At 45.9% G+C, this 286210-nt stretch overlaps 5 protein-coding genes, 1 long non-coding RNA gene and 4 pseudogenes across 13 annotated transcripts in view; 6 read left to right on the top strand and 4 right to left on the bottom strand.

Annotated features, from left to right (window-relative positions):
- The first annotated feature begins 7938 nt into the window (after positions 1 to 7938).
- On the top strand, positions 7939 to 23469 carry VDAC2 (voltage dependent anion channel 2). 3 transcript variants are annotated; one of them, XM_022590966.2, is made up of 10 exons: positions 7939 to 8115; positions 8548 to 8602; positions 9693 to 9761; positions 10633 to 10682; positions 13807 to 13959; positions 14056 to 14108; positions 15071 to 15298; positions 16613 to 16763; positions 19450 to 19507; positions 23079 to 23469. In XM_022590966.2, exons 2-10 carry the CDS (start codon positions 8572 to 8574, stop codon positions 23168 to 23170), a joined length of 885 nt encoding a protein of 294 aa, XP_022446674.1. In that variant the 5' UTR covers positions 7939 to 8115; positions 8548 to 8571; the 3' UTR covers positions 23171 to 23469. The 3 variants fall into 3 exon arrangements, with proteins under 3 accessions (XP_022446674.1, XP_022446673.1, XP_089753370.1); XM_022590965.2 differs by lacking the exon at positions 7939 to 8115 and adding an exon at positions 8236 to 8343; XM_089897244.1 differs by lacking the exons at positions 7939 to 8115; positions 8548 to 8602 and adding exons at positions 8987 to 9068; positions 9304 to 9312.
- Positions 23470 to 26093: 2624 nt separating this feature from the next.
- COMTD1 (catechol-O-methyltransferase domain containing 1) lies at positions 26094 to 28234 on the bottom strand. Of its 2 annotated transcripts, none has more exons than XM_022591034.3 (7): positions 27991 to 28232; positions 27705 to 27832; positions 27365 to 27470; positions 27157 to 27275; positions 26994 to 27048; positions 26598 to 26731; positions 26094 to 26346 (listed from the first exon to the last, which is right to left on the bottom strand). In XM_022591034.3, the coding sequence occupies exons 1-7, from the start codon at positions 28082 to 28084 to the stop codon at positions 26194 to 26196; spliced, it is 789 nt and encodes a 262-aa protein (XP_022446742.2). In that variant the 5' UTR covers positions 28085 to 28232; the 3' UTR covers positions 26094 to 26193. The 2 variants fall into 2 exon arrangements, with proteins under 2 accessions (XP_022446742.2, XP_089753371.1); XM_089897245.1 differs by having other exon boundaries at positions 26209 to 26428; positions 27991 to 28234.
- Positions 26385 to 32500, top strand: LOC149747243 (uncharacterized). The gene is made up of 3 exons (XR_016387983.1): positions 26385 to 27670; positions 29973 to 30066; positions 31719 to 32500. It is a non-coding gene; the product is annotated as an uncharacterized LOC149747243 (long non-coding RNA).
- Positions 32501 to 36950: 4450 nt separating this feature from the next.
- On the top strand, positions 36951 to 156417 carry LOC149747244 (uncharacterized; annotated as a pseudogene).
- LOC111183582 (actin, cytoplasmic 1 pseudogene) lies at positions 50737 to 51913 on the bottom strand (annotated as a pseudogene).
- LOC149747245 (uncharacterized) lies at positions 100099 to 104584 on the bottom strand (annotated as a pseudogene).
- On the bottom strand, positions 153131 to 158927 carry ZNF503 (zinc finger protein 503). The gene is made up of 2 exons (XM_022591033.3): positions 157456 to 158927; positions 153131 to 156730 (listed from the first exon to the last, which is right to left on the bottom strand). Exons 1-2 carry the CDS (start codon positions 157771 to 157773, stop codon positions 155099 to 155101), a joined length of 1950 nt encoding a protein of 649 aa, XP_022446741.1. The 5' UTR covers positions 157774 to 158927; the 3' UTR covers positions 153131 to 155098.
- Positions 157371 to 165379, top strand: LOC149747246 (putative uncharacterized protein encoded by ZNF503-AS2). The gene is made up of 2 exons (XM_089897249.1): positions 157371 to 160469; positions 163682 to 165379. The coding sequence occupies exons 1-2, from the start codon at positions 160228 to 160230 to the stop codon at positions 163932 to 163934; spliced, it is 495 nt and encodes a 164-aa protein (XP_089753375.1). The 5' UTR covers positions 157371 to 160227; the 3' UTR covers positions 163935 to 165379.
- Positions 165310 to 174198, top strand: LOC149747247 (uncharacterized; annotated as a pseudogene).
- Positions 174199 to 184937: 10739 nt separating this feature from the next.
- The window catches only part of LRMDA (leucine rich melanocyte differentiation associated), a 1113439-nt gene continuing 1012166 nt past the window's right edge, over positions 184938 to 286210 (top strand). The window contains exons 1-2 of one of the 5 annotated variants that reach the window (XM_089897238.1): positions 184938 to 185383; positions 191291 to 191391. In XM_089897238.1, coding sequence (XP_089753364.1) covers positions 185354 to 185383; positions 191291 to 191391 — 131 coding nt within the window. In that variant the 5' untranslated portion in view covers positions 184938 to 185353. The remainder of the gene's footprint in view (positions 185384 to 191290; positions 191392 to 286210) is intronic. The other 4 variants (XM_089897240.1, XM_089897239.1, XM_089897241.1 and 1 more) reach the window with 4 other exon arrangements.

A 286210-nucleotide genomic window follows, 5' to 3' on the forward strand; every position in this document is an offset into this window, starting at 1 on the left:
GAGAATGACATTTGAGATAGCACACGTTCTATGGAACACTAGGCTCTCAAGATCCTTGTTGAAAAAATTGGAAATTTGTTGCATTCTCCTTTCAGACTCATCATGCACAATAATTCAAGGCTCTGTGAAGTTCCACTTAAAGAAATGGGTTAACCTTGGTTTAATATAACAGTTCCCACACCTATTTGATTACAGAGCTCTTTCTATGTATGTAAATTCTGTTAATGCCCTGTGTGATTATTGTTCAGCAGAACTCTGTGCTTGCTTAGAAAGTTAGGTATCAGCCATATGGTGAAGGGTTTTAACCTGTATTTAACCTGGGTTGCTTTATAGAGGGGTTCTGAAGAGGGGATTCATACAATCAGAGTTGTATTATCTGGCAGTGGTGTGTAGTGGTGATTGGAGCAAGAGGGTGACCCTTAAAGTTAATCCCTGATTACTTAACAGCCGGAACCAGTCCTGGGATTGCCCCCAGTTTCCAGAAATAGCATGTGAGTCATTTGAAATCCAATTGCTTTACTTCCAATCAAAGGACTAGGAGAACTCAAATTGTTGGGAGGGGTGGGTCACCCAGTATCAAACTGACCAACCTCCTACAGCCAGAAATAATGGCCCATTGTCCTGCTGGCTTCCTCATCAATTTCCCTCTGTACTGAGTGTCTAGGCAGCTGCCAGTCAAGCTGCACTTGTGACTTGCCCAGGCCTCAGAACTCTCCCTCACACTCCTTCCACTGCCTCCTGCACCAGCCCTACAGACACAGGGAAGCCACACAGTAGATGCAGGCAGCCGTGGGATGTGAGTCATGAGACATTCTCATAGGTGACCCAGTGACAAGTCTATGGACAAGCTAGCTTCCCTCTCCCCCATTTACCTTCATTGTGGAAGCTCATGCCCTCATCACAAACCTACCAGGGAAAATTTTTCAAGCCAGCTGTCTCTCTTAATGGGCCATGACAAGGCTGGTACAAAGCAGTGGACTCTGAACATTCCATAAATATGGTTAGTTACCTGCATGGGGTAAGGCTTTGATGATGGGGAGGCAATGTGAATGGTTAAGAGCATGTGCCCTAACTCACAGTTGGGTTTAAATTTTGTCTCCACCACTTAAAGCTATCTATGCATACTGGGCTAGTTACCTGACCTCTGTGTTTCTAATCTATAACAGGTATAACAGGCATCCTTATAGTACCTGTGTTCATAGGGTTGTTATAAGAATTAAATAAAGCATATGAAGTGTTGAGAATAGTACCTGCACAAAGGAAGTGCTTGATATTGTGTTAGCTGTGATTATTTTGATTGTGTTTATCCTTACTAGTGTCATCATTATTAGTTACTGGATGGGTGGGTGGGGAGGTGGGTGGGATAAAGTTAAGTAAGAAATGGTCCCCACCATTAAAGAGTTTGATAGGGAAGGCAGAAGGCAGAGTGTTTTTTAAAAACATGATATGTAGGTAAATTTTAATTAAAAAACCCATAAATATTGAATTCTAGTTAATTATATGTATGCTGAAGTATTTAGGAGTGAAGTATACTGATATCTGCATTTGACTTTGAAATGGACTGATGAATGGATAGATGGAAAGATATGGGATAAAGCAAATATAGCAAAATGGTAAATGTAGACTCTAGATAATGGATATATGGGGGTTCACTTTACAATTCTTCCAACTTCCCTGCATATTTGAACATTTTCATAATAAAATATTGGAAATATATGTTAATACCTTATGCCATAAGGTAAAACATACCATAGAATTTCAGAGGGAGTGAAATGATGTGTAACTGGTAGGTCAGAAAAAACTGTGGTGGGAGTATATTTGAGTTGGGCTTTAAAAGGGTTCAGAGGGTTTAACTCAAAAATGGTGGGGACAGGAAAGCATTCCAGGTGGGATGAACAGCAAAGGCCATGATACTAAAAACAATGTGATTTGGGAATGTATGACCTGAATTAGTACAGGTGGTAGGAGGGAAACATGACTGTGATGGAAGGCAGAGTGGGATAATGGTCCATCTTCCTTATATCAAGGACCTTATCCTACAGATAAATGGGAGCCACTGAAGTTTCTTGAGCAGGAAACTCTCTACATTTTTCCTGTCACTTTGGGCTAGGCTTTCCCATATAGGAAGGTGTGAACTTTTTCAAGGAAGTAAACAATGTTTCATCAGTGTTTTAATTAGAACTCTGATCAAGACCACAGGTTGGACTGGATGATAAATAGCAAAGTCCTTTTATTACATATCAGTCTCTATACAAACCCAGAACCACTGGTATATCATTTGAGAGGAACTGCATGAAACTTGCACTTAATTTGTGTCCTGACTGTTAAGCTGTAACTCCAGTATCTGCTTTAATAGTCACATCTTACATTAAATACTAAATCAGAAATGGAGTCTACACTGCATGTGTCTGGAGAGCTTTAGAATGCTCCTCTTTTCCCCTAGGGACTGCTGGGACTTGATAGACAGTCTAGATCAGTGGTTTTTATGCTTCAGTGTGCCTAAGAATGACAGCCCAATGTTGTATGCACAAAACCAGGCACACTATCCCTTATGTGCAATTTCAGGGATTTTTTTCACAGCTAAGGGCTTGAGTTTTGAGCCCAGTTAATCCTAAAATGGCCCTCACCCCCAACTGTGGGTCTTAACTCCCCCAAATATTTTAAGTCCCTCTATTTATCTGTGCTTTCCTTAGTTTTCATGTCAATCCTGTCTGTGCTTCCTTCTTCCTGGTTTGTCCTCCCACTGCTGCTCTTCCTGCCCCCCTATCCCATGGAGCCCTCTAGAACCTCGTTCCATTGTAAACAAACTACCCTAAGTCCTTAGTTTCACCACTTGGTGCTCTTTCACTCTGCTCACCTTGGCAAAAAACTACCTTTTTCCATTGATAAATTGGATCCCAGGGAAGACTGCTCATTCTCCCACACCCTCCCACATCCTAGGGCTGGACCTGGGGACAGGAAGGATGGCCACTTTCTTAATTCCTCCACCCTGCTATAAAATCACCTCCTTTGAGGTTCATGCCATCAGTTCTACCATCCTCTACTGAGGTCATCCTTTATGGCCAACTTCCTGTGTTCCCTGAGGACTTCGGCACCTGACTCAGTTTTCCTACCTCTTATCCTAGCAACATTCTGGTAACTTCAGTATCCCTGCCAACAAACTGTGCCTATTCCACCATTGTGTATTGGATGTGCGGGGGGCAGGTAGCTGTAACAACCAAGCTTCACCTCTTGTCCTGGACTACCTTCAACTCCAGTGAACTTCACTTCCACCCTTCCATGGCCACTCCCCACCCAGAATGCTCCACTGCTAAACCTTACACCCCAACATCCCACATTCTAACTGTAACGACAGCTTAGGGTTCTCTCTTTCTCTTGTCTCACCTCAATAAATGTTCCAATTGTATAAAGATTCCCAGTGCCAAGCCCCAAAGACCCGGGCAAGAGGAGCCCCCACCCCAAGTCTCATACTTTAGAGGGCCCCAGTCTAACCCTTCTCAGATGGTGCCTATTCCTCTAGGGTAAGGAGTCTGCAGGGCCAAGGGAACATGCCCACCAAAGCCAATGCTCACCCTCTCCATACCTGGACCAAACTCTGGATACAGAAGATCTCAGTTTTCCCTGTTGAAAGAGTCCTGAGCCTGCTTCTGGGGCCTGCATGGACTTTGTCCTCAGAGTCCTTTCTCTGGAGCATAGATTGAACTGCCAGTGACACACCGCTAAGCCCATGGGGTGGTCAAGGAGTGAGCTATGTGAGGGAGGATGGACCTTGCCTGTGCAGGCTACGGTGTACCCTTCACACTGTGGGGCGGAGCCTGGGGCAGGAAGAGAAGGAGTGTGTATCTAGGGCTGGCTCTTCCCATGTGACCTCATCTGGCACAGTCAGGATTAGGACTGAGTCCTAATAAAGGAATCTTGAAAACCGACCTGGCTGGATTTCAGAACTGCTGTGGACTCCACGTACGTCCTGTTTCCCCTTTTTGACCAGGGGTGTCTTCAGCAGTTATCTTGTGCCTAACCTTCTCCGTGTGTGTTGGATATGTGTATGTGTAGGGGTAGGCAGATTCTCTTTAGTTCATAGATCTTCAGATTAAGAGGAACTGTACTGGAGCTGCCGTACTTAAAGGAACTACACCTGACAAGCCTCTTGCTGATGCTATAAATGTGAAGGTTTGGGGGAGGCTTTAGGAGGGAGTTAGTGTATTTTCCATGTAGAAGAAATGTAAATAATGTGACCAGAGTGTTGACTATGGTAGTTTAAAATATATCCACAATTCTTTGATACTCCTTTCAAAAGGAGGAGCCTAATTTCTCTTCCCTTGAGGGTGGACTGGTCTTAGTAATTCGCTTCTAACAAATAGAATAAGGCAGGAATGACAGTGTGATTTCTGAGGCTGGATCATATAAGACATTGTGGCTTCCATCTCTCTCTCAGATCACCTGCTGTGGGAGAAGCCAGGGGCCATGTCATAAGGACGCTCAAGCAGCTGCCCTATGGAAAAAGCCACATGGTGAGGAACGGAGGCCTCTTGCTGAGAGCCATGTGAGGGAGCCACCTTGGAAGCAGATCCTTTAGCACAGTCAACCCCCTTCAGATGACTGTAGCCCAACTAATATATTGACTACAATCTCATGGGAGGCCCTAAGTGAGAACTACCCAGCTAAGCTTAATTTTTGACCCACGGGAAGTTTCGGATAATAAAATGCTTGTTGTTTTAAGCTATTAAGTTTTGGGGTGATTGGTGACACAATAATGGCAACTAATATTATACTTATTCGGTCTTGACCTCACTTGACCACTCCTCAGGATGTGACACTGTTCAGCACTCCCTCTTCCACCCACTGCTTTCCCACATTGGCTTCCAGGAAAGTACTTCCACTTGAGTTTTCTTTTAGCCTCCTAGCCAGTCTTGTCAGTTTTCTTCATTAGCTCCTCTGCTACTTGCCCCTGAAACAACCAATTCTCCTAAGACTTCTATCTTTATTCCTATCACATTGCTTATTGACTTTAATCACACCCATGATTAGTCATAATTAAAACTAAAATTTTCATGTCAGTGTCTCCTCTCCAGACCTGTCTCCTAGGCTTCTGCTTATAGGACAACCGCTTATAGGACAACTCTATTTAGAGTTGGTGGGCCCTGGCTCCTCATACTTATTTGAAATTGAATCATCCTCTTTATCTTCACACCTGTCCCTCTTCCCATAGCCCTTCCAACAATGAGGGAGACCGCTGTCCTCCCAGCTGCTCAAGCCAAAAATGTTGCTCCCAGCCACCCTAGACTCCTCCTTACTTGCTGCTTTCAGGACCTTAGTCATTCGACTCCAGCCAATATCTTTAGACTCATATTGCAAATTTTTTTTTTTCGGTATGCGGACCTCTCACTGCTGTGGCCTCTCCCGTTGCGGAGCACAGGCTCCGGACGCGCAGGCTCAGCGGCCATGACTCACGGGCCTAGCCGCTCCGCGGCATGTGGGATCTTCCTGGACCGGGTCACGAACCCGTGTCCCCTGCATCGGCAGGCGGACTGTCAACCACTGTGCCACCAGGGAAGCCCCATCTTGCAAATTTTTCTACAGGTTTTTCCAGCTTTACTTAATTACTCGTGGTTTCCAAGCGATTCTTGCCACTTCAAGCCCCTGTATGGCTTTGCACATGCCTCTTTCTAGAATTTTGCTTTTCCATCCTTGATCTGTTGGCTTTCCAATTTTGATAAGTCCTACTTTCAAACTTTAGTGCAAGCGTCTCCTCAGTCTAACTGTGCCCACAGTTCTCTGTGCTTATGTTTAGCATCGTCCTTGCAACTCCTGAATTCTCCATCCTACTTTGTAGGGCAATTCTCCATGGTATTTCTACATGTCTTGTGACAGCTTTTATCTCAAACTATCTTCTTAAGAATGTTCGCATAGCAAACAGCCTTGGGAGACAGGGGTAGTAACTCCCTCTGGGACAGGAGGCAGAGGGCAGATTTTATTTCCAGAGAAGTATAATAATGTATGTCTCTGGGGCAAAGACTGGGCAGGTTAGCAGCTCCTGATAAGGCAGGAGGTTTTCTGAGCTTAGGATTCCTCAGCTGTGACGCTAATGCATGGTGTGCAGTTTCTACCTAGGGTGCTCTGCATCACCCCTGTGGAACACAGAGGGCAAGGGGAACTGATGTGAACATGAAGCTTATAGCTGCCTGCTGAGCCATACATAATAAAGTCCTTTGTCTGACCTTCAAGTTTCATGTCTTCTGCCAGCATCTATGAACCTATGAAACTGTGGCAGGCTAACTTGCTAGCTTGCACATAGGGAAAATCTTGGACTCTTCCCAATTCTTGACACCTCTCCACATGCTTGACTGTAAGTGCCTTGAGAGCAAGAGCTGTGTCTGAATGGACTTTGCTTCCCTTGTGGGTGACACAAGGTAGTTGCTTTATAAGCGGTGGCTGCTACTAATGATGTTTCGGTCTAAAGGGCTTTGGAGGTAAGCACTCAGATATATTTACTGAATCCAACTTTGAAATAAATTGCCATGATTCTGCTGCTGGTTATTAGATATTGTGTACATTCCTTGGAGTTGTAGAGGGTGAAGGCTCAGATCTGTGTTCTGTGGCACAGTGAAATTCTCTGGGGGTTAAAAATGCTAGATAGTTCACAGGGTGTTAAGCCCTAATGCAGGTAATGAAGGTGGCTGAGCAGAGTCTAGGTTTTTCTGGGAGGTGGTATATTATGCTGCAGTTGTGATGGGATGGCATTCTCTGCCATTAGCCTCACAGTAGCATCAGACATGGCCAGAGCAGACCAGTCCCCTGTGGAACCAGACTGATTTCAGACCAATCTGTCTGAGCTTGAATGAAGGAATTTATCAGTGCTTCTGGTGCTTGAACTTTTAAGAGCAAAGGCTCTTCCCTTCTTCTAACCCTTTGCAATGACTAATCCCAACCATGACTAGGCAAGATTGCTGGCTGGGTTTGCTCGTGGGAGGGAAATCCACCAGGCTGCAGCTTTAATCCGGCTTTGCATTGTGGAAGCCTGTCTAGCTATCCTTTTTTCCTGGTTTAGGAGATGGAACCTTGTCAGCATTTGAGCTGAGGTGGCTTTCAGAGCCAGAGTCAGGGGTCAAAAGGCTTTGCGCATAGTCTATGGCCAAATGGTTATTAAAGACCACTTCATCCCATTTAAACCTATAAATAAAGAAACTGGGGTACAAAGGGGATAAATTGCTGATAATTGGCGATCGATTCCGGAGCCTAAATTGACTCTATTTCCATCTCAGTAGACGCCTCACTTTTTCTTATTCCCTTGGCTCCCTCACTCTTCCTGCATACCCAGGGAACTTGAGTGCAGCATTCTAATGCTTGGTCAGCATGATTCCTAAATTTTCTAGCAGGCTTGACTCACTAAGCTCCAGTTCCCTGAGTGTGTAAAGCAGTCCCACCTCTAAGCGAGACGGAGGCGTCAGAAAAGGAACCCTAGGGCGTGAGCCGGGGAAGGGGGGCGTGCGGGGCAAGGCGGGGCACCCTGAGACGTGCTCGTCTGTTCAGGGAGCGGCAACCCAAGAGAGACTCTCAGGTCAAGTCCCGCCCTGCATGGCGATTACACGGTGGTGGGAGGCGGACGAAGGAGGGAGTGCGCAAGGGGCGGGAGGTGCGTCTCTGTGCCCCACTCGTTTCTCCCTGGGCCAGGAGAGAGAGACAGTCTTTCAGAAGCGCACGCTGCACTTGCTCAGTGTAGAAGGGGTAACGCTCAGCTGACTCCCTCCTAGACTTGGGGATTGGCTCTGCAGGGTGTGCGAAACTCTCCGAAGGGAGTTGGAGAGAAGTACTTGACCCGGGGTGCGCGGCGGCGCGCTCAGCCGCGCCCAGTCGCGCCGAGCCCCGCGCAGGCACGCGCCTGAAGCCCCGCCCCGCCCGTGACGAGCGCGCGCGGGGCCTCTGCCCCATCCCTCGCCCGCGCGTTCCCCTCCACGCTGCCTCCGCCGTTCCCCGCCCCCTCGCCTCAGGGGCTGCCCTCGTAGCTGCCTGACTTGAGGTCCGGCAGCTTCTGCTTTTCCTGCCCCTGCCGAGGGACTGAGGGAGCTCACCCCGTGGGCAGCGGTGCTCTCGGAACACGTGGCCGTTTCGGAGCAGGTTGGAGTGAGCAGCGGGCGGCGCTGCAGGGACAGGCGCGGTGGGCAGCCCCAGGGGCAGCGGCAGGGTCCTGGCGGGGGGAGGACAGGGTTGCGGCGGGCGGAACGGTGTCTCCTTCACTTCGCCCTCCAGCCGCGGCAGCTGCAGCGGGACGCAGAGCTAGCCGAGCGGCCTCAGCTGCTAGCGGAGCGGCAGCGGTGCCTCCCCCTCCCCCCCGGAGACCAGCAGGTACCGCCGCGCACGCCTCACTCGGACCTTGGGGCCTAGGCCCCGGCGGCCAAGCAGGACGCCTGAGCCGGACTCGGGGTCGGCCCCGACTCCCTAAGATGGCCGCGCTGCCCTGCGGCCCCTCTCCCCTCTGTCTGAGACCCCCTTCTGGTCCCTTGATTCGCCTCTGAGCCCCGCTGACCGCACTTCTTGTCCCTCCCTCAGATCACCTCTCCTCGCGGCCTCGCCATGGCGACCTCCGGACAGACCTGCCCGCGGCGTAAGTAGAGCGATCTCTGCGGGATGGGGCGGCGGTGTCTGGGCAGCCGAAGCCTCCCGACCAGAAAACCGCAGCTTCTTTCCCCCTCTGTCTTCAAGGGCTTGGAAGTTCGCCCCTTTCGGTAGCCACTCCACCGTCTGACTTCCCTGGCTTTGCGGAGGAGGGGCTGGGTGGTTGGATCTCGGATAGGGGGACTGACTAGGCCTGGGGAGCTGGTCTGTGGACGCATTCACGTTCAGCTTTGACGAACTGAGAAGCAGAAAGTTATTAATTATCGGGTTCAGCTTTTGCAGGATTGGATCGGTCACGTTTTTAGAGGAAGTAGTAACCCCCCGTGTGAGGGCGCAAGGTCATTCATTACATGTGCTCCTAAGGGCGTGGACGTGCTATGTAGGATGAATGAGCTGGTGTAACGACCTCAGATTGCTTGCCCTTAAGCCTCACAGCGTGGGCCGAGGACTTGAGTGTCATACTAATATGTTTAAAGTGCATTTGATATTTAGTTGATGTAGGCGCTTGAGTGAAACATAAATGGCTGTATTTTTTTTTTATGTTTCAATATTTAAGTTTCAGAAGTATGACCTATCTTTCTCTTTCTACTTCGGAATATTGGTTTTGATCTCCGTGAGGATACTAAAGGTTGAATAGGGGGGAGAGGGACTTGTCTTAGTTTTTAATCTTATCTCATTTGGTTAAATCAGCACATTCCAGTGAATTTTGGCAGGTATATCTGTATGTACAGATATATACGTGTGTATGTGTTTGATTCTTTGTACTAGTCTCATCCTAGGAAGTGAGGCTACAGGCACTGTGTAAATTTAGGAATAGAAAATATTTTTATATATTTTGGAGGGAATTTCCCAAGTTTGTATAAACACTTAACTGTGATTGTCTATTTTAGAAATAAGCCTTTGGTGCTGATACCTCCTTCATGGATCATACTAGACTACAGTGTTATTATAGATTCTAGTGGTATCAAAACTAAGTTGGACTGCTTGGATTGAAAGGTAGCAGTGGGCCATAAGCTAGCTCTTGGACAGACTGTGTGGGAGAACAGGGACGTTAACACTGGAATGTTTCTTCCCACCAGCAATGTGTATTCCTCCATCATATGCTGACCTTGGCAAAGCTGCCAGAGATATATTCAACAAAGGATTTGGTAAGAACTGTTTTAAAAATTTTAGATCTGAAGTGAAAATGTGTGTTTGGACTGCTTAGTGAATTAGTAATTTCTTCAGATTGTAAATATCTTGCTGCAGTAATTCTTCTGTTAGCTACATTTAAGATAACATTTCTTTTAAAAGAGTACTGTAACAATCCACATTTCCCTCCATCCCACATTTCCTCCCTCCATCCCAATTTCCTCCTTTTTTTCATACTTTAGTTCAGGGAATTTACCTTTAAGAAAAAAAACAATTGTGCTTTCATTTCCTTCGGATATAGTTTAGGCCTTGGTTGACTAGAATTACCATGTTTTACTGTTTTTGCTTTTATGGTGGTGACTCATAAACGGTTATGGGTTTCTGCAAATAAATTTGGGTTTTGTTAAAGATTTTGTTCCACACCCCACCCTCCCTATCCTTTAGATTATTTCCCCAGTTGTTCAGATTATTAATTCCAAAGCGAGGTATGCCTTTGAGATAAATGTTCTAAATCCCTGTATCATAATAAACTATTGACTATTCTGATCTTTAATTTGAATTGATTTTCTGATCTGATGTTTAGGTTTGAAAAGCATGTTTTAATAAATGTTTTGATAAGATGATTTGGAAGCTGTTTTTGAGGGTGGGTGCCAAATACACACCAACATACTAGGAAAGCTTCATAGAGATGTTCTGTCCTTTACATGTTAGTTTACATAGAATAATTTAATTTGTTTTCATTTAAATATTGTATATCAACACACATTTTTATCCCCCTCTGAATATGTGAAATGTTTCTGGTTTTTGTTTTTTTAAATGTAGTCAGCTGTTGGTATGCATCTTTTATACAAAAAGATCATTTTGTTCTTTTTTGCTCTCTACTTGAAGGTTTTGGGTTGGTGAAACTGGATGTGAAAACAAAGTCATGCAGTGGCGTGGTGAGTGTTAGTTATTTGATAAGTTCTGACGAGCCTTTATACAATTTTTCAACCCATAAAATAGTCATAACTGAAAGATGTCTACCCATTTTATCTTAAAGAAGGGGCAAAAGATAATTTCGTTTTAAGGGAATTTTATCTTGATTATTTTGGCTTTGGATATGATTTCTGATTTTCATGTGGTCTTTTGCCATATTACTTTGTATGCACGAGGAACTCGGGAAAGACACTGGTCATGTGGGATTCTGTTTACTCAGTAAGGTTGCAAGCTTAAAGGCAGGGAACCTGTTATACTTTTTTGTAACACCTTCTTTTAATGCCTTTGGAAAACATTAAGAGTTCTGGGCATAAAAATATTCAGTAACTTAATTTGAGTGTACTAATCGTTTATGTAATGGTCATATTCTAGCAGCCCGCCTTGGGGAAGATTTCCACTTGTATTTTGTGAATTTAGAGAGTCCTAAATTTGAGTATTTTTAAAGAGGTTACTATTTTGATATTTGGATGTCTTGATCTTGCCTAACAAACTCCCTCAAAGAGAGTAAAGTAAAATTTAATTTTGTGTAATTTTTTTCTTCTAAAAGTTTTTGTTTGGGGATTGTTTTGGGGATGGGTATAGTGTGTGCATATTGAATATTATTGGTTATTTTGATAAATTCTTCCTACAGTTGTTAACTCCCTTAGTGCATATAACTGGTGTTTATTTAAATTAATCATTTTGTAGTTTCTCAATGCCTAGACTTGGATTTCTGGGGTTTTATATTGGTCGCATCTGTTTTTTGGTTTCTTTGGTCTGAAAGGAAGCCTGAGTATTTAGTGTGGTTGAGTGACTTACTTGCTCAAGATAACAGGTTACAGAGCAGTGACTTAGTGTTTGTTTTGTGTTCCCTCTCTTAACCTATTGCCCCTTATAAACCACTTGCTGTGTATTTGCTGAAACACAAAAGGCCTTCTAAAAGTAGAAGACTCAATTCTTGTGTTTAAAAAGCTTGCTTGCTGGCTGGAGAGACAAAATAAACTTTAAAGTAGGGAACAGTCAGAGCAGTATATGTAGTACTAGATTGTTTGATAAATCAAAATCTTTGTTGGAAAGGAAAGGCTTATTGTGGATAGGAATTTTATAAAATTAAGCTTAAGAACATGAAGGATATATAAGAGCTTGATTAGATATAGTATGTTTTAATTTGCATTTAATGTATGTAATTCAAGAACATGGTACTGATCTTGTAATATGTCCCTGGCCCCAAATAGTCGCAGTCGCATTTCTCACCTGAACTGCAACGATGTCTGGGCCACTGCAGAAGGTAGAAGCCTAAATGTCTTGGTGCGGAGTAAAAGGGAGGGTATAAGCTCCACCAGTGGTATCATCTGACCCAATTCTGGTCCCAGATCACAGTGTGATCTTCTTGGTTTTGTGTCTTGAGGACTCCTTGGCATGTACTTGGCGTGTATATAAGCTGGCTCAGCCTGTGGGCTGATGGGTGGCAGTGGGTGGGGCCTTAAGAATCATTAATCATTGTCACTCAGGACTAAAAATAGCTACTCATACACATTTGCATTTCAATTATCTGTTAGAACAGGCTCCATATATATTATATTGTTTTAGTAATGCATTCCTGTTGTGTAGAGCATGTGAAAATGTGCAAAGCTTTCAAAGTCTTAGTCCAATTTAATCCTCCAGAAGTAAGTTTTGTTATTACAGTTGAGGTAACTGAGACCCAGAGAAGTGTCTTCCTCAGTGTTATCATTTAGTAAATGCCAGCCAGAACTGGATGTCAGGACTCCTAATTTCATATCCAGTGTTCTTCCCTAACACAATTTGGTGCTTTTTAGTATGGGCATGAGTGCCAAGCTTTGACTTGAAATTTCTGTTACTGAAAGCATCTAATTTCAGGAGATTGTATATAAGACCTAAAGAATTGAGTCTGTTTCACGGCAGAGCGATAGTTACACAAATGCTCTGTTTTCTAAGTGAAGGATGATTGGTCTTTTCTCCTTTTGATAGAGTTTTTGGTATTTCCTCATTCTGCAGGTATCACAATTTCAGGTCGAAGGCTTTTCTTTATTAGTTCAGATCAGCCATCTTTAAACTTGGCTTTCCAATGGCCTTAAGAGTATAACCATCATTAGCAGTCAGATCAGAACCCTCAAAGGGCATTTTTAACATTTTATCTTGGAAGATTTCAGTTGCTTGCCTGTATACTAAGCTCTGAAAGGTTAGATTTCTGGATTATCTGTAGCAGATTTTGAATTTCAGATAAGCCCTCTCCATATTATGCCTTCCTTTTCAGTTGGTGTGCAATTAGGGATTGGCAAGTTATTTATATTTGCTACAAACATAAGATTATATAGTACACTTCAAATTGATCACTGCATAGGTTGTTTTTTCTACTAATATCATCTGTTGTACAGAGTATAGTTTATATTATGCATGATATAAACCAGTTATAGAGTAAATCTCCTATAATTTCCCTCCCCCCCCCTTTTTTTTTAATGAGAATGTAAAGATGGTTGGGAAGGCATTAAACCTGATGAAGACTCTTTATGTCAGAAACAGAATATTGAGGTTACCAAAGAATTAAAAAAAAAATCTTTTGTTTGTGGCATAGATTCTTACAGTGGGGTGCTTTCCTTTTAAGGATTTTCAGGAACCATTTCATAGTAAATTGTGTATAAACTCAGATTTTAATGAAGGGGGTCTGTGATTAGCCATACTGACCTATTTCGTGTCTCATTCAATATCAGGCAGATTGGAAGCAGTACTAAAACATCCACCCTCCCCCACTGATTTTTTTTTGAATCCCAAATAAAATCACCTTAGCAGAAGTTTCCTTAAAAGTTGTATAGTTTGTTGTTCACTTGAGAATCAGATACAAGTAAATTTTGATCCATTGGTTGGAGATGTCAGCAGTAGTAAGATGTAGTCAGTAACTTACAGGCTAATTTGTCACTCTTGTATATACTCAGTAGCAGAGGGTAGGAGTGTTTGGGAAGCTAGAAAAAAGAGGATTAGTGAAATTATTGTGTTTCAGTGGCGTTTGTGTGTGTGTGTGTGTGTGTAAATTAGGAAGTGGATTCTTCTAGGCTTACGAGAAAGTTCCTGAAGTTTGTCTTGTCTTCTTAGGAATTCTCAACATCTGGTTCATCTAATACAGACACTGGTAAAGTTACCGGGACCTTGGAGACCAAATATAAATGGTGTGAGTATGGTCTGACTTTCACAGAAAAGTGGAACACTGATAATACTCTGGGAACAGAAATCGCTATTGAAGACCAGGTAACATTTGAAAATGTGCTGTAGTATTAAGTATTTTATTTTTGTATTTCAAAAAAGAAATAAAGCTGAAAACAAATTCTTTTTCTCTCAAAATAGATTTGTCAAGGTTTGAAACTGACATTTGATACCACCTTTTCACCAAACACGGGGTAAGCATGGCATTTTTGTCTGCTTTAAATTGAAAAGCATTCTTCTTTGGTATATTTAAGAAAGGTGCACATTCAGGTGCCTTGAGGTGGTGAATTTCTGTTTCTGCCTTTGGAGCATGAGCAGTATGGTTGTTGACTTGCCTTCAAATATTTGCCTCTTATTGTGACACTAACTTGGGTACCTAACATGTTTTTTATAGGCTTTTGTGACTGATAACCAATTCTGCAAAGCAGTCTTCCTATGGTGGTGGTGGTCCAGTCGCCCCTTGTGCCTTTTAGTTCATTGAGCCATATATTTTTTTTTACCTCTTATGATTATCTTGCTACCTCTTATACAGGCATACCTTGGAGATATTGCAGGTTTGGTTCCAAACCACTGCAATAAAGTGAATATTGTAAAAAAGCGACTCATACGGATTTTTTGGTTTCCCAGTGCATATAAAAGTTATGTTTACACTATACTGTTGTCTGTTAAGTGTGCAGTAGCATTATGTTGGGGGAAAAAACAACGTACATACCTTAATTAAAAAATACTTTATTTCTAAAATATACCAACGATCATCTGAGCCTTCACCAAGTCGTAGTAGTAACATCAGAAGATCAGTGACCACAGATCACTGTAACAAATATAATAATAATAATAAAGTTTGAAATATTATGAGAACTACTAAAATGTGACAACAGCAACACAAAGTGAACAAATGCTGTTGGAAAAAAACACCCAAACAGATTTGCTTGGTGCAGGATTGCTACAAACCCTCAATTGCTACAAATCCTGCTACAAACAGGTGCGGGGGGAGGGAAACACAGTAAAGTGAACTGCAGTAAAACAATGAAGTGTGCCTGTACTCACCAGTTACAGTGAGGTTCATTTAAATCTGTTTTGTGCCCTCTATGCAGAAGTTATGTCTGTAAATCTTTCCCACTGACATCAGTTTTAAGACAGTTTGTTCTTTTTCCAGAAAGAAAAGTGGTAAAATCAAGTCTTCTTACAAGAGGGAATGTATAAACCTTGGTTGTGATGTTGACTTTGATTTTGCTGGACCTGCAATCCACGGTTCAGCAGTCTTTGGTTATGAGGGCTGGCTTGCTGGGTACCAGATGACCTTTGACAGTGCAAAATCAAAGCTGACAAGAAATAACTTTGCAGTGGGCTACAGGACTGGGGACTTCCAGCTACACACTAATGTGTGAGTATTTCTTTTGTGGGATATTATGATGTAGGACCTCAAAGTGGTATTGATGTCTCCTGTCATTTCCTGTGAGTCTAAGTACAACCTAAAGGAATTCTCTTAACATAAAAAGATCATCCTTGGGCATTTCTAGAATGCCCTTCAGAAGTGTACAGTAAAAATCATTAGTCTGAGTTTTGGTGCTGAGAGAGTAAATGTTCATTTCACATGAGGCTTGATGTGCTTTGGATTTTTAGAAGAGGCTAAGATGGGAGTTCCTTGGTGGTTTAGTGGTTAGGATTTGGAACTTTCACTGCCGTGGCCCGGGTTCTGTCCCCGGTCAGGGAACTGAGATTCCACAAGCTGCATGGTATGGCCAAAAAAAAAAAGGCTAAGACATTGTCAAACTCTATGTGCATTCATTTGACTTCATTGTTTGTGATGTGTGAGGTGCTCATTTGATAGGATTACCTAAAATGTATAGAGTTTTTACCTAACCCAAATTAAATGTATATGTAGCAAGGACTTAAAAAGAATTTTTTCCCTTATAAAAATGATGCATTGGTATATAACAGAAGTACAAAGAAGAAAACAAAAATGTTTCATAATCCCACCGTCTAGACATATAATTTTTGTTAATTGTTAATGCTTCGGTGTTTCATCTTTTTATATGTGTGTATATAAAATACATACCAAAAAGGCTGTTTTTAACCTTCTCCCCCCACCTTAATACATTTTGATCATTTTCCTATAGCATTATGTATTCTTAGTGATGGTTAGTGTCTGCATGATAATTTTTATAGATATACCATGATTGATTTGACCAATCCCTGTTTTTGGACATAAGTTGGGAAAAGTCCTTTGATGACATTAAAAAAATTTTTTTTATTTATTTAGTTTTGGCTGTGTTGGGTCTTCGTTGCTGTGCGTGGGCTTTCTCTAATTGCGGTGAGCGGGGGCTGCTCTTCGTTTCAGTGCGCGAGCTTCTCATCACGGTGGCTTCTCCTTTTGCGGCGCACAGGCTCTAGGTGTGTGGGCTCTAGAGTGCAGGCTCAGTAGTTGTGGCGTATGGGCTTGGTTGCTCCGCAGCATGTGGGATCTTCCTGGACCAGGGCTCGAACCCACGTCCCTTGCATTGGCAGATGGATTCTTAACCACTGCGCCACCAGGGAAGCCCCGAAAAGACCTTTTAAAACTAAAGTTTTCAGTGGAACACTAGAGACCCATGTAAGCAATGGCTTTTATTTAAATGTAATGCTACAGTATCAGCCTTGTGCCTTAGACATTATTACATTGTCTAGTCTAGGTTGACTAATTTAAAATATCTTATAGCAATGATGGGACAGAATTTGGAGGATCAATTTATCAGAAAGTATGTGAAGATCTTGACACTTCAGTAAACCTTGCTTGGACATCAGGAACCAACTGTACTCGCTTTGGCATTGCAGCTAAATATCAGTTGGATCCCACTGCTTCCATTTCTGTGAGTACTGCTGTGGGCTTAGAATGGGATTTTGGTTGTGGGACTTAATCTTTGGGTATATTGGATTGTGTTGAATATTTGAATTGTGGTTCACACAATTCCCAGTTTACACACAGATTGGGACTAGAACTCGGGAATGCTGCTTTTTTTTGTTGAGACAGAGATGTTTGCTATCCAGGCCACAGGAGTTTGTTTAAATTAACTTCAAAAGTTGTACAAGTAGTGTAGATAATAACTATGAGGGCCAAGCCTGTCCAAGCCCAGGGAAGCCAGTATTTTGGGCCCTGGGCAGTTCTCATTCTGGTTGGAAGGTAATAGTACTTTGTTACTTTGTGTTTGTCTTTAATGGTTTACAAAATATCTTCAGATTTGATCTGAGCAGCCAGTGGTACACATGCTGTTTTGCAAGTGAAGAAACCAAAGCTTGGAGAGAGGAATGACGTAGACCACAGTAGGGCCAGGACTGGACTTGCATGTCTTTTGATTTCCCTTCTGTCTAGGGTGACTAGGTAGCTCATCCTGCTTTGCCTGGGACTATCCCAACTTTAGCACTGAAAGTCCTGCATCCCAGGAACTCCCTCCCCTCTATCGTGGGTTGGTTGGGTTGCATGGCCACCCTAGTCCTGTCCTTATACTCTTTCTGCTATTTCTTCCTTCAGTCATAGTGGATTGTGGTAGGAGGGAGTACAGTGTCTGAGGGTATAGAGCGCTGGCTCCAGTTTCAGGCAGATCAGCAGCTCTTCCTGTGTGTTAGTTGCTTACAGGTCAGGTACCGTATGTACTAGAATGAAAGAGTTAAACCTTCCGTGAGAGTTATTTCTGTTACATAAAGTCATCTTCATTCCTGAGGACGATATGTTTTGATAATTTAGGCAGTTAAGTTTTAGCCCCATTCTTGTTTTAGCTTAGCAGAGTTGTAATCAGAGAGAATGAGAAGCACCCGGAATGCTTTTCCTGTTGGCAAGGCAGTGATTCATGTATTTTTCCCTTCTCTATTTCTGACTACACTGTAGCAGTAAAATCCTCAGGATTCACACAGCACAGTGTGCTGTGGTAGCTACATTGCTATTCTCTTCAAATATATGTCTATGGCACCATCACAGGTTTAATGCCAGCAGAAGATGCAGCTCTCTCACAGTCTAAAATGGGAAGGCAGCTTGGGACCTGTGTGCCAGTGAGTGACTTCTGGGGATTAGTTTGGAAAACTATAGAATATTTAGCATGGTCCACCTAAGCAGTGCTGCTGTTACCCTAATCAAGCATTACCCCGGAAGCATTGCATAATGCTCCATTAGTTTCATGGTTGACTCCTAAAATAGTAGGAGCTATTTTATTGTTTGGGGCTCTTAATTTGTTTGGCAAAAGATGGTTACTAGTGGGGCATTTCTTCCTTAGACAAATAACTCACATGGTCATTGGTGGCTCATGAAGACTTGGCTGTAGTGCCAAGTGAATACAAGTTTTGTTTCTGTGACTTTTGCCTGTATAGTTGGATCATTTCTCTCTCAATTGGGCTGTTTTGATATATATTACAAAAGAGTGTAGACATCGAATCATTTCCAAGTCTGTTTTTTTTTTTTTTGCAGTACGCGGGCCTCTCACTGTTGTGGCCTCTCCCGTTATGGAGCACAGGCTCCGGACGCGCAGGCTCACGGGCCCAGCCGCTCCGCGGCATGTGGGATCTTCCTGGACCGGGGCACGAACCCGTTTCCCCCATATCGGCAGGCAGACTCTCAACCACTGCGCCACCAGGGAAGCCCCCAAGTCTGTTTTGATCCCAGAGGCTGTTTGTTACCTTTTTATTACCATAGCACTCAAAATGCTGAAGAGCAAAGTTACCTGACTAGGCAACCTAGGCCATGGAGGGCAGGGTGAGATGCCCCCATTTAGAGCCTTAGGCCTCTGGTATGGCTTAAGTGATGTCAGTAGTGGGAGAGAATGGAGCTCGAAGCTTCTCCTGACCATGTCTTCCTCTCCAGGATTCCTTCCAGCCCTAGAAAGTCTGTGACTAAAATCCTAAAATAGTAGAATTGTACAAGGAGGGAAGGGGTCTGGATTGGTAAATGATGCCCCTTTGGAACGCCTTCTTAAGCACCGTCTAGTTATATACAGCCAGGACTCAAGGGCATTAATGAGAGGTGTGAGAAAGTGAGGTGAAGGAGTTGTAGTCAGTCTCTTTCTTCAGAGGAAGTGCTTGTCATTTGGAGATTTAGAACATGTATGGTTTAGATTCTTTAGGAATACCCCTGAAAGTAGTGTCGTAGTCACAAATTTAAACTATACGTACACATGCCATACTTTGAGGGTTGTGTGTGTGTCAATGTCATGTAGTTAGTGAGCCTGGTGAACTTCCATTACCCACATTCTGGTATGGTCTTATGTGCTAGATTAGACTCAACAAGGACAGTTTTTATGAGAGCGCTTAGGCTTTTGTGCTATATGGACAGTTAGGGGTCTGTGGACACATCCCAAAAGATTGCAAGAGTTTTGTGTCCTGCTGACAATTTGAATTTAGTGGATGAGGATTAAGTGGCACCTAGTTTTTGCTTACCTTAATACAATATTAAATTTTATTAACTCTTGTGGAAAAGTGAATGCGTCATAATTGTATGATAGGGAAACACCCAGGGGCTTTGTCTCTCCATTCAAAAATTTGTCTTACATTTGTTTTTGCATTTTATCTTAGGCAAAAGTCAACAATTCTAGTTTAATTGGAGTGGGCTACACTCAGACTCTGAGGCCTGGTAAGTATTAAGGATTGTTCTGATAGTGGTTTCAAAATTAGTTTCATTTCTCAGCTTCTTTTTATTTATTTATTTTTTAAATGGAAACTTTTGAGTTTATGCTTCAAAAGGCAGTATTAAGAGAATGAAAAGACATACCATAGACTGAGAAAAATGTTTGCAAATCATACAAAGGACTTATACCCATAACATGTAAAGAACTCTTAAAACTCATTAATAACTATGACAAACAACCCAATCAAAAGATGGCAAAAGACTTGCAGAGACATTTATATGAAGACATACAAATAGCTAATTAGCACAGGAAAAGGTGCTCAGTGTCTATTAGTCATTAAGTAACTGTAAATTAAAACCACAATGAAATACCACTTCTACCCACTAGAATGGATATAATAAATCATTAGAAAATAACAAGTGTAGATGAAGATAGGGAGAAGTTAGAGCCCTCATACAGTGCTGGCATGCACATAAAATATTACAGCCACTTTAGAAAACAGACTGTTAGATTTTTTTTTAAATAGATCTTTCTTGGAGTATAATTTCTTCATAATACCATGTTAGTTTCTGTTGCACAACAAAGCGAATCAGCCATATGCATACATATCTCCCTATATCCCCTCCCTCTTGAGCCTCCCTCCCATCCTCCCTATCCCACCCCTCTAGGTCATCACAGAGCACTGAGCCGATCTCCCTGTGCTATGCTGCTGCTTCCCACCAGCCAACTATTTTACATTTGGTAGTGTATGTATGTTGAAACTTCTCTCACTTCGTCCCAGCTTCGCCCTTCCACCCCATGTCATCAAGTCCATTCTCTTATGTCTACCTCTTTATTCCTGCCCTGCAACCAGGTTCATCAGTACTATTTTTTCTTTTTTTTTAAGATTCCATATGTATGCTTTAGCATATGGTATTTGTTTTTCTCTTTCTGACTTACTTCACTCTGTATGACAGACTCTAGGTCCATCCACCTCACTGCAAATAACTCAATTTCGTTTCTTTTTATGACTGAGTAATATTCCATTGTATATATGTGCCACATCTTCTTCATCCATTCATCTGTCGATGGACATCTAGGTTGGTTCTATGTCCTGGCTATTGTAAATGGTGCTTGCAGTGAACATTGGGGTGCATGTGTCTGGTTTTCTCAGGGTATATGCCCAGTAGTGGGATTGCTGGGTCATATGGTAGTTCTATTTTTAGTTTTTTAAGGAACCTCCATACTGTCCTCCATAGTGGTTGTATCAATTTACATTCCCACCAACAGTGCAAGAGGGTTCCCTTCTCACCACACCCTTTCCAGCATTGATTGTTTCTAGCTTTTGATAATGGCCATTCTGACCAGCGTGAGGTGATACCTCATTGCAGTTTTGATTTGCATTTCTCTAATAATTAGTGGTGTTGAGCATCTTTTCATGTGCCTCTTGGCCATCTGTATGTCTTCCTTGGTGAAATGTCTATTTAGGCCTTCTGCTCATTTTTTTTTTTTTTTTTTGCCGTACGCGGGCCTCTCACTGTTGTGGCCTCTCCCGTTACGGAGCACAGGCTCCGGACACGCAGGCTCAGCGGCCATGGCTCACGGGCCCAGCTGCTCCATGGCATGTGGGATCTTCCCGGACTGGGGCACGAACCCGTGTCCCCTGCATCGGCAGGCGGGCTCTCAACCACTGTGCCACCAGGGAAGCCCTCTTCTGCTCACTTTTTAACTGGATTGTTTGTTTTTTTGATATTAAGCTCCATGAGCTGTTTGTATATTTTGAGGTTAATCCTTTGTTGTTTCAATTGCAGATATTTTCTCCCATTCTGAGGGTTGTCTTTTTGTCCTGTTTATGGTTTCCTTTGCTGCACAAAAAGTTTAATTAAGTCCCATTTGTTTCTTTTTGTTTTTATTTCTGTTACTCTAGGAGGTGGGTCAAAAAAGATCTTGCTGTGGTTTATGTCAAAGAGTGTTTTTCCTCTAAAAGTTTTATAGTGTCTGGTCTTACATTCAAGTCTTTAATCCATTTGGAGTTTATTTTTGTGTATGGTGTTAGGTAGTGTTCTAACTTCATTCTTTTACATGTAGCTGTCCAGTTTTCCCAGCACCACTTATTGAAGAGGCTGTCTTTTCTCCACTGTATGTTCTTGCCTCCTTTGTCATAAATTAGGTGTCAGTATGTGCGTGGGTTTATCTTTGGGCATTCTATCCTGTACCATTGATCTATATTTCTATTTTTGTGCCAGTACCATACTGTCTTGATTACTGTAGCTTTGTGGTATAGTTTGAAGTCAGGGAGCCTGATTCCTCCAACTCGTTTTTTTTTCTCAAGATTCAGCTTCTTCTTTTCCAAACCTTTCAAGCATACAGAAGAATTGACAGAAAGTACAGTGAACACATGTTTACCTTTTGCCACAGTTTTTTATTCCTTTCCTTTTTTTTTTTATGGTGGGCTGTTTGGAAGTTGCAGCTATCATGATATTTCCCTAAATGCTTCAGCATGCATCTCCTCAGAATAAGAACATTGTCCGGCATAACCACAATACTGTTATCACACCTGAGAAAGTTAACAGTGATTCCATATTATTACTTAATATCCATTCTCTATTTACTTTCCTCACTTGTACCTGAAATGTCTTGTAGTAATTTTTATTTCTCCAATCATAGTTCACTCATTGCTTTGGTTGTTTGGTCTCTATAGTCTCATTTACTTTACATAGTATTTTTGAGCCTTGCTGTGTTTTCTGGAGCAGTACTTCTCAAATACCAGTGTGTGCATGAATCACCTTGGGAATCTTATTAAAATACATAGGTCTGGGGCGAGGGGTTCTGACTTTCTAACAAGCTCTTAGGTGATGCCAGTGTTGCTGGTTCTTGAACCACCAGTTGAAGAGCAAGGCTCTAAAGCACTTGGAACTTTTTCCCCAGACTTTTTGACTGTTTTGAAACCTAAAGAAAAGAATGGTACCACGAACACTCATACCTTCCCCACGTTGACCAATTACTAACATTTATTTTGTTTTTATTATCTCTCCATGTCTCTATACATAATCCTTCTTTTCTTTTTTCCCCACATATCCTTATGAATTATTTAAATACGTTTTCCAAACACATAGACACATCAGCCCTAGCATACATATCATGAGAGTAAGACATTTTTAACTGCATCATTATAAAGACATCATAACTATAATACTGTTTTCACAGCTAAGGGAATTAACAGTTTGAAATAATACCTAATATATAGTATATATTTGGATTTCTGCACTTGTCCCAAAAGTGTCTCTTAATTGTAGCTTTTCCTTTCCAGGATCCAATTATGGTTGTCATTTAGTCTGGATAGTGTATTGAACATGATTGTATTTTCCAGAGCTGTTTGAGCTTTATTATGAAGTTCTTATGCTCTGGGACTTGATGCCTTCCTTACTGTGGATGTGCCAATGAATTGTCTGGTGTCTCAGATACTTCCAAGCGCCCTCTGGTGGCTGGCACTAGTAGGTCATCTGACAAGCTGAGGAAAAGTGACAGGTTGTGGCGTGACTGCAGACTCCCATGAGGTGTTTCAGGCACTTGATAGTTGTCTGCTTTTGTTTACAGGTGTGAAGCTTACACTGTCTGCTCTGGTAGATGGGAAGAGCATTAATGCTGGAGGCCACAAACTTGGGCTTGCCCTGGAGCTGGAGGCTTAATCCAGCTGAAAGAAACCTCTGGGAATGGACATCAGAAGATTTGGCCTTAATATATTTCCAGTGTGACCAGCAGGCTCCCCCCCCCCCCAAGAAGGTGATCAGAACAAAGGATGATCTAAACAAGAGCTGTATTTTAAATATTTAGGCAGTTACTTGTTAGCTGGTTTCTAGTTGAATTGGTTATCTATCTAGTTACCAATGCTGCAGTCGTGCAGTCACCTATACATTATTTAAATGTATTTAACTGTTAAATGCGCTACCCACCAATAATGAAATAGACCTTTATGAAAACTGTGCAATTGTGTGCATGTTTGTTTTTATGTTTCTTTTAACATTGAATATTGCCATTGAATGAGATGGATCAGTGGATGTTTTAAGATGAGGTTAAAATTTTTTGTTAATTTCAACCATCATTAGAATTACTTTTGGTATCCCAAAACATTACAAATTATGAATAAAACAAGTATACATAATTAATGACTCTTAAGTATTTGCAGAGTTAAAAACTTGGCAGCTAGGGTCAAATCTTCCTTGTTTCTAGCTAGTACTTTATTTTTCCAGTGAGCATTTATTTTGCTCTTTTCATGAATCTGTGCCACAGAGTCCTCTGACCCGAGAGTAACTCCATGAGATTTTTAGACTACAATAAAGTAAGAAGATATATGCCTTCATATCTTCAGTTTGTAAATTTGAAAAATTACATTGGATCATCGTGAACTCCAGGAAGAGTTAGCAAGTGATGAAAAAAGAGAAATGAAGGGATGGTGCTGAAGGTTGTATACACCCACCACACCCCTTTGGGTTATTGCTTTGGAAATGATCCAGGCCCTAGTTAGGTAGGATGGGATGAGGTGTAAGGAAAGGGAGTAAGGCGTAGACAGTGTCAATACCCAGAGGGTCTGTAGAATGGAAGTGTATGGGCCTCAGTGAGAGGTCGTTACTTGTTTCTTTTCAGGCAGGCACTGAGAAGCTTGGGCCTAAGTTTGTGACCGGAGTGCCTTCAGGCTATGTGGCCATTGGCCTTAATCTGGACTTGAGCTGAATGATAGAAATTAATAGATGATTTGGTTGGAAAAGTAGGAAAGAGGAATTTTGATGGGAGAAGTGTTAGAAAGATACCATCAAAGGTTAGAGAAGAGTTTTGTTGAACAAATTCATAATACTAGATCTGTGGTATAGTTTGAAGTCAGAGAGAACAGATAAGAAAATGTAGTACTTACTCATTACCCAAAAAGTGATACATGCTGAAAATTTCCAGGTCAAGAAGAATCTGATGAGAGATTAGCAACCCAAACAAGCTTTCCATACAGGTGGGATGGGGGGCACAAAGGCCCCTTCTGATCTGTTTGTCCTAAGGGACTGGCTGGAATGGCCCATGGAATAAGACACATAACTTAATGGCAGTAAGTTGGAATTTGAACCAGTTTGTTTGAATCAGGCAGGACCTATTGCTAGGTAAGAAGAAAAACAGGAAAGGGTGTCTGCAAGCTAGGTATGAAAGCGGCTCTTGTGTTTTCAGGATACTTAAGAGTAAAATGGACCTATTCACCCATGTGCTTCTTATATACTTTTATAAGTAGGAGAGAGAAGGATAGTTTACAGCCAGGTTCCTGAGGGTTGTCTGAAATGCAAGTATATATCCCAAATACTGTAGGGTTATGAAAGTTGCCAGCTGTGGGGTCATGGGGCTCCTGTGGCCTTGATATGTTAGAAATTAATAGATGATTAATTTATTAATCAGCAGCCTCCAGGTTCAGTGCCACCACCCAGGCCTAACGGATGGTGGCAAAACCTAGTTCTAGGCTGATGCCATTTCTGTCTGAGGCCTGAGGCAGTGTTGGTGGAAAGGACACTTCATATCTGAGCCTGATCTTCATTTGTGGTGTGGAGATAAGATCTTCCTATGGATTGTGGAGGTTTAAACCACAGAGTGAAGCACCTGGCTCCCTCTCCACCTGGGCTCATAGGCTCATAGATGTTTGTGTTGGAAAGCTTAACTTTCTCTTCATCTTCCTCTGGGGAACTTGTTAAAAATAGCCTCCTACCTATTGGCCTGTCTGCTTCACACCTCTGGCCAGTGATCCCACTCAGTGTCTCATGTTCTTCAAAGACTTCATGGGGAGGAGAGGATACATACTCCAGTCAACCTTGAGGTCCTCAGGTCTAAGTCAAGCGGCCTGGTCTCAGGTGATGTTGACCAGGGCCTCCACTGCAGAGGTGAGGCCAAGCTGACAGTTCTGTGACAACTGGGCAAACGGCCAGCAGAATTGGCGTAACCTACAACACTTACACGGAGCAAGGCCCTTTTCCTGCCATCAGATCCCAGATTGGTCTCCACTGGTTCCAGCTGCACTGAACAGGAACTTCATTCATTTGCCCCTCTTAGGAAGAGGTGTCAGAGGGAGACCACAGGGGCTCTACCAGGTTTCCAGCCCTCAGATCCTGTGGAGGCAAATCTCCACAGGGAGCTGGGGTTTCTGACCAACTGCATGTGGGCAGGTCAATTAAAACTTTTTTTTTTTTTTTTGCGGTACGCGGGCCTCTCACTGTTGTGGCCTCTCCCGTTGCGGAGCACAGGCTCCGGACGCGCAGGCTCAGCGGCCATGGCTCACGGGCCCAGCCGCTCCGTGGCATGTGGGACCTTCCCGGACTGGGGCACGAACCCGGGTCCCCTGCATTGGCAGGCGGACTCTCAACCACTGCGCCACCAGGGAAGCCCCAATTAAAACTTTTGATAATCCTGCTTCCAGTCAGCTGGAAGCTCCTGTGGTCAGGCTACAGCCCTGGTGCCAGAGTGTCCTCAGGAGTGTGCCAGGGAGGGGATGAACATCTGTGGCCTCAAGGCTCCCTTTTGTTGAAGGGAGCCAGTGCGGGGCCTTCACTCCCTACCCCACTTCAGCACATACGGAGGCTCAGAAGATCGTCGTGTCCCAGGCCTCACTTTATTGTCAGATTTAAAACTCGGTGTCAATGGCTGGGGGTCCCAGGGCCCCTCCCTTGAGGCCCCTCGGTAGGGGCCAGCCCTAGATCTTGAAGGCTAAGGTGAGGCCGTCGCCCAGGGGCAGGAGGCTGATGTGGACCCTGGCGTCCCGCAGAATGCGCTCATTCAGGTTTCGCACACACTGGGCCGCCTTGTCCTGCGGTTTAGGCTGCAACACCTCTCCACGCCACAGGACCTGCGGAGGGGCGGGGCATCCTGGGGGCGGGGCCTGGGGGGTGCCTGAGCAGGAGGCGGGGTGAGAGCTGGAGACCCAGGACCTGAGCAGGGGAAAGTGGAAAACCTGGGGACTCAGTTCGAATACCTGGGGGCAGGAGCTTACGTGATTGTACTAGGCGGGGCTCTGGGGCAGGGGGGCGAGGAGGAGCCCAAGGAAAAGACGGACCCAGCTCAAGAGGGTCTTTCTTCTCTCCCGGGGCTGTCCCTTACACTGAGCACAGCGAGGACGCCTCCGGGTCGCAGCAGCTGCAGGCACCGCTCGTAGTAGGCGGTGCAGTTCTCCTTGTCCGCATCCACCACGGCCAAGTCGAAGGTGCCGGCCTCGCCCGCTGCCAGGAGCTCATCTTGCGGGGGAGGGAGGGGCAGATGCAGCTGAGTCCGCAGGCCCCAGCGGCCGGAAGACCCCGCCCAGGCCGGCCCAGGCGCTGTGACCATTCAGGTACTTGAGGGCCCCGGCCTGCCACTCTGCATGTGGCTGCGTACCGGGTGGCGGGGGGGGTGGGGGCTGTCATTGCCTAAGCCCGCCCGTTGGACCGGGTCACTACCTCGCGCCGGGTGGTCCCATTTGGGAAATGGCGCCAAGGCCCTTTCCGCTCCGTTGCTCACCCAGGGTCTCCAGAGCGGGTTTCAACCGAAGTTCGATCTTGTGCTCCACTTCGGCCTGCGTGCGAGAGGAGCGGGGTCAGAGTCAGCATGTCCTTTCTCCCGGAGCTGGGAGTGGCCGGGCTCCAGGGGCCCAACGAGGGCCTCAGGTGTGTGGGGCACTCACCTGCCTCCACAGGGGACGTCCCAGCTCCGGGGGCCCTGCGTCCACCTCGCAGGTCACCACGCGCCCGGCCGGGGGCAGCGCTAGGGCCAACGCTAGGGCCGAGTAGCCTGTGAAAGTGCCTGAGGACGTGGACACGGACAGGCTCAGGCCAGAGTGGGGCGACGGCCCGGTGACTCCGGCCCCCAGTGACCCCAGCCGCGTGCCCTACCAAGGTCCAGTGCCTTCTTAGCCTTGATGAGGCGAGCCAGGTTGGCCAAGAGCTGGGCCTGCTCACAGGTCATCATGGAATCCCCCTGCGGCTGCTCCAAGGTCAGCTGCTTGCGGGGAGGAGAGGGTCGCACTAGCCCTGCCAGTCACCCAGCTGAGCCCCAGGTTTAGAGCCCCCAGAGGCGTGGCTGTGGGCGTGGCCCAGGGGCGGACCTTCATGGAACGCCCAACCATGCCCGGCCTGCGCGGACGGTGGCCACCGACCAGCCCAAGGTCACGCAGCCACGTGGGTCCCTCCCGGCCCGAGGTGGGCGCCCGTTCCCGCTTCCGGCCCTGCTGACCAGCCGCAGGCTCCGCAGCGCCGGGTGCTCCCGCATGGAGCGGCTCAGCAGATACTGCCACAGGGGGCTGTCCTCAGGGGGCAGCAGGCGCTTCTCTCGCCGGGATCGCCATGGAGGGAACCATCTCCCTGCCGGGGAGGGGTGGTGCTGGGTCAGGGCCTGGGGCTCCAGGGCGCCAGGGGTGAGCCTCAGCCGCAGCCAGCCTCGCGGGTTCACGGGCTCTGCTCCTGCGTCCGCCCGCCCGCGGGGCCTCTGCCGAGGGTGCCGAAGGCCCGGCCCTACTCACCCAGGAAGAGGCCGCTGGCGAAGGCAGCGGCCAGCGCGGCCGAGCCTAGGGCCAGCGCGGCGGGCACAGAGAGCCGGGGCACGGGCTGGGTCATGGTTCGGGCAGGAGGCAGCGGCGTCCAGGTCACTTGCGCTAGGGCTACTGGGACCGCCCTGGGACCCGCGGGCCCTCGCGGCTCCAACTTGCCCGGGCAGTGCCCTCGGAGCCGCGGCCTCGACCACCATCTGGCGGCCTCATGGCCTTACTGCAAGCCCCGCCCAAACGGGTCAGTCGTCATCTAGTGGCCGCTTTCGGAACTGTGCCGGCGGCTATGCTGCTTCCTCATCGCTACCATTTTTGCTGAGAACCCCCAGGGGCATATGTGGGTGGGCGAGTAGAACGTCGGTATAACAGGATACTAACAGGTACAAATGATAGAAATTAAAGGAACCCTGGGAGGGACCGAGAGGATCGGGGGGGCCTCTTGGGGGAGGTCACCAAGGATGTCAAGTTGAAGGAATGTATGTTTGGGGGAGTTGGGGTTTGGGAGCCCTGGGTCAGATCTGGTTGATGGGGTGCTGAGACAACACCTTTAGTTAGAATCATGCTCTTGGGTACCCAGCTAGGCTTGGGTGTGAGATCTTGGGCCCATCAGTCTGAGCCTCAGTTTCCTTTGTGTAAAACTGGGACCACTGTCTTACTATTAATGGCACCAGATCCCATAGCCTGGCACACAGTAGCTGCTCAAGAAGTGGCAGCTGCTGTTATCACAAGCTGAAGATACCTTGGGGAGGAAAGATCAGAGGGCAGGTGAAGTCCCCTTGCAGGGCTGTTCCGCAGGGGTGCCATCCAGTGACCAGTGATGGGAACACCGTGTGCCGAATGGGGCCAGGCGAAAGAAGCTGTCCCGGCTTGTGTTAGTGAAGCTGGGCTCAGAGACCACAGGGCACAGGGAACTTGTGTGTCCCGGCTTCACAATTTTCTCTTCTGTAAAATGGGGTTCTTAACAGTCCTGACCTCTTGGGAGATGAAATGAGAAAATCCAGGTGAAGGATTCACACAGGGCCTGGGACTTAGTGGGCTATAGCTGTTACATTTAAAAGGAGTCAGATTCCATCGGCCGTTGCTCCGCGGCTGTCCCCTGACACCAGCCTTCAGCAACCACACTGGGCAGACTGGAGCCCCACCGGGAGCTTTCTAGGCGAGGCTCAGCCCCAGCAAGGCTCAGGGACAGGCTTGTTGGGGGAGGTTGGTAAGGGAGCGGTTTGGCTGAGGCTGAAGACAGGGCGAACTAAAGAAGCCCGGAGCTCAGAGCCCGGGACTGACCGGCGCTGCGGGAGTTCTGGGCCCGCGGGAGGCCACGCAGGAGCGTGGACACACGATGAACTCTTCTGACCCGGGGGAAACCAGAAGTGCTTTCATGGTTCCTCTGCTGAGACCCTTCCACCAGGCCAGGCGGCACTGGGGCGCTGGGCTCAGCCGGGGCTGCAAACTGGCGCTCTCTTTCCTGTCTGGGGGTCTGGGTTTGGGCAGGCCCCCAGCTCACACCAGAACCTCCCTCCCCCCACCTGGCTTCAGGCCGGAGCCCGTGGAGGTGGGAGGCGGGCGGGGAGGGGAGGCATGTCACCATATATCCCTCTCAGATTAAAAAACTAATTTGAAAAGATTAATGTATTCCATTCTTGTTACGCTGGCTCTGATACCTCTGGGCCTGCGGCTGCTCTGCCTCCTGATTATTGAATTTTTATGGCCTGGTAATTAATTGCAGATTCCCTGTTTTGTTCTATTTCTTTTTCTCTGACATTTTAATTTCAACAAAAAGCAGTGGTCTCCATGCAGGTTCTCTCTGGAGATCCTAATGGTCTATAAAACAGAATGACTTATAGACGTGGCACCCACTTCAGTTGGCGAGCGATTGTTTGAAACCTTGCTGATCACGCAAAATTTAATTTTTCCACCTCCCTCCCCCATTCGCTACTCATTTCTTGTCTCTTCCATTACAGCGCCGGTGTCTCAGTTCACGATGAAGGGAGCAAAGTGTCGCCTCCGAATCTGTTACAGGGCCTTTTCCTAGAAGACCAGGGGGCTGAAGACAAAGTAGGTTTGGGTTCTTTTCCTTGGAGGTGGCCCGAGTGGCGGCGGTGGAAGCTGGGCCTCCCCAGAGGGCCACGTGGATGTGGGCAGCTGTCTCCAGGGGTGGGGGAGGATCATTCCTGCCTCTCTCAATTGCCCTTTTTGGCCAAGTGCAGCTGCCCCATTAGGCACCAAGGCACCTGCTGGTCATGAGGGCAGAGAGGATGGGTGCCCATACATGCTGTTGGGTCGACACCAGGAAGTCAGGGGGTTTGACCCCTGCCAAATTCTTAGCCAGACTGGGTCACTGGAAACAGCTGTTCACAAAAAAGGATCTGGTAGAGGCCCCTGAGTTATTAACCTAATACCCCCAACCCCCACTTCTCCCAGCCCTGCTAACATCACACAGGCTGGGCGCCTTCCCCCAGGACCCCCCCAGGACTGGGCGGGGTAGGGGCAGAAGAGTAAGGTTATGGAGTCAAGTTGGACCTAAAGGATTAGAATTCAGATATCTTCAGGGGTCAGGCAGGCAGGTGAGGGGAGGGCGGTAGGGAGCAGTGGGGACTGTGGTGTTCCAGAACTGATGCCCCATCAGGTGTGGCGGCCCCTCAGCTCCCATTCATATTGTGAGCATATTGTGGCTGGAGCTTCTGATTTTTCAAAAGAGGTTGGAAATATGGCTTTTAATGTGAAATCTCACAATTTAAAACACTTGGGTTAGACTTTTTTTTTTTTTTCTTTTTTTTACGCTCCATGTCAGCCAAACTGAATACATCTTTGATCTTTGTGTCTGACCTGGCCCATAGGACAACTGTTTCTTCTGATTTGGAGCATGGGTCAGAGAAGTTAGGACATAGGAGTGGAGTCTGTCAGGGCCAGAGAGGCCTCACTGGCTGGCTGATCACCCCCAGTCCCCAGGCCCTGCCCCAGGAACCCTCCTCCTACCTTTGGGCCCTTCAGTCCCCTTCCTGTACTTGTGGGCTCTTCCCCGGCAGCTGTGGTTCTCCCAGAGGTGCCTGTGAGCCTCTGTCCAGGGCTTGCCTTCTTTAGGCGTCCTGTCTCCACAGACAAACTTGCAGCCTGGAGTCTGACCACATCTGGGTGAGGTCTGCCGAACTTTTCACCTAAGACTTCGGGGGGCAATGCTGTGACTCTAGTGGCTCCAGGGGCCGTGGTGGGCCGAGTGGGCTGATGCAGACAGACCGTGAATCAGGAGCTTCTGGGGCCCCTCAGATGAGCGGGGGAGGACGGGGGCCACGGCCTCCTCCCGCCTCCTCTGTGCTGAGATGCTGTGGAGCTGGCACTGGCAGTGCCCTGGCCTCTCATGCCTCAGTTTCCTCATCTGGACAGGCCGAATGGGAAGTGACAGCATGGGCTCCGGAGTCTGAGGGACTTGGGTTCAAACATGGGTCCACCACTCACTTTGTGGCTGTGTGAACTCCGAGTTTCTCAGCTAGAAAAATGGGGCTGATCCTTCTGTCTTAGTGTTCTGTGTTGTGTAATGAACCACCACATGCTGAGCGGCTTAAAACAATGCCATTTTTTATCTCACGGTTCTGTAGGTCAGGAGTCAGGCCAGGCCTGGCTGATCCTCCGCTCAGGGTCTCACCAGGTGGAAGGCACCTCGAATACTTCTGGTGTTTCAGATCACTCTGCCTTCCTTTTCTGCTTTTCAGGGCTCACGTGATTCCAGGGGACCCACCCGGCTAATCCAGGATAATCTCTCCATTTCAAGGTGAGCTGGTTAGTGACCTTAGTTCCATCTGCAAAGTTCCCCTTGCCATCTGAGTTGATGACCGAGAGAGTAACGTTGGTGGTAGAGATCATGAGAGAGTGGTCAAATTCTGCCACAAACTGCAGCCTCTCAGTGTGGTTGTCAGGATGAAGATAACCCTGCTAAGTTCTCGTCCCCCCTCTTTGAGAACCACGCTGTGAGGTTTTGGGTTTGTTTTTATTTTTGGCCATGCCACGCGGCATGCGGGATCTTAGTTCCCCGACCAGGGATTGAGCCTGGGCCCCCTGCATTGGGAGCGAGGAGTCTTAACCACTGGACCACCAGGGAAGTCACATTAGGTATTTAAATACAGAGAATTCCCTGCTACTGCATAGACAGAATGGGCGGTGGGCATGTTCCTCACAGCCACCCTCTCAAGAAGCTAGCGTTGCCCCCGTTTTCCAGATGTGCAAACTGAGGTTCCCAGATGTCAGGTGACATATAAGTGGCAGAGCCAGGTGTGAACCTATCCCTGTCTCAGGTTCACATAAGAGTTTGTCATCTCACCACTGGCCCAAGTCCAGAGCTCCTATATCCCCTGGAAGTTCATCGAGTTCTCTTGAGAGGCTTCCACCGTGCGCCAGAGATTTACCTGTGATCCGATTTCTCTGGTTCAACTCAGGTCCTGGCATTTGGGTGTCTCTGGGATTCCCCAGTGGATGACTTAGGTGTGTGTTTCATGGTGTCACCTGCTCCTTTTTTCTTCTTCTTCTTTTTTTTTTTTTTAATAAATTTATTTATTTGTTTTTATTTTTGGCTGTGCTGGGTCTTCGTTGCTGCGCGTGGGCTTTCTCTGATTGCAGTGAGCGGGGGCTACTCTTCGTTGCAGTGCATGGGCTTCTCATCGCGGTGGCTTCTCTTGTTGAGGAGCACGGGCTCTAGGTGCGTGGGCTTCAGTAGTTGTGGCGCACATGCTCAGTAGTTGTGGCGCACGGGCTTAGTTGCTCCGCGGCATGCGGGATCTTCCCGGACCAGGGCTCGAACCCGTGTTCCCTGAATTGGCTGGCAGAGGCTTTCAAATTCTTAACCACAGCGCCACCAGGGAAGCCCTGCTCGTTTCTTCTTGATGGGATGGGCAGGGTGCCACTGTCAAAGCCACTCCTGGGCGTCATCGCTTTTGCCGGACACCTCAGCTGACACTCAGGAGCCGTCAAATGGTCAAGACTTCATGGGCGTCCTTTTGAGAAATAGCAAAGAAAGTCCCCCTGCATCTCTTCTCTCTCCTCCTTGAGACACTGGCCTACATTGTGAATCCTTCCTTCCCCAAAAGAAGACAAACACACACGTCCCAGCCTCCCCTGCAGGTACCAGACCTGATGCGGCATGTGAGTCCATGGTTGGAAGGAGAGTGATGCTGTGTCGCATCCAAGCTCTGGCCCTCCCAGAGTCAGCTGTTTGCCACAGAGTAGACTTTGCTATTTGCAACAAAGTGGATTCTGTTATTTGCAGCAAAGTGAAGTCTGCTGTTTGCCACAAAGCAGCTTCTAGATTTGCAGTTAGGAGTGCTGCCTCTGTGGGACTGATTCTTCCACCTCCAGCACACAGTGTTACCATCCACTGCAGAGCCAACCCCCTCCTTCTGCTTTGCCAACAGGAGCCCAATATTGTTCAGGCGACAATGTGCCCAGCTCCGGGGGATGGACAGCCCTCTCAGGCTGTCACAACCCCCCTCCCCACCCCAGTCCCTTTTTCAAGATATCCAGGGATATCTTGCCAGGGAAAAAGAGGTGCTTCTCAGGACTTTTTATTCCCTAATAATAAGAAATCCCCTCTTCTTGCTTAGCCTTTTCTTACCCTGAATAGGGTTGTGTAAAGATGAAATGCTTGGAACTTTCGCAGCCATCTTGTGGCCCTGAGGCAACAAGGTTAAGAATTAAAAAAAAAAAAACAGTGAGGATGATGATGGTCCTTGAAGACATTATCTAGACATTAAACCACTCCCAGCAACTGTTTACCTCTAGCCTCCTTGTTATGTGAGAAAATGGAGCCCTTTGTGTTCAAGCAATGATTAGCTATTTATTCTCTATTTGAAGTTCATAGCATTCCTAACTGATACAGGCACTCTAGCAATGTGGTCTGTGCCCAGGGGTGATTGAGAGTTGGTGCTGAGATAACCCCTTTTGCTTTTTTTCAGGTTGAGTGACAGATTCCACACTGAACTCAAAATCACGCTCTCCAAAGGTAAGGCCTCGTTTTCCTCAGGGGTCAGTTTTCTCCCAGGAGATGCCCTATCCCTCCCCCGCCTGACAAGTGGAAATGCCAGTACCGTGCACCCCACCCTTGCCCTGCTGCAGACTTGTGGTGTCTCATCAAGCCTCCCCAGTCCCTGGTGAGGCAGGCATGATCACCCACCCTTTACAGACAGGGGATATCTGGGGTCTCATAGGCAGGATGTGGGGATTGTCTCCAGTTCTGTATGGCACAAAGCCTGGGGTCTCCCCACTCCAAGGAGAGTCTCTCTATTTGCATCAGAGCCAGGGGTGCAGGGGCTTCTGGGACAGTGGATGACCAGACAGGGTGGGAGTTTCTGTGCAGCAAGCTGGGTCCAGGTTGGGGAAGCCCACGACCTCCCAGCATAGCGGTCAGGTTTCTGCTGCAACATTGCTGTGTGGCAGCCCCAAGTCTCAGCAACTTCCAAAATAACCACCTACTTTTCTCACTGCTGGGTCAGTGGATCAGCTGGGCTATTTCTGCTTGGGGTTGTGGGTCCAGATCATTCTGAGACCAGCAGCTACCTGGGGGTGCTCTTTCCCAGGGGACAGCATGGGGGCAAGAGGCCAACCACACAGGTGCTTTGAAAGCCTCTGCCTCAGTCAGGTCTGCTCATGTTCCAGCGGCCCCAACAAATCACTCGGCCAAGCTCTGCATAGGGGGCAAGTGCGTGTACTCTGCCCTCTCTATGGGGTGGCCCTGTGAGCTCACGTGGCAAAGCGTGTGGCTGTGTAGCCCTATTATGGGTCAGGGAGAGAAGAGTCAAGATCAGCAGTTCAATCTACACACAGATCCCAAGGGCCCCTGGGTGTCCCCAAAGCCGTGGGTGCAGAGATCCCCACAGGGCAGGGCCTCAGCAGGGGCAGGAGGGCCAGGGCCCCTGCCTTGTGCCTGAGCTGAAGATTCCCCAGTCTGTTTCTCAGAGGAGGAACTTGGAGCTCTGGGAGTCAGAGTGTCACCTGAGGTCGCAGGGCAACCTCCTGCCTCTGTCCACCTCACTGCCATCCTGAACCCAGCGGGGAGGGAGCAAGGGGTCAGGCTCACCTTCCCTGGGTTCAGCCCAGGGCGCCTACCTCCCCGGGGAGGACAAGCCCCTTTCTTTTATCCCCACACTCAGCATATGCCCATTTTCCCCTGAGACACCAGGACATGGAGCCTGGAACTCAAGGATTCCGATTGCATTGCATGGGAGACTTCTCAGTGCTTGTTTACTTCTGGTGGCCCCTGAGCTGGCCTGGGGACATATTTTGTTTGCCTCGATCAGTATTTTGTTTATTTGAATGGAGCCAACACTAAACAATCAGAAAATTTCACAAAGAATTCAGATTTGATTTCCATTTCTTTTGAAAGAGCAGCAGATTTGACAACACTGGGCCCATTTTTTTTTGTTGTTTTGCGGTACGCGGGCCTCTCACTGTTGTGGCCTTTCCCGTTGCAGAGCACAGGCTCCGGACGCGCAGGCCCAGCGGGCATGGCTCACGGGCCTAGCCGCTCCGCGGCGTGTGGGATCTTCCCGGACCAGGGCACGAACCCGTGTCCCCTGCATTGGCGGCAGACTCTCAACCACTGAGCCACCAGGGAAGCCCCCACTGGGCCCATTTTGCTGCAGGGAAGGTTGGCTGGTGCTGTGTGGTACCTCCCCCATCCCCCACGGGTCATGTGCCCTTGCCCCAGTCCCCACCGCTCCCTGCTGCCTCAAACCCAAAGAGGTTCCCTCATATTCCACATTGGTCTTTGAGCTGCTGGTGCATGAGCTGTAACCTCTGGTTTAATCCACTCCCCAGAGGCCCAGAGAGGAGAGACACCTGCCCAGGGTACACAGCCCATCTCAGGCTTTTGTTTCTCTTTCTCGCTTCCTGAGTAAGAACTTCACCTGGATTCCAAAGAGCAATCCCTCTTGTGGGCTCCAAACAAGGATCCCAGACTTTGCCGCCCACCCCAAGCAAAACTGTTCATGTCATGGTTGAAACTCAGAACACCTCTGGCGTTGCTACCCTGAGAAATCTAGACTGAGATGAGCTTTGGGAGATGTTACAGGGACCCAGGTCTCTGAGTTACATAGGGAATCCCCCTAGATCTACAAAAATGAAATACGAATGGCTGATATTTCTATAGCAATTACTGTGTGTCCGTCACTTCAATTACTGTGTCAGTATAGCAATTACTGTGTGTCAGTTAAACTTCATATTAACTCACTTAATCTTCACATAAACCTTGTAAGGGGAAAGGTACCATTTTTATCCCCATTTTACAGGTGAAGAAGCTGCAGCACAGAGAGGTTAAGCAACATTCCTAAATTCGCACAGCTTATAAGTGGTAAAGTTGGGATTTGAACCCAGGTTCTCTGGTTTCAGGGCTTATAGTTCTTAACCACTGACATATCCTAGAGGAAATACCTACTGAGGTGGCCACTTTTCCTGTAATAACTCATTTCACCCTTGGACTTGCCCAACAAGTTAAGGTTGAGTTTGGCTGTGAGAGACAGAAAAGTCCAAAAAAGAAGTTGGTTTCTATTTTATACAGATGTAACTTGGAGGTTGTACGGAGCCTCCAGGGTCAACTGAGACTCAGGCTTCTCCTCTGCTGTGTTGCCATCCTCATCATGTGGTGCCTTCTCGTTAAACAGGATGACTGCTTGAGTTCCAGCCATCACACCTTCAACCCAGTTTTTAGCAAGAAGAAAGGGACAAAATAGAACCAACCTCGTTCCTTTAAGGACACTTCTTGAAAGTTTCGTAAGATATTCTACTTGCATCCCTTTGAGCAGCACTTAGTCACGTGACCACATTTTGGCCTGGAAATAGTCTTTATTCTAGAGGGTTATATGTTCAATGAAAAAATCAGTTCTATCTTTAAAAGGGAGAATGGATACTGGGAACATTCAGCATCATCACTGTGTTTTTTACAGATAAAGAAACTGAAGCTCAGAGAGGTGAATGACCTTCTGGCGGTCACACAGCCAGGAAGAGGTGGAGCCTGGATCTTCTGTCCCTGGGCCCTTTGGAGCAGGTGGGCTCCAAAGATATACTCTGCCGATTTCTTAAGGGGTGAGGAGGACTGTGGATACGTGCATAACCCCCTCTACAGACCCCAGGAACACCCAGTGCCCAGGTCCTGCCAGCCAGGCAGCCTTGTGCCTGCAAGCCCTGGCAGCCTGTCCGGGCCCAGATCCATCACTCCGGCACCAACCATGCCCTGGGCCTGACTCCATCCATCCCTCTAATGCCACATCGACTGTGCTCGGGCACGTTCCTGAGGCGGCCTCAAGAGCGCTGAATAATTCAGTTCTGCGTAATGGGATAATGAATTTACTGACAACCCAGTGTGGTCTCGGTACTTACATTTCAAGAAATACTGACTCCCTAGGCCTGCTCTGCAGGCTGGAGATGTACACGTGCCAAGAAACTGTTGCCTTTACTTGCCTCGTGGGGTTCAGGCTTGACTGAATGGAGACCCTACTTTGGTCTCACTGATTCTTAAACTGCTTCGGCTAGTGGGGAGCCTGGGGGTAGGGGGACTGCCTGGTTGGAACTTTGGGGCGAGGTGGAAGTGAAATCACAGAAGCTTGGACATGCAGAGCTGGAAAGGACCCCTTGGTCCTGCATACCCATTTTATGAACTGGGAAGCTGAGGTTGTGGCAGGGACGGGCCTCGGCTCCCGCACACTGTGTTCCATGGCTGGGGACGCCGGGGATGCCTCGGGACTCCGGGGATGCCTCGGGACTCCGGGGAGGAGACCTGCTTGTTTTCCTTCTAACCTGCTGTTTTCCCTGTCCCCCAGCTGCTGAAGGGTTGCTGCTAATGACTCCCAGCTGCCCCTTTGCTGGAGATGATCCCTCAGCCAAACGAGAGGCGTCGCCCGGAAGGCCGGCCCACCCTGCCTTCCTTTCCCGACCTGGGCAGACGATGGCTGATGACCGGCTGATGTGGTGCAAAAGGCCACCCCAAGCCTCAAGGTAGGACAAACTCTGTGATGCTGTTAGGGTTCCAATATCCTTGGTGGGACTGTGGCTTGACCCCAGCTGAGACCGTGTTCTGGCTTAGCTTTTACCCCTTCCCTATCCTGCTTCCCTCGCTCCCTTTCTCCTCAGGGCCTCCCCCCACCCCATAAATCATCTGAATGGGAATCTCTGACTCAGGTTCTGCTTCTGGGGAACCCTCCTGAGGCAGCTGCGTTTCCTGGTCTGAGCCCTCCTTTCTGAGGACTCCTCCCAGAGCACTAAGAAAGGCTCAGGGCCAGGAATTCTTGCCGCTGGCTCTGCTGTGTGATGGTGAGGAAATCACTTCTCCACCCTGAGCCTCAGTTTCCCCTTTTGTATGGCTGGGGTTGAGGGAGCCTCTCTCAGGTCCCTTCCAGCTCTGAAGGTCTGTGATATGACCTGAGGTGCCAGGAAGCCTTCTGCTTTCTTAACTAGCGCCACATGTGCATGGAGTCCTACCATCGGGGACTTTTCTCTGAAGGCTTTTTCAAAATGCAAAATCATCTGAGATGAGAATGAGTTTCACATTAGGTGATCGCGCTGCAGGGCAGACTCTCTCAAGGTGGGATCCTTGGGTCACCTGAATCCATCACCTGAAGGGGACTGCCTGGTTGGAACTTTGGGGTGAGGTGGAACTGGAATCACAGAAGCTTGGACATGCAGAGCTGGAAAGGACCCCTTGGTCCTGCATACCCATTTTACGAACCGGGAAACTGTGGTTGTGGCAGGGTCGGGCCTCTACTCCTGCACACTGTGTTCTGTGGCTGAGAACGCTGGGGATGCCTCCGGGCTCTGAGGAGGAGACCTGCTTGTTTACCTTGTAACTTGCTAGTTTCCCCATCCCCCAGCTGCTGGAGGATTGCTGCTAATGACTCCCAGCTGCCCCTTTGCTGGAGACGAGCCCTCAGCCAAATGAGAGGCGTCCCCTGGAAGGCCGGCCCACCCTGCCTTCCCTGACTTGGGCAGACTGTAGCCAATGACCGGCTGATGTGGTGCAAAAAGGCCACTATTGGGGACTACCCTTGAGTCCTACCATTGGGAACTTTTCTCTGAAGGCTTTTTCAAAATGCAAAAGCATCTGAGATGAGAATGAGTTTCACGTTAGATGATCATGCTGCAGGGCAGACTCTCTTAAGGTGGGATCCTTGGGTCACCTGAATCTATCACCTGAAGAGGTGCTTATTATTAATATTTCCCTTCCCTTCTTCGTATTTGGACAGGTAGCCACTGTCCATTCCTTCATGGAGTTTTCCAAACAAGTGTGGCCATATTCTGGTACCAAGGACGAGTGGAAGGCTGAGGCCATTTTGGAGTGATTCTGGCCTCTAAGCAGCCCTAGACTCCTGTGTGTGGGTTACAGTGAAAGAGAGAGAGAACGCAGACAGAAATAGACAGAGGGATGGAAGGAGAGGGAGAGAGAGGCAGAAGTCGAGGAGGAGGAGGGCGAGAGGAAGGGAGAAGAGAAGGAGGACAGGTTTTAGAGATAAACGTTGAGACAAACGTGACAGTGAACCTCAAGTCAGACACAAGCTAGTCCATCACCCTGCCCCCGCCCCCATGCCGCAGCTGCAGCCTCTTCACTGTGTAATGGAGTAGACTGGGGCATCTGCCTCGCAGGGCGGTCGGCAGGGACGGATGGCTCAGCACAGACCCGGACCAGGCCCTCCGCCAGTGGGTGCTTCTGCCCCACCCAGACTGGTCTGACGGTTTGGTTGCGGCTCTGAAGGTGGAGGGAAGATGATGTGACCTCAGGTGACCCTTTGTCTCACCTCTTCTGGAGAGCAGTGGCCTCTTGGAGAAAGGGGAGCAGCGTTAGTGTGTATGTGTATGTGTGTCCCAGACTAGGTGCTTTCGAGTCATCAGAAGGCTGGGTATTTTGCTTGACGGGAAAGTGGCCTCCTGGACTAACAGCAATACGAGGAACACATTTGTCTCCTGACCAAGAGGGTGGGGTGGGGGAAGATTTTTAAGGAGCTGTCAGAAGGAAGGGAACTGGGGAGCCACAGCTGGGGTTAGCTGGGGAGAGAGTCACTGTTCCAGACCCCGAGACTGAGCTCCCAAACCTCGGGGGTTGATGTGTTGTGGGGAGCCCTCTCTGAGGGGCCTCCCGTCTGCCCCAGATTAGTGAGGACGGCAGGGACAGAAATGGCCCCAGACTAAGGACGAAAAGAAGGACCTCTGAGTGGCGGGGTGGAGGGGGGATGAATTGGGAGATTGGGATTGACATGTATACACTAATATGTATAAGATAACTAATAAGAACCTACTGTAAAAAAATAAAATAAAATAAAACTCAAAAACCAAAGTATTCATAAAAAAAAAAAGAAGGATCTCTGTCAGGAAAACAAAGCACCTGTGGGTGGTGGGCAGCAAGGAGCCCAGGGATCGCCTTTGCCTTGGGTGCTCTCTGGGCAGAGTCTGACCTCCAGGGCCTGGCGTGGAGCCTCAGCTGAATGAGGGAGCCCTGGGCTCCGCCACGCCTGGAGGCTGTGAGCAGGATGAAGGGAGCAGTACTCCAGCATCAGCTGGGGGCTCCGGGCTGGGGCAGGAGGGGTGGCTCCTCTCCCTGGCTCATGCCCTGCTCACCTGGCTAACTCCTCATGCCTGTCAGGGAGGCAGACAGTGCTGTCTTCCCCAGGCCTGATGTGCCCCTGACTGAGCCGGTGCAGTGGCTTAAAAATGTGACTGAATCCTTAGACCCTCCTCTCATCAGGAGGTGGGGTCTGTGTCCCCTCGCCCTGAACTGGGGCGAGCCTCCTTGAACAGAATGTGATGGAAGTGATGGTCTCTGACTTCTGAGGCTGGTTAGAAAAGGCCAGGTAGCATCTCCCAGGTTCTCTTGGAAACTTGCTCTGGGAGCTGTCAGCTGCCCTGTGAGAAGTCCATCTCTGCGGAAGCCGCCTTGTGCAGGGATCACAAAGAGTGAGAGAGATGCCTGAGGGGCCCCAACTCATCCATCCCCAGCTGTTTGAGTCTCCCATGCCCCAGATATCAGACATGTGCATAAGGAAGCCTTTGAGATGACTCTAGTCTCAGCCACCAAATGCCTGCAATGCATGACAGACCCAGAGTGAGAGCTACCTGCAGTCCAGGCGACCTCCGGATTCATGAGTGGAAGACAAGATCATATATGGGTTTCCTAGGGCTGCCTAGGTACCAAATGGCCACAAACTGGGCAAAACAACAAAAATTTATTCTCTCAGAGTTCTGGAGGCTAGGGTCCAAAATCGAGGTATTGGCTTGTTCCTTGTGAGGGCTCTGAGGGAGAATCTGTTCCCTGCCTTTCTCCTAGCTTCTGGTGGTTGTAGGCAGTGCTTGGCTTTCCTTGGCCTGTAGGTGCATCACTCTGGCCTCTGCCTCCATCTTCGCATTGTGTTCTTGCTGTGTCTCTGTGTCCAAATCTCCCTCTTCTTATAAAGGACACCGTCACATTTAATTAGGGGCACCTGTACTCTGTATTATCTCATCTTGACTAATTACATCTGCAATGACCCTATTTCTCAAATAAGATGACGTTCTGAGGTACTGAGGGTTAAGACTTTAACATATCTTTTGGGGGGACATAATTCAACCCATGACATATCGTTATCATTTTAAGCCGCTATTTTGAAGTGATTCGTTATGTAGCAGTAGTTACTCAGAACATGAGAATTAAAGGATGGCTAGGGAAGCAACTAAAACATCAGTGGAAATGTAATTTACCAGAACATCCTTCTAGGAGGCTACTGTATGTGGTTGGGATAATTGATTTTCTAAGTAGCTTGGGGTCGGGTCTGGATCCTCCCCACAAAAGATGGATGTTCCAGCAACAACATGTGCTTGAATAAAAACAGACAGCTTCCCTAAAGCCTTCTAATGTGGGAAAAGAGCTTGAGTTTTGCTTTGTATTCCTCCCCCTTAAATAAATGTTGAATATTTACTTAAAGAGAATCAATATGATTATTAGAGTGTTCCTGGCCTCCATATATCTCAGCATGGCCTTGTTTACTAACACCTGCCCTGTCAGAGCACTGATTAACTGTGGGCTACAGTTGCCTGGTTAAGTGTCTGGTTTCTGCATAGACTGGAAGCAACCCTAAGAGCAGGGACAGGCTATGTCTTGTTCTCTCCTGAATCCCCAGCACAGTTCTTGGCACATAGTAGGTGCTTAATAGTTAGTCTCTGAAAGCATGGATGTTGGAAAAGGAACAAAGGGACTTAAAATCTATATGATGATGAAAGGTATATAAATATATCAGCTACAGAACATCTAAGGATGCTAGAAAAAATATTTTTGAAATTTGAAATTCTTTTCTGTTAATGGAAGAGCCTATAAGCAAATAAGGGAATTATAAGAGGCCAGGAACAAATTGGAAACATCAGTCCAGGGAAGTAAAGACTGCTGGACACCCTGAGGACTTCTACCTTGTTGGGCAGCCTACAACTTCCACACCTTGAGCTTCTGTGGCACAAGAAAGACAAGGATGAAGCAAGGGATGATAAACATGACCAGGAAGATTTGAAAAAGAACCAGACAGAGGTTCTAGGAATTTAAATATATCACATACAAAATTTAAAACTCAATGGAACAGTTAAATAGAATAGACACTGCTGGAGAGGGAATTAGTAAACAGGAAGATAGATTTGAAAAATTATGCATAATGCAGTACAGAAAGAAAAATGAAACTATGAAGAAGAGGTTAAGAGACATGGAGAGTGCAATGAGAAGCTCTAATATATGTCTAATCAGATATTTGGAAAGTGATTATAGGAATAATGGGAGAGGTATTATTCAAAGAGATAGCAGCTGAGAATTTTCTATGATTATTAAAAAATATGAATCTTCAGATTCAGGAATTCCAGTGAATCCCAAAAAGGGTAAATAAAAAGAAGTCCATACACAGATACGTCATAATCAAATTAAAGAATATCAAAGACAGGTAGAAAAAAAAAAAAAAGAGAAGTAGAAGATCTTAAAAATACCCAACAGGAAAAAACTTCATTGTTCACAACTTCTCTAATTAGAAGAAATTAGACTAATGGTGACTAGTTATAATAGTATGAATAGTAACAATGAAAAACAGAATAATGATGACTTTAAAGGGCTTTTAAAATTCACACCAACTAGGGACTGTATACCCCAGCCCCTAATAAGACTGAAATAATTTCTTAAAAGATAATTTGTCTTTTAAGGATAAATGTAGATCCTAAGCATGTGCTAAAGAAAATTGAAAACGTATATTCATACAAAAACTTGTACACAAATGTTTATTGCAGCATTATTTATAATAGTGAAAAAGTGGAAACAACCTAAATATCCACCAACTTATGAATGGATAAACAAAATGTGGTATATCCATATAGTAGAGTGTTACTTGCCATAAAAAGGAATGAAGTTCTGATCCATGCAACAACATGGATGAACCTTGAAAACATAGGCATATCGATAGAGACAGAAGGTAGATTTGTGGTTGCCAGAGGCTGGAGGGGAATGTGGAGTGACAGCTAACGGGCATGGGCTTTCTTTTTGGGTGATGATAAGTTCTGGAATTAGATGGTGGCGATGTTTGTTAAATCTTATAAGTACACTAAAACCACTGAATTGTACACTTTCAAAGGGTGAATTTTATAGTATGTGAATCATATCTCAATAAAAATGCAAAAAATAAGAATAAGGGTAGAAATAAGGACATTTTCACTTACAGGCATACCTTGGAGATGTTGCAGGTTCAGTTCCAGGCCACTACGATAAAGTGAATATTGCATTAAAGAAAGTCACAGAAAGATTTTTGTTTCCCAGTGCATATAAAAGTTATGTTTTGGGAATTCCCTGGCGGTCCAGTGGTTAGGACTCGGCACTTTCACTGATGAGGGCCCAGGTTCAATCCCTGGTTGGGCAACTAAGATCCCACAAGCTGCGTGTCGTGGCCAAAAAAAAAAAAAAAAAAAGTTATGTTTACACTATACTATGTTCTGTTAAGTGTGTAATAGCATTATGTCAAAAAAGTGTACATAATTTATTAAATTTATTAATTTAAAAATATTTATTGCTAAAAAATGCTAACCATCTTCTGAGCCTTCCAATGAGTTGTAGTAGTAACATCAGAGATCACTGATCACAGATAACCATAGCAAATATAATAATAGTGAAAAAGTTTAAAATATTGTGAGAATTACCAAAATGTGACACAGAGCAATGAAGTGAGCAAATGCTGTTGGAAAAATGGCACAGATAGACTTGCTTGATGCAGGGTTGACACAAACCTTCAATTTGTAAAAAAAACACAGTAATGAAGTACAATAAAATGAAACTCAATAAAAGGTATGTCCATTTACTATAACTGAGAGAATTTATAAACAACAGACCCCCATTCAAGGAGTTTCTGAAGGATGAGCTTGAGAAGAAAAATGATCTGAGGAAAAACGTCTCAGATACAAGAAGTGATGATAAATTGAGAAAATAATAAAAATATGGGTAAATCTAAACAAACACACTGATTGTCCAAAACAATGTCTATTCTGTGGGGTTAAACAGGAGATGGAACTAAAATCCTGGACCGTAAAGTATAATAAATGGAATTAAAGCTTTCAAAGCACTTTGCATTGTTCAGGAAAAGGGTAAGATATTGATTAACTTTAGACTAAGTTAGGTAATAATTTCAAAATACTAAGTCACCAATAAAAAAAAATAATAGAATGCCTATCCTCTACATAGTAGAAGGGGGAGAAATGGGATGAGTAAAAAACTTCAAAACAATGCAACAAAGAAGATGAAAATAAATCCTTAGGAAGCAGGACAAATTAAAATAAAAACAAAACAAAAACAAGATCATAGAAATAAAGTCAAATATATTTGTAAGCTCTATAACTATAAATAGACTGAACTCCCCAGTTAAAATTATATACTCTCAGATTGGATTGAAAAAAGAATAGCCAAATGCTGCTTACATGAGACACGTCTAAAAGTGATAAAAAATTGTAAGTAAAACAGTGAAAAAAAATCAGAAAAATGCTAACCAAAAGAAAATTAGCATAGTTATATTACTATCACACAAAATAGAATTTAAGGCAAAAAGGCATCATTAGAGATATAGAGGGTCAATGTATGAAATTTAAATTTACCAGGAGAAAATAGTAGTTCTAAATTCATGGATACGTAATAATGTAAGTCCCTTATCAGATATATGACTTGAAAATATTTTTTTCCCATTCTATGGGTTGTCTTTTCACTTTATTGATGGTGTCCATAGAAGCACCAAAGTTTTCAATTTTAAGTTCAATTTATCATCTTTTTTCCTCTTTTTTCTCATGCTTTTAGGGTCATATCTAAGAATACTTTGCCAAATCCAAGATCACGAAGATTTAACCCTATGTTTTCTTGTAAGAGTTTTATAGTTTTAGCTCTTACATTTAGGTATTTGATCCATTTTGAGTTAATTTTTGTGTATGGTGTGAGGTAGGGTTCAACTTCATTCTTTTGCACGTGGATATCCAGTTGTCCTGGCATCATTTGTTGAAAAGACTATCTTTTCTCCATTGAATGGTCTTTACACCCTTGTCTTTACACCCTTGTCAAAAGTCAGTTGACCATAGATATATGGGTATGTCTGTACTTTCAATTTTAGTTCACTGATCTGTATATCTATCCTAGTGCCAGTACCACATTATCTTGATTACTGTTGCTTTGTAGCAAATTTTGAAATCAGGAAGTGTGAGTCGTCCTACTTCATTCTTCTTTTTCAAGATTGTTTTGGCTATTCCGGGTCCCTTGTAATTCCATGTAAATTTTAGAATCAGCCCGCCAGTTTTACAAAGAAGTAGCTGGGATTCTGACAGGGATTGCATTGAATCTGTATTCAAGTCTCACATCTCTTTGCGAAGTGAGCGTATCTCCAATCAGCTGGTCCACGAGAGTAAGGCCAAAGGACGTTCCTGACCAAGCTGGTCTGGTGTGCCCCCATGTACGTGTCCTCAAGAAGCTACGTTCAGTGTGGGTACCCCTGGGACTGAATGTGTGCAGTAAGAGTGTAAATGACTGAAATAGGAACCCAACTCTTCAAGACCTTTCCAAGGTTTCCTCATGACTGTGGTAATGGATGATCTTAGGTTGGGTCCCCCAAGAAGCAGACGTTGAGGCGAGGATTCGCGTGAAAGTAGTTTTGTGGGAGGTGGTCTCAGGAAGTTCTGGAAGGGGAGTGAGGAAGGTGTCCAAGGAGGGGAGAGAAGTCAGGAGTGTGTGCCTAAATGAGCAGGTCGTTGCTATGGGCATCTGGGGCTCAATCCCATTGAGGACCTCTGTGAGAGGGTAGAGAACAGGGTTTCTCAACCTCAGCACTATTGACATTTTGGACTGAATAATTATTGGTTGTGGGGTGCTGTCCTGGGTGTTGTTGGATGTTTAGCAGCATCCTGGCCTCTACCAGATGCCAGTAGCAACCATCCAACCAAAATGTCTCCAGATATTGCTCCATGTCCCCTGGGGGTGCAAAATTGTACCTGGTTGAGAATCACTGGTATAGATTTGTCTCAGAATTGTCCCATCCAAGAGGGGAGAAGGTGAGGGGGATATATATACACCAACTCCCAATCATCGTTAAGGCTGCTTCTGAAGGTGTCAAATCCCTGCACTTCTGGCCTGTCCTGAGGGTCTCCCGAATCCTAGGCCAGAGAAAGCTCTCAGGCAGCAGAGAAACTGCCCATAGTAAGAAGCCACCAGCATGCATGGAAATAATGAGGGCTGCAGGGATGTGGGCCCCCATAGTGGAGCTACCTGGATTATGCTGTGTGAGGCTTTGGAGACCCCAGCTCCTTCCCAGATCTGCAGCTTGGCCTGGACTTCCATGTTCCTGGGGCTTTGCAGGTTCCACTGCATCACCGTGTTGAAACCAACTCACCCCCCGAGCAAGGCTTTAGCCCATCAGCTCACTTCCTAGTCTCTGCATCTGTCACTGCTCCTGCAGGATGAGGAAAGATGACTTGTAAAGACTGGTAGACAGAAAAGACCTAAGTGATGTTGTTTCCCCAGGTGGAAGGCACTGGTGGGAAAGTTGCTCACAGAATTCCCCTCCTCTTCCCGTTTCAGCCCCTTGCGCCCACCAGAGATGCTAAGGATGTTCTCCTTTTTCAGTATGCTGTGTGACTTTGGGAAATCACACCTCCTCTCTGGGCCTCAGTCTTCCTTCTATAAAAAACACGGGGCTGCTGGGGGTGGACCAGATGACCTTGAAATGTCCTTCCATCTCGAGCGGCTGCTGAGAGCCCTGGGAGGCGGTGAGGAGTCACCAGGCAGCCAGAGTCTGGGGGCCGGCCGGAAAATGTGACAGCTCGGCCCCCAGTGGTGTTGCTGGCCTCTGATCTCCACTCTGTGCCCGATACTCTGGGTCTGGTCACAGCCCATTGCGGCCCCTTGCTCACTCAGGAACATCTGCTACAGCATTTACCACGTTAATAGATTAGCTTTGAGAATCGGGCAGGTGTTTTCCACCCAAGCCAGAAAACATCAAAATCAGATTGCTCTCCAAGACTTTCCGCACAGGCAATCGAGTTAGAATGACTCGTACCGTCTAACAGATAATAAAACACACATAACATTTGCTTTAAGGTACAGGCAGGGGTATTTTGTCCCGTGCTTAGGAGAAACAAAAACTCACTCTATTTGGGAATAGGGTAATTGAATACAGATGGGAGGAGGTAAATGAAAGAATTTAGCAAATATCTCAGTGGAATAGCTAATGGGAATGAGACAGAATAGGAAATTAAAAATTATTCGAAGCAGATGGACCATTCTTTGAGTTTTTAAAAATTTATTAGGGCCGCGAAAAAATGTGTCTGTTTATTTTCTACGGCCATGAAATTAATGACTTGGTGAGTTTTGCTTGTGCAATTTTATGACTGCCATGTCATCTGTCATAATTTGGGGGCTGTTTGATATAGATTTATGAATGTCCCCACCCCCGCACCCCTCCCTGATTTATTGGCGTAGGTCAGACATGCATTAGGCTGTCCCCTATCAAGGGAGCAACGCCAATGGCAGTGTAACCCCTCAGGCCCTGGGTGGGGGGCCTTGGGGGATTCTCAGCCCAGAGGTGAGTGGAAAAGCCATGGAGGGGCTGTGGGAAAGGGGTAGGCCTGACCTGGCTGAACTTCCTCTGCAGGGATGACCCCAGCCTGCCTGGGCTGGGGAGGAGGTGTTCGGAAGGGGTTTCTTGCAAACTGTGGGGAGCAGGAAGCCAGCCCGGGGCTGCTTGTGCTTGGCCGGGAGTGAGGTGAGGGCTGTTGCTGCTGCTTCAGCCCAACCCAAGGGCCACCTGGCTTCCTGTCCCTTCAGCCCCCATAGCTGGGCTCATCTGTCTCCAGACCTGAAGCTCAAGGAAGGAGAAGAAAATTCACAAATTGGGAATCTGTGTGCCTGGCTGCATGCTGGAGGCTTACGTGCATCCTCTAGATGGTGTTTAAAATAGGGCTTTACAACCAGCAGATTTGGGTCCAGTTTCGATCTGATTCTTCCCAGCTGGGTGGCTTTGGGCTGGTTACTACCCTCTCTGAACTTCTTTCCTCCTCTGTAAAGTGAGAATAGAAATGCCTAATGGAGGCTTCCCTGGTGGCTCAGTGCTTGAGAGTCCGCTTGCCGATGCAGGGGACACGGGGTTCGTGCCCGGGTCCGGGAAGATCCCACATGCCACGGAGCGGCTGGGCCCGTGAGCCATGGCCACTGAGCCTGCGCGTCCGGAGCCTGTGCTCCGCAACGGGAGAGGCCACAACAGTGAGAGGCCCGCGTACTGCAAAGCAAAAAAAAAAAAAAAGAAAAAGAAATGCCTAATGGAAGGGATGTTTTGAGGCTCAAAGGAGATAATGTAACATCCCAGCACATAGCAAAGTGCTGGTAAATGGTAACTCTTATTATTATCAATAAGCATCTTGAGGTGGATATTATTATTTCCACCTGACAGATGGAGACACTGAAGCTCAGAGAGGTTAAGTGATTTGTCTGAGGTCACATGGTTAAAGGGACGGAGCTGGGCTTTCCGCATTGATTTGCTCTTTCTTCCATAACTCTGACACCCAGCCTATTCTGAACTGAGAAACTCCAGACCCCTGGGGGCACAGTTCAGGGCTACGGACTCATGACTCTGTTCTCTGCCTCCTCTGCCTGGGCCCGGCCTACTCCCTGCCTGGCGTAGGTGTCCACTACAAACTTAGTCCTGGTGATCAGTCCCTTCTGCTCCTCGGGCTCCCTTTGGGAACAGAGAGCCTCTTCTACACCCCATTGCTGGGCTAGCTGGGCACCTTTTCTAGGTGTGGGTGGGCGAGTCTGTCCATCCTGAGGGCCAGGTGCATCCCAATCCCTTACCTCCCTCCCCCGACCCAGCTCCCGGAGGATGCTGCAGTGGGTGGGGCTCGAGGGCCCCTCAGGCTAGGGAGTTCTCTAAAGGCAAATCCCTGCCTTGGCCTGATGTCACGGTATGTGGTGTGTGGCCTCTGGACAGGCTGCGGGTAGCTTTGAGTCCCACCTGAGCTCTCTTCTCTTTAGCCCCACCTGTTCCCAAAGTCCAGGCCCTTTCATGCCTCTCTCAGCACCTCCAAATTACTAACAGGAATAACTCCTATTTCCCGAGCACCTGTGAAGGGCCGGGCACTGTGCAAAGTGACTTGTTCATGCAGTTCATGCAGTCAGCCATTTATTCCTCCATTGTTTCAATATTTATGGAGTGATTTCTGTGTGCCTGGCACTGTCCCAGCACTGGGGATACAGCAAAGAATAAAACAGATATGGTCCCTGCCCTCACTGAACTTAACATTCCTGTAGGGAAGATAGGCATTCGGTAAACACATTACTCTCTAATGTGTTAGGTAGACGTAAGGGCTTTGAAGAAAATTAAAGCAGGGTAAAAGATAGGAAAGGAGGTGGTGGGCGATGAGTGGTGGTAGGTGGTGGTGTCTGTTTTGTTTTGTTTTTTCTTTAATGTGTACACTTTATTGAAGTGGTCTCAAGTCAGTGTACAGGTAAGCCCTGGCTACCTCTGCACCCCAACCCGCTCCCAGGGGGACCAACAGCCTTCATACATCTCAAGTTGGGGGACAAAAAGGGGGCCACGATGGCTGACCATTCAAAATAAAACAAACGAAAAGAACAAGTACTAAAGCGAAGATTAAAAAAAAATTTTAGAGTACATAATTTACGCAAAAGCAGTGCTATCACCCTCCCCTGTGTGGACTCGGGCGAGGACTGGCCCTTCTCCTCAGGGAGAAGCAGGGCAGCTCTTTGGAAGGCAAGGGACTTCCTGTAACAATGCATCTCATGATATTTGGAATGACTATTAAAAATAAAGAACAATGTACAATCAAAGTTCTAGGCTAGGGGCTTCCCTGGTGGCACAGTGGTTGAGAGTCCGCCTGCCGATGCAGGGGACACGGGTTCATGCCCCGGTCCGGGAAGATCCCACATGCCGCAGAACGGCTGGGCCCGTGAGCCATGGCCGTTGAGCCTGCGCGTCCAGAGCCTGTGCTCCGCAGCGGGAGAGGCCGCAACAGTAAGAGGCCCGCGTTCCGCAAAAAGCCCTCGGCTACCTTGTAGAACTTTGGGGATGCTCCATCCAACCAACTGCTGTCACCTTCACTGGTCCAGTTTTTAAATCCTGAGTCAAGCACACACACACACACACACACACACACATCAAAAAAGACAAAAAAACACACCAGATAAAGCCATGCCAGTCTCCATTTTCTGCACGAGTTAGGTTTTGTCAAGAAAAGGGTGTAACGCAACTAACAGTCCACCTGGAAGCATTTGCGGTGGACGATGGAGGGGCCAGACTCAGTGTACTCCTGCTTGCTGATCTACATCTGCTGGAAGGTGGACAGCGAGGCCAGGATGGGGCCGCCGATCCACACAGAGTACTCGCACTCAGGGGCAGCAGTGATCTTGATGTTCATTGTGCTGGGAGCCAGGGCGGTGATCTCCTTCTGCATCCTGTCGGCGATGCCTGGGTACATGGTGGTCCCGCCAGACAGCACCGTGTTGGCATAGAGGTCCTTGCGGATGTCGACGTCACACTTCATGATGGAATTGAAGGTAGTTTCGTGGATGTCACAGGATTCCATGCCCAGGAAGGAAGGCTGGAAGAGACCCTCAGGGCAGTGGAACCGCCCATTGCCAATGGTGATGACCTGCCCATCGGGCAGCTCGCAGCTGTTCTCCAGGGAGGAGCTGGAAGCCGCGGTGGCCATCTCCTGCTTGAAGTCCAGGGCGACGTAGCAGAACTTCTCCTTGATGTCATGAACGATTTCCCGCTCAGCCGTGTTGGTGAAGCTGTAGCCACGCTCCGTGAGGATCTTCATGAGGTAGTCCGTCAGGTCCCCGCCAGCCAGGTCCAGACGCAGGATGGCGTGGGGGAGGGCGTACCCCTAGTAGATGGGCACCGTGTGGATGACCCTGTCACTGGAGTCCATCACGATGCCAGTGGTGCGGCCAGAGGTGTACAGGGATAGCACAGCCTGGATGGCCACGTACATGGCTGGGGTGTCAAAGGTCTTGAACATGATATGGGCCATCTTCTCACAGTTGGCCTTAGGGTTCAGGGGGGCCTCAGTGAGCAGCACGGGGTGCTCCTCGGGGGCCACCCGCAGCTCGTTGTAGAAGGTGTGGTGCCATATCTTCTCCGTGTCCTCCCAGTTGGTGACGATGCCCTGCTCGATGGTGTACTTGAGGGTCAGGATGCCTCTCTTGCTCTGGGCCTCATCACCCACATAGGAGTCCTTCTGGCTCATGCCCACCATCACGCCCTGGTGCCGGGGTTCCCTGCCCCGGGAGGAGAAGGGAGGGGATGGAGGGGAAGACAGTCCGGGGAGCGTCGTTGCCCGCGAAGCTGGCCTCGCACATGCCGACCAGGAGTGCAGCAATATCGTCATCCATGGCGAACTGTGGGGAGAACAGGACCATGAGGCGGGGGTCGGGTGGGCCGCCCTCGCCCTACCCACTTCCCTGGTGTCTGTTTTAGACAGGCTGGCCTAGGAAGGCCTCTCTGACGTGGTAACATTTTTTTAATATGTAATTTTATTTATTTATTTTTAACATTTTATTTATTTATTTATTTTTGGCTGCGCTGGGTCTCCGTCGCTGCGCGCAGGCTTTTTCTCTAGTTGCGTTGAGTGGGAGCTACTCTTCCTTGCAGTGCGCGGGCTTCTCATGGCAGTGGCTTCTCTTGTTGCAGACCATGGGCTCTAGGTGTGCGGGCTTCAGTAGTTGCAGTACGCGGGCTCATAGTTGTGGCTCGCAGGCTCTAGGGCTCAGGCTCAGTAGGTGTGGCTCACGGGATTAATTGCTCCGTGGCATGTGGGATCCTCCTGGACCAGGGCTCGAACCCATGTCCCCTGCATTGGCAGGCAGATTCTTCACCACTGTGCCACCAGGGAAGCCCTGTGGTAACATTTTGAGCTGAGACTGGAAGGAAGTGAGCTATGCATATGGATATTCAGGAAGAGACTTTCCAGGTATAGAGAATAGCAAGGGCAAAGGCCTTGAGGTGGGAGGATGGTTGGAGAGTCTGGGAAAAAGCAAGAAAGCCAGAGCAGAATAAATGAGGAGGAAAGTGATTTTAAAGTCCATTATCTCATTTGAACCCTACCACAGTTCCCCAAGGTGGGTGTTATTAACCATAGTTTTACTGATGGGGATACTGAGACTCAGAGAGGTCAGGTCACTTGGCCAAAGTCACACAGCAAAGAAAGCTTCCAGCCCTGTGCCTCTGTGAATTTTTCCCACTGTACCACATAACTTCTCTGGACATTACAATTGGGTGGCACTGCAGAGTGGGACCAAGGGTCCAGAGAGAGGGTGAGAACTGGAGAAAACTGCAAGGTGGTTTACAGTTCCTGAGATGTAGGGAAGGTGTGGCTCTGAGTGCCGGCAGGGCTTGCTCCTGTGGCCAGGAGGCCCGTGGCAGCCCGAGCTGTAAGGATTCTTTAAGGCTGAAGCGCTAGGCTGTGACAGGGCAAGATGGATGAGAGCACTGGGCTTAGTACCCGACTGAATTTCCTGAGCAGTTTTCATCCAGATGGTCTCTGGGAGAATAAGGTTTAAGAAGATTGATTCCCTGGGAAGGGAGGACAGGAAGGAGAAAGGGCTCCTGGCCTGTCTGCTCCCAGTGGAAACGTCTCTTGTCTTTGAATAAAGGAAACTACTGCTTTGAAAGGTGTGACTGGACGGGCTTAGTGGCTCGTGTGATTTGCAGGCCTCAGGAGTGGGGCGGGAGGACAGGAAAGGGGTGGTGATGGCTTTCCCGCCTGGGAGGAGGGCAGAGGGGGAGGCGCCCCTCCTTCTGGGCAGGGGCACCTGCATCCCGTGCAGTGCTAGGGGTCCACTCGGGTGCAGTCTCCTCAGCCCCGCCTGGATTTCTCCATCCTCTGCTTCCTCTTTCACTTCTGAATGACTTCAGGTCTCCTGTTGACCCCAAGTGCTCACAGCTTCATGCCTCCAGGTCTCTTCTCATGCTGAGCCTGGGCTTGGAAGGCCACCATTCTGTGGTGGGGCGGCCAGTGACGTGACACTTACTGTGTGTGTGTCGGGGGATAAATGAGACAGAGAACTGGCATCATGGCAGGAAAACTGGCATGAAAGTTGCAGAAACCTTCTGGGAGAGAAAGGACCAAGACTTGAAGGTATTCAGAGCTTTGGGAGCGTGTATGTGAAATGCTGTGAATGTTCTGAAACTAACTTGGTGATGGTTGTACATTTTTGTGACTTGACCAAAAACCATTGAATTGAACACTTACAACGGATGAATTGTGGGATGTGTGAGTTGTATCTCAATAAAGTAATTATTAAAACAACACCAAAAAGACCCAGTGGCAGGGAAGGCTATTGAGGTCCCTGAGATAAAAATCATCATGGGACAGGCTTGGGACTGGTGGGTTGGCTGGTGGCTCTGCGTGGGGCAGAGAAGGCAGCAGAGACTAAAATCTGCCTCAGTCCAGTTGTTCTGGTTTGTGTCCTGGGATTTTGTGTGCAGCAAATTATTTTTTTTTAATATACTTTTAGAAAATTTCAAACAGATGAAGGTACCAAAGGATTCATTAAGAAAATGTCAAATGGAACGTTTTAAATATCCCAAAAGAGAATAGTATAATGAACTCCTGCGTACCCATCATCCGACATCAACAATTATCAACTCATGGCCATTTTTTTTTTCATTCACATCCCCGTTCACTTCTGCCCTTTCCAGCTTATATTGAAGCAAATCCCACACATCATATTTCATCTGAAAATAACATTATTATACCTAAAAGAATTAATAGTAATTCCTTAAGATCATCAAATATCCAGTTATTATCCAGATTTCCAAATGCTCCATTAATGTCTTATTTTTAAAAGTTTTAGTTTGTCTGAGTCAGGATCTAAATAAGGCCACACATTGTGATTAGTTGATATATATATATTTTTAAATAAATTTATTTATTTATTTATTTATTTATGGCTGTGTTGGGTCTTGGTTGCTGTGCACAGGCTTTCTCTAGTTGCAGCGAGTGTGGGCTACTCTTTGTTGCAGTACGTGGGTTTCTCATTGCGGTGGCTTCTCTTGTTGAGAAGCATGGGCTCTCATGCTTCAGTAGTTGTGGCATGTGGGCTCAGTAGTTGTGGCTCATGGGCTCTAGAGCGCAGAATAAATAGTTGTGGTGCACGGGCTTAGTTGCTCCACGGCATGTGGGATCTTCCCGGACCAGGGCTCGAACCTGTGGTCCTTGCATTCGCAGGCAGATTCTTAACCACTGTGCCACCAGGGAAGTCCCATCTGAGTCTTTTTTTAATCCATAAGTTCCTCCTCTTTTTTTTTTTTTCTTGAAGTTGGTTTGTTGAAGAAACTGGATTTTTGTTCAGAAAAGTTTCGCACAGGCTGAATTTTCCAACTGTATGTTTAGCAAGCTCCTCTGGACTCTGAATTTCCTGTAAACTGAAAGTTGGGTCTCGAGGTTTGATCAGGTTCAGTTTTTTTGTTTGTTTTTTTCTGTTTTTGGCAAGGCTATGTCGGTGGTGGTGTGTTATTCCATCAGGAGACACATAGTGTCTGGTTGTCTTTCTTTTTGTGATACTCAATGTCTAGATCCATAAATTCATAAGGGGCTGCAAAAACTATCATTATTCCTTCTGCATTTGTTGCAAAGAGAAACTTCTCCTCATCTACTATTTGGTTTCCCAGTGGTACAATTCATATAGGAAAGCAGGATAAAGCTGGATTTATCCTTTTATCTACCAGTCTTTAAAAGAATGAGTTAGTTTCCTATCATCCTCCTGAGTTTGTTTGTTTGTTTGCTTTCAGTATCATTATGAACTCATAGATTTAAATATATTTGGTGAATTTCAATCCACTGCAGTTAGTTTTATTATTGATGTCTTACTTGTCCCATCTTTGTCCAATGGGAACACTTCGGTTGGCTCCCGAGTCCTTTTGACGCCACCCTAGTGGTGTTTGAAGAGTCCTCGCTGGCTGATATGATATGGCTCATCTTGTCCATTCCCTGCCTCAGAATTGGGATCAGCCATTTCCTGTGGGTGAATAAACCTAGGTACGTTTGTGGAGAGGAGCATCCTCTCTTACATCCTGTGTACCATTTTGGCTTGGGCACTGCATGACTCAAAGAGCTCAATCTGGTCCCATTACTGTGGACAGAGCAAGTGGCCGAGGTCTCAGCGTAAATAGCACTTTCTCAAGAAAGCCCTCAGTGCTCCCCCAGACCACATCAACAGCCCCTCTTTTACATTTCTTATTTTACTCATTTTGGCAACTGTCAACATTCTTGGTTGCAAGCAACAGAAACTATCTCTGCTGACTTAAATAGAAAAAGGGTTGATTTTTTTAAGAAGTATGTATTAGGATGTTGGTTTGCCTGTACTGACAGATAAAGATAGAGCATTTATTTCTCTCTTGTAAAAATGTAAGATGATAGGCAGTTGGAGCAGGGGAGGCTGCAGGGTGACTCTGCTCCTCAGAGTTGTCCAAGGGCCCAGGTTCCTTCTGTCTTGTTGCTCTGTATGCTCCATGACAGTGCTGTCCAATAGAATTTTTGGTGATGATGGAGATGTTCTTTACCTGTGCTGTCCAGTACAGTAGCTACTGGCCACATGTGTATATTGAACACTTGAACATGATTAGAGCGACTGAGGAACTGAGCTTTAAATTTTATTTTATCTTAATTAATAAATTTAAATTACTTTAGGCTCATGTGGCTAATGGCTCCAGGGTCAGACAGCATATGTCTAGAAGTTGTCCTCATCTGCCTGGCTGTGAAAGAGATTCTACCAATCTACCTTGTAGATTTCAGGATGGGAAGAAGGAGGAGGGGCAAGCAGCTTCCTTCTGAGGACACACATCAGTTCCTGTCCCTTCCCATTGGCCAGAACTTAAGAGGGTCAGGCTTTGCTGCAAGGGAGTCTGGGAAATGAAGTCTCTAGCTGGAGAGCAGTTGCTGCTACTAAAAGGAAGAAGAGGGAGAATAGATATTGGTGGGCAATTAGAGACAAGGAAACTGGGTAGCTTTAGCCTGTTGCCAGGAGGTGTGGACAGCAGAGAATTAGGTTTTGAGACCTCCAAGGCAGACATAAACCTCAAAATTCTCACTGTGTTGCTGATCCTGTATCTTGCTCACTCTGTGTCTCCTGGGGCACAACTGAGGGGTTAATATTGCCACCCGAAATCTTACAACAGGATCCCCAAGTTCCACAGCTAGCTGTATGGTCATTTCATTATTTAATCCTCAAAAAAAATTCTAGGAGGAAAGAACTATCACTATTCCATCTCCAAATCTCAGCCTCCATCTTCACATCACCTCTTCATGTCTGTCTCGAACCTCCCTCTGCTGCTCTCTCATAAGGGCACTCGGCATTGGATTTAGGGCCCACCCGGATAATACAGGATAAACTCCTCTTTTTAAGGTCCTTAACTTAGTTGCATCTTTAGCCATATAAGGGAATACTCTCAGGTGCTCAGAAAGGACATAGACATATCCTTTTGGGGGTCAGCCTTTATCCCACTACAACCCAACTCACAAACCTGGTAAGTAGGTCCCTGGGTTACACAATTGCAGACACATGGTGTTTAACATGGTGGCCCTATTGGTGACAGCAGAGCTGGGATTTGAATCCAGGCCAGCCTGATTCCAAAGCCCACTGTTTCCATCTAGAATTTAACCTCTAAAGGTTTGAGAGTTAGAGCAGTTCAAGAACAGATAGCTGTGGTTAGCCCAACACTGGTTAGATTCACGCTGAAGGCTAGATCTGAAGTTCTCATCCCGGATGAACTTCTCAGCTCCAGCCAGGATCAGGGGTTTTCTCCTCTGTCTCTCTTCCCCCTCTTACTCGTTCCTTCACTGCGCTGGTGGGTTGTGCTGTGCCTCTAAAAGAGAAGAATTCCTCACATCTGTAAAGTGATTTACCCTTTATAAAGCAATTTCATATAATATAAAGTTGAGAACTTTTTTTTTTTAGAATTGGTGCTACTTATTGTTCTTGATTTAAAAAGCAGAAGAATTGAGATCCTTCGGTATTTTTAAGGAAGAACAGCCCCCAGATTAAGTTGACTTTGTAGCTGACCCTTGCTTGATTCCTTTTTAGGGTCAGTGGCCTTTGATAGAAAAAAATACCCTCACTCCTGCAGCCTGAGGAAGTGGAAAGACAAAGGAGGCTTGATCAGCTCAAGGCAGGAAGAAGGCAGCCCAGCGTGGGAGCTGCTCCCCAGGGCAGGGGGCTGTGGAGAAGGGAGCTGCCCAAAGGCCTTGCTTGCCTCCATGGGGAGGCTGGTTCCAGGCTCTTCAGAGCTGGGTGCCAAGCTGGGAAGCAGTACCCAGGGGACCAGCCCCTGACTGGGTATGGCTGCTTTTCCCCGAATCCTAGCATGTGCACCCTCAAGAGCACTCATGCCCATTCACTGCAAAGCTGCACACGTTTCCATACTCAGAACCCATATCGACATGCACTGGTGCGCGTGCGCACACACACACGCACGCACACACAGGTCTATTTTTGAATAATACTTGCTAGCACTTATTACGTACTTCCTGTGTACTGGCACCATTTGATCAAGTGCTTTTCATTCATGAATTGGTTTCAGTCATTACCACAACCTTGTAAGGTAGGTAATATTATTTTTCCCATTTAACAGATGTAGAAACTGAGGCACAAAGAGACTAAGTCACTTGCCTGAGTTGGATTTGAACCCAGCCCATCTGGGCCTAGAGTCCACACTGCTTCACCCAGGCCCCCTTCTACTCTGGTGTGACACATATGCATGTACACACACACACATTGTGCCACTCACAGTGCTACCAGTTTGTGTGCAAATGCACTCTGACACACACACTTACTGCTGACCCTACACGTGCACTCCTGCTGCCCCTCCTGCCTTCCTTCCCCTCCTAGGGACCAGTTTTCTTCTGAAGCCAATGACGGAGGCCCGGCCAGCCGGGTGTCAGGGTCAGGATGGGGGCAGGGTGGCCGCTGACAGGGTGATGGAAAGCAGGAAAGTCACAAATAAGCAAACAGCCCTGCCTGGACACAGCCTCGCAGAGCGTTTCCTGAATGTCCAGGGACATGTTTATTTTTCGACAACTATCCAGAGCCGACCCCAAGTCTTTTCCTTCCGAATGGCCGTCTTGATGGAGCCATGGTGCTGTGGGTCTGGCTTGTTCAGAGCTGATGTTTACAAATGTCTCTCTTCTCTAACAGAGGCTGGGAGGCCCTCGTGGGGTGGGTCCCATCTTACTTTTCAACCTCATCCCTCCAACCCCAGGTTCCTGGCTGCTGGCTCTCTGACCCCACACCCTTCAGCCCACTCCAGCCCCGCTTCCTTTGTTTGAGCTGTCCTTTGCCTGGGATGGCCAATTCCTGTTTTCTAGGTAAATCCTACTCTCCTTCCTGGGTCTAACTCAAATGACATTTCCTCCAGGAAGCTTTCTAGGATTCTTTCAAGGTATAAGGAATCTCTTCCTTTGCATGGCACTGAAAAAAAAGTTAAATTTTAATTGTGGTAAAATACACATAGACTTTACCATCTTAGTCATTTTTAAGTGTACAGTTCAATAGTGTTAAGTACATTCACACTGATGTGCAATCATCACCACCATCCATCGACAGAACTCTTTATCTTGCAAAATTGAAACTCAGTCCCCACTAAACAGTACCTCTCCATTCACCCGTCTCCCCAGCCCCTGCAACTACCATTCTACACTCTGTCTCTGTGAATCTGACAACTCTTGGTACCTCATATCAATGGAATCGTACAGTATAGTGTGTGTGTGTGTGTGTGTGTGTGTGTGACTGATTTATTTTACTTAGCATTAATGTCCCCAGTGTTTATCCATGTTGTAGCACACATCAGAATTTCCTTCCTTTTTAAAGGCTGAATAATATTCCATTGCATGTATATACCACATTTTTTTATCCATTCATCCATCAATGGACACTTGGGTTGCTTCTACCTTTTTGCTATTGTGAGTAATACTGCTATGAACATGGGTATATATCTCTTTGGTACTTTGTTCTTTTAACACAACACTTGTTTGTCCATTCATTTGTTGATGGATATTTGACTATTTTCCAGGTTTGAATATTACAAATAAAGCTGCTATAAATGTTTGTCTACAAGTCTTTATATGGACCTATGCTTTCATTTCTCTTGGGCAGATATCTGGAAGTGGGCTGGATATGCTAGGTGTATATTTAACTTTCTAAAGAGACTGTCAAACTGTTTTCCAAAGTGGTCATACCAATTTACATTCCTAGTAGCAATGTATGAGAGTTCCTGTTCCTTCATATCCTCACCAACACTTGGTATGATAAATCTTTTTTATTTGAATTATTTTAATAGGTGTGTAGTGGTGTCTCATTTTGGTTTTAATTTGCATTTCCCTATTGACCATTATTTCTCATTTCTCATTATTTTTCACTTCTTTGGGAAAGTGTTCAAATCTTTTGCTGATTTTTTTTTATTGGGCTGTTTGTTTTCGTATCATTGAGTTTTGAGAGTTCTTTATATATTCTGGATATAAGACCTCTATCATATGTGATTTGTAAACATTTCTCCCAATCTATGACTTGTCTTTTTATTCTCTTAACAGTATCTTTTGAAGAGTAGAAATTAACTTTGTTGAAGTCTTATTTATTATTTTTTCCTTTATGTATATGCTTTTAATGTCATATCTAAGAAATTTTTGCCTACCCAAAGTGACAAAAAAATTTTTTTTCCCTTTGGGACTCCACCTTTTAATTGTCACATTTTAGGGAAGGAACAGAGTAGGTGATGTAATAAAACAAAACAGTAGGCATTTCATCACGATCACACGAAATTGGAAAGCAAAACGTATCACTTGATAGCCTTGGAGGAGTGTATTTATGGAAAACTCCAGGATTCTCTGGAATTCACACTGTACAGGAAGCCCTAGTTTCTCATCTCTCCTTAGCAAGGTAGAGAATAAGAGAGAAAAGAAGTCACTACCGGCAGACCGAGAAGATGGCAGACTAGTGTCTCTGATAAACCACCTTATCGGGGTTTGGATGCCAGTTTCTTTTATAGCACAGAAAGAAGTGAGAGACGAGGAAGTAAAGTAAAAAGGCCATACGTTTTGCAAATATCCCCTGGAACTGCCAGCCTGGGTGAGGGGATGTGTTAATGTCATTTTTTTTTTCCTTTTGGCAGCCATCCACGGGTGGGCAGGGTCAGACTGTCTCCCTCTGGGTCCCGACTCCCGGAGGTGGGAGGCAGCGACTGCTGAACCCGAGCGCGGGTGACCGTGGCTCTCCGCGTCCTTCCCTGACAGCTTCCGCCCTGCTGGCCAGTGGGCAGTGAGCGCAGCGTGGACGCCCTCCCCCACTAGAATTTTTATAGTTTTAGATTTTACATGTAAGTCATGATCTATTTTGATCTAATTTCTTTACATACATATACATAAGTATATATATTCTTTTTTTACATTCTTTTCCATTATAGGTCATTATAAGATATTGAGTATAGTTCCCTGTGTTATACAGTAGGTCCTTGTTGGTTATCTATTTTATATATGGTAGTGTGTATATTTTAATCCCAAACTCCTAATTTATCCCTCTCCCTTCTTCCCTATTAGTAATTGCAAGTTTGTTTCCTGTGTCTGTGAGTCTATTTCTGTTTTGTAAATAAGTTCACTTGTATCCTTTTTTTAGATTCCACATATAAGCAATATTGTATGATATTTGTCTTTGTCTGGCTTACTTCACTTAGTATGATAATCTATAGGTCCACCCATTTTGCTGCAAATGGCATTATTTCATTCTTTTTTATGGCTGTGTAATATTCCATTGTATATGTGTACCACATCTTCTTTATCCATTCCTCTGTCAAAGGACATTTAGGTTGCATCCATGTCTTGGTTATTGTAAATAGCACTGCAGTGAACATTGGGGTGCATGTATCTTTTTGAAATATGGTTTTCTCCAGATATATGCCTAGGAGTGGGATTGCAGAATCATATGGTAGTTCTATTTTTGGTTTTTTAAAAGAACCTCCATACTGTTCTCCATAGTGGTTGTACTAATTTACATTCCCACCAACAATGTGAGAGAGTTCCTTTTTCTCCACATCCTGTCTAGCATTTGTTATTTGTAGACTTTCTGATGATGGCCATTCTGACTGGTGTGAAGTGGTACCTCATTGCAGTTTTGATTTGCATTTCTCTGATAATTAGTGATGTTGAGCATCTTTTCATGTGCCTTTTGGCCATCTGTATGTCTTCTTTGGAGAAATGTCTTTTTAGATCTTCTGCCCATTTTTTGATTGGGTTTTTTTTTTTAATTGAACTGCATGAGCTGTTTGTATATTTTGGAGATTAATCCCTTGTCAGTTGCATTGTTTGCAAATATTTTCTCCCATTTTGTGGGTTGTCTTTTCATTTTGTGTATGGTTTCCTTTTCTGTGCAAAAGCTTTTAAGTTAAACTAGGTCCCATTTGTTTATTTTTGTTTTCATTTCCATTACTCTAGGAGACGGATCCAAAAAGATAATGCTGCTATTTATGTCAAAGAGTGTTCTGCTTATGTTTTCCTCTAGGAGTTTTATAGTATCCAGTCTTACATTTAGGTCTTTAATCCATTTTGAGTTTATTTTTGTTATGGTGTTAGAGAATGTTCTAATTTCATTCTTTTACATGTAGCTATCCAGTTTTCCCAGCAGCACTTATTGAAGAGACTGTCTTTTGTCCATTTTATATTCTTTTCTCCTTTGTTGTAGATTAATTGACCATATGTGTGTGGCTTTATTTCTGGGCTTTCTATCCTGTTCCATTGATCTATATTTCTGTTTTTGTGCCAGTACCATACTGTTTTGATGACTGTAGCTTTGTAGTATAGTCTGTAGTCAGGGAGCCTGATTCCTGCAGCTCTGGTCTGCTTTCTCAAGATTGCTTTGGCTATTTGGGGTCTTTCATGTTTCCATACAAATTAAAATTTTTTTTGTTCTAGTTCTGTGAAGAATACAATTGGTAATTTGATTGAACTGGATTAAATCCATAGATTGCTTTGGATAGTATAGTCATTTTGACAATATTGATTCTTCCAATCCAATAACACGGTATCTCTTTCCATTTGTTTGTGTCACTTTTGATTTCTTTCATCAGTGTCTTATAGTTTTCAGAGTACAGGTCTTTTGCCTCCTTAGGTAGGTTTATTCCTAGGTATTTTATTCTTTTTGATGTGATGGTAAATGGAATTGTTTCCTTAATTTCTCTTTCTGACCTTCCATTGTTAGTGTATAGAAATGCAACAGATTTCTGTATATTAATTTTGTATCCTGCAACTTTACCAGATTCACTGATGAACTCTGGTAGTTTTCTGGCAACATCTTTAGGATTTTCTGTGTATAGTATCATGTCATCTGCAAACAGTGACCGTTTTACTTCTTCTTTTTCCATTTGTATTCCTTTTATTTCTTTTTCTTCTCTGATTGCTATGGCTAGGACATCCAAAACTATGTTGAATAATAGTGGTGAGAGTGGACATCCTTGTCTTGTTCCTGAACTTAGAGGAAATGCTTTCAGCTTTTCACTGTTGAGTATGATGTTAGCTGTGGGTTTGTCCTATATGGTCTTTATTATGTTGAGGTAGATTCCCTCTATGCCCACTTTCTGGAGAGCTTTTTTTTTTTTCATGGATTCCTTTAATGCGTCCAACATAAGTTCTTTTTTTTTTTAAATCGAAATATAGTTGATTTACAATGTGGTGTTAGTTTCTAGTGTACAGCAAAGTGAATCAGCTATACATATACATATATCCCCTCTTTTTTGGATTTGCTTCCCATTTAGGTCACCACAAAACATTGAGTAGAGTTCCCTGTGCTATACAGTAGGTTCTCATTAGTTATCTATTTTATACATAGTATCAGTAGTGCGTATATGTCAATCCCAACTTCCCAATTCATCCCACCCAACATAAGCTCTTAATCTGAGGTCTGTAGATGAAAAATGTGTGCATATGAATTATTCTAGGAAGAGCCTGGAGAGTTTTTTTTTATCATAAATTGATGTTGAATTTTATCAAAAGCTTCTTCTGCACCTATTGAGATGATCATATAGTTTTTATTCTTTCATTTGTTAATGTGATATATCACACTGATTGATTTGCAGATACAGAAAAATCCTTGCATCCCTGGGATAAATCCTCCTTGATCATGGTGTATGATCCTTTTAACGTATTGTTGGATTTGGTTTGCTAGTATTTTGTTGAGGATTTTTGTGTCTATGTTCATCAGTGATATTGGCCTGTAATGTTCTTTTTTTGTGGTATCTTTGTCTGGTTTTGGTATCAGGGTGATGGTGACCTCATGGAATGAGTTTGGAAGTGTTCCTTCCTCTGCAATTTTTTGAAATAATTTCAGAAGGATGGGTGTTAATTGATCTGATTTTTTGCACATGGCTTGAGGTATTGATTGAATTTCATTTTTTACATATATGTAAAAAAATGTAAAAGAATTTCATTTTTTACATATATTCAGTTGTTTCAGCATCATTTGTTGAAAAGACTATCTTTTCTCCACTAAGTTACCTTTACATCTTTGTTGAAGATTAATTATTCACTTATTGTGGGTCTTTTTCTGTTCCATTGATTTATTTGTCTACCTTGATGTCACCATCACACTATCTTGATAACTGTAGCTTTATAATAGGTCTTGAAATCAGGTAGTGTTAGACCTCCAACTTTGTTCTTTTTCCAAGTTTTCTGGGCTACTCTAAGTCTTTGTATTTCCATATGGATTTTAGAATCAGCTTGTCAATTTCTAGAAAAAAGCCTGCAAGGATTTTGATTGGGATTGCTTTGATTCTGTACATCAATTTGCGGAGAAGCGACATCCTAACCATCTCTGACCTATGAACATGGTATTTCTCTATATTTATTTGGATCTTGTTTATTTTTCTTTCAGTAGTGGTTTGTAGTTTCTAGTACACAGGGCTTACACATCTTTTGTTAGATTTATCCCTAGGTAGTTCATATTTTTGCTGCTATTGTAAATGATATTTTTCAATTTTAATTTCCAATTGTTTATTGCTAGTATATAGAAACACAATTTTGTTTTTGAAATTGATCTTGTATCCTGTAATCTTGGTTACCTATTAGTTGTAGTAGGTTTTTGTAGATTCCAAGGGATTTCCTATATAGATTATCGCATCATATACAAATAAAGACAATTTGCTTCTTCTTGTCCAGTCTTTCCTAAGATGTCTTCTTAGAAATCTTTCCTTGCCTTATTGGATTGTCTAGAATCTCTAGTACAATGTTGAATTGGAGTGACATAATCTAACATCCTTACCTTGTTCCTGATCTTAAGGGAAAAGCATTCAGCCTCTCACCGTTAATTATGATGCTGGCTGTGAACTTTCCATAGTGCCCTTTATCAAGTCAAAGATGTTTTCTTCTGTTTCTGGTTTCTTGAGAATTTTCATCATGAGTGGGTGTTGGATTTTGTCAAATTCTTTTTCTGCATCTATTGAGATAATCAACTGGTTTTTAGCCCCTTCTTTCTATTAATGTGGTGTATCACATTAATTGATTTTTGGATGTTAAATCAACCTTGCATCCTTGGAATAAACCCTTCCTGGGTTTATCTTTACATATTGATGGATCAATATTTTACATATTGATGGATCCAATTTGCTAAAATTTTGTTAAGAATTTTTGTATCAAGTTTTATAAGGGATGTTGGTCAGTCGTTTTCTTTTTTAGTAATGTCTTTGGTATCAGAGTAATGCTAGCTTCATAGAATGAGTTCTGAAGTATTCTATCCTCTTCAGTTGTCTGGAAGAGTGTGTAGAATTGGTATTATTTCTTACTTAAATGTTTGATAGAATTCACCAGTGAAACCGAAAGTAAAATAGCTAGTGGGAAGCAGCAGCATAGCACAGGGAGATCAGCTCGGTGCTTTGCGATGACCTAGAGACGTGGGATAGGGAGGGTGGGAGGGAGGCTCAAGAGGGAAGGGATCTGGGGACATGTGTATGCATATGGCTGATTCGCTTTGTTGTACAACAGAAACTAACACAGTATAGTATTGTGAAGCAATTATACTCCAATGAAGATCTATTAAAAAAAAAAAAGAATTCACCAGTGCAGTCTCTGGGCCTGGGAAGTTTATAACTACAAATTCCAATTCAATACGTATCTATAATAGATATAGGAATATTCAGGATATCTGTTTCTTCCTGAGTAAGCTTTAGTAAGTTGATGAAAAATTTTGGCCATTATTTCTTCTTTCCCTTCTCCTTTCCTTTAGGGATATATTCATATAATATTCATATACATATTCATATAATATATATTATATGTATGTATGTGTACATATACATATATATGTATGTGTATATATATATATATATATATATATATAAAAGGCTGCTTGAGTTTTTCCACAGTTTATTGATGATTAGTTCAATTTTATTTCTCTAGAGTTGATTTGGGTCTTTTTTTATGTCTTCTGTGCCTCTTCTCAACATGTTTGCTCTTTCATTTCCAGGTTTTACTGATTGGTTCTTATCTTCATCGGTTGCACTTTCCTACTTTTCTGCATGTGTGGTAACTTTTGATGGATGCCAGACTTTTTTTTTTTTTTGCGGTACGCGGGCCTCTCACTGTTGTGGCCTCTCCCGTTGCGGAGCACAGGCTCCGGACGCGCAGGCTCAGCGGCCATGGCTCCTGGGCCTAGCCGCTCCACGGCATGTGGGATCTTCCCGGACTGGGGCACAAACCCGTGTTCCCTGCATTGGCAGGCGGACTCTCAACCACTGCGCCACCAGGGAAGCCCGATGCCAGACATTTTGAATTTTACTTTCTTGCGTGCTTTGTGTTCTTATAAGTCTTCTTGAGCTTTGTTCTAGATGCCATTATGTTACTTGGAAACAGTTTGATCATTCTGAGTCTTGCTTTTAAGATTTGATAGGTAGAATCAGAGTAGTGTTAATCTAGGGCTAATCTTGTCTCATTGCTGAGACTAGGCCCTTCTAAGTACTCTACCCAATGCCTATTGGAAACCAAAAATATTCTTGGCCTTCTAATCTTTTCTGGTAGTTCTTCCCCTGGCCTCGGGTAGCATCCTTATACACCACGCACTGCTCAGTACTCTGCTGAGTACCTGAGGGGGAGGTGCTCATCTCTTGGGTTGTCTCTCTGTGCAACCCTCTCCTCTCCAGGGCTCTATCCTGCAAATGCCAGGTGCCCGGGTTTCCTCAGAGACCATCTTAGCTCCATCTCCTTAACTCATCATATTAACTAAGCTCTGTCTGGGATTCCTCCTCTCTTTGTGGTATCCTGGAAACTCTCTCAAGGCAGTGATTTGGGGAAAGTGCGTGGCTCACCTTGCTGATTTCCCATCTCGGTTGCTGTATGTTCAGTGGCTCGAAAATTGTCTCATATACTTTGTACAGTGTTTTAGTTGTTTCACGTGGGAGGGTAAATCCATTCCCTGTTGTTCTATCTTGGCTGGAAGTGGAGGGCGCTCAGTGCCCTTTGGCTTTTAGCAATAGTGCCGTCAAACCGGGAGGCTAGCAGTTCTGGAGGAGTCTGAGGTGTGTTATGGGGTTGGCTGGAAGAAGAAGGGTCAGTTTATATGAAAGGGTGAGCATCTCTGTGCCCGTAGCTATGTATCTGCTATCCCTGACTGCACATCTGTCTGCACGTCTGAATGCATTCTGCTGGAGTCTGGGAAGCTGTCTGTGGCTGGCCCCCTGGAACAGGGTCCCTCCTTTTGTCTGCTCAGGTGAAACTCCAGGCTGCTTATACAATCACTCTGCCAAATTTCTGGATGTCCCACACCAGAGTCCATTAGGCCTGCGCTGGACTGGGTACAGCCTGAAGATGAGGCCAGCAGACGTTGCCTTTTGTAGTCAGGTTGGGAAGACGGGGTGGGGAGCAGAATGGTTTTCCTGTGTTGAGTCAGCTGGGGCTGATCTAGGGGCCCTGTCTCTCCTTTCCCTTACACAGAAATCCCATAGGCCCCAGGCTGACCCTTCTGTGGTTCCTGGCTCAAGTGCTGGTCTCTCTGGGCATAGGATGGGTCTGGTTGTTGCTATCAGCCCAGCCCAGGCCAGGCCTTGGAGGAGCACGACCTGGTGTTTTGCACTGTGAATTTTTCCATGGGCCTCCAGGAGAGCCAGTACCATCACACCTCCAGGCCATCCGGCCTTTCCCAGAACTCTCTGCTTTTCCTCTTGTCACTCATGCCAGGAGGTAGGCAAGGGCTGACATTGCCCAGGCCACCTCCACAGGATCCAGCTCATTCTGAGGCCTTTTTTTCTAAGGGTGGACAGTAGCACGTAAAGCTGTGTCCATAGCAGGTGGCAAAGTTTCCATGATACTTGGAATAGAAGAAAGGTGTATTTTTAAAATCAAATTAAATTTGGTTTAAGGCCCCACTTGTCAGGACAGATAATTGGCCCTAAAATTCTAGAACTTGTGCAGACCAAGAAAAGGCGTGGGGGGGATTTAATCCAATTAAGTATATTAGGTAAAAAATCCCTAATGACCTGAGAAATCTGTATTCCAGGGAAATTTTCTCACAGATCCATAAGGGGCATGGACATGTTCACTGAGGCATTGTAGATAGCGCTGTGGAGTTGGCGGCAATCTGGCTGATATCCTGCCTGAAGGGGTATGAGAACCAGGTGCAGGGAAAGCCTTACAGTGCAGTATCTCTCACTCTACGATGGCCTTTGTTTAAGCTCCTCCTGTGATGGGCAGCTCAGAGTTATGTTGCTGGGAAGCTCCAGTTGTGCCAGAATTACTTCTCACTGCAGGTGATCGCAGTGAACCTGGTGGAGGTATGCATTTGGGAGAAACATCATGTATTCATTCATTCATTCATTCATTTGACAGTTGTGGGTCAACAGCCTCTGCTAGGGTTTGGAGATGCAGGGGTCTCTGCTTACAATCTAGTGAGGAAACAGATATTAAACAAACATGTCATTCAAATGGATGATTCTATCAATAAAGAAAAATAACAGCATTGGTATAATAGAATTAAGGTTCCTGGGGGATAGGTAAAGGAAGACACCTCTGAAAAAGGAACACTGAAATGAGACCTGAGAGCTGAGTAGAACTAGGCTAGAGAGGGAGCAGGGACAGTGTGTTCCCGGTGGGGTCCTGAGGCATTGGCCCCTTCAGTGAACCCTCTGCCTGGCTGGAGGGAGGTGTGTGAGCCAGAGGGAGCGGAGGAGAGGAGCCTGGGGACAAAGACAGGGAACGTGCAGAGCCTACTGCTTGATAAGGTGACCACATAATTTATCATCCAGACTAAGACACATTTGAGACCGAAAGGGGTGCTACTAATAATAATGTTGGGATAACAGGTCACCCTACTTGTAGGTCAAGGTAAAGAGTTTGAGTTTTATTCTCAAGGTTATGAGAAGCCATTGGGGTCTGGAGGAAAGGGAGATGTGACCCAGTTTGCACCTGGAGGGCCTGAGGTGGGATCCTAGCACTCAGAAACCTCCCACCATCCTTCCCATCCACATGGAGGAGCCTCTTGAGAAAGGTTTGGGAGATATCAGAAATCTGCAAGTGACAGCAGCTGCCAGGAGCACAGAAATGGCCTGTGGAATCCGGTGGGACGGGCAGTAAGCTGGTTACTGTTACTGTGTAGCAGCCCGCCAACCCCAGTGGCCCTGATTTAGGTTCTACCTGTCTCCTGCCTTCTTACTGACAGATGCAGCTCCCAGCAAGTGAATCTGCCCCTAATTGGATAAGGAGACAGTGATGAGAATTTTCTCATGGGTGCTACAGGCTTGGGGCATTGTCGGGGGGACACCCTGTCCTGCCCCAGCTGCAGGTGGAGATGGGAAAGGAACAGCCCCCTTATAATAGCCTAAATCAATTTGACTGTCAAAGATTTTATCAAGCAAGAGTGTGGGATGTATGAATAAGATGATAAGGCTTCCATTTTGGTACCATTGGTCTCTAGCACATTGGTTTCCACCTTCCCGTGGGGAAGTCTGCTGGGAAGGGCTCCTCTTCCCAAGCGAAAAGACAAAGTTTTGACTGGAGAATTCCTTTTTTCCCTCTCTCTAACCCCTTTTCCCTCCCTGGACTGAAGACATGATGCTTGGTGGTACAGCAGCCACTTTGTAACCAGAAGGCGAGAAGCTAGAATGCAGGGATGATGGAATGGGGAGATACAAAGAGTCTGGGTTCTTGAAGTCCTTGTTGAGCTGCACCAGTCCTGGATGACCTGCCTTGGCCTTCTTGTTATAGGAGACAATTAACCTGTACTTGTTTAAGCTGCTGTAGCGGGCATTCTGTGACATGCAGCCAAAGTCTGGCCTTGACTCCCACCTCTATGAAGCAGCTGAGGCTTCCAGTTTGGGGAACCCCTGTCCCTATCCTTAAAGGAGGAATTGAATGGCACAAAGAATTGAGAGACTCCCAAGATTATGAACCCCAGCTTGGCCTCTTCCCTAACAGGATGACCTTGGGTGAATTAACCTTGCTGGATCTTGGTTTCCTTGTCTGCACTTTGGAGGCAATAAGTAGTACTTTCCTCATAGAGTTGTTGTGAAGGGAATGAGGAAATAAATGGGATAATGAGGAATCAAGAAAGTAATTCTGGAATCCCTGGATGTAAAGTAGCTGTTCAATAAAAGTCAGCCCGCTCCCCTCTGGGAGTTACAGAGAGCTACCCCTCCAACCCTGGCTGTCAAGTCACACACACACTCACTGTGCACGTCACCCTTCTTGCCAGGAGAGGATTTTGCATTATGGAACCTTGCATTATAAATTAAGCGTCAAATATAATTTGGCCACACTAAGAATTAATTATGTGACTGCCCTAGAAAATCCAGGGACCACAACTCTGACTGTGAAATTGGTGTCTGCCCACAAGGGAGGGACACCCTCCCCCCACCCCAGGGAAGTGAATGGAAGGGGACACAGGCATGGTGCTTTGCACACTCAGCATTTCCCACCTGGACCCTCAGCAGCAGGGCTCCTTGAGAAGTGACCAAGGAGTGGGGCTGAGGGGTGGAGAAGAGACTGTTTCTAGGAGGCGTCCCATCCCCCCATCACAGTGGCCCTGCCTTGGGTAGCTCCGCCCTCCATGGCTTGTGCGCATCTGTCAGCTGCAGACACACATGTGGCTGCTGTCAGTCCTTCCCCTTTAAGGGAAGGGAAGCACTTCCTGAAAGGGTGGTGTGGGGAGAGGGAGACATGCGGCCAGCAGAGGCCACATTTGTCTCGATGGCAAACCAAGGACAGAGGCTCAGCCTGGAGCATTGCAGGAGGGGCCTGCCTCCTCCTGAGGATGGAGAGAGCCATCCTCTGCTGGCCTCGGGGTCTAGGGCACATTTTGAGGAGGGGGAGACAGTGTGTAGGGAGTGAGCAGCTGGGCCCGGGCATCCAGAACCCAAAGCAAGTCAGCAGCCGGCACCCCCAGCCCAGGCCTCCCCAAGCTGAGGAGTCTGGGTTTAATTTTCTGGTCAGTGCAAAAAGGAGGCGGAAGAGGACGAGGAGGAGGAGAAGAAAGGAGAGAGTTGAAGTTCCAGTGCAGTGGGCTGGGATCTGTCACTCAGCGCACAGCCCGCTGACGACTAAGGGCAGCCGAGCTGTAAGCGGCCCATGATTTATGGACACCGAGTGAACTCCTGCGGCAGAAACCAGCCTTGAGATCAGAGCAGCAATAGGGCCCTTTTTTTGGCAGGAGACAGGGCCTGCATTTTTCTCATTCATGCCAAACTGCTTTGCACGGCAATTAGCTCTGTCCTCATTTAGTCTCCAGTCCCAAAGGGTAATGAAAGTCATATATCATCTTCAAGACTGCTAATTATTGAGCTCGCTTACAGGTAGGCTTTGTAGCTGTGAGAAGGGCCCGTCGGCCCAATATTTATTACTCTTCCAATAAGTAAGCAAAGAGGGGGAGGGTGCTGAGGGGAGAAGGGGAGAGGGAGGGAGGGAAAGAAGGGGCACAAGCAACTTTCTTGAGAGACCGCCCAACCCCAGCCTGGGATCTGTGACATACCTTCTGCAAATGTGCTCATCAGAGGGGAAACATCTTTATTCCACGGAGCCATTTTTCATGCCCTAACAAACCAGCCTGCTAGAGAGGAGAGAGCCGAGAGTGGGGAGGGGAGGCCTGTGGAGGGCGTGGCTGGGGTCTGCTCAGGAGGGCGGGGAAGGGGGCAGAGACAGGGCCCTGGGGAGGAGAGCACAGGAAGAGACCAGAGCGGAAGTGGAAGACAGAATCCACCCAGCCCCCATCCATGTCCAGAACATTCCGCCTGTCATCCCTGGGCCTGCCAGGTGGTTGGCGGGGGTGAGGGTCAGGACCCGGGCTGGGATGAGCTATGTCTGTCACTTCAGGGCCTGGCGTGTGGAAGGCTAATGCTGGAAGTCGGAGTCCCTTTGCCTTTATTTAGTTGTCCTGCAACCAAGTGAATTTACCGTCTGGATTGTAATCCAAACCAACAGATTTCCGTGTGTGTGATTAACGAAGGGGAAGGTAGGCCCTTATTTCCACTCAAACGGACTTGAAAAGTGTAGTGACTTTTTAGAAAAACTGAACATAAACATTAGCCAGGTACTGATGGTTGTTTTAAAACAGAGGGTGCGATTAAAGCAAGAGCTAAAGAAATACAAATATTTAAAGACTGTTAGATGCTGTACTCAACATGCAGTTAATATTAATTGAGTGCTTCCTCAGTAAATGTATCAGGTATTGTTCTACGTATGGGGATACAGCAGAGATCATGATAGACCAGGTCCTTGCTCTCATGGAGCTTCTAGTCCAGCGATCAATCCCTACTTATTGATCATGATTTGTTTTCTACCCAACTTAAATGGTAATAACAGCTAACATCTGTTTAGAGTTTATTATGTGCCAGGTACCGTGTTGAGATCTTTGTGTTCACATTTCTCATCGAATCCTCATAACCGTATGTGGTTGGCCCTGGTGCCATCCCCATTTTACAGATAGGTTAAGTTATGTATCCAAAGTCACACAGCTAGTTAGGATTGAAAACATACCATCTGGCTCCAGGTTCCAGATTCCATTCCCTAAACCATGGCAACATATTTTCCTTAATTCATTCTGAACCATTTACATTTCTAGCTAATGACTTTGGTGTATTGGTCTGTTTGGCATCAAAAGCCCTTACAGACAGACTTTCCTCTTCTGCCATCAGCAACCCTTTCACTCTGAGCCTCCGTGGATGGCAGACACATTGATTTCAGGCTAAATCGCAGGAAGACTATTAGGTTGACTGGAAAGTCCTTGCAGTTAGCACCAGCTGCTCTGGAAACTTTCCTTGACTGTGGAAGGTTCAGTGGTGTGTTGGAGTCCTCCCAACTGCATTCAGGGACATTCATGTTGGAACACTGAAATTGACCATAGTAGAGTATTTACACTATGGAAAATGGCAGTTGCTACACGTCAGGGTTTTTGTTGGTTTGTTTGTTTTCTGAAGAGATGGTTATTAAACATTTACCAGCACACCACTGGGAAGGACCCAAGGGAAAGGGGAAAACATGATGCTGTAGCTCATGGTAACCTCTTGGTAAGTTCTCTGCATCAGACGGAAGTGCAGAGAGCACTGGAGAGGGAGTCAAGAGACCCGAGTTCTAGACTTGGTTTTGCCCCTGAGGGATCCTGACTTGAGTTCTTTGTCCTCATTTGTGTCAGTTGGCCTCTTAGGTGCCACCATAGTCATAGGATTAGGTACAAAAATACCTTCACGAAGAGCCTAGTGCTACAAAGTTAAACTTAAGTTTTTGCTCACAAATATAAGGCAGTTCCATCAAACGTGTATACAGGGGGCTAGGGCCGTGGGCATATGTGCAAAACACGTGTTGCTCTATGAACTGTAGGGCGTGGCAGATATTCCTTCTGCTTCCTCTTTCTTTGTTTACCATTTCTGGAGCCAGACAGACCAGGGCCGAAAGCCACCTCTTCCCACCTATGTGACCTTGAACAAGTTGCTTATCTTCTCTGTGCTTTGGTTCTCTACCAAGGCACAGAGAAGCTTCTCCTACCCAGCTTCTCCTCACAGCAGGGGCACAGCTGCCAAAGCTGTGACCTCGCATCAATACCCTTGGAGGACAAAGGCTATCTATCCCTGGTCTAGTTAAAAAATCCTGGGAAGGACTCTGTTGTCCAAGCCTGGGACCTGTGCTCACCTCTGGACGCATCACCGTGCTGAGCAGATGGGGTTCTAGGATGGGCCAGAGATGGGGCCCCTGCCCTCTCTTGTTCGTTCTTAGATGAAGTATTGTCCAGAAGAAAGGGGAAGCTATGCTAGCATGGAAGCGTGCCTCTACTGCAGGTGGTGATGATCTGCCACCATTCCACAGTGTTAGGGCAGTGCCATTCCTGACGGGCTTAGAAGTGCAAGTTGCTTGAGCTTGGCCTGGGAATAGGCTGGCCGCCTGGCATGAGGGCCAAGGTCACAGGGAGGACTGAAGGGGTATAAAAGGTCAGAAAAGGCTCACTGCAGCCCTCCTTGTTCTGGGCCTCGGCAGACTCTTATTCATGGACGTATATGTAAAGAAAGAGTAGAAGCATTTATTGATTTTAGGTGAGTCCTCCTGAATTGACACCTCCCCAGTATGAGGGCTCTCTCTGGGTCGCAAGTGACAAAAACAAATCTAAACCTAGTTTAAGCAAGAAAGGGAATGTGTTGGCTCACCTGCTGCGATGGTCAAGGGTAGAGTGGGCTTCAGGCTTGACCAAATACAGGGACCCGAAGAAGTCATCAGACTTGTCTTCAGTGGGCCCCACTGCCCTGTTTCGCCTCATTCGCTCCTGCAGTCAGCTGGTTTCCTCCAGGCAGCGGCAGCCCTGGTGCTAGCAGCTCTGGGGTCCTAACCTTACCACTCTCAATCCAAAAGGAATGGAGGGCTTCCGTGGTGGTGCAGTGGTTGAGAACCCGCCTGCCAATGCAGGGGACACGCGTTCGATCCCTGGTCCAGGAAAATCCCACATGCCACGGAGCAACAAAGCCCACGTGCCACAACTACTGAAGCCTGCGCGCCTAGAGTCCATGCTCCGCAACAAGAGAAGCCACCACAATGAGAAGTTCGTGCACTACAACGAAGAGTAGCCCCCGATCGCCACAACTAGAGAAAAGCCTGCACACAGCAACGAAGACCCAATGCAGCCAAAAATAAATAAATAAGTAAACAAAAGGAATGGAGAGCATCTCTCTTTCAGAATCAAGATATGAAATCCCAGGGAAGGACTCTGACTGGCCTGACATGGGTCCCATGCCTATCTCTGGGCCGATCTGTATAGGCAGAATGATGGGATAGAATGACTGGCCAGGCCTGGGTCACATGTCTTTTCCAGCGGTCAGCTATCTCATAGGCATCCAAGGGCAGGAAGCAGTACAACCAGGACTCAGGGGACAGGAATAGGCAAGTCAGGAATTGAAGCTATACTGTCTTCTGGGTCTACCTGGCATTTCTCATCTGCTTCTTTTTGCTCACCTGCTCATTCTCTTACTTCACTTTGAAGGTCAGCTTCCCCCCCACCCCCCGCCCCGCTTCTCCCAGCACATACATGGCTCATAGTGGCTTCCTCAGACCCAAACACTACCTGACTTTCAGGAGCCCAGCACCACCTGTGTCTGAGTTCAGATTTTCAAGGAAAAGAGAATCTGATTGGTTGCAGGGATAGGGATTCACTACTGGAATGATCAACTGTAGCAAAGGGTAGGGTTATATAGTGCAGACATTCCTGTGAGGCCTTCCCCTTGAGCAGACCTAGTAGGAGCGGTACCTTAGGGAAGGGGGGCTATGGGTGGGGCAGGCATTTCAGAACAAGACATCATCCTGTTCCCAGGTGACCCAGAGAAGAGCAGAGCATGGCGCCATCCCAGGCCTCAAGTAGCTTCAAGTCTAGTTAGGCAGGCAAGATGCTCATCTGAGCCAGGGGTCACAGGATTTCAAGGAGGGCAAGGTCATTGTAGGGCAGGGTAAGCAGAGCAAGTAGAACAGGTGGTGGGAACAGAGCTGGCCTTCTTCGCACCTGAGCTGGCTCACCTGAACCAATTTGCAAATGTACTTGAAGTGTATAGGCCTTCCTACCTCCACCCCCAGGTTCCCACCAGCCTCCTCTTAACACCCTTGGTCCCTGGCTGACCATGAAGTGACCTGTCCCCTCTGCTGCTCACCATCTCTGGACCTGTGTGTGGAGGTTGTAGGGAGTTTTTCATGACTTTCTGGAAAGTCAGGGAATGTCTTCTCTCCCCCAAAGCCAAGAATGAAAACAAAATACAAAAAAACCCACAAAAATACCCTCCAAGAGTAAAAGGAGGAAAATAACATTTTGCATCTGGAGAAGGTAGAGAGACCCGTAAGAGCCCTGAAATAGAGACTTCTACTGCCATGTTTGGATGAAGAAATAGAGGTCCAGGAACATTCCGGACTTGCCCAAGTTCTCGTGGTGGGACTGGGACCCTGGCCTCTCACCATGGGCCCCTGCTGACCAGTGGGGAGTGGGCCTGGCAGGGGAATCTGTGTGGAGTGGGGGGATGCCCCACCTTCACAAGGCAGGAATAGAGGCTCAGCCCAGGAAAGTGTGGCCCAAACCAAGTTCTGTTGGGAGCCCTGGAGGGTTCAGAGAGTGGCTAAGAGGTCTCCAGCGGCTCGTCAGGCAGCTGGGTGAAGGTCCATCCAATATGCTTTATCTGGGCAGATTTCATTTCCCGTTGGAGGAAAAGGAAGAGATCTTTGTGTTTCTCTGCTGTTTTTTCCCTTTCAGACAGATCAGAAATCAGATCCTGTCAAATAAGCCCAGATGAAAAGAAAGTGGCAGAGGCTGGCCCAAAGAGAAGGTTCCCTGGCAGAGGTCACACAGGAAGAACCCAGAGAGACCCTCCCCCTGCAGGGGAGGGAGAAGGGAGTTCATGTGGTCCTCACTTTCCCCAAGGACCTTGCTTTAGACTTTTAATATTTCCAAATGAGGTTTTATGTACAGTGATTGTATTATTCTTTTTTGCATCTGGTTAAAAGTGACAGATTGTTAAATATAAACTTGAAGACTTCACACTTCTTACCCAGAAGCGGCATCTCTTCATGGTTTCAGGCAGGGGCGACCTAACCAAATGGAAGTGGCTCAAACCTCACTTGACCTCTGGGAGGCCCAGAAGGCAGTCACGGGAGGGCAGGGAACAGGGAGGAGGAGGGGCGGGGGAGGGGAGGTGGGGGAGAGAGAGTGGGGAAAGAGAGGGGAGAGAAGCCGGCCAGAGCCTGGAGAAGAGGCGTGGGGGAGTCAGGAGGGAAAGAAAGAGGAAAACGTGAGGGAGGAAGAGGAGAGGGCGAGGGCAGGCCGGGGAGAGGGCAAGGTGACCGCAGGTATCAGCGAGAGGCCAATTGTCAAGGCTCTATCTGCGCGATGATTGATGCGAGCCTGGGTTTTTCTGTCAGCCTGTCACGGCGCAGGAATGTTTAATGTTCTCATTATTGGTTACGCTGTTGTGTATATTTCTCTGTCAGCACCGCGGACCCAGCTGAACTGGCAGAGCACTTCAAAGGCCTGCGGGTCATTCATCATCCCCATGACGCTCCGGCAAATGCTCAGCTTCAGCTCCGCGCCAGGGATTTGTTATGACTTGCGAGCCGGCTGACAGACAGGGCTGTGGCGGCCGTGGGAGGGGACGCGGGAGGGAGGCGCGCAGCCCTTTTTGTCACTCTGGGCCCACGGCAGCGCCCAGCGCCTGGACTCGGCGGATCCCAGGGGCGGGCGGTGCAGACCGGCCCGGGGTGACTCCCCGGGGCGGGGCGGGGGGCGGGGGCCGGACCCAGCCCCCCCCCCCCCCCCCCCCCCCCGGCACTGACTCTCCCCTTAAGCCCAGCCGGCGCCCTTTCCCTCCAATCCTACCCTCCTCCTCTCGGCTGGCGGTGGCGTCTCCAAAAGTTGTGCTGAAAACCCAGAGGTTGGGGGAAAAAAGAGAAACTTTCAACGGTCCGGGGGCCTGGGGAGGGGCGGGTGGGGAGGGGTGAGGGGAGAGCAGAATATCGGAGCTTTGTTTCCTTTCCCAGGCCGTGACATGATTAATCGTTTTCTTCTGATCTAATTTTGGAACATGAAAAACAGCACATTTGTCTTGAAGAAAAATGATGTGCCGAACTGCGCAGATGGAAATTTCGAGCAATGAGAAAGATTAAAGTGAAACCCCACTCCTTAGACCTAATCATGAGTTGTAGATTATTCTGTCGGCCCAGCCAGATGGTAGCTCTGATTCCACAGCCCCTTCTTATATTAATGAATACTAGACTGTTATATTTGACTTAGGTAAGTGAAATGTCTATCAGAGCTAATGGACTGCCAGCCAGCATAACACATGTTGTACCGCTAAGGGTCCTTGCTGCATTTTTCATGTTTTATACTAATGTAGAACATTTTGTTTCCTACTGTTTTTCATCATTGTCACTGTTTGCTAAATATTTTCACATGGAAGCGGGGAGAGGGAGACAGAGTCAGGAGGAAAAAGAACCCCCCTCCAAACTTGTGTCCAAAGCTAATTTCCTCCCGTTGGGCTTGGCTATAACTCTACAAGTAAAACAGTCACCCCGAGCAATGCGTACAGGAACTCAATAGTAACGTGATTCAGTTCCTAGTCAACAAGACTGCACTCCACTGTATGTTAACAAACCTAATTATAGCCCCGTGGTGATAAATTCGGCCAGGGCCCTTGCTGCACATCTCTGAGGTCATATCTCCAAGAGCAGCTTGACCCTCATGTCCCAGGGGATGGGATTGTCTGGGAGAGGAGTCCCAGCCTCAGCTTGGGGGGAGGGGCTGTTCCTCCTTCACCTCCTTGTCCAGTCCCTGGGGAAGGTGAGCGGATGCTAGGAAATACTGCAGAGCAGGAGGTCAGAGGTCTGAGCAACTGGGCAGTAGGCTTTCCTGGCTGAGGCTGGATTGGCATTGGGAGCCGTTGGCCCCAACCGTGTCATAAGCAGTAACAGGATGCCTGAGAGGGGAGTGTAGTGCTCCCAGCCTGTTGGTTCCATGCAGGCCTGGGGGCACCCCCTCTGGGCCCAGTAGAGGGTGGCTCAGGCCCTTCCCCTTCTTCCAGATGCCTTGTCCATACACTGGAAAGCCCCTGAAGAGCTAGCTGTGCAAAAGGCAATCCTCTTGTTTGTGAAGGACCCAAGCCTGGGTGGGGATGGTGTCCTGGAGAAAATGAGTCCCGGAGATGGAATCCGAAAGGTGTCTGGGGACAGATAAGATGGAGGCAGTTGAGGGACATCTTCAAGGGGTGGTGTCTTGAGAAAAAAATGGAAAGAAATACATAGACAGGGAGGAGAGACTGCGAGACATGAAAACATATGGAGAGAGATAGAAGGAAGAGACGAACGCACAGAGAGAGAGACATAGACGTAAAGCAATGTAGATACCGACAGAATAGATGGCTTGTGAACTCAGAGAAACTCTTCTTTCTCCAGCCAAAATGAGTTCCCTAAAAAGCACATCTGACCCCTGCTTAAAAATTCTCTCTTGGCTGTGATTCCCACAGGAGTCAGTTCAAATGTCTTGGCTGGGTATAGATGACCCTTTTCCATTTGCCCCTAACTTACCTCTCTGGCCTCTTCTCTCACCTTGAACCCTGCACTTCTGGGTATGAACCTCCACATGAGCCTTCCCCGGGTCCCCAAGAATGCCAGGCTCTTTCAGAACAATGTGCTTTTGTCTGTGTTTATCTCTATCTATCCCACTTCCTTGCATTCTTTCTCTGGCAAACTCCTACTCATCCTTCAAGACCCAGCTCCCATGTGTCCTCCCCTGCCACATTTTCCTGACATTCCCCAGGAGGCATTATTTCACCCTCTGCCCCCCCCCATAGCATTCTGTCCATATCCATGTGAAAATATTGTCCAGGCTGTATTGAAAAATGTCTGTGTTTACAGATCTCTCCCTCTATACCTCCCTTCCTCTACACCTGTTCCTTTGTTCATTCGTCTGCTTACGCAAGAAATATGTATTGAGAACCTACTACATGCCAGGTATTGTTCTGGGCACGGGGGATTCAGCGATGTACAAAATCCCTTGCCCTCTCAGAGCTGACATTTTGGTAGCTATACGTGTGGGTATATTAGTGAGGTTTTTTCCATAGTGAGAAACAGAAACTCACCTAGGCTAGCTCTAGTAGTGGGGGTTATTGTAAGATGGTGGCAATAAGAACACAAAAATCGTCTGGGGACCCAAGAACAACTGTATAGCTGAGCCTCTCAACTTTTATAACTCGTAACTGGCTCATTCATGGCCTCTCCGAGCTCCTAATGCCACTTTTTAAACTTTTTGTGGTATAATATACACACAGAAAAGTACACGTATCATTAGAATATAGCTCAATAAGTTTTCACAAACTGTAACGCACAATGAGCTCAAGAAACAGAACATTCTGTACTCCAGTACTGCCCCCCCCCACCGCTAGTTCCCCTTTTTAATTTTTAAGTGAAATTCCCATCCCAACATTTTTTTTCTTTCTCATTCCATGATACTTTTTTTAAAAAACATCTTTATTGGAGTATAATTGTTTTACAATGGTGTGTTAGTTTCTGCTCCATAACAAAGTGAATCAGCCATACATATAGACATGTTCCCATATCTCTTCCCTCTTGCGTCTCCCTCCCTCCCACCCTCCCTATCCCACCCCTCTAGGTGGTCACAAAGCACTGAGCTGATCTCCCTGTGCTATGTGGCTACTTCCCACTAGCTATTTTACATTTGGTAGTGTATATATGTCCATGCCTCTCTCTCACTTTGTCACAGCTTACCCTTCCCCCTCCCCATATCCTCAAGTCCATTCTCTAGTAGGTCTGTGTCTTTATTCCCGTTTTGCCCCTAGGTTCTTCATGACCTTTTTTATTTTTAGATTCCATATATATGTGTTAGCATACAGTATTTGTTTTTCTCTTTCTGACTTACTTCACTCTGTATGACAGACTCTAGGTCCATCCACCTCACTACAAATACCTCAATTTCGTTTCTTTTTATGGCTGAGTAATATTCCATTGTATATACGTGCCACATCTTCTTTGTCCATTCATCTGTTGCCCATCCCAACTTTTGCCCGCTATTAACTATGACATTTTGATTTCTGTTTTCAGTGGGTTTGGGGTTTATTGAGGTAAAATTTACATACCATAGAATTGCCCATTGTTAGTGAACAATGTGATGATTTTTAGTAAACTTATAACTGTGGTCACAATCCAGTTTTAGAACATTTCCATCATTCCCTCCAAATTATCAGTCAATTTTCAGGGCCATTTTCAGTCAATCCTGGGTTCCAGCCCTAGTCCTAGGCAACCAGGTTTTAGATTTAGGTCTACGATCCATTTAAAAAATATATAACAACTGTTTTGAGGCATAACTCACATGCCATAAAGTCCATTCTTTGTAAAGGTAAAATTCAGTGGTTTTTAAATATATATTAATTCAGTGGTTGTATAAATATCACCACTACCTAATTCCAGAATGTTTCATCACCCCCCCTCCCCGCAAAAAAAAATGCCCATTAGCAGTCAGTCCCCATTCCTCCGTCCCCCCTAGTACCTGGAAATCACTAATCTACATTTTGTCTCTATGGCTTTTCCTACTATAGACATTCAATATAAATGGAATCATACAATATGAGGCTTTCTGTGTCTGGCTTCTTTCACTCAGGATAATACTTTTAAAGATTCATCCATGTTCTAGCATGTAAGAGAACTTCATTCCTTTTTATGGCCAAACAGTATTCCACTATTAGGATTTACAACATTTTTTTTTCCATTTCTCACTGATGTACTTTTGAGTTGTTTCCACTCTTTGGTAGTTATGAATAATGCTGCTATGATCATTCATGTACAAGTTTTTGTGTGCACATATGTTTTCAGTTTTCTTGGACATATATCTAGGAGTAAGTAGAATTTCTAGGTCATATGCTAACTCTGTGTTTAACTTTTTGACTGTGATTCATCTGAAGTTAATCTTTGTGTATGGTATGAGGTAAGAGTCTAAGTTCACTTCTTTGCATGTGGATATCCAATTGTCCCAGCATAACTTAAAAAAAAAATCATGAATTAGCACTGGATTTTGTCAAATGATTTTTCTACATCTACTGAGGTATTGAAATTTCCAATTATTACTATTAAATTATCTATTTCTCCTTGAAATTATCATATGAGTTTTGTCCTTTATTCTTTTAATAATGGTTTACTATATTAATTAATCTTCAAATATTAAACCAACCTTACATTACTATGATAAATACCACTTAGTAATGGTGTTGTATTTTTCTTAAGTTCTTTTTTTGATGTGGACCATTTTTCAAAAATTATTTATTTATTTGGCTGCATCAGGTCTTAGTTGCAGCATGTGGGATCTTTTGTTGCGGCGAGCAGGCTCTTCACTGCGGTGTGCGGCTCTCTAGTTGTAGCATGCAGGCTCAGTAGTTGCAGCACACAGGCTCTCTAGTTGTGGCATGCGGGCTCTAGAGTGCGCAAGCTCAGTACTTGTGGCCCATGAGAGTTGCCCTGTGGCATGTGGAATCTTAGTTCCCTGACCAGCGATCGAACTCGTGTCCCCTGCATTGGAACACGGATTTTTTTTTTAAAAGATTTATTTATTATTTATATATTTATTTATTTTTGGCTGTGTTGGGTCTTAGTTGCGGCATGTGGGATCTTCTTTGCAGCATGGGGGCTCTTCGTTGTGGCACGCAGCCTTCTCTCTAGTTGTGGAAAGTGGGTTTTTCGCTCTCTAGTTCTGGTGTGCGTGCTCCAGGGCATGTGGGCTCTGTAGTTGTGGCAGGCGGGTTCCAGAGTGTGTGGGCTTTGTAGTTTGCAGCACACAGGCTCGCTAGTTGAGGCGATGAGCTCAGTAGTTGTGGCACATGGGCTTAGTTGCCCCGTGGCATGTGGGATCTTAGTTCCCTGAGGGATCGAACCCACACCCCCTGCATTGTAAGGCAGATTCTTTACCACTGGACCATCACGGAAGTCCCTGGAAGGCGTATTCTTTGTTTGTTTGTTTGTTTATTTATTTTTGGCTGTGTTGGGTCTTTGTTGCTGCGCACAGGCTTTCTCTGGTTGCGGTGAGCGGGGGCGACTCGTCGTTGTGGAGTGTGGGCTTCTCATTGTGGTGGCTTCTCATTGTGGAGAACAGGCTCTAGGCATGCGGGCTTCAGTAGTTGTGGCTCGTGGGCTCTAGAGCGCAGGCTCAGTAGTTGTGGCACACGGGCTTAGTTTCTCTGCAGCATGTGGGATATTCCTGGACCAGGGCTCGAACCTGTGTCCCTTGCATTGGCAGGCGAATTCTTAACCACTGCACCACCAGGGAAGCCCAAGGACCTTTTTTTTTTTTTAAGTCTTTATTGAATTTGTTACAACATTGCTTCTGTTGTTTTTTTTTTAATGTTTTGTTTTTCTGGCCATGAGGCATGTGGGATCTTAACTCCACAACCAGGGAGTGAACCCCCTCACCCCCTGCATTGGAAGGCAAAGTCTTAACCACTGGACCACTAGGGAAGTCCCAGTAATGGTGTTTAATCCTTTTTATATGTTGCTGAATTTAGTTTGCTAATATTTTGTTAAGGATTCTTTCATCTACGTTCATGTAGGATATTGGTTTTCTTTTTTTATGATATATTTGTCTAGCTTGGCTTTCTGGGTAAATCTAGCCTCATAGAATGAGTTGGGAAGTATCCCTCCTCCACTGTTTCCTGAATTTGTGAAGGATTGGTACTATTTCTTCTTTAAATATTTAAATTTGATTTACCAGTAAATCCATCTGGGTGTAGGCTTTTTTTTAATAGCTCTTTTTAAAAATTAATTAATTAATTGGCTGTGTTGGGTTTTCATTGCTGCACATGGGCTTTCTCTAGTTGCCGCAAGTGGGGGCTACTCTTCATTGCAGTGCACAGGCTGCTCATTACGGTGGCTTCTCTCTCTGTGAGCATGGGCTGTAGGTGCTTGGGCTTCAGTAGTTGTGGCTCGCAGGCTCTAGAGTGCAGGCTCAGTAGTTGTGGCACACGGGCTTAGTTGCTCTGTGGCATGTGGGATCTTCCTGGACCAGAGCTCAAACCCACGTCCCCTGCATTAGCAGGCAGATTCTTAAGCACTGTATCACCAGAGAAGTCCCTGGATACGGAATTCTTGATTGAACATTTTTCTTTTCTTCTAGTATTTTGAATATGTCAATCCATTGCTTTTTAACCTTCATTGTTTCTGATGAGAAATCAGCTGTTAATTGTATTGTTGGTGGTAATTCCCTGGCAGTACAGTGGTTAAGACTCCACGCCCTCACTGCTGAGGGCCTGTGTTTGATCCCTGGTCTAGGAAATAAGATCCCACAAGCTGCACGGCATGGCAAAAAAAAAATTGTATTGTTGTTCTCTTGTATGGGATGAGTTGTTTTTCACTTACTGCTTTGAAAATTTTCTTTGTCTTAGGCTTTCACGGATTTGACTGTGTGGAACCAGCTGTGAAACTCTTTGTATTGATCCTACTTAGGATTTATTGAGCTTCTTGGATATGCAGATTAATATTTTTATTATATTTAGGAAGGTTTTGGTCATTATATCTTTAAATAATTTTTATACCCCTTTCACTTTCTACTTTCTTTCTAAGATAACAATTACAGATTTGTTGGTACCCTTAATATTGCCTCACATCTTTGCACGTGTGCACAGGCTCTGTTGGCCAGGGATGTGTGGGCATCTCTAGCCCTCTTTGGTCCCTGCTATACATGCACACAGTCTCTGGTCATCCCAGGATATGTGGGAAGCTCATCAAGCCCCTGATGGCTATCTTACCACCTGTAACTTCTTGATAAATTCATGGCTACTCCACCAGTCCTTTGCTTGTCAGAACCAAGCCTAAAACCTCAGATTAATGCAGAGGATGCTCCTCCCTGTTTGCTAGCCACTGAGATTATCTCTTCAACTGACAGTGCTCCAAATAAATTGTGCCCCCTCCAGCATCAGTGGTGAAGCTACTGGTTTTCATGGCATTGACAAAGCTGAGGGAAGGGGAATGGGGTGTGAGCAGCCATAGACTCATGGTTTTCTTACCCAAAGCTTGGTAGTTTTAATAAATAAGTTTTTCTTAGTTGTTGTATGCCTTTGGTAGAATTCCAGAGTGTGAAATGTTTTGTTTGCTTGCTTGTTTGGCTTGGTTTGGTTTTTGTTTCTGCTAATTGACCTCCATTTAAATATTTCTTTATTTCCTCTGTGAAACATATGGACTTATGCCCTCAATACGATAAACACTTGTATGCTACTCTCCAACATGTCTACCAGTTGTGTTGTCTGCTTACTACAAATTAGTTGTATGTGTTCCTAAGCCTGTTTATGTCAGCTTTACTTGAATTTTAATTACCTTATTTATTTAAATATAACATAAACTAATAAAATCTGACTATAAAAATAATTTTTTTATATTAACTAAATTGAATGTTTTAGAAAGACTTGATAAAGAAAAGTAGCAAAAAATTTAATGTTAAATTGGGTGTGCACAGACCTACTAGAGAATGGACTTGAGGATATGGGGAGGGGGAAGGGTAAGCTGTGACAAAGTGAGAGAGTGGCATGGACATATATACACTACCAAACGTAAAATAGATAGCTAGTGGGAAGCAGCTGCATAGCACAGGGAGATCAGCTCGGTGCTTTGTGACCACCTAGAGGGGTGGGATAGGGAGGGTGGGAGGGAGGGAAACACAAGAGGGAAGAGATATGGGAACATGTCTATATGTATAACTGTTTCACTTTGTTATAAAGCCGAAACTAACACACCACTGTAAAGCAATTGTACTCCAATAAAGATGTTAAAAAATAAGTAAATAAATAAAGTGGGTGTGCATGTAGCAGCTGGAAAACATTGGAGGAAAAAAATCACAAATATCCAGAAGGAATCTCCATGTGTGAAGGATTCTGCTTAAACTCTCATTGTACTCACAGTGTAAAAGAGACAGATGCTAAAATTATCTGACGAGTTTTAAAGTAACCATGATAAAAATGCTTCAGCAAGCAATTACAAATGTATTTGCAACAAACAAAAAAAATAGACTCAATAAGAAATGGAAGATAAAAATGGAGATATTAGAGCTAAAGAATACTGTAACCAAAATTAAAAGCTCAGGGAATGGGGTCAACACTGGAATGGAAGGTAGAGCAAAGAATCAGTGAACCAGAAACTAAAACTATAGAAATTACCCAATCTGAATAAGAGTGAGAGCAAGAGAAAGAAAGGAAGGAAGGAAGGGAGGGATGGAGGGAGGGAGGGAGGGAGGGAGAAAGAAAGGAAGGAAGGGAAGGAGGGAGGGAGGAAGGAAGGGATGGAGGAAGAAAGAACAGAGCTTCAGAAACATGTAGGACTATAACAAAATATCTAACATTTGGGTCTCATAGAGTCCAGGAAGGAGAGGAGAAAGAGGGTGGGGCTGAAAAAGTATGAAAAGAAGTACTGGTGGAAACCTTTCCAAATTTGTCAAGAGACATAAACCTAATTCAAGAAGCGGAGTGAACCCATTACAGGATAAACTCAAAGATATCTATCCTAAGATGCATCATAATTAAACTACTAAAAAGTAAAAGTAAAGAAAAATTCTTGAAAGTAGACATAAAAATGACACTTTACCTCGAGGGGAAAACAATTTGAATTACTGTTTGTTTCTCGTCAGAAACCATAGGGGCCAGAGGGGAGTGGCACAATATATTTAAGTGCTGCAAGTAAAAAACTGTCAATTCAGAGTCCTATACCAGCAAAAATATCCTTCAGGAATGGAGAAGAAATGAAGACATTCTCTGATTAAGGAAAAGTAAAGTAATTTGTTGCCAGCAGAACTATCCTAAAAGAAAGGCAAAAGGAAGTTCTCTAAACAGAAAGGAAATGATAAAGTGAGGAACTTTAGAACATCAGGAAGAAATACTCTTCTTAAACTTTCTAATATAATGTTTGATGATTCAAGCAAATTATATAATATCTTAGCAGTTCTAAATATATATATAAGAAATATTTAAAATAATTATAAATGGGAGAGAGTAAAGGAACACAAAGGGAGATAAGACCTCTATTCTTGACTTCAACTGGTAAAATGACATAGACCGTGACAAGTTATGTAGGTATAAAGTAATACAGCACCACTAAAAAAAGCTATACAAAGAGATACACTCAAAAACACTATACATAAATCAAAATGGAATTTTTAAAAAGTTAAGTAATCTACTTGATGAAGAGAAAACAAAGGCAAAACAAAGAAGAAACAGAAAAAAAATACGCTTAAGCCTTAGCATATCAGAAATTACACAAAACATAGATTATCTAAATACAATAATTAAAAGACAGAGATGGCAGCAGGATTAAAAAACATGGCCCAACTTATACACTGTCTACACAAAAAATTACCTTCAAATATAATGATACAGCCAGATTGAAAGCAAAAGGCTGGAAAATGACATATCATGCAAGTATTAATTAAAAGAAAGCAGGAGGCGGAACCATAGAGTTGGGAACCGCACGTGGAGCTTTCGGTGGGGCGCCCAGGATGCTGGGATCCCGTGCCCGCGCAGGAAGTAGCTCTGGAGACTCGAGGGAGAGCGCAGGCGGTGGCCGGGCAGGGAGAGGCGGGCCTCAGCGCAGATTGGGTCAGGCACGCGCAAGGGCAGCCCCCGAGGGCCGTCCCAGAGGCCCCAGCGCTGCCGAGGTCCTAATAGGCAGGACCGTCTTCCGCCGCACGTGGCCGCACCGCGATTCCCAAATCCAAGCGCGACAAGAAAGGTGGGCAAAGGGGGTCTCGGGACCCGGTGAGGAATTCGCAGGCTGGCTGTCACCTGCGGTAGGGGCTTCGGGGGAAGCACGGGGGTGGGGGCTGGAGCCGGGTCGGGTCAGGGAGCGGAGACTGCTTTGCCAGGCCTCCAGAGTTTGTCCAAGGCCGGCTGATCGGGGAACAGCCTCTGAACACCCAGGCCGCGCCCGATCTCGCCTTGGCCCACCTTTTCCTACCTCAGCCCATCTGTCTTAGCTTTCCGTGCTCCCCCCACCCTACCGCCTTTCCCTCAACCCAGGTTTATCCCTAAGTATGGTCTTGTGTACTTGAAGTTGCTTCTGTGTGGCATGCTTGTGCTCCGGTCTTTGTATGGCTGGCTCTTTCTCAGTTGGCTGTTCGTAGGATACCTCCTAAGAGAGCGTTCCTGACTACCTCTACTATGGTGAGTCTCTCTCACTCCGGCTCTCTAGCACATTCACTCAACAAATTAGAGAGGGGCCTGGCACTCTCTAGGCGTCGAAGGATACAGCAGTTACAACAAGGAAGGCCTAGAGCCCTCATCAAGCTTAATATTTTAGTTATGGGAAGTATATCCTCCCAAGGTACCGAAAATCGAATCAGTAAATTCAGATAGTGGTAAGTCCCGTGGAGTAAGAGAGAAAGAGAAGTTGATGTTCTTTTGTGCAGTGTGGCCAGAGAAGGTCTCTGTTGAGATGACAAACGAGCAGGAACTTGAAGAAAGTAAATAAGCAACCCATGGAGTTACCTGGAAGGGTGGTGGTTCCAGGAGAGGGAACACGAACGGCAAAGGCCCTGAAGCGGGAGCATGTTTGACATGTTCTGGGGCAAGAGGCCAGCGTGGCCAGGGCAGAGTGAGCAAAAAGGAGGGAGAGGGAATTGGGCAGAGTGTGCGGGGCTTGAAAGACCTTTGCAAGGAACTGGCTTTCACACGCAGGTGAAACGGGAGGAGAGAGTTCGAGCAGAGGAATGATGGGGTTCAACTTTACTTTTAAAAAGATCACCCTAGTTGCTTTGTTGAGAATAGACAGGGAAGGTGGGGGCAGTGTGCAGGGGTGGAAGCAGCGAGACTAGCAGTAATCCAAGAGAGCATGGTGCTGGCTAGGTCCACAGTTGTAGCAGTGGAAATGTTGGAAAATGGACAACTGTGATTTGTTTGCCCTCCTGTGCTGCACCCGCCCCTGAATGGCGTGATTACCTTTCTAGATGTGTGCTTCGTGAAGAGGGACTGACTGAGTGCCAGGCAGGATGAATAAGAAGCGGCCTCCTCCTAGGAGCCAGGGCTTTGTATTTGATGCTCTGTTAAGCGTTTGTGGAATGATTGGGTTCTGTGGAGGGAGCCCTGGTCAGATCTGGCAAATGTCAAACCCTTCTGGTTAAGGGGCAAATTGGGTCCCAGCTGTTGTTGGAGAAGAGGTGCTTGTCCCTTCCCAAAGATGCGTTGCTGCATCCATGGGTCCAAACTGCAAGACAGGGTGTAGCAGAGGAGATACAGTCCCCAGCCCAGAGCAGCCACAGACGGTCTCTGTGTACCACAGCAGCACAGGGACGTGCCTCAGCCAGCAGCTAGCTCAGCCACTGGCAGGGCCCCCAGAGCCTCCACACCTCAGTAGGGAGTTTTCGCTTCACCTCAGGGGAGCTAAGGAATACCTAGTAAAAAAGAAAAAAAAGAAAGCAGGAGTGACTTAGATACGACAGACCAATTTCAACACCAACTACCACAATTCACCCAGTATGAAATAGATAGATATATACTATCCTATATTAAGGATATTGAATTCATAATTAAAAAAACTCCCAAATAAGAAATCTCCAGGCCCAGATGGTTTTACAGGAGAATTCTACAAAATGTTTAAAGGAGAATTAACACTAGTTCTATACAGTCTTTTGTAGAAAATTGAAGAGGAGGGCACACTTCCAAATTCATTTCATGAGGATAATATTACCTTGTTACCCAAAATCAGCTATGTTCATACAAAAAAAGAAAACTATAGACCAATAACCCTCATGAATATAGATTTAAAAATCCTTTAAAAAATTAGCAAATAGAATTCAGCAGTATATCAAAAGAATTATGCACCATGACTAAGTGGAGTTTATTGCACGGATACAAAGCTGGATCAATATTCAAAATTATATTAATGTAATCTACTATATTAATAAGCTAAAGAAAAAAAATCACATTATTATATCTATTGATGCATAAAAAGTTTTGACAAAATTCAACACCCATTCATGGTGTTGAAATTCTCAGAAAGGGGACTTCCCTGGTGGTGCAATGGATAAGACTCCACGCTCCCAAGGCAGGGGGCCTGGGTTTGACCCCTGGTCAGGGAACTAGATTCCATGTGCATGCAGCAACTAAGAGTTCACATGCCACAACTAAGGAGCCCACATGCTGCAGTTAAGGAGCTGGCAAGCCACAACTAAGGAGCCTGCCTGCCACAACAAAGATCTGGTGCAACCAAATAAATAAATAAATAAATTCTCACAAAATGCTTAAAAAAAAAAGAAAAGAAACTCTCAGAAAAATAGGACTGGAGGAGAACTTCCTCAACTTGATAAAAAGAATCTGCAAAAAATCTACAACTAACATTATAGTTAATGATAAAAGACCTAATCTCTCCCCCTTAAGTTCACAAGGTAAAAATGTTTGCTGTAACCACTCTTGTTCAATGTAGTGCTGGAAGTTCTAGCCAGTGCAATAAGGCCAGAAAAGGAAATAAATGGCTTGCAGATTGGAAAACCATTTGGTAAATAAGAAATGAAAACTATGTTCACACAAAAACCTTTACGTGAATGTTTTATAGCACTTTATGTATAACAGGCAACAAGAGGAAACAACCCAGATGTCCTTCAATGGGTGAAGGGTTAAACTGTGATATATCCACACCATGGAATACTACTCGATGATTAAAAGGAACAAGCTATGGGTACACACAACAACCTGGATGAATCTCCAGAGAATTATGCTAAATGAAAAAAAGCCAACCCCAAAAGTTTCCATACTGAATGACTCCATCTGTATCCGGTTCTTGAAATGAGAAAATTATAGAATGGAGAGCACATTAGTGATTACCAGGGGCTAAGGTGGGGGTTGGAACATGAGGGAAGTGGGTATGGCTATGAAAGAATAACATAAGGGATGAAAATGTTCTATATCTACATCTTGACTGTATCTATGTGAATATCCTGGTTATGGTATCATGGTACCGTTTTGCAAGATGTTACTATTCAGAGAAACTGGGTAAAGGGTATGCAGGATCACTCTGTATTACATAAAAACAAAAAGTTTAATTTAAAAAAAACCTGGACTCTCTTAATCGTCTGTATGTGTGTCACCTGTGATACTTAGAAGAATTAATAAAATATTCTTCGTTGAAAAATCTATGTCGGCCAGCGGGAGATGCGGCAGGCGAGCAGTTCTGCTCCGAGGGCGTAAGTGCGTGCCCAGGTTTCGGCCGCTGCCCAGGCAGCAACATAGTGGCACCAGTGCTGGAGACCCCTCACGTGTTTTGCTGCCCGAACCGGGTGTGGGGAGGCCTGAGCTGGAGCTCCAGGCCCAGAGGACTTCTGGCCTTCAGCACGTCCTGTTCCGTGGTGCTCTATGACCCTCAGAAAAGTGTTGTTATTACCAACCTGAATGGTCAACACTGCTCGAGTCAATTGCATACAGTGGATTTGTAAACAGGATGGTTCTCCTTCTACTGAATTAGTTTCTGGAGGATCTGATATTCAAGTGATTCACTGGGATATAGAGAATAATCAGGCATTTGGAAGTCATTGAGGATTTCTAAGCAGCGGAGTATGAATACCAAAGAAGATGAATCTGATGGGAGTGTGCCAAATTAGGATAGGAAAAAAATATGAAGGAAGAGATATGGGATATAGTTTTGAAGGAAAATGATTTTGGCATTGACTAGATAGTTGTCAAAGGAGTGGGGAGCTATTGAGTAGAGGAGTGAGAAATCAAAAAGAGTGGGATTCTGGCTCAGGGCTCTGGAAGAAAGATACTTCTACAAAGCAAAATAGGCAAGTGGGAGGGAAGATGTGGAATTCAGTTGTTAACATGTTACTTGTATTGCTAGCCAGAGAGAGGGGCCAGGTGTGGAGGAGGGGATCGTGGAGTCACTTAGACTTGAGTGAGAGTTCTAATGGTTGTGTAGCAAAGCAGCTCCTGTTTAGACTTACCTTGGCAGAGGAATCCAGAGAAAGCCATCTGCGCACTCAGTTTTGAGACCTTGAGTTGAGATTTGCAAGACTTTTTCCTCAGTGCTGCCCTAAGCTTCTGCCAGTAGAGAGGATAGCAGGCTGAGTATCTGATGGCAGACAGTGAATTTAGAGATGGACCAGAAAGTAGAATGTGAGGCCAGACAGGGAGGAAGAGAGGAGGAGGATGAAAGGCATAAAAGAGGGATGAAGGGGGCTTCCCTGGTGGCGCAGTGGTTGGGAGTCTGCCTGCCGATGCAGGGGACACGGGCTCGTGCCCCGGTCCAGGAAGATCCCACATGCCGTGGAGCGGCTGGGCCCGTGAGCCATGGCCGCTGAGCCTGCGCATCCGGAGCCTGTGCTCCGCAACGGGAGAGGCCACAACAGTGAGAGGCCCGCGTACTGCAAAAAAAAAAAGAGGGATGAAGGGAATAAGAGGATTTGGGGGAAGAAGTCACATATTAGAACCTTGGAGGCTTAAAGGTTCCTTCTGGTATGCATTTCCATGCACACAGGTGTTCACTACATCTTGACTTCTGATAAAAGGAAATAATTCTAAGCTGGTATCATGAGAGATTTGAGTCTTTGAACAGTGGGCATCGTTTTTTTAAAAGCCGGTGAACTTAAGAGATTTGTTTTGTTTGAGCTTTTAAGATTCTCTAATGGTTGAAATACAACCCTGCTTAAAAGATGTGAAGTGACATAGAAAACAAACTTATGGTTACTAAAGGGGAAAGGGGGTAGGAGTGGGGATAAATTAGGAGTTTGGGATTAGCAGATACAAACTACTATATATAAAATAGATAACAATGTCCTACTGTATAGCGCAGGGAACTATATTCAATATCCTGTAATAAATCATAATGGAAAAGAATATGTATATATATATAACTGTACACCAGAAACTAACACAATGCAACATTGTAAATCAACTATACTTCAATTTAAAAAAATAAAATAAAATAGAAAAAAGACTATATCATTATTGGTATATTCTGTCAAATACTAAGGGAGATATGTTAAAATAATCCGTTATGATTGGGAAGTGTCTATTTCTCCTTTTAGGTCTGTCAATTTCTGTTTTGTATATTTTGAGACTATATTATTTCATGCATATACATTTAGAATTATTCAATCCTATTGGTTGATTGTGCTTTTAATCACTATGAAGTCTCTTAATTTCTTGTGATGCTTTTTGCTTTAAAGTCTATTTTGTCTGATTTTAGTATAGTGACACCATCTCTCTTTTCGTTAGTATTTACATAGAACTTCCCCCATTCTTCTACTTAAAAATTTTTCTGTATCTTTATTTTTAAAGGATGTCTCTTGTAAACAACATATGCAATTGTTTTTATGTAATATAATATTACAATTTTTGTCTTTTAATTGGAGTATCTTGTTCACTTACATTTAATATAACTACAAATATATTTGGGTTTACATCTACCATTTTATTTCTTCAGTATTTATCCCACATATTCTATATTCCTTTTTTCTCTCACTTCTTGACTTCTTTTCAATTAAACAAATATGTTTATTATTCCATTTCTTCCCTCTCTTATCTTGTTAATTATAAATTCTTCTATTATTATTTTAGTAGTTACTTTAGAGCATTCAACATATATCTTTGACTTATTAAAGTCTAATATAAAAGTACTTTTAGCATTTTTCATATCATTCAAGGACTTTAGAATACTTTAATTCCATTTCCTACCTCCAGTTTTTATGCTATTATTTTCATATGTTTTAATTCTACATATATTTTACACCTTACATGATATTATTATTTTTCTGTAGAAACAATATTCATTTTTTCATTTGTTACAGTTAACAGTTTGCATTTAATTTGGGGTTCTCTCCATATCTTGGTTGATTTTTTTTAAAGTTTAAATATAGTTAACTTTATTTTTTGTTTTGTATGGTTTTATGGGTTTTGTCAAATGCACCGAGTCATTTGGTGACTCTCAGAGTGGCACAGAGCCACCACCAAAACCTCTTGATATAGAACTGTCTATCATCCCTAAATTCCTTTGTGCTGTCCCCTTATAGTGTACTCTGTTCCTACCTCCAACCTCTACAGATATATGTAGCCTTCTGGGTCTGACTTCTTTCACTTAGCAATATACATATAGGATTCATACATGTTATTGTGTGAATCAATAGATTGTTTCTTTTTATTGCTGAGTAGTATTCTATTGTATAGTTGTACTATACTTTATCCATTTGCTAGTTGAAAGACATCTGAGTGGCTTCCAGTTTGGGGCAGTTATGAATAAAGTTCCTATAAACATTAATTTATCATAAGCATACATTTTTATTTCTCTTGGATAAATACCTAGTAGTAGGATTGCTGGGTCATATGGTTATATGTATGTTTAATTTTTTAAGAAACTGCCAAATTGTTTTTCAAACAATTTGCATCTCCATCAGCAACATTTGAGGCTTCCAGTTACTCCACGTCCTCATCACTACTTGGTATTATCAGTCTTTTTAGTTTTAGCCGTTCTAGTAGGTATGTAGTGGTATCTCATGGTAGTTTTTTTTTTTGCGGTACGCAGACCTCTCACTGCTGTGGCCTCTCCCGTTGCGGAGCACAGGCTCCGGATGCGCAGGCTCAGCGGCCATGGCTCACGGGCCCAGCCGCTCCACGGCATGTGGGATCTTCCTGGACCGGGGCACGAATCCACGTCCCCTGCATCGGCAGGCGGACTCTCAACCACTGTGCCACCAGGGAAGCCCTCATGGTAGTTTTAATTTGGTTATCCCTAATGACTAATTATGCTGAGCAGGTTTTAATGTGCTTATTTGCCACCCATATATCTTCTTTGGTGGAGTGTGTGTTTGGAACTTTTGGCAAGTTAGATATTGGGTTCCTTGTTGTTGTTTTTTTTTATTGTTCAGCTTTTAGAGTTATTTATATGTTCTGTATACAAGTCTTTGTCAGAAATATGATTTGCATATATTTTCTTCCAGCCCGTGGCTTGCTTTTGAATTCTCTTATCAGTGTCTTTTGCAAAGCAAGAATTTTCAATTTTAATAAGGTTCAAATTATCATTTTTCTTTCATGGATCATGCTTTTGTGGATTGTGCTTTCAGTGTCTAGAAATTCTTTACCTAATGTAGGGTCATGCAGATTTTCTCATGTATTTCTACTAGAAGTTTTGTAGTTTCACATTATACATTTAGGTTTATGATCCATTTTGAGTTAATTTTAAAAAACATTTTATTTTATTGAGATATAATTCACATACCATAAAATTCACCCTTTGGAAGTGTTTTTAGTGGTTTTTAGTATATTCACAAGGTTATGCAGCCATCACCACTATCTAATTCCAGAGCATTTCATCATCTGAAAAAGAAACCCCAGAAGTCAATAGCAATCACTGCCCCTTGCCCCTCCCCCAGCCTTAGGCAACCACTAATGTACTTTTTGCCTCTATAGATTCTTTCACTTAGCATTGTTCTCAAGTTTCATCCATTTTGTAGCATGTATTGGTATTTCATTCCTTTTTATTGCTGAATAGTGTTCCATTGTATAAATACATACATATTATCCATTCATCGTTCAGTGGACATTTGGATTGTTTTGGCTATTATGAATAATGCTGCTATGAACATTCATGTACAAGTTTGTGTGTGAACACATACTTTCAGTTATCTTGCATATATACTTAGGAGTGGTTGAGTTAATTTTTATATAAGGTGTGAGGCATGGGTTGTGTTTCTTTTTTTCTTTCTTTTTTTTGCATATGGACATCTAATTATTCCAACACCACTTATCGAAATAACTATCCTTTCTCCATTGAATTGCCTTTGACCCTTGTTAAAAATCAGTTGAGGGCTTCCCTGGTGGCGCAGTGGTTAAGGATCCTCCTGCCAATGCAGGGGACTCAGGTTCGAGCCTTGGTCTGGGAAGGTCCCCCATGCCACGGAGCAACTAAGCCCGTGCGCCACAACTACTGAGCTTACGCTCTGGAGCCCGCAAGCGGCAACTACTGAAGCCCGTGCACCTAGAGCCCATGCTCTGCAACAAGAGAAGCCACCACAATGAGAAGCCTGCGCACCCCAGTGAAGAGTATCCCCCGCTCACCGCAACTAGAGAAAGCCCACATGCAGCAATGAAGACCCAACGCAGCCAAAAATAAATAAATAAAATAAAAAAAATCAGTTGAGTGTATCTTGATTGTTTTGTTCCATTGATCTGTATGTCTGTCTTTTCTGCTAATGCCACACTATCTTGATCACCATACTTTTTTAAGCTTTGAATTTAGGTAGTTTGATTCCTTCAACATTTGTCTTCCTTTTCAAAATTGTCATTCTAGATCCTTTGCCCTTGTCTCATACATTTTAGAAATCAGCTGGTCAGTAATGATTCAAAAAAGTATACTGAGATTTTGATTGGGATTGCATTGAATGTATAGATCAATGGGGGGGGATTGTTATCTTACCAATTTGATTCTTCCAATCCATAAACATGGATTATCTTTTTACTTATTTAGGTCTTTGATTTCTTTCATCAATATTTTGTAGTTTTCAACACACAGATCCTGCACATATCTGTTAGATTTATAACTAAGTCTTTCATTTCTGGGGTGCTGTTGTAAATTGTATTGTTTTTAAAATTTTGAATCCAATGTTCATTGCTGATATATAGAAATACAATAAAATTTTGTATATCGACCTTGTATCCTGTACCTTTGTTAAACTCACTTATTAGTTCTAGGAGCTTTTTTTCTTAAAGTTCACTCTTATTTATTTATTTATTTTTGGCTGCGTTGGGTCCTCGTTGCTGCACGGGCTTTCTCTAGTTGTGGTGAGCAGAGGCCACTTTTCGTTGCGGTGCATGGGCTTCTCATTGCATTGGCCTCTCTTGTTGTGGAGCATGGGCTCTAGGTGCACGGACTTCAACAGCTGTGGCATGTGGGCTCAGTAGCTGTGGCTCTTGGCCTCTAGAGCGCAGGATCGGTAGCTGTGGCACATGGGCTTAGTTGCTCCACGACATGTGGGATCTTCCCAGATCAGGGATCGAACCCTTGTCCCCTGCATTGGCAGGCAGATTCTTAACCACTGCACCAACAGGGAAGTCCGTAGGAGCGTTTTTTTGTAGATTATTTGGAGTTTTCTATATAGACAATGTAATCATTATAGTTTTATATACATTTTGACCCTTTCTGTTGCTCTTCATTCCTTCCTGAATATCTTCGATTTCATCTGGGATTGTTTTCCTTTTTGTAGGACTTTCTTTAGGTCTTTTTTTTCTTTTTGATGTTGGTCTGTTGGTTAAATATTTTAATTTTTGTCTGAAAATGTCTTATTTTCATTTATTTTTAAGGAATGTTTTTTGCAAGATGTATTATTCTAAGTTGACAATTATTTTCTTTCAAAACTTTGAAGATATCCTTTGTTGTTCTGGCCTCCATTATTTCTATAGAGAAGTCAGTTGCTGCTGTTGTTACTACTTTGAAGATAATATTCCTTTTTCTCTCTGTTTTTTAGGGTTTTTCTTTGCCTTGTCTTTCAGCAGTCTTACTTTGATGTGCCAAAGGTGTGGATGTAGTTTTCTTGGTATTTACCCTGCCTAGGCTTCTTAACATTTCTTAAATACATAGCTTGTGTTTTTTTGTTTCTTTTGAAAAATTCTTAGTCAATAATCAATCTCTTCAAATACTGCTTTTGCTCTGTTTTCTCTCTTCTCCCCTTATGGGAAAATTACACATATTTTGTGCCTTTTCACTTTGTTCATATCTTTCATTTCCTTTCCGTATTTTCTATTTTTTCTCCCTTTGTTTCAGTCCTATTAGTAGCTAGTTTTCTAGTCCTCTCTTCAGCTGTGTTTACTTTGTGGTTAAACCCGTCTATCCAGTTCTTAATTTCATTCATTATATTTTCCAGTTTTAAAATTTCTATTTGATTTTTTGGATAGATTCTAGTTCGCCACTGAAAATTTTCTACTTGTAATTTGTTTTCTTAAATGTATTGATGATAGTTCATTTAAAATTGTTTCTGCTAATTCTCGTATATGAATTACCTGTAAGTCTGTTTTTATTATTTGGTCTTTCTCTGGTTTTTGGTCACTTGGTTTTGTCTCCTGGTAAGTCTGGTAACTTTTGATTGAATGATGGACATTGCGGATAAAAAATTATGGTGGAAATTTGAGCTTACATGTTATCTTCCTTCAGAGGGGGTTTGCTTTTACTTGAGGTCAGAGTTAGATCATCTTAATCTAGATTGAGATGGTTTAAATCTGGGTTTCAGCTCTTTTGATGGCTCATCTCTTAACATATCCTAGAAGTAAGGTTAGCCCTTAGTTTTAGGCTATAACTTGTCAGGTATCCCAGCTGAAAGCTGGAGATGTTTGCTAAATTTCCTATGTTTTGGCATCCCAGAACTCATTTTTAAAATCCTCAGTCCCAGGAGACTGCTGAATATCTACTTAGCATTTGGGCCCCTCAGATATTGGTTTACAAATCTGCAAATGCCTGCAGGGGAAGAATGTGACCAGATATCAGGTTCACACAATGTACTTCTTTTATCTTAGTGATCTTGGCCTCTCAAGTCTTCAGTGCCCTGGTAACTTTTCTTTTTGTTCAAACTTGCTTTCCTAGTTGTGGTTGGTGAAGAAGTTGATCTGATACAAGCTAATCCACCATATCCAGAAGCAATACAAAGAGCATGGACTTTGGAGCCAGAACTCCAGGATTCAAATCTCAGTTCCATCATTTACTTGTCCTGCGATCATGAACAAGGTATTAACTTTTTTTGAGCCTCACTTTTCTCATCACTAAAATGGTCATAATAACAGTAGCTACCTTATAGGGTTATTTTGATGATTTAACAAGTATTATATATAAAGTAGTATGTGTGTGTGTATATATATATATATATATATATATATATATATATACACTTTCCTACTTACCTTCTCGTTCTGGCCTCCATTGTTTCCATAGAGAAGTCAGTTATTGTTATTATTACTACTTTGAAGGTAGTATTCCTTTTTTTCTCTGTTTTTTAAGGTTTTTCTTTGCCTTTGTCTTTTGACAGTTTTACTCTGATGTGCCAGAAGTGTGGGTATGGTTTTCTTTGTATTTATCCTGTCTGGGCTTCTTAGCATTTCTTACATCATATATACTTTAAAAGTATATAATATAATATATATCTAAGAAAAGTGCCTGGAATCCAAAATATGCTGTATTGTTATTTGCTCTTATTATTTTTACTTGATGTGGTCATCTTTCCAGTTAGTGTTGTTTTCCACTGTGTTTTGTCATTTACAAATCCTCAATAGGCTCTGCTGGCTAGTAGATGAAGTCCAGACTCTACACCTGTAGTTCTCAGCCTTGGTGGCATATTGGAATAACCTGTGATATTTTTAAAATTCTGAGGCCCAAGTCAAACCAGGCCAATTACATCAGAACTTTTTTTTTTTTTTTTTTTTTGCGGTATGCGGGCCTCTCCCTGTTGCGGCCTCTCCCGTTGCGGAGCACAGGCTCCGGATGCGCAGGCTCAGCGGCCATGGCTCACGGGCCCAGCCACTCCACGGCATGTGGGATCCTCCCAGACCGGGGCACAAACCCATGTCCCCTGCATCGGCAGGCAGACTCTCAACCACTGTGCCACCAGGGAAGCCCCATCAGAACTTTTAAGGTGGGGTACAGATATTAATCAGTATTTTTTAAAGAGCCTCAGGTGATTCCAATGTTCAGCCAATGCTGGGGGCTCTCACACCTCCTCCTCCACTCTTCTGAGCCACTTTTGAGGGCCTGGAGAAGTGCCTGAGACACTACATGCTCTAGGGAGAGAGAGGAAATGGATGCAAAGAAAAGAGGAAAATAACTCACGGTGGTACCATAGGAACGTACTTGTGGGAATTCTCATTCTTTGGAGAAACAGCAAACTCCAGCTGTGTGCTCTGTTTTGTGGTTTTCATTTGGGAGGGGGCAACGTCAATGACCCCCCCCTTCTATCTCCACATCAAGCCATCTCTCAATTCACTCTCACCTTTCCGTCCCGAATTTACCTCCCTCTCTTTATTTAAAGAGTTGTTGAAATATCTCCTCCCTCTAAGAAGGTTTTTTGGTTTGTTTGGAGAAGGTACCTTCTCACAGGTACTAAAACATTATTCAAGGTGGTCCTGTCCAAGGAGGGGTATGGGGGCTAAGGATGGGCACTTGGGACGGCCAGAGGCACCAGGTGACTTCACAGCAGGTGAGAAAGGAGCATTGGAAAGGAGATGGGAGAGCCTCTGGAAAACTTATCAGATCATAAAATGTCACCTAGGCTAACCTCTGAATGTTTACAAAACTCCTTAGTGTGCGCCACTGATGGTAGAATTTTTAGGCACTGTGACATGCTGGTGGGGCGATATTTTGTCAAGAGATAAAGGGAGAAGGCCTAGACAGGTGCCTGTTCTGACGCCACATGGGGCAGGCATCTGCCAGCAGGGAGCCAAGCCCTTTGTGCCACCTTTACTGATGCCTTCAGAGAAGCGGTGTCCTGGCTGGAAAGGAAGAGGCTGGGGGAGAGGGGAATGGTGCGGTAGGGAATAATTTTAAACATTTTGGTGCTACGTAAGCTGTGAAGACATAGCATGTAGGTCTTCATGAGCCAACTGTGTTTCTCCTGAGCCAATGGGGTGGTGGGTTGTGAAGTTCTGTGATTCAGGATGCTTTCCTGGGCTGCCCCTGCTTTAGACAGGGAGCAAGAGCAAATGACATGAGATTTAAAATAATAATAATTGTATATAGTGCAGGGAAACAGGTCTCTCACCTCTAGTGATGGGAGAATAAATTCGTTCAATTTTTCTTAAAGCATGTGAGCAGCATGAATCCAAAGTCTTAAAAATGTTCCTGCGCTTTGACCCAGCAATTCCACTTCTAGGAATATATTCTAAGGAAGTAGGTGACAAGTGCACAATGATCTATGTATACTGACATTCATTATAAGCTTGTTCACTAAAAACAACCAAAATATCCAGCAATTAGGCAGTAAATAATGACTGGGAATATAGAATGCTATGCAGCTAGTAAAAAGGACACTGCTACTCCTCCATAGTTATTGAAATGGAAAGATGTTTATTATATTTTAAGCAAGAAAAGCAGGTCCCAGAACTACATTCACTGTGACCCTATTTCATTTATTTTGGTAATTTTTTTTCCTCCCAGACCATTTTATTGAAGATGAATGACTTCATGCTAAGCCTGTATCATGTGGGTAGCCCTGTTTTACACAGACTACTGCCAGAGTAGTTTATTACTACCAATAATGTGTGAATTACTTTGCATAGTGTCTGACATATCGTAGGTGCATAGAGGTAGAAAAAGTAAATATTACTTTCAGAAAGTCTCTTTAACTGTTAAAGAGACTTTACCTCTCTAGAGTGGTTTAGCATTTTAATAGAATAGAAAGTATGATACAAAAATTGGCAAAGTTTGCTGGCCAGAAATCATGTACTTGGTATGATCTCAATTTTGAAAAACACAGTACATGTGCCCATAAGGAAAGTCTGTAAAGATATCTTTATCTTATTAACAGTGTTTGAGCAATGTTGGGTTATGAGTCGTTTTTATGTCCCTTTTTTTTGTTTTAATACACCCAACCTCCTGTGATAGAATAGACTGTCTTTATTACTCTTTCTCTTCACTCAAAGTCTAAAAAAAAAAAAAAAAAAACCCAGGCTTTAATTACTGATATAAAGTAAAACAATAACTTGTTGGTTGGCTGAGAATTGCTGGAAATTAATAAATAGTTTGGAAATTATTTAGTAAATGCTAATTACTTAGCAAAAGTAATTAAAATATTTATAAGCGAACACCCATAAAACACCACCAAGCAAATACATTGCTCAATAAATGGTTTAATTAGTATTTCATTACTAGAAATTAATCTCAGTAACCAAACATTACTACAAATTACATGTAGGATGGACAACTTGTTTCACTGCTATTAATGATTTCAATTACAAAGTTTGTGCAAAGTCTAATTCCTTCCTGCTTCTCCCGCCTTCCTCCTGCGCCCACCTGGGCGAGTTCCCACACACTGGGCCTGAGTTAGGATGTTTGGGGCTGGGCTGCCACCTTCCACATTGTTGGAAATCCCGGATTAACAGTTTCCCTCAGCTTATTTCCCAGCTGTCTTGCAGAAATACTAGCCCTGGGTGCCTCTTAATCAGCTGGAATCAGCCTCCAGGAGCTGGTGGGCTTCTTACCACAGATATACTCTCCTCTGGCGTCTCCTAAATCACTTGGCTGCAAGGCCCGATTCCCTCCTCATGTCTGTGCCAAGACCTTCCAGCACTGGGTTGCGCTCCTTGTTCAGCTATCAGGCTGGGCCAGGTTGCTGCTAAGTCATAAAAGGGCATCTTCGTACCGATGAGAAAAAAGGAGTCCTTCCCTCCGGACAGATGTAGGCACATGTGAGGGTGGATTTTTGCCCCAACGTGTTTCTTTCTCAGGTTCCCCAGAGAACAGACTCTGAGACTCGAGATTTGCGTGCAGGCGTCTTACTGAGGAGTGTTCTCAGGAATAGCCCCTGAGTGAGGGAGTGAGGGAAGTAGGATGGGGTAGAGGGAAAAGTTGGACCACAACCGCACGGGAAGCTCCTGGATTGAGGCAAGGAAGGGGGCAGGCCTTTGTTATTTCAAACGAGCAGACATCACTCTGGGACTGATGTGCCTCTCTTTGGCTGAGGACAGGTCCTGGAGGGGGACTTGGTTACCAGCCATTAACAGGCAACACTCCCAGCAGCTAGAGGAACGAGTGCTTTGGCTCTGAAGGAGAAATATGGGCAGCATCCACTACAGTCCCCTTGTGTCATGGACAACCTGAGCAACCACACAGGAAGGTCCTTCTGGGGGTGGCCTGAGGCCATGAGTTGAATGGGCATGAGTTGTCCCATTGTTTTACTGGGACTGGGGGGGGTCTTACTTCTGCAGTTAGGGTGGATCCCCACTTAGGTACAAGCTGGGACTTATGCCTAGGCTGTAAGCTCCATGCGGGTGGGTCTGTGTCTCATGGTATCCCCAGAACTTAGCACAGTTTGTGGCTCAATTAATATTTGCTGATTGAGTCTATAGTAATAAAGACAGTCACCTAAATGCATTAATATAAGCTGTATTACAATTGATGAAGGGAAATACATAGAATGTGACCTAGGAGGGGTCAGGGAAGCTCCCTCGAAGAAATGACATGAGCTGAGACCCAAGGGATGGGTAAGAGTGGGCCAGGCAGAGTGGACTGGGGGTGGGGTGCATCCCAGCCTCCTAAGATAGGCATTTACCTTGGCCACGTCCTGAGGGGGTCTCCTCATGGAAAAACAGAGGCGACTTGAGAAATCACATTCACTGAAATCTCTCTTGTTATCTGTTGGTGAAATGTATCCTTTGTCCGTATCACAGCCTTATCTGGTATAAGATTCATGTGTTAGAGAGCTTTTCCACTGTGGCTTGGCCAGGCCCTGGTGGCATGAAGGTTGCCTGCACCTGACAGGTGCTTTCTGGAGTGAGAGATACAGGCCAGGTGTCACAGCTGGAGCTGGGGGCGGAGATCCCCCTGAACCCCCCATGGGGTCTCATGCATGTGAAGGCCACCTATTGTGGAGGAGCTGAGGCTGGAAGCAGCTGGGCTTCAGATCTAAACTCTTGCTTCCTCTTCGTCCTCATCTCCATCCTGCCCCTGGCTTTGCCCCTCTCCAGGCCTGTCTCCAGACTCCTCACTGCCCCAGGAGCATATTCTGCTCATTTTGCCTCCACTCCTGTGCATGAGTCCTCCCCTTTCTCCAGGACCACCGCTCTACTCAGAAAAGCCACCCAAAGCACCGCCATGGAGCCCTGGCCAGCAACTCCAGGTCATACGGAACTCACCCCTTTCTGCATTTCTACAGCCCTCAGCTGTAGATTCTTTAGGGCAGAGGCTGGTTTAGAAATCCGGGCCTGGTACCATACCTGGTCGAGAGCAAGAAGGTTGGGAGAGGCTGGAGGAGAGGAGAAGCCCTGAAGGAAAACCCATTGTGCTTGTCCCTGCCATGATGCCCTGGTTGGCGCCGGGCAGTGTGAGTGGTGGCCTGGACGACGTCTGCTGGCCTCCCAGCCAGGTGCACTGTGAGGGGTGCCGCGGGCCTGCCTTCTGCTGTTGGTGGTGGGTGGCAGCAACGGCCGGGAGGGGGAAGATGGAAAGTTCATATTTATCACGTCTGGGGCTTTGCCTGCCTTGTTCTTAATCAGTCTACAGCTAATTAGTCGCCTCCCCCAGCTGGCAGAGCACCATGAATCACCAAGGAAAAGGCTGAAGTCAGCCGGCCTCCTGCTCAGGGGAATCCCGGCTCATTGGGTGGGCCCTTCTTGCCTGGGGCATTATGAGGGCCACAGGATGCAGGAGCTCCTCTGGAAAGAATCTGAGGTTGTTGGGAAGGGGCCCTGGGGTCCTGTGCCACCTAGGGTGCCTGTAGGGGGAAGGGTGTGGCATCATCCTCTTTGCTGCAACGTAAAGGCTCACTTTCCCAAACTCACTTGCAGCCAGGAAAGGCATGGGACACAGTTTAGACCAATGGGGCATAAGCTGAAACCTGCTGGGGGCTCTTAGGAAGGCTTTTCCTTTCTTGATAAAGGGCGTTGGATGCTGCTGGTGCTGGCCCTTCTTGCCCTTTCTTCTTTTTGCCTTGAATGCAGACTTGAAGGCTGGAGCTGCAGCAGCCATCAGCTTCTATGAGGGAAAGACCAAGAGAATTGTAATGACACACACCGGCCATGAGCTGACAAACCAACTTGCCTACCTCCAGATTTCTGTCAGGTGAAAATAATAAATCTCCATTTGTTTAGTCCACTGTTGGTTGGTATTCTGTTAGCTGCAACTGAATACGCTTCTAACTGATACAGAGGGGAACTCTAGATGGTGCCAGCTTGACTGCACAGATGCCCACGGTACCAGAGTAATCCAGACATTGCTGGCCTCATCAGCCAGTGAGGTTATAATACCCACATGCCACCAGCTCTGCTCCCTCCTCCAATCCTTCATCTTCTAAAGTCTCATTCGTCAACCCTTTTTAGACACTTATGTTATTAAGAAAGTATCTGGGTGTGACATTGATGTGCCAGACATGTTAAATCCTGTGTAATGGTGTGCCTAGGAAGGCAAAACTAGATTTTCTGGCAAAAGAATAATCCCTCTTCTCTTAGTTATGCAGTGCTTATGTTAAGTAGGCAAATACATTGCTCTGGGAAAAGGGTGCAAAAAGGAATTATGTGATTCTGAGAAGGTTTTGCAGGGCTGATCATAGAGGCAGGATATTTGCATATGGGAGGACTGAGGTCAAGACCCTGACTGACCCTTCCCTTTTGGGGTTTAAGACTACTAGAGCCTTTCTGATATACTGAGTTGGGCCTCTCTGAGACCCTTTGGCAAGAAAGGGTAGAAGAAATGCCACAGGGGAACCTCATCATCAGGAAACAGGGACGCTGAATAGGTGAACCAAGCTAATATCAGGCCTAGATACTTGTTAGTGAGGCTGGTGCCCAGCCGGCAACTGGCGTGGCAGAGACCTCCAAGCACTCTGGTAGAGGTTGTGCTGTGGGAGCAGTGGCTGCATGTAAGTGTGTGAAATAAAAGAGTTGAAGCCTGGAGCCCAAGTGTGGGGCGCTGCTGTGCACCTCCAGGGTTGGCTCAGCAAGGGCAGCACTGAGCTCTGGACGTGGAGGCAGCAAACTGCGCAGGACCAGTTTTCAACAGCGACCCCTTGTGGCAGCGGGCTGATTAGACTGTTCAATTCTGTCTCCACCTGGCTTTTAGAGCCAGGACAGATCCCGATGCACTGAGTAGTGGTTCCAGTTCTTGGGCACCTTGGGGAAGGTGAGCGGAGGAAGATCCTGAGGGTAGAGGGTTGTACCGCACCGTGGATAGGAGGATGGACTCTGGCGTCAGACTGCTCGGGTTCCAGTTTCTGCTCTGCTACTTCCCTGGCCTGACCTCATGGGCTGCAGACCTGTACAGCCTCACTGGAGCCTGCCTTAATTAAACGGGCACCATGCTGGGCTTAATGCTTGCTGTCTTGAAAGTCTTAATAATTTTTAAAAATGTGTCAGCCATATTTTATTTTATTTTTTTAACTGAGGTATAGTTGATTTATAATACAATGTTGTGTTAGTTTCAGGTGTATGGCACAGTGATTCAGTTATACATACATATCTATCTATTCTTTTTCAGATTCTTTTCCCTTATAGGTTATTACAAAATATTGAGTAGAGTTCCCTGTGCTTGACAGTAGGTCCACGTTGGTTATCTATTTTATATATAGTAGTGTGTATATGTTAATCCCAGACTCCTAATTTATCTCTCCCCCCTCCCTTTTTGTAACCATAAGTTTGTTTTCTACATCTGTGGGTCTATTTCTGTTTTGTAACTAAGTTCATATGTATCATTGTTTTTTTAGATTTCATGTATAAGCGATATCATATATTTGTCTTTGTCTGGCATACTTCACTTAGTGTGACAATCTCTAGGTCCGTCCATGTTGCTGCAAATGGCATTATTTCATTCTTTTTTCATAATAAGTTATTTTTGAAGAAGGACCCCCTTCCACTCCTCTATTTTCATTTTTCACTTGGCCGTGCCAATTATGCAGTCAGTCCTGCTTGGGCAAATTACTTCTCTATGCCACAATTTCCCCATCTGTAAAATGGATTTAAAACAACCCTGCCTCAGAGAGCTGTTGTAAGATTAAATGAGTTATATACATAAAGTACTCAGAGCAGGATCTGGCATGTAGTAAGCACTGTGTAAGTGTTAGCCATTGTTACTGTTCCTGTTAGTTTAGGCTGATGAGGACTCCAGCGATTAATCTGTAAAACACAGAGACATGACTACATTTCTGTCTCCAGCTAGTGAAGCAGATGAGATCAGTACATGGGGGAACAATGCAAGGAGAGGAAAATGTGACCCCTGGACTTCCTTCTCACACAAGATGAGATGCTTCATTGAGCCCACATCCATCTGGGCCCACGAGGCTGACAAGAGAGCAGAACGCTGGGGCCTGAGAATTGTGGAGTCAAGGCCAACCTCCTGCTGCAGGGGCTGGCAGCAGGAGTGGGCACGGCTCAGAGGCGCAGGCTGGGGCACCTCCGAAAGCAGCCGGCCTCCTCCCCATGGGGTCAGACTGAGAGGCAGGCTGTCATCAGACTCAGGCCCTGCTGTCCCTCCTCTCGGATGAGACACACTGTCAGGGAAGGATGGCCCCGCCCCAGCCTTCCCTCCCGCCTGGACCCATCTTGCATTTACAGAACCAGATCAGAGGATAGGATGCTGGGAAGGATGCTTTATTATGATGATGATTCTAAATAAAATTATTTCTTGGCATGTAGCCTACACACAAAAAGAGGAGAAATCATAGGTGCTCAGCTCAATGAATCCTCCAAAAATGAACACACTCAGTTCAAGATATAGGACATCCACCAAAGTCAGGAAGCTGCCAGCCACACTTCCCTCCCCGTCACTCCCCCCTTCGCCAGTCAGCCACTATCCTGAATATTATTTTCTAAAACCATTAGATTTCATTTTCCCAAATTTTTTATTTTGGAAAAATTTAAATCTACAAAGTAAATGGAAATAATAGAATAGGAGCACCCATATACTCACCTAGATATACCAGTTGTTAACATTTTGCAACATATTCTCTCTCTGTCTTTCTGTCTCCCTTTCTGTCTCTCTTTTTTCTCCTCCCATCCCTACACACACAATTTTCTGAACCATTTGAGAGTTATTGGCAGACATCATGACACTTTATCCCTAAATATTTCAGCACACATCCTAAGAAGGAGAACATTTACATACTGCAGTTATTACAATAAAGAAATTTAACATTGCTACAATATCATTATATAATATACAGTTGATATTCATATCTCCCACTTATCCCAATGATACATATATAAATATATAATATATATCCCAATGATATTATGTATACATATATATATGTGTGTGTGTGTGTGTGTGTGTGTGTATATGTGTATATATATATATATATATATATATATGAAAGCCTGGAACACACTTTGCATTTAGTTGTATGTCTCTTTCGTCTTCTCTAATCTAGAATAGGTTCTCTCTCTCTCTCTCTTTTTTTTTTTTGTCTTTCATGACACACATTTTTGGAGCATATAGTCAGGTTTTCTAGAATATCTCTGAGTTCAGATTGTCAGATTATTTCCCCATGATTGAATTTAGTTTAAACATTCTTGGCAAGAATGCTATAGGAGTTTTATTATTATGTATATGTTCTTTATAATTAATTATTAATGAGAGTAGCTGCAACTTATTGAGTGCCCATGATGTGACGTGGGGATTTTGATGTCCACTTAAAAACCAGGTAACTGAGGCAGAGAGTGGCTAAGTACTTTTCCCAAGGTCAGATGGTCAGAAAGAGGAAGTGCCAGGATTAGGCTTGTCTGACCCCAGTGCCCATGCTCATAGCCCGTTCAACCCACTGTCAGAGATGACTGGTCCCGCTGGAAGTAGACCTGAGGCTGTGCCCTGGAGGGCAGGGACGGCGTTATGTTCTCTGCTGAATTCCAGGCTTAGCCAGGGCCAAACCCAGAGCAAGGGTCCATGATTGTTTATTAAATAAATGGATGAATGATTGTTTTATGGACAAAGGTTAGCATGGAGTCCATGGACCACTGGCATCAAAATCACCCAGAAAACTCGTCAGAAATACACATCTGTGGGCCCCACTGCCAACCCACAGAAACTGAATCTCTGTTGATAGGACCCAAGGATCTATGTTAGGTTTTCCTGATACCCAGATATAGACAAAATTAAGTGAGAAAAGCAAGTTTCAAAACAGGGTGTGCTGCATTATTCCATGTCTTTTTCTCTGTGTTTTAAGGTTGCATGGTTACATACAGAGTTACCGTTTCTTTTTGTTTGTTTGTTTTTTGGCTGCATTGGGTCTTTGTTGCTGCGCGTGGGCTGTCTCTAGTTGTGGCAAGTGGGAGCTACTCTTCATTGCGGTGTGCGGGCTTCTCATTGTGGTGGCTTGCTTCAGTAGTTGTAGCTCACAGTCTCTGGAGTGCAGGCTCGGTAGTTGTGGCACACGGGCTTAGTTGCTCCGCGGCATGTGGGATCTTCCCGGACTAGGGATCGAACCCGTGTCCCCTGCGTTGGCAGGCGGATTCTTAACCACTGCGCCACCAGGGAAGTCCCTAGAGTTACAGTTTCGAGAAGGATGTTAGAACTGTTAACAGTGTGTTACCTCTGAGGAGTGGGACTGGGGCCCTGGAGAAGGAGAGGAAGACTTTACCTTCTCTCAATACACTGCTAGAAATGACACAAGTGATCACTTAATATATTCTTTTTGTAAAAAATTAAACCCTACAGATAAGTATGGTAATTAAGTAACTTATCACCCAGTCTGAACACTTTTGAGAGTGAAAGGCAGTGCTGTTATTAGTTACAGCAGCAACAGAGAAAACAGAGGCCGTTCTGGGCAAACCTGGGCAAGCGGTCACCCTGCATAGGGTGACCAAAGTCCCCTTTGATCACCTCCCATCCTGGTTACAGCCACCCCTAATCAGGGGTAACCACTGTTACCAGTTTGATGTATTTTACAGACCCTTTTAGTATAATATGTAGCCACTGAAAGCACCTTGTTTTGAGACTTCTCTTTTTACATAAGTGGTATCACACTAAATATATCAACATGAAAGTTGTTTTTTCTCATTCAACAATATATGTCTTAGAGATCTGGCCATGTCAAGCCCACGTGGGTCTGCTTCATTCCTTTTAGCTGCTGTCAAGCATTCCACATGTGAATTTTTCCACTCTGTTGTGGATGGATATTTGGGTTGTTTCCAGTTCTTTAGAATGACTAACCATGCTGCTGCTGATGGCTACGGTGATACTGTCCCAATAGCAGAACCACCCAGCGTCCAACAGAAGTCAGTCTAAAAATATTCTCAGGAGATGGCGTTTTTGAGGAATGACTGGATTTATGAGTAAGGTCCCTCACCAGGACTGAGGCTCCTCCATTTGCCCTGTTCAGGGATGGTACAGGGCTTCAGAGATGGGGCTGTACCCAGCTTCACCATGAAAGGCTCTCAGAATGCCCTTGGCCTCTCCAAGCTGTTCCCGCAGTTGAGGTCCAGCAGAAGCTCCTGTCCCCAGGCCTGGTACCTCCAGTCTCACTGCTCTTCCTCTTCTCCTCTTGCCTCTACTGCTCATAAGGCTCTTGCACTCACATGGAGTGACGCTTGGCTATGGTGGAAAGAGCCAGAGACTGTTCGATTCCCAGTTCTGCCACTGACAGACCGTGTGACCTTGAGTGAATCTCTTTCCCTCTCTGGGTCTCCAGTGCTTCATCTGTGGGATGGGGAGAATAGTATTCACGTCCTGGGCTTGTGAGCTCTTCTGTGGGATCACAGAACGGGTCACGTACATGCCCCCGTCCCCTCCACGAGGGTGCTCCATGAGTGGTCACTTCAGTCCCCTTTCCCTTGTCTCACTGTCGCTTTGTGTGGACTAGTGTCACCGCAAAACTGAAAAGCTAGTCGATGCTTCTGAGGACAAAGATTGTATCATCTCCCACTTTGGCATTGTCCCTGCCCCTCTCAAGTCCTGGTGTAGGTTTGGAGCACACTTTGGGGCCCCAGGAGAGAGGGAGTGATGTAAAGAGGCTGCCTTTATTCAGGGTCCTGGGAGGCTACCCAGAGAAAGATGGGGAGACAGCGCCCTACCCTTGGACTGATCCCTCACTTGTGGGAGTTTTTAATCTAATGAGGCAATAGTTCCTAATTGTAGAATCTCCTGTCTGATGGGAGAGAGCGTCTCTGCCTCCAGGGGATCTCCTAGTGTGATGGGAAGGACATGGTCAGTATCCCCTGAAGCTCCTTGCCTGATGAGGGAGAGATGTTATCAGTTCCCAGGGAAGTTTCCAGATTGATGGAGGAGACATACATCTGGGGCGCCTTCCTGACTTTCATTGAAGATTTCCATTTTGTGTGAACCTTTCTTACAGCGTCCCTTCCTTAACATGTACATTCTGCTTGCTCTCTCTACAGGACTGTGAGTTTCATGAGGGCAGAACTGATATCTCATCACTGGGATTTCTGGTCCCAGCTTGTTGCTGGGCGTCCTAAGGAACGCTTGAAGATTGGCCACATTCTCAGGGGCTCCCAAGAGTCAGGGTTCTCAAGCTACTCAAGGTCAGACAAAGCAATTTAGAGAATGAGAGTGAGTCATCAGAGGGGCGTGGTGGGGGAGGGGATGGGTGGGCGGTGGCCTGGGCCTGGGGTCTGCCCTCACACCCTCTCTCCACTCCCTTCTGGAAGCTGCTGCAGCTCTGCCTGTGGCATCTCACAGGAGCGCTCCCACAGCCTCTCCCCCCATGGGAGCTGGGTGCTGAAGTGGGCGCCTCTGCCTGTGTAGGAGACGAGACACATCAGATCCCCGGGCTGATGGGCAAGTCAAAACTGCTGGTTAAGTGGCTTTAAAGTAGTGGCCATTTATAAGTTAATGAAAGAGAAAATAGGCACATTATACATACAGATTTGTCCTTAATGAGGGGAAAAGGCATTGTTTACTGATGTGCAGTTCTAATTATCCACGCACAAGGCTAGCTTTTTTCCAGCAGCACCATGTGCCTCCATTCTGCAATCTTCCACCGTGTTCCTTTAACCCCTTCAGGGCCCAGCTGGGCACTGACTCATCCCTCAAAACATCAGTTTCCTGTGCTGCCTGAGTAGCCAGTTCCTGAGCGAGTCTGTAGGACCTTTGACCCCAAGACTCCCGGCAGCTGCTCGTGTCCTCTGCTCTCCTCAGCTGGTTGGCCAGATGGAGGACAATGCTGCCAGGGCCCTCAGGGCAGCCACCCTTGGAGAGAGGCAGAGCTCAGGAATGGCTGCTTTTCTGGGGCAGGGGGTTGCGGGGTAGCAGGAAGGACCCAACTGAGGGGACAGATGGAGGGTGAGGGCTGCAAGCCAGGGACCCCCCAGGAGGCAAGGGTTCGGGAGCATCACCCAGCAATCCCACCCTTTATGGTTTCTCTGAAGTGGGGAGGTGGGGGGGGGACAGTCCAGAAAATGTCAGGAAGGAAGGGGGCTCCACTTGGGAAAGGTGAATGGCAAGGTGCATCCCAAACGGGCACCTCCCTGAAGCCATTGCTGAGGTTACACCCGTGTGTTTCTCACGTTAGCATAAGCACACATGAGGTCACTGTAAGATAAACAGATAACCCTCACTGCCCCGTAAGCTCCTCTTTTATCCCCAGGTCCCAGCCCTTTACACCAACCTGCTAGATGCTGCTTGTCCTCAGTGGGGAAATGAACAAGCCACAGAGATGGGAGTGGGACATGAACGACTGTTGCCAGAGTGAGGTCACTGATATCCCCTGCTCAGCTGGGGAAGTCAGTGAGGACAGAGGAAGCTGAAGCAGTTACTGGAAGGTGGGAGGGGAGATGGCTAGGTTGACCCCAAACTCTTACCATCAGGGGCACACTGGAGCTGTCTTCTGGAGCCAAGTCTGGGAGGGAATGTGGCTTTCTCTTGAACTTTCTGGGTGAGTTACAGGCAGTAGTTGTAACTTGCTAATGCTCAGAGTGCCTTCACGGCTCTGGTGGCAGGGGGTGGGGTGGGGGGAGGTGGGGAGGTGTGGGGGGGCGGTCTAGGAAAGTGTGGCTCAGGTTTACTCACAGGTTATTGCAGTGGAGGCAAAAACGCTACCTCTGTGACCCCTGGACAAGAGTACACGCGGTGGGGACTTCCCTGGTGACGCAGTGGTTAAGAATCCACCTGCCAACGCAGGGGACACAGGTTCGTGCCCTGGTCCGGGAAGATCCCACATGCCACGGAGCAGCTAAGCCCGTGCGCCACAAATACTGAGCCTGTGCTCTAGCGGCCATGAGCCACAACTACTGAAGCCCGCACGCTTAGAGCCGTGCTCCGCAACAAGAGAAGCCACCGCGATGAGAAGCCCGCTCACCGCAACTATAGAAAGCCTGCGCGCAGCAACAGAGACCCAACGCAGCCCAAAATAAGTAAATAAAAAAAAATTTTTTTTAATTTAAAAAGAGTACATGCAGTGACCGCACAGCGTGATTCTGAGGGTTTGATAGAAGGGAGGACTTAGTGATAGATTCAATGGACAGTTGAACAACTTTTGTTTGAAAATATATTTGAAAATTTAGGTAAAACGGACAAAGTCCTAGAAAAACAAAAATGACCAAAACCGACAAAACAATAGAAGGCCTAAATCATCCTATAACTATTAAAGAATCTGAATCTTTTTTTTTTAATTGAAGTGTAGTTGATTTACAATGTTACAATGTGTTAGTTTCTAGTATACAGCAAAGTGATTCAGTTATACATACATATACATATATATATCCTTTTCCATTATTTTTTAAAGTATACATATTAATAATTTTCATTTTGCCAAAGTGAAAATAACTTTCATCAATAGTCAACTCCCTTCTTAATTCCTTATAAAACAATTTCATTAAAATGTTCATGCTTTTGCCTTTTCCGGTTTTCTTTCTCATTGTGTGCTTAACTTTTCTAGTCTGTTTCTCTCTTATGTTTTATCATAGGATATTGGATATAGTTCCCTGTGCTATATGGTAGGACCTTGTTATTTATCCATTTTACGTACAGTAGTTTCTATCTGCTAATCCCAAACTCCTACTTTATCCCTCCCCCACCCCCTTTCCCCTTTGGTAACCGTAAGTTTGTTTTCTATGTCTTTGAGTCTGTTTCTGTTTCGTAAATAAGTTCATTTGTGTCATATTTTAGATTCCACATATAAGTGATATAATATGGTATTTGTCTTTCTCTTTTTGACTTACTTCACTTAGTATGATAACCTCTAGTTCTATCCATGTTGCTGCAAATGGCATTATTTCATTCTTTTTTGTGGCTGAGTAATATTCCATTGTATATATGAACAACATCATCTTTATCCATTCATCTGTCAATGGACATTTAGGTTGCTTCCGTGTCTTGGTTATTGTAAATAGTGCTGCTGTGTATTCAATAGATTGGGGTGCAAGTATCTTTTCAAGTTATAGTTTTTTCCGGATATATGCCCAGGAGTGGGATTGCTGGATCATATGGTAACTCTATTTTTAGTTTCTTAAGGAACTTCCACACTGTTTTCCATAGGTACTTCACCAATTTACATTGCCACCAACAGTGTAGGAGGGTTCCCTTTTCTCCTCACCTTCTCTAGCACTTATTATTTGTAGACTATCTGATGATGGCCATTCTGACTGCTGTGAGGTGGTACCTCATTGTAGTTTTAATTTGCATTTCTCTAATAATTAGTGATGTTGAGCGACTTTTCATGCACCTGTTGGCCATCTGTATGTCTTCTTTGGAGAAATATCTATTTAGGTCTCCTGCCCATTTTTCGATTGGGTTGTTTGTTTTTTGTTATGAGTTGTATGAGCTGTTTGTATATTTTGGGAAGTAAGCCCTTGTCGGTTGCATCATTTGCAAATATTTTCTCCCAGTTCGCAGGTAGTCTTTTTGTTTTGCTTATGGTTTCCTTGGCTGTGCAAAAGCTTATGGCTTTTTAAAAAAAATATTTATTTATTTGGTTGTGCCAGGTCTTAGTTGCAGCAGGTGGCCTCCTTAGTTGCGGCTCCAGGGCTCCTTAGTTGTGGGTTGCTGGCTCCTTAGTTGTGGCACCTGGGCTCCTTAGTTGAGACAGATGGACTCCTTAGTTGCAGCTCACGGGCTCCTTAGTTGAGGCATGTGAACTCTTAGTTGTGGCATGCGTGTGGGATCTAGTTCACTGACCAGGGATTGAACCCAGGCCCCCTGCACTGGGAGCGTGGAGTCTTATCCACTGCACCACCAGGGAAATCCCAAAAGCTTATAGCTTTGATTAGGTCCCATTTGTTTATTTTTGCTTTTATTTCTTTTTAAAAAATTTTTTATTGGAGTATAGTTGATTTACAATGTTCTGTTAATATCAAGTGTACAGCAAAGTGAATCAGTTGTACATATACATATTGATATATCCATTCTTTTTTAAGATTCGTTTCCTGTACAGGCCATTACAGAGTATTGAGTAGAGTTCCCTGTGCCATATGGTAGGTCCTTATTGGTTATCTATTTTTATATAGTAGCGTGTATATGTCAATCTCAATCTCTCAATTTATCCCTCCTCCCTCTACCCCTGGTAACCATAAGTTTGTTTTCTACATCTGTGACTCTACTTATGTTTTGTGAATAAGTTCATTTGTACCCGTTTTTTAGATTCCACATGTAAGCGATATCATATGATATTTCTCTTTCTCTGTCTGACTTACTTCATTTTGCTTTTATTTCTGTTGCCTTGGGAGATTGACCTAAGAAAACATTGGTATGATTTATGTCAGAGAATGTTTTGCCTATGTTTTCTTCTAGGAGTTCTATGGTGTCATGTCTTATATTTAAGTCTTTAAGCCATTTTGAATTTATTTTTGTGCATGGTGAGAGGGTGTGTTCTAACTTCATTGATTTACATGCAGCTGTCCAGCTTTCCCAGGACCACTTGCTAAAGAGACTGTGTTTTCTTCATTGTATATTTTTGTCTCCTTTGTCAAAGATTAATTGACCGTAGGTTTGTCGGTTTATTTCTGGGCTCTCTATTCTATTCCATTGATCCATGTGTCTGGTTTTGTGCCAATACCACACTGCTTTTTGTTTTCTAAATTTTATTTCTTTATTCTTGGCTGTGTTGTGTCTTCGTTGCTTCACGCAGACTGTCTCTAGTTGCAGTGAGCAAGGGCTGCTTTTCCTTGTGGTGCACAGGCTTCTCATTGTGGTTTCTCTTGTTGTGGAGCATGGGCTCTAGGCACACGGGCTTCAGTAGTTGTGGCTTGTGGGCTCTAGAGCACAGGCTCAGTAGTTGTGGCGCACGGGCTTAGTTGCTCCACGGCATGTGATCTTCCCAGACCAGGGCTTGAACCCATGTTCCCTGCATTGGCAGGCGGATTCTTAACCACTGCGCCACCAGGGAAGTCCCTACCACACTGTTTTGATTACTGTAGCTTTGTAGTATTATCTGAAGTCTGAGAGGGTTATGCCTCCAGCTTTGTTCTTTTTCCTCAGGATTGCTTTGGCAATTCTGGATCTTTTATGGTTCCATATAAATTTTAGGATTATTTGTCCTAGTTCTGTGAAAAATGTCATGGGTAATTTGATAAGGATCACATTAAATCTGTTGATTGCTTTGGGTAGTATGGCCATTTTAACAATATTAATTCTTGCAGTCCAAGAGCATGGAATATCTTTTCATTTCTTTGAATCAATTTCAGTTTCCTTTATCAATGTTTTATAGTTCTCAGCATATAAGTCTTTCACCTCTTTGGTCAGGTTTCTTCCTAAGTATTTTATTTTTTGATGCAATTTTAAAAGGGTTTTTTTACTTTCCCTTTCTGATATTTCATTGTTAGTGTAAAGAAATGCAACAGATTTCTATATGATAATCTTGTACTCTGCTACCTTGCTGAATTCATTGATCAGTTCTAGTAGCTTTAGTGTGGCATCTTTAGCGTTTTCTATATATAATATCATATCATCTGCATATAATGACAATTGTACTTCTTCCCTTACAATTTGGATACCTTTTTTTTTTCTTCTCTGATTGTTGTGGCTAGGACTTCCAATACTATGTTGAATAGAAGAGGTGAAAGTGGGCATCCTTGTCTTGTTCCATATTTTAGTGGGAAGGCTTCAGCTTTTCACTGTTGAGTATTATATTGGCTGTGGGTTTGTCTTAAATGGCATTTATTATGTTGAGATATGTTCCCTCTATACCCACTTTGGGAAGAGTTTTTATCATAAATGGATGTTGAATTTTATCAAATGCTTTTTCTGCATCTATTGAGATGATCATGTGGTTTTTGTTTTTTCTTTTGTTGATATGGTGTATCACATTGACTGATTTGTGTATGTTGAACCATCCTTGTGACCCTGGGATGAAACCAACTTGATTGTGGTGTATGATCTTATTTATGTGTTATCGGATTTGGTTTGCTAATATTCTGTGGAGAATTTTTGCATCTGTGCTCATCAAAGATATTGGCCTGCAATTTTCTTTTTTGGTAGTGTCTTTGTCTGGCTTTGGTATCAGGGTGATGGTGGCTTCATAGAATGACTTTGGGAGTATTCCCTCCTCCTCGGTCTTTTGGAAGTGTTTGGGAAGATTCAGTGTAAGTTCCTTTTTGTATGTTTGGTAAACTTCCCCAGTGAAGCCATCTGGTCCTGGACTTTTGTTTGCAGGGAGGTTTTTTTTTTTTTTTTTTCACTACAGAGAATTTGAATCCTTAATTAATGATGTCCTCACAGAGAAAACTCCAGGCTCCAACTGCAGCCCTTCCTGTGGCAGTTATTGGGCATTTATTGCTATTAATAAAGCTGGGACTTCAATCCACATTCACCACCTTATGCCTATTTTCTATACATTAAAACCGTGAGAGAAGAGAGTTATGTTTTAATCCTCCTTACCACCCTCAACCCAGGAGAAATGTCCTGCAGCATCTCATTAACACCTTGTATTTATTTGCAGGTTTGAATGGGCAACAAAAGGGCCTTTTATGAGAATATTTATTGAGGGTCTATGTGCCAAGCAAGTCACCTCTATTGATCTTATGTAATCCACACAAGCATCCCGCAAGAGAGACATTATTATCTTCATCTGAGGTTCAGAGAAGTAGACTGACTTGTCTAAGTCACAAAGTTAGTGAGAGGCCATCTGACTCCAGAGGGTATTCCTTTTCCACTGGACCGCAGTGATGCCAGAACAAGCCTGCCCCTTCCTCAGGGAAAGGAAGGTCATGACCAGTCCTCTCCCCACCTCACATACCAGGCCCCATCTCCAGCTTTCAACATCTAGGTCAGAGTTCCAGGTCCCTCCCACCCTGACTACAGTGCATGGGAATTTCTTCAGTGGGTCAATGACCCTCTTACATAGCAGCCCCCAGAACTGAACCTGGCATTGAAAGCCATGGTTGGCTATTCTGGTTATCTATTGCTAGGTTAAAAATTACTCCAAACTCAGTGGTGTGAAACAACCATTTATTATGCTTTTAGACTCTGTGGGTCAGAAATTCAGATAGGGTACAGCAGGGATGCTTGATCTCTGCTCCACGATGTGGAAGCCTCAGCTGGGAGATTCAAAAGCTGAAGGTGATTCAGCCACTGGGGGCTGGGATCATCTGAAGGCTTGTTCACTCATATGTCTGGTGGCTGGTGCTGGCTGTTGGCTCGGACCTTAGCTGGGACTCTGGGCCAGAATATCTGCATGAGGCCTCTCCAGATAGTTTTGGCTTCCTCACAGTACGGTAGCTCGATTCCCATGAGACAACCAGTTAAAAGCACGTTGCCTTTTTTGACTAGCTCTTCTAGTTGTACGGGAGCATGACTGCACCATTCTGTTAAGTTGTCACAAAGCCCTGCCCAGTTTCAAGGGGAGGAGAAATAGACTCCACTTCTCAATAGGAGAGTGTCAAAGTTCTAGAAGAGCAGGTGGGACTGGAAATATTACTGTGGCCATTTTTGGAAAATACACTGTACTTCACAGGCCCACCTTAGAGGAAGCTGTCCACACAGGAGGACCTGAGAGGTGCCCATGCTTTACAACTTTGTTCATTCAGGCAACATATAGTGTTCACCACGTGCCAGACGCTACCTCTCCAGTTGGTCCCCAGCTGCACAGCCGTTCAGCCCCACCCACCCAGGTGCTTCCCCTGAGGCCCTGAATGGTTTGATCAAGATGAGAGAACTTTGGGCTTAACTCTCTCCAGCCTTCTGGGAAACATTGCTCTGGGTCACTGTGGCTACAGCCCAGAGAATAATTTCTCCCTCTGGGGGCTGCTGTTGAATTGAGGTTTTATACTCCCATTTCTGAAAGAACAGACATAGTGAACAGTTTCTATTTATTGAAGAACATAGTAAGTTGTTTTTTACTTTTATATAGCTCTTATTTTGTGGCCCCCATGAAACAAGTGGTTCCTCAGTAAGAAAGAAGCTCCTGCCCTTTGGTGACACTCAGAAGTGGGAGAATCCGTTTGTGAATTAGGTCCTTTTGGTGTAAAGGAAGAAGCTGGGAGAGCTTTTAACTCTTTAGCACATGAGTTTGGCTAGTATAACTGGTTCACTAGCTATCACCCTGGAAAATGTAATGACCTGGTCATGACAAGTTGAGGTATAGCTAGTATAATAATCACAATAATAACCAATATGTATCATACTCCAGGCTCCGGGTTGAGCATTTTACACACCGTCCCATTTAATCCTCTTAACAATGCTGTGAGGAAGGTACTAAAATTGTTTTCACAAATGAGGAAACTACTTACTAAGGTTCAGAGAAGTTAAGTAATTTGCCCAAAGACGCACAGCTAGGAAGTGGTGGAACTGGGATTTGAATCTAAACCCATGGACTCTGGACACTGTTCTGTTAACATTGGGCCATGCTATGCAGATAGTAGGCCTGGTAGCTTAAAGGGAGGGACAGGAGTTAGAGTACAAAAGGCTGGGTGTTGGGTCTCTTTGGCTGGGTACCAAGGACCCATTCTGATGTCTCAGTCTGCTCGTCTGTAAATGGGGATAATGCGTACCTGAGTGAGTTACATAAAGCACCAGTATAGTCCTCCAGACCCAGTGGACGTTCAATGCATGGCTGGGGAGTCCCCTTCCCTTTCTCCTTCCTCCATAATTTACTTGAACTGACTCTTAGAGGGGGCCTCCCTGCCCAGAAGTAGGGGGATGGACAAGATGACTTACCCATGGCTGTTCTAAAATCCCTGGTTCCCTAAACTCCTGCTGGATTTCGAGATTCCATTCCCTCTCACCGTGCTTTTCATTGGGAGAACTTCAAATGATTTTATAAAAACTGCAAATGTACAAGGTAATTGAGTCTTCTGTTTTATTACCCTGAGCTGCCTGGACCTTGCCTGGCCTCCTCCTCACTCAGCGAGCTGCTGGAATAAAGTTGGAAGTGTTTGCACTGGTAATATATAGGACTTAATTAACCTGGCCTTTTATAGCATTTCCAGTGGAGGGTTGGAAAGAACTTCAAGGCAGCTTGGGAAAAAGGAAGGGGGGCCTAGGGTGGGAGTGTGTATGTATGTACAATGCTCGATGTTGTTTTTTTTCTTTCCTGTTCTTTTCTTCTGTACTTTAATCAGCATTTAATGGCCCAGTTGAAAATCTGTTATTCGAACCCAGGCACTGGTGGGAAGGGCTGGAGGGGAAGCCTGCCTTCTTCCCTCCATCCCAAGCCCTACAGCAGGCCGTGGAGTGGCCAGTGAGTCTGGCCACACTGGCCTCATTCTCAGAAACCTCCAGCAGAGGCTAATGCAGCTCATCTCAGATGGGAGATGATGAATGGACATTCACAAGTGGACTCTCTGTGTTGGCCACTCCCTACTCAAATGCACACCAACCTAAGAAGGCTCCGTGGGGTCATGTCTTCTTTCCTGGGAGCCTGAATCAGTCTCCGAGCCTGTCTACCCCTCCCCGCCCCCCCCCCAGCTCCCTAACATTCCCACTTCTTTCCCCTCCTAGGCTGAAGCCATCCCTCAGCCAGACACCCTTCTAAACCAGCCCAGGAAAAAGTGACTCAACTCAGATCCACCCTGGGCACAGGGGGATGGGTTTATAACGGCCAAGGTAGCTTCATGCCTTAGACCATTATTTTAGGGAGACTTCAAGAGAGGGCAGTCAGGGTAAGAGCCTCTCAGCAGCTGCCGACTCAAACCGTTGCTCCACAGACCATAGCCCATAACCTACCCCAACGCTGCCGAGTGGTTACATCGTCCCAAACCTCGTGCGACAACTTGATTTGGAAACAAAAACACAGGTGTTAATTGACTCACTTCTTCTGCCCCTTTGCAGTGCCCCGACCCTCGATAGCTTTTAACCTTGCAGTTAATAAAAGTTTGGGGCCCAGCCCCAGCACGGATCCTCATTTATTCTTTCATAACGTCAGCGCATTCTTACTGAGTGACTGTAATGCACAAGTCATTGACCAGTCCCCTCAGGGAGGGCGTCAGGTGGCCGAAGATGAGCAAGAAGCATTTCATGCCTGAAGGATGAAATCCAGAGGATGCTCACAAATGACACGGATTTGGGTGGCAGGTGCTCCGGGCCCCCAGAGAAGGCCTGGGTGCGGCCAGAGTTTTAAAAGAGTCTCCAGCTCTTGAGATGATGCTCTTGAGTTTGCCTGCTTAGCATTCATCCCTCCTCTGTGAGCACCCAGATTTTCCTTTGGGGAACCCATATCTCTTCCACTAAGTCTCTGTGGTTTCAAATGGGGTGAAATGGCTGGAGTCCTCTGGGCTCAGCCCAAGACTAGAACTAGCTCATCAGAGCAGGTCAGCCCCCTGGCCACAGTGGTTAGTTCAGTGATGGGCATGGGACTGGAGCTGGGCTAATGAGAGCTATTGGTGCAACTACTAGGAAGGAGAAATTCTTTGTTCCTTTGGGTTGGCCAGAAGTGGGCCTGGTGCTGCCGGCCGCCATCTTGCTCTCACACAGGAGATGCTTCCTGAACCTCAGAGTGAAGACATCCCTTTACTTTCTCCTGCAGGGGCACCCTTAGCTTCAGGTCATGCTGTCTCCTGCACCACCATGAGCAGCTTCGGTTTTTAGGTGTGTGTATTATCCCAGGTTCAAGTGACCCTCTGTCTACCTTCAACTAGACTGTGCCCAGGAAGAATTTCGAGAAGAGCAGAGCTGAGAGATGGAAAGAAAAAGATTGTTGATGGGTGACTGGATCCAGCCTTGTCTAAGGCTTGACAGCCCCTGAACTTTCAGTTAGGTGAGCCAGTGAACGGCTCAAGTTTTATCTCTGCTTACGTTTGCATAAGTCAGTTTCCTTAGAATTTCTGTTGCTGATTCAGTCTCTGAGTTACAAGCTTTCTAGGTACTGAGACCAATTGGAAGTCACCCTGTCTGTCCCCTAACTCAGCATCTGAGGCCAAGGAGACGTAGGCTTCTTTCCGCTTCCCCATTTGTGGTAGTCAGCAATTCAGGGTCAAGCCCTGGCAATAAAGGGGCTAGAGCACATAATCATAGGGCACTTTTTAAAAAGACCTGCACTAGTGTGACTCTGAAAGTGAATGCTTCCTTCAGTTTGCACCCTAGGCTCCTCTCATCCAGGACCCCAGTCCTGGCCCTGTTCAGGTTGCTGGGTACCCACACCTGTCTCCAGACCCAGCCTGAATAATTCAGAGCTGAAGGCTACTGTCCTTCCCCCAGAGATGAGCTTGGCCCGTTTTCTGTGCCTTGGGAGATAATATTTCATAAAGGCCAGTTCTGGGGCTTTACCAGGCCAAACCAGGGCAGAACCAAGAGCAGATTCATCCTAGCCCGAGTATCCTTCAAAAGGGCAGTTAACCTAGAGCATCCATGTTTGAGAAGAGGCACGGGTACAGATAAATCAATGAGAATCTTCATATTGGGGTAGGCTCAGGTCATTGCAGATACCAGATTCGCTGTTATCTTTATTTGTGTTCATCCATGCTTCAGTTTATCTTAGACAGTGTTAGACAGTGTCCTTCTGGGGCACAGACTAGTTGGAGGTAGACGGAGGGTTGGGCAGTGGACCTGCGGAGACTCCTCCTGGGGTAAAACATACACGTGGAAACCAAAGGCTGTTCGCTGTGGTGCAGGAGGCAGCATGGCCTGAAGCCAGAGGCCCTCCCTTGATCACACCAACTGCTGTGTGCCCTTCAACACAGCTCCTAACTCTTCTGACCTCTGTCACCTCGATTTGGAAGGCTGGACTGTGTAGGATGAGCTCTGCAGGCAGAGAAGTCGGGTTACAGTCCCAGCTCTCACTCCCTTGGGCAAGTCCCTCTCTGACACTTGCTTCTTCGTTATGATTCCTCGACAGGAATCATAAAGGTACTTCCCTCTTTGAGTCGTTTTAAGATTCAGTGAGATAATTAAGTGCTTAGCACAGGGCCTGATCTAATTTCTCAATTAATTATTAGTGTTAATATTATTCTATAAAACAAAAGGGCATATTAGAAGATCAAAAGTACCTGCCAAGCATTGAAGCTCAGATTCTAGATCTAGTCCCAGCCCTCTGGGAACAACTGTTGTTTTCAGGGCATTCAAAAGTCAATGTGAATTGTACACCTACCACGAGATGTCTGGGGGAAGAGCCTAGTCCTGCCTTTTCCATTTTAAGAGGTCTTCACCACCTCTAGCCCACAGCAAATCTCCGTCAGAATTCCTCTTGGGCAGTGGTTTTCACTCCCCTTCCCTTCTTCTTAATGGGGATGTCTTTTCTTTTTCCTGAGAAATCTTACAAGAGGACTCGTATCCCTCACATATATCACTTAGGTGACTCTTAAACTATATGCCTCCTGACTGCTAATTTCTTTTCAGATGTGTGTCCTTTTCCCTAGTTAGATCATCAGTACCTTGAAGACAGGGACAGGTCTTAAACTTCTTGGTGTCCTCATAAATCTAGGTACAGGAGAGGTCCTTAGACATCAGTATTAGGCCCATGAGACCCTGTCCTGCCAGGTACTGTGTGCTTGGGTCAGGGCTGGACAAGAGAAGGCACTAAGAAGTTCTTAGGAATAAAGAGGCCCCCTGACGGCAGAAGGGATCCCATGTTCTTTTTGGTCAACTGGATTCTTCAGAAAGTTCTTTCTGAAACAGCAGCAGTCAGAAAGACCTGGGGGACTTGGCTGCCCAAAGCCCTTCCCAAGGCCACAGCTGCCCCGGGTCTCCAGCTTGGCTTCCCCACCGGCCCCAGGGCTGCGACTGAACAGTGCTGACCTCTTAATAAACACAGCACCAACGCCAAGTCCTAACTCCACAGGAGAAATAGCCCCGTGCCCCTCGATCCCATTTAACGTTTCACACCTTAATGTGGTCATATTTTTGGAAAGCCAGTATGAGCTGAATAGCTTCTTGGTATGCAGCTCTGGGTGGGGACAGGGGCTCCAGGGAGGGCGGGGCATTCTGAAAAGGGGATGTAATTAAGCCTCAGAATGTTCGAGGTATGCCCCCAAAGGAGGGTGTTTCAGGGTGTGAGTGTAAGAGCAGTGGGCTTGTCCAGGAGGTTTGTGTGCACGAGTTTGACCGCTGCTGGGCAATCCCAGCTCGGCTCCCACCCTCGCTCACCCCAAGCCACCAGCCCAGCAGGGCCACCCTGGGTTGGTAACTCTACATTTCCGAAGCAGACCCTATCGGCAGCTCTTCTCAGATACGATACATCATCATTTGCTCCATTAGGAGATAAATGTACGGCTGTATTATGGGATTTGCATTCCATTACCTTGGTTTGCATGCCATAAAACATTTATTACACCCTTGGACTAAAGTCTTAATAATGACTGGGTGCGAGGCACTAATGTGGGGCTGGTCCTGCTCGGGAACCAGAGATGAATGCCTTTTGATGTCACCCAGCTAATAGTCGTGCTCACCAATTTGTCCCATCAGAAGATATTAGAGTCAGGCCCTGTGCGGGGCTTGCGGACCACTGTTCAGCTTTAGCTGGGAGTTGGGACTCCTCGTTCCTGCCCACCCCACACCTGGTCTTGTTCAAAGTGGCCAGAATAAAATCTCAGGGTCCTCCCTGTCCAATCCCACCCCCCATTCCACTCCCACCCCTAGCCTTGGGCACATCCCCACCCCTGGGTGTGATGAAGCTACAATGAAGGGTTTGAACATCTGCTTTCCTGCTAGACACAGCAGTGGCAGTGTAGCAGCAGCGAGAGTGCGCGGACACACACACACACACACACACACACACGCGCACACCCCTCCCTCACCCTAGGTGGAATGAATTCAAGGCTTCCACTGATTTCCTCTTCCACGCAGGAGACCACGCCATCCTCCTTCCTTCCTGTAACGGCAGTAGCCTTCGCTCTTTGCCCCAGTACTTTGTGGCCCGCCTCACCAGAGCAATCCGTTGAAACCACCACCCCTTCAAGTCAGTCCCCACTTAGCAAGCCAAAGGCTCCCAGCAGCCCACTGGTTAAATCCGTGTTTCTCCTAGGCTGGCCCTGCCCCGCACCCAGCCAACCTCAAGTCCCATGGATCTCCAGCGCTGGGACCCCAAGGGAAATAAGCCCTTGCTCTGGGAGATTCTAACTGTGACAGAGGGAGAAAAACATGCTACAAAGTTGCTATGGGTCTACAAAAGTTACAGATGAAACTCCGTGGGAGCACAGTGCTTCCAACATGCATATCCGGGAAGGCTGGTGAATAGCTGGCGCCTAAGGGCAGAGATAGGGAGGAGGTGGGGTGGAGGGTGGGGTTGGCCTGGCCGAGAAGGGGAATGGTGGGAGCAAAGGCACGGAGGCGGGAATGCTTGGAGAGTGGGAGGGGGGAGGAGGAAAGAGTGCTATGAAAAGATGGGGTTAGAGCAAGAAGCACTGTCAGTGCGGGGATGAATTCTGAGGGCAGGGGTGAGAGAGAAAGGTCTGTGTACTGCAGTGCTGGGCAGGTTCCCTGGCTGGATTGGGGGTGTTGAGGCCAGAAGCAGGAAGCCCAGGCGGGTCCCTCTGCTGGTTCAGGAATGAGGCCATAAGGCTGGACTGGGGCAGGAGTGAGAAGGAAGCAGTAAAGCGGAGTCCAGATGAGGCTGAGGACGGCCTGCGGTGGGAGAGGCTGGAGCTGCAGATGCCTCTAAGGCAGCGGCTCTCAGTGGGGCGGTACTGCCCAGGGACTAGTTTGGACATTTAAGGGGGTAATTTGTTGTGACAGTGCTGGCATTTAGTATGTGGGGAGGGAACCAGGAGTGCTTTCTGCATACTGCAATGTGCAGGACAGTCCCATGCAATGAAGAATTCTCTCACTCATCCCATGCAACTTCGAAAATTCCGAGCAAGTTGCCGTGGACTCTGCAACCCCAGGGGGCACTATTCACTTATGTGATGAAGTAAATGGTTGTGCAGTGCACAGCCTGCACAACCGCAGAGGGGTCCCAGGTTTGACAGTGATCCTGGTGGAAAAATCTGTTTACAATGACCTGAGTCTAAACCTAGCTCAGTTTTACATATACACACAGAATACGTTTGCATGGTTTTAATATACACTGAATTTTCTAGGAATGCCTCTCCTGTGACAGCTGAAGGGGAAATTGTCTTCTGTTCTGAATCTCTGTACTGAACCTTACCAAGAGTTGGTCATCATTTCAGAAACCGCCGTTCATGTGGGCACAATACTCACACCCTTAAGTCACCAGCACCCCCCACCCCCCGCCCCAAGGCCAGAAGCACTGACAGTCTGTGGTTTTATGTTTAGGTGCAAGTATTCAACTTCCTCATTGTTGCTGAGCATTTACATATTGAAATATGTATTCTTTTATTATAGCTTACTTTCCTTTGATTTCTCCTTTATATTATAGTTAGGTCCATATATTGATTTTTTGGAAATTATGTGAATAGGTTGGTTATATTATCTGTGCCTTCCATTCTGGGATAGTAAATGGGGCATGACAAACCCAGTAATAAAAGGAGGCTGTGGGTGTGATGCGCTGAGCTGAGAGCTACGGTTGGGAGAATTCCAGCCTTGACAACTTCTTCAGGAAGTCTGTTTGGCCACTTTAATTCCACAGCCCCACCAAAGCCTGCTTTTCTTCCTTCCTAAATGAAGCCCTTTGTTAGACCTATTTTCCACCTTTTTTCCCATGATCATAATCTCCTGAACAGTCTTGGCAACTGTGTTCCAATAAACACGTAAGCTCCCCAGAGACAGCCTTGAAGGGATCGCCTTTTATGGCCCTGACCAGGCTCTAGAGAAAAAGGGCACTAACTAGGCTCACTGACCTGAAATACACAAGGTGGGTGGTGACGAGGCTCCTGTGGGTCAACACGAGAAAGGGGCGTCCACAGCAAAGTGATGTAAAATCCAGAAAACCCCATCTCTCAGCGTGAGAGAGACCCTCGACTCTAGAACAGAAATTTCACAAGTCTCGTCAATGTAAAGACTGATAAGGGGAAAAAAATTAGTGGGAAATCACTGAAAAAAAAAATAAGCCACCCCGATTCTGGGACCATTGGAAAACAATGTATGGCAAGTTCAAAGATCAGACATGTTGAAGACTGAAAAAAAAATCTGATGTTGTGAGTTGGTGGCTTCAAAGCGACTTCTGCAGGCAAGGAGGCATCCTTTGTAAATGGGAAGACTGGTCAAGCACAGACACAGGGTTTAGATAAGTTAATGGATGATAGTGCTGTCAAGGGTGATGAAGGGGAACTTGGCTCCTCCTGAGGTGAGTGATGCACTCTCGGTATCTGGAGGACGACCACGCATTCCTGTTGTGGGGCCTTGTGTCCTAACCCGAGGCAGACAATGGGCCCGGACCCTGGGAGGAAGGAGGCAATGCTGGGGTCTCCAGTTATTTCTAGGGGTCCCACAAATGGATGCAGTAATGTACTTCCGTTTTTTAGAAAGAGAAAATAAGAGAAGTGGTTAGGTCAGACACTCTGAGTCTTTAGAAAGAGGGTTTTTTTTAGTGGATGTGTATTTCAGTTTAGGGGAAGCATGAGATGAAACTCAATGGGAGTGCAGAGGGTGTCCAGAATTCCTAAAGTAGTTGAAGTCATCACTGGGGTTCTAGGACTCAAACTGCCTGAGTTCACATCCTAGCTCCATCGCTGAGTAGCTGGGTGACCTTAGTCAAGTTACCTAACCTCTCTGTGCCTCAGTTTTCTCCCCTCTAAAAATGGGCAATAGTAATATTGTTACTGAGCTCAGGTTTGGCTCTTCGCTGCTCGAAAGCCAGTACTTGAGAGACTAGTGCTGGTAGGAAAGGAAAAGTTGCTTTATTTAGGAGGCTGGAAACCTGGGGAGAAGACGGACTTGTGTCCAAAAGCCAGCTCCCCACTGCCGATCAGGAGGCAAGAGCTTTAATTTTTAATTTTTTAAATTAATTAATTTTTGGCTGTGTTGGGTCTTCGTTTCTGTGCGAGGGCTTTCTCTAGGTGCGGCAAGCAGGGGCCACTCTTCATCGCGGTGCACGGGCCTCTCACTATCGCGACCTCTCTTGTTGCGGAGCACAAGCTCCAGACGCGCAGGCTCAGTAGTTGTGGCTCACGGGCCTAGGTGTTCTACAGCATGTGGGATCTTCCCAGACCAGGGCTTGAACCCGTGTCCCCTGCATGGGCAGGCAGATTCTCAACCACTGCGCCACCAGGGAAGCCCTAGGGGGCAAGAGCTTTTAAAGAGGAGTTTCAGGGGTGTGTAGGTGGAGGGGGGCTACGTGCAGTATGACACAGTCAGCTCCAACAGTGATCTTGAAATTGGTCATGGGGTGGTATGACCAGTCATCTTGATTGCTTTAAGTACAGTTAATCTTCAGTTCCAGGGTTGGTTGGTTCCCATTTCCTTGAGGCTGGTTCTTGGAATTGTGTAAGATGGAGCAGCTTATGTCATGGCTGCAGTCTGGTCATCATGTAGTTAACTTCTTCCACCTGGTGGGGGTCTCAGTATCTGCAAAATAGCTCAAAGGATGTGGCTCAGAATATTATCTATAGCCCTTGAGGAGAAATGAAAAGTCCTTGACTTTTTTAAATGGCTAAACTACTATTATTTTGTCTTGCTTGACTGTTTTCCTTTCTTTCTGCATTTTCTCACTTCTCTGATTAAATTTATTCTTTGGCTAAAGTTTTTCTACAGACAAGAGGCAGGCCGAGGTCATGGGGGGATCTGTCCTGGGAAGGCCCCGTAGGGTCCTGCCCCATTACGGCATTACTTCACGGAGCTGTGGAGGTAAAAGGAGTTAATACGACATATGACAACGCTTAGAACAGTGCATGGTGTACGTAAGCGCTCAGTACACGTGTGTGATAGTTGTTGTTATTACTCCTGAGAAAAAGGTGAAGCTTCATTGGCTCCCTCTGCCCCCCTACTGATGAACCAGTGAAGGATAGCTCTGGAGAGCTAAGGGAGGAGCTGGAAGCCAGAGAAGTTAGGGCATGGACTTGGTCCTTGTTTTAACTCCACTGTTTAGAGTAGTAAATACATTAAAAGTAGAGGTTAGCCCCTTGGTCCCAAAGATTCAGCTCAGTAGGGAACAAGGAGTGACTGTGTGCCCCCAAAACATTGGATTAGAGAACGTGGTGCTAAGGAGAGATCCTCTCTCTAGTTTTATCTCTTATGTATGTACCATTACTCGGTAGCCATTCTGTTGAGAGGGATTCTGAATCCTGGATGCAGGGGAGAGGGTGCCAATATGGCTACAAGGAAGGAAACCCAGTCAGCTCACAAGAGCCTGGGTTCCTAGATGCGTCTGGGTGGGGAAAGCCTGCCACCGAGAGGCAGGCATCCTGACTTCCCAGTTCGCCTCTGCCAGGCTCAGTGGCCCCGGGCATGTCACCCCCCCTTACCCTCTCTGCCTGTTTCTCTCTGTATAAATGCCTTAGAGGGAAGTCCAAGGGGTACTAGGGAATTGTAGGACTTTAGAACTGCAAGTGGGAGACTTCCCTGGTGGCACAGTGGTTAAGAATCCACCTGCCAATGCAGGGGACACGGGGGTTAGAGACCTGGTCTGGGAAGATCCCACATGCTGAGGAGCAACTAAGCCCGTGTGCCACAACTGCTGAGCCCGCGTGCCACTACTACTGAAGCCTGTGCGCCTAGAGCCTGTGCTCCACAACAAGAGAAGCCACTGCAGTGAGAAGCCTGCGCACCACATTGAAGAGTCGCCCCCGCTCGCCACAACTAGAGAAAGCCCGTGCACAGCAACGAAGATGCAACGCAGCCAAAAAAAAAGAACAGGGGGTCCTAGAGGGTATAGCAGACACTGCCTTAGCCCACCCCATCCCCTTGTCCTTACCATGTTGGCGTTCCAAGCCTGACTTCCGGCTCCAGCATCTGCAGTTCTTTGCCCAAGAGCTTTCTCCAGCCACTGACACTCCTTTGTGCAGCAGCTCAGAAGGAGCCCTCCACCAATGACCAACAGGATCATTGTATAAATATCCCAGCTCCTCCGACCCACAGATGGGACAGCTCTGAAATGCAGGTTCTAGGATGACGCCCAGAGTCCCCAGCGGGAGTGAGCTCCAGGTACCCACAGGACTAACTTGCTTCATAACACACCCCATATCATTTTCTTCCCTTTCCTGATTCACTTCCCCTCTCCTGGGGTCAGCTCCCAAATAAACTACCTGCCCAAAGCCTCGTCTCAGGGTGTGCTTCTACCACACTAAGGCAGAGGTTATCTGGCTGAAAGACTTGGTGTTACCGAAGCGAGATAATTGGCAGAACACGCTTGCCCGTATGTACAGGGTATAATAAGAAGTGCCCACCTAGCAGGGCCTACACAGCCCAGAAAGAATCAGAACGTTTGCATCATTAGGAAGACGTTCCCTCCACCAGCTCAGGAAATGGTCATTCCTCCGCCCCCCACCTGGGGAATCTTCTTGGAGGTAAAAGCCTTGTGCTGAGACCTCCCTCTGGCTTCTCTCTCACCAGCAGTCTGTTCCTAATAACCCCACCCACGCACTGGAGCCTCTCTGACTTGATAGTGCAGGACGCTGTCACTTGAAATTAATTGCAACTAATTAAAAATGATCCGGTTAGGACAATTGCACAGTGGCGCTCCGGAGACTGCTTCATTCCCAGAGGTTTGGTGGCGTTTGCGGCTGCTGCAGCCCCAGTTGGCCGGACAAGGCCATACATCATCGTGTCATTTTACATTGTTATTTCTCTGAAAGCAGCAATTTAAAAGAGCCTCAGATGAACCTTGAGCAACTTCGCACTAAAAAGAAAAATGTTACTGTCCAAGATCTGTAAAATATAACATATAGGCTCAAAGAAGCCTGTTGACATGAAAAGCGGCCTTAAGTTTGTGCTGTGATTTGCATATAATATATAATGTTGTAGTAAAAGGACTCACAAAGCAGGCAGTGGCTGTGGAGCATCGATCCTCAGTCCCTTTGTTCAAACTGGGTCACCTACTGTTCCCAGTTATTATTTTATCACAGCCATTTCTCATGTAAGGAGACAGGACAGTATCTAACCCCCTGGCTTCTAGGGACTGCCACGCCTCCCCCTTATTTAGTGGAAGACCCAGGGTCCTTCCAGACTCTGACTCTGAAAGCATTGCAAGTCCCAAGTTGCCCTGCTAGTTTCCAAGCTGATCCCAGGAGTGGCAGTCCTGTTGGGACAAGAGGCACTTCTGAGGCTTGGAAGCCCTGCTAAGCAGCTTGGCAGCCCTCACACCTCATTTCAAGGGAGCCCAGACAGCCAAGGAATAAATTTTGGCCCTATGTATTTGAGCTACAAATCTCTCCCTTCAGGCCACTGGCTGACCCACTTCACTTCTGTGGTCTTCATGGCACCCTCCAAACCTCTCCACATCAATGGGGCGGGGGAGAAGCAGGCATTTGAACAGAAAGAGGTATGTCAGAAAAAGCATCTTCCAAAATTATTTTTCTAATGCTCTGGTTCATTCTGCAGTTTAAGAAAATGAGGTGACTTTCCATGGTACCAACAAAAATAAATCTCTGCAAAACAGAAAAAGTTCAAAAATTAAAAATCAAGATCTTTAAAATTAAAGATCTAGGAGAAATATAAGAGACTACACAGATGAGAGGGAAAAAATGGCAAGCGGGTATGCATACCAAGTTTTATGTGATTACTAAAATTGGGCTTTGGGCTTTCTGGAGACCAAAGCAAAAAAGGAAAATAAGAAACATGATTAGCTACAAATGTCACATGGTCCTTAAAGAAAAAGCAGACCAGCTCCTTAGAAGAAACAAGACATTTTTTTCATGGATCTTGTGTGGGTCATGCAGTGGTCAACATCCTCCATGGCATCCTCACAGTTCGGGTAGGGGCGAGGCTTGGAAATTGGAAATCAGGGCCATGGTCTGGTGAAGTAACCTCTCTGGGAGATCCAGGAGATGGGGATTAAATATGCGGTTCACCAATGGCTTGCTTTATGCAGGGGTAAGACCTAGATACTAGAGGAATGTGGGGACTAACTCCAACCTCATCTCCAAATTACTTCCATGCACAGTGGGTTTTTTTTTTAAAGTTTTTTTTTTAAATAAATTTATTTAGTTTTGGCTGTGTTGGGTCTTTGTTGTGGTGCATGGGCATCTCATTGTGGTGGCTTCTCTTGTTGCAGAACACGGGCTGTAGGCGCGCAGGCTTCAGTAGTTGTGGCACGCAGGCTCAGTAGTTGTCGCTCAAGGGCTTTAGAGTGCAGGCTCAGTAGCTGTGGTGCATGGGCTTAGTTGCTCCGTGGCATGTGAGATCTTCCTGGACCAGGGATCGAACCACTGTCCCCTGCATTGGCAGGCAGATTCTTAACCACTGTGCCACTAGGGAAGTCCACACAGTGTTTCTTTAGAACAGCTCTGCTTTTTTTTTTTTTCTTTAGCACCTTTTTTTTTTAATTCAAGCACAGTTGATTTACAATGTTGTATTAGTTTCAGGTGTACAGCACAGTGATTCAGTTATACGTATATATACCTATCTTTTTCAGGTTCTTTTCCCTTATAGGTTATTACAAAATATTGATTATAGTTCCCTGTGCTATATAGTAGGTCCTTGTTGTTTATTTATTTATTTTTTGCGGTACGCGGGCCTCCCACCACTGTGGCCCCTCCCGCCGCGGAGCACAGTCTCTGGACGCGCAGCCTCAGCGGCCACAGCTCACAGGCCCAGCCACTCCGTGGCATGTGGGATCCTCCCTGACCGGGACACGAACCCACGTCCCCTGCATCAGCAGTCGGACTCTCAACCACTGCGCCATCAGGGAAGCCCCCTGTTTATCTATTTTATGTACAGTAGTGTGTATATGTTAATCCCGAACTCCTAATTTATCCCTATCCCCCCTTTCCCCTTTGGTAACCATAAGTTTGTTTTCTATGTCTGGGGGTCTATTTCTGTTTTGTAAATAGGTTCATTTGTATCATTTTTAAAAATTAGATTCCACATATGAGTGATATCATATAATATTTGTCTTTCTCTCTCTGACTTACTTCACTTAGTGTAATAACCTCTAGGTCTGTCCATGTTGCTGCAAATGGCATTATTTTATTCTTTTTTATGGCTGAGTAATATTCCATTGTGTGTATGTACCGTATCTTTATCCATTCCTCTGTTGATGGATATTTAGGTTGCATCCATGTCTTGGCTATTGTAAACAGTGCTGCAATGAACATTGGGGTGCATGTATCTTTTTGAATTATATAATAGTTTTCTCCAGATATATGCCCAGGAGTGGGATTGCTGGATCATATGGTAGTTCTATTTTTAGTTTTTTAAGAAACCTCCATACTGTTCTCTATAGTGGCTGTACCCAGTTTGCATTCCCACCAACAGTATAGGAGGGTTCCCTTTTCTCCACATCTTCTCCAGCATTTATTATTTGTAGACTTTTTGATAATGGCCATTCTGACAAGAGTGAGGCGATACCTCAATTGCAGTTTTGATTTGCATTTCTCTAATAATTAGCAATGTTGAGCATCTCTTCATGTGCCTGTTGGCCATGTGTATGTCTTCTTTGGAGAATGTCTATTTAGGTCTCATGCCTATTTTTTGATTGCGTTTGTTGTTTTGGTATTGAGCTGTATGAGCTAGAACAGCTCTGCTTTTATTGGAGACTGGGCAGCAACAGTTTGATGCTCTCGTTTCCAACAAAGACCTGGGATGCAGGTGTTGCACTGGCTGAGAACTGGATCGCGATATTTCAACTACAGCAACACATCTGTACAGTGGAATGCCGTGCAGCCATCAACAATAATAAGGGAGGTGACACCTACTATTAGGAAGCTGTGTAAGATACAGTATTAGGTGAGAAAAAGCAAGCTGCAGAACAGTAGGTATTGTATGATACTGCTGGTATTAAAAATTAAATAATAAAACAACATATGGGTATAGAACATTTCTGGAAGGATTATAAGAAATTGATGATAGCATCTAACCTTGGGGGAGAGGGAATTCTATAGTTCACCTAAACCCTCCTTACTATCATTATATACTATTTTTAGATTTTTAAAAATAATTTTTAAAAAGTCAAGGAAACAGGGCTTCCCTGGTGGCGCAGTGGTTGAGAGTCCGCCTGCTGGTGCAGGGGACACAGGTTTGTGCCCCGGTCTGGGAAGATCCCACATGCCGCGGAGCGGCTGGGCCTGTGAGCCACGGCCGCTGAGCCTGCGCGTCCGGAGCCTGTGCTCCACAACGGGAGAGGCCACAGCAGTGAGAGGCCCGCGTACCGGAAAGAAAAAAAAAAAAAAAGTCAAGCAAACAATGCAATTTTGTTAAGAAGAATGAAGCAGATCAGTATTACTGAAAAAGTAAGATAGGAAGGGAAAATCTGGGTAAATATAGATCAAATGTCTAAAAGCAGTTACCTTGGGGAGCTAAGATTACAGCAGACTTTCACTTTCAAGCTAATCATTTTAGTAACATTTTTATAATAAGTATTTCTTTTATAATAATAATAATTTTAAAAAACAACATTTTAGGTCAACCTGGGGGATTGTCAGGTTGACTGCCTTTTATGAAAATTAAGAACCCTAATCAAGACTTATCCAAATAAATGGCCACCCTACCTCTGTTGGGCAGTGGGCCAGAAGAGAAGCTGTAGGCAAGACAAGAATTTTTCTTAAGGAAACGGTGGCTGTCTATTTTGGCACACAAGATGAGCGAGTGATCTTCACTCTGGCCTCTCAGAGTACTGATGCTTACGTGGGAAGGAGCTTATGGCAAAATCCAGAGGCTAGTGTGGTTTTGAAAAAAGCATGTTTAAAAATTGTTTTTTCATGGTAAAATAATATGTTTGAACTATTAATTAATTGTTAAGAATTCTGGCTATTTCCTTCTCTTTGTCTCTCCCTGACTCCCTCTCCTTTCAAGGTGGTCTGTTCTATGCTGGGTGCCTTGGGGAAGAGATGAGGCAGCAGAAAGAGAAACAAAAGGCTCACCCTGGCTTTTGACTTTCAAAAGCTTAGGGTAAGGACCCAGGGAAAGAAAAAATAGTGATCAGAGAGAATATCTCACTCTCAAGCCTAGAAAATGGGGAAGGAGGAGGATCAGAGGTGTGGATGCTGAGGGGATCGGGATCGACACTGGTGGAGCAGAGGCAGCATCCAGGGAACTCAGAGCTTCCACTTAGAGAACGTGAATCAGCACCCCTGGTCCCCAGCCTCCACCTAAGGGCTGGGATGTGGATCAGGAAAATCCTGGAGCCCTGCAGGGCTTCAGGAGGGGGCTAGCTCCCTCTGTTCTCTCTGTGCAAGTGCTTCAGTCTTTTCTCTGGGTGCCAAACATCTTTTCCTGCTCCTTAGTCTGGATGGCTGAACATGGCTGCCTCTAGATTTCATGCCTTGATTTAACACCCAGAGCCAGACTGACCTCTTTTTGGGTTCGCCACCCCTTGTTCCTGGGGCCATCTCTGATTGGCCCAGCTTGGATCAGGTGCCCATCAGGCATCCCCAGGCATCCTTGGACCATTCTGCTGTGTCTGGGGGCTGAGGTCTCTGCTGCAGTCTCATTTGCTGTCAGATTTCCCCTCATCTCAGTCCTGTCTTCCTAGTTTCCTTACATGTGTATCCCCAGAGCACTCCCCCATAAACCTTCTACATGCAACTCTCCATCATCTCCAGCATCTGTTTCCAATCTAAGACACTCACCTTGCAGACTCTTGGTACCTACAGGGTATATGGAGTCAACACTAAGGGATGTAACTGTCTGAAAAGTGCTTCCCTGGAAAGTGAGGCGGTCCAGACACCATTCCCAATACCGGACAGTGCGAGGCTGACGAAAGAGCACTGGAATGAGGGAATTTGGGAGCCCTGGGTTCTGCCACTGGTGAACTGTGTGAATTGGCAAGTCAGTTAACTCCTCTGACTCACAAGGTTCTTAAATGCAAAACAAGAATAGGAATTTCCCACCTCACAGGGTTAATTCAGAGTTCATAAAGAGGATCTAAGTGAATGGGCCTCAAACAGTGCTTGGCACAAAGTGGAAATATTACACATCTGTGAAACGGTTTGGCTTTCAGAGCTTCCTGCCCATCTCCGTACCTGCATCCCTCTATCCCCATACCCTTCCCACTCTTTTTTGACCGAAACGCCAGCACAGATGCACATACCATAAGGCTGAGTTGATGGGGTGGAGGTAGGATGTGAGAGAAAGGGGGAGAGGGAAGGCTCCGAGAGCAGATTTGGGGGATGGCCATAAGCAGAAGGGCCACGTGACCCGCACCAGGAACCTACAGCTTCATGACCTGATATCACCTTCTTTGGCTCTCTGCAGGGACTTTGCATACACTGTATATAAATCACATTAAGTTATTTTGAAAGACAAGTCATATTGTGTCACCTTCTCTGCTCAGAAGGCTTTCCATCCCACTCAGGGTCTAGTAGTCTGGCCCCTGTCATCTTTCTGACCCTTTTCTGCTCTTCATCCTCTCTCATTTTCTCCAGCCATGTTGGTCTCCTAGCGGTGTGTCAAACACACTAGGCATACTCCCACCCCAGGGCCTTTGCACATGCTTCTCCCTCTCCCTGGAACACTCTTCCACCTGGCTCACTCTCTCACACCTTCAGATTCTTACACACAAGTCAGCGAGGCCTTTCCTGACATCCCCGTCTCCATTTAAAATAGTAAAACTCCCTCGGCATTGCCTACCCCCTCTCTACTTTAGCACTTGTTACCATCTGATATGCCATGTATTTTATTTATTCACTGCTTATCCTTCTCTTTTGGAATGTAGGCTCCACGAGGACAGGGATTTTTGCCTGTTTCATTCTCTACTATATCCCATGATAGTATCTGGTAGGAAATAAGTGCTCAGTATATTTTTGTTAAGTGAATGAATGAACATGTTTATAGGAAGGTGAGACTGAAGAGAGCAAACCTACTAGTGAAACCAATGGTAAATTGATGTCAGCCCATGGAAAAGGAGGGACAAAGGCCACAAGCTTGGTGAGAATCTCAAAGTTCCCTGCCGGACCAAGGCAGTACACAGGCTCTCCCCTACCACCCCAGCCAGAGAGCTTGTTGAGGGCAAGAGCCATCTGTCTATTAGCTGAGTGCCTGGCTCAGTCCCTGGCAGGTGGCAGATGCTCAGTGGATGTTTGCTTATGTGCCAGTGCGCCAAGGTGCTGGGAGCTGAGGGGAAGTGGCTGTACCTTCGGGCATGGGAGAAAAGATGCTGGTGCGTTCATCTGCCTCTTGTCTCAGCCATTGGCGTTGGCCAGTGTTTCCCAAAGCATGTTCTGTATTAACCCCAGTGTTAATAGGTGTTAGGGATGCTAATAGGTGTTAAGTGGGAAAAAGATTCTGTGGTCCAGTAAGTTTGGGAAATGCTGTATTAAATAAAGTTAAACAGGTTTCCTGACTTCAGGACTCTGAAGAGCCTGGCTCAGTCCCTAACATGTGAATATAAATTATAAATCCAGGAGGGGCTTATGTTTGGAAAACTTTTCCAAACTTAGCTGACCATGAAACCCATTTTTCAAAGAGAACAAGTGTTCCACCCGGTGCTCTTTGGGAAACACTGGCATAACCTCACACCTATCAGACTCGGAAAGGATTTTGCAGGAAATCTAGTGCAGCACTCCCTCTTCACAGAGAAGGCAAGGAAGGGGAAAACCAGAGAGAGAAAAGGATGGACTGCAGGAAACACAAGTCAGAGTTGGGGCTTGGGCTAAAATTCAACTCTGGTCTCCGGGACACTTGTTGCTTCTGGCCTTGACCTCTGCAGTTCTGGACGCTGGTTCATCAGGCATGCTTTGCTTGCTCGCATCCTCAGAGTCACAGAAACTTGGAATAGGAAAGCCCTCAGAGCCTTGGAACTCCCACTCCTAACCTCACTTCCTGTTTCTGGCCCCAGCTTCCTGCTGTGACCCAACTTTGAGCTTCTAACCTGTACCCGGGAATCCAATGCTCCCCACCTACACCTCCCTCCCTGCCACCTCTGCCCCTCCCTGGTGTAGGTGTTCCTGCCCCCAAACCCTGGTTTTCAAAGTGTGGTCCCTGTACCAGCAACATCAGGACCACCTGAGAACTTGCTAGAAATGCAAATTCTCCGGCCTGAACTTGGACTTACGATTAAGAAACCAGCAGGTGGAAACCAGCTATCTGTGTTTTAACAAACCCCTAGGAGCTTTTAAAAAAAAAATTTATTGGAGTATAGTTGATTTACAATGTTATGTTAGTTTCAGGTGTACAGAAAAGGGATTCAGTTATACATATAAGTATATTCATTCTTTTTTCAGATTCTTTTCCCATACAGGTTATCACAGACTACTGAGTAGAGTTCCCTGTGCTATACAGTAGGTCCTTGTTGGTTATCTATCTTATCTATAGTAGTGTGTGTGGGTTCATCCCAAGCTCCTGATTTATCCTCCCCCGTCCACATTTCCCCTTTGGTAACCGTAAGTTTGCTTTTGATATCTGTAAGTCTGTTTCTGTTCTGTAAATAAGTTCATCTGCATCATTTTAAAAAATTAGATTCCACATACGAGTGATATCATATGATATTTGTCTTTGTCTGACTTTCTTCACTTAGTATGATGATCTCTAGGTCCATCCACGTTGCTGCAAATGGCATTATTTCATTCTTTTTTATGGCTGAGTAATATTCCATTGTATATATGTACCACATCTTCTTTATCCATTCCTCTGTCAATGAACATTTAGGTTGTTTCCATGTCTTGGCTATTGAAAATAGTGCTGCAATGAACATTGGGGGGCATGTATCTTCTTGAGTTATGGTTTTCTCAGGGTATATGCCCAGGAGTGGGATTGCTGAATCATATGGTAATTCTATTTTTAGTTTTTTAAGGAACTTCCATACTGTTCTCTGTAGTGGTTGTACCAATTTGCCCCTAGGTGCTTTTGACTCACACTAAAGTTTACCATCCGCTTTCCTCAACCAACTAACTCAGCCCAGATAGCTGAGGGTCAGGTCTTTCCCCAAAAATCAGAGCAGGCAACCTCCACGGTTCTCAGTGAGGATCATAGAAAACCCCAGACACAAAATCTTTAGAGATTCTTATAGCTCAGTGGGTTCCAACCACTTGAACTTGGTGCCACCCAAGCCCTGAAGTTAATTTACCCTCAGCATCATTTTATTCGTTGGTCTAATCGATAGAAGCAATTTTACAAAACAGACCTGGGTTGGCGGGGCAGTTCGGGGTCCTGTTGTATCTATCAGCCATCCCACCTCTAAAATACATCTTGGCAGGAGGAGGTCTCTATGCGGCCTGCTGTGGGGCATCTGGACATGCCTGCCTCTTACTTGGTCCCTTCAGGCCGAGGTGGGGCCTCTTCAGTGCATCAGGAGACGCGCTTCCGCTGAGTTTAGTAGCTCAATTCTGGCACACTTTCCTCTCAAATCCATCTGCTTCCTGGATTTCTACCCAGGTTGATGTAGGCCTGACTCAATGGTGACCTCAGGGTTGCTGCACTGAATAATTCTCAGGAATGCCATTGTGCAGTGCAAGGTCTGCGTAGCCAAAAGTGGTGATCCTGGGACCCCCCATTCTCTTCACTCAGAAGGAGGATAACCCCCTCTTTCCTGCTCTCCACCCACCCCTGGCTCTCCAGGTAGACAGGAAGCCCCTCAAAAGTGCCCATTGGAAGGCTGGCTTGGAGAAGGTGGGTTGTTCTCTGCTTGCTGCTGAGAAATGCAGCCTTGAAAGTCTCCATGCTGTATCTCTTGTAATGGCCCTGTGCTCTGGGGGACAGTGTGGATAATTTGGTCACCTACTCACTCACCCACCCGCCCACTCGCTCACTCAGCCCAGGCGGCAGTGCCAGCTGCTATGGCAGCCCTCCATCCATCCTCGTCATTCAGGGGCCTCTGAAAGTATGCCTGTCAGTATAATGCACGGCCTGTTGAGGGGAAGTGACATTTTGAGTAGTGGACACTTTTCCAGGAGCATTCATCCTAGGTCAGTCTCATGATAAATAAATACATTTGATGTTTGGAGTCAGCAGGCAGGATACAATGACCGAAATGCCGGCACAGATGCACATACCATGAGGCTGAGTTGATGGGGTGGAGGTAGGATGTGAGAGAAAGGGGGAGAGGGAAGGCTCTGAGAGCAGATTTGGGGGAGAATTTATCTCCCTTCTTCCTGGCACCTCTAGGGAAAACAGGAAACAAAGGAAGCTGCAATTTCCCTTTATCTGTGAACCACAAGAGGGTCCTTTTTTCCCGTCACCCCTTCTGCTCCTCACCTGTCCTTCTTCCCAAAAAGAACCATGGTCCCTATCTTAATTACCCCTAACAGTGCCCTAAACAAAGTATTTATAAGGCTTACTGCGTTTGTCTTCCCGTTCCTATTAATAAAGTCTGGGGATGGAGGGAAGAAATATGGGTGGGTGACAGGGTTTTTAATGGTGCCTCACCTTAAATGCATTTTAAAATATGTAAATCAATAAAAAAATTATTTGTAATAGCAGCTTAAGAGTGCTGGTTAGCCTAGCGCGGAGTGAAATGCATGCTACAAGCCCTATTACCATACATCCTGGGAGCTGTAGTTAGGATTAATCTGTCAAAGGGGATGGTTTAGTGTTGATGAATATGACATGTGACCATTAACGATGTTGATTTTATCTCCCGAGATTAGCATGATTTACTTCGGATGGATAATAATGTCATTTGCTTGATGCAGTAGATCTGTTTACGAGCTGATTAAATTGTAAGGCCTTGCCTCATTTCATGCTATTTGGTTTACAGCTTCATTACCACAATCACAAAAGCTGGGGAAATGTCCCACATTCCATGTCACAATAAATCACTGCTTCACGTTGCTGGGATGGATTTTAGCAGTTCTGCCCAGCACGGACCATTCTCAGCTCCCCACTAATCTGTGATCCAGAATACATTAGGGGAATCTTCAGGAACACTGGCATGAGAGGGGGCAAGAATCCTCTTGGATCTTTTAATTGAGATTAAGGAAGTCCTTGAGTAATTAGCTGTAACAAATTAGCTTATTATTTAGAACAGTGAAGTCACTGTTTTTGTTGCGGGGATGATTACCATAAATATGCAGAAAAGTGACATCCAAGGAACCAGAGGGATGCTCCCAAGCAAATTTCATTTTCACCCCGTTATCCTTTGCTCTGGGAGAGGGGCGATCTGAATGCAAGGTGTGTAGGGCATCTGTGCATTAGACACCATACTTCTTTAAAGTGGAGTAGGGGGGTGTGCACCACGCACCCACAGCACAGCACCAGCCACCTCAGAACCTCGGGGTGGGATGTGCTGAAGCAGAGGGAAGAGTGCAGGGCACCCGGATGGGAAGAGAAGCGTGTAAACCACAGACCTGTTCACTGCACACCAGCTCTGTATCCAGAGTGACCTGGCAGCAGGATTCTCTACTCTGTGCCTGGGGGAGAAAGGGGGGGCACATGAGATGGAAAAGACAGGGCCGTTTACCCCTCAAGAAGCTGGGGAGGCAGAAAACACAGGCTGAAACAACTGTGTCCATTTCTAATAACGCCTAAGAGTTTTTGAGTTCTTACCAACTGCCAGGACCTGTTCTCACCACAGATACCAATACCACCCCATGAGGTTGGTATTATTATTCTCATCCCATGTTATAGATGAGGAAACTGAGGCTTTGGAGGTGAGGGTAGGTTGAATGATGTGCCCAAGGTCACAGAGCCAGTCAGGACAGAGTTGGAATTTGAACCAGGTGCCAGAGCCCTGGAGCTTCGCACAGTACCTGTATGCTGAGGTTGCCCTTTTGCTCTGAATAAGGCCATTACAGCAAAGAGGCAAGGGAGCATTTTTAGAACTTTTGCTTCTTACTTCTGAATTGAAGCCTGTGACCCTGATGGGTCCTGTCTGCAAAAGATTTAGGATCAACAGTAATCGGGGCACTGAGGCCAGGTCTTAAATAGGAACTTTAGTAAGATTTTGTGATGAGCAAAATTACAGAAGACGTTAAGACTATACTTCCTCAAGGCCAGGCCTTTGGAAATAAAAAGCAGTCATTTCAACGGGCACAGGTGGTCTCTCACTGCTTCTTAGCTGAGCGCCTCCCTAGGACACTAATGGGTAAAGGGGAGAAATTGTGGACCTCTGATAGTTCTGCAGAAGAGGTGATCCCATTCCTAAGCTCCGTGCAAATTCACTTCTGAACTTGAGATGTGGGCCTCCAGTGCCTGCATCCCTTAATCAGAGTTCATCAGCGTCCCGTTAGGGCAGAGGCCACTTGGCCCTCCAATCTCCATTCTCCTTTTTCCCTGTCCTAGAGCCCTAATTTTGTAATTGATTTTAACAAAATACATTTCCCAGTCTCTTTTGCAGCTGGATGAGCCATAGGACTAATACGGCAGCCGTTTATTAAGCATTTCTTCTGAGCCAGGCCCTGCTAAGTGTTGGTTGGGATAAAGATACCTAAGGTGCGAACACTGCCCTCAGCACTGCCCTCAGACAACCAGGCTACGAGTCTGTCTGTCAGTCATTGACCTGGCAATCTGTCGAGTGCTTAATTGATCTGTCAGTCAGTCAGTGTGTCAGCTACTTGATCAATGGCCGGACCTTTGCCCTGTCAGGCATTGGTCCTAGTATTGAACTCTCAGGGTGCACAGAGAGGGGACTTTGGCCACAGACCTGGGATGTGTACAGTTTGATGCCAGGCATAGGGATAAACCCCCAAGAAATCAACATACCCTAATCTTACACAAAAATTAACTAAAGACTTAAATGTAAGACTTGACAGCATAAAGCTCCTAGAAGTAAACATAAGGACAAACACACACACACAGACACACACACACACACCATGGAATATTATTCAGCCATAAAAAAGAAGTAAATCCTGTTATTTGCAACAACATGGATGAACCTGGAGAACATTATGCTGAGTGAAATAAGCCAGACACAAAGGACAAGCACTACATGATACCACATATATCATCTAAAATAGTCAAACGGGCTTCCCTGGTGGCGCAGTGGTTGGGAGTCCGCCTGCCACTGCAGGGGACGCAGGTTCGTGTCCCGGTCCGGGATGATCCCACATGCCGCGGAGCGGCTGGGCCCGTGAGCCATGGCCGCTGAGCCTGCACGTCCGGAGCCTGTGCTCCGCAGCGGGAGAGGCCACAACAGTGAGAGGCCTGCGTACCGCAAAAAAAAATAAATAAATAAAAATAAAAAATAAAGTAGTCAAACTCATAGAAGGAAAGAGTAGAATGGTGGTTGCCTGGGATGGGGTGGCAGGGAGTGGAGGAAATGAGATGTTGGTCAAAGCATATAAGCTTAAAGCTATAAGATGAATAAGGTCTGGGAATCTTGTATACAGCATGGCAATTATAGTCAACAATACTGTATCATACACTTGAAATTTGCTAAGAGAGTGGATCTTAAGTGTTTTTACCACACACACACGTGCGCACACGCGCGCACGCACGGTAACTATGTGAGGTAATGGATGTGTTAACTAACTTGATTGTGGTGAGCATTTCACAGTGTATCCCAGTAATGCTCTGGCTGTGCAGCTGTGCTCACCTCACTACCAAGCCCCCCTACCCTGCCGCCTAGTTGGGGATCCTGGCTCTGGAGCCAAGTCCCCTCTGAGGTCTCTTGTCACCCCTGGATGTGGTGCTTCTAACCACCTCCCCATCCCTGGTCCCCTGGGTCTGCCTCTTTGTCACAGAGGCTTCTCCTGTGACCCTCGTCCCTCTGGCAAAAGATATGGAAGCAACCTAAGTGTCCATCAACAGATGACTGGATGAAGAAGATGTGGTAAATATAGATATACACAATGGAATATTACTCAGCCCTAAATAGAATAAAATTCCACCATTTCCAATGATGTGGATGGACCTCGAGAGTATTATACTTAGTGAAATAAGTCAGACAGAGAAAGACAAATACTCTGTGTTATTATTTATATGTGGAATCTAAAAAAATAAAACAAGTGAATGTATATAACAAAACAGAAACAGACTCACAGATATAGAGAAGAAACTAGTGGTTACCCCTGAGGAGAAGGAAGCAGGGAGGAGCAAGATAGGGGTATGGGATTAAGAGACACAAACTACTATGTATAAAATAAATAAACAGGGCTTCCCTGGTGGCGCAGTGGTTGAGAGTCCACCTGCTGATGCAGGGGACACGGGTTCGTGACCCGGTCCGGGAAGACCCCACATGCTGCAGAGCGGCTGGGCCCGTGAGCCATGGCCGCTGAGCCTGCACGTCCGGAGCCTGTGCTCCGCACCGGGAGAGGCCAGAACAGTGAGAGGCCCGCGTACCGCAAATAAACAAACAAATAAACAAACAAACAAACACCAAGGGTATATCGTACAGCACAGGGAAACATAGCCATTATTTTGTAATAACTTTAAATGGAGTATAGTCTATAAAACGACTGAATCAAAATGTTGTACACCTGAAACTAATATAGTATTATACATCAAGTATACTTCAATTTAAAAAATTAAAAAGGAAAAAAACAAAATACTATTGGCAAAGTGACTGTTCCTCCTAGGCCTTCCTCAAGAGTCTCAGGTTCCACCCTTAGTCCAATTTTCTTCTTCTCTTGTCTCTCCCAGGGTCCATATCCCTCACACCCCAGGTTTTAGCCCTCTCTTCTGCTAACTACTCACAAATTTACATCTCCAGCCCTGACCTCCTGCAGGTGTGAGAAACTCAACCTGTACAAAACGTACACTCTGTATCTCCCTGCCAAAGCCTGCTCCCCCTCAGGATTTCTTCCAGGTACCCAGATGTGGCCGACTCCTGGTTAGCCCTCCATCCCAAATCTATTCTCCCGTTCTTCCTTGCACACGGCCACCCACGGGGCAGAAATGACATTTCACAGCCTCCCGTGAAGCTGGGTGCGGCCAGGTGATTATTAGCAACTTCTTCCTCACTTGTTCCAAAGGACATTGCTTGCCCTGGACTTCCCTCCTCTCCCCTTCCCCTGGGTGGGAATAGTGCCCATATCTAATCACACCAATGAGCACAATATCCTAGGGGATGAAGGAACACCAAGATGGAAGGCACTTGGGTCGCTGAATGATGTCATGGAGCAGAGCAGCCTTACCAGCACAGATACCAGAGACCCGAGAGAAACTTCCATCTGATTTAAGTCACTGTACTGGGGGCGGGGGTGGGTCTCTTTGTTACAGCAGTGTAGCCCAATACCCTAGGCCAAGACCTCAGGATCATATTTGCCTTTCCTCTCTCCTTTCCAGCCCCTGCCCTTCACTGAGTCCAGTCCATCATACCTCCTCGCCGACCCCTAGGACTGTTCTTGCTTTGTCTGTCCTGCAGCCTCTCCCCTGCTTCCAGCTGTCACCTTCTCCTGTCCGAACCACCTGATGTCTTGGTCTCTTTATCTCCAGTCTCACTGTTCTATCCCATAATGGTACTCCTCTGCTCAAAGACCTCTGATGGCTCCCCATTGCTTAGCGAAGAACAGGACGCCATCTGTTCCTATCACATTCCCACCCACTCCCCCTGCCACAGCTGCATCCCTACCAAACACCCTCATGGGGCGTCCTGCCTCCATGCCTTTGACCTTGCTCCTCCCTCCTCCTGGTTTCCCAAATCCCCCATTTTCCAGCCATGAAATGCCTATTCATTGTCCAAGCCCAGATCAAGTGCTGCCTCTTTCCCATGATTTCAGCATCCTCCTATCGGAATTAGTCCTGTGCCTCCAATGATCATAGCCCTCATCACACGCCTTAAGGCAGCAACTTTTCTGTAACCCAGTAGATTAGACAGTAAGTTATTTGAGGGCAGACACCATGTCCTAGTCGTCTTCCCACTACCTCCATGCCTAAGAGAACGCTGTGTATGCAGCAGGTACTCATGACATGCTTGCCACTGAACGCTCACTTTCTGTGTTTGGTGGAGCACAGCTCTGACTGGGCAGTAGCTTTGCCACAGGTGACCAAGGTCGTCTTTCCTCTCCTCTTGGGGACTTCCCCAAGGAACCCCAAGGGAGGCAAGAGGGGCTGCCTTTCCCATATTTCCCTGGGGGCTGGAGAAGGAAGCCACTGTGGACTTTCTGTCAGCTCTGAGAGCAGTACCTGTCAGTTGAAGTACACAGGTTTTAAGGCATGGGGATTTAAGTGAGACAGCTCTGGCCTTCAGCTCACCACTTGTTAGCTGTGTGACTTCAGGCATGTCACCTAACCTCTCTGAATCTTAATTTTCTCTTCTTAAGCATGAGATTAATATAGTACTTATCTCCTAGAGATCTTGTAGGGATTAAAAATATAATATAAAGAAATATAAAGCTCTTGGCACAAGGAAAATGCTCACTAAATGATAATAGTCATAATAATCCATTTCTTTCCTATGGTCCAAGATTCTGCTTGGTTAGAGGGCACCAGGGAAGGCTCCACCCTAGGCCTAGCCCACTGGAATCCTTGCTGTTGGATGGGGTTTCCCTATGGACAAAAGTCAGAGAATGTGCATTGTCACAACTGTCTTGGTCCCAGCTGGGCAGTTTGCTGGGTGCTCCCAGAAGGTGGAGAGGGAGCGGGGCTGGTATCTAGTGGGGCTGGAGGGAGGGGCCAGCTGCCTGTGACTAACCCCAAAGGGAAGGGGTTAAACCAGATCTGGCTGGCATCAATAGCTGAGGGTCCAATGGCAGGGGTATAGAGCAGCAGGCTGCTGAGGCTTCTAGGCGGCCAAGGGCTCTCACATCAGGTGGGCTGCCAGAATGGTGTAAAGGATCTGGATCCCAGCTGACCAAGCCTGGGTTCTAGGACAGGGAAGGTGCTGAGGGCAGCTGGAAGACAGCCTGCATACAGTGGGGTCAGAGAGGAGGCTACATTCTCCCTAATTATCCCCACACTAAGCCTGGGGACAGCAGACCACATCCAAATCCTCCTCACTGACTGGGAGAAAGATCCTTGCTTCCCACGGACTTGGGGCTCGGGCTGCTGGATGTGCAGGTTGCAGCTATTTGAGTGGGACTAGAAAAACTGGGTCCAGTGGTGTGCTGGTAAATGCTTAATAAACAGCTCTCTGGTGGGGGGAAAGCCTTCACTTAGAGTGTTTGCCAGTTGCTGTGGTGTAAATACTCCCACCATGGCTGATTTCAAGCTATCACCATAACATCACAGAAAGTCGAGGTGGGAAGAGATGTGCACAGTTGGCTCTTGTGAGCCAGTATGAGCTGATTCCAACACACTACTAGGTGGGACCTGACACCTGCATTAGGGTTAGGTAGGTTTATGTGGCTTCAGTGTACAGAGAGGTAAAGGCCACTATGCAGTGGTGAAAAGCACAAAAATAATGGCCTTGGAGTCCAGTAGCCTATAACACAATCCCAGCTCTGCCACTTCCTAGCTGTGTGGTCTTGGGCAAATCATTCTACCTCTCTGTGCCTCAGTTTCCTCCTCCATAAAGTGGGGCCAGTGATAGTACCCAACTTCATAGAGTTATTGTGAAGGTTGCACAGGTTAACACCGGCCTGTAGTAGGTTGACATAAATGTTATTTGTTACAGTTAATCACACAGAATAGTTGGAATGTAGCCATGGTCAGAAAAATTTAGCAAGGAAACCCCAGAGTCCCTCAGGGTGTTTCCCAAGGGCATGCTCTTTTTATATTTAAAATCTTGGATTTCCTTCAATATCAAGGATTTAAAATCTGCAGGCCCATGAACCCCCTGAAATTATTTTTCCAATGTTGAATATATGGGCCATTGCTTTTATCTATTGGATTCTCAAAAAAAAAAAAAAAAGGCTGTGGTTTCTGCATCCTTCCCTCAACCCACAAAAGGCTTAAGAACTAGTGATATGGAAGGTATAGAATTCCCACACCATAGGAATCGCCCCTGGAGGATGTGGGGGAGAGTTGTTTATAAAGCGTGTGAAAGAAAAATGGCAGAGACACAGAGAGACATGCAAAGAATTTAGCCGAGAACTCTGAAATCTCTCTCCCTTTTTGAGACCTAAGGCGGAGGAAGCTTCCAGCAACAGGGCAACCAAACTGCTCACATTCATGGATTCCCTGCTCCTGCTTCCTCCTTACCCCTTTCAGTCTTAGGAGTCTCCCTAAGTCTTCCCTTTTCCGAATCTGCGCCCCCCGCACGCCCCTTGCCACCTCTACTCACCAGGACCCGGCATAGGTGTGTCCCAAGGGCCGGTGTGGGTGTATGGAGGCATGATTAGAACTCACTCGAGGATCGCTATGATTCAGTGAAAACGTTTGTGTTCTTTTTGGTTGTGTCTTTTACCTTTCTGTAGTTACCTTGTAATTATTTAAGGTAAGGTTAGTGCAAAGTTGATTTAGCATTGGTCTGCCTCTGTTTTGAGTTGGAGGCTGTATTCAGTTTTTTTCCAATAACATGGAAGGGGGTGGGAGGTAGGTTTACAATGCTACTCCCTTTCATCCCATGAGATTTTATTTTCGTTGCTGTTCTTTTTTCAAAGATGATCGGTCCCTTCTTCCTGGCTTGGTGCTGTGTGTGGGGTGCATGGCGAAAATGAACAGGTCCCTAACCAAAGATCTTTATAGGGATAAAAATTACTTTTTGACAAATCCCACTCTAAATCATTGCAGTATACGACTCCAGGCACCTAAGAGGAACAAGAACTACAACTTTTGAGGACTTATCAAGTGCCACCCCTGCTCACTTTATCAACAAGAATCTGTGGTTTAGCGGTGCAAGTCACCAACCAGTGACCCTCTGGAAGGCCACCAACAAGAGAGCTCTCTCCTGACCCCAGTTCTGGGTAACCCCTTCTGCGGATTGCAGAGGAGTCTGCTAATGTCCTACCCCAACTCCCACCCTTCTTGCTCCCCTGAGTAACAGAACACTGAATTGATCTGAGGCAGCAGTGTGCCCAGCTAAACATTACATTTCCCAGCCTCCCTTGCAGCTAAGAGTGGCCATGTGACTAGGTTCTGCCCAATGAGGTATAAGCTGAGGAGTTGTCTGTGGATTCCAGAAAAACTCATTAAAAGGGAGAGACCCTTTTACCTCTTTTCACTCCTCCTTCCTGTTGTCTGGAATGAGGTGATGGTAGCTGAGCTCCAGCAGCCATTTTGGACTCAGAGACGACGTGAGGATGAAAGCTTCCTGGTTGGGCTGGCATAGAGGAAGGCAGAGGACCCTGGGTGCCTGATGACCAAAGGCCATTCTTAGCCTGGACCATTCACCTCCAGACTGAGAGAAGAGAACACTTATCTTCTTTAAGCCACTCTTTAAGGGTCTTTGTTATTGTCAGCAAATGCAATTTCTAACTGATGCATGGAAGCTCGCCAGGCCTCATTTTATGCCAGGGGCAAAGACATCCAAAGTTCTTCTAAGCCCACTGCTACTTCTCCTCCTCCTCTCTTTGGAAGAATCATCCTGTCCAAGAGGGCCCAATTCTTTTGCATATTTCCTCCCTTCTGTCTTTTGTTTTCCTCTTTCTTCCCCCAACCCTGCCCCACCACTTTCCTTCCCTTTCCCTCCTTCTCTTCAACACTTATTGAACATCTACTAGGTTCCAGGTACCAAGCTAGCTGCCAGGACTAGGAATAGGTATAGGAGACAGTCCCTCCTCCCCAGTGCCTCGAGAGTCCAGGCTGGGAGGAAAATGTAAAGAGAGTATGATGGGATGGACAGGTGCTACAGGAGCAAAGAGAAGGGCATTGGATCTAATGGGAAGGACCTGGGGGGCTTCCTGGAGGAGGTGACACTGGCCGGAGATTTGAAGCAGGAGTTTTGAGTTGCTGGTACTTAGGAAAATAAGGTAGAGGGCAAAGATTCCAGGCACAGGGACTAGCACAGTGGAGTACAGTGGTTAAGGACTCCAGTGCTGGAGCACAGACATGTGACTTCTCTCTAGTCCTCAGTTTCTTCACCTGTAAAAGGAGGATAGTAGTATAGTAGTAGTAATAGGACTAGATGAGTGCCTGGAAGTAAGTGTGAAATGCATGCTACTTATTAACGTTATTAGTGTTGGTAAATGTGCTGCCCATGGTGTGTGTAGACAAATAACAGTTTTGGAGACAAGTTTCACAGAGGCCATAATTGGCTTGTCCATGGTCACACAACTATGAAGAGGCACTACTCAAACCCTGGGGTCCTTATCCCTAGTCTAGTGGCCTTCATATGCCTACGCTCTGCCATTGCATTAAGTTCTGAGGGAATGCAAAGTGAGGGAAAGTGTGTGTGTGTGAGAAACCTGGAGGGCTTCCTGAAAATGAGTCTTGAGAAAGTTCTGAAGGATGGGGGAGGAGGAAGGCATTCCAGGGAAGAAGTGTATGATGAGCATAAGCAAGGTGTTGGGGGGGCTAGCTGGCTGGAAGAGGGTCTGGACTGTGAAGACTGGTGAGACACAAGGTAGAACAGGCAAAGAGAGGCCAGGTCTTTGAAGATGAACCACGGTTATAGGCACTCTGATGGCCAGATAGTAGACTGAGAATTTGAACCAGTGAACCACAGGGAGCCACAGTTAGTTCTTGAGCAAGGGGGCTGGTCATAATGAAACAATACTTTGGGAAGAGAAGAAGGAAAGAAATCTGTCTTTACTAAGAGCCAGTATGGGCCAGACAGTAGGTTGGGAATTTTCACACTAATGATTTCATTTGAGCGTCACAACCCTCTTAGGTGGGTATCCATATCTCCATTTTACAGATGAGAAAACTGAAGCCCAGATAAACTGAGTGATAGAGTTGAGCCAGCGGTGGAGCTAGAGTTCGATTTAGACCAGCCTGACCCCAGATTTGTGCTCTTTGCACTGTACCATGTGGCTTTAAGCTGTCCTCTCAGAACGCCCCTTGTGCTGTGGGTGTCCCATCAGGCGCTGCTGCTTCACCAGGGGCTCAAGAGTCTTTCTGCAGCCCAGACACCCCCTGGCAAACCCCAGGGTCGCACTGGGCAGAGAGAGATCAGTACTCCCAGGACTTTGGGGGATCTGCAGCACAGGGTAGGGTGAAGTGCTGGGGCTCTGGGTCTGATAGAAATGAGTTCAAATCCCAGCTTTGCTGTGCACTATCTGAACTTAAGCCTCAACTAAGGGGGGCAGCAGGATGAGCCCTAGACTGGGAGCCTGGCTGGAAGTGATGAACATCTGAGGAAGTGAAATGATAAGATGTCTGTATTCACTTCAAATCAGTGGGTTGGGGGAGGCAAGAAGGAGGGGGCAGAGAGGAAACAAGATTGGTCATGAGTTGATAACTGTTGAGGCTGGGTGATGGGTTTGTGGGTGTCTAGTATACCATTCCCTCTACCTTTGTGTATGTTTGAAAATCTCCATGATAAAAAGTAAAATAATAATAATAACGGTGAGAACTTAAAAGAAAAAGAAAACAGTTATGTCCACCACACTCTTTCCCAGCTGAATCAGAATCTCTGCCTCCCAGGCATTGTTATGCTTTAAAATTGCCTCAGGTGAGAGCAGCCAAGGTGAGAATCTGCATAGACTTCATCACTCACTAGCTGTGTAACCTCAAGCTAGTATCCTTCCCCTGCTAAGCCTCAGTTTTCTCATCTGTAAAACAGGGGTAAAGCTTCTAACAACCTCATGGAATTGTTGTGAGGTTTAAATGGATAATACAGGATAATATGGGTTGGGCCTAACAGAGTGAGCAGGTCAGCCTGCAGCTTTGCAGTCACTCTGAGCACCACCAAGCCTCTAGCCATAGTATTATAGATGAGGAACCGTAAGGCAATATGTGCAGAAGAGGCCATCAGATGGCCTCCCAGGGACAGGCCTCACCTTCTGGGCAACTTTTACACGTTTTCCAGAGCACAGGGAGTTCATCAACTAGAAGGTTTTTTCATCTGCCTTTCCTTATTGCTTAAAGACCACTCAGCACAGACACACCAGGGTCACTCAGTGTCACTGCCAGAGGTACAGATTGGGGCAGGGCTTGAATGGAGGGAAAAGCTTGGGCTCTCTCTGTTGGCCTTGCCACTGGCTTCCAGGACTTAGCCTCAGTTTCTCCATCTGTGTCAGGGGTGAGTAAAGAGATGGGCAGCCCTTGGCAAGGGGTAGGTAGTAGGAAATAATCAGAGAATGAGAATGAATGAATGCATGAATGTCTGGGGCTCACTTCACTATGACAAAGTGACCTGTCGGAGCCTTGATGAGGTCATTGGGAGCTCCCCAGGATGGGGAGGGGCCCTTGACACGTGGGCTAACTCCTCTGGGGTAGAAAAAGAGAGCACGGGGAACACAACAGCAGAAGCTAGTGCAGGTGGAGAAGCGCGGAGGACATGGTTCGCAGCAGGAGAGGAGCAAGGAACTACCAGGAGGGAGCTCCGGGACACCGCTTCGAAAACCGTGCGAAGGTGGAGGCGTGGGGTCTCGCGCTGACCACCCAAGCCGCGCGCTGGCCGGGGTTCCGAGTCTCTTGCCCGCTCCTCTGGACTCCGCATCGCCGCCTGGCGGACGCGCCGCGCTCCGCTCGGGCTTCGGCGGCAGCGGGCTGGCGTGCGGAAGATCCCGCGGCAATTCAAGAGACAGCGGGAGAGCCGGGGGCGCGGAGCGAGGATGGGGCGTCTGTTCCCCGAGCGGGGTCGCGCCTGGTCTGGACCTGCAGCACACACTGGCACCCTCTCCTCACTAACCCGGCGCCGGGGGTGACTCAGCTTCGTCTCACACGTCGGGGAACGCTTTCTTCCCCCAACCTTCGGCCCCCAGCTCCAGAATTTTACTGCCTCTGAGGAGATTCTCCGGGAAGGCGGTCTCATTAAAATTTCAAGGCGTTTTGGGTTTGATTTTTGTTAATAAAATATCCAGACTGGGCGTGAAGGCACGAGCGTGCCCAGTTCGTCTCCGTGCCGGTCCCAGACCTGAAATTCCAGGGCTGGGGAAGTTCTAGGTCCTTCCCTCCCAAGTGGGTCCCGGCGGGCAAGGTGTGGTAGCCCTGCCCGAAGACTCGAGGCAAAGGAGAGCGAAGCGTGTGGGTCGGAGTGGCCAGGAGCGTGGGGCTGGTGCTGGTGAGGGGTGAGCAAGGGCCTGGTTTTCATATCACAAGCCGTGGTCACTGGAGTCCTCGAGACTCGGGCCGCACCACCTCCTCGAATGTCCTCCCATCCCATGGGGGTGGGTGTCTGTCCGAGAGCCTGCGGGTGACAAGTCACTCCATCGGCCGAGGTTCTCAATAAGCTAGACCCAGCTAGGCCCAGCCCAGCCTCTCTTACCCGGACCAGAGTGGGCGCAAGACGGCGTCGTCCCGGGTGCAGTGCGGGCGGCGGCTCGGAGGCGCGGGAGGCTGCCCCCTCCGGGTAGGCGACGCAAAGCCTGTCTTCCTCTACCAAGTCCTCTCCAGGAGGAGGCCTAGGAGCTCCCCGCGGCGTCCCGGAGGTCGCCGGGCCTGCTTTGCGTTCAACCCGGGAAAAGGCCCCGCAGGCATGAGGCTGACGCTGGGAGGAGGGTGTAAAAATCTCAGAGTCACCAACCCTCGAGCAAATGGCGGCGGGGGCCGCGCGGTTGACTGACCGAAGTCTGAGGCCGAGGGCGGCCTCTGCGCGGCGGTGAGCTTCCCGAGGCAGCAGGGGGAGCTTGACGCCGAGGGAGACCGGTGGCTCGGAGAACCCAGAACGGCCTGAGCCAGGGGAGAGAAGGGTTCGGGGCGCGCGCTCAGCGCCGCGACTCCAGGATCCCAGGATCCCAGGATCCCAGGAAAGGCGAGCTCTGGACCCAGAACTCCCGCGGACCCGGCGGGGCGAGCGCCCAAACAGCCAGAGACCAGGACTTGCGCCCAGGCCTGGAGTATGAGTGTGTGTGTGATCGCGGGTGGGGGTGTGTGATCGCGGGTGGGGGGTGGGGGTGGCCTTGGACACCCGCCCCCCCTCCCAAAAAGATTAGACATCTTCTCTGCCTGGTTCCATGGGCGCTTCAGGCAGCTCCGTCCTGCCGCTCAAGCTGGGGAGAAGGGAGCGGTGCGCCCCGCGGGGATCCGCGCCCGGACGGAGAGTCCCGCCGCGCCTTTGCGGAGCTGAGCTCGCAACCCAGAACGGCCGTCGGCGTCCACCTGGTCGCCCCAGCGAGGCCGACAATGGGCGCCAGGACCCTCGCGGGGCCGAGCTGGAAGGGGCTTCCGGGTCCTGGGCCCGGGCGCGCTCTCCTGCGGCGCAGACTGGGATAAAGCGCAGACTGCAGAGAAATCGGGATGCGGAAAAGCAGCCGCGGCGCCGGCCTGACGCAGGTCCCGACTCCGGAGAGAGGAAGCCGCCCCGGGGGGAGGGTGGTGGCTGCAGGGGGTCGGCTGGTGGCCGCCTTTGGCTCTCCGCAGCCAGGAGAAGAAATGGAAAGCGATCTCACTTTACCCCTAGGGACAAGAGGGCTCCGGCGCGCTCTCCTCCCCAGGCCTGGGAAACAGGTTCCCAAGCGCCCTCCGACCCACAATCGATCCCGGCTGCCCGCCCGGAACGGGGGATGCTTGGAAAGCCAAGAGAGGGACAGCGGGTAGCGGCATCTCCTCCGGGCCGAGGCCGAGCGGGCGAGTCCCGACCTGCGCCGCTCTCTGCACAAAACGAAACCCAAACTCCCGAAAATCTCAGTAGGGAAAAATTTAAAAATCCTTTTCTTTTCTTTCACTTTTAACAAACCAGCTGCTGGGAGAAAAATTAAAAACGAAATTAGCGATAGCTAAGGACACTATCTTTCCACATTGTGAAATCCCCTTTAAAAATATTTTCCCCAAGGCCAACCCCACGATTGGCCAGCCCGTCTGAAGCCTTTGCCTCTTCCTGAAAATCACAACCAAACAATCGGAAATGCGGCCACAGTTCTGGGAAGAATGAGTAGCCATGAGGCCCAGGGAACCCACTGAGGCCGAAACTGCCATGCTCTTCTTTCTCTTTAACCAAAAATAAAAAAAGATAATAATAAGAAGTAAAACCTTTTAATACATCAAATATACGGAATTTTAATCTTTAAAGCGATACATTGTCTATTATTTTAGTACATGACGTAAACCTTACTTGTCCCCTTCTCAGCGGGTGGACTTTAAAAATTAAAAATAGTTAAGTGTTCCTTTTAAAGAACAAAATAAGGCAAATGAGGTTTTGGAATAGAATTGTTTTTCCTTTTTTTTTTTCTTCCAGACTACATACAAAAAAATATCCATTCTCTTTCGATGGTATACACCTTAAAAATAATTGCAATTTGAAATCAGAGCTGACAAATTGTGACTTGTTTTGTTTTTTTTTTTCATTTTTTGTAACAAACATGCAGGTAAATTTGTTTCAATCAGACATTAAATAAGAACGTACAATACAATCATAGCAATTTTAAAGTAACATTAAAGAGAAGACCTCTAGTTCTGTGGCGGTTTTGTATTTATAATCTACAAGGGACGGGAGGGTTTGTTTTCCACATTTTTACCCTCAAGGTTTAATTTTTTCCCCCTCTTCCTTTTTACCTACGGAGCTCAAACTAAGTAATGCACTTTTGAACCACGGGTCCGCTTGGAGCTAACATAAATAAATACCAGTGTCCACCGATGCAGTCCTCAGATGAACACTTTCTCAATTATTTTTTCCTTCTTTTTCTATAAAAAGTCAAATGATATTTTTTCAACTTTTATAAAGTTTGGGTGGGGAGATGAGAGGTGGGGAAAAGGAGAGTGAGTTTCCCACCGGGTCTCGGTCGCTGTTTCGGGTAGATAGATACGGTATATATATATATATTTTTTCCTTTTCTGGCCCGGGTGATCCCCACGCGCGGGTGACAGTAGCCTCTGCCCTGTTCCCGCCCCTCCCTCGGCTCTTCCCACTCCCCAGTTCTTTTCTTTCCCTCGACAGCCCTCCCGACCGTCCTCACTGGTACCCCAGCGCGGAGGCCGTGGTCAGTCTCTGTCCGTAGAGGGCGTAGGGGGAGTAGTAGGGTCCGGTGGCGGCGGGCACGGGCACGGGAGCGCCGGGCGTGGGGAGCGGGCTCTTGGAGTAGGGGTGGTAGCGGCTGCTGAGTCCCAGCGCGTGGTGAGGGCTGCGCAGCGCCAGCGTCCCGGGGCTGCCCGGGGCGCCCGACGTGGGGATGTGCATGTGGCAAGCCATGGCGGCCGCTGCAGCGCTGGCCAGAGACGAAGAGCTGGGGTAGCCCGACAACAGTTTGTCTGTCCCGGGGAAGGCCGTATGGGTCCGCAAGTGGCTCAGCAGCTCTTCGGACGTAGCGAAGCGCTTGTCGCAAGGCCCGTTGGCCGACACCCAGTTGCAGATGTGGGGGAGTGGGTCGTTAGGGAGCATGAAGCCGTAGGGGTAGAGGGGGTGGCCGGCCAGAGAGGGCGGTGTGGCGCCGGCAGCCGCGGCAGCGGTTAGCGATGAGTGCACGCCGTGCAGAGGGTGCGTGGGGTACACCAGCGGGTATCCGGACTTGAGAGCCGCAGCCGCCGCGGCTGGATCGTGAGCGCACGACGCGCTGGCTGCCGCCGCCCCAGCCAGGTGGCTGGCGCAGTGGTAGCTGAGGCAGTACGGGTCCCGGCACAAACTGGCTGTCATCACGGACGGCGGCGACGCTCCGGCCAAGGGGCTCGAGCCGGCGGGCTTACTGCAGCCCAGAGAGCCCGCCGCGGCCGCCGCCAGCTGCGCCCCCACCAGGCTGCCCGGCTTGGTGGGGTCGAGCGCCACCCCGTGTGGCAGGAACTGGGGCGGGTAGCCGGCGTAGGCCCCAGCCAGGCTGCCTGGGTAGGTCATGCCCGCGGGAGGCAGAGGGAACACTGTCTGGCCCGGCTTGTAGGGCGACACGGGCGCCACCAGCCCAGAGCCCAACACCGAGGAGGAGGTGGGCGCGCTGGGGCCGGAGCCGGAGCCAGATGAGCCGCCACAGTCCGAGCCTAGAGCCTTGCCCCCGGGGCCCCCATCTGGGTGCTGGTTCACGTCCACATTAATCCCGCCGCCACAGCTAATCCGGCCGTGCGCCAACCCCGTGGGTCCCCCTTCGGCCGAGGCGCCCACGGAGCCCTTGCTGCCGCCACCGCCGCCGCCCGCCTCGGGGTCCTTCTTGTCGTCCTTGCCCTCCGGGCCGCCCCCGGCCGAAGGCAGCATGCCTCCTGGCGAGCAGGCCGAGGCGCTGGAGCTTGGGCTGCCTGTCCTGGGCGTGAATGGCTGGCAGGTGGCGCTCGGTACCCGGAATCCTGACTTCTCCGCCGAAACCCCCCCGCCGCCGCCCCCGCCGCCCCCGCCTCCGCCGCCGCCGCCGCCTCCCGGCTCCTTCTTATCCGAGCCGGGTTTGGAGTACGGCTTGAAACTCGACTTGTCCTCCACGCCGATGTCGCTCATCTTGAGGGGGCCCGACTTTGCGTCCTTGTCGCCCCCGGCGCCGCCGCCGGCACCACCCGCGCCTCCCCCGTTGGAGGCGACCGAGGAGAGTTTGGACGAGGGCGAGGGGTCGGGCTTCCCGATCTGCGAGCATGTTTGGGCCAACAGCGCCAGCGGGCTCTTCTTGGCATCAAGCTGCGGGGGTCAGACGTGGGGGGGCACAAAGAAAGAAGGGGAAACCCTTTAGAATCCTGGCTTCTAGGTTTCAAACGCACCTCCGCCAAGACCCGCAAAGATCCTCCCAGCCCCAAGGCGCAATTCTAGGCGACACCTCTTCCACACACACACACATTCTCGCTCTTGAGAAAGGCCACAGCACTCCCCCCCCCCACGCCCGCCATCAGGATCTTTCCTGTCCTCTCTAAGCGATGACTGTATTAAACAAAAATGCAAAATGTTTTGGTTTCTGACTCTTTGATCCAGAACTGTAACCCCACGCACCCACACACACCCCTAATTCGAGTAAGGGTTCGGGTGATTGGCGCCTTAGAGGCTGTGTACAAGCACCAGCTTCTGGAGAACCGGAAGACTGGGACTTTGGAACCGTAGTTTGGGCTCCCGGGCTCCTATCTTCCAGGCTGAGAATGAGCGGACCTGGGTCGGGGTAGGGGCTTTAATACCAAAGGTAGAAACAAGTTTCGGCTGCCTTGCCTTCTAGTATTCACACCTTATTCTACCTCCTCCTCTCTTTCCGCCCTAGTTTTAAGGTGCGGGAGCACTATCCTCTCCTCTCATCCCGGAGCTGAATCACTCCGACCCCCCCTTCCATTCCCCCCCTCCCCCGATCCAGAGAGAAAGAAATCCTGTGAAGGGGCAGCCAGGGTGGTGGTCCCAGCGCGCTCCAGGGATAGGGTCCTTACCTCTATGGGGCTGACGGGAGTGGAAGGCAGGGGCTGCAGGTACTCGGGGTGCAAAATGTGGCCAGTCCGTGCCGTCAGCATCTTCAGCACCTTGATGGGCAAGCGGTTAGCCTGGCGGAGAGGGTCAGAGGGGGGCACGGCGTGCACAAAAGGCTTGGTGCTGCCGGCCGGGGACGAGCCTGGGCCGGGGCCGGAGCCGGAGCCGGAGCTATTTCCAGAGAGCGCACTGGTCCAGGCAGGGTCCGCGCTGCCGCTGCCGCTGCCGCCGCCGCTGTGCTTACTGCTTCTTAAGGCAGAAAGCGAGGGCGCTGTGCTCATGACCCACCCGCGCGCATGGGAGCAGCGGGGGGAGGGCTCCTGGAGGCGCGGGGCGGGCTCGGGGCTGCGCGCTCGCCGGGGGAGCAGGAGCAGCAGCAGGAGGAGGAGGAGCTGGCGCGGCGATCACGGGCGCCCAGAGCGCCTTCTCGGCGCCTCGAGCCAGAAGCGAATAATCCTGGGTGGCCCGCAGCGGAGCCGTGGCCGAGCGGGAGGAGCCGGCCCGACTGTGGGAGTGCCGGGTGGCTCGCGGTGTCCGCCTCGGGCTGTGCCCCTGCGCTGCGCACTCGCGGCCCGGCGCTAGCGCCTGCGCTGCTCTCCGCGATGTGAGCCGCTGCCTGTCCAGCCTGGGCTCTGGCGAGAAAACTCACTTCAAAAGCAGCTGCACCGAGGGGGAGATTAAAGCCTTTGCCGCCTTCCAATCAAATGGGAGCCCGAGGTGATTGGAGGGTCAAGGGGATGTGACGCGTCCCGCGCCAATGCCGCCGCCGCCGCCGCCGCCGCCGCCAGGACTCTCAGCGCTGGTTTTAATGGGCAGCTCCCTCTTCGCCGCTCCCCCTGCGTGTCCCTCCCCCGATTTCGCTCGGAGGACAAGCTGGACATTTATTCTACGTTTGCTGTCTGCCGCCTCCCTCTTTTTTCTTCCTCGTCGTCCGTCCTTTTCTCCAGCTGGAGAATAAACTGAAACCTTCTTTGGCAGGAGGGTGTGTGTGAGGAACAGTTCGGGGTTGTTCAGAAGGAGCACTGGCGGGAGTGTGGACAACAGCCGGACTGTCAACTCCAGGGCCGAACAGGGGGCCCGCACACCAAATATTCTCTCCTCCTCCTCCTCAGTGGTAATTGAAATCTCTTGCGGTGCGGCCGCCTGGGTAAGGAAAGGTGGGGAGCGGGTGTTGGAGGAAGTCCGCCCGCCCGCTTTGATTTCTCGAGATTCGGCGGCGGAGAAACCAGAAGCTGGGTGGGCAGCGGAGGCGGTGGAGGCCTGTCTCCGCTTGGTGTGCTAGGCTCCCCGCCCTTCCCGGCCACGTGACGCCCGGGGATGCGCAGATTGGGGCAGAAGCGGGGGTCACATGTTTCCTCTGTTTCACACTCAGGCCCCCCCATTCTTACTCTCCCCTGCTACCCTCTTTTCTACCCCCCCCCGCCCCGTTCTTTGGGCATCTCCACCCCTCCATCAATTGTCAATGTTCCTCGACCGCAATCAATCAGTTATTTGTCAGCTCTTGTCAATCCGACGGTGATTTATGTCAGCTTTTGTTGCTGATTACAAGGCGGGTGCGACTGGAAGGCAAAAAGAGAGAGGGAGAGAGAGACGGAGAGGAAGGAAGAGACTGAGGGGGAACTAGAGAAGGGGGAAAGAGGAGCAGCCTCCTGGGATGAGAGGCGGGGGCTCTAAGAAAAAGAATGAAAGAGGAGAAAGAGGCGCTCAGTGTCAGGAAAATGAATAGTGAGAGTAAAGTGTGCAGGTGCGCCCAGGGCGCTGAGAGGGGTGCGCTGCCCTGGGGTGTGCGCCTCGCTCCTCTCAATGTCGGAGAGAGAGATACAACCTTCCACCTCTGGGGAATTCCGGTCCTTTGGGGCCGCAGAGTTCCGGGCGGCACAGGATATCCGAGACGGGCGGTGGCGACGTCTAACACGGGAGAGTCGTCCCCTCTCCGCCCCCCCCCTCGCATGCCAGGGTAGTCCCTTCAGGGCGTGTAGTGTGCAGTCGTCAGGGTGCCAGCCTGCCGCGGACCCCGCCCTCCGTGGTGACCCGACTCCAAACTCGGAGACTTCTTTCTAAGAGCCACACCACCAACGTAACCTTGAGTCCTGGAGGTCAATGGTGGGGTACCCCCGCCTCAATTCTTTGACACCCGCCCCCCATCGTGGCTAGGGCTGAGAGACTGCGAAGAAGAGGCCTGACCATGGGTCCTTGCACGAGATAACGTTTCAGGCTCACTCAGGCCCCCTCTCCACCCTCCCTCACTCCGCGCCATCCCCGCAGTCTTGGTAGCCGGGGTTACTCCGGGCTGCTCGCTCGAATTTATTGGAACGCCGAGCCGGGACTGACCGGCGCGGGGAGAATGGAGAGAAGGAGTGAGAGAGAGAGACAGGGGGCTGCTGCCTGTGGGAACACCGGCTCTTCCAGGGAAGCGGAGCGGGGCTGCCGCGTTCCCCTCGATTTGCACCGTCACTCTGGCTGTTTGGAAGGAAGAGGGGAGGCGCTGTGCGTGCCTCCGTGTACCTGGATCTGAGTGCAGAAGTGTGTATGAATGCCTCTGCCGCTGTGTGAGTTGTCAGGGCTTTGGGAGCGTCCGGAGCGAGTTCGGGGGTCACCTCCAAAAACTCGCAGAAACTGGAAGCGGGTGAGAGGAGGACACATCCCCTTCGTAGGAAGGACTTGGAATACTTTGAATATCCCCTCCCCCACTTTTCCACCCCGGCTCTTCTTTTGTTGTCAAGTCCTTTTGATAAATGGTGGTGCTGGCAGCGCTGGGGAGCCTGGAGCCAGTCTGTACCCGCGCGGGGGCGGGGGCCGGGCCTGGAGACCCGGTTTCCACTCGTGCTCAGCCGGCCCTGAGCCCCGTAGGCGCGGAAGTCGGGTCTGGGACCTGCCCTCGGCGTGCTCGCCCTCTTCTCTCTCACCACCCCATTCCTCTCTCCCTCATTTTTGTCTCTGTCTCCCACTCCGAACAGGTACCGAGAACTTTCTGGGGGTGAGTTTTAGAATTTTCTCGTAGGCATTCTTTTTATGCGTTTTAATCTTATCCCTTGATTCTTTAGGTTGGTAGACTTCATGAGATGGTAACTTGTCTAAAGATAATTTGGAGAAGAGGGGAGTGAGGCGCTGTGTATATGGGGAGTTTGTCGGTGTATGTGAGCGTGTGTTTAGGTGTAATAACACACCTAAATTCAGTGTCTGTGCGACAACGGAGGAAGGTGAGTCCGTGAGACGGTGGTGAGGCCACAAGCGAGGTTGTGAAGGTTGTCTGAATAATCTTTGGGGAGCGAGTCCCAGGTGCCCGTTTCTGAGGACGGGACGGTTCTAAGCTGTCTCTGCAGGGCAGACACTGTGAGGCCGCCTGTATCCTGCGGGTCTGTTGGTGTATGTCTGTGTCATTGGGTGCATGGTTGTCGGTTGTTGGCCCAGATCAACTGTAGATCTCCCAGCCATGGGACCCGTGTCGCAGCGGCCTCCCGGTGAGGCCCGGACACTGAATGCTGGGGGCGTCGGCCAGAGATGCAGGTGACCGCGGGCGTCCCTCCCTACCCCTCGCCCTGCAGTCTCCAGACTCAGTCCATTCCCTCTCCTGTAATTCCAGCAGCTTTCTTTTTACGCCCAGCGGCTGTGGGAACCAGAGAGTGGCCCCAGCGTCCCCCGGAATGGGCGTGCCGCGGTGTGGTCGCACACGCTCGCGGGCCTGCGCGGTGTAGCGCGGGCGTGGGTCTCAGTCCGCGTGCATTCGCTTTTCACAAAATCCGACTCCGAAGGTCCGAGCGCACGGGGGCGCCTAGGGGTCTGCGCGCCCCGGGTTTTTGGTAGGCGCCAGCGGCCGAGCCTGCCCATCTCGAGGGGGAGGCCAAATCCCCGGAGGCCGCGCAGGCCGTGGGGGTAAGGGAGTTATTAATTCCTAGGTCTAATGCCGCCAACCCCCAGCGGCGACTGGCCTGGATGTCCTGCGGATTTTATTTGCACACAATGGAAATGATTTGTTTTCTCTAAAAAAGGAGTGGGCATGGCAGATATTTGAGGAGGGGGTGGGAGGAGAAGGAAGGGGGGAGACCTGAGGAAAAAAGTTTGAAAATGCCTTGAACTATTCACTGTCGAGATGGCTAATCAGTATTGAGGCCGGAGGGCAGGCGGGCCGCCTTTCACCGCCGCTTCCCTTTCATCTCGGGCTCGGCGGAGGCGCTCAATTAAAAGCCTATCAGTTTGTAAGTAAATCAACGCCTATCAGAGTTGTCACATCAAACAAAACGATTATTATTGCAGCCCGCCTCCCCTATTAATCTCCCTCGAAGATAATCCGCCTGACAGGTCAGGCCCGGCGAGCTGGAAAGCCTGGCCCAGAGCGCCCAAACAGTCCCGGACTGGCGCGCGCCCCTTGGGGCACCCCCTCCCTACCTTCCGCCCCGCCTCGTGGTCCCCCGGGAGCTGGGAGAGAAAGGGCGAGCGGAGGCCGCTGGACCCAGGCCTGCCCCTCCGGACTGGGAGCCGGGCCCAGATTCGATGGGCTGGTGGGGGACGGTGCCGGGCGGCCCTCGCCTCTTCTGGGACCGGGGGGGTACCAGGCTTGCCAGGACCACAGCCTGGCCTGGTCCCTGGGCCTCGCCAAGGCCTGCACTCTTCTCGGCTCGCTTCCCCTGGTTCTTCCCCACCCCCCCTACTCGTTTTTGTTTCCTCTCCCGCTTCTTCCTTGGCCCCCTACCCGTTTTCTTCCTTTCCCCCCCTTCATTTATACTTTTCCTACTAGCCAGGGAATATTTCCTATTCTCTCTCCCTTCTCTCACTATACTGTATATACCACTTCAGCGCAACCACACTCGCTGAACAGGGCATTCTCAGGGCCCGGGTTACTTCTCTGCGGCAGGACTGCCTCAGGAGTGTGTGCAATTCCCAGGAACTCAGGACCAAGTCCTTCCTAATTTCTCCCCACGCTGGGGTTCTCAGAAGCTCTACGCCTGTTTAAGGGTTGGGTGCGTTTGGAGGGGTGAGAAAAAAAGACAGACCAGGTCACTGAGATGGGTGGACGGTCGCAAGCTGCCTATTCTGGAATTAGTATTTGATCTTGGAATTTCACAGCTGCCAAGTCACTGACCTAGCTGGTGGCATTGCCTGGGCTTTGCAAATACGCGAGGGAGACCCACGGGGCATCTGGGCCTCGGCCCTGAGTATGTGAGGGGGTGCCTAACATTTCATAAGTAAATACACCCAGATAACTGCTTCTATAGCCTCAACGGGCGTTCGGAGGCCCGGATGGGGCCTGGATTCCTCACGGGTGTGAAATCGTGGCCTTCTTCCCCGTGGCCTCCGGCTTTGAGCTTTGGGATGCTTCGGAATCAAGCGCGATCCACCCTTTTCTGCGCTCTTGCTCCAAACCGATAGGCCCAAATGGTCACAGCTCTGGCCTGGTGGAGCCGGGATTGAGGGGTGGTTGAAGTGTCTGAGGGGGAGCCGCTGCCCGCAGGATCTCAGGCCTTAGTACCCTAAATGCTGGGTTCAGCGCCTCGGAAAGTCTCCCTCTCAATGTGTGTAGGGGGGAGAACCCTCAAGGTCCAGCAGTGTTGGCTGTCGGGGCCGAGCCTCTCCCAGTAGTCACGCCAGGGTCCGAGGCAGCAGATATGGAATAGAGCCCACCTCAGAGTGCTCGGCGCCCAGAGCTGCAGAACCCGTGGCCCCTACCACGCAGTTCCGAAAGCCCCCCATTTGTGTGCACTTTCCACAGCCGACCTAGTAGGAATAGTTATTTCCTTACCCAGAAATATTGTAGCGGTGCAGTGGCTTAATTATCTGCGCGCCAGCTTTTCTTAAATGTATTTATTTCACTTATGCCACGCCGCGGATATTTAAAGAGGTACACATACCGCACACCTCAACGACGCGGAACTCACTCTGGCTATAGGATATATTTGCTGGGTGGTTATTTGGACGTAAGTACTGTCTCGAGCCCAGATTACACCCAAGCAGGGGCTGTAAAATGACACTTGCTCTAGAATTTTTCCAACTTAACTATATGTGCACACACCGAGAATTTAATAATATTTTATATCCCTCTACATATCTAAATATTCAGATGTTATGTTACATGCCCTTGAAGCCGGAAGCAATCTTCCGTTCACACTGGACGTGGAGCTGTTTGTATAATTTTCATCTCCCTGCACTTACACATGAATCTTAATCTAATAAATTCAACCTTGTCATTTTTAGAATCGACATAATTTCTCTGGCTGTGGGTTGCGCTGTCTGTATCCGAATAAATCCAGCTCGCATTCGTCCAGCAGGAAACGGCTCCCGGTTCCCGTGTACGGAGACGCATCGGCCCAGCACGGGACGCGAGATGGCTCCTCGTGCTCATAAGGCGGCACGTCTGGCCTCCGAGGGAGGCTGGACTATCAGCGCGTTCAGGCCGAGCAGCCTCTCGCTGCCCGGCAGTGCCTGGCAGTCGCCCGCCTCTGCCTGAGCTACGGGAACCCGCCGGGCCGAGTCCGTCCGGAGCGAAAACTGAAAGCAAATTCCACGGCAGATGAAGCTCGAACTTTCTACGAAGCAAGTTTGCAGCAAAGATTCGGTGGTACCTTTGAGAGGACAGCGCGCGCAAAGTGGGGCGGTGGGCGAAGAGGGCACCGGGTGTCTGAGCTTGGTCCGCGGCGAAACGAGAGGGAAGGCGCCTCCCCTTCCTTATTTCTCGCCAACTCCTCGGCCTCTGTCCGTAAAAATAGTTTCCAAGGTGCCGCGGACTCCCAGGATGTGGTTGTGGGAACCGCACCAGGGAGAAGGCGGCTTTGTAAAAGTTGCAGAAAAAGCTTTACCCAGAAGTGTGCGCCCAGCCGGGCTCAAGAAAGCTTGGGACCAACTCGCCTTGCCCCGGGCAGAGGAGCCCCCTGCCCAGACCTCTCCCCTCACCTCGAAACCGCACGTAAATAACCTCCCGCTGCCTGCCCTGCAAACTTCTCCGCGCGGTGCCGCGCTTGGCGGGGGAGGCCCGGACGCAGAGCCGGCCCGCAAGGCCGCTTGTCGGCCCACTCAACCCAGCCTTGATACAGGCTTGCGCGGAGGTGAGAGGATGAGTGTGGTTCCGGCTCCCACTTGGCTGCCCAGACCATCACCGCCGGCCTCTCAGAGTAAGAGCTCCCCTCGGGAGCGGTGGTCTTGGGGGGCTGGCGAGGGCGCAAAATGCGTGCGCGGGGCTGGGGGGGGGGCGGCCGCCGGTCTCTCCACGGGGCCTGTCGCCGGGCCGGCCGCGGCGGGTGAGTGATGAGGGCAGAGAAGGGCGCCCATAAATCGCGGGTGTCAGGGCGAAAAACTCTCTTTATTGTCTGCGTGATGGATGGGCCCGGGGACGAGACACCAAATACTTCGTATCGCCTTTAAATGGGAACACATTTTCCGCGGCCATAATTCATGTTTTTTAAATAGAAAGTTTGAAATGTTGCCTATATTTCACCGGCCCTGACATATTTATGAATCGCTCCCTGCATGCAAATATCATTATTTAAAGCGCCGGGGAGAGCTCGAGGGAGGGAGGAGGCGCGGCCCCCGGGGCGTGGGGGTGGTGAACTGGGGAAACGCGAATGGAGAGGGGGGATCAGCGCCCTAAAGTGCGGACAATGAGGCGCGGAGAAAAGCCGTATCCGGCAGCCCAGCGCACCGGGGGCTCCCCTCCCGCCGCCGGACCCCTCACAGCCGCTCGGGGAAGTTTGCGCGGTTTGGGGGTCCCACCCACTGCCGGGAGACCAGGGGGCATTTTGCGTCCGTCTCCGAGGCTCTGATCAGAGCCACCTTTTCCGAGAAGGAAGTAAAAAAAATAAAAATAATTTAACAAACTCAAATAATAACAACCCATCGTGTTTCGTGTTCGTTGCCATTGCATCGGTTTTATTGATTTTCATTCTGCAAACCTGAGACTGCGCGCCCGGGCGGGGCGACTGTCAAACCCCAGTCACCTCGAGGAGCTGGTGGGGGATAACCGTCCGGTGCCGCGGCCTCGAACCGCCCCCCACCCAAGCAGCTCACCACCTCTCGTGCACAACGGAGCCTGCGCAATACGCGGGGACACGAATGACCCGGCCCCCAAGCTCTGGGGGCTCCTGTCCCGCCCCCTCTGCTTCCCCAGTGCTGTGCTGCGCTCCTGGGGTCTGCGTCCGCCCTCTACGATGAACCCCACTGTCAATACAGTCGCTTTGGAAAAAAGCCGGGCACGTGCCATCAGCCTCTCCACTACCCGTCCACACCTGCGCCCTCACTGCCGAGTCTTTACCTGTGCGGTCCCCCGCGGCGCTTGCTGCCGCGCCGGTAACGCAGGAATGGAAGCGAGGGCGGGGAAGTGGGAGGGACTGAGAGCATTACCCGAGACGGCCAGATACTCAGACCCGGGGCCTCCTCTTCGGACTGGTGTTGAGGCCCTGGCCCAACAAGCTCTAGGAGCCCAATTGCGCGGGGAGGAGCGAGGCGGGGGAAGGGCGAGGGGAACCTGCCTCGGGAGGGAGGGGCGGGCCCGGCGGCACTTCCGCCGTGGGCGGGACCGCGGGCTGCAGCGCCGGTCCCGCCCCTCCGCGGCGCCGGCCCGCCCCCAGCTCGCCAGGCTCCATCCCCGCCGGCTGGGCCCCTGGGTCTCAGGCTGGGACCCGAGGCCGTGGCGTACAACCCGGGTCTCGCAGGAGGGGCAGTGGGCAGCTTCTTTTCCCCACCTAGGGTTGTATCTAAGGATTTTTAACTCACAGGAACAAACGCTTGGCCCAAACGCTCAGGTAAGACTTTGTCAAACTTTGGTCTTTTGGTAGTCCTGAGACCTGCCTGGCCAAGGGGGTTCTCAGACATTCTCCAGGATCCAATCAGTTGCCCCTCTGACAGCAGGGAATAAATACAGATCCGTGCCCTAGGGTCCCACCTGTCTTTCAGGAAGGTCAAAAGCAAAAGCTAACACTGTTTGACGCTAAGAACAGCAACTCTCTGAGGTAAGTATCATGAATACCCTGTTTTATAGATAAAGAAATTGAGGCATGAAGAGGAGAAATAGGCCTTGCCTCACTCGCATATCCTCATCCATATCCTCATCCCTTCTTTTCTTCAGATCCCCAGCATCCCAACCCATCACTCTGGGGGAATCTTGCTGAGCTTTTACTTACCTTATTCAAGTGTTCCCTGGCCTGTTAACTGCATCCATCTGCAGCTGAGGCCTTGCAGAGCAAGAGGGGGACCCACACAGAGGAGGAGAAAGGTATAAATGGGGCTGGGCTCAACTCAACTCCTGGGCAGCTCCCAGCCTGATGAGGAAACTGGACCACTGAGCACGATGGCTTGTTTCCTCATAGCCCTTCAGCCCTTCAGAAGCCAGAGTGATATTAAAAAACAAAAACAACAACAACAAAGCATATGAGATCATGTTTCTCCTCTGCTTTTGCTTCTGGGTTCACATTGTTCTTAGAATCAAGTTGAACCCATGACTGGCAAGTCTCTGAGGTTTAATTTGCCTCACCTCCCCCTTCTGCCTTTGTCTGTCTCCTACTGCCCCTCATCCTGAGCTCCTGCCATCGATGCTGCCTTTCGGTTACTCAAATGTGCCATACAACTTCCCACCTCAGGACCTTGCCAATGCTTTTCCTTCTATCTGGAATTACCTTCTGTCCTTCTTCTCACCTGGCTCACTGCTCCTTTGCCTTTAGGTCTCAGCTTCCATACCATTTTCCTGTACACGCCCCCCCTGGTACTGGGTTAGGGCTTCTGTATAACCCTCTCGCAGAGCACTTACCACACAGCATTTCCTCTCCTCTTCACTGGATGGTAACTCGGAGGGGTCAGAGACTGGGACTGTTCCTTCAAGGAATGAATAAGAAAAGGGCATTCATAAGTACCATCAACTGTGCTGAATGAATGATAACTTTGGGGGTTCACTTCACTTTGGGGGGCTACCAATAAGTATTCTTTATTGTCTTACATCCCAAGATGTTTTCTCAGTTTAATAAGGGAGATAACACAAATCTTATGGAAAAATAATGATTATTTTGAGTCATATAGTATAAATATCAAACGAGTCAATGCTCAAGGATGTTGGAGAAGAAAAAAAACTATGATTTTCCAGCCATTTATTCTGATTTTCAAAGTGCAAGATGTGTTGGTTGACACAGTGTAATGGAGACACCCCCCTCATGACCACTCCTAACATCCACGCATATGTGTCCCCAGGCTGTAGCCTGGGCCCCCTTTTCCTCACTTCACATATTATTGCTATCATAGTTCAGTCCTTTATTAGCTTCTGGCTGAGCTGCTACTGCAAAAACCTTCTAATTATTCTGTGTATCCTCAGCCTCTCTTGCCTCTAATGTATTATACATCCTCCTGTCAGGTTAATTTTCTTGATCCCATCATTCCTTTGCCCCCAAATCTTCAGTGATTTCCCGCTGCCACATGTAACACTTGACTCTTCGTAATTTAGTTCTAAACTACTTTTAAACAGCTTGGGTTAAGTTGCATTCCAAATTCATAAAAGAAACCTATATTTACTTCAACCAGTAAAGCACTCAAAGATACATAAAGAAAAACATGATCTCACCAATCTCCTTTTCATTTCCCACCCTGTCTCCTGAGATATCCAGTGTTAACAGCCGGGGGTGTAACTTCTATCCCTTTCTCCATGCTCACCATGCTCATATAAATTACACTCAGATGTATGGAGCTATTATGTTATTGCTTGTTTATACAAAAATGATTATATTAGAGTTCTCTGCAACTTGCTCATTCTTTCCCAATAAAAAATGAGTCTGTAGATGGAGAGCTAATTTTTTCATGTTTTTTAGCTGCATAGTACAAATCTTCTTTGACTTATGATGGGGTTACCTGATAAACCCATCTTAAGTTGAACGTATCATCCAGTTAAAAATGCATTTAATACACCTAATCTACCGAACACCGTAGCTTAGCCTAGTCTACCTTAAACATGCCCAGGATACTTACATAAGCCTACAGCTGGGCAAACTCACCTAATACAAGGTCTATTTTATAATAAAGTGTTGAATATCTCATGTAATTTACCGAATACTGTACTGAAAGTGAAAAGACAGAAAGGTTGTACAGGTACAGAATGGTTGTAATGTATCAGTTGTTTCCCATTGTGATTATGTGGCTGACTGGGAGTGGCAGCTCACTGCTGCTGCCCAGCATCAGGAGAGTATCATACTGCATATCAGTAGCCCGGGAAAAAATCAAAATTCAAAATTCAAAATATGGTTTGTACTGTATGCCTATCACTTTCACACCATTGTAAAGTTGCAAAATTGTGAGTCAAATCGTTGTAAGTCAAGGACCGTCTGTATTCCATAGAGTAGATATACCCCACTTAATCAGCCATTCCCCTGTTGATGGTCATATAGGTTGTTATCAGAATTTTTTCACTAGTACGATTTTTTTTGCTTTATATCCTTGCAATCAGTGATTTTATTTCTATAGGATAGATTACCAAAAGTGCAGCCGCCTGCACCCCAGCCAAATCTAGTGTTCTCTCTACATGCTCTGTGTTTTTCTGCTCCTCTGTCACCTCTTCCTGGAAGGCCCTTGTCCGCCATGCTCATGTGTCCAACTTCTGATCCTGCAATGCCCAAATCTGATACCAGAATTTAGATAAGTTGTCCAATATCCACCTCCCTCCTTCTTCCTCACGTTAACATTGTAGCAGTGTGCCCCCACCTAAGCAGTGGTTCAAAATTGGTGGAGGCCAATCATGACAATACTGTTTTCATTTTTTCTAATCATCCTTGCCATTAGGAATGGCCACATGACCCAGTTTGGGCAAATGAAGCGCAAGTAGAAGTAAGGCTGTGGCAAAGAAGGAGGGGGAGTGCTGGGAAACGGTCTTGTTTTCTTGATCAAAAGAGATGATGCAGCTGTTTTGGACCGTTTCTTTCTTTCTCCCTTCTCCTTCCATGGACTTGGATACGATATCCAGCAGCCATTTTGTGACCATGAGGAAAAGTCCAAGAGAATAGCAGAGAGACACTTTATCCTGATGTCTCTGAGACACTGAGCCATTTCTAGCAATCATTCACCTCCAAAACTTTTGTTATATTAGAAAAATAAAATCCCTATTTGTTTAAGTCAATGAAATTGGGGGTTTTTATATTTGCAGCCAAACATATCCTTTACCTGTCCCCTTTGGCAAACCTTATTTCCATTGGTGTTACCACTATTGGAATACCACACAGTGGTCCAAAACAGTTTTAGAACCTATTAGAGTCTTGCCTTCAAACGTTCTTGAGGTATGGGTTTCCAGAGTAACTTGGAGTTAAGTCTGGTCATACCCTTAACCCTCAGTGTTACCTCTTTTGTCTACCTAGCATCTGAATCCTGCTTCCTGCTTGTTATAATATAGGACCTGCTTCCACCTACATAAGCTGAAGGGGCCACATCCTTCTCCCTGTCCCTTATAGCTGAGGCTCCTCAAGAGGTGAGCAGAGGGTTGGGGTGGATTGGAAACCCTTCTCGGCAGCAGCAATGAGCCCAGTGCAATGGCATTGACTCTCTAGGGGAGGCAGAGTGGAGCAACTAGCCAGTTGCTGCCATGTCCAGTGTGATAATGGCAGCCGCTCAGGCAGTGGCCTAACCAGACTGTTGCAGTAGCATGACCGGCAACACCACCATTTTCCAGCTCTCTTTTCTTGTCCGTTTCCCAAGTCTGGGTCTCTAGTCCTCTTATTGATTTTCAGAGCTTCCTGATATCCTTTTGATAGATTTCTTTTCTTGCTTAAGTTAGCCAGAGCCAGTTTCTATCACTCACAACCAAGAGTATCAGTTGGTTTGCCATAGCCTGGCTCTTTGGGTGGCTTCTAAACAGATCTGATGGTGATTACTTCTTATTTTTCTTTATGTTTTTAAATTGAAGTATAGTTGATTTACAGTTATTCAGAATTGAATAATTTACAGTTATTCAGAATTCTGCTGTACAGCAAAGTGATTCAGTTATACACATATATACATTCTTTTTTTTATATTCTTTTCCATTATGGTTTATCCCAGGAGATTGGATATAGTTCCCTGTGCTATATATTAGGACCTTGTTGTTTTTCCATTCTAAATGTAATAGTTTGCATCTACTAACCCCAAACTCCCAGTCCATCCCTCTCCCTCCCTGCCTACCCCTTGGCAACCACAAGTCTATTCTCTATGTCCGTGATTCTGTTTCTGTTTCATAGATAGGTTCATTTGTGCTATATTTTAGATTCCACATATAAGTGATATCATATGGTATTTGTCTTTCTGACTTACTTCACTTAGTATGATAATCTCTAGTTGCATCCATGTTGCTGCAAATGGCATTATTTCGTTCTTTTTTTATGGCTCAGTAATATTCCATTGTATATATGTACCACATCTGTTGATGGACATTTAGGTTGTTTCCATGTCTTGGCTATTGTGAATAGTGCTGCTATGAACATAGGGGTGCATGTATCTTCCTGAATTATAGTTTTGTCTGGGTATATGCCCAGGAGTGGGAACACAGAATCATATGGTAGCTCTATTTTTAGTCTTCTGAGGCACTTCCATACTGTTTTCCGTAGTGGCTGCACCAACTTACATTCCCATGATGGTGATTACTTCTTAGTTGTGGCCGTGGGCTCCTAGGATGGGTAATAGTGATGGGGACCCCAACACCAAGCAGCCTGACTGAATACCTCCAACCTAGCCAGGCAACGATTTCAACAGAGAAACTGGTAAATTCAGTAATGAGAGTCAGTCATGCCAGAATTGAGTGAGAAAACATAATGCTCAGGTGATTTTATAGAATACCCACTGTGTCTTGGACACTGTCCTACTATGTAGCCCCATAACTTTACATTACTTACCTCTTAACAAAGCCCGGTGAGGAGAGAAAGATTATCCCCATCTGGTGGGGGAACGTACAGAATTTCTCCCTTTTATTTCTAGTCTTCTGTCCCCATAAGCCTCAGTGCCCCTCGGTATGTCTGATTAAAGTTTCTAAGGCATCAAGGACACTGTCAAATCAACCACCTTAGATGACAATCACCTCTGATTCTTCTCAGCAGAGTTCAAGAGCTTAAGTGCTTGGCACTTTGCAGTGCTCAAAAGATGTTTGTGGAATGCAATCAATGGCATGGGAACGCCTCTGGGCTACATTTCCTTGGGCAGGTGGTGGCCTGAAGTGTTTGAGGTCTTGTGTGTGAGTATAGGGTAGAAGCAAGGAAGAGGTAGGTTTCTCCTCCACACTGCCCTGCACTCTCCCCAACCCCTGACTTTGGCCAGGATGCTTCATGTCTCTGGGTTCAGTGTTTATTCTACTTTTTCTTTCTTTTTCTATTTCTAGCTCTACTTCTTCCCTTCCTTCCCCCCACACCCCGCCACCTTTTCTACAGCATTAAGGGCACAAATGATGTCACCCTGCTTTTGTTCCCTGCAGAGTCTGCCATGTACATCAACAATATTCAATAAATATTGGTTACATGAATACCTTTCCAAAGCTTTTTCTTTCTTTGTCCCCACCTTTGCTACTGAACCTTCTTTCTACCATGTGGTTCTTCTGTCACATTCTCTAAGTTTTGCTTGAAGAGCCAAAGGCCTTGCCATGTCTTCAGTCTCCCCGTACTGCTTCTTCAGAAGAAAAGGCAGTCTTTTTGCCATTCGCTGGTGGGGGACCAGCCCCTTCAGCAGGGATGGTAGGGTGTGGAGTGAGAAGTGGCAGCAGTGGCCTGTGGAGCTGGCTGATATGGGGACACTGGTCCCCCACCGGGCTTGAGAGGCTGGGAGGACTGGGGAGTCTGGGGAGGGTCAGCTCTGCCGGATATCAGCATCATTTTCAGCCTCCTCCCCTTTTGATGATAATTAACCCCCAGTTTGTGCAGCTTGATTCTCCCTTTGACGTGGTAGCTGATGGAATGAATGAATGAGCTATTTCTTGCAGAACCAAAGTGTGAAAGAAGTTAGTAAACATGCCAAAAGGAGGCCGGAGCTTATGGGAACGAAATGTAGACGAGCTCAAAATGTCACAGAGATGAAAAACCAGAGGAACAAGAGCTTTCTCGGAAGGATGGTTGTCCACCTACCCCTGGGTGCTTCTGCCCCAGCTTCAGTCCTCCTCACCTTCATCTAATAGCCTCCTAAGGTGTCTCCTGCCAGCCCCACTTCCCCAGAACTGCTTTGATTGGACTTTCGGTTGCCTCAAGCCCTTCTAGGTGACCTGTTTTCTACCAAAAAAAAGTTTCACATGCTTTAGCTCCTCTCCTTCAATCTTCTTACCATGAAAGCTTCCACTGTTTGTGCAGACTAGCCATCCGGCCAGACTGGGATCTTCTCCCTCACACCAGGCCACCCTCCTCAGTCGCATCTTTGTTTCTAAGGTTCCCTCTTGGTCCATTCAGCACAGGGCTTGGCTTCCCCTCCCCCACCTCCATCAGAGTAGATCATAGGTTTCAGTGTGGTGGGCCCCGGGGTCCAGCTGCTTGGTTCCACGCCGCCACACTTCCTAGATGTGTGACTTGGGGCAAGGTTCTTAACCTCTCTGAGGTTTCAATTTCCTCCTGTGCAAAATGGATGTAATAATGGTACCTACCTCATAGGTCAGTGGGTAAATGAAATGAGACAATGCTCGTGTGTGCCTGGCATATAGAAAGTGCTTGAAGTGGTTATTATTATTATCCGGCAGGTTCTTTCTTACCTCTGAACCCCTGGAGTGCCGTCTGTGCCACTCATCTGACACTTAATTATCTACTAATTGATGATATCTTTTATTAGCTATTCATATTGTTTAACTCTGTGTTTGCATATGTGTATGCTCAACTTCCCAGTTAGATTTTAAGCTCCTCTAGGGCTGAACCAGATGCCTTCTTTTTATTCCCAACACAGACTAGCCAAGGGCTAAGTAAAAAAAAGAAAAGGCACAAATGAACACTTTCTTTTGGCCATGGCTTGTGACATGCAGGATCTTAGTTCCCGGACCAGGGATCGATTCCGTGCCCCCTGCAGTGGAAGCACGAAGTCTTAACCACTAGACCACCAGGGAAGTCCCACGAATGAATGCCTATTAAAACGAGGAATAAAATGTCCAATGCTTGTATAGTCCTTTCACAACCAAGATTTCCCTTAATCATCACAACAATCCTATAAGGCATGCAGTGTTACTCCCATTTTACAGATGAGGAAACTGAGGTTCATAGAGAGGAAGTCATTTGAATTCCAAAGGTCAGGGCCCTTTCCTGCCTCACAATGGCCTCCTTCAACTTTCAGAAATTCTGGCAATGCCTCCCTCCTGTGCTCTGATGCTCAAACACATCTTCTTTGCTAGCCCAAGTCAGCATCCCTGCCAGCTTTCTTTCTGTGTGCTCATGGAGCAAGCCATTTGAAATATTTCATTAAATGAAAAAACGGGTTATGAAAGAGCAGGAGCATGCACACACCCATGTTTAGTACATGTCACCTAGGAAGCAGGCTGTAAGGTGTGACTAACCACTGGTCATCGCAGGGGGTGGGATCGTGAGTGATTTTAGCTTTCTTCTTGCCTACCTGTAGTTTCTACTGCAAACATTTATCACCTTTATAAATCGAGATAAAACAAGTTTTGTTTGTTTAACGGAGGCGACGCAGCAGCGCCGTTAGAACTCTCTTTGCTCCCTTGCCCCTCCCAGTTTCCTTTTACTAAAACATGCTCCCAATCAGAGGCAACCTCTTTCCTCTCCTTCCTTCCTCCAGGCGCTGAGCCAGGTGGGCAGAGGCCCGTCCCTGGCACTTTGTTAGTCACAGGTTTGAAGTGCAGAGGAGGGTTGGGGAGGGAGGAGTGATTGGTGTGGGGTGGGAATTTGGGGATTCTTTTATCCCCTGCATCTCAAAGGCTGACAGGCTCTTGAGGGGTGGAAATGACTGGTAATTAGTGAACCTTCTCCCTGCACACTAAAGACACACTTCACAGTCTGCGTGACCTCTGCAGCTTGGTGAGGCTTTGTTATGTAGATACTCTTAATTGGGTGAGTCACTTACTGCAAACAGCTTTGGGAGAGAGCACCGTGGGCTGTTTCAGTGAGGCTTCCTACCAGGGGTTCTAACTCAGGAATCGGGGATGCTGGCAGCAGTGGCCTCTAAGTAACTCCACCGCCACTGGTAGAAGTGGTCCCCACATCTGGGAGTCAGCATGGTGAGCTTTTAGGGGGAATATTAAGTGTTGGTCTTTGTCGTCCTCCTCCCTCTGTCCTTCTCTTCTTCCCAGTTTATAGATGGCCTATTCTGGGCAAGGCTGGGAATATCTTGAGATATAAACTGGGTTCCCTACATTCAAGGAACTGATCACCTAGTTGGGAAGAGAGGGACAGAAATAAATGTACATAGCAACACCAAATAGCAGGCATTAATGCCAGGCACATGGGAGAGGCTATACAATGATGTTTCAGACCCCGGAGCAGAGAGCTGGAGCATTGGAGAAAGCTTGCCAAAAAGGTGAGCAGCACTGGGAAGGGGTTTGGGATAGGGGCTCCCCAGGACGAGGAGACTTTAGGAACAAAGGCATCGCCAGGTCACTGTCACACCCAAAGTCCTGGCTTGGCTCAGATATCAGATGCTCAGAGTACAGTGGGGGCATGATTCACCAGGTCCTCAACGTGCTGCATTTACATTATTGTCACATGCTGATGTTGATCCTAGGGTGTCCCATCTGCTGCATCCCTCAGGAGGGCACAATGCATGTAGACTTAAATGCATCAAGTCCCCCTGCCCCCTCCCCATCAGGTATTTTGGTGAATGGCACCATCTTGGCTCCCTCATCCTCGACTCCCAAACAGACATCAAGCCTTGGCAATTGGGCTGCAGTCTCTTTGCAATCTCTCCCTTCAGGCCCTCACCACCCTTCATGGCGAGTGGGGCTGCACTTTCAGAGCCTGTGAGGACACTTTCCTGTGCTTGCTCTCCCCCTCCTAATCCATCCTCCCCACAACTGTGAGACCAGTTGCCCTCCACCACAAATGTGACCACTTTACTCCTACTGTGGTCACGGTTAGGCCTGTGTAGCTCTTTATGATCTGGCCCTTGCCTGCCTCTTCTGAGTTCTCCCCATCTGCAAGGTCACCAATGACCTCCCTGTTGTTAAATCCAGTGGTGAACTCTCTGTCCTCAATTTACTTAACCTCAAGTAGCGCTGGACAAGTTAATCACTCCTTCTTTCTTTTATTCCAACATTTTATTTATAAAAAATTTCAAACTTCTAAGAAATGTAAAGAACGGGATAATGAATGGCCAAGTCCCTTCCCCTAGACTCTTCAGCTCTTAGCATGTTACCATGTAACATGTACCCCCCCACACGCACGTACACACACACACACACACTTTTTTCCCCTTGAACCATTTGCAAGCTGTAGACATCTTGATGTTTATCTTAATTTCTTCAGCTTGCATCTCCTAAGGAAAGAACACCTCTTATGAAACCACAATACAATTAGCACACCTGAGGAAAGTAATGTTAATTTAATATCATCAGTAATATCATCAAATGGTTCCAATTTAAATATTCCCAGTTGTCCCTAAAATGTCTTTTTAGCTTTTTCCTCAGTTCCAGTAGCTAATAAAGGATCATGCGTTGCACTTGGTTGTCATGTCTCTTTAGTCTATTTTAATCTAGAACATTCCTCCCTACCTCCTTTTTTCCCCCTGATGATACGACATTTTGGACAGTCTAGTCCCATTCTCTCTCTCTCTCTCTCTCTCTCTTTATTGAGATATACTTGATTTACAATATTATGTAAGTATAGTGATTCACAAATTTAAAGATTATATTCCATTCAGAGTTATTATAAAATATTGGCTGTGTTCCCTGAGCTATACAATATATCCTTGTAGCTTATTTGTTTTATACATAGTAGTTTGTACCTCTTAATTCCCAACCTCTATCTTACCCCTCCCTGCTTCCCTCTCCCCACTGGTAACCACTAGTTTGTTCTTTTATATCTGTGAGTCTGTTTCTTTTCTGTTATATTCACTAGTTTATTTTTTAGATTCCATATATGTGATAACATAAAATATTTGTCTTTCTCTGTCTGATTTATTTCACAAAGCATAATACCTTCCAAGTTAGAACTGTTGTCTTGAAGGATGTTCCACTTTTTGGATTTGTCTGTTTCCTCATGAGTAGATTCTGGCCAAACGTTTTGGCAGGAATAGCATGTGGGTGGTGTGTACTTCCTATTGTATCCCATCTGAGGTCTGTATTGTCAGGTTGTCTCACCCTTGGAGATGCTAAGTTTGAGCTCTTGGGTAGGTTGTGACTGCCAGATCCCTTCACTGTAAAGGTATGTTTTCCCCTTTGTAATTTATAGGCAATCTGTGGGAGGATACTTTGAGACCATGTGAATTTCCTGTTCACCCAATGCTTTCAACATCCCCTGATGATCCTTGGCTGAATTGGTCATTATGTTGGAACTCCATCTCTTTGATCACTTTCTTTTCTTGGTTTCTAGGGCCTGACTTGCTTTTGGTTTCTCCTTACCTCTCTAGCCGCTCATTCTCAGTCTCTCTGTGGTTCCTCCCCTTCTCCTTGACCTCTGACTGTTAGTGCTCTAGGGCCCAATCTTCAGATCTTTTTCATCCTCTCTGTGGCTTTCAATGCCATCTGAAATCTGAGGACGCTGAAATTTCTAACTCTGGTACAGATCTGTTTCCTTCACTTTCATATGTTCAGCTTCCTCCTTGACATTTCCACTTATATGTCTCAAAGTCATATCAGACTTCTTAGGTCTAATGATCCCCTGATTCCCCCCTTCCCCTAATCTGCTCATCCGTTTCAGTGTGACAGCTCCATCCTTCTAGTTGCTCAGGTCAAAATCTTGGTTATCCTTGATTCCTGTGTTTCTCATACTCTCCATGTCAAACCCATCAGGAAATTCTGTTGATGCCCTCTTCAAGATATACCTGGGTGCTGTTCCCTGTCTCCAGGATTCCTGCCATAGCCCACTGATTGGTCTCCCTGCTTCTGCCCTTTCCTGTCCCTGGTCTGTTCTAAATACAGCAGCCAGAACAATACTTACAAAATATGGGCCCTCTGCTCAAGCCTCTCCATCTCATTTGGAGTGCAAGCCCAAGTCCTAACTTCAGCCCATCAGGTGATAGACGATCTGCCCCCCTCATCCCCGCCCAGGGGCCATTCATCTGACCCCAAACCTGCAAAGCAACCTCCTGCCTCAGGGCCTTTGCACTTGCTGTTCTGGCCACCTGGAACATTATTTTCCCCCTAGATGTCCACCTGGTTCTCCCTTGCTTCCCACAGGTCTTGGCCTAAATAACACTTTCTTAGTGGGGCCTTTTGATCCCCCCGTCTACCCCTGGCACTTTTTATCCCCCTTCTCTGCTTTATTGTTCTCTCACTTAGCACCACCTGACATACTCTGTATTTATTTGTTTGTTATCTATCCCCCTACTGAAAGTAAGCTCCACAAGGGTAGAAACTTTGTTTTCTTTACTGCTCTGTCCCCAGAGTAGTGTCAAGCATACAGCCAGCACTCAATACATATTTTTGAATAAATGAATTGAATGAATGAATTTCCAGTACCTCAGGAAAAGTTATAAACCCTCTGGGTTCCAAGTACCAACAATCTATAAAGTGTCTGCATTCTCTACTGGCCAGTAGTAGCTATTGTAGTAGATGGGCAGCCAGGGTGTGTCTCGGATTGGGGTTCAGGGCTCAGATCATAGCCATGAGATGGAACCCGTGATTCTCGCATTGGCATGTGTCTCTTGTGTATGCACTTACGTGTGTGTTTGTGTGCATTTGTGTGTCTGTGACAGTCTGTGCCAGTGCGGTCATGTGTCAAGGTTAGTGATTCTTCTGTGTTTTCTTCTCCAAGAAAATTGCAGATGCTTTATAGAGCTGTAGAACTTCTGTGTGCCTGTGAATGTCTCTTCTTCCAGCTGCAGCATCTTGAGGTCTCAGCCCACCTGTGCTCTGGAGCCATCCAAAGCCTGATGCAGTTGTCCTGGGATACTCATCTTTCTGGCTGGGGTGACTCTACCCTTGGAAGCACTTGAATTCAAGCTCACCACTCAAGCACAAGCAAAGTGACAACACGACAACACAAGACTAAGAGAACGCTCATAGCTTTTGCATTTGCTGTTCCCTCTGCCTGGAAAACCCTTCTCCCAAGTCTTCTCATGGCTGGTTCCATCTTATTATTCAGACTTCAGCTCAATTATTGCTCCCCTTAGAGAAGCCTCCCCAGAACACCCCACAGCTGTCTGAAGCTGTGCGGTTTGGGCATCACAGAAGCATTGTGAGTGGGGCTGAGGTCCGGTCCATGCTCTGCTCAACCAGGATTTCACAGGAGAAAGGCTCTGAACTTCTCGCAGAGACCTTGGACATTGTATCTAAATTAGCATCTCCACCCCGACTCTCTCTCACATTGTCTGCTTTTGTCTTCATAGCACATGTCAACGCTTTCTGAGATTATGTATTTCACAGACTTGAACTTATATTATTTATCTGCTTGTTACCTGTGTCTTCCATGTAAACCTCATGGGAGTAAGGACTGTATCTGTCTTGGTCCTTATTCTACCCTCAGTGCTGACCCATAGTACGTGCTTACTAAATATTTACTAATGAGTATATTCGTTCTTCTTATTTTGGGGAGCTGTACACACTTACTTGTATTCTTATTTTAGTAATAAATAGCTCCTTAGATCAGTTAGTCTACGTTTAAGGAAACTGAAGATGTTAGGAGTGAAAGAGTCTCCATGGGCACCCAACTGGTTGGTAGCAAAGCTAGGTCTTGAACCCAGGACTCTGGCCACTATAAGCCTTGACCAGCCATTCATCTGACCCTCAGCCTCGGGTGCTGGTGGTGCCAGGTGCAGCTGACAGCTGTTTTGCCCCTGGCTCAGAGCTGCAGAGAGAGCTGGGCTTCCTTTCGAAGAAGTGGGAAGAGACGCTAAATTAATACTGGTAAATCATGCCAGAACCCTCGTATGCACATTATTATTATTGCCCCCCCCATATATTCTAAAATAATCCCTGTAAATAATTATAAATCTCAGTGACAAATTTTTTCTTTTATCTCCAGGAACACATTTATTCATCCTAATCTCTTCAGGGGTAGGACAAATTGGAGCACTGGGTAGTGAATACAATTTGCAAATAGGCAATATAAGTAGAGAGAAAATTAATATGTATTCCTCAGCACTCTAAAAGGAGAGGAAGAACATTAATAGCCATTTCCTTGCAGATATAAGTTTGAAAATGTTATTTCTGATCCATCAGCATGGGGCTCCACATGAGGAAAATGGTTACAACGTGACAAGAAGTGATTAGATGTGAAATGGCATCTTTCTGGCACTCCTCCCGTCTCTTTATCCTGTTCTTATTGGGACATAGGAGGAATCATGTTTTGTTCAGAAGATCACAGCTCTGGCCTGGGATCAGCTGCTCATTGGCTGGGTGACCTTGGGTAATTCCTTTCTACTCTCTAGGCCTTGGTTTCCATATCAGTAGCTGGAGTAGATGAAGCAGTGAATTTGGGTTATCACAAATCCTAATGACTTGAAGGTACTTGAGAAAAATAGAGATGCTACGGCACCACCTACTGAATCAGAATGTCATTTTCTGAGTTCTCTATATTTTTTTGTGACATGCTGAAAGTCTCATAATTCTTTTTTTAAAAAATTTTTATTGTGGTATAATTGATTTACAGTGTTATGTTAGTTTTAGGTGTATAGCAAAGTGAGTCATATTGAGTCAAAGTGAGTTATACATATATATCCACGCTTTTTTAGATTCTTTTCCCATATAAGTCATTACAGAGTATTGAGTAGAGTTCCCTGTGCTATACAGTAGGTCCTTAGTTATATATTTTATATATAGTAGTGTGTATGTGTCAATCCCTATCTCCCAACTTATCCCTCCCTACCTCCGCACCGGTAACCATAAGTTTATTTTCTACATCTGTAACTATTTCGGTTTTGTAGATAAGTTCATTTGTAGACTTTCTTTAGATTCCACATATAAGCGATATCATATGATATTTGTCTTTCTCTGGTTAGTTCCATATATTTTAATTGAGGTTGGGGGAGGTTCCTCAACCTCTAAGTGGCAGAAACTTTTCAAGCCAAGCTGGGATTCTGGAAGGGTAGTTGGGGCTTAGACACTGCTCCCTTCTTCCCCACTGGACAATATAAAGTTGAACAGGTTCTTCTGGTCAAGGATCCCTTTCCCTCTCAAAAGTCCAATATGAGCCCCTCTCCCCAAGTCAGAGATGATCTTGCTCCTGAGCCCAGCTAAGGACTTAGAGTATCTGTCAAGTTCCAGGCAAATTGGGGAATAAGATTGGTTTCTCATTGCTATTTTCAGGATTTGTGAAAATAATGCTAAGAAATCAGCAGATGGCAGTTTCATTTGTAAATTCGTTTTTCCCCCTGCCTTCTCCACGCCAATCTCCCTCCTCTCTTTGTTTTTAATTACAACGTAGTATTTGCATGTTGCAAAAAATCACAGAAGCAAAGCAGAAGCCCCTTTCTCACTCACCTTCCCCAAACCTGCTCACTTCCCCACTCCTTGCTAATGTTTGTATTTTAGTAGAGAGACAACAACAGAACCTTTTAAGATCTAAAGAGAAGGGAAATCTGAGGCACTGAGAATTAATAATAATAATAATTATTATGATAATAGTAAATAATAACAATAAACTAACATCTGTGCGACGAATACTCATGCCAGACATTATGATTGCATTTAATATATATTAAAATTTTTAATTGTTCGGATTGGGAGAGTGGAGAGGTGTTTTGGAGTATAGATCATCCTCAATCCCCTCACATGTGTGCACAAACTGCAGAGAGGGGCCTGGAAACCTTCCCTCTTTCCTACACTTCCCAGACTCCTTCTTTTAGGCTGAAAGGAGGCTGCTTCGGCAACGAAGAGCATTTTGTATGCAGACATCCAGCTTTTTTTTTTTTTTTTTTTTCATTGAAATCTAATGTGGTGAGTCTGAACTAGGGGCTGGGGCGTGATTAATTACAGCAACCATCTTAACCTGCTCGGGCTGAGCCTGAAAGAAACGAGGTCAGGCTGAACAGAAATTCAGGATAGAGAGGAATGCTAATAAAACTTTGTTAACTGGCCCTGTCTTTCTTTCAGCTGCTGATGCACGGAGTTGGAAGATTTAAGGAATCAGTTCCTGTTTCGCTGGTTCTGGCCGACCCCAGAATCAACTCCCTTGATTGGAAATAAACAGGATCTTCCTTTTTATCCCCAGGAATGTGATGGAGGAAGGACTCTAGGGGAAAAGGTCTCTTCTGCCAAAGAAGAAGAAGAATAACAAAGATGACAGTGGGAATAAAATATTGCCTTCTTCATCAAGGGCAATAAGGAAGTGTCTAGCTGTATGTGTTGAGCCTTCTCACTCTCCATATATGCATGTTAGAACTCCAGAATTCAGCCCAGGTTTGATCTGAACCCTTTCTGTTCTGTGGTCCTCTTGAGTGTACTATACATATTGGGCTACATGTCTCAATTTTGGCTTCAGAAAACAGGATTACAATTACAGCACTTCAGGTTGACATAGTACTGTAAATGTCTAAGCATGAACCTCTCCTAAAGGGTATATCTCTGTCATGTGTACCCTCAGTGCCTGGCACAGTGCCTGGTCCTTGGAAGCTGGGGCAGAGGGGCTATGGTATAAATGGGGTAAGGCAAGGGGTGCCTGCAGCTCCCTCTCTGTTGGCTGAGGAATGGGGCGAGGGGACTGAGGAAGAACTCGGATGACTGCATGAACTTTCCCTTTCCCTCAGTGCTCTTGGGGCAGGGGCAGGAAGAGCTGTGTTCAGGGAGAAACCTCAACAAGACTCATTCCCCCTGTTGACTTTTGTAAACTCCTTGTATTCCAAAGGACTCATTTGCCCACTTCTGGGCCAGCTGTATCTCAGCTTGCTCTCTCCCCTCCCAAGGGGAGGACCATGTTACCTAAAAAAACTTACCTTTTGCTATTTCTTTTTTTCTCTCCTTTATAATTTCCCTTCTTTCTCACTTTCTTTTTTACCTTTTGCTAGTTCTATTAAATTTTCCTTTTTGCTCAAGAAGGTGATGAGGTAGAAGAATGTCCCCTCCCCGCTCTTCCAATCTTCCTTGGTCCAGGGATACAGATTCTTTTTCTCCTTCTCCTCTCCCTCCCCTTTGCCTTCCTTCTCCTTGTTCCTCTGTCATGAAGACTAACTTCCCAAAGCTGAGGGGAGTAGGGAGAGGTGAATCCAGTCTGTTTCTAGAGAAGCCCTCCCCCACTACATTCAGTAAAAAAAATAAATGTTTACTCTGCTCAAGAATTTTCAATAGCTCCCTATAATCATCAGTTTATATTCATTTCTGACATTAAAGTCCACTTTTTTTTTTTTTGCTACACGGGCCTCTCACTGTTGTGGCCTCTCCCGCTGTGGAGCACAGGCTCCGGACACGCAGGCTCAGCGGCCATGGCTCATGGGCCCAGCCGCTCCATGGCATGTGGGATCTTCCCGGACCAGGGCACAAACCCGTGTCCCCTGCATCAGCAGGCGGACTCTCAACCACTGCGCCACCAGGGAAGCCCTAAAGTCCACTTTAATCTAAGCTATCCTGAACTTTATTCTCTGTGATTTCCCAATTCCCTCTTCCCTACAGTCAACTGGCCTTCCTGATGTGTTCACTTAGTGGAGACCAGAGCGGTTGGGGAGGCATTCTAGGCAAAACCAACAACTAAAAGGTGAGCAGAGGATGGGAGAAGCAGGAAAGGAGGCAGGAAAGGTAAAGGTTTATGGGATTTAAAGGATCTTGAGGGACATTAGTTTGATGATTTTGGGCTCAAGATTTGGGGCTGTATTATTAGATTGGGAGGAGGCCACTGAAAGATTTCAGGTAGGGTCAAATTGGGCGTTTAGAATGATCGCCCTGGGGCTGTGTAGAGAAGGGAACAGCAGTGAGGGGGTTTGGAAAGGTGGCAAAGATCCCTGCTCACTTTGGTGTCATTGGTGGATAGTAGGGTCTGCAGAACAGACCTTCTATGCTCAGAAGACGCAGCCGTGTATGGAGGCAGGGGTGTGGGTGAAATGACCTCAAGCACCCTCCTCCTGGTAGGGGGAAGGGGTGGGGTTCCAGTTTCATCTCTGAGTAGGTGTCAGTTTATTTCCACATGCTCTCTCCTTCGGGTCAAAGCCCATCTAGAAAGGCCAAGGGGAAAGTTCCCCGGGGAGGGTAGAGAATCACTTCCTCCTTTTCAGGCAGGAAAGGCAGACAAAAGTAGACAATGGACTCAGAGAGGGTGCATCCAGCAGAGAATGAGGGAGGAGCCTGAGGGGCTGGCCCGGGGCAGGAGGCCTCAGAAGATTCCCTTTGATCCCCCTTATCTCTGGAGGGCAAGCTTTCTTTTTTGGCCTGTGGGGCCTTTTGTTGCAAGCATTTCCTGGAACCCACCAAGGTAAACACAGCCAAGTGTGTGTTCTTACAGCTCCACTTTGCTGTGTCCGCTCCTCCCAGCAGAGAGAAGGGCAGGCGGGTCAACCCTCAGAGGTCAACCCCCACGTTACAGTGCGTTGGCACCAGGCCTGAGAGATAACCATGATGGCCACAAAATGCTGAACCACTGTCATAATCATCACCGTCAGCTGCACAACCAGGGCCTTCTAAGTGCTGTTTAGACTCAGGGACCAATGAAAAGTCCTGTGAACACCCCCTTTGATGGAGATGGGGAGCTACAATCATCAATAGGCCTACTGAGTTGAGGTCCCTGGAATGCCTGTGAGACCTGGAGTCTGGTGCGTGAGGACCCAGTTTTCCCTTCTCTATTAGAATGGTGCCTATACCCATTGGTATGAAGGGAGCAGGATGGAAAGGCTAGTTAAGGCCGGGCTGCCTCTCAGCTGCAATAAGGGATGGCTGATAATGTGACATTGAATTGGATTCTGGTGATAGCTTTGTGCATCCTGGTGCTGGAGGTATGAAGGCAAAAATACAGAGAAAATTAGGGTCCTTTCAGTTGAGAACAGGCATGAGCTTCCATTTACCCGTCCCCTGGGCCTAACTTCACCCAGACAGGAGGCAGCAGGGGCTACCCCTCACTTCCAAATGAGGCAAAGCTGTGTGTGGGGAGCTGACCCCATGGACGACTTCCAGCCTCACATTTAACATTTCCCTGTGAGAAGAGAGAATAAGGGATGCCTGAAATTTGGGGACATCATTCAGCTCTTCTTCCCAGGGCGTATTCCTGTCAAGTGGGGTGCTATTAGCTGAGCCAGTGGTTTATTTATAGAAAAATTAAACTCCCTCCTGCTCCCCATGCAAATGGGAACTCCACCCCATCAGGTGTCCTTTCAATCTCTCAACTCCCCTCTTCCCCTCAGAGTTGGGGACAGGAGTTCCCAATATGCCCCTCCTCCCTGCAGTTGAGGACAGTTATGTAATCCGGACTGTGACACGGAGGACAGTCCTGGCTCTCCACACGCCCCTGGCTAACGGCTGCGATGGGGAGCCCGTGATGGGAGACCTCCCTGCTTCTCCATCCCCCAGTGCGCCCCTACCAACGCGCCAGGGCTCTGGGCATGAGATGGGGCTGCTATTCCCGTTGTCCTGACCCTTCCTGAGCCGTAGGGTCCTGGGGCGCCCGGGGGCGGGGCACGGGGAAGCCCGGCGGTCTCGCCAGTGAGTCGGGCGCCGGCGCTGCGGGCACCTGTTGCGGCGCGCAGGGCGCTGAATGAGGCTCACCTGCGCGAGGCCCGGCCCAGCGCTGGCGGCGGGCGCACAGCTGAGCCGAGGTTCAGACGCCCGGCCCGCGCCTCGGGCTTCCGCCGGGTCAGCTGACCACCCAGTGCGGAACTAATACCCGGCCCGAGCTGCCTGCCGCCGCCGCGCTTCTGCTCCGCGCTCCGCACTCGGTACAGCGCGTCCGCCCCGTCGCCATGGCTGGGCTTGTGGTCAGTGGAGCTCAAGTAAGTCTGCTGGGGCCACCCCGCCCCCGCCTCGGCACAGTCGGTCGGGTGAGGGAGCCCTGGGGTGAGCGGCGTCCCGAGGTTAGACGGGGCTCCCTGCCTCACTGCGGGGGGCTGCGTCGGCAGGTGGGGAGTGGCTCCATGCCCAGGCCTACCCGAGTTTGGTGAGCACAGGCTCGGTTTTGCGCCTGGCACACCTCCTGGATGGGAGGAGGGGGGAGGCCCCCAGGTCGCCAGGGTCCCCTCCAGCCCCAGCGCTCACTGACCAGGGGCCAGCCCGCGGAGCTCTCCATCAAGCCGAGTGGGTAGTACGCACAGCCCACGGTACTTTCCCGGGCCCACAAAAAAAGTTTTCTTTCATAACCAGAAGAAAAAAAAAGAACCTTGGTTAAAGAAACGTTTTAATATATTTGTCTGTACACCAATGCAGTTGTAGAATATAAATTGTAGCTATGGGTTTTTATTTTTCCCCCCCTACCCCACGGAGGAAGGAATCTATGAAAGACAGTGAAAATCATGATGCATCCCTGCAGGCGCTGGGTTGGGGGGTTCTGCTGCAGACTTGCTCCAGCTTCTGACCATAGGCCCTTAATCAGAGGTGGGTAGAAGGCTACAGTTCTCCAGTTTTATTTTGGTCCTGATTTCTTTAACAGGCGTCCATGGGAAATGGCAACACTCCAGTTTCAACCCGAGGTGATAGACATCCAGCTTTACTTGCTGTCAGCCCTGTACTGAAGCCTTAGGTGTTGTTAGTCATTGCTGGAGGGATGGACTCAGCCATTATGGGGACCAGGTGCCTTTTATTTGCTGGAGAAGCCAGGTGTCCCTTTTAAACTCTGATTAAGCCAGCCCTCCTCCTTCCCACCTTTCCCTGCACACCCTAGAGAAATGGTTCTGAGGTGTTGAGGCTCTCCCCTTGGATTGCCTAAGGCATGTAGTGTCAGGCAGAATTAGATTTTGAGGTTACTTTTTGGGCTAAGGGAATGTTTCCCCTTCTCAGAGTTCAGAAGGGAGCAGACCAGGGAGGTACCAGCCTGGGAAGGAGGTTAAAATGATGCATCTTATTTAGCAGGCAGGGAAAAGGGGCTTTCTGGGAGTTAACAAGGCTGCTGCGGGAAGGGCTGGAGGAGAGGGCCTCTGCCCAAGCAGGGTCCCTGACCCACCAGAATCTAGGTCTCTGCATTTCAGACCCAGGGTTCTCTGGGTGTATCTTTTTGCAGCTTCATGGAAGACTTGGCAGTGGGGCTGCGCCTTCCTGTGCCTCCCTTTCCCTTTCTCTTCCCCTGTTTCCCAAACTTGATTTTTTTTTTTTTGGCGCCCCTTGATTTTAGCACATCCCAAACTGCCCAAGGACATTCACTGACCTGTGGGTGAGGCATTTTGGGCCCTTGGGGACAGTTCTAAACAGATGGAGCTGCCAGGGAAGGAGCGGAGCAGGCAGGTTGGAGAAAATGCTGTTGGGTCATTAGTGCGCCGTATTCTAAACCTAGATCAGTGAATCTGAGTGGTGGCCTTGGGGTTAGGGTCTTTTTATCATTCTCCCTCTTGCAGCCATTATAAGATACAGCACCTTGGGCTTCCCTGGTGGTGCCAGTGGTTGAGAGTCCGCCTGCTGATGCAGGGGACACGGGTTCGTGCCCCGGTCCGGGAGGATCCCACAGGCCGCGGAGCAGCTGGGCCCGTGAGCCATGGCCACTGAGCCTGCGCGTCCAGAGCCTGTGCTCCGCAACGGGAGAGGCCACAACAGTGAGAGGCCCGCGTACCGCAAAAAAAAAAAAAAAAAAAAAGATATAGCACCTTGAATGTGTATTACATGGTACTTCTCAAACTTGGGATCCTTATAAAGGGGGGGAAAACCCCACTTGCCGTGAAGTCCACAGTATTACTGTTTTTATTACAATATTGCTTAAGTATACAAACATAAGACCAGATAGAACTTTTTCTAAGTTCATATTTAGAGACTTATAAGCCCCAAATAAAGGGATGGCTTAAGTGTAAAGATGAAAACCGTAACACCCGTAAAATTAAGATAAACAATTTAATGAGATGGATGACGTTCTGCTGAAACTCGGTCACTGCTTTCAGTGCTGCTGTAGGCTGACGGCCATCACCCTGGGTTTGAGGAGTTGCACAGACCTGTAACACCACACACTCAGGGATGAGGTGGTCCTCCCTACACGTTTCTCTGTAAAAATCTTTTAACATGGATCTGACTCCATTTGGTCTTCTTTTGGCTTGAATGCATCATTTATATTCAGTATGAAAGCCTCAATCTTCCTTTTCCACTAGCTTAGGATAATTAAAGTAGGGGCATTAATACAACTGCAGGTATAAATGCAAACTTGAAATTTGGGTACTGAAATCTCATACCCGAAAGACATTGGAATAAGAAACCCCTGCCACAGGGATATTGGTCTGATTCAATAACTGTTTACCCAGTGGCCACTAGGTGCCCAGGACAGGGCTGTGTACTTTAAATATGTTAACTTATCCTATTCCTCAATTTTAACTTACAGGGTAATATGTGACTCATGGGGCTGTTTAATCAGGGTTGACTAGTTAAGAGCTAGGTGGTAAGCTTTTAATAAATGTTAGTAGTTACATTATTCTTAACACCTTTGGAGGTGGTTCGTGTTTAACTAGTTTATAGAAGAGGAACAGACTCCATGAGATTGTGACCCATCCAAGATAATACCGCTAGTAAGTAGCAGCACAGGGACCCAAACTCATGCCCAGAGCTGTTTCTACTCTCACAGAGCTTCCAGTACTGTGAACTTAAAATTAAGAATCCCTCACCCCTGGGTGGGGGCAGGCATCCTAAAATAATCTCCTCTCAGTCTGACTACTACGGAAAAGTTCAGGAGCCAGACCATCCCAACTGCAAAGAGAAACCCTCAGTGTTCTGCAGTTTGGTAATTTTCTGCAGCTTCTGCTCAGAGGAGCTGGCTGTGTGTACATCTGCGTATCCCACCAAGACATTCTTATTTTTCCGTCTGGTGTTCCTCACTGTAAGGGTCTTGAACTTGATATGTTTTCATTTCCCTGATAATGGTGTCCTTTTCTGCTGTAATTCCACGCAGGGTAGAAGTCTTGGGGTGCATGTTACATAAGGTAGGCAAACTAAAAGTACGAAACTTTGTTCTTCAGTTCACTCAACATCAAGAGAATTGACTAAATGCAATGATTTCTCACTTTGGATGGGCTCTTCTGTGCCATTTAAGATCTCTTAAGCTCTGTATCCCTTCTCTTGTTTGCTGAAGATGCAAACTATTTTTGACCTGGCTCTTCTGGCTTCCTGTTTTATGTTAGGTGGTCCCATGCTCCAGAAAGTTTCCTGACATCCTGAGAGGTCATGTCTTCCACTCAGGAGCACTTCTTGAATAAGTTTCTCCTCTCATTATGAGTGTTGGTTGCAGTGCCTGGCAGTGACTGCTTGCTGCTTTGAAGCCTTTTCCGGCCAATTTGAACCCTTCAACATGGTTGACTTAACTCACATGTCAGAAAGCTTCCAGTTTACCGTGAGGGTGGTCTAAGCATGCAGATGGGTTATCAAGTTGGTTTTCTTACAAAATTTTGGAGACATGGTCTTCATCTCTGTGGAATAGGAGCAAGTTGTGCTTTGTTTAGTTCTCTGGGGATATTGCGCTGTTAAGACCATGGAATAAAACAAGCTGATGGAATCCTTGTTAGACATGTTGTGAATGATCCGAATGCTTCATGGTGATAGCTGTCCTTGGTGTTTGTTTGCTCTGAAGTGGAATCCTACAGGAGCAAAAGGGGAGCAAATGTCCCTCTTTCCCCAGGCTCTGACACTCTTCTGGGGCCTTCCACACGGTGTCATGAGGTAGCTCTAGACCTTTCAGCTAGGAAAACTCATTTTGAAGCCGAAACTTGATGATAGATGCACCACTGGATTTTGTTGATGAAGAAAATCCACATCCACGTGTGGATATTTAAGAATTCCGTGGCCTGCATGTTGGAAGTCCTTATTCCTGGTGCAAGATGTGGTGCAGGCTCTATCATTAAGAAAGATGTGTTATAGTGGGCAGGCCTCTGGAGTCTCAGTTTCCCTGTATAAAACATGAGGGGTTTTGATTGAGTCCCTACTAAACTTAGCCCTTGATGACCCTATGAGGAAAGAACTCAGTTCCTACATTGAAAGCTCAGCCTCTCTGCTTCATATATAGCGGAGGTCTTGAATGATTTTGATGTGTACAAGATGGTGGTGCATTTTGGGTGAAAGGGATGGGTCTTCAGGTGAGCGCCTTGGGCCTTGGGACCAATGTGAACATATAATAAAGAAAAAGCTGCCGATGGAGTAGACATTTGAGTGATGGAAATCCCTAGATTCTCCAGTCTCTCCTTAGTGTATAACTTCCATCTCTGCTTGGAAGCAGAACTTAATTTGTTACACAAGGAGCTCTGAAGAAAGGTGGGTCTCGTGTAGAAAGGGGAGAGGTTATCATATTGAACTTACAGCTCTTTAGTTTCTAGCCTGTATCTTCCTAAGTCAAAATAATTTTATTGGAGTCAGCTATTTTTCTGTCCCTTATCCCCACTTTGTCTCCTCCAGGAATGAAGTTACTGAAGGAGCGTGAATACACGATGTTGTATTGTCAACGATTGGCCCCCATTGGATAGGACAGGGTTGAGAGATGACCTGAAAAATTGAGGGTGCTAGGGTGCAGCGTGACTTGTATTAGATTGAGCCATATGAAAGTACTGTTGTGTAGTTCTACAATGATCGAAATATTAGTAATTCATACAGTTTAACCCAGTACCTGAGGATGCAAGAAGGCCACCATATTCTTGTTCTCAATTAGGAATCATAACTTCCCCACCCCCCTGGACACCTCTCTCTAATTCCAAGACATCCTTGTCTGTACGTGTAGAAAAATGAGGGTTTGCAGGGGGAAAGGATCAAGGCTACAGCCACGAATTTCTGCCGAGCAATTGAAGGTAGGGTCCTTTAGTGGGAAAGCGTCATGTACTGTGACCCACTGGCCAACTGGTCACTGGTTTGTCTTACTGGTTTTGGAATTAGTTGCCAGTCCTTCCTGCAGTGTGCTATCTGTAAAAGTGAGTTTCAGAAACTCAGTGCTTGGAGCAGTGAGAAAGCCCTCTGACCTTGTCACAGCCAGAAGTTTTGGGATCAAATTTCAGTTCAGCCTCTTAATGTTTGGGCACACTCTAGGTAAATAATAATAATAATAAAATAAGTAAAAGAATGCCTGAGGGAGCAGCTCTGCAAGCAGAGTGGGGTTGATTACCAAGGGATCCCTGGAGGACAGGGTCTTGGAAGCTCTGGCCACCCATCGTTGCCCCATCGCCTTTGAGTCAGCTTCGTTCAGAGTGTGGAGAACATTTTATACACGGTGGAAATAGGATGGGATTGGCGGTCTGGGGAGGTTTTCTTGTCCAACCCTATTTGTTCCAGCACGCTGCAGGTTGAATGCTGGTACGTGTATCTGCTCTGTCTTTTATGAGGTAATGTGCATCACAGGGTATTTGGGGGAGGGTGGGAGCAGAGGAGGGGAAGCAGGAGAGCCAGAGGGGCAGCTGTTGGGAAGGCCCCTGAGCAAGAGGCTGATTGCTGTGATTATACCAGCGTGCTCTGACGTTGGGTTTTTTTGGGGGACATCTGAATCAGGCCAATTTCAGTCCAGTTTCCATTGTGCTGGGATTAGTCTCCATCATGCTAAGTGTACCAGCAAAGGGGAGCTGTTGGCAGAGTCCCTGAAGCCCCCAAAGCTGATTTGATCAGGAAAACAGCCACACGTGGGGCTTCTCGTGTGTGAAGCGTGTGTTTCAAGTTGCGGAAGCAATCATCGGATCAGTGACGCAGGGTTGTGAGCAGCTGGGTGATTTCCGTTGGCCACAATTGTTTCTGTTCCATTTAATTTCCAGGTATCCTACATAGGCCAGGACTGCAGAGAGATTCCAGAGCACCTCGGCAGGGACTGTGGACATTTTGCAAAGAGGCTTGATCTGAGCTTTAACCTTCTGAGGTATGTAACCTTCACAAGACACAGACCAGGCCTGGGAGGCCCAGTCCCCCTGGTAACGGCCTGCAGATAAAAGTCAGACATCCCAGCTCTGCATAGGGTACAGGGCTGTGAGACCTGTGGAACCGCACCCCGAAGGTTTGACTCTGCTTCACATGGTTCTCTGCTCCCCTCTTTGCGCCGGTGAAAAAGCAGCAAGCTTAGCATCTCACATGTGTCACGAGAGGGCCGTCAGCGTCACTTTGTTCTTTTAATTTCTCACTGATGTCCGTGCAGACGAGTTAGACTACTCTTGGGGAGAAAGTGAGGTAGAACCAACAAGTGCTTTGGGGGTGTTGAGGAATGCTTTCCTGGATAACTCCATCGCCCAAAGATTTGCCAAATCCCAGGTAGAGTGTTTTTGTGTGATGGAGTCTTTGCCTTTTTATGAATTGGAACTTTAAATATTTGCAATGATGATTTCTCCCAGATGGTATTTCAAAGTAATTCCAACACTGTTGGCATGGGGTAGGTGGGAGGGAAACTTGAACAACTGTTCCAAACTTGGCAGAGAAGGTAAGTGTGATCGTCTGTATTATTCCAATGGAGAAAACAGACAGTTATTTCATTTCTTCCTAAAAGATTTTGAATTGCGACTGGCTTGGGGGCTTCGGGGAGGGAGCTAGGAGGTTCTTGGAAAGCAGGTATCAGTGGGACAAATGGGCAGGGATCTGGGTGGCGGCTTTTCCTAACGAGGTGGTTCCACACAGAGGTTTTTCCTAAGTGTCCCCTTTAGAGCCATGCTGTCCTGGGAAGGGAACAAACTGTCTCAAGGTGGAAGGAGAGGTGAAGAGCTGGAATCCCACCCCGGGGCTTCTGTACTTTCCTGCTTCCATGCTGCGGAGTGTCTTCTGAGTCGGGACCCTTGGGAATTACGGATTCCAGGGAAGATGGACAAAATTCAGGGCTTTAAGGCACCAGAGGGTAGAGGGGAGTTGAAGCTAAGCCAGCAGAGCTTCTTGGGCTGGTGCTCAGGAACTCACAGATGAGATGCATGGCCTCCAGGGAAGGGGCGTCCAGGGAGTTGTGTTGCAAGTGAGTGGGTGCTGTGTGCTTTCTCTCCCTGACTCCCAAGGGGTTTGTGTGCTTCTGGAGAGATGTGGAAACTGAAAAGTTGCAAAGTAATAGAGTGATGAGAGGATGCCAAACAAACAAACACTGACTGTAAAGAAACAAAGGATGGTTTTTCGTCTGTACCCAAATTGGGGACAGAATACACAACCTGGACTGGACAGTGCCTGAGACACGGGCGCCCCTTGAATAGCTCCCCAGGACAGACTCAGGCAAAACGTTCCTTGGGGCATCGGAAGGAGTTCTTCCCATGTGACTGGCCTCCAGGGGCTTGGGGGTCTGTGGCTCAGGGGGTGGCTGCTTTGCTACTGGGAGCCCAGACGTGGGTTTCAGGAGGCTGGGCCCTGTGAGGGAGCGCGTGTCAGCAATCACAGGTCATGGGACTGGGCTGCCAGCTCTGAGGATAACAGCCGTCTTTGTCATGCTCCGGGCCTTGCCTCCCTTTGGCAAAGAAGGGGCTGGAATCCTGGGAGGTGTTTGTGTGCCGAGCGAGCTTGGTGGCGAGAAGGGGCTCTTGGCTCTGAGGGGCTGGATCTAAAAGGATTTATCACAGGAAATGACGGGTCCTGGAGGCAGGAACATTTTGTGAGAAGGAGGTTGGTGGAATAAATTCAGAGGGAGAGGAGTTAAGATTCTTATTAATTTTTGTTGCTGTTGAGGAGATAGATTTCTGTAAGTGTTGAGTTTGAGGAGTGATCCCTCCTGGTTAGGAACCTGTTCTTACCCCTGTTGTGGTCAGTGTGTGGGTTATAGCTGCGTTGGGGCAGGGATGAAGTCTAATGGAAGGGTTTATATTAGGACTTATAAAGTCAGAAGGTGTTACAGATCACAGTGGAGAAAAGTAACCCTGGCTTGACATGGTTATGTTGGGATTGGCTCATCTTTGATGGTCTTATTAAGCTAACTCGGGGGCAAATGGAGGTGGCACTATTTATCTTGGGTGTCAGAGGAAGATGCAAGCTTACTCAGGCCCTGGTCTCTACCTCCAGCTGGATAGATATTCAAAGACGACTTAGATGCTTAACTAATTTCTCTTAAAAAAAAAAAAATGGGGGAGGGGAGAGAAGGAGGAGAAGGGAAGAGGAAGATAATAAACTTACCTTCCAAATAGATGGGAATGTGACAGATGTCACTAGCCCACCAGGCTGCAGGGATCATCATACACAAAGGAAATACTGTGAATCCCCATCCCACCGTCTGTAGAAGGTTTCTTCCCAGCCCTGCCTTACTATTTCCATGGAATTTGGGGGAGCATATCACCCTGTATTTGCTCTCCACCTGGATTCACCATAGCTCCCTGTTCTAACTCTCTCTGCTCTATCTGCTGTTCTCCCTGTTGGCAGCCTGTCTGGCCCCACTTGGGATACCCCCTTCATCTCTCTGAAGCCGAACACAATGTTACTGTGTATTATGCCAGTTCAAAGTGTGCTGGGGGCGATAGGGTGGTAATTGTTGGACGCAGCAGGAGACACATTGGGGTAGCATTGTTCCTAGAAATCTTCTGGGTACCCCCTTGCCCTAGAGACCTTCTTCCTGGCGATTCCTCTCATTAGGATCAGGTCTCCTGCATGTGACCAGGTGCCCCTCTTTCTCAGCCACTTTCTCGGCTTTCCTATGTCACTTATCTTCTTTCCAGAGCTGCCCTCAGAAACACAAAATTCTTATTACTCTGTTATATTCAGAAGAATCACCCCTCCCCTCCTTTTTATAGAGCATCTCTGCAGGCTTCCTTTTCTCATCCAAAGAGTCATATCCGGGTATTGCCTTAAATGGATGAGAGCCACTAATACAAATTTTGCTAATCTCATAAATCACAGAATCAGCTGCAGTCTGTTTGTGCTTTACAGTACAGCTTGGTTTTAGGCAAGGAGTTCTGTTTATTCGTTTCAAAATATTTAATACGTTCACATGGCACAGTCTTTAGGAGGAACAAACATGCAGCCAGTGAAAAGAAAGTGTCCTTTACACGTAGGTCCTTTTGCCTCCTGGTTCCCATCTGCACTGCTAACTACTGGTAGTTGATTTCTGTCATCCTCCAGAGATATTCCATGCTTATACTAACATGAGAATTTCTCATGTGGCCAGATTTATATTCTTGCCAAGATGTTAGTTAAAACGGAGGCACCAGGCTTCAGTTAACCACTTGTGATAGGGTCATCCTTCTCTGTTGTCTATTAATTCATAGCCCATCATCGTTGTTAATTTCATTCATGAAAGTGATGTTTCTGCTGATGGTCTCTATGGCCACCTGTTCATGCTGGAGGGGAGTGTGGTTATGGGTTTAAAAGCTCTGAACTTTTATTTTTTCTTTCTGTTACACCTTAGGGTCTTGTCTCCTGCGTTAACTATGGTGACTCCATCTCTACCTCAGTTGGGTTGTCCAGTAGTAAACTATGCAGAAAGTCGTGGAAATTGAGACTGTCTTGCTTCTATGACTCTGTCCTGGAGGGAATTAAAGTCCCTGGGCAGTATGTTCTCTGTCGGGTTGGAAAGGGAAGCAAGACAAAAGGTCCAAATAAAATTTCTGGCTCCCTTAAAAGACTCAAACATTCCTTACCTGCTCTCTCAGCCCAGACCTCATTCTTCCTGTTATGATGAAAACCAGGTGAACTGCAATGACTGAACTGGGACCAGCTCTCTGGACATGATTCTCAGGTGTAGGGTCCTGCCATCCCCCCTTTAATGGGCATATTAGGTAGGTAACAGCCAAGATGAGTGAAGTTTTGTCCCGTAAACTTAGATGCATTAATGATCATGAATCCAATGTTTACATCTGCATGACATTGTACTTTAGATTTTATTTTTTGAAGACAGTCTTGTAAATGATGAAACCAACAATGATCAATTTAGAAATCTTGAAAAACACAGAAAGGTATGACAGAAACCCTCTTTCTCTCAAATTTTCACTGATAATCTTACCACCCAGGAATCACCATTGTTAACATTTTATTGTCTTGGAGTCTTTCATAATGCCAAATATTTTTAAAATGATGCTGTTGCTTACATTGTGTTGGAAGCATATTCCCATCTCAATAAATACTGCATTACAGTTTTTAATGGTTTCTTATTTCTTAATGTTGGACATTTAGATTGTTTCCAGATTTTTACTGTTATAAATATCTCTATTATAAATGGCCTTGTAATACTCATTGATGAATGTCTCTGATTAGTTGTTTGGGGCAAATTCCTGGAAATGGAATTGTCAGAGGGCCTTGATACAGATGGCAGATTGCCTTAAAGAGAGGTTATACCGATTTCTGCTACCAGGAGTATTTGAATATCCATTGTCCCAAACTCTTACTTGAACTCGTTTTTGAGGTTTTCGTATTTTCCTTTACTTCTGTGATCAGTACAGAGAGTCCTCTGGTTCCTTGACTGAGCCAAAGAGATCTCGGTAATGAGTTGTTCCAGCTTTCATCTTCCTTCTCCCCTGACTGGGAAAGGGCAGTGTTCTCTCTGGTGGCCCGTTTCTCTCCCCCAAGGGCCTTGAGTGGGTTGGGTGGGTTGCCTGCTGAACCTGTGAACACAGCAGGCAGAGCAGAGCTCCCGTGGCACACGGTGGTAAGCACGTCTGTGTCAATCTTGCAATAAAATTGAGAGGGCTTAATTGATCTATGGCAACAGGAAGCTTACGTTTTAAAAATCATTGGCAGTTGTATCTTACTTAGCATCTCTCTGATAAATGTACTGGATGGAAGAATTGCTTAGGAGAAACTTTCTTAGGTGGGAGCTTGCTGCTTCTCTGGCTTTGTCCAGGATGACAGTGATGGGCTGGGGAGTTTGGGCAGCTCCAGCAGAGAAAGGGTGGCTCTGTCCTCCCTGCCAGGGAATGAGGTGGACAACTGGTACACTGTCAAATCTTCGAGGATGGACATACCACCATGTCTATGCCTGTTACTAATGCTGGACAAAACTGGGCCTGTTAGCTTGCTGCTCAGTTGGGAAGATGGGCAGTGTAATGAAAGGAGCCAAGGCTTTGGGGTTAGGCCACCCTGGCTTGAAATCTTAGGACTGTCACTCACCAGTTGTTTAACTGGCCTTGGGCTAATTACAAAAATGCTGAGTGTGTAACTGTGTGTAAAGTGCCTAACAAATTACCTGGCACGTAATAGGTCTTGAGTAAGCAGAGCTATGGTTAGTGCTTAAACATGGCGCTAGTGAGGCTAAAAGCCAACTCTTAGGGGCCCTCCATAGGGCCATTTCACTCTCTGGTCGTCATTGGGGTTCCTCACAAACATTCACATTTCCTCTTTAAGCATATGGTATGTTTGCACATCTTTGCACCCTTTGGTATAACCAGTGGCAGAAACTTTAAAAGCCAGTGCATGATTTGCCACTTTCTCTTCTGCTTGCTATGATCATCAGTCTTGGGTTCTGACCATAAATGACCGGAACCCCTTGCTGACGTATGTTGGATATAGATTGTAAACGAGAAATTTGTGTTACAAGACGTGAGGTTATTTAATGCAGTGTAACCTAGCCTATTCTAACTGGTACAAATACCTTGGTTTTCCAACTGTCTGACATTGCATAGGCTAAAGCCCACTCACCTTGCTCACATTTTTTCATCCTTCCCGACTGGGAGCGTTCCTTTGTTCATATCACGGTAGGAATGAGTAAGAGAGAGAACTCCCTGCCTAGACTCTTAGGAGAACAGCTCGAAGGGCATGTTCTGTTGGTGTTGGGTCTTCATCAAACCGTTTCTTTGCAGTCAGGGGCCTTGTTCATACTTGTTTTCAAAACCCAAATGTAGTGGTCTTACTTGGGGAGCTCACTGATGTTGGCTTTGGGTTGGCAACAGACCTCATCATGTTTGTGAGACTTGAGAGGAAGAGATGATGATGGGAAAGATAGGCTTTAGGAAGAGAAACTGTTAGTGAATTTTCACAGTAGTTCTAGGGCCTTGATAAGCCCTGAGTGATTCAAGGAGGTGAGGGTCTACGTACGTTGGAAGCAGTGTTCTCTCTGATCTGGGCAATGCTATGAAAAGCACCTTTTTTGTTCCAAGAGTATTATTGGCCATTCTAGTGTCTCCGGCTACCAGCAGAACATACAGTCAAAGGGTGAAGTGGACAATGACCTGGCAGGTAATATTTGATGTCTTGATAGCAAGACTTTGATTTCCTTGACTTATGACCCTTTCTAGAGTGACCTTTGTGACTGTAGAACCACCAAAAACAGTTTAAAGGAAAACAGGAAGGGAGGGAAGGAAGATGACCCAAGGGAGCAGGTAGGAAGCCACTGCGAGTGAGGTTTATGTGGTACTTTGCTGCCTCCCTCCCCCAAGAATGTCCTGACTTCATGGATTTCTACCCTTTGGCCAGAAAATAGGGTATTGAGCCACAGAGTATAAGACTGAGCTGGGGAAGAGGTGGGCCTTTGGAGCGAGTTGACTGAGAGACTCTGGGGCTTTCCTGAGGTTCAGCTTTCTCATAAATGGTGATGTTCCCTATGGCTCGCAGTGTGGTTTAGAAAGGGCTTTCATAAACCTTGTCTCCATATTTCCTACAGTGTTGCCTGCAGGATGAGAAATTCGTACACTTGTTCAGTAATGCCTTTTATTTCTCATCTCACCCATTTATGTCCTTCAGAGCCTTCGGTTTAATTTTCCTGTTTTTGTAACGTTTCTCTCTCTGAGCTGTTTGGAGCTTGGGCCCCCCGCTCTACCCTCTCCCCCTGCCCTGCTCTCCGCTCTGAGGTCATTGCACATGCGGTGGTGATGCTCTCTGTTGTCAGGGTGGCTGTTGGAAGCAGGGGTGATTTTCGGGAATCGGGGGAGAGACAGGCGAGTTTCACCCGTTCAGACTCTCTACTCACTGGCCTCCTGTCTTCTAAACCATGAAGTTCTATCACAGTGATGGCGGTGGGGACTCGACTAGCATTTAGTGGGTGAGGCCTGGGGTGCTAAATGTCTTGTAGGGCATGGGACAGCTTTAGACCAAAGAACCCTCCCTCCCCCACGCCAGCTGCACCCTGAGGAAGACCTCTGAGACCTGTAGGAGAGAGCTTGGGACTGGCTCTGTGATGAAGTAAAGCAGCCTTGCAGATAAGTACCCAGAGGTGACTTGCTCGGCCCTGCAAAGGAGCCCAGGGACAAGGGGTCAAACAAGTGACATTAGACACCATGTTTTTTTTCCTTATTAATGAGCAATATTATAGGGCACTTGCTACATGCCAAGGCTGGGCAGAACACCTACCAGGTGTTAGCTCATTCAGTTCTTCGAATAGTATTTTACAACGTAGCCACTGAGGCCCAGATGGGGTAGAAATCTCCCCCAGATCACAATGATGGTTAAATGCTGGGATTAAATGGCCCTGGTGGTTTGACTTCAGCTTTGCAGTTACTCTAGACTGCTTCTCATGGTATAAATCATTGCTTTCTTTGTGCAAGAAGATGGGCGGTCATTTCCAAGCCTATATTTCCTTGGGGGTAAGGGGAGTTTGTTATATAAAATCATGAGCAGCCTGTGGAATTCACGGAAGCTGGGTCAGAGTGGATCCTGCAGCTCCAAGTTGGAGGCCATAGAAGCCTCAGGGGTGTCCTCTCTCCAGTTTCTCCCACACCTTCCTGATTTGCAAAGTTTGGTGACCTTGTGAGGCCTGGGCCAGCTGGGAGTTGGGGGTTCCCAGAAACCACCTCCTCTGCTTTTATTGCCTCCTCTGGGTTATGAGGCATGGCTCAGATGGTTACTGTCAGGGCAAGAAATGGCTCAGCATTTGCCATGGCTCTACTGTCCCAGCCTCAGAATGGGGAACCTTGAGACGGATGACTGCATGCATGACTTTTGATTCTGGAGGGAAAAGAAGAGAGTGTGTGTGTGTGTGTGTGTGTGTGTGTGTGTGTGTGTGTGTGTGTGTCCATGTCTGTGTCTGTACTTGGACATGTACTCACTAGCGTGCACACACCCACCATGTGAAAAGCCTCTTTCCTCTTGTCTCCTTGGGGACTGCTGTGCTGGTGATTTCAGCTGTTCCCTGCCCCTTTATGATGAAAGGGGAGTGATTATGTATTTTGCTGGGTGTCTGTTTAATTGCAGGGATGTAGTAACTATGAATTCTCCCTGGCCGAGACTTTCGTAATAAAAGCTCTCTCCTGTCCCAGCTGCTTTCTCTTCCCCTTTGCACTCACACCCTCATCACTGCCACAGCACAAGGTCACTTAGGATTTTAAATGAGGAGGAGACATACACACACATGCTCAGGTTTCCTTTTAGAGTTTAAAGAAAAAAAGACACCCCCTCCTCCAGACCCATCATTATGGGGATCAGCTACGTGCCCCCCACCTTTGCACCACCTCCCCTAAGCTCCTCTCTGAGTTTATACAGGACCCAATTTTTCAGTCTCTTGGGTGTCTGCTTTTTCTCTGGTTCTGAAGAAATAAGAGACGGGTATAGCAGGGAAGACCGACAAAAGAGCTTTTTTCTTTTTAAAAAATTCCCAGAACCATTTTTGAGATAAAGCAAGACTTACTAAAAACAATAGGAGAGGAGGGTGGGAGAGGGGGTGTTAACCCCCATACCGCCTAGTTTCTGCAGCTGGAGAACTGTTTTTAAAAAATGCACCATTGTTAAAACTTTTTTTTCCCCTGATGGATTTATTTATAAGGTAGAGAAATATTTTCCCCATAATTGGGTAACTCTTAATAGTAGCAATTGCATATTTATCAGTGTGAGGGGCTATTATTAATGTAACTGTCAGACCCAAACACATTTCTGCATTAAATCCATTTAGTATGTGCATTATTCGGGCTCGAATGTCACCGGGACATCAAAGCCCCGTAGGCATGGAGAGCTCAGTGCCCTGCTGTGGCTGCGGAACAGGCCCTTGATCAATAAATGTAACATGTTAATGCAGAGCAAATAGAATAAAAGATTTCTTTGACAAGACATGAAAAATCACCTTGTGGCAGCTGGCATGTGATGCCGTTTCTGGGGAGACACTAGCAAAGTTGATCTGACAAGTAAAGAGGAGAGATGATGGTTGTAAGGTGCTTTTGTTTCAAACTTCTTTCTTGACCTGTCAGGTTTTGAAGGCGCCTCAATGGCTCTTTTTTGTCATGTGAAAATTGTAGTCTTAGGTAGTTATGAAGCAGTTATCTCTTCTCAAATTGTGAATGCTGCTGTTTAATTGATTCACTTAGCATTTGAAACTGTCACGCATTAATAATTGCGAAATCCTGTAGATACGGCACGAGTGTGTCACGCTTAAATGTGTAGTTATCAGAAAATTAATATCCTTAATGAACCGGTGCTTTCAAACTAACATTGCATGAAATCTCTTTTGCCCTTTCATTTGCCGAAGCCACATCCGCCAGTTTGCCGAGAATCACCTCTCGACAGTTTGCTTTCTTGATGCCCGACAAATGCCAGTTTTGCTGTGGGTACATCGCCTGCTCAATGACAATAAATATAGTAATTATACTGGAGTTAGTAATTAACATAATTGTAGTCAATTACGACAAATACAGTGCAGAGCTAAATAAATGAGATGGGAGAAATTAGCAAGCTAATTGATTTATCTTTACTTCGCTTTCTATTACAACTGGCAGGGCTGTTTTTCTTGGGGAGGGGGAGGGGAGGGGCGAAACATCCCCACAAGGATTGTTTACAAGTAACTGATTTTGTTTTGAAGTTGCTTTGTCTTTGACATATTATTACGCATCACCCCCCACTCTGCTTACAAGAAGGAAAAAAGGAAAGAAAAAGAGAATTTAAATGTCAAGGGGACATTTTGTTAATTGAACTACATCAAGCTGAATGCTGCAGCTGAAGGAAGGCAGGATTTAGCTTTTGCTAAGGCTTGAGGAGTTATGTTGTCTTCTCGGCTATTGTCCTGGTAAAAGAAAGTTAGAGAGAGAGAGAGAGATGGTCTCCATTAGCTAGGAGGTGCTTTCCTGGATGGTACATTTGGGGGTTATATGTGCCGCTGGCTTGGGGTGAGAAGTGGATGTATTTTACTTGGTTCTAGCCCCACTTGATCTTGTTACGCCTTCTTCCCTGGGTACTCTGGGAAGAGACAGAGGAAAGGAGCGGCCAGGGTTGCTGCAGAGGGCAGGGGAGGGGCTCCAGCGAGGACCCACCCTCTCTTTGCCACACTTCAAGGCTGCCCAGGCTCCTGGGCTGTCGCACTCCTGAGGCTGCCTGGAAAGTTGCTGTGGGGTCTCAGTGCCCATGTGTTTCGAGCTGGTTTATTCTGTGCTGCCTGGAGCCTTGGTTAGTGGTGTTGATCGTGCATCTCTGTTCTTTGTTCACCGCTTTTAACATGACTGCTGTTCATGCCACGCAGGGAAAACCTGTGCATGTTTTCAGGCTTGGGGTCGCATCTCAACCCTGTTTGTTCTTTTTCTTACAGCTTTTAGAAACAGGATTTTTTTTTCCCTCTGCCTATTGACACAGGATGAGGCTAGTGGCCAGAGCTTTTTAAAGGTTGGAGAGCTTAAAATCTTACCCTGGTCTCACCCAAGGTTAAAATTGAGTGCTTTCAGGACATGGCAGTTAAAGTATTCAGGATCAGTTCTAACCTTATCAAAGCCCCAGTTAATCCCCTGAAAATGAAGCAGTTTAACAAATTAGAAATTTGTTTCAAAGCCTTTTCCTTCGCTTTTCTTGAAGATTCCACTGGATAAGTTCCTAGTCTGATAGGAGCGGGAGTCAGAGGCTGCAGTTTTATTTGTATGTAGGTGGTACATATAACCGTGCATAACCTTGTGTGGAATTCAGTCTTTCTGTTGCAGTAAGATACTGCCTGTATTTTGGAACACCAGGATGTACTCAGCCACTGCTTAGCGTGGTCATTCTTCATGTGTGCTGCATTTGGAAATCAAGTTCTGATATGAAATATTTATATACAAGGAATCATTTAAATTATTTAGAGTTTGCAGGCATAATGGCCTTTCTGATGAAGTCTCAAATTATTTTAGTAAATGCATGGACCTTCTGAGCGGAAAAGACTTTCATAGTTGGAGGGGGGGTGGGGAATGATGCTTGGAACTCAAGCCTGATTTAGTTTGTTACGGGTCAAAGAGGAGTCCATGATTTCTATGTGTAGCTTTGTTTTCCAAAAATAGATAAATTCCAGGTATCATATACCTCCAGAGAGAGCTGTGAGCACTTGTGAGAGGCAGTGAGGGGCGTGGGCCAAGAGAAAACGTGTGAAGAAAAACCTTTTTGCTGTTGACCACTGTCAAAATGTGGCGTTTGTAGTATTGCTGCTGTCTGTAGTCTCTGCTCACCTGCTGGTTTTTAGACCCTGTCTTTTCTCCTGAATGGCGCTCAGATGTAGAGCAGATGTCAGTCGGTGAGAACATAGGATGATGGCAAAGGAAGCCTCTTTTCATTTTTATTATTTTACAATTAAAGTCACCCTAATTGGAGCTAGCTTTATTTTGCCCTTGTACTACTAAAGAAATAACAGCACGGGGCATAATTTAGATGAATTCTTTTCAAACAGAAAACAGAATGCTGTTTGCAAAGTCTCCATTTTTCCCAAGACTCTCTTCTGTTTCACTGAGACAGACACCCATATAGCTGTTTAAATATGTGAGTTTTGAGGTGCTTTGTTCCTCAAATTCGAATTACTTTTTATATTTGTTCAGCAGCAGCTCTGATGATTGCATCTACTAAAATGCATTTTTGTGGAGTTGGTGGAGCAGGAAGCGAGAGGGTGTGGAGTTCGTTAAGAGCCTTTGTCCGTCCACCTTCTGAAAAGCTGGATGACGGGCACTCGCCCACTTGCCCATCAGTCTTGGGGGGTGCATTGGAATTGCCTGGTGGAGTGTGCATTTTATTTCAGGGACTTATTTTTTCAGAATGAATTCCCTGTCCTTTCTAAGTGCATCACTGTGGTAGCTCACCTCCTCAGGATTCAAAACCCCCCAAGAGCAGTGGGTGATCAGGACCCTGAGGGTGAGCCTGAGAGGGCAGGCTGTCTTCATCTGTGCTGACAGTTGAATCATGGGTCTGTCCTGGTTGGCTCTTGTGAATTCTTCCTCAGATGCCTGAGCTGGACTAAGATCTCAGAAGGATAACCATCCTTCCAGTTGTATAACTGGTTGTAGCAAACCAGTACCCTGAATTCTGTTCTTGGAGGCTGGGCTCTGGTGGGCAAAATCAGCCTGACCTGGGGTATAGAACGGAGGCTGCCAGTAACTCCCGGAGGTCAATTCTGTCCAGTGTCCTGCCTCTGAGGAGCACTGCATTTGTTGCAGCCTGTGATGTGAAACCCCGGAAGAATGACTGTAGGGGTAAATTTAACCGTAGAGTTGAAGGTTTTTCTTATCTTCTTCCTCTTCAGCTGGTGGGTGGAAGTCAGGCCTGGGATGACATGTTTTGGAGAATGCCTGTAGGGTTGCAGTTGGGCTTTCTAGCTGCCGTGTACAACCATGTGCACCCTCCATGGATGCACTTTAGGGCCAGGTGGTTTCCAAGGTCTTTGAGAAACCACCTCATATGGCCATGACCTAGATTATCGTGCAACTGAGTGGAGGTGGGGACTGCTTAGGATAGCAGGGTTCCCCAGAGCTGTCTGGAGATGTCTGCAAGGGCTGAGGACTTGTATCATTGTTCTTGGGAAGTCCCTTCTTGTTCATTATAGATACATAAATATTCAGTGCATACTAGGTTCCCCAGTACCTGGAACTTAGAGATGTGATATATACCCCTTTGCAAAAGCTTGTATGCTTAATGTGGAGATAAGGCTAATTCAGGTGAAATTATTAGAATAATACAGGGCCGCAGCCAAATCTACCAGCAACTTTGAGAATTTTGTGGTTCTTGCCTTTTTTTAAAAAATATCTTTATTGGAGTATAATTGCTTTACAATGGTGTGTTAGTTTCTGCTCCATAACAAAGTGAATCAGCCGTACATATACACATGTTCCCATATCTCTTCCCTCTTGCGTCTCCCTCCCTCCCACCCTCCCCATCCCACCCCTCTAGGTGGTCACAAACCACCTAGGTGATCTCCCTGTGCTGTGCGGCTGCTTCCCACTAGCTATCTATTTTACGTTTGGTAGTGTATATATGTCCATTCCACTGTCTCTCTTTGTCACAGCTTCCCCTTCCCCCTCCCCACATCCTCAAGTCCATTCTCTAGTAGGTCTGTGTCTTTATTCCCGTCTTACCCCTAGGTTCTTCATGACATTTTTTTTCTTAGATTCCATATATATGTGTTAGCATGCGGTATTTGTTTTTCTCTTTCTGACTTACTTCACTCTGTATGACAGACTCTAGGTCCATCCACCTCACGACAAATAACTCAATCTTGTTTCTTTTTATGGCTGAGTATTGGGAAGCATAGTTATTCCATCCACTGTCTGGAAGCTTGATTTGAGTTAGAGAGCAGCTTTGGGGAGCCACATGTGGAGAGGAAGGGTCCCAGCCAGCCAGGCTGAGCAGTTAACTTGACCCAGGTGAGCCCTGGGGTTGGTCCCAGACAGGTCTCCCAGGATATCCACAGGACAGCACAGTTCAGTTAAGTGCCAGGGTCATGCTCTCAGTTCTTATGCCCCCGAAGGTCTCAGGAACGGGGACTTCTTCAGAGGAAACGTCATGAAAAAGACGGGCTTGGGCCACTCTGAAAAGAGAGCAGAGTTTGCCACACTGGTTCAAGATTTCTGGGCTGGGTAGATAGCTTGCACAATGTTGGGGCTTTGGGGCCAGGCTTGTCCTGAGTGGAGATGGGGAGACCCTGATCTGTGTGCCCTCAGGAGTTTGTGGGAGTCCAGGAGGAGAGGAATGGGAGAGTAGGGTAAGTTCCTTCTCTCACACACAGACACAGATGCCTGTGCTGTGCAGCGTGGAGGTGGCCCTGGGATGGAGAAGCTGGGTAGGGAGGGAGGCTGCTCAGGCCAGAGTCTTGGGGGAGGCCATTCAAGTCAGGACTCCGGGGAGGTTTGGCTTCTCCCCGTCAAACCTTCACCCTGCAGTGAAAGGCACGTGGCGGGGACACGCCACCTCCAGCTGGTGGAGGGCAGCCCATTCCCTGGCTGAGCAGGGCCCGAGTGTCGGCCCTGACATGCATACGTGGCAATTACCCTGTTAGAAGGGTCATGGTTAATGGAGTTCTTCTAGACTGCTGCTACGAGTGCGGGGCTGCTTAGCACCGGGCACGGCCCTGCAGCTCATTCAGAAGGGGAGGAACCGAAGCTTGAAATTTCATCTTTCAGAAATTATATTTATTATTGCTTTTCCACATCTCAGTGTTTGTGCAGCGCTGGCATTTGGGGTGCATTCTCCCCTGGGAGAACTTGCACGCTACTGGTTCTGTGAATGCCCTGGGGTCCTTGCTGTAACTTTGCCTCTCCATGGAATGTAAGCTTTTCCAGGATGAGTCAACATCTTCTCATTCAGGGTTGCCCAGAGCAGGGTTGTGCACATGGTAGGTCCCCCGCTATTGGAAGACGCTATCTAATCTTGGAATTCCTCACTTGCTACAGTGGATGTTTAAAAGCATGATACTAGTCTTAAAAGGAAGCAGTAACTACCATTCATCCATCAGCTTCTTCTGATTACCTTCTTAAGGCCTTATGGCAAGCTAGGTGTTCTTCACAGTTTAAAGCTGGGAAATGAAAGTGTGCCGAGTTTAAGGGACTTCTCCCAGGGTACACAGCTGGTTGTGGGGGAGCCAAGGTCTAAGTGCAGTTTTGCGCAACCACGAAGCCTACCTCCTCGGCCCTCCCCTCGGATTCCGTTGTGTTTCCCACAATTCCAACTGATTGTTGTCCTTGAGATCTTGCTGAACTAGTGTAGGTTGGTAACTAAGTGTCAGGGAAGAGCAAAATTGTCTTCCAGGCCCATGAACGGCGGACAACTCTCCCCCCGCCCCCCGTCAAGGTTGTTGCTGGTTTTTCTTCCCAAACTTATATTTGACCTTATCATATTTCAGGGGAGATAGGAACTGCAGGCAGTGAATCTTTACATCAAACACTAGTAGTTTAGAAGTCTGTAGAAAATTAGGTTGGGTTAACTTGTCCTGTTCCTTTAGGAAGATAAACAAGAACAAAAATAGAACAAACTCCCTCTGCTGTTAATAAGGGGCCCCTGGGGGCTGGGCCTCCACTACTGCTTTTGGATCCATCTCAGGTGTGAGTCCTATTGCTGCTGCTGTTAATCTGGACACAGCCCTTCAGGAGGCGTGAGTCTGTTTTCTTATCAGTTACAGGCAAAGCATATTGTCCCCTTTTCTCCTCAGCTGTGTCTCTGGGTTGCACAGGAGATAGGTTATTTGGATGCAGATGCTCTGTAAATCGCTAAACACTACATAACTGATGCATTTTTCCCGGTTTTATTGACATGTGATTGATACATAACATTGCGTTAGGCCACGATGTACAACATAATGACCTGATAAATGCGCATATTGCAAAATGGTTACAACAATAAGTTAATATCATATAATGCATCGTATGATGCATTATTGTCATTATAATTTTTTGTTTTGAATGAGAAACTGAAGTTTTGCTAGTTTGACGCTCAGTCATTGTTGGAGACCACGAAGCCAGAGGACTTCTGTCTGGAGCTGATCTGGTAGAAAAACAGTGAGATCATGAGACAGGATACCTGACTATTTGTCTTTACTCCATCACAATTATCTGTGAGCTACTGAGCAAGTCATTTAATCTGTGTTGTGATTTTTCCAGACAGGGGATAATACTCACCTATCAGGGTTGTGAAGATCAAATGAAGTACTAAATGTAAGAGTTTTGTTCCTGTAGGTGATGTACCGAAAAAAACGGCTATCCCCCAAATCGTTAATTTCATTTTTTGACTCTTCTGTTTTTTTGAGCAGACTTATCTTTGAGATTATTGTGCTTGGGCTCATGTTGCATTTGTTGTTTGTGACTGGTGTACAAATCAAAAGGGAAATCATAGTCCTCCAGTGTATTTCCTTGCAAGGAGCATGTGACTATGTTCTATATATCCATAAGTTTCTTCCATCTGATTCTCTTGCCTTTACTAAAAGTTTGCCTTTTCTGTAATTTCTGATCTGCGTTGAATTGATGGGTTCTATCGTAACTAACAGGATCTGTGTTAGCTTTTTCACAAAAAGGGCTTCTTAGAGCCTCTTCCCAGAATTGTAAAAAATCACGTTTAGCTAGTGCATAGAGAGATAGAAAGTGGAGTTCTGAGATTGGAAGTACAGTCTTCTTTTAATAGTAATTCAAAGTATAAACTAGTCAGATGATAGAGAAGGTGAGGAAATAGATGAGGAAAGGAAAGTGGACCAGCCAATCTAGAGAGAGAGAGACGGCTCTGGATTTTATTAGTCAGTGTAGCAAAGAAATTTCTGTTGGCTGTACGAAAGCATTTTTGTCTGCATCTGCGAACTGTTTGTGCCATGTTGAGCTGTCCGCTATTTAACCGTTCATTTCTCCCACATACACAAGTACTAATAATGACGTAACATCAATTAACTAGTGCTTAGCATTCTCTCTCATTGAACCCTCCCAACTTGGTGATTAAAAAAAAAAAACTGTTTACAGATAAACCAAGGCTTAAATTGATCAAGTACCTCACCCAACGTCCCATGGTAAGAGTGGAAGCCGCGACTCACCTGCCCCCCCCCCGCCTTTATCACAGTCCTCCACTCCTCCCGTGATGCTCTATGCTGTGCTTCATAGACCCACACGCTGTGAGAGGGGTAGAGGTAAGTTGGTTTAATCCAGTAGTTTTCAAAATTATTTTTCTAGTGGCAGGATCCTTGTCAAACAAAATTTTACATAGAAAGAACATTATGAAATAAAAAGGCTTTGGTATTTTGGAAAGTGAGTCAGCAAAAGCAGTGAAGCTGTTCAGATGAGCACTGGGCTTGATATTGAGGTGAGAGACAAAACGCAGTTGGATACTTGCCCCAGTGTTCAGATGATTCCCGCATTTGGCTTTGAGTGTGCAATAGGTAAATACTAGTTCACTCAATAAATAGTTGCAAATGGTAACAGTTTTTTTCCCCCTTAAATTTCACCTTGCAAATACCAGGAAATGTTTAAACTAGACAGCTGTAGGAAGAGACTCAAAGATCTGCCCAAAACGAGTTAATTTGACGGCACAAGATAATACGCTGTTCTACAGTGTGTTGAAATTTGGTATCAAAGTACTTGAGACAACATACTGCTCTTAAATTAGTTGTTAAAAATCGTTAAAGTAATTTAAAAGTTAAATTCGAATTAGTCATTGGGAGAAACTGAGAAGCCCCTTGTGGAACCTTAGGGTTCTGTGGAACACAGTTTGAAAACCACTGGTCTGATACTTTATTTTAACATAGAAAATTGAGGCCCAGAAAGTATAAATGGCGGGTTGGTGCTGGGAAACAGCAAAATTGTGCCAAAGAAATGTTTACTTTCTAAAATTAGTTTTTCAAGCTTTTTCTCTGGTTATAAAGTAATCATTTTATAAAAATACAGGGAAAATATACAGAAGGAAATTGCGAACTATGAGCTTACTGCTGAAAAAGAAACCAGTATTCCACACTTGACATTTGAGCACGTATAAGTTTTTACAAAATTGGGTTCGGGCTGTATATACAATTGGCGTTTGAACAACGTCGGGGTTAATCCGTGTATAACTTGTACTTGACCCTCCATATCCAGGATTCCTCTGCATCCAGGGATTCAACCAACCGCAGATTGTGTAGTACTGTAGTTCTTGCTATTGAAAAATATCCAAGTATAAGTGGACCCGTGCCGCTCAAACCTGCATTGTTCAAGGGTCAGCTGTAGAGACTTGTATCCTATTTTTTTCTCTTAATGTTATATCATGTGATTCAGTTTTCTTGGATAATGTGGTTTTTCAGTGATTACGTAATATTTTTTCACAGATGCACCATAACTGAGCCATTTTCTTATTGGTTAACATATACGTATGTATTGTTTCCCACTGTTACGTGTTAATAAGAAATGCTGTGATGAACGCCTTTGCCTATAAATCTTCTGTTTCACTCTTTTCACTGTTTCCTTAAGATAATTTCCCAAAGAGTGAAATTACTGAACTAAAGGTCATTAAAACAGAAGTCTTCCCCAGAAGCTTCTATCTGACCCTTCATCCATCTCCCACAGGAGAGTCTCAGGTGTGGTGTTTTCTCCCTGTAGGAGGTATCAGATTCGGGGGGTGGGGGCGGTCTCAGTGGGAGTGATCATCTCAAGCATCTTGACCTAAGTCTCTCCATGCTTCCTCTCCAGAGGCCAAATGCTTTGTGTGTGCTTAGGCTGGTTCAAATGTGGGTAAATCTGAGATCTGCCTAGCGTCTGGGAGGTCCAGCTCACCTCTGAGTCCCTGTGTTGTCCCTGCCCACTGCGGGGACCTTGGAGCTCCGGAGGCCCTTTCGGGGCAGGTCTTTGGCCAGTGGGGTGTCAGGCCCCCAGAGGTGGCCAGGCTTGTGAGGAGGTAGAGAGAGGAACCCAAACCATTTTCAGCCTTTCCTTTTCAGATCCTACCTTTTAAGCATACCTACATTTACCTGCAAGGGCAATCGTTTTGCATTTTAATGACAAATCAAGTACGCTAACTTGCATTTGAAACGAAAGTGCCTTAAATGTCTCTGGCTGTCAGAATGAGATGTTAGGAGCCTGATGAAAAGCGAACAAAGAAGACAAAGTATGAAGCCTGGATACAGTGCAAAATGAAATAAAACCTTGTATGGCCTGTCAGGGGTGTCAGTTGATATTCATATCTAAAGCACATTATAGCATTACTTTGCAGCTCATAGCTTACTCATCTGTCTTTTTTAATTCATCACATTCGAGCCCACATCTTTTAAGTCTCGTGTGTCAACAATGGGAGAAATCTGTTAATTGACAAATGAGTGTCACAGACGTGTATTGGTGCCTTTACATCAGCGGCAGGTGTAGTCTCTTTTGTTTTTTGTTGGATCTGTTATTGGCATAAGCCAGTGTAAGACATCTGTCTTTGTCGGAATGAGAAATGACAGGCCTTCTTGGCTGTCATTGTCTTAGTGCGTGCTCATTCTGTGAGATACTGTATAAAGATAAAATGTCAGTTAAAAGAATATGAAAAACTATCTGGAGGAAGTCCTTAAATTACTCAGAGAGGGGATCCGGGAATTGGGACTGGAATTGAAATCCGAGTGTTTCAGTTTGTATCTATCACACCTATTTAAAAATAATATTTCCTGAGTAACAGGATGAGGTTATCGGGCATTTAGGACGATGTTATATTGTCCTGGTATAATTAGCTTTATAAGGTGGGGAGAAAATCTACCTTTGGAAGATATGAATTTATTTATTATCAGGTCATCTCCCAGACAAGCACAGAATTGTCTCAATAAAAACACTCCAGGTAGGATTCTGGGTGTTGATTTGCATGTGTTTTGCAATATTGAAATTGTTTCCCTCCAATTTCTTTTTCAGTTATACTCCTATCTGAGCCTGATAAGCATAATGAAATAAAAAGCAGCAGGTGTGGAGTGATGAGACAGTTAGTGGGGAGAAAACTGTTAGTTTCACTGAGCTCCTGGTGGGTTTAGAGGTGCAGGTGAGTCTGGACTCCTAAGGCTGTGTTGTTAACTTGTTGCTGGTGAGAGAGGAGACAAGGTCTGACGGTGGAGGAATGGTCCTGCGCCCCGTTGTATCCGCAGGATCTGGGGAGCCCCTAGAGGTGTGGGGCTGGTAAGGACACCTGGTTATAGGATGGGTAGACCCTTAAGGCATGCTTCCCAAACTTGAGTGTGTACACAAATCCTTGAGGGTCTTGTTAAAACGCACTGTCTCATGCAGTAGGTCTGGCCTTGGGCCCGAGCCTCTGCATTTCTAACACATTCCCAGGTGATGTTGATGTGCTGCTTTGGAGACCCAACTTGAACATCAAGGAGTTCATTCCATCTTCTCACAGACCATCTGGTGGGCTCCTGTAGAGAGCGTAGGGTTAAGAGGAGAGGCAAGGCTTCGGGTGCTGGGATGGACTAGACAGTTCTGGATCATTCCTACATCAAAAAGTTATTTTTTTCTGCAGAAGTGTTTCTCGCCCCTTCAGAGGAGGCCCAGACTCATTGATTTTTCTCCAACTCTATGTGGCTGGGGGACAGGCCTCTTTGAGTCCAAGGTACCCTGCCTTCTCTGAAGGGGTTGGCACCGTGTGTGTGTGTGTGTGAGTGTGTGTGTGTGGGCATGCACGTACATACACAATGCACCTAGGCTCGCTGTTGTGTGGTTGAGGAAGGGCATGTACTGAACCTTACATGAGTGTTGGCAGAACCTGTGTGTTTTTGTGTGCCCCTTGTGTATTTGGGGATAGGCATGCAGCAGGCCTGAGTGTACGCTATTTGTGTGTGATTTATAAACACACATGTTATACGTTTACATAGCAGGCATGTACCAAACTATGGGAGGGGATGTGTGCATGAGAGTGAATTTGCTCAGTGGAGCACGAGGGATCCTTAGCTGATACTCATTTGAATAATCAGATCGATGGGATATATGTAGGGGAAGAAAATGGCATGAGGATCCACTGCTGGGGCTGCAGCATGGTCTTTTGGTGTTATTAGTCTTGGGTAAACATATTTCCCTCCAAGGTTCCTCCTGGCCCACTGCCGTGGAAGCTGAGTGCAGTGTTTATTTTCCGATGGAATAGACCCTTGGCAAAGTTAGACAATCCTATTGGGATCTGGGGAAGTCCTCAAATTATCATCAGAGGATCAGGAAGGGCAAATTACGTGGAGTCTGAGGACTAGACGCTCTCCTCCCTTTTCTTTTTATTTGAGCTACAATCATGACTCAGAGCACAAAGCCACCTCTTTTCTTTTCATGTAAACTAATAATGAAGTAATGTGTAATTGGGAGGATGAAACTGCTGTTTTTCTGAGGAACCTCAGGAAAGCCGATGGTTCTTTCTCCAGACTCTTTTCTCCTCCCCCAACCCCACCCCAGGCCCCTGGCTTCTTCGTTTCACATTCTGTGTATTGCAGACCTTTCCCTGGCTGACCCTTAAATGCTCTGTTCTGGAGGAAATTTTTTAATTTTGTTTTTTAAATTGAAACAAGGCTTACCTGAAGGGAGTGAGGCAAGCCAGAGAGAAAGGAAGGGAAACGGCCCATCTGAAGGAAAAAAAAAAAAAAAAAAAAGGCACATAAGTTGCACCCTAAACCCCTTTTGCTATAAATGAGAATGTTTTTGTCACGTGGAGAGAGGCCCGTTTTGCTTTCTGTTGGAGGTGCCTTAGCAAAGAGGAAGTTGAGTATACGTGTGTACAGAGAGTATATGTGTGTGTCCTCTCACGTCTCCCTGTTCACCTTCTAAAAATGGGCAAGGCATGCACATGGATCTCGTGTTTATCCATACACACGTCTGTGTGCGCAGACATAGGCCAGATCCACACACAGACGTCCTTTTGTTCGAATACTAGGGGACTAGGTACATAAGAAGACCATTTTACGTGCCCGGTCTTGGTTTTCCTTTCATTGCTGGCTGTCACAGAGAATCTGAAACAGACAAAAATTTATTGGGTAGTATTTAGAAACATGTCGGTGGTAACGACTGCAGCTCTGATTTCAATTAACACCCACTAAATTTAGGCTAATGCCGTGCATTTGTAGACCTGTTGAATGTGCTTGGCATCACGTTGAAAAAGTCTAAAGTGGCCATAGTTTAAAAAGCATTCCATGCTGACCCCCGCTTTTGCGTCTATTCCCCTTCCCCACCGCTCTGGCACACAGTGGTGAGCTGCTCTGTGAACTGGAGGGCCTTTGCAAATCTCTTACTTCAGATTTTTATAAAATGACCTTTCAGTTTCAGAGAGCATAGTTAAAGTTTTAGCGTCCAATCTTGCTTAATGAAATACTACTTTGGAGTTCATAATTCATCATTTTTCACACCCCGCTCACCCCCTTTTCTGGCTATTTGGGTGAAAACAGCTGGAGAAGTGCTGCATTTTATGATTAAGGCACTAAAAGATTAGCCGTAGGCACTGCCCATCGATGGGGCTATAGAGTTCAGGCTGCTGACAGCAGATCTGTTTTGAATCGGAGTCAGATTAAAGTGAGTGAAAATCATTTGGGGGCTGAGGGCTCGAAAGGTCACACGTGTAATGAATTGTGGGTGCCTGCCTGGCTTCCCAGGCGAGAACCGTGAGCAATTATTAAATGCCATTGTGCATTGGGAAGGGTTGGTTGGTGGTGACTTTGAAACTTTCCAGAAGCGAGGCTGGGAGATTGCAAAAGGTAGTACTAAGGCATTCGACAGGAGAGGATTTGGAGGGCGGTGGTTGCCTTGTGTATTTGGCTTTATTTGGGGAGAGATTTTTGTTCCCCTCCCATCTTGCTCTGAGTCTGTAGTGATGGATGGCCCCAGCAGTTCCGGGCGGTGGAGTCCTGCTTGGGTACCTTTTTTCTTTGACTCGGTAAGTCCCTTCAGCATCTCCCTGCTTTTTCCAGGTGCCGTGGGAGCTGGTGGTTTTGCTTCGCCCCTCAACTGTTCTGCAGTCATTAACGTGTCTTTATGGACAATCTCCTTTTCATCCCTTGAAGCCACCCCAAACCACCCTGGTCTGCTGTGTAGGCATCAGGGACGGATAGAAAGTCTGAAGCTCTTTCCCTCCTGAAGTTGAGGGTGCTTGGACTGCCTCGATAAGGTGAGGCTGGGCCCTACCCCCTTCCCAGTATTTTCCATCTCAGGTGGTGTTGCTGAGTCCTGTGGACAGATTCCAGAAAGTTCCTTCATCACAGACAGGGAATGCCTCCTGCCCCTGTTGAATGAGCGCTTCTCATATTGGGCATGGATCTCTGGCTTCTAAACCATCCCGCCCTCTCTGCCTTCTCCCTTTTTAGCATTTTGGAAACCCAGGCATAGATCTCTCTGGAAACACTTGCTCTGATATGGAAAGCCAGGCAAAAAAACAAAACTTAAACGATTAGGTTTAATTGGTGATTGTTTTTTTTTCTTTAAGTGGCTCAGTTTATTTGGTTACTGAATGCTTGCCACGTGCCGGCTGGAAGGCTAGGCATTAAAGATACCAGAGGACTAACATCCCTATAGAGGAGACAGATGTGGAAATTGGTGACTACAACCCACTGAAGTGATGAAATATTGAAGGATGCGCAGGGCACTGACCACATGGCAGAGAAGCAATTGTCCCATCCTGGGGGTGGTGGAGGAAGGTTTCCTGGAGTGCTAGCGTGTCTGAGCTGTATCTGAAGAGATGAGCAGAATGAACCATTTGGGAGGGCGAGGAAAGATGTTCTCAGTAGAAGGGACAACGTGAGCGGCAGGGAAGGGTGAAACAGCTGGGGCCAAGGCTTGGCTCGCCAGGGTGGGTGACTCCCCCCCTTGCCATTTCTTGAGCGTGTGCTTGATTCAGTGAACGCGTACCGAGTGTTTACGTTATGTCTGGTCCTGTCCTAGGTGCTTGAACTACATCAGGGAATGAGGCAAAGACCTCTGTCCTCGGTGCCTCTTTGTTTTTCCTTCTTCCTTTTCCCTTTGAGAGTTCCCCTACCTTTTGCCTCTTTCTTCACGATAGCGAAATGTGACTAGTCAGGGTAATGAGAAAGAGGAGAGTGAGACAGAGTGTGGCCGCTCCATCAAGTGTGTAATGTGAATGGGCTCCTGGAAGATGTCCTGCCTGTGTTTGGATAAATTGTGGGGACTGGAGACGACCCTATGCCACACATCAGGGTTCCAAGTTCTTTACCTTCTTGGATTCGATATGGGTGTCTGGTACCTCCATTGTCTGTTCTCCTTACTAGGCTACCTGCCTTGTACTCATACTTAGGTCAGATAGGTGATAGCAGTATAAAAATCCCCAGAGAATACCTGCCTGTTTTCTGTGATGAATCCTAATGGATCAAGCAGTAATTGTAGAGCATCAGGCATCTTGGACCAGGATGAGGCTTTTTTTTTTTTTTTTTTTTGGGAAGGGGTGGAAAGGTGCTTAGGGGCATTCATAATAGACCCAGAGGACTCTACAAAGATGGTTGTTACTCTCCATCACACGTAAGTTCCTTTTTTCCTAGTTGTCTTTAGGTAATTAGATTCTATTAGGGTGGAGGTAGAGAGACAATTTATTGGCTGTGGCTCAAGGATATAAAAAGACCATTAGGAATCCAGCACCACCTTCATTACTGTGTGATCATTGCATGTAGGTGATAAGGCAGCCATGGTCTCTGCCCACAGAGATCTTTCTGGAAGGAGGTCTTCCAGAAGGCAGATGAGCTTCAGAAGCCACTCAGCGTGACCAAACACACACCTCGGCCAGCAACAGACTCCCCCCTGCCATGGCCCTACAAGTTCTGTGGCTTTGAGTTGGGTCAGATATTCCTTTTGCTTTTGAGGTCCTGCAGTTAAAGTGATAATTATTTCTTTTCAGTCCAATGAACTTGGTAGAAGGCTTTCACAGAAGGTCTTTGGGGGAATGTTGGGCCTAGGGTTTGGGAGGGGGTAGGGTAGGAAGGATGAATGCCAAGCCCCAACAGGGGTGGGGTGGGTTGGGTAGGTAGGGGCCTGCCTGCATTATCGGTCCATGGCGCCCATCCAGCCTGTGGCCTCTCTCACACAAAGCCTTGGTTCTGATTAATGGCATCCGTGTCTGGGAGGCATGGATTGTATTAGACCTTGTTTAAAAGTGCTCGCTATACATTCACTTCCCCTGGAAGTGCACCAAAATAGGATGAGAGGAGAAAAGGGAGCGAGAGAAAGAGCCTGCATTTGGAAAGGGTAGAAAGGAAAGCTTTTTTCATAAATGCTTTCTGTGACTTTTTATACTCTTCAAGGCTTTATCTCTGCAGGGCTCCTACGAGAGAGCAAGGGGAAAAAGTGAAGACAGACGTCTTGGGAAAGAAAACGGGTTTCCTTGCCAAGACTGGGAGATGGTGCTGGCTCTCTGGGCTTTTTAGAAACTCTAAGAAATCTGCTGACATTTTAAAGGGTGGGGGGGAAGAGAGAGAGAGATGATTTATGATGACATCACATGTTACCCAAGCAGATCCTGCGAGAGGAAAATGGCTTTTATAGAGAGCATGTTGCAATAAAGAAACAGTGAGTCACTGGGGGAGCATCATCAATTGAAATGCCTTCAGTTATTTGCCTTAACTGTCCCCCCACACCCCCACTCCCCACCCAACCGAAGGCCTTGGCAGCTCTTAGGGCCTTGCTGTAAAGGGGTTGTGAGAGCCCGAGCACAGCCTGAACCCAGAGTGCCTGAGGCCTTCTGTCTCCCCCATCTCCCCCCAGCCCCCCTTTCTGACGACTATGATTGCATCCGGCCTTGTTCTTAGCTTCCTGTCGGATAAGGTGGGTGTGCAGGTGTTGAACTGGCTGCCCGTGTGTGTGTGTGTGTGTGTGTGTGTGTGTGTGTGTGTTGGGGGGGTGCTGACCCTGTGTGTTTAAGTGGTGGGTGATGGAGGAGGATGGTAGGGGGAGGGAGCTGGTGACTGTCTGCTTTTCCTGGAGTAGCGGAACAGTGTTGGACTTTCGTGGAGGGGTGTGGGTTGTTGCCATGCTTGTTCACAGGAAGAACTTGGAGATGGGCGTTTGGGTGAGGGATCCAGCCTTCCGGGCCCGGGAATCACAGTGACTGCACTTTCACCCTCAAACAAGGTTTGCAGCCTAGTGTTGGTCTCCCAGGAGCTCTCTCCTCTCAGTTGTGTGTTGTGCTGTGGCTCGTCACCTGTAGGGCACCAACCCTGGGTTTCGGCAATGTGGCAGGGTCCAAAGGCCTGCCCGTTACTCCTGGTTCTTTGATGATACACGTCTCCCCTTGAATGACACTTTCCTCCGTTCTCCTCGAGGCACCAGTACCTTCCTGCTTTCCCTTTGCCATCATTAAAATAGTCTTGAGGACCAGGTCAGGAACCCTTTTCTCTTAAGGGTGAGTTGACAGAATGGGTTCTAACCACCTCGTGTGTATTTGCATTTCAGTGAAGATCAAAATATAAAGCTGAAGGACAGAAATGCTCTGGAAGGAGTTCCAGCCATCAGAAAGAGGGGTTTGGGGGAGCCCTTCGAGACGTCAGGTGGGGGTGGAGCAGGCAGTTGGCTGGGCCGGCTGTGGTGTGGATGGTGCGCCACCTTGCCTGTGCTGGGATGGCCTCTCTGCAGAGCGGGTCCTTCCTTGGAGGGCCCTCAGTCTGAGCAGCCCCACTGATTGTCCACTTTGAATAGTCTGTACACGAGGTTGGGGAAAACTCCCCTAGGAGAAGGAACAGTCACTGCCTGGGTGATGCTTAGGAGGCCAGCAGGCCCAGGCCAGGCCCTGCCCTGCTCTTCCACACCCGGGAAGGATTCAGTCCAGTCCTGGGAGGTCTTTGAAGCCTGGGGCCTTCCCTGCTAAATTACCAGCCCTGGCCCAATGCACATCAGTGGTGCAAAGATGCTGCTGTTCTCCCGAGTAGGCTGGTTGGTTCATGAGCCCAGACACGCTCTCTCCTGGGCTCTCTGCCTTGAGCAGTGAAGTTGGCCCCATAGAGGAGAAATGGCCTGATTGTAATCACGTTCTTGGTGTCCGCTAGAGATAGGCATTTCCTAACTGCCTTTTTAACAACTGTAGACAGTGGTAGTAATAAATGACCCATCATCCCATCACCTTAATCCTGCTTTTATTGAGGTCTGGGGACACAGCAGTCAGCAAGATACAGCCTCTGCCTTCAAGAAACTCATCTGAAGTCTTGAGGGTACTTTTTTTTTTTTTCTGTTGAAGAAACCTAATTTCATCCAGAGTTACGGTTCACCCTGCATACATGGTGGGAGTGGTGGGGGAGGGTTGAACTTCAGCTCTGTGCCAGGCATTTGAAAACTTTTAGTCACCCTGTAAGGTCATTTTTATTGTCTCCCTTTTATCTTAAACCCCCCCCCAAAAAAAAACACCCATCCCAAACCAAAAACAGAGGTAGAGCCTGCCTGTGGTCTCAGAGCTCCGAAGTTGCAGGCAGCGCTAGAACTGGGTACTGTATGTTCCAAGCCTGTGCTCTCTCTCACACCAAGCTCTAGATAATGGTACACATATTGCTTTGGGTTCTGCTGTTTCTCACTTAACATGTCAAAAGCATTTTTCCGTGTTTCTATAGTATTCATGATAATCTTTTAAAATAACTACATGATTTTTCTCTCCATGCTGATGTACTCTAATGTAAGCCAGTCTGTAGAATATTAAATGTTTATTTTTAATTTCTTTGATGTTGGAAATTGAGTGGGGAGTCCTGCGATTGCCCCCTCCCAACTTGGTTCCTCCAAAGGAGCCATAGGGCTGGCACAGATGGAGCCTTGGTGGGGGGCGGGTCTCCCCACAGGCTTGTTGGGGGAGCATGTTGCCCTCCCGCCAGTGAAGCTCCATGGAAGGACAGCTTAGCTTCTTGTCCTGGATGCTCTGGCTTCCGACTCAAGCCAGACTTCCTTGCTGGGCCTTTTGGAGATCCCAAAGTTCACCCTCTTCCTCTGGGAGATCCAAGACCATCCTGCCAGACTGGTCCCCTCTCTCCCACCAACTTGCCCACCTTAGTCCAGAGGCTCAAATCCGTTCTCTTTACCCAGAATGCTCCCTGCCTCCTCCTCCCCCAAGTCTTGCCTACCCAGTTCTGTCCAGCCTTTAGACCTCAGCTCAACATCTATAGCCTCTAGGCAGCCCCTCTGCCAAAGTTGATATCTCCTTGTGTCAAGCTTCCTGAAAGCCCACCCTTTCCAGCTTGACACCAAATTATACGCTGTCACATGAATTCCTATCTCCTCAAAACTGGGTAAGGAAAGAGGCAAGGGGGTCTCATGTTCATGTTCTCAGCTCCCTTCTACTCTTAATTTAATCCTTGTAGCAGCCCTGTGAGGTGGGATTTATCATCCCCACTTTACAGGGAGGAGGGGTTCACGTTGTCCCAGGCAGGGCTAGAGAAAATGAGTGCCCTGTAAGTGACAGAGCTCCCAGATGGCAAGAGACCATTTCTTTCACTTCCTCTCCCTCCCCCTTAGTGACTACGGTGCAGTGTGAGACACGTAGTGGGTGCTCGTTAAATGCCTGTTGAGTTGAATTGTTGAACAATTTCCTTTGTGGGGGTGAAAATTCCTCCTGTGCACTGCTGAATCAGGAGGGAAAAATTGAGTCAGCTGTGCACGTGGCATGTGCTTTTAATTTCAAACAGGGATCTCTGCAGTTTGGCAAGGGTCAGGCATTGACAAGAGGTGCAGAGGAGGGAAAAACATCTTGAAGCTGCCTTCTGCTGCGAGCGAGAGCAAAGCCCCACATCTGTTCCTTGTCTCGGCCCCAGTTCCCCTCTCTTGCTGAGATTCTAACAGTAGGCAGGAAGGGTGGGTGTGGCCAGACCTGAGAGTTGAGTGATCTGAGCTGGGGAGTCGAGGGCTCCTGGGGCATGATCTGCCGTGTTGGTTGGGTGTCAGGTTGGGTGTACCCAGCATGGGGTTTGGTCTGTGCAATAATTTTAAGGTTTGCACCTTCTGTTCCCCATGGTGGACCAAAGGGGAGCTGTTTGACCATCACACTGTTTGTGAGGCTTGGGAGGCTATAGAGGTCTTTCCTCTTGCTGCGGCCTCATTCTTGGCTGTTAACCAAATGAGAGGGCCCAATGAGGAGAGTATACCAGGAGGGGGCCTTACAAATGGTGCACACCCAAGTGGAGATGGACCGGGGATGGACATCAAGGTGGGGGGAACCGGGCGTGTACACCAAAGTGGTGCCAACATGAAGCTTTTTTGCTGGGGCCAGCATAACATGCTGCGATGGAATTAGGAACGAAAGCTGCAGAGGCTGTCAGTGTTGTTTGATGGGCGAAGGCAGTGCTAGAGAGCTGAAGGAGTCATAGCAAGGGGCATCCTACAAGAGATGATAGTCAATGTTTGTTTGGAAGTGCTGGGCTTCCGGAGTTGAATGCTTTCTTGGTGTCAGGATTTCTCACAGCCTCACACGCCAGTCTCATATTGGAATCTCTAGGCTGTCGATGAGCAGGCCGCCTTTGGAGGTGAAGTTGTTAGGACACCTGCAGAGAGGTTGCTTTCGAATCTCAGCCCTACCACTGGCTTCTATGATGTTGGGTAAGCTGTTCAGTATTCTGTGGCTCAGATTCCGCATCTGTGGAATGCCGGTTTTGAGGATTAAATGAGAGGGTGCTTATAAGTTGTTTAGTGTAGTCTGGCTTATAGTGACTGCTCGGTAAGTGTTAGCAGCTGGTGTTGTAATTGTGTCATCATGATCGTCTCACCAGTGACCAAAGGGAATTTTTCCCTAGAGCAGTGGTTCTCAACCTGCATTCCTGGGCCATCAGCATCATCTGGGAGTTCGTTAGAAGGACAAATTCGTGGGCTGTACCCCATTGAGTTTCAGGTTCAGTGGGTCTGGTTGATGCTGTTACTCCTGGTTTGGGGACCACAATGGAAAACATCCCTTAGCACTTGTGCCCCATGTGATAGAATTTAGAATATGTAGCTGCATGCCCTGCTGCTTTCACCACACTGCCATCTCTCCCAGATGGTTAGATGATGCATTACCCAGAATTCCTTTGAGATCAAGGATTCCTGTGATCAAAGCAGGAAGAACCTAGTGGCGGGATGAGGCCTCATAGAGAGGGAATAGGGCAGTGACTGCTTTTGCCCTTTAAACCAGCCTTGCTTGGCTGTGGAACAGACTTGCCACTACAGCAGAAACCCTCTGTCAGGTGAGCACGGCACAAGGACAGTTTGCCTTAGACCTCTTTGGAGGGTACTGAGAGTGGGACATAGCCCAAGCCTGTCATTGTGCTACCATTTCACTTTGTATGGCATCTTATTTCCTGGGGAGCTGCTTTCTTCAGTTGGATTGTAAGACTCCTCTGTGTGTGTGTGTGTGTGGATATGTGTGACACAGTACTCAATTCATTTGATAAACATGGTCTTGAGCAATGACACTAAATATCTGTAGCAGTGTCACTTCCCATAGGAAATTGTTCCCAGTCGTCTGTACTTGGCAGTGTGTGTCTCACTGCAGGACAAGTGTTGCTTCATGGTGCTGTCTGCCAACCAGACTTGTGCTCATCGAGGGTGGAAACTCATTCTTTTATCGCTAGCACAGCACCTGGCACACAGTTGTGTTTAAAAAAAAAAAAAAAGTCTCGTAAGAGGCCATAGAAGCCCTCTGGGGATATCAGAGTAAGATTCCCATGTGGTTGATGGGGTCCTTGGACAGAACAGGACCTCATGGCGGGGGTGGGGGGCGATGTGGGCAGTTCTGGCTGGGTGCTTGGGGGGGGGTGGTCTGAAGATCCAGGAGGTTGTACCTCTTAGGTTTTTTCCTTCTGATCCTAATTGCTTCTTTTTTTGTGTTTTCTGGGGAGATGATCCTCCTGTGAGCTTCGAACCCTCTTGTGAAGCTCTCCCTGGAGATTATCAAGGGCATTGGGTAGTCCGACCTCAGTCTGTGGGAGCCAAGCCCTGGGTGGAATGGAAGGACCCTGGGCCAGGATGGCCTAATGAGGGACTAGTGGCCATGCTGGGGTAAGCCAGGTCCTCTCCGTCTTTCAGTTTCCCTAAACAGTATTAATTTTGAGAACCTGGGACTGCTTCCCAGAGATAATTGGATCACCAAGTCCTGGTCATTAGGCAAGTAGTCTTTTTCGTAAAGAAACAGGCAAAGAGCTGATCATTGAAGCCCATTGTTTCAGGTAATTCATGGTTTGGCATCCGGGCTCCTTTGAAGTAAAACTACTCGAAAATATAAACCTTTCTTCTCATAATAGAATCCGCTTGTGTTATTTAAATCCAAGGGTTTTACATTACAATAGTCGCCCATCAGGCTTGGAGAGAAATGGAAAGTTCTCTGACAATACTGCGTGTGGTGTTCTTGCGGGTTTAAAATTAAACCTAATCGGGCGGTGTCACTGAAGCCTGTGCTGAGTAAACGATGGAGCACAAAATAAAATGATTTATACAACTTTCTTTTCCAATAGGCAGTGCTTTTTAATGTTTTTCTCCTTCTGAAAGAAGGCGTGGGTGTTGAAAGTGATTTTTGATTCTGTTTTTCTTAAGTGGTGCAAGACCACAGCATTGTGAGAGCTGCCCTCCCCCACGGCGCTGCTTTCCCACGTGGTTGACTCTTGCTTGAACTTTCTCAATTTGGAAACATTAGAATGTTCTGACAACCTCAGGATTCTCAAATCTGGCCTATCACAATGGAAATGGGAGGCCAGCCTTTTGGGAGTTACTGGGAATCTGAATTTAAAGTGGTGTGATTCAAGGCTTGCTCCTGCTTACTGGGTGTCTGTTTCAAGACCATTGTATTAGGGTGAAGTTGGTTGCTTGTGGTGTCCTCACGATAGGTTAATTAAAAAAAAAAAAAAAAAATCCCTGCTTGTGAAAGTGGGTCCCCAGATAGGAATAGATGTGTCTGCACATGTGTGGACCCAAGCTTGATGAGGTTAGCTTGATCATTAACGCGAGGTGAGGTTGGAGGGGTAGAATCTGCCCTGCCTTCCTACCCTAAATGTGTGCAAATTCAGCTCATCCAAAGCGGATGTTATCCGCTTCCTCCCCACATTTTTTGCTGTCTCCTTTATCTCAGTTCCTGGTGTCACTCCCCTCCCAGGATCCCAGGTTCAAATCTAAGTTCATGTTCCCATACCTTAAGAACTGCTGAACTTTGTTAATTGCTCTGCTCGCCCACCCGCATCTCTTCTCCCCTCCAGACCTTGCTGACAGATCAGGGATTGTCTGGAGGCACCATCTGATTCAAGTCCTCCCCTGTTTGAAATCCAGGCCAGCTTACAAGGGACTTTCCTAGCTTAGTTGTTCTGTTGCAGGAAATGGGACCCCTTCCAGGGCCCAAGAGTGGGCTCTTGTCTAACACTCGGAAATGAACTGTCCGAGGAGACCCACGTGCTGACAAAGCAAGAGACTGTGTTGGGAAGGGGCACCCAGGTGGAGAGTAGAGAGTAAGGGAACCCAGGAGAACTGCTGTGCCATGTGGTTCCCAGTCTTGGGTTTTATGGTAATGGGGTTAGTTTCTGGGTTGTCTCTGGCCAGTTATTCTGACTCAGGCTCCTTTCCTGGTGGCGCCTACTTTGCTCAGCCAAGATGGATTCCAGGGAGAAGGATTCTGGGAGGTTGGTAGGACAGAGAGACTGGCGTCTCCTCTCTCCTTTTGACCTTTCCCAAATTCTTCCGGTTGGTGGTAGCTTGTTAGCTCTGTGTTCCCTACCAGGACCTCTTGTTGTAAGATAGCTCCACGGCATGTGGGATCCTCCTGAACCAGGGCTCGAACCCGTGTCCCCTGCATTGGCAGGCGGATTCTCAACCGTTGTGCCACCAGGGAAGCCCCCAGGTCTTGGTCGTTGTGTGGTCCTCTTGTGTTAGTCTGCTAGGGCTGCTATAACAAAATACCACAGACTGAGTGGCTTATACAACAGATTTATTTTCTCACAGTTCTGGAGGCTAGAAGTCCAGAATCAAGTTGTTGGCAGGGTTGGTTTCTCCTGAGGCCCCTCTCCTTGACTGCCTTCTCTTTGTGTCTTCACATGGTCTTCCATCTGTGTGTGTCTGTGTCCTCTTCTTCTGAGGACACCAATCATATAGGATTAGGGCCCATCCTAAAGACCTCATTTTAACTTAATTACCTCTTAAAGACCCCATCTCCAAATACAGCCCCATTCTGAAGTACTGGGGGTTAGGGTTTCAACACAGGGATTTTGGGGGACACAGTTCAGCCCATAACACCCCAGTCTTCCACCTATCAAACATCTACATGTTCAAGGCTTATGATCTGAGTGTCTCATTGCCACGAAGTTCTCCCTAACTCTCTGTGGATGGTGGCCCAGCTGCCTTGTGTGTCCCAAGGAGCTTCCCGCTTGAGCCAAGTCCCCACATTCGGTTGCTGGAATGAAGGATGGATTTCTGCGTCCACCTCTTGGGGGACATGAGGCTTGTATAACTCCTGGAGTCTTGCTGTCCCCACCACAAGCAGTCCCTTCTGATGGAGCAGTGCCCAGCGTGTACTATGCATAGCCACGTGTATAATTCATGAGGGAGGAGTCGTGTCACCCAGGGCCTGCTGCTCATTTGCAAGAATTATGAGCTTTGACAGAACTCCCTGTCGTGCAGGCCTCCTTGTCACATCGGTGGTAATTACTGTTCCTTTTCTAATTACTTATCTTATCCAGGATGGCCCCTTTCAGCTGCTGCAGAGGCGACACCCCTGTCCTCTCACGCAGAGGCAAGCTGGGTCACTGCCACCACTGCCCCGAGGCCTCCTTTCCCTCTTCTCCTGTTTGGCTCCCTTTCTCCTTTCTCTGGTTTCGGAACCATGCCCCCTTTTTTAAAAAAAAAAAAAACAACAAAAAACGATTGTTTGATTTTTAGACCATTGCTCTGAAGGGCCAAAGGACAGGAGAGTTGGTCCTTAAGCCTCAGTGCACTGTCCCTCACCCAGAGCTGCCTGCCTTCACCTTGGGGAAAGCAGCGCTCTCCCATGATGACAACCTGCTCTGAGTCAGGTGGAGAAAAATAGCAAAGTGAACATCATATTTAAGAGTCTGAATGTGCTGAGTGGATGCTTTGGAAACCTAACCTCAGGCAAAAGGTCCTTGGTTCAGGCTTGATGACCGATGTGGTATCGTGTGCTGTTAATAACCAGGAGATTGAAGACCCAGCCAGGCCATATTTTTGCCTGTCACCAGAGGATCTCCAATCCTCTAACTATTTTAGTTTTAATATTTGATTTTGCTTGGGTTCACCTCTAGATTTGCTTTGCTTTGTCCCTTATCATGTTACTATATTTAATTGACTGAATTAAGGAAGGTTTCTGTTTCACCTTCAGTACTTAGCATTTTACCTTCAAATGGCTATAATAACTTTGGAAGGACGTGATTTTGATGAAATCCTATCCATTATGAAAGGTGTTAATGTACACTTCAGATTTTATTTAAATGTAGTCTGCCCCCTTGAAACAAAATGACAAAAATGTCCAAAATAACATTTCTTCAATAATGTATAATGGATTTCAGTGGAAATTGGCACATTTTTATAAGGTAGGGAGGCACCGTCCCACCAGCACAAATTTCTGTGTTAAAAGGAAGGTATCGCTGTGTAACCAGTGATGGGCGAATTAGATACGGGCTGTCTGGCCTCAGTGACTGACTTGAGCCCTCCTTCTGATCTTTGCACTCCTGCACTGTTGACCTCACTACCCTTACCTCCCCCTGCGGATGTCCTCTGTGTAGCCCTGAAGCTTGCATGTGGTTTCACATCTGGGCTTTCACCCTCAGCTTCTTTTCTGGCTTCATTTGCATTTCTCGTTGGTTCCATGCCTCCAGGGACCCCCTTCCAGGCATTTCTGATTTACTCCAGCTCTGAGGGCTGCTTCCTGCCACAGAATGAGTTCTTAACTTCAAGGAACTTACATTTTAGTTGGGGCAGGTGATGGAGGGTATAGCCAAGTGAGAAGTTAAGTGATGCCACCATGGGGAAAGCTGAGGCTCCTCTGAGAACACCTAGAAGGTACACCCGACCTTGGGATGAGGGAAGGGTATCAGGAGAGGCATCTTGAAGGAGGTGTTATCTAGGTGAACTTGAAGGATTCACTCATTCATTCATTCACCTTACAGAACCCTTATGTGTTAAGGGGGTAGGCACTGTGCTCATGGCTGGCAAATAACAGTGAACAAAGCAGGTGGGGTCCTTGCCCTCGTGAAGCTTATGTTTTAGTGAGTAGAGGTAGCCAAGTAAGGTGCTATTGGGAGGTGAAGAGTATTTCCGGTAGAGGGAACAGCCTGGACCATGTCCAGATCGCAGGATGAATGAGTATATTCAAGGCACACAAAGAAGGAAGGCAGGGGCCAGATCACAGAGGGGTTTGTAAACTCTGGAGTTTGAACTTTAGCCTGAGGGTGAGGGGTTGCCACTGAATGGTTTTAGGGAGGAGAGTTGCCAGGTCAAGTTTGTATTTTATCGATAGAAAGATCACTTTTGTTGTGTTAGAGAGAGTGGGTTGAGGATGCAGTTTAGGAGGTAGGTTAGGAGGCTGTGAGGCTTGCCTTGGGGCAGTGATAGTATGAAAGACAAGTAGATGAATCTGAGAGATACTCTGGAAGGCAGTTTTGATAGTACTTGAGTGGATGTGGAGGGGTGAGGCCTGGGTGACATCAGAGCTGACTCTGGGGTTTATTGATGGAACACCTGGATGGTGGCAGCAGTCTTGGAGATGGGGAAGTTGGAGGGGAACAGAGTTTTTAGGGTGGAGGAGATGAAATTGGGACACAGTGAGTTTGAGATGCCTGTGGAAGTGTGGCATCCAGGTGGCAGTGTCCAGGAGGCAGCTGAAGATACAGATCTAGGGTTGAGAGCACAAGTCTGCGTTGGAGGCCCACAGTGGGAAGCGTCAGCATAATGAGCTGCTGTGAGCGTGGGAGTGGATGAATTTGCTTAGGGCTGTGGGAAGACATTTAGGGTAATAAATTATAGGACAGATCTGAGGACTTAAGAAATGAACTGAGGATGAGCAGCTAAAGATGGTGGAGGAAAACCAGATGGTTTGTCAGAAACTTAGGACAGAACAGTTGAAATAGGAGGGAGTGGTCAGCAGGGTCAAATGCTGCAGAGAAAAGATAGAATGAGGCCTTGAAATACCCATTGGGTTTTGCCATAGGGAGGTACTTAGTGAGTTTGGTAGGGATGATTTGAGGGAATGGTGGGCTTTTCTGTCCATATGATGTCGTTTGAACACTTTCCATTCTCTCCATCTCCATCAACACCATTCAAGTTCAAGGCATGTTCATATGTCACGTGGTGGACTTTTGCTGTAGCTTCCTGATTGTTCCACCAATATATTCTCTGCGTGGCAGAGAGAATGATCTTGTGAAGAGGCAAATCTAATTATGCCACTTCCTTGCTTAGCATCTTTTAACGGTTTTACCCTGTTAGGATAAAGACAAACCCCTTGACGTGCAGCACAGGCGTCCTGTCTCCTCTGTTCTCATCGTGGGCCGTGTTCTCTCCCTCTCTGCCCAGGCATAGCAGTCTTGCCTAAATGCCTTGAGCTGGTCGTGTCTCCTTTGGCCATCAGGACTCTGCACGTGCTGTTCTCTTGATTTGGAAGTCTTACTGCACCTACTCCATTTCTACTTGCAGATTTTGGTTCTAGCGACACTTTCTTAGGGGAGTCTCTCCTGACCTCTCTCACAGGGTCAAATCTTTCTGTTGGGTGTTCTCATAGCACCTGTCTTTCTTTGAACTCTGTGACAGATGGCATTATGTTCCTAGTCCTTCCCCCTCCCTGTATCCATGCCCTTTGGCAAGTGGTTTTGCAGTTTTGCCCCCGGAGTATATTCCCCTGACCCGTTGAAGTTGGGCATGGCCACGTGACTTGCCCTGGCCAGTGATACATAGGTGGTGTGAGAGTGTGCCAGTTTTGAGGGTGGGCCTTAGGAGGCATTGCCCATTCTGTCTCCTCGAGCTTTTGCCAGTGCCCGTTCTGAGACTGGGCTTCACAATGTGGAGTGGACCTGAGCCCTTTCTGTAGTCTACAACCTGGAGTCCAGTGTAGCCTGGCTAACTTATAGGCAGATACTTGCAGATAGGTGAGAATAAATGCGTTTTGGGATAGTTTGTTAGGCAGAATTATCTTGGCAATAGATGGCTGAGAAGACAGCACCCACAGTTGCAATTATATATCTGTATATGTATATGTGTTATTTATGTCTGCCCAGCTAAACGCTAAGTTTCACAAGGGGGTAAATATTGAGGCTATTACAAGTGTACCTTATTTCCCAGCAATCCTGCACAGTGCCTGACACATGGTACGTATGCAACACATATTTGTTAAGTGATTATGTAAAGTCTGTTCAATTCAACTATGTGCTGTACGTCTTTATCTTCCATGATGATCTTAAAGAGTTTACTGGTTCTGGCTAAAGTGGCCCACTGCCAAAGGTATTGAGATACATTTTTGTATTCAATTATAATACTTTGCTAACTTGAAACAAAATGACAGCTTATAGAAATGTAATTTTAAAAAAATTTAGTAAAACGTTGGTTTAAGAGGTTAAGGTGTGAATTGTGGGGAAAAATACTTCATCTGCAATCTTGAAGCAAAAATGAGTATGTTAATCCCATATTCTGCCTAGTTAAGGTTTACTTCTTATTTAGGTTACTGTGTATAACATTCATCATTCTACCCCATTAACAAATAGGTCACTTTCCTAGGTAATTTCTACATTAGAAACAGATCAGGGCTCTAAGATCTGTTGTTGATTTAAGAGCTAACTTTGGCTGAGTTGAGGTAAAATGCCCATGGGATTTAATATCTATCTTAGGGGGAAAAAGGGCATCTTTGTGATAGGGAATGAATACAGGGCTTAGAGTCAGAGGACTGCTCTTTACTAGCAGTGATCATGAAAAGTGGTCTAACGTTCTTGAGCTTTCTTTTTTTTCTATATTTTAGTTTTATTGGAGTATAGTTGATTTACAATGTTGTGTTAGTTTCAGGTGTACAGCAAAGTGACTCAGTTATACATATACATATATCCATTCTTTATTAGAGTCTTATCTAGGTTATCACAGAATATTGTAGAGTTCCCTGTGCTATACATTAGGTCCTCATTGGTTATCTATCTTAAATACAGTATTGTGTCTGTGTTCATCCCAACTCCTGATTTATTTCTCCCCCCCCCCCACGTTTCTTCCTTGGTAACCATAAGTTTGTTTGCGATATCTGTGAGTCTGTTTCTGTTTTGTAAATAAGTTCATTTGTATTTTTTTAAAATTAGATTGCACGTATGAGTGATATCATATGATACTTGTCTTTCTCTGACTGACTTCACTCAGTGTGATAATCTCTAGGTCCATCCATGTTGCTACAGATAGCATTATTTCATTCTTTTTTATGGCTGAGTAATAGTTCACTCTATCTGTGTACCACATCTTCTTTATCCATTCCTCTGTCGATGGACATCTAGGTTGCTTCCACGTCTTGGCTATTGTAAATAGTGCTGCAATGAACACTGGGATGCCTGTATCTCTTTGGATTATGGTTTTCTCTGGATATGTGCCCAGTAGTGGATCCAGCTTGCTGGATCATATCGTAGTTCTAGTTTTAGTTTTTTTGTTGTTGTTGTTTTTTTTTTTTTTTGCGGTACGCGGGCCTCTCACTGTTGTGGCCTCTCCCGCCGCGGACGCGCAGGCCCAGCGGCCATGGCTCACGGGCCCAGCCGCTCTGCGGCATGCGGGATCCTCCCGGACCGGGGCACAAACCCGCATCCCCTGCATCGGCAGGCGGACTCCCAACCACTGTGCCACCAGGGAAGCCCTAGTTTTAGTTTTTTAAGCAACCTCCATACTGTTCTCCACAGTGGCTCCACCAATTTACATTCCCACCGACACTGTAGGGGTGCTCCCCTTTTTCCACACCCTCTCCAGCATTTATTGTTGTAGACTTTTTGATGACAGCCATTCTCCTGAGCTTTTCCTTCCGCACCTGTAAAATGGGGTTGATTAATATGTGCTCCATAGGATTGTGAGAAACGCATTGCAAAAGTAAAAGGGCTTGTGAGTTACTGGAATGAATGAGAATGAAATGGTAAAGAGTAAAATTGTTTTTTAAATGTTAATTTTATAGTTAGCCACCTTATTAATGTTTCTTTTCTAAAAGTGAGTCATTTTTATTGGGTTTTGGCATAAGTTGGAAAAAATTATTTTGCTGCTTTCTAATTTTTATGTTTATTTCTTTTCCTTTTCTAATTGTATTGGCTAATGTTGAGGGTTTTAAAAAGTATTTTTAAAAAACTGCTTTGAGATAAGACTGACATATAGAAACCTGTACACATTTAATGTATACAACTTGATGAGCTTGGAGATAAGGTACATAACCATGAAACCATCACCGCAATCTTTGCCATAAACATATCTACCACCAAAAGTGATCCGTCATATCCAGAAGTGTCCTCCTGCTGTCTTATTTTGTGTGTGTGTGTGTGTGTGTGTATATGTGAGAGAACACTTAAGATTTACCCTGTTAAGTATGCAGTACAGCATTGTTACATTTAGGCAGTTTTCTCTACCTCATGTCTGTTAAGAGGACTATTACCAAAAAAACCAAAATAACAAGTGTTGGTGAGGATGTGGAGAAAAGAGAACCCTTGTACACTGTTGGTGGGAATGTAAATTGGTGCAGCTACTATGGAAAATAGCATGGAGGTTCCTCAAATTAAAAATACAGGGACTCACACCATTGTAAAGCAATTACACTCCAATAAAGATGTTTAAAAAAAAATACAGGGACTTCCCTGGTGGCGCAGTGGTTAAGAATCCACCTGCCAATGCAGGGGACCCGGGTTTGAGCCCTGGTCTGGGAAGATCCCACATGCCGCGGAGCAACTAAGCCAGTGCGCCACAACTACTGAGCCTGCACTCTAGAGCCCATGAGCCACAACTACTGAAGCCCGCATGCCACAACTACTGAAGCCTGCATGCCTAGAGCCCACGCTCCGCAACAAGAGAAGCCATTGCAATGAGAAGCCTGCGCACCACAACGAAGAGTAGCCCCTGCCCAAGGCAACTAGAGAAAGCCCACATGCAGCAACAAAGACCCAAAACAGACAAAAAAAAAAAAAAAATACAACTATCATAGGATCCAGAAATTCCATTTATGGGTATATATCCAAAGGAATTGAAATCAGGATCTTGAAGAGGTATCTGTACGGTATTGCATGTTTTAAAAACAGGGACTGATGTTGGATTTTCATATTAGTGCTTCTCAGCATCTGTGGAGATGAGCATGTGGCTTCCTCCTTTTTTACCCACTAATATGATAAACTGTATTAGATTTCTTAATATCGAGGCACTTATTAATACTGCTAAAAAGCCACCCTTTGTAATAATATAATATCATTACTTGTGAAGAGGGGATTTTAATATTTTTGTAAGTGTAATATCATACTCAGTGTTTATCTACAGTCTATTTGCTAATACTTTGTTTAGAAATTTTGCACTGATTTTCATGAGAGGAATTGGCTGGAGTTTTATTGTACTGTGTTAGTCAGGATTTGTTCTCAATGTGTTATTAGGGACTGGATCGTGTCCCCATCGTATTAGGGTTTATGTATTAAACCTTAAACCCCAATGTGACTATATTTAGCATAAGGCCTTTAGGGAGGTAATTAAGGTTAAATCAGGCCATAAAGGTAGGACCGTAATCCAATGGAAATTGTGTCCTTAAGAGAAGGAGATAGCAGGGAGGGGTAGGCATAGAGAAAAAGCGACTTGAGGACACAGTGAGAAGGCAGCTGTCTACAAGCCAGGAAGAGAGCTCTTACCAGATACCAGCCCTGATGGAACCTTGATCATGGACTTTCAGCCCCCAGAACTGTGAGAACATAAATTTGTTTCGTTAGATACCATCTGTGGTGTTTTGTTATGGCAGACTAATGGAGTGTTATACTTTAAAAATTGTTCAGAATGTTTCTCTGTGTTCTGGAAGAAACTGTTGGAATGGCATTTACCTTCAACAAATAGGTAAAGCATATCTGTAAAACATTTGCGGCCTAGTATTTGTTAGTTATGTCTCTAACTTCATCAGTATGTTCTGTAGTATTTGGTCTATTTAGATTTTTAATATTTTCTGGATTTACTTTTGGTGATTTATATTCTTAGAGAATATCCAGTTTATCTGGGATGTCAAATGTATTAAAGCTGAACAAAGTTATCGCTTCTATGTCTTTAAATCTATTCTGTATCTGGTTATATTACATTACATTCTTATTTTGTCTAAATATACTTTCTCTTTTCTTCCCCTTGATTATTGGTTTAGTAGTTTATTATTACTTTAATAACTTGGATTTATTATGGCTGCTATTTTTCTCTTATTACTGTTTTTATATATACCAGTTTTTGTTTGTGTTTTGTTTTTGAGCTGCACATTCAAGCATTTTATCTTCTTCAGAACTGTATCTACTTCAAAGCTAGGAATTTTCCTCTGAGCACTGCTTTGTGTCCTGTACATTCTAATACATAATGTTTCACATTTTTATTTTCTAGATATTTTGGAATTTTGATTTTCTCCTGTTATAAAAGTTGATGGAAAAGGTTTTAAAATTTCCGGAGTGTGATCAGAGAAGGTAGTTTGTACTATTTCTTGGAATTCTATTTCTTGATGACTTAATACATGTCAAGTTTAAGTAGGCGCTTCAAAAAGTTATAACTTTATTTTCAAGCTGTAGAATTAGAAATGTGTGAATTAGATTTCCTTATGACTGATAATAGGCTTCTTGTATTCCTTACTTTTTAAAAAATTTATTTATTTATTTATTTATTTTTGGCTGCGTTGGGTCTTCGTTTCTGTGTGAGGGCTTTCTCTAGTTGCGGCGAGCGGGAGCCACTCTTCATCGCGGTGCGCGGGCTTCTCGTTATCACGGTCTCTCTTGTTGCGGAGCACAGGCTCCAGACGCGCAGGCTCAGTAGTTGTGGCTCATGGGCCCAGTTGCTCCACGGCATGTGGGATCCTCCCAGACCAGGGCTCGAACCTGTGTCCCCTGCATTGGCAGGCAGATTCTCAACCACTGCGCCACCAGGGAAGCCTGTATTCCTTTTTTTTTTTGGTATTCCTTATTTTTGACCTGCTTGACTCATGGCCTGAAACTTAGTCACTCTTATCCATTGTTATACTATGAACTTCAGAGAATATATAGAAAACGTAGATTCTACCTTGAATTTACTAAGGAGACAGTTTGCACTCCAAAAATACTGGTAGCACTAAGAGTTGAAAGACCAGAGAGAGCATTGAGCTTCGACAGTGAAGGAAAGCTTTATGCAGTAGGTGGTCTTGAAGAGCAAGTAGGAGTGAGGAGGTGGTGAGTCTATAATGGGACATTGCGGGCTGGGGGCAGCATGAGCAGAGCTGGGCTTGGGGTGAGCCTGGCATATGCGGGAGAAAGTGCATATCCTCCTCCCAAGGTCTTGCTCTCTGTGACTTGCCCTAGCACTTGAGTCAGGGAGGAGAGTCACATGGGACCAGCCATCTCCGTTCAGTTGACTTATGCATGAGCATCTTTGTTGGGGCCATCCCAGCCACGTTAGAAGTCTACCTTGCAACAACAGAGGACAGCACGTGATAATTTGCTTTTCAGGCTGCCCTTCTGGTGTGCTCTGAGTTTTGCAGCTTCACTGGAGAGCTGAAATTGGCACACACCTCTGTTTGATAGCATTAGCTCAGTATTGGAACATTAATCAGGGAGACGTAGGCATTTCAACCGAAGAATTAATGTCTGATATGTACTTGCTATATGGACTTGTTTTGTCAGATGACCCCAGTAAATTACCAAGTATTTAATAGTGAGGATAAATCAAATGATGTGTGGTCTGTAGGAAACAAAAGTATTTAAATAACTAAGCAGTTCTTTCTACAGCCTCTTTATATGATGATTTTCTAGACTCCAAATCGGTTATCCTCATCCAGCCTCCGTATAATATATAGTTATTTCAAATCAGCTTTACTTACTGAGCTTTTTCTAGTAATGGAGCTTTGTCAGCAAAAACTGTGCATACCAGCAAATGGTGAATGATGGGCTCATGTCAGAAAGGAGCTTGAGAGGTGCTTTCTGTTGTTAGATGGATGGGTCTGGAGCAGGAACTTGAAGCTCTCCAAGTGTAATAGTTTCAGAGAAAAGGTATGTCTGAAATAGGGGTGAGTACTCCATCACTCAGAAGCTGGTATTTCACACACGTAAGCCAAATACCACACGTGCTGTCGAAACCATGGTTTCATGATGGGATGTATGAAGTTTTTTAATGTAATCGTGGTTGTGGTTTCTTCTCCCCACCCCTCACTCTCATTCTCTTACTGCTGCTCAGGGCAGAATGGCAGGAAGTACAGTAGCTATTGAAATGATAACAGGTAGGTTTATGCAATTCTGACCACAGCTCTCCATAAGCCAGTGCCTTCCCATGTGAGGGCTCTGTTGGCAGAACATAATGTAACAGTTAGTTGAACTCATGTGTCCATTGATCTAATGCCACCCTGGACCTCGAGCATTTCAAAGGGCTATTGGGGGAGAAACCTGTTTTGTGGCGTTCAGTGGGCTACCTGAATTTGGGAGTCTGGGGATGCTAAGCTATGTATGCTCCGCCTCTGTTTTATTGCTGAATTGTGTCTCTCAGTGGAGGTTCTTAGAGGCTATTCAACAAAAGCCTACGCTGTCAGCTAAAAGGCTTTTAGGACTTCATAATCATGGCACGGTATCTTTTCCTTTTTCTCAAAAAAAAAATAACTTTCTCTTGCCTTTCCCCCTTTTTGAAATCATTAGCCTTCATGTGAACTGAAAGAGACTTCAAAACATTGGAAGAAAATAGTCTGAAAGCTCGGAGTGTGCTTGGCTCCTGGTAGGTCTGAAGACTTGATAAAGAGGCATCTTTTGCACTGACAGGTGTTTGTTTGCCAGTGTGGAGGAAGCTTTTGATGACAAAGCCACTTAGTTTTTTGTAGCTTACCCTTCCCTTGGTGCAGAGGCGTTAGGGAAACTCTAATAAAGTAACTAAATAATAGGGATAAGAAGTTAGCTTTCGAGTCATCTTCGTTTCTCCTCTCCTGCCCGTTGGTTTTGGGGACTCACTTGCCAGGCATTAAGGAAGGAAGCAGCAGGGGTCCAGTGGCGGGTGTTCTGTCACTGTCCCCATGGTCCTGGCATATGCTTCTATTTAAAGGTCCAAAGTCAGCAGCAACGCACTTCTTTTTTTTTATTTTTTAATTATTTTTAGCAACGCCCTTCTTGAAGCCAAGGGGAAATTTAGATGGACAGCAAAACTGTGGGCCAGGGTATCTGTGGAAAGGAAGAAGCACCCAGAGGACAGGCTGAACTGCCATCTGCCTTGTCTCCTGGAAGCATAATGGTTGCGTCGTTCTGTTTTATAGCCTGGAGGCTCCTTAGCATACAGCTTTCTTCCCTCTCATAGGAACCAACTGAAATTGGCAAACTGTGACCATGGTCACAAGTTGTCTCAGTTCTGACACGAGTCCTTCTAAGATCTTGTGCACCTTTCCCAGGAAGATAAATTACACAAGTTACAGCCAAAGGAACGTGTAATGCTTGTGATATAATGTGGCTTATAGAGAGCAGAGCAAAACCTGCGTCTTGAAAGGCCCCAACCGTGGGGAAAAGGGTTGGGATATCTTGATTTGGAATTGCTACGCCACTGTGGGCAAAACTTGCTATGCCAGTCCCCTTGGACTCTTACGGAAAAAAAACTGAAGGAGTTTTCACTGGTAGAGGACTGAAATAAAATCTGAGTGTTGTGGAATATTGTTCTAAGTGGAAACGAAAGGACTGATAGAGAAGCTTGGTGTCCAGAAACAACCATCCATTGTTTAATAGGAAGAACAAAATTAGGCCAAGCCCAGAAAATGGTTTCAGCCCTGGTTTTGGTAATCATGTCCTGCAAGTTGTTCTTACAGCTGTGAGTGAAAGCTGTTCTTGTGGATTTCAGGTTGTTTATTTGGGGTCATCAGGCATTAAGACTTTGCTGAGAGAGGAAGCTGGGCTCTGTGTGCCCCCTAATTGGTAACGGCCGCTGGGTAGGGTTGTACAGAGTCAGAGTTGGAGGGGATCTGTGAGCTCACTGGCCTTGGCTTCACACTTTTCAGAGGAGGATCATAAGTCTCCCAGGCTATACTCCTTGGCTCCTGTCACCAGCCGTGTTACTACCAAAATGTGTTGGTTTGATTGGGATTTGTCATTTGACTCTGAGGTGGTCTGAGTGCTGGAACTGTTCCATTGAAAATGGTCATTGTGGGGAAAGCAAGAAGTTTTGGACTAAAGAGAAACGCTAAAAGCTTATCCGGCGATAATGTATTAATACTGCCTAGATGGGTATAAGAGTAAGAATAACATGTATTAGCTTTGACTCTGTGCATGGTACTGGTGCTAAGTACTTACCATATGTCTGTTCTTAACTCTTAGAACAACCCAAAGAGATGTAAATAGAGGTAGTAGTGATAAGTAGTAATAATGATAGCAATGATTGTGTCTGCTTTATGTGGATTATCTTATTTGAATCTCATAATAATTCTGTGAGCAAAGTACTGTTATCTTTCCCATTTTCCAGATGAGTAAACAGAGGTTCAGAGAGGTTGTATAAATTTGCCCAAGGAGGTGGACTGTGGATCAGTCATCTGATTTCAAAGACTGTGCAAGTATTAACCATGCTCTCATTACCATTTCTGACCCCATATAATTAGCTGAACAGAAGCATTCTCTAAAGGGCACTTAACAAATACTGATTATAATGATGAGGTGAGAAGTGTTCTGGCCAAGAAGGCGCATGCTTGTGTATGTGCACTTAGAACACACACACACACACACACACACACACACAATTTCTACTTTGGAGATAATCCTCTGTTAATTCCAGAATGTCATCTTCTTTGTTACCCACCACATTCTCACCCTTGCGCAGCTGTTGTGGTCAAAGAATAGAAACTCATTTAAGGGTAAGTCTAAGAGCAATAGCTTTAGGAATATTATAATAATCGCAGTTATAGAATATTGAAACTGAAAGAGCATATGGAAACAGGTAAGTCAACTCTTCTGTTTGAGAAAGAAGGTGCCTCAGGCCCTCCAGAGAAGTATTAATTGGCACAAGGCCTCTTGTTGATAATTGGTGCTAGATTTGGGCTGTCTGCCTTCTCATCCAGTGCTCTCCCCTCTGTATCACCCTACCACTCAGTGGAATAGACTCTGAGGGTCACTAATTCTCTGCTGGTGTGGCTAATTTGTAGCGGACTGCTGTGGTACTTTTAGATCCTTGTGGGTTTGGGTCACATTGGCTATGGAAGCAACCGCTCCCATCTGACTCCCTGCATCAGGAGCACAATAATACACTTCCCCTAACACAGAATATTTTTGTTGGCCTAATGGACCAAGATAGTTTAGGAATTAAATTGACCTCCACTTCCACCTACATCCCATCACCAGGAGGGAAGGAGAGTCAGCATTATTAATGAAAATGCATTTTCTTGGAAGTTTGAATTTTTTTTTTTTTTTTTGGTGGTACGCAGGCCTCTCACTGTTGTGGCCTCTCGTGTTGCGGAGCACAGGCTCCTGACACGCAGGCTCAGCGGCCATGGCTCATGGGCCCAGGCGCTCCGTGGCATGTGGGATCTTCCCGGACCGGGGCACGAACCTGTGTCCCCTGCATTGGCAGGCGGACTCTCAACCACTGCGCCACCAGGGAAGCCCCCGGAAGTTTGAATTTTTTAAAAAAGAATATCCTTTCCTGACTTGGAAGAATTATTTGTGTCAGAGGCGTTTTATTGTGTGACTTCACATCATTATTGCGTCAAGGGTGTTGCTATAGCTCCTACCGACTGTTTTAAGACGTTTTGAGACTGTGCTTCATGTTATTAAGGAAAGTATTTGTCACTCAGACTCTCAGAATTGAATTTGCTTGAATTAATTATGACTTCCACTCCATCCCCCTGAGCAGTGTTGTGGGGGAGAGGTAATCCTTTCTGATGTCGTATAGAAAATCAATTTTGGCCCACGGCACTGGCTAGTTGCTTGAGTGGGGGAACTTGTCACCCACCGTATGGTCTTTATTTCACATTTTTCTTGGCCCTTTATTATGTGTTCCTTTCTCTGGGCTGGTTTAAGAAGCCGCGAGGGCCATGTAGCAGTGCTTGAAGTGATGGACAAGGATACTCTCCCCATAAAAAAAATCACAAGGGCCCCCAAATCGGGTAATAAAAGGCCTTGTCAGTGGCTTTTCTTGTGTAGTCTGCTTTGTTTATAGGGTGTTTTCCACTGAGAAACACAGATAACTCTTCTTTGGCCTAAGGAGTCAGATAGGGTGAATGGTGCTGGGTCATACGTAGGGTTTTGGTCTTGACTGGGTTGGGAGTTGGCTATCTTCTCCTTGGTAGTCTCCCACTCTGTTCCTTAGAATACTTTTCTCCTTATTTTTAAGATGTAAAACTCCATCATAAAAAATCCCATAAACAAACCTAAGAGGCAGAAACAATAGATGATAAATATTTGAATCATATATGACCAGCCTAGGGATAGATATCCTAACTATATAAATAGCAACTACTAACCACTAACAGCCTACTGTGCATCCACTAAGAAGGATACGATCAAGTTGTTTTTCAAGGCCTTGGGAACATGCTCTCAAGGTAAAGCTGAGCCAAATAGAAGGACGTGAAACTGAGCGCACAGATGTGAATGTTAATCTGTATGCACTCAAAGAAAGGGCTGAAACTGCCCCTTTCTCTTACTTCATCTGTCAGGAGAACCTCCAAGGAGTTTCTCCTTTGGCATGTGACCATGGTGCCTTGGCTTTCACTATTCCAGCCAACTGACCCTTCTCCTGAAAGTTTAATAGGGGATAAATTCACATGTGAATTCATAATCCCCTTATCTGTGCTAAGAGTGTTCAGTAATGAGCCTGCAACAAAGAGAATCTTACATCTTTTGGTTTTGCTCTGACCCCACCTCTTGGCCTCCTTCCTAACCTCTCCACACCTCCTGGCTGGACGCTTCAGGCATCTTGCCCCTTGCAGAGTCATCGCCTGCTTGCAGTATGTTAAATGACATTTTAAATAGTTGCACGTTTCCTGCCAGTCGTCACATTGAGGCCATTTAAGGAGGTATGGCCCATGTGAGCAGGGAATGTATTTGGACTTATGAGAACAGCAAACAAGAACTTGTGCTCCTCTAGTAATTTATTAATTTTGAGCCTTATTCTCTTTTATATAGTGTGACTTGGACCGTAAATCCATAAGCAAAGTCACAGTCAAGCCACAGTTTGTTTTGAAGATTTATTGTTAAAATTTGCTCTCCCCCCTAATGCTTTTATTACTTTCTCTTCTGTTCTCTGCCCATGGTGTGGGGTACAGTTAATGTTATCTACATATGTCTATAAATACTGAAAATATTTTTGATGCAGTGTGCATTGAATCAACTTTTTGTTACTGTTATGCCCTTTGTGTGGAGGAAAATTGTTTCTGTCTTAATGTTCTATTGACGTGCCTTTGGAGTGATGATATCATAATCACTTTAATACGTTTAAAAGCTTCAAGGCTTAGCATTTATTGAACAAAGCTCATTGAAGGAATGTAACGGATGTCTTGAGGCTTTCCGCTGCTGTAAAAAGGACAGTATTGTTCATGGCTTCCGTAAAAGAAAATCTGAATTTTTATTTTACTTTGCACCGCGTTGCAATTATGTTTCAAAAGCTCTTCAAGTGCAACTAACAAAGGGACTGTTTTTATGTATTGTTATAATTGAGGATCTCAGGGCTGACTGCTGTGAGTTTAACATTAATAATGGACAGCAATTTAAAACTTTATTGCCAACAGCCAACCTCTGAGATCCTAAAAGATGGCTTTCCCTTCCTACTTGGGATGTCCTTCCAGAATGAGTCCTCCAGAGTTGGGAAGTGAGTGGAAAACTTGATTATTCCTGAGAATCTCGGAAGTCCTGGCCCTTGAGGAGCTCTGTGAAGAGGCCCGGGGAGTGACATGCGGGCTGTGGGGTCCCAAGGTTGGGGTGTGTGTGTGTGTTGAGCCCAGGAGGTCAGAATGGGTAGAAGGCAAGTGGGGAGCCAAAGGAGCCCCTGAGAATCCTTGTGGGTTGAAGGGGTGTCTTCTCAGTCCCTGGACTGGCACGGCGGGGCAGGGCTGGCATGCTCTGAAGTGTGCGGCGAGGAAGCCGAGACTTCTGGAGATGGAATGGAAAATAACTTGATCCTTCTCCTGGCTGAGATGGTTCAGTCACGTCCTTGAAATCTGGCCGCTGCTGGAACCTTGGCCTCATCTACCCCACTGTTGGGTAACGTCTTATTGCTGGCCTTGGAATTATGTATATGGACAGACATCCCCATGGGTGCAGGCTGGTCTGAGAAATTATTTCAAGAAATGAGTTCTTCATCCCACCCAGTCATAACTGAGGGAGAAGAGCACCTGGAAAGACCAGTCACCATTGCCTATTTCTTATTCCCCATTGTCTCATTAGGGAGCTTCTGCTCTTGAGACTCTCTGGCTGACTTGCTTGAAATTTACTTGTTGAAAGCATGCGTCTCTCCCTGTAAATTTTTCTTAAGGGAAAGTAGGAATTTTAGAGTTCACCATGAGCTGGGGCTTCTGAGGCCTAATCAATCATGAATTCACTTTTCTCTCCACCTTTTCATATAAGGTACAATGCCCTGAACAGGTGAATTTGCTTGAAAGGATGGATTTGATTTAATAGCTTGAAAATGGTGGTCTTTGACTTCTGGCCCTTCCCTGTTGGAGAGGCATGAGGGCTACTTCTTCTGGTAACCAACCCTTCCTAACTTGGGTGGTCAGGGGCTAGTTAGAGACCAGAGCTGCGACTAAGGTGTGGTACTTTTGCTACTCGTTATTAAAAACAACTTCTTAAAGAGATTATCCGTCCACTCTGTCTACTTCTGTATCAGTTGAGATTAGGTTCAGTTGCATAGGATAGATAATCCCAATTACCAGCAGCTTAAGCAAGGTTCATGTTTATTTCTCTCCAGTTAATGAAGTCCAGAGGCTGATGACCTAGGGCTGATGTGGTGGCTTTTGTGGTATTACCAGGGACCCAAGCTCCTTCCACCTTTCTACTCTGCTATCTCTAGGGAATCACATCCTGGACTAAACCTCATGGTCTAAGACGGACATGGGTCCAGCCATCATAGCCACCTTTGAAGCTGGTAGCAGGAGGAAAGGCCAAGGAGCACATTCCCTCCTCCCTTAAATCTTTTTAGAAGGTCCATGAGGTAATCTGGCTGTAAGCCTACACCTAGCTGCAAGGGAGGCAGAGAATTGGAGACTTGGACCTGGGTGGCAGTGTGTCCTGCTGAAGTTGGAGGTTCTGACCCTGAGGGAGAAGGGGAGAGTGGATATTGGGACAGGCCAGCTACAAACTCTGCCGTATAGTGTATCAGTTCATTCATTGGTCATCCCCTTTCTCTCACGCACATGTGAACGCTTTACCATCTTCCAAGATATAGTTATAATGGCTCTCCCCAGTTCCGTACCTTCCCCAGACTGGCCTTTTATGACTTTTCCCTTTCAAGGTTTCCCTTGATGTTTGTTTTAACCTGCTTTTATTGATATTAAGATGTTGGGGCTGGAGGAAGCCTTTTCTTGAGTGCCAGGTCTTTATATCTCTGCCTCATAGCATTTTTTTTTTTTTTTTTTTTTTTTGTGGTACGCAGGCCTCTCACTATTGTGGCTTCTCCCGTTGCGGAGCACAGGCTCCGGACGCGCAGACTCAGCGGCCATGCCTCACGGGCCCAGCTGCTCCACGGCACGTGGGATCTTTCCGGACCGGGGCACGAACCCGTGTCCCCTGCATTGGCAGGTGGATTCTCAACCACTGCGCCACCAGGGAAGCCCCCTTCATAGCATTTTTATGCAGTTAAAACGTCAAGGCCTGCCTTACAGAGGAAGGGATGACCAAAGAGCCGCCAGAGTGGTTCTTGGAAGCCTCTGAGCTGTCTTTTTGCCCTTCATGGGATCAGGACCGTCACTCTTCCCTAGACCCTGCAGGCATCTGGGCCAAAGGGCGGCCCCCTGGTGGTCCAGAGCCCTGAGGCATGTGGGCTGACATCCGCTCTGCACCACAGAAATCCCTGGAATCTGGAAGTCAAGGCCAGTGTCTTACATTCACCTTCCCTCCAATAGACGACTTTAAAGACTTCTCATAAGATGAAGGTGGTGCCTCGGGGCAAGCTGGCTCTGCATAACCTCAGCTGTTGCAAACCCAGGTGATAATGATTATGGAGGTCCCCAAGCTCCAGGGAAGATGACCCTCCTTCCACTGGGCACAAAGGTGACACAGATGACATTGCTGGGTCCCTTCTAACACCCCAGCCCATCCACTCTCTGCTTTGGCAGCAGTGGAGTTTTTCAAACCAAGACTTGGATAGTTCCATGTAGTCTGATGAAAGAGGTGCTGCCTCTGAAGATAAAGGGTATTTAGGCAGTAAGTTTTGCCTTCTGAAATGCTTGCATTTCTCGGTCATTTTAGGGCCTTTTAAAGCCAGTGGGGCAGAATATTTGAAGTGGAGGAGATTTCACCAAGCTCTGGAGCTATGACTGTGGTACTTGGAGTCCTTGCTTAGAGAGGTTTTGACAAGAATGGACTTTAGAGCCCTGAAGACCTGGGTTCAAATTCTCTTGCTGGATGACTTTCGGGGGATAATTTATTCGATGCTCAGTTTATGAGAAAACTGTAAAACAAGGCGAGTGAGATATAAATCAGTGGAGAATGAAATTAAATGAGAACATATATAAAGTGCCTGGCATGTAGTAGGTCCTCAGTAACAGTTGATTTCTTTTTTATGCAATTCACCACGCTAAGTGTTCAGTAAATATTTGATTTATGATGAATATCTTTAAAAAATTTTGACCAATAGTGTATGTCCTGATTTTAGTTGGAGTTTACATTTAATAACCCTGATCTTATTGTTCATGGCTAGAGGGGCTGTTCACGGGCACAGGCTCTCGAATGACTGGTTCTCAGGCAGCCCCCTTTTCCCTCTACATGAGATGAGTATTCCATGAAAAGGCACTTTCACAGCTAAAAACACAGGTGTTCCAAAATGCAGGTGATCTCTAAATTGGAAGCATTACCTGTCCTGGCATACGTTCGGAAGTGCCCCTGAAGAGGGCTTCAGGCTGCTTTGAGCCTTCCTGGGTCACAGGCCTCCATGAGAATCTGATAAGAGCTATGGAGCCTGTTCTCAGAAAGATGCAGATATGTGTGTGCAATATAGAATCTTTCATATAATTTCAGGTGGTGTGTGAACCTCACTCTTGCCCCCACTCTGATGCCCAGGAATCTTAGATTAAGAAGCCTTGAATGGGGCTTCCCTGATGATGCAGTGGTTGAGAGTCCGCCTGCCGATGCAGGGGACACGGGTTTGTGCCCCGGTCCGGGAGGATCCCACATGCTGTGGAGCGGCTGGGCCCGTGAGCCATGGCTACTGAGCCTGCGTGTCCGGAGCCTGTGCTTCGCAACGGGAGAGGCCACAACAGTGAGAGGCCCGCGTACCGAAAAAAAAACGAAATAAAAAACCAAAAAAGAAGCCTTGGATGAACTTTCTATTTCTTTTAAGGATGTAGATAATTGACACTAAGAAAATGGGGGAGAGAAGGGAAGGGAGGACATAGGCATGGGTGGGGGGAATGGTGAGGGGGCCACATCTAGAACGAGAAGCAAGTGGTTGAGATGATGACTGAATAATAAACATGTTGCACAGCAGTGTGGCATTCATGGATCCAGGGTCTACAAGGAGTCAACAATGGAAGGGGTCAAGTTTTTTCTTTTTTCTCTGACATTTTATTATGAAACTTTTCAGTCATACAGAAAGTGCAAAGAATTGTATAGTGAACATGCGTATACCCACCACCCAGGTGGTATCCAGGTTCTCCCATTAACTTGTTACTGTGCTCACTTTGTCCTGCCTCTATCCATCCCTCAACTCATCTCACTTTTGATGCATTTCAGTGTAAGTGGCAGACGTCAGTACCCTTCACCGTAAAAATTTAGCATCATGTCATTTACTAGAGTTCAATATTGCTTTATTTTTTTCTTTTGAGAAATGCACAGACTTTAATGTACATTCTATGAATTTTGATACATATATGCATCTGCGTAATCCAATCTCCTATCAAAATGTAAAACCTGACCTCAGCCCAGAAAGTTTCTTCATCCCCCTTCCCTGTTACTCCCTCCCTGCTCTCTCTGTTCCAGAGACAACCACTCTGCTGATCTTCTTCAACCATGGCTTGATTTGGACTGTTTTAGCACTTATTACAATTGAAATCATATAGTATTTTTTGTGTGTGCTTCTTTCACCAGTACAGTATGTTTGAGATTCGTCTATGTTGTGTATGTTAGTAGTTTGTTTCCTTTTACTGTCGAGTAGTCTCTTATTGTATGCATATACTACAGCTGTCCATACTCCTGTTTTCAGGTTTAGCTATTAAGCTGCTGTGAATATTTGCATACAAGCCTTTGTGTGCACATATATTCTTCTTTTTCTTTTTTTTAATGGGGCCACTTATTTATTTATTTTTAATTTATTTTTGGCTGCGTTGGGTCTTCATTGCTGCACGCGGGCTTTTTTCTAGTTGCGGGGTGCAGGGGCTGCTCTTCCTTGCGGTGCGCGGGCTTCTCATTGCAGTGGCTTCTCTTGTTGTGGAGCACGGGCTCTAGGCACATGGGCTTCAGTAGTTGTGGCACGTGGGCTCAGTAGTTGTGGCTCGCGGGCTCTAGAGTGCAGGCTCAGTAGTCGTAGCGCACGGGCTTAGTTGCTCTGCGGCATGTGGGATTTTCCCAGACCAGGGCTCGAACCCGTGTCCCCTGCATTGGCAGGCGGATTCTTAACCATTGCGCCACCAGGGAAATCCCTATTCTCATTTTTCTTGAGTAAATACCTGGGAGTAGAATTCCTGGGTCCTAGGATATATGTATATTTAGTTTTATAAGAAATTGCCAGACCTTTCCCCAAAGTGGTGGTTCCATTTTCACCTCCACCAACAACGCAGGAGAGTTCTGGTTGTTCCACATCTTTGCCAACATTTGGTGTTGTCAGTCTTTTTAATTACAGCTATTCTAGTGGATGTATAGTGGTGCTCCATTTTGGTTTTAATTTGCTTATGGCTCAGGGCTCCAGAATGGCCTTCTCCTGGGTTCTTAAATCCCCCTGGGTCTCAGAGGCATTATTGCTATTCTTAGGTAGTGTGTGGGAATTGCTAGTGAAAATCTTATGGGGCTGTAAAACTTCCTGCAGGCTTTTTTTTTCCCTTTAAATTCTGTATGGAACCATAATGCTGGAGAGCTCTCTGCGTCTCTGTAGATAGACGATATGGCTGCACAAAGGGTTCTGGGAGCTGGTAAGGCGAGGTGTCCATTCTCCCAGATGGGTCCATGTGTGTGCGCCTGCATGGGACTCCTTGATGCTCAGCCAGCTTGGAGAGTCAGCAGCTGGAGCCTCGCATCCACCCTTGTGTCACAACGTTATCAGAGACTAGGGGAAACTGGACGGAGTTCAGAGAGGAGCAGCTAGTACGATTAAAGGGCTTGGAGGGATTAAGGGATTGATTTATGAGGAAAGATGAAAAGAACTTAATGTGTGCTGCTTGACTAAGTGGGTACATGATAATAGCCTGCAAACATCTGAAGGGTATAAACACCGGAGAGGGACAGGAATTAGCACAGGGTGAGGAAACTGATCCAGGCATAATTGGGGAAATTAAAAGGGAGAGGGAGGATGGGTGAGTGGGCAGAGTATTAGTGGGGGTGTGACCTGTGAATTCTGTCTTTCAGAAGCCTGATGGGGGGTGAGTTGGTTTTGGAAAGATGAACCACAAGAGGCACTGTGGGTTCTCCTTCTAAAGTAGCCCCCTAGAGGGAAAACAGTTGCGTGTGTGCTGAGTGAAGCAGGTTCGTGTGGGCAAGTGCTGACCTGGGCACACAGGTTGGGAACATGGGGGCACGAAGGAAGGGTGGTGATGGAAATGACTGGGACAGTGAGATCCAGGCATTTCCCTAAGTGTTCCCTCTTCCTGGTGGTTTCCCCGGATTTAGAGGAGGAGCACTGACAGTTTCGTTATGTACCTGGTTTGCCTGAGGTGTGAAGTTCCTACCTCCCACGTCTCCCTGCCTTCCCTGGTGTCTACCCTGCCCCGCCCCCCCAAGCCTGAAATTCATTTGCCCTTGACTGGCCCATGGTTTTGATCTCTCACTGCCAGTGTGTCTTATCCAGGCGTGGCTGTGAGATTGGGAGACAATATACATACTGGTGAAGAGGATGGGAAATGAACCAAGCTGCCTGGGTTGGCCTCTGGCTCCATCCTTTCCAGCTGGTTGCGTGGGCCCACTTCCTCCATGGGCCTTGATTTCCTTCTCTGCAGAATGGAGATGATCAGAGCATGTTGCTTCACAGAATTGTCTTGAAGTTTACAAGGAATAATGTGTATAGAGTGCCTGGCAAAAAGTAAATGCCCAGGGCTTCCCTGGTGGCGCAGTGGTTAAGAATCCACCTGCCAATGCAGAGGACACGGGTTCGAGCCCTGGTCCAGGAAGATCCCACATGCTGTGGAGCAACTAAGCCCGTGCGCCACAACTACTGAGCCCGTGCGCCTAAGGCCCATGCTCTGCAACAAGAGAAGCCACCGTGATGAGAAGCCCTCACACCACAGTGAAGAGTAGCCCCCACTCGCTGCAACTAGAGAAAGCCTGCGTGCAGCAATGAAGACCCAATGCAGCCAAAAATAAATAAATTTAAAAAAAAAAAGTAAATGCCCAACGAGTGTTGGCTACTGCTTGGATAATGAGGCTACGATGGTGACTCTGATTATCCTGGTATATGACTTGGGTCTGGAGCTGACCTGAGCAGTGCCTTGTCTAACACAGTGAGTTAGGGCAGTGCTCCTAACAGTTTGTGGTACAAGGGGGTGTTTGCACCCCAGGAGAAGGAGATGATGGTAACAGTGCTTTCTTCTCTGCTGTACCAGGCTTTCCAGAGATGACCTTGGGCCAGAGCCAAGGTCTGGACACTAGAGCCCCAGGCTTGGCGGGGAGAAGAAAACTGGTTCCTCTTCATCCCCAGCCTCCAGCCTGGTTCAATGAAAAGATAATTGAGCTGAGAGGGGAGGACTTAGGTTAACTTCTGTTTTCCAACCTGCAATATCCTCAATGGTTTAAAAAAAAAAAAGAAGGTGGGAGGGAAAATTAAAGTAGTGTGTTATTTAAACTTTTTTTTTTTTTTCTGCCGAGAACCAGTAAAATGTTATGTGGGACCTCACTATGTAGAATAGCCTCAAACTGAGCTGTTTCTGAATGGGCTGGGAGGCTGGAGACTTGCCTGACTGACTTCCTTGTGGGAGTCCTGAAGGCACCCCCAGTGACTCCCAGGCCACCATGGAGCACTGTTCACACGCATGGGTGCACATTCACTCACACAGACACACACTGTTGAGCCCCTCAGGATGGTGACTGTTAGAGTTCTAGTGACAGCTGAAATAAACTGTGTGCTCCCGTTTGCTAAATGCTTTGCATCTGTTAGCTAATTACATCCTTAGAATATTACCACTAGAGGCCAGGGTATTATCTGTGTCCTACAGACGAACAAACCAAGGTTGGGAGGTCAAGGAAGGATCTCATAGTTGAGAGGTGACACATAATCTCAGAGAGTTCATTCAGCTCTGAAGTAATCAAATTCAGTTTCTCCCACAGATTTCCAAATGATGTAGTAGATGCTCACTAAATACTTAGCCACGTGATTTGATCTGTGTGTTTGCATTGGTTTCCCCGACTCCAGAGCGAGGCCACACTCTCTGCTCCCAGCCTTCTGGACGGATTGTCAGATCTGCTCTTTGCATCTTATCTCTGCTCTAAGACACAGACTGTCCCATTGCAGGTGCCACCCATTCATGACATCTTTCTAGAAACTCAGTCTAGGCTTCAGCCAAGCTGAGGGGTGCCTTTTGGGCTGCTCTGGAGATTCAGGGTGCTGGGATGCTGTTTTTTAAGTGCCTTTTTCTTTTCTACCTGTCACTCCAGCAGGACTCAGTATGCGGTTTACTCTTTTCTAAACATGTGATAAGCGCCCTGAATAAACCGTATACAAACTTGTCTTTGAAACAAGCATTTTTAATTGTTAGTCTCAGACAAGGAAGTGTTTGTTTGATTGATTGGAATGCATATTTATCCCCCTGCAAAATGTATTCCCAGTTGCTCCCATATTTGCGTGGTGTGTGTGTGTGTCTGTGTTTGTGTGTCTTACTAGTAAAGCTGTAATGGACCTAATAAAAAGTATTAACCTGTAAAAGTAGTGGACTCGATGTATGTGTCCTGTCCATTGCAAGAGAGACCAGAAAGAACGGGCAAATGAGAGGAACTGGGTCCATTTCTAGACATGGAAGTGGGGTCAGCTTTTGAATATTTGCTGGCGGCTTTTCCATATTGAGGGTTTTCCGTAGTGACATTTTTATCCCAGACTCAGTGAGTCTGGGATAAAACTCCAGCATAATCAAGTGGGTGAATCTTCTATAAAAATAAACATAACCAATGTAGGTCTCAAACCAGATGCTAGTGAAGTTTGAGTTACTCTGTCAGTCAGAGAAGAGTAATTGATCTTAAAGCCAGCCCCCAGATCTTAGCAGCTTAACATGATACAAGTCTGTTTATTTCAGGTCTAAAGCAGAGAGTGTGTGTATGTAGTGGGGGGTGAGGTAGAAGAGGAGAGCTGTGTTTCCTACCATCACTCAGGGGCCCAGGCTCCTTTCCTCTTGTGGCTCCCCTCTCTGTTCTTGGGACCCTCGTGGTTGCTCTAATGGATGGGGCAGGGGAATACAGAGAAGGCACACCAACTCGTAACCACCTCTGTCCCAAAGATTCACCCCTCACTCTCTTTAACATCTCACTGGTGAGAACTAGTTATGTGACCCCACCTTTCTAACAGGAGACTGGGAAGTGAAGTCCAGTGTGTGCCCAGGAAGAAGAGAGCAGGACGGGTGCATCTTCATGGCCTCTTCAACACTGACCGGTCCATTTTACCATTCCCTGTTGGTGGGAATAGTTTGGGAGGGGATTGTCACTGAGCCACCCAGTCCAGAAAACAAGTTACATACCTTCTTTTTTTAAATTGAAGTGTAGTTGATTTACAATGTTGTGCTGATTTCTTCTGTACAGCAAAGTGACTCAGTTATACACATATATACATTCTTTTTATATTCTTTTCCATTATGGTTTATCCCAGGAGATTATAGTTCCCTGTGCTGTACAGTAGGATCTTTTTGTTTATCCATCCTATATATAATAGTTTACATCTACTAACCCCAACCTCCCAGTCCATCACTCTCCCTCCCCGCCTCCCCCTTGGCAACCACAAGTCTGTTCTCTATGTCTGTAAGCCTGTGTCTGTTTCATAGATAGGTTCATTTGTGCCATATTTCAGATTCCACATATAAGTGATATCATCTGGTATTTGTCTTTCTCTTTCTGACTTCACTTAGTATGATAATCTCTAATTACATCCATGTTGCTGCAAATGACATTATTTTGTTCTTTTTTATGGTTGAATAGTATTCCATTGTATATATGTACCACATCTTCTTTATCCATTCCTCTGTTGATGGACATTTAGGTTGCTTCCATGTCTTGGCTATTGTAAATAGGGCTGCAGTGAACATAGGGGTGCCTGTATCTTTTTGAATTATAGTTTTGTCTAGGTATGTGCCCAGGAATGGGATTGCTGGATCATATGGTAGTTCTGTTTTTAGTTTCCTGAGGAACCTCCATACTGAGCTCCATAGCGGCTGCACAAACTTACATTCCCACCAGTAGTGTAGGAGGGTTCCCTTTTCTCCACACCCTCTCCAGCATTTGTTATTTGTAGACTTTTCAGTGATGGCCATTCTGGCCGGTGTGAGGTGGTACCTCATTGTAGTTTTGATTTGCATTTCTCTCATAATTAGTGATGTTGAGCATCTTTTCATGTGCCTACATACCTTCTTGAATTTTAGATTAAAAAAAAAGTCACCTCTGACTTGAATTCATGGGATCTTTGCCGTGTGCCTCAGTTGACTCCTCTGCATAATGGGGATTAGAGCCCTTGCTAAGCCAGTGTTTCTTGGGGAAGCATCAGGTATAATAAACTTCCTCTTGGCACCTATGGCCTCAGGGCCTCGTTGGCCTTGAGCTCAGGCAGGTGCAAGCACGGGCCCAAGTTTACTTTTGCTCTTTCTTCCAGTGCGTTCCAAGGCCTCCCTAGGCTCTACCAGGTGCACTTCCCCCTCTTCTCGTCTGGGCTGGTGCTTGTCCTTCCCGCCCCAGTCCTGCAGTTCCCAGGGACAGGCAACCATCCCACAGCCCTGGGATGACCCTGCAACCCACAGCATCACCCATTGGTATCAGTTGCTGCCTTTCTTGAGTTTAACCTGAGAGGCCCAAACACAGAGCAAGATGGCAAACAAATACATAAAGGCCTTTTTATGGTCACTGTGTAGAAGTGCAAATGACAGGGAGGAACCCCTTTTTCAAGGGAATGCTTGGTTTTGGAGGTGAGGCTACCCCCTGTCAATTAATAGCCCATTTTCTTTATTATAGGTCCCACCATTGTGTTTGTCTTCTTTAAAAAAACAATTGTGTGTTTGAATGTGAAGTCAGCTGGTTTTTAGAGCGGTTTCATGGGCTTCTGGAACACTTCATGGTGCAGTTTGGAGGTTGCAGCTTCTGGTGCTGGAGACTGTCGGTGCTGTATGTGTTGTGTGTGTGTGTGTGTGTGTGTGTGTGTAGAGCAGGGGTGATGGTGGTGGATTTATAAAGGAAAATAGTGCCGTTTTGGGGATGTAGATGACGTTAGGCCTGTGGACTCAGATGTTTGGGGAACTGGGCCACAGCCCCTGCGATTCAGTTCTGCTACTTTATAGTTGGTCAGGAATCCAGTGTGCCCTATTTCTCATTCAGTGAATGAAATATTAGTGTTATAAACCGTGACTATTGGTTTATAGAAGCCATAATCCCTCTGCCACCCTCTGTTACCTTGGTTTAGAGTCACTTTGTTAGAGCATTAACCACCTTCTGGTTTGCATCAAGGTGACTGTCTAATGGATCATTAAGTACCAGAGATACTCAATTCCTTTGGGCTACGTATTTATTTTTTTTTAGGCATTTTATTTTTTTTTTACATCTGTATTGGAGTATAATTGCTTTACAATGGTGTGTTGGTTTCTGCTTTATAACAAAGTGAATCAGCTATACATATACATATGTTCCCATATCTCTTCCCTCTTGCGTCTCCCTCCCTCTCACCCTCCCTATCCCACCCCTCCAGGCGGTCACAAAGCACCGAGCTGATCTCCCTGTGCTATGCGGCTGCTTCCCACTAGCTATCTACCTTACGTTTGGTAGTGTATATATGTCAATGCCTCTCTCTCGCTTTGTCACAGCTCACCCTTCCCCCTCCCCATATCCTCAAGACCATTCTGTAGTAGGTCTGTGTCTTTATTCCTGTCTTACCCCATGTATTGATATCACAGGAGTTGTACTGGGAGTTAGGAACCACGCTTACACAGTAGGTTGTCTTTACAGGGGAAGAAACTGAGTGAGGAAGAGCAGGCAGGATATTTTCCCCCAAATTTAATTATGAGAACCTTTGTTTTGTCTGGTAAGATCAACAACCCGAAAGCTGAGAGCAGACGGACAAGGGGTATTAATGGAGTAAGAGCTATAGAAGATAGCAGAGCCACCCATTAATTCCTTTTTGTGTTAGTTCATTCATTTATTAAATATTTGTTGAGTGTCTCTGTGCCAGGTATCATGTCAGGTGCTAGAGATTCAGAAATGAACAGCAGGGATGTCCCTATCCTCATTGAGCTCACAGTCTTTGGGGGAGGAGGGAGTGGTAGACAAATAAATGTAATATTCATTTCATATTTTAATAGATTAATAGAAAATGAGGCATGCCAGACTCCCAGCTAACTGTAAATAGAAACACTGTGGGAGCCTCATGGGTAAAAATGTAGGTATTAGTGTGTAAATGTATGTATTAGTGCATGCAGTAATAGGGGCAGTTGACCTGGTGTGGGATATCAGGGAAGTCTTCACTAGCCAAGTGATGCTTGAGTTAAGATCTGAAGGATGAGTATGATTTAACTAAATAAGGAGAAGGAAAAGGCATTCTAGGCAGTGGGAACAGCATGTGTAAAGGCCCTGTGGTAGGAGAGAGCATTGGAGGTATTAAGGACCAATAGAAGGTTGGTGTGGATTATGATGTAATAGAGGGAGTTAGGTATCACATTGTGCCAACCCTTATGTATTGAAGATTGTTACCCTAACAATGGTGGGAAACCATTGGGAGTTTTCGTTAGGGGATATCATCAGCTTTGTCTGGAAAAAGAATCACTCTGGCTACAGTGTGATAATGGTTCAGAGAAGGTCAGGGTAGATGTGGGTAGGTTGTGTGCTTGGCTATTGCAGTGAGATAGAATAAAGAAGGAAAATATTTGTGATAGATACGAATTAACTTCAGAAGAACTTGGTGAGAGAGAAAGAGGTTATGTGGGTGAGGGAGAGGAAGGCTTCCAGGCTGACACCTGAGTTACCTGCCTTGGGAACTGGGTGAATAAGGGTTGTTTTAGTTATGACACAGGGATGGCTGTCATAAAAAGAGTCAAAAGTGGGTCAGCAAGACAGGAACAGATTGCTCCCTCATCGCAGCCCAAGTGTAAGAGCTGCAGGGCTGATACAGTGGCATCGCGGTGTTGTACTCCTAGAATCCTTCGGTTGTCCTGCTGCCATCTCTATAGACCGTTGACCTCATCAGCATGGCTCTAGCCCGTTTACTACCACAGCCACATTGTAGATGTGTCTCCTCTCCTCAGAGCCACCAGCCAGAAGTTGCTCATGTCCCGTGGGCCACACCTTAGTTGCATGGCCACACGTGGTCGTAGATAATCAGAGGACAACCAGACGTCTCAACCACAGTGGTGCAAGTCACTAAAACAGACAGCACTAGGAGAGGACCAGTGGGTAGAAGACCAGGAGCGAGTGTGAGATGTTCAGTTCATGCTCTGCTTGGGGACCTTACAGTCTCTCCCATTCCCTTTAGCTCCCTCGACACCCCTCCATGACACCTTTATTGGACCACTGCAATATACTTGCTGCATCCTCTTTAACACTCTCCCCGCATATTCCTCCTACCTGGAACGCCCTTCTCTGTCTACCCATGCTTCAAGGACCGGCTGATTCACACCCTCTCCATAAAGCTGTCCTGGATCCACCCCATCCCCACCAGCTGGCCCTGGGGGTGAACTCACACTCATTGTTCCCATCCCTGCATCATGTAATGACAACGGTTTCCTCACTGATGGCTTGTCTTTTCTGTTTTACTCTCATACTGCCTTATTCAACTTTTCAAATCACTGTTGCACGTCTCAGTTGAGTTCAGCACGTGTCTTTCTAAGAGTCTTCTCTGGGCCAGACTGACTTCTGCTCTTCCCCTGCCACTTGTGTGAAGTACCTAATACACAAACACAGAACATTCGAGGCTTATTATTTTTCATAATAAGAAAACCCCTAGTGAGCTTAGTGTTGGGATGACTCTTGAGAATCTTTTAGAGCCATTTCCAGGATAGGAGGCAATGAAGCATAAGTAGATGAGGCTAAAATAGACCTCAGTTTTTTCATGTCTTAGTATTTCCTCTGCCTATTAATCCTGTCCTGCCTTACTGTTCTGATTACAGCCGGGCTGGGGTGACCCGAGCTGTGGGCATTCGGTGTAGCATGGCCACTGGCACTGTGAAGCTGTGGGCGGGGGAGGAGTTGCGAGTTTTAAGAGGACTTTGAGGAAAGAGAATGAGTCTCTTCAGCTTCCTGCCGCTCCCCTGTCTTCCTTCAGTCACTAGGTGGAAGAAGGGCCTGAACTGGCAGCCAAGCTGGGGTTTCCAGACTGACAGTTAATTACAGCCGGGCTGGGGTGACCCGAGCTGTGGGCATTCGGTGTAGCATGGCCACTGGCACTGTGAAGCTGTGGGCGGGGGAGGAGTTGCGAGTTTTAAGAGGACTTCGAGGAAAGAGAATGAGTCTCTTCAGCTTCCTGCCGCTCCCCTGTCTTCTTTCAGTCACTAGGTGGAAGAAGGGCCTGAACTGGCAGCCAAGCTGGGGTTTCCAGACTGACAGTTAATTCTGCCTTTTCACTCTTCGGTTGTGTTACTGTTTGATTAAAAAATAACGATTCAGGGACTTCCCTGGTGGTGCAGTGGTTAAGAATCTGCCTGCCAGTGCAGGGGACGCAGGTTCGATCCCATGTGCTGTGGAGCAGCTAAGCCCGTGCGCCACAACTACTGAGCCTGCGCTCTAGAGCCTGTGAGCCACAACTACTGAGCCCGTGTGCCGCAACTACTGAATCCCGCCTGCCTAGAACCCATGCTCCGCAACGAGAGAAGCCACCGCAGTGAGAAGCCCGCGCACCGCAACGAAGAGCAGCCCCTGATCGCTGCAACTAGAGAAAGCCCGCGCGCAGCAACGGAGACCCAACACAGCCCAAAATAAAATAAATTATTAAAAGAAAAATAACGATTCATTTATTTTTTCACTCATACCTGGTGTCTGCTCCTCGGTTTTGTTTTTGCTGCAGACGTGGTCCCTGCTTGGCAGGAGCTCAGGGGCTAGTGGAAAGAATGAAAATTCTTCTTCTGCTTGGTGATGAGCCAGTTGTGTCGCCCAGCTGGGTTGGTTGTAGGCTTTGTGGAGACACGGACCATGCCCCTCAGAGTCCCCTGTTTCCCTGAAGAAGCTCAGCGCCATGTTGGTCCCTTGGCTGGTGCCCAGGGACCTTGATGATGGATTTCATGGACGGGTTGCTACATACCTCCCCATGGAGCTCTTGGTGCCTTCATGTCTTTGAGTGTGAAAGCAGAGATTCTGTCTGTTTCCTGTTTGAGAGAGTGGGTGGAGGGAGGGAGGGAGGGAGGGCTGTGGGAGGCTTCCTCCTCGCTGATAGTGAAAGTGCTTTGGAAATCGGAGCCAGAGGTGATGGCAGAGGAAGTTTCTGGAGTAAGGAGCTTGGATGCTGGCTGTGCTTCCCCTAGTTATTTCTCTCCTGGCTCTTGTACAAAGAGTTGTGATGTTCTTGAGGGATGTTGAGTGGCTGTCACCTGGGTTCCCAAACCCAGATGCTCATTCAGGTGTAAAGTTCAGCGTTCAGCTGCATACAGATTCCGTGTTTTGGCATGACTTTTTTTTTTTTCCTGGTGACATCTAACATATAGAGAATGACTTTCCCTGGGCAAATGGTATACTGTCACCCTTCTTTCCCAACATGTACCCAGAAAAACAGCACAGCTTGGATGGAGACAGACGACTGGTTGGAAGCATCACAAAATGGCTAGCACCGCCCACTGGGGGAGACCTTTGTCGTCAGGGGTACCTAGTGAGAGCAGGACCGCTGAGGCAGCTCCTTCATGCCCTGTGGCTGCTTTCGTCCCATCATTTTCCAGAGCCTTCTCTGACATTGAGTTAACAGAGTTCCCAAGGTACTGACAAGCCCACTTAGGGGAAAGGAACAAGAAAAAGGGGGTCTAACGTAGTGTCCCCATGAGTCTTTTCACCTCAGGGGTCATGTTGGAGTCACCCAGTGGGGAGGACATAGGGCCCCATGTCCCAAGGGGAGTGAAAAAAATTGGAAAACGTGGTCTGAATTTCTTACTTGCATTGTTTCTGGGCCAGTTCCTACCCGGTCAGTTTTCTCTGTGCCCCACCCCACCCTTCTTAATGACTAACTTGTACTGGAAAGCAAACTATTAATCACAACCAGAATGGCTCTGTGACTTCCAAACAAACACAGAACAGTTCTAGGGACTGTGAAACAAGCCAAACCGTTGGCAGAGATTCGAAAACGTGTTCCTTTTATGTATATTTTAGAAATGCCCCCAGTTTTTCTTTGGCACAGAAGGTTCCCTTTAATTAGCAGTGAATTTCCCATTTCCCCTTTCTTCCTGAAGCATCTCTAAAGCCTGGGCCTAGTAAAAGGCAGGTACACAGCTCTCAATTGAGCCCTATTGATGTGCTAGTATAGTTTTAATTGTGTTGAGATTTCCTTGCCGAAGTGACACATGCAGAAGCATTTGAAAAACCTGTAGGGTTCGTAACTCTTGCGCTGTCTAGAGCTCTTGAATTATGAATGTCTCTTCCGCTGCCTATTCAGTTCTTCTGAATCTGTAAAATTACTTTAATAACCTGTGTGGGGGTAATGTTCATATGTTTGCTCAGTCGTGTGAATTTATTAGTGCGCCCAGCCCACTTTGGGGACCTGGTCTGGCCCTTTGGAGGCAAGCCCTTGATTGTAAGAGGAGGCAAATGATGGTGGTGTTTTTCTCCCCCTCCTCTTCCCTTCCACCATTAGCGATCACTCTGTTGCACAGAGCACGTGATAAATCAACCTCAGGAGAGTCAGATTTGCCATAACATGACATTACCTATCAGCTTGTCAGGTCTGAGTTGACTCGCAGCCTTTTGGGCTGTATATTTCTTCAAAGTCGAGCGCCAGTTTCTTAGTCAGCTCTAACTAATTTCAGAGTGGAAGGGAAACTTGACTGGAGTGCTGTTTGGGATCTGCTTTTTAATCCTGGTCTGTTTAACGTTTGCTCCTGACAGTCTAGGCCAGACATCATTTTAATGGTATGTGTGGTGATAAAGCCAATAAACTGTCAAGATGATTGATAATCTAAGCATTACAGCAATATGACTTTCCTGTTCTCCTCTGTGCTTTAGATGATGGTTTCCAAATTGAATTCCTACAGTGTGTGCTGGATGTCTGCGCCTGTTGGAGGCTCCCCTAACAGCGTTTGAAGGAGGGAGCTGTGTTTAATGTAAGATTTTTAGCCCTCAATTACCCACACAAATATATCTGCATATGTGTTAGTACCCTCTAATTTGGGAAACATCAAGAATTTATGGCTCTGCCCTTGTAACAGTCTCCCAGCAATTTATGGGCACTGGTGGAACTTTTTATTATGTCTTTATGATGTTTTTTCACCTGGCATGCATCTTAGATTCCATGTGGTTGATTCTGTTATCTGTGGTTGAAAGACATTACAGATAACAAAGTGCACTGTATTAAAGACAGGCTTCTGGTTTCCTTTCCTTTTCTCTTTGTTTCTCTTTTCTTTTAATTTAACAGACATTTTTAAGCATCTGGTCCTCATCTCATTAATCAGACTCCACCAGGTGTTTCAGGGTGGTGACAGTCGGGGTGCTTGGCCCCTCCTTGTTGGCCCTCGTGGGCCACCGTTGCTGGCTTACCTCCCCCCTCCTTGGCTCTGGGAACAGAAACCCAAATGGCCAGAGAGGTTGGGCCTTCCTCTTGTGTGTGTGTGTGTGTGTAAAACACAAGCAGTTTTACCAGGAGGAAAAAGAGGAAAAAACCAAAGTAAATATTTAACTCAAAACTCTTGAAGTGAGTTCAAATTCTCTTCTGCATTCAGCTAACACAGGCGTGCGTCTTTGCCTCGTTGTGCAGTGTGTGCACATTAGAGGACTACCTCTGGTGTTGTGTCGAAACAACACTAGACTGTAAGACAGGATCTCCGAGGGTCACAGAATGCGACTGCTGGAAGGGTGTCCCTGATACCTGTTGACACTGATTTACTGTGCATTTCTTCTAGGTCTGACTTTACAGATGAGTCTGGGCCCCCAGAGGGGTTGCATGTCTCGATGGGCTGCGGAACCGGGACTGGTGTCCGTGTGTCTTTATTTGAGATCGACCATCCTTTCCACCTCATTGTTTTCCTTCCCTGCACTAAATGCTCATTTTTTTTCTTTTGCTCAGAAGGTGCTGGGCAAGTCCTTTCATGTCTCTGGCCTCAGTTTTTCTATCCATAAAATTGGAGGGTTGAATTTGGCTAGCTTCTTTTCTTTGGTCCCTTTTATTAGAGAAGCCTTTGAGTTTTTATGATAAGAATTGAGGACGGATTGGGCTTTGTACTGGGAACAGTCTCCTAAAAACATTTGGGGTCTTGTTTCTTCACTTTCTCTTATTTCTGAATGTGTGGGCCTCATCCTTCCTTTCCCTGCTGTCCAGAACCTTATTTTTTTTGGTTCCTGTCTCCTGAGGTTCTCCAGGCCGAAAAGAAGGCCTGGTTTGCCCATAGACCCCAATGAAGAACTAAGAAGGGGCTGGTGTGTCAGGCTTGTTTTACCTTACCTGCCAGCAAATATTTGTGTCCTAGGCTCCCTTAATCTAAAATAATTACAAATTTTATAGCACGATTAGATGTGTGTACTGTGGGGCAGAAATAAGTATCAGAAGTGGTAAAAAGTTGGGAGAAGAAACAACATTGATACGGATGAGTAATAGGAAATTAGCCAAACAGATAAACCTCAAGGGCTGTTCCTTTCCTTGTGCTGGGAGCGCATCTGCAAGCTTACATCTCCAGTTTTAGGGAAATGTAGGATTGTATTTAGGGACTTGATTCCACATCTTCCGGGGGCTTGAGGTCTAATCGAGGATGCAGTGCAGGCCTCAGACCTCTCAGAGGTGAGTCGCTGTGGTTCTGAAAGCACCCACGGGTGTTTGGGGGAGGGGGAGGAAAGGCTGGCACATGTGAGTTGGAACTGGGTGGGGATAATCTGGAGTCCCAAAGGGTGACTGGCTTGTCAGAGCTGAGCCCCTCTGAAATGCATCCCTCTCAGATGCGCATGTTGGTGCCTGAGGGGAGTCCCTGCGGTTAAGCCGGTAGCTTTCGCAGTGTCGGCTGCAACAGGCAGTGTGCCCAGACTTGGCTGGGGAGATGGTGATGGTGACGATGATGAGGATGACAGCGGCCCACGTTGATTAAGGATCCGGTCTGAGCCAGTCACAATTCTAAGTACTTCTATAGGTATTAACTGGCTTAATCCTCTAACGATCCATTGAGAGAGGGTGGGAAGTAGGAAAGTAGACGTGTATGGCTGCTATCACCATTTTGCAGGTGAGGAAATGGACTCTGGGAGGTCAGCTAGGAGGTACTCGGTGAGTAGGTGGTGGGTAGGTAGGACTCAAACCTGGCCCCTCGCTCTTAGCCACTCCGCTTTGCCGCCCTACAAATATGTGAGCTCACAGTCCTAGTCTTGAGGCTGTACACCTGTGTGAGGAGGGGGCACGTGGACTGTGTAGCTCTGAGGAAGTCCTCGGCCATCTGAGTCTGTTTACTCCTCTGTGACTTGGAGACGGGGTTGCTCTGAGTTCAGTTGAGAGAATACAAATGAAAGTGTCTACCAAACGTAAAATAGATAGCTAGTGGGAAGCAGCCGCAGAGCACAGGGAGATCAGCTCGGTGCTTTGTGACCACCTAGAGGGGTGGGTTAGGGAGGGTGGGTGGGATGGAGACGCAAGAGGGGAGAGATATGGGAACATATGTATGTGTATAACTGATTCACTTTGTTGTACAGCAGAAACTAACACACCACTGTAAAGCAATTATACTCAAATAAAGATGTTAAAAAAAAAAAAGTGTCCAGCCGAAAAGAGGTGCTCATTAAATGTTTGTGTTGACAGGGTATTGAATTAGATCATCACCGATCTTTCATTTTTTCTTGTTCAATCTACATTTCTTTGCACCCCTTTCTGTAAGCTTGGGTACTTTATTCTCATTTTCTTCAATAAGGGATGACAGAGCAGAAAACAAAATCTGATCCTGCCTTTTGAATCTCAGAAGTTTGGGCCACAGGATAAGAAAAAAGATTTGGAAGAAGGTGTGATGATAGAAGAACTGGCTGACTGTGTACTAGGTAGAGATTTCCTGGGCTCGGGGGAGGAGAGAGAGGCAGAGAAAAGTATAGATGTTAGTGGGTCCCTGAGAAGGGGCCCTGTATCTTAAATAGTTTTGGACTAAAGCTTGTCCCTGATACATAAGCTGTCATGATTACTTGAGAGCACTGGGAGAGGGAGGGGTGATCCAAGATGTCTAAACACATGAGGATATGAGAAAGGCTTGTTGGAGAAAGGAGGGGAGTTTGAGCAGAATTCTGAGGCGTGATGGAGATTTGGATAGGTGATATCTGACAGATTCAGTCTGAAAGCCTCTGTGCCCGTAGATGGGTCCCCCTAAGTCGTAAACCTGCGTTTGCTCTCTTGGCCAATTGAATGGACAGTGGGGTGTGACAGTTACTATGGGGAAGGAGGGTGCTGGTCTGATGGCAAGGTTGGAAGAGTTGGGGACCTTGGCCATAGAGGCAGAAGGGAGCGCTGGACGAGGAGGTGAGTAAGCTCAGGAAGGATGGGGCTGGCCTGGTCCCTGAGGCAGGAGAGTGAGTCATCCTCCTTCAAAACAGCCCCATGCATCCCTAAAAGCCAGACCACTGGTCTGAGTTTGTACCTGCTCATCCCCTAGCTGGATGCCTTGAGGAAAAAAAAAAGGCCAGTGGCACTGTAGTAGACCCTCCTTTTCCCTGCTCCCGCTGTATCCACATTCTGTTGGCTTCTGGAGCAGCCCACCTTTTATGCACTGAAAATAAGATAAAGGAGGAGTGAGAAAACTAGGATTCTGGTTGCAGCTTTCTCTCTCAGTGTGTTTTGGCACTGTGGAAGGTGGCATCCCTTGTGCCTGTTGGCAAATTGGGCCAGCTTGGGGAAGGCCTGGCATCCCAGCGGTATTTGGCTAATCCCAAGATGACAGACATTACTCATCCGTGTAATGGTCCTGTCCCCCAAATTCTATAAGAGCAACCCATGTTTTGAACTACTTGAACCAGGAATCAGAAGGAGAAAGTTTCCTTTAAGCCAAATGGCTCAAGACACTTGGATTGTCATCCTTTTCCTATGTCCCCTTTATATGCCACTGCATCTTCCAAACCCATTAGATGGAGAGCTTCCTGTGGGAGAGAATTGGGTCTTGTGGTTTCTGGACAAAGAAAGAACTGGAACATCATGTTAAATCTTGACTTCTTCCTCTTCTGCTTTCTTCTGCAAGTAGCTCACTTTTTCATCTCCTCCAGCGAGCACCACATTCTAGCTTCTTCTGAAGTTTGGGAAAGAGAGGACTATTGCTTCTGCAAGTTCTTCACATTCCTGAGGGGCTGGACAGTTTGGTCATGTACCTGGTTTGTAGTCAGGTCTCACTTAGTATAAAACCACCACCTCTACACTTCCTTCAGTTTGGACCAGCGTATCAATACTGTCGTCTGAAGAATACGCACAGCCGGATAGAAGGGCTCCTCGGAGCGGTGACTTGCACTTTCCATCTGTCTGATTGACTGCGGCATAAAGCCCACATAGTCCTGCCTGCTTCCTGGTAGGTGGGATGGAAAGTGTAGGTACTGCAGACTAGGCAGAGTTGGGACATGCCTGTATAGTCACAGCTAATAGTTCTCTCTCCTTGACTCAATTTGAACTGGATTTTTTTTTTCTTTTTTAGCTGTTGGAATAGGGCTCAGTGTAGACTATTACTCTGACCATTTTGCTCCAGGAAAAGCATTAGTAATTTATAAATAAGATACACATAAAAACAGGAGAAGCTAAATATAGGTTTATTGACAACTCAGGCACTATTAATGTTGGAACGGGTTGGTTTGAAGTTGAGTTAGTTGTTGTGGCTGATTTATGTGCTGTTGGTCTTAAAAGGACTGGTTGTGAGGGTTCTTGGGAACTGGCAGCTGGGAAGGAGCAGAACTGGTTTGGGTCTGAGTTCCCAGAGGAACAAGATGGGAGGGAGGGAGCAAGTGGGGTGAGGAGGGGGGAGGGAGGAGGAAGAATTATTTGTATCTCTCTGTGCTTCATGGTTGTGTATTTAACCAAGAGTACATTGCCAGGAAATTGAGAAAGTAAGTGTGTGCGTGTGCGTGTGTGTGTGTGCGCGTGTGTGTTTGCATGCTTTATGTCAAGCATAGCTCATTTAAAGTATACCTGTGTGGACATGAGGGTTTGCAGAAAACTGTTATTTATTTCTCTTGAATTGACCCTACTTGTTAAACAAAATTTGACAGATGGTTTTCAACAAGAGTAACGAAGTCATTGCTAGCCAAGTTTTATCTTTACTCTATCACTTGTTATGTGGAAAAGGGGTTTTTCTTGATTTGGGGGAGTTGAATTCCCTCTCTGTGGAGAGAATCAGATTCATTTAACTGGAAATTTAGGGGAATTGAAAGTTCATTTTCTGAGCTTTACCATACCGGTGGTTGCCTGTTAAAACCTTTCACCAGGGCCCATCTGATTTGACGGTGCTGTGAAATGTTTTATGGCAGATGAAAATAATTTGTGATCCTTACGGTTTTTTCCCCCATTCCAGTTCTAACAAACTTCAGGGTCAATTTTTGTTTCTAATTTCAGGTTTCCTTATATGCTTGCACGCGTGGGCACACACACTCCCCTTCTCCCTCCCAGTTCTCTTTCTTTTGCATGTGTGTTGGCTTGCTGTCTTACATGCAGACAAAACATTATATCAGGAAGACACAGATATCATCCCTGAGGTGAACAACCAACTTCACAAAGCACCTACCTTAACACATGCTGGTGACAGGTTCGTAAACTGCAGGAAAGCTGAGTATTTTTGATGGGTTTGTTAGTTTCCTATTGCTGCTGTAGAAATTACCACCAACTAAGTGACTTAAAATGACCCAAACTTATTATCTTATACTTTGGAGGTCAGAAGTCCAAAATAGGTCTTACTGAGCTAATCAAGGTGTTGGCGGGGCTGTGTTCCTACTAGAGGCTCTAGGGGAGAGCTGTTTCCTTACCTTTCCAGCTTCTAGAGGCTGCCCTCATTCCTTGGCTTGTGACCCTGCAGCACTCCAGCCTCTGCTTCTGTTTTCACATCTCCTTCGCGGACTCTGGGAAGTGCTCTTTTTTATTTTTTTTAACATCTTTATTGGAGTATAATTGCTTTACAATGGTGTGTTAGTTTCTGCTTTACAACAAAATGAATCAGTTATATATATACATATGTTCCGATATCTCTTCCCTCTTGCATCTCCCTCCCTCCCACCCTCCCTATCCCACCCCTTGAGAAGTGCTCTTATAAAGGATCCTTGCACTTATATTGGGCCCATCTGGATAATCTCCCCTTGGCTAGATTCTTCATTGAATCACCCGAGCAGAGTCCCTGTTGCTCTGTGAGGTAATAGTCACAGGTTCTAGGGATGAGGGCGTGTACCTCTTGCAGGGTTGGGGGGCATGATTTATCTATGACAGTGGGCAAGAAGACGTTGAATGGTAAAAGTGGACCTATTTCTGTTGGTAGTTTACTCAGGAGCCTTCCTGAGCTTCTGAAATCATGCTGTTGTTATAATTAGAGTGATTATTTCTGTTTCGGGGGTATTTCTTTGTTTTCCAGAACGTAAACTATGCAGCTTAGCTTTACTCTTGCTCAAGGTACAATTGATTCAAAGGCAACCACCTTTTACCTGTTTTTTTCTTTTCTCCTCCTTGGTTCCCAAGACAAGATTCTACCACTTTTCCGACTATATTCATCCTCTCTTTCTCAAATCTAACAACTAAACCGCAGAATGTCAGTCTCCACGTGTCGTAAGTTTCTCTGTCTCTTCGTATGAGGAAGATCAGGGTCCTCATGTGGAGGGGCTGGAGCAGGTGGTCTTTGTAGTGTCTGTTCAGAATGTGTATTGTATGGGGTCAGAGTGGATGGGCCTGAGAGGTCGTGCTGGGGGTGACTAGGCCCTGAGGACACTTTAGCTTTTCTGTTCTGGATAGCGGGAAAGCAAAGGCATTGCATCAACTGACGAATGAATGAACCAAATGTGGTATATCCATATAATGTAATATTATTCAATCCTGAAAAGGAATGAAGTACTGATACATGCTGCAGTGTAGATAAATTTTAAAGACATTATGCTAAGTTAAAGAAGCTGGACAAAACAGTTGACGTGTTTTATTATTCCATTTGTATGAAATATTGAGCATAGGTAAATCCATAGAGATAGAAAGTAGATTAGTGGCAAACTTTGTAAATCGACTATACTTCAGTAAAATTAAAGACAAGTAGATTAGTGCTTGCCAGGGGCTGCGGAGGGAGGGACTGCTTAATGGGAATGGAGTTTTCTTTTAAGATGCTGAAAATATTTTGGAACTAGATGGGGTGATAGTTGTACAACATTGTAAATGCACTAAATGCTATTTAATTGTTAACTTTAAAATAGTTAATTTTCTATGATGTGAATTTTACCTCAATTAAGAGAGAAGACTTCAGGTTTCTGGTCCAACATGTAACAAGCTTGGAGGGTTCCCACTTCCTAACAACAGCTAAAAAGCTGAACAAACTGAGAAATCAACTCTACTTAGATCCATAAGAAAAGTGAGGTCACAGGGTAGATTAGTGCCCTCAAAACTGGCAAGACAGGCAAGTACAGAGAATCTCACCTTAGCAGAGGAGCAACCTCCCTGGGGACCAGTGCCTGGGTAGAGAAACCTCCATTGTAAATGACGAATTGCTGGAGGTTCAGTGTGGACAACTCATGAGACTGAATAACCACCTACAGGGACCCAGTCGTTGAGTGGCCCTCCACACTCCTGGGACTTTTACCTCCTGGAACTCTACCCGGTTTTCACAGTGAAAGTGGAGAAAAATATCATCATGCTTCTGGCAGGAGGAGGGGGAAAGGAATGATTTTGAAATATGCCAGAGCATTCTATTCTTAACAAACCCAGCTACAGCCTACTCTAGCCAGCCTGTCTAGAAAAAGTGAGAAGCACATGTGAAGTTTACAGTCCAGAGGCACAAGTCTGAAACTAAAAGGCTGAAAGCTAATAATAGAATTAGAAAATACTTCTCTTCCCCTCACATATTACTTCCCTTCCGCTCACATATTACTAAGTGCCTACTTACAGAAGTTGCTTTTCCCTAGTGCCTTGTGCTGTTATCAAGAAAAAAATTACAAGACATACTAAAAGGCAGAAAACACAGTTGGAAGAGATAGAGCAAGTCTCAGAACCAGACTGATAAGGCAGGGATGTGGACATTATCAGATCAGGAATTTAAAACTACTGTAACTCATGTACTAAGCCTTCTAATGGATAAAGTAGACTGAATGCAAGAACAGATGAGCAATGTAAGCAGAGGGATGGAAATTCTAAGAACCAAAAAGAAACGCTAGAGATCAAAAACACAAATAGAAATGAAGAATGCCTTTGATGGGCTTATTAGTAGACAGGACACAGCTGAGGGAAGAATCTCTGACCTTGGGGATATCTCAATAGAAATCTCTAACATTGAAAAGCAAATAGAAAAAAGACTGAAAAAAAAGAACTGTAGGACAACTACAAAAAGTATAACTTGCCCATCATGGGAATACTAGAAAAGAAGAAAGAAACAATATTGAAACAATAATAATTTCCTCTAAATTAATTTCATATATCAAACCACAGGCCCAAGAAGCTCAGATAACACCAAGCAGGATAAATGCCAAAAAATTACACATAGTTACATCATTTTCGAACTATAGAAAATGAAATTTAAAGAAAAAAATCTTGAGAGAAGCCAAAGGAAAAAAACAATTAACCTGTGGAGGAGCAAAGATAAGAATTACATTTAATTTCTTCTTAGAAACCATGCAAAAAGAGTGGGGTGAGATAGTTAAAGTGTTGAGAGGAAGAAAAAAACCCCAGCGTAGAATTTTGTACCTTGTGAAATTATCCTTCAAAAGTAAAGGAGAAATACTTTCCCAGACAAACAAAAATTGAGGAAATTTGTTAGCAGTAGACCTGCCTTGTAAGAAATCTTAAAATAACTTCTTTAGAGAGGAGAATGATGTAGGTCAGAAACTTGGATCTGTATCTCAATAGATGTAGAAAAAGCATTAGACAAATTCAGCATGTTTTCATGATAAAAACTCTCAAATTGGGTATAGAAGGAACATACTTCAACAAAATAAAGGCCAAATCTCACAAGCCCATAGCTAACATCATACTTAGTGGTGAAAGGTTGAAGTATTTCCCTCTTAGATCAGGAAGAAGACAAAGGTGCCCACTCAACATAGTCCTGCAAGCCCTTCCCAAAACCATTAGGCAAGGAACAGAAAGGAAAGACATCCAAATTGGAAAAGAAGGAATAAAATTGTCTGCTGATGACATGATCTTGTATATAGAAAATCCTAAGTGCTCCACCAAAAAACCATTAGAACTAATAAATGAATTCAGTAAAGTTTCAGGATACAAAATAAACACAAAAAAAAACTTGTTGCCTTTCTCTACACTAACAATGAACTATCTGCAAAAAAATTCTCATTGACAGTAGTATCAGAAACGATGAAATACTTAAGGATAATTTTAACCAAGGAAGTGAAAGATGTAGACACCAAAAACTGTACGATATTGATGAAAGAGATTGAAGACACAAGTAAATGAAAAGATATCATGTGTTCACAGATGGGAAGAGTTAATATTGTTAAAATGTCCATACTACCCAATGCCATCTGTAGCTTCAGTGCAATTCCTATCAAAATTCCAATGGTACATTTCACAGAAACAGAATAATCAATCCTAAGATTCATATAGAACCACAGAAAACCCTTAATAGTTGAAGCAAACTTGAGAAAGAACAAAGCTGGAGGCATCATACTTTCCGATTTCAAGCTATGTTATAATATAAAGCTGTAGTATTCAAAACAGTATGGTACTGGTATAAAAATGGAAACATAGGCTAATGGAACAGACTACAGAGCCCAGGAGTAAACCCACATATGATTAATATTTGACAAGGAACCAAGACTACTCTTGGGGAAAGGATAGTCTCTTTAGTAAATGGTGCTGGGGAAAATGGTATGCAGAAAATTGGGAAGGACATAGTGGAACCCAACAACAGCAACAATCAACTGTATATAATAGAATGGGTATCTATAGACTACTTCATCCAACGTCAGAATACACATTCTTAAGTTGACATGGAACATTCACCAAGACAGACAACATTCTGGGCCATAAAAAACACCTTAACAAGTTTAAAATAATAGTAATCATGTAATATCTGCTCTTAGACCATTTAGAATTAAACTAGAAATCGGTAAAAAAGATTGCTGAAAGATCCCAAAGTACTTGTAAGTAAACAACAAATTTCTAAATAACATGGGTCAAAGAAGAAATTTTAAGAGAAATTTTTAAATGTTTTGAATAAATATAGCTTATCAAAATTTGTGGGATGCAGCAAAAGCAGTGCTTAGAGATAAATTTATAGCATTGAATGTATTTACTAGAAAGATATTAAATCAATAAGTTTTGCCTTAGGAAACTTGAAAAGGAAGATCAAATTAAATCTAAAGTAAACAGGAGAAAAGAAAAGAAAAAAAATTAGATTAGAAATAAATGAAACTGAAAACAGGAAATCAGTAGAGAAAATCAATGAAGCCGAAAGTTCGTTCTTTGGAAAGACCGATGAAATTGGTATGCCTTTGGTCAGGCTAAGAAAAAAAAAGAGAGAGGATACAAATTATTAATATCAGAAATGAAAGAGGGGACATCTCTCTAGATTTCCTGGACTTTAAAAAGATAATAAAAAATACTGTAAATAAATATGTGCACACAAATTTGATAACCTATGTGAAATGGACCAATTTTTTGAAGGACAATCTGCTAGAAGTCACACAAGAGGTAATAGATAATCTGAAGAGCTCTATATCTATTAAAAATTAACAATTAATAACCTTCACAAAGAGAAAGCACCAAGCCCAGATGGATCACTGGTGAATTCTACCAAACATTTAAGGGAGAAATACTAATTCTTTACAGTCGCTTTTGGAAGGTAGAAGCAGAGGGAACACTTAACTCATTCTGTGAGACCGGAATTACTCAAATACGCAAAATAGGCAAATACATTATAAGAAAACTACAGACTAATGTGTCTCACGAACGCAGATGCAAAAATGTGTGACAGAATATTAGCAAATTGAATCCAGTGGCATATAAAAGGAATTACACACCACAACCAAGTGGAATTTATCCCAGGTATGCAAGACTGGCTCAACAGTTGAAAATCAACTAATATAATCCAATACATCTAATAGGCTAAAGAAGAAAAATCATATGATCACATCAATAGATGTTGAAAAAGCACTTGACAAAATCCAGCACCCATTTATGATAAAAACTTTCGGTAGACTAGAAATAGAGGAGAACTTCTTCAACTTGGTAAAAATACCTACCAAAAAACCCTACAGCTAACTTTATACTTTATGGTAAGAAACTGAAAACTTTCTCACTGAGATCAGGAACAAGGCAGGGATTTCCTGTCATACCTCTGCTTTTCAATATCGTACTGGAAGTCCTAGCTAATGCAATTAGACAAGAAAAGGAAATAAAAGTTTGGGAAGGAACACATAAAATTTTGTTCACAGATGACACAATCATCTATGTAGAAAATCTGAATCAACCAGAGCGCCTGGAAGTAATAAACGATTATAGCAAGGTTGCAGAATACAAGGTTAATATATAAAACTCAGTTGCTTTCATATATGCCATCAGTGGACAACTGGAATTTGAATTAAAAAACACACTACCATTTACAATAACAACCACCCCCCATTAAATACTTAGATATGAATCTAACAAAAACTGTGCAAGATCTGTATGAGGAAAACTATAAAACTCTGTTGAAACATACCAAAGATGGGTTGAATAAATAGATATTCCATATTCATCGATAGGAAGAATCAGTATCGTCAAGATGTCAGTTCTTGATCTGTAGATGCAGTGTAATCTCAGTCAAGATCCCAGAAAGTTACTTTGTGGATGTCAACAAACTGATTGTACAGTTTATATACAGATGGGCAGGAGACTGAGAATAACCAACACAATATCAAAGGAGAACAACAAAGTTGGATGTCAGATACAACCCAACTTCAAGACTTACTGTAAAGTTGCAGTGCTCAAGACAGATATGGCGAAAGAAAGAGCAGTGGAATGGAGCAAAGAGCTCAGAAATAGACCCACATAAATACGCTGATGTTTGACACAGGAGCAAAGGGAATATAATGGGGCAATTATAGTCTTTGCAACAAATGGGGCTGGAACAACTGGACAGCCACATGCAAAATAATGAATCTAGACCTTACACCCTTCACAAAAATTAACTCAAAATGGATCATAGACCTCAGAGCAAAAGGAGAAACTATAAAACTCCTAGAAGATAACATAGGAGAAAACCTACATGATCTTGGATATGGTGATGTCTTTGGTGTTATATCTAAAAATTCATGACCTGTGAAAGAAATAATTGAGAAGCTGGACTTCATTAAAATTAAAAACTTGTGGGTTATACTCCATTATACGTTATTACAAGATAATGGCTATAATTCCCTGTGCTAATACAGAATATCCTTGTTGCTTATCTTATTTTATGCATAGTAGTTTCTGTTAATCCCATGCCCCTAATTTATCCCTCTCCTCTTCCCCCTCCCTTTTGGTAACCACAGGTTTGTTTTCTATGTCTGTGAGTCTGTATAATCTGTGAAAATACTGAACTACTATGCTGCAACCTGAAACTAATATGTTATAAATCAACTATACTTTTAATTAAAAAAAAATTAAAAGCTTGTGCTCTACAAAAGACAATGTCAAGAGAATGAGAAGATAAGTGGCAGACCAGGAGAAAATATCTGCGAAAGACACAACTGATAAAAGATGTTTTCTAAAATATACAAAGAATTCTTAAAACTTAATGAGAGAAAAACTTGACTAAAAAATATGCCAAAGACCTTGACGGGCACCTCACCAGAGAAGACACACGATGGCAGATAAGTATATCAGAAGATGCTCCACATCCTACGTAATCAAGAAAATGAAAACTAAAACAACGAGATACTACTACACATGTATCAGAATGGCCACAATCTGGAGCACTGACACCACCAAATGCTGGCGAGGGTGTAGAGGCACAGGAGCGCTCATTCACTGCTCTTGGGAATGCGGGACAGTACAGCCACTTTGGAAGACAGTTTGGCAGTTTCTTACCAAACTAAGTATACTCTTACCATGTGATCCAGCAATCAAGCTCCTTGGGATTTACCCAAAGGAGCTGAAACCTTAGGTACACAGAGAAACATGCACTTGAATGTTTATAGCAGCTTCAATCATAATTGCCCAAACGTGTTAGCAACCAACAGGTCCTTCAGTAGGTGAATGGTTAAATAAACTGTGGTACATCCAGACAGTGGAACGTTATTCAGTGCTAAAAAGAAATAAGCCATGAAAAGACTTGGCGGAGCCTTAAATGCATATGACTAAGTGAAAGAAGCCAATCTGAAAAGGCTACATACTGTATGATTCCAATTCGATGACATTCTTTTTTTTTTTTTTAATTATTAATTTTTTTGGCTGTGTTGGGTCTTCATTTCTATACGAGGGCTTTCTCTAGTTGTGGCAAGTGGGGGCCGCTCTTCGTCGCGGTACGCGGGCCTCTCACTGTCGGGGCCTCTCTTGTTGCGGAGCACAGGCTCCAGACGCGCAGGCTCAGTAGCTGTGGCTCACGGGCCTAGTTGCTCTGCGGCATGTGGGATCTTCCCGGACCAGGGCTCAAACCCGTGTCCCCTGCATTGGCAGGCAGATTCTCAACCACTGCGCCACCAGGGAAGCCCCTCGATCACATGGAGACATGGAAAAGATCAGTGTTTGCAAGGGGTTAGAGAGGAGGGAGGGATGAGTAAGTGGAGCAGAGGATTTTTAGGGCAGTAAAACCACTCTGTATGTTCCTATAATGGTGGATGCCTGTCATTGTTTATCCGAACCTGTAAAATGTCCAATACCAAGGGTGAGCCCTAATGTAAACTGTGGACTCTGGATGATAATTATGTGTCAGTGTAGGTTCATCCATTGTTTAACAAACTGACCGCTCTGGTGGGGGATGTTGATGATGGGTGAGGCTATGCATGAGTTGGGACGGGAGGTATATGGGGAAAATCCCTGTCCCTTCCCCTCAGTTTCATTGTGAATCTAAAACTGCTCTAAGAAATAAGTCCATTAAAAAAAAAAAAAAAAAAGAGCAAAAGAAGGCCAGAGGATCACTGTCAGAGTATGGAAGATCAGAGCTGAAGATCTGGTTCAGATACTCTGTTGGAATAGGAGAAAGTCCTTTTTAAAACCCTTATTTTTTCATTTATTCACTTTGGCTCTGTTATATTTGTTGCATTGTTAACTCTTAACCTGGTGGCAGTAAGAGAAAGGAATTGCTAATGAGTATATAACACCTACTCGGAGGCAGGCATTAGTTCATACACGCTACGGGATTAACTTACTGAATCCTCTTAACACCCCTACAAAGTAGGTACTGTGATTATCCTCAGTCAGCAGATGTGGGACTTCGGGGCAGAAGCTAATAACTCAGTCGAAGTCACACAGCTAGTGAGTTGCAGTCTGGCTTCAGAGTCTGCTGTCCCTCACATACAGGATGTGGACTGGAAGGGCCTTAGAGGTCATCTGGTTTAGGGGTTACAAATTCAAAAGCTCCATGCAGAGAGCATGAAAGAGCAAAGCAGCTTCATGTAAGAGCATTAGGAATGCTGGGGGTAATGTACAAGGATTTTAAAGAATGACATAAAAATGCTTTGTTGGCCTCTTCTAGACATCTGGGGAAGTGGGTGCAGCCTCCTGGCCACCAGATTGCAACCTCTGATTTAGTTCACCCTCTTTCTTTTAGAGGGAAGGAAACTGAAACACAAAGAGCTGAGGCAGATTGTCCCCGGGTGGCACAGGAGACTTGGGTGCTGGCGCCAGACCTTCTTCCATCACCTACCCCCTGGGATTGTTAGTGCCGTGGGGGCTGAGGCCAAGCCTTAATTACCTTTGGGGCTGAACACAGAAGAGTCATTTACTAAATGCTAACTGAATTGAAGTGATACTAAAATTAAAAAAGGGGTGTGTGGAAGGGTGGAGAGAAGGCTGAAGCTCTGGGGCAAGTAGGGCACAGAGGCAGCTGACCTCAGCCCCTGGAAGTGTTGTTCAGAGTGGAGGCGGAGGGTGGCTCTGAGACCAGCACTGGTGCTTGGATGCATGTGGTTGGTGGAGGGGACGTTTGAGCATCGGTCAGAAGATGTACATTCTTGTCCCAGCTCTACTCCTCTGACCTTGGGCAGTTACTTCCCCTTGAATCTTAGTTTCATCACTTGTAAATTGGAGCTTAGACCACTTGCCCTCCCTCATCGTGAGAGTGTTGGAAAGCAGATGGGGTAACATGCGTAAAAGAGCTTCATAAACTGTAAGGTGCTGTCCACATTATAATCTGTTACTGCTATTACTGGCCCTCCCAGTGGTGGAGAGCTTGTGAGAACAGGCGCATGAGCATGTGCGTGCATGTGTCCTCCTGGAAAAGGCTGTGTCCTTGAAAGAAGGGCATCCTTCTTTCAAGCCTTCCCATAATTACATGGTGGCTTACATGGGTGTTGGTGCTAAGCTTGCTAAGCAACCAGTAGTTACCGAAGGAGAAAAAGCACTTGAACAACAAATGGGTGCCCAGTTCTGCTGTCCAGGGGCCTCTTCATGAACTGTTAATTTCATCTGAAATGGGAAGCAAGGGGACTCGGTTGCACTCAGTTGAAACACACATAGGTTGGAGCTGTGCAGGGACTGTGGTATGGGGACTTTACCCCATCTCTATGTGTGGTGGGTAATAATTGAAGTGACCATATAATATATCATCTAAACTAGGACACTTCTGAAAATGAAAGAAGGTGGTATTAGTAATTATACTGGGAAAATAGACATAAGCAGGGACCTCCCCAGGCTGGGATGCATTGCCACTCTAGGAATAATGCCGGGCCATCTCAGTCCAGTTTCCGTGATTCATGACTAATGAAGAGTTTATACAAATGTGAGTTATGAATAACATTATAAATGAGTCTGGGGCTTCCCTGGTGGTGCAGTGGTTTAGAATCCGCCTGCCAGTGCCTGCAGTTCGAGCACTGGTCTGGGAAGATCCCACATTCCGTGGAGCACCTAGGCCCATGCCCCACAACTACTGAGCCTGTGCCCTAGAGCCCGCGAGCCACAACTACTGAGCCCATGTGCCACAACTATTGAAGCCCACGCACCTAGAGCCCATGCTCCGCAATAAGAAAAGCCACCGCAGTGAGAAGCCTGCGCACTGCAGCAAAGAGTAGCCCCCGCTGGCTGCAACGAGAGAAAGCCCATGCGCAGCAGCGAAGACCCGACGCAGCCAAAAATAAACAAACGAATAAATAATTAAAAAAAAAATGAGTCTGGAACATAGCAACCCAAGGGATGAATTTATAATAGGAGAATTTCTAAGCTCAGGGGAAGAGACATGATTGTAGAAATTGGTCTCTTTTGGGGTCCTCAACTCACATCACATAGGCATTTACCCATGCCTTGAGGTGCAGTGGATTGTGGAGGTGGAAATATCCAAGTTTGAATCTGTTCTTTGTCTAATTGTATGACCTTGGGCAAGATTTTCAACTCCTCTTTGGGTTCCTCACCTGTATAATGGCGAACTGATACATATGATTGATAACTCTGGTGGTGAATGTGTGAGAGAATATCCCCAAAACACTTAGTATGATGTCTCATATACTCTCAAAATATTAGTCGTTGCTTTCTCCTTTGTTCATCTCCCAGGATCATTGGGTTAGGAAATGAGTAGTTCGTCTAGATGACCCTAATGGAATTCTCCGTGTAGATGGCTGCTCCCTTATAACTGTGGCCTCTGTAGTCATCAGATAAAGACCTATTGGAAATCTTACTCCAAGATACTCAGAACTGAGAACTTGGAGTTAAAGGAAAGAAGGTGAAGAACCAAGAAATTAAGCAGAAAGTTTCATATTTTTTAATTTTTTCTGTCAGTTTCATTCCATCCATCCATCCAGCATTTGTTGAACACTTGAGATGTACAAGTTGACGTGAAGAAGACACAGAGACATCAAAGGAACTTACACACTAGCAGATTTGATGGGAGCTAGACTTTGAAGGAGCTTTTAGTTGTAAGATGACTGAGCCCAATGGTGTTGGGACTTAGTGGGAGTATGTATCAGTCAGGACACTTTTAGGTATACAAATCCAACATAAATTTACAAAAGCCCTAGTGAAAATTTATTACCTCGTGTAGCTGGGAAGCCCAGCCCTGGATACAGAGGTTTGGATAATGATTTTACCCTCCCTCTCAGGCCACTGGCAAATCTTGGGCAGACCACCCATGCCTTTGTAGCTTCTACACTCTGATTCTCTGGTGTCCCTGTTGAATTGGGAAGGGGAGAGCATTTTCAGCCTTCAGAGGTCGTTTGGTTACCAGTCAGCAGTTATTTGCTCCCAGTTCCAGGGATGAGTCAGAATGATGGACCAGAGGTAAGCGTGGTTCACGACTGTCTTTTGTGTGGAAGTTTGGGCAGGTATGTGAGCCCAGGCCTATCATGTCAATGGTGGTAAATTCTTGAGCACATTGGACTGTGCATTTTATGATGGCAGTTTATCCTCCAGAGCTGAAGATGGAAATGCCTAGGATCAAGTCCAGTATGGAAGTTCTGAATGGGTTGGCTGGTGCAAGCGGTTAACCTGATGTGATAAGACCAGAATTGAGATAATTGTATCTGGAAGACTTTTTTTTTTTTTTTAAAGGAAAGATCAGATGAGCAAATAAGCTCTTCACAACTGACCCCAGACCACTTTTTTTTTTTCTATAAAAAATTTGTTACAAATTGGCCCAGCTAGTCTCTTGACCATCCCCTAAATATAGTTGTGCTTTCCTGTGCTTACCTCATTTCTGAACCAACTTACTAGGAAAATCTTTTAGATTATTTCTTACCTGGTTCCAATTCCGTGATTATTGCAAAGCCTTTCAAAATATCCACAGCTACAGCTCTTTGCTTTGATCTTCATGGCATACTGCTTAAACTAGTCTAGCCACAATAATTTATTGCGTAGTGTGGTTTTCTTTCATTATTATTACTATTTTTAAAAATCCCAACTTGACTGTAAACTCCTTGATGGTAGGATACAGCCATATAATGCTCTGTATTTGCCATCACCTTGGTAAATACTTGATTTCATATTTTAAATAGTGTGCCGGGTAGACTTTTGGGCGAGACTGCAGATGAAACCCATGAATCTTTAGTTTCCCCCTGAAGCCTCATGAAAGAGAACAAAAAGATTTTTAAAAGCATAAACTCATAGGATATGGAGATTACAAGAGTGGAGGCACCAGCAAAAGATTTTAAAAATTTGTGGTTAAAATACACACAACAGAAAAATTACCACGTAAATAATTTTACAGTGTATAGTTTAGTGGCATTTAGTACATTCACAGTGTTGTACAGCCACCAGCTCTGTCTGGCTCCAGAATATTTTCATCAGCCCCAAAGAAAACCCCCTGCCCATTAAGCATCACATACCATTCTCCCTTCCCCCAGCCTCTGGCCACCACTAATTTGCCTTGTCTCTGTGAAATATCTATTCTGGATATTTTACATAAATGGACTCATAAAATATGTGACCTTTTGTGTCGAGCTTCTTTCACTCAGAATAATGTTTCTAAGGTTCATCCACATTGCAGCATGTCAGTACTTCATTCCTTTTTGTGACTGAATAATATTTCATTCTTTGAATATACCACATTTTGTTTGTCCATTTATCAGATGATGGATATTTGGGTTGCTTCTAAATTTTAGCTATCATGAATAATGTCACTGTGCACTTTCTTGTACACATTTTTGTCTGAACACTTGTTTTCAATTTTTTGGATGCATACCTAGGAATAGAATTGAGGGGAGGGGTCATATGGTAATGCTGTGTTTAATTTATTGAAGAAATGTAAAACTACTTGATGTGTCATTTTACATTCTCCCCAGCAATGTTTGAGGATTCTAATTTCTCCACATCCTCACTAACCCTTGGTATTTTATAGAGATTAAAAAAAAAAATTACAGCTATCCTAGTGGATGTGAGATGGTATCTCATTGTGGTTTTGATTTGCATTTCCCTGATGACAGATGGTGTTGAGCATCTTTCCATGTGAGCAGTAGCTTTTTGCAAGCTGGAAGGTAGATGAGGAAAATTGGACCCTAAACCAGTAGGAGGGAAAGCTGAGAACGAATCTGGTTTACACTACATAATTCCCTCAAAGCCTGGAAGTTGGTGGCAAGTCCCTTTGGAAGTTGTAAGACCTCAGGTGCCCTCTCCCACTCCATATAGCCTGGTGACTATTCTTCCACCACCGTGGAAAAAGGCTGGAGCTTTCTGAATTGTGGAGAGTAAACCAGAGGATCTCTGGATGTGGAGATACCAGACACTGTTGAGGGTAGGGATTCACTATAGACACCGGGTAACTGAACATGTTAATCTTGCATGTTAATTAAACACACAGGTAGTCTGTTTGGAGACACTCCTAACCCCCACCCATCACTCTTCACTTACTTGGCTCCTAGGACTGTGGTAGTAAGGCCTTTACCTTGAAGTGGGGCTTGGGGAGACACAGACTAGCCCAAGAAAATATCTTAAAGTACTTCCCTTGAAAGTTCCTCAAGGTGATGGACAAGCCAGATCACCCTATAGTGAAGCTGCAGATGACAAGCCTCTCTCATTTTCAGAGATTCCAGTCAGTTTTTAGTTCTCCATTCTTAATTATGGACAGAAGTCTAAGGATTGCCCTGATATCTGTGAGAAGCCTCGAACATGAAAGAGGTTAGAACAAACAAGAAAGAAAGAAACTTGGAGCAATCAGGGACTATGCTGAGAAAAGAAAGCTTAACAGAAAAATCCCGTTAATATCCATAGAGAAAAGGAGATAATGTAGTCCTGAAATAAAAACAGAATATCGTGCAAGCAATATGCAGAAAATAAGAAAAGCGGTCTTGAGAATTAAAAACATGGAACAGAAATGAAAAATCTATAGAAGATAATTTTCCTAGAAAATAGAGTAAGAAAAAGCAAAGAGATGAAAATAGGACAGGAAAAAATGAAAGGAAGAGACTTAAGGGGCCCAATGTCCACAAAATTGCAGCTCCAGAGAAAAAGGAAGAGAAGAGAATAATTCCAAGAAAATTTCCCAGAACTGAAGAACACATAGTTCCATTACTAAGAGTGCACCAAGTGCCCACGATATAACGGACTCAAAGCAGTATGTATGAATGCAAAATTTCAGAACTCTAGGCACTGGAAAAATGTGTCACATGTAGAGTCATGACTCACAAGGGTTTCACACTTTGAAACAGCAACACTGGGAACTAGGGCATGACACAGTAGGGCCTTCAAAATTCTAACAGGAAATAATATTTAACCAGGAGTTTACCATCAGCCAGACAAGATTGAGGGTAGATGAATCAGGTATGGAATATCTCAAACATTTCACCATCCTAGGAAACTATTGGAAGAGGTGTTCCATCAAAACAGGAGACTAAACAAGAAAGAGGAAGATGTTGCCGATGAGAGGTGAAGGGCATCTCTAAGAGGGTGATCAAAACAAGGAAGAGGGGCTTCCCTGGTGGCGCAGTTGTTGAGAGTCTGCCTGCCGATGCAGGAGACACGGGTTTGTGCCCCGGTCCGGGAAGATCCCACATGCCGCAGAGCGGCTGGGCCCGTGGGCCATGGCCGCTGAGCCTGCGCATCCGGAGCCTGTGCTCCGCAACGGGAGAGGCCACAACAGTGAGAGGCCCGCGTACCGCAAAAAAAAACAAAAAAAAAACAAGGAAGATCTCAGGAGGGCAGCTGTGCACCAGGCTTGGAGGACCGTTGGCCTAGGGTGGTCAGGAGAGAACTTCCTGGGAGATTTCCCAAGGATGATGAATATGCTCTAATAGCTGATGCATCTGGACATTTTGAGAGGAAGCCTTAAAAATTGGCTGGAATTTGGTGTCAGACTATTGGTAGACAACTGTTAGCTCTTGGGAAAACAAAAAAAAAACGTGCAGGAAAACAAAAAATGTTATGGTATAGGAATATAATTATGAGCACAAAATATGGTCTAACTCAAATTACAATATGACTATACTGGAAAATGAAGGTGGATAGAAAGGGTGATAATGCCTGAAACTGAAAAATCAAGAAATAATATTTGTTGGTAAATTAAAAACATGGAGAAAAGTACCAAAAGTATCTTGCACATTTTATTTATTTAAAAATTTCTACAACAACCATGTGCTGCTTTTGCAACTTGAAAAAAATTGAAAACATACTAATTGATGAGAATGATGCATGGGAATTCTTGGTGAGTCTCCATGGAGTAATGCTCTGTTTGTGACTCTCCCAAGGGAGGAGTTAATTGCATCACAGAATTGCAGGAATTCAGAGATAGAAATGCAGAGAGCACCTTGGGTCAGTTGACAAGTGACAGGACGCCTGTGAATTCTTCCCAGAACGAAGGGACCTGCATTTTACCCCCTTCCCGCTGCTGACCTCAGGGTTGACTCATCCCTGATGTTTCCTGGCTGTGAAAGGCATCCCCCCCATTCCTCACCCCAGGATGCTGTGCCAAGCTGTGTGTATTTAGCTCCTTTAGAATCTAGCCTCATAAGTCAGCTTGCCCCACTCTTTCACTGTGGGAACAGCTTTTCTCTGCCTTCCCTCCCATTCGATCCTTGGTTTCAGGTAATGGCTCACTGACACTGGGAAGGAACATGGGGCTATATGCAACCAAGAGCAAATATTCCTTTCTTAAGCAGAAACTGAAGACAGGCTTTGGAGATGGATCCCTCAGAAAGTCTTAACTGAACCCTTGGTTGTGGCAGTTCGGCCATTTGGATTGAATTGGGTTGATTCAGTTCCATCTCTATGGGTTTTTGGTAATAAATGGTTCAATATTAGCAACCTCAGCGAGAATACCTATAATTGATGGAATGATAACTGTACTAGGCTGTACTGCACATACCATCTCTAAGCCTCAGCAGTCCTATAAGCGAAACATTGTCTCTGTCTCACATCTGAGAAGATCAGGGTTTAGCAAGATCCATTCTTGGATTGAACACACCTGCTGAGTGTCTGTGTGTACCAGGCACTGTGCTGTCCCTGATTCCTGTAGAGCTGCGGTCCCTAACCTTTTTGGCACCAGGGACCGGTTTTGTGAGGACAGTTTTTCCACGGATGGAGGTGGCGGGGCGGGGCGGGGGGGACGGTTCAGGCGGTAACGTGAGCGGTGGGGAGCGGCAGATGGAGCTTCGCTCGCCGCCGCTCACCTCCTGCTGTGTGGCCCTGTTCCTAACAGGCTGCGGACCATTAGCGGTCTGCGGCCCTGGGGGTTGGGGACCCCTGCTGTAGAGGACAGGATTCTGACGATCCCTGTCCTCAAAGAGCTCACCAGAAGGGTGAGCAGACAGGTCGACAGGCAGCTATGATGCAGGGTGCTAAGTGCTAAGGTGGGAGTGGTACAGAGGCCTGTGGGTGCAACAAAGGGGACAGTTAACACTGTCAGAGGGTCAGGGAAAACTTGCTGGACAGTCGAGTTTTGTGGAGTTACCTTGAAAAAAGGGGAAAGACAGTGGGGCAGAGGGAACAGTGTGAGCAAAGGCCCTGGAAAAGAGAATATAGAGCTAATGTTCTTCCTCCTTTCATAGTCTCGTGGTGAGCATGGCCTTAGAAGGGGTCAGCAAAGTGTGTGTTTGTGAACACACCTGAGGGTCTTGAAAGTCAGACCCTTCCCACCCTTCTTTGCTCTGTAGTGCAAGTTGAGTGACTGACCCAAGAATAAATGATGGTTGCTGGTTTGTTTTGTACAAAGCCTGGTTCTAAGCACTGCAGGGACTAAAGATGAGAAGGTGTTATAACTCATCTCCATCTGGCTCTAAAGCCAGCATTCATCACCTCCTTGTTGCATTGTCTTGTTCTCTCACAGATAGGTTCCAAGCACCTAGCATGTGGCTGACTTTTTTCTTTTTCAGTTACATTATATCTTTTTCCTCTTGTTCTCTTTTGACCCTCCTTCACCCATTTCTCCTACCTGCTGCTTCTGGCAACCGCCAATCTGTTTTCTGTATCTGTAAGCTTTTGTGTGTGGGTTTGTTTGTTTTAAGATTCCACATATAAGAGAGATCATCCGGTATTTGTCTTTCTCTCACATAATAGACTTAACATAATACCCTCAAGGTCCATCCATGTTGGTGTGAAAGGCAAGATTTCATTTTTAAAAATTATACACACACACACACACACACACACACACACATACCACATACCACAATTTCTTCATGCATTCATCTGCTGATGGACACTTAGGTTGTTTCCATTTCTTGGCTATTGTAAATAATGCTGCAGTGAACATGGGAGTGCAGATATCTTTTCAAGTTAGTATTTTTGTTTTCTTCGTGTAAATACTCAGAAGTAGAATTGCTGTGTGGTGTGGTAGTTCTATTTTTGATTTTTTGAGGAACCTCCATACTGTTGGCCAAAGTGGCTACACCAGTTTACATTCCCACCAAACACGCATGAGGGGTCCCTTTTCTCTACTTCCTCGCCGAGCCTTATTTGTTGTCATTTTGATAATAGCCATTCTGACAGGTATGAGGTGATATCTCATTGTGGTTTCAATTTGAATTTCCCTGATGACGAGTGATGCTGAGCATCTCTTCATGGGCTGCTTGTCCATCTGTATGTCTTCTTTGGAAAAATGTCTACTCAGATATTTTGCCCATTTAAAAATCATATTATTTGTGTTTTTGCTATTGCATTGTATGACTTTTCTGTATTTTGAACATGAGCCCCTTATCAGATATGATTTGCAAGTACTTTATCTCATTCACTGCATTGCCCTTTCATTTTGTTGATTTCCTTTTCTGTGCTAAAGGTTTTTAGTTTGATATAGTCCCCCTTGTTTATTTTTGCTTTTGTTGCTTTTGACGTCACAATCAAAAAATCATCGACAAGGCCTGGAAAGGAGAATATAGAGCTAACGTTCTTCCTCCTTTCATAGACTCGTGGTGAGCATGGCCTTAGAAAGGGTCAGCAAAGCGTGTGTGTGTAAATACACCTGAGGGTCCTACCACCCATATTTTCTTCTAGGAGTTTTATGGTTTCAGGTCTTAGGTTCAAGTCTTTAATCCATTTTGAGTTAGTTTTTGTGTATGGTGTAAGATAGTGGTCCCATTTCATTCTTTTGCATGTGGCTATCCAGTTTTCCCAGTGCCATTTATTGGAGAGACTGTCCTTTCCGCATTGTACATTCTTGGTTGATTTGTAAATAAATTGACCATATATGTGTGGGTTTATTTCTGGGCTCTCTGTTTTGTTTCATTGATCTATGTATCTGTTTTTATTTCAGTACTGTACTGTTTAATTATATAACAGTTGCTTTGTGATATAGTTTGAGATCAGGGACTGTGATATCTCCAGCTTTGTTGTTCTTTCTCAGGATTGCTCTGGCTATTCAGGGTCTTCTGTGGTTCTATACAAATTTTAGTATTATTCTATCTTTTGTGAAAAATTTCATTGGAATTTTGATAGGATTGCATTGAATCTGTAGATTCCTTTGGGTAGTGTGGCTATTATAACAAAATTGATTCTGCTAATCTATGAACATTGAATATCTTCACTTATTTCTGTCTTCTTCAATTTCTTTCATTAATATCTTTTTCTTAAAAAAATTTTTGGCTGCGTTGGGTCTTCGTTGCTGTGTGCATGGGCTTTCTCTAGTTGCGGCGAGCAGGGGCTACTCTTCATTGCAGTGTGCGTGCTTATCATTTTGGTGCTTCTCTTGTTGTGGAGCATGGGCTGTAGGTGTGCGGGCTTCAGAAGTTGTGGCATACGGACTCAGTAGTTGTGGCTCATGGACTCTAGAGCACAGGCTCAGTAGTTGTGGCGCAAAGGCTTAGTTGCTCTGTGGCATGTGGGATCTTCCTGGACCAGGGATCGAACCAGTGTCTGCTGCATTGGCAGGCAGATTCTTAACCACTGTGCCACGGGGAAGTCCATCTTTCATTAATGTCTTAATAGTTTTTGGTATATAGGTGTTTCACCTCCTTTGTTAAATTTATTCCTAGAATACCTTATTATTTTTGATGCAGTTGTAAATGGGATTGTTTTCTTAATTTCATTTTCATAGTTTGTTATTAGTGTTTAGAAATGCCACACATTTCTGTACACTGATTTTTGTGTCCCGCAACTTAACTGCATTCATTTATTAATTGTAATAGTTTTTTGGTGGAGTATTTTGGGTTTTCTAGTATCAGGTCATCTGCAAATAGTGACAGTTTTACTGCTTCTTTGCTAGTTTGGGCGCCTTTTATTCCTTTTTCTTGCCTAACTGCTTTGGCTAGAACTTCTAATAACTAGGTTGAATAAAATTGGCAATAGTGGGCATCCTTGACTTGTTCCTGACCTTAGAGGAAAAGCTTTGATCTTTTCACCATTATGATGTTAGTTGTCGGTTTGTCATATATGGCTTTTAGTATGTTGAGGTACATTCCCTTTATATCCACCTTGTTGAGAGTTTTTATCATGAAGGGATGTTGAATTTTGTCAAATGCTTTTTTAAAAAAATAAATTTATTTATTTAATTTATTATTTTTGGCTGTGTTGTGTCTTCAGTGCCGCATGTGGGCTTTCTCTAGATGCGGCAAGCGGGGGCCACTCTTCATTGCGGTGTCCGGGCTTCTTATTGCGGTGGCTTTTCTTGTTGCTCAGAATGGGCTCTAGGTGCACAAGCTTCAGTAGTTGTGTCACACAGGCTTAGTTGCTCTGCGGCATGTGGGATCTTCCCGGACCAGGGCTCGAACCTGTGTCCCCTGCATTGGCAGGCAGATTCTTAACCACGGCCTCACCAGGGAAGCCCTTGTCAAATGCTTTTTCTGCATCTATTGAGATGATCAAATGGTTTTTATCCTTCATTTTGTTAATGTGACATATCGTTAATTTGCAGATGTTGAGTTATCCTTGCATCCCTGGAATAAGTCCTACATGATCATGGTATATAGTCTTTTTAATGTATTGTTGAATTCAGTTTACTAATATTTTATTGCAGATTTTTGCATCTGTGTTCATCAGGAATATTGGCTTGTAATTTTCTTGGGTGTCCTTGCCTGGTTTTGGTATGATTTTGGCATAATGCTGGCCTCATAAAATGAGTTGGGAACAGTTCCCTCCTTAAATTTTTTGGAAAAGTTTGAGAAGGATTGGTATTAATTTTTTGAATGTTTGGTAGAATTGATCAGTGAAGCCCTCTGGTCTTGGACTTTTGTTTGTTGGGACGTTTTTGATTACTGATTCAGTCTTCTTACTAGTAATCAGTCTGTTTGAATTTTCCATTTCACCATGGTTCAGTCTTGGTAGGTTGTACATTACTAGGAATTTACCCATTTCTTCTAGGCTGTTCAATTTGTTGGCATGTAATTGTTCAAAGTAGCCTCTTAGGGTTCTTTATATTTGTGTGATATCAGTTGTAATGTCTTCCCTTTAATTTCTAGTTTTGAGTTCTCGCTTTTTCTTGGTGAGTCTAAAGGCTTGTTAATTTTGTTGATCTTATCAAAGAAACAGTTCTTAGTTTCATTGAAATTCCATATTGTCATTTTAGTCCCTACTTTATTTATTTCTGCTCTTTACTTTTTCTTCCTTCTACTGACTTTAGGCTTTGTTTTATTCTTCTTTTTCTAGTTCTTTGAGGTGTAAAATGGGGTTGTTTATTTAGACTTTTCTTATTTCTTGAGGTATAGGCATTTATTACTATGAACTTTCGTCTTAGAACTCCTTTTGCTGCTTCCCACAAATTTTGATATGTTATATTTCCATTTTGTTTGTCTCAGTGTATTTTTTGATTTCTCTTTTGATTTCTTCTTTGACCTATTAGTTGTTCAGTAGCATGTTGTATAATGTCCACATATTTGTGAATTTTCCAGTTTTCTTTGTGTAATTAATTTCTAGTTTCATAGCTCTGTCGTCAGAAAAAATGCTTGATGTGATTTCAGTCCTCCTAACTTAATTAAGACTTGTTTTTTTGGCCTAATAGATGACCTATCCTGGAAAATGTTCCATGTGCACTTTAGAAGAATGTGTAGTCTGTTGTTTTTAGGTGGAATGTTCTGAATATATCTCTTAAGTTCATCTGATCTGACATGTTGTTTAAGGCCAATGTTTCTTTACTGATTTTCCTGTCTGGATGATCTATCCATTGATGTAAGTGGGGTATTAAAGTTCCTACTATTATTGTATTGCTGTCCATTTCTCACTCGAGGTCTGTTAATATTTGCTTTATACATTAAGGTGCTCCTGTGTCAGGTGCATAAATGCTGACAAATGTTACATCCTCTTGTTGGATTGAACCCTTTATCATTATGTACCCTTTATTGTTATGTAACACCCATCTTTATCTCTTATTACAGTATTTGTTTTAAAGTTTATTTTGTTTGATGGAAGTGTGGGTACTCCAGCTTTCTTTTGGTTTCCATTTGCATGGGATAGGTTTTTCCATGTTTCACTTTTAGTCTATGTGTCCTTTTATCTAAAGTGAGTCTCATGTAGGCAGCATATAGATGGTTCTTGTTTTTTTAGAACTATTCATCCTCTTTTGGTTGAAGCATTTAGTCCATTTACACTTAATAATAGGTATGTAGTTATTGGCATTTTGTTAATTGTTTTCTGGCTGTTTTTGTAGTTTCTTTCTTGCTCACTTCCTTTGTTGTTTGACTTTCTTTAGTAGTGTGCTTATATTCCTTTCTCTTCATCTTTTGTGTATTTATTATAGGTTGTTGCTTTGTTGTTATCATGAGGCTTATGTATTGTAACAACTTATGTCTATAACAGTCTATTTTAAGTTGATAACAACTTAAGTTTGATCCCATTCTAAAGCTCAACTTTTTACTCCCCCTTCCTACACTTTAGCTCTTAACCCCACAGTCTACATTTTTTATCTTGTCTATGCCTTACCTAATTATTGTAATTAGTTATTTTTGCTACTTTGGTCTCTTAAGCTTCATTTTAGATTTATAAGTAATTGATCTACTACCTTTACTCTGTATTTATCTTTCCAGTGAGATGTATTTTTTAATATGTTGTTACTGATTAACTCCCTTTCTTTTTAGCTTAATATATTTCTTTCTTTCTTTCTTTCTTTTTTTTTTTTTTTTACTATTATTTATTTAGGTTTTACATTTCTTGTTGTGCTGGGTCTTTGTCGCTGCACATGGGTTTTCTCAAGTTGCGACGAGTGGGGGCTACTCTTCGTTGTGGTGCGTGGGCTTCTTATTGCGGTGGCTTCTCTTATTGCAGAGCACAGGCTCTAGGCGTGTGGGCTGCAGTAGTTGTGGCTCGCGAGCTCTAGAGTGCAGACTCAGTAGTTGAGGTGCATGGGCTTAGTTGCTCCGCAGCATGTGAGATCTCCCCGGATCAGGGCTCATACCCATGTCCCCCGCGTTGGCAGGTGGATTCCCGACCACTGCACCACCAGGGAAGTCCCTCTTTTTAGCTTAAAGAAGTCCCTTTAACATTTCTTATGAGATCGCTTTAGTGGTGATGGTGTCCTTGAGCTTTGGCTTGTCTGGAAAACTCTTTATCTCTTCTTCAATTCTGAATGATAACTTTCCTGGGTAGGGTATTCTTGGTTGGAAGTTTTTTTTTTCTGTTGGCACTTTGAATATATCATGGCACTCCCTTCTGGCCTGCAGAGTTTCTGCTGAAAAATTTGCTAAGAGCTTTATGGGGGTTCCCTTGCATGTAACAAGTTGTTTTTCTCTTGCTGATTTTAATAATCTCTTTAACTTTTGACATTTTAATTTTAATGTGTCTTGGTGTGGGTCTCTTTGGGTTCATGTTTTTTGGAACTCTCTGGGCTTCCTGGATCTGGACGTCTGTTTCCTTCCCCAGGTCAGGGAAGTTTTCTTTTTTTTTTGTATTTTTAATTGAATTCGAGTTGATTTACAATGTTGTGCCAATCTCTTCTGTACAAAAAAGTGACTCAGTTTTACACATATGTACGTTCTTTTTTAAATATTCTTTTCCGTTATGGTTTATCCCAGGAGATTGGATATAGTTCCCTGTGCTATACAGTAGGACTTGGTGTTTATGCATTCTAAATGTAATAGTTTGCATCTACCAACCCCAAATGCCCAGTGCATCCCTCTCCCTCCCCCACTCCCCCTTGGCAACCACAAGTCTGTTCTCTATATCTGTGAGTCTGTTTCTTTTTTGTAGATAGGTTCATTTGTGACATATTTTAGATTCCACATATAAGTAGTATCATATATTTATCTTTGTCATATATTTGTCTTTGTATTTGTCATAGTATTTGTCTTTCTCTTTCTGACTTACTTCACTTAGTATGGTAATCCCTAGTTGCATCCATGTTGCTGCAAATGACATTATTTCATTCTTTTTTAAGGCTGAGCAGTATTCCATTGTATATATGTACCACTTCTTCTTTATCCATTCTTCTGTTGATGGACATTTAGGTTGTTTCCATGTCTTATTGTGGCTATTGTG

Source organism: Delphinapterus leucas, chromosome 16, assembly GCF_059928025.1.
Source record: "Delphinapterus leucas isolate spDelLeu-1000000601 "Yukka" chromosome 16, BTC_Dleu_Yukka2, whole genome shotgun sequence".
In the NCBI taxonomy this organism is placed as follows: domain Eukaryota; kingdom Metazoa; phylum Chordata; class Mammalia; order Artiodactyla; family Monodontidae; genus Delphinapterus; species Delphinapterus leucas.

What these genes read in the sequence shown, in the direction of transcription:
- VDAC2 (XM_089897244.1), top strand. Translation starts at nt 9,002, where the DNA reads ATGAGCTGGTGTAACGACCTCAGATTGCTTGCCCTTAAGCCTCACAGC. An exon ending in TATATTCAACAAAGGATTTG is followed by an intron (nt 9,762 to 10,632) that starts GTAAGAACTGTT and finishes CTCTACTTGAAG; the next exon opens with GTTTTGGGTTGGTGAAACTG. An exon ending in TTCCAGCTACACACTAATGT is followed by an intron (nt 15,299 to 16,612) that starts GTGAGTATTTCT and finishes AATATCTTATAG; the next exon opens with CAATGATGGGACAGAATTTG.
- COMTD1 (XM_022591034.3), bottom strand. Translation starts at nt 28,084, where the DNA reads ATGACCCAGCCCGTGCCCCGGCTCTCTGTGCCCGCCGCGCTGGCCCTA. An exon ending in CGCCAGCGGCCTCTTCCTGG is followed by an intron (nt 27,833 to 27,990) that starts GTGAGTAGGGCC and finishes CCTCCCCGGCAG; the next exon opens with GGAGATGGTTCCCTCCATGG. An exon ending in CGCTGCGGAGCCTGCGGCTG is followed by an intron (nt 27,471 to 27,704) that starts GTCAGCAGGGCC and finishes CCCCGCAAGCAG; the next exon opens with CTGACCTTGGAGCAGCCGCA.
- LOC149747246 (XM_089897249.1), top strand. Translation starts at nt 160,228, where the DNA reads ATGGTGGTGCTGGCAGCGCTGGGGAGCCTGGAGCCAGTCTGTACCCGC. An exon ending in GTACCGAGAACTTTCTGGGG is followed by an intron (nt 160,470 to 163,681) that starts GTGAGTTTTAGA and finishes TGTCATTTTTAG; the next exon opens with AATCGACATAATTTCTCTGG.
- ZNF503 (XM_022591033.3), bottom strand. Translation starts at nt 157,773, where the DNA reads ATGAGCACAGCGCCCTCGCTTTCTGCCTTAAGAAGCAGTAAGCACAGC. An exon ending in CTCCCGTCAGCCCCATAGAG is followed by an intron (nt 156,731 to 157,455) that starts GTAAGGACCCTA and finishes TGACCCCCGCAG; the next exon opens with CTTGATGCCAAGAAGAGCCC.